Genomic DNA, 203,262 nt, shown 5'->3' with positions numbered 1-203,262 from the left:
TTTGAAAGTTTGATGTCAACTTAGGTCTTTGGTCAGTGTAACCTGCAGCACAATTCTCTGTTGGTACTAACGAGTATCGAGAATATGACTTTTAAATGTACAAACTAATTAGTTCCTAAGGAATCCGCTCTCATCTCGTTTTCATGTTATTTTTGTCGATAGCTAGTCGGTTGTCGATACCAGATACTCGTAGGGAAATAGTCGTTAAAACGTCAAGTAATTCCGAGTAAAAAGCTCTTTCGCCATTGTACGCATTATTCCCTTGTAATACACAGATAAAATCAAGCCTTCCCGTCGAGATAGGTAAAGACCAGATAATTATATTGATACTGGTACTATTGCGTCACTATGTTTTCCACTATATTTTCCACTTCAGTAGTCATATTAAAATACGTATACTTTTGACTAAACATGAATAAATACAATTTTTTTTTATTGCATGCCTCTATCGCCTAAATAAAAGCTGTTAGAAACAACTGTATTTGGCAACACTTGTTTTCAGACCAATAATGCTCAATACAAGGGATTTCTATCGCGTAAAAAATGTTTTACTAAAACATTACAATGAATGCAATGATTTCTTTGGTTATTAGTTTATACAGATCACGGTTAATACCGTTTACTATTCGATTAAAGTATTACCAAATCTAATCTTATACAAAAAATATTGCTACATTTTCATCGAACAAAGTCAGGGTTAATTATAAAGTTTTTTTAAAGACTTAGTGCAGTAACGCGATTATTTACAGTCGGTACTATCGAGTATCAAGAGTTTGACGCATAAAACGTACTTTTTCCTACGACACCCACGAGGGGCGCCAATCGATTTTCATACAAATTTTGTAAAAAGTTCGCCTTTTTTCAATCTTACAGATATTATAAATGCGCTAGTTTGAGAAGATAAATGTGCGGTTTTTAGTCTTTCGCGAAAAAAATACATGACGGATTTTAATGAAATTTCTTACACTGATAGCTTACTACCTGGATTAACACTTATACTATCTTTTACCCCGAAAAATATTCACGCGTATAAAATCGTGGGCGGCACCTAGCGGTTGATAGTAGTAAAAAATTGTTCTACAGAACAAACTAAACTAGAAATCTTTACATATTTTTCGACACACGTTCTAGCTGACAATCGTGCTTCATGACAGTTAAAAATAGATTTTACTTCCGTGTATGTATTTGAAGTATGCATGAATAGTAATTTCATGACAATAGCTTTGCTGTCACTTCTTTGAGCGATTGAAAAAGACTAGACTATTGTCGTCTGAACTGGTTGTTAAATGGCAAATGTTACCTAGAATTATCGTCGTGGAAATGTACCTACTATATCGTTTGTAACCTGAGGCAACACACCAATGACTTTTCGGAGTTATGTGTGTATTAGAAATAATTATCACATGCTCCAACGGTGAAAGAAAACATCGTGAGGAAACCTTGCATGCCTAAAATTTGTTTAATACATTTATTGAGGGCATGCAAAGTCCCCAACCCGCACTTATCCAGCGTGGTGGACTCAAGGCCTAACCCCTCCCTCATTACGGGAGGAGACCCTTGCCCAGCAGTGGGACATTAATGGGTTACATTTATTTATTTTATTTGTTATATCGTTTGTAAAGGAGGTATTAAGTCTCTTAAGGCGTACCAGCCGTCCTTACTTTTCTTCGTGATACTTTTATATTCTTCATATGTTTTTCAAGATCATTTTTCGATATAATAATTTACTTTGTATCAGTCAGTTGATTGAACAAAACTGTAGTATTGTTATTAAAATTAGTTATCAACACAAATACATAAAACATTGTCGGCGTATTACCAGTTAACCAGTCGTTAAAATGTCGTGAATGGTTACTCTGAACTACTCTGAAGTCACATGATATGACTTTAGCTGTTATTTTCAAAGGTTAAATACATAGGCTAAGCTGAAATGAGTATAAAAGGACAATTCCCAGACGTGATCGTGTGTTTTTAGTAACAATGATGTCCATGTAATAGGAGGCGAAGCTAGGCGCAATACCAAACTACTAGCTATTATTGACAAATATTCTAATTTCAATCACTTTGCTCGACCAGAGAATCAAGTGCTAGAATTTATGATTACCGACCACACCACAAAGGCATATCGTTTATCTGTTACATATATCCATATTTAAGAACTGTACAGTTATTTCATACAGTGTGTATGCAACATAAGATACAGTGGGCAGACTGGGCAGAGCGTCATTGTGTGTAGTACTGTGTAGTGCGGTGTTGTGTGTGTATGTGGGTCGATCGTAACAGGCGATAGTCACGAACAGACCTCGTCAACGCATCCGCCACAGACGAGCGTTGCTCTTTTGTGTGCGACTCACTTGTTACACGACACGATTTGTACTGCAGTTTTTGAAAATATTTTAGGTTAGGAAACCGATCTATAAACAGAATTTTTCTCTACAAATCAAAGTTTAATTTACAAATGGCGTCTTATATCAAAACGCTTTTATCATTGAGATATTGAACCGAATTAATGTATCGATAAAGAATGTTGGTCCACTTGGATTTAACACATACATTCTAATTTCATTCATGTTTACAGAAAATGTATGTTTAAGGATCTCCTTATTTACAAATGCGCAAAATTTATCCCGTATTACAAACAAAGCGAGGGAAGTTTGTAGAGTTCGCACCGCACCAAATGGCCCTCATTGGTCTCTGCCTACCCCTATGGTCGAAAAGAAGAATTGTACGTGTTGATGGCGAAACCCAAGGATGACATAAATGTGGAAAGCCATAATTTTGGAAGCAAACAAACAAACATACATTTATTGTATACCATACAAATTAGCCACATGCATATCTTATTCAGATGCAGCAGACTATAACTAAGACAATATTTAACTAGCTTAAAAATGAGGCAACTTTAAACAATTTATAATTTCAAAGCCCAAACGAGACACAATTCAACGACATTTTCCACACCGTCAAAGTGTCGTCGTATAATGAAAACTCACATTATTATAAGTGATGGTCCAGAGCCATTCACTCACTATGTCCGACGATCGGATTCTCGCTCTATTCTCTTACATAATAACAAAAATATTTAACTTGTTTTGCTTCTATTAGTACAAATCTATCACTCATTTACCAACCATTTTATTAAGACCCCCCATTGATAGCACTCGTTTGCGATTACGTCAAAAAATAAAGGAATTAAGAAAAGACTGGTAGTTCTTTTTTGATTGGTTGAATTCTAGTGAATAATAGTAGGAATGTACGACAATGGGATTGTACTTTCGGTGAAAAATAGCATTGTAGTTGTTGGTGAAAAATAAATAATTGATTGGGTTTTCTCAACAATACGTTTCGAATCAACAATAGTCCAATAGAGCAATTTCAGAATGAGATTTATTGTTTTTTTGTATAACGAAAATGCCGTAAGATCCTAAAATTAAGTTGACACACTTAGTTAGTCATAAGAGTTTTACCAAAGTAGTACCAATTTTGTTGTTTTTTTTTTAATTTACTGGTTTTGAAACCGAAGGTAGGCAAGTGGTAGGCAAGTTTTTCAAATTTCCTTCTTCATTTAAAATCGATATCAAACAAAATTTAATTGAAACGGAAAATTTTGTGAATCACCGTAGGTAATGAGTATTTATCCTCATAATCTCAACAAATAACTACAAATCACATGATAAATTTTATAGAGCAACTATCTAGTCATTCGCTTTCAATATAGAAACTACTTGAATATTAAAAAACAAGTATAACCTATGACATACAAGTTGACCTTCTTTTCATTTTCTTTGTAACAAGTACCTCGTATAAAATTATAGAGAGATCACGACTCTACCTACGCAATAAAAGCATCTGCAAATAACACCGATTATGTACTTAAAAATAGATCAAAAGTGATGCATTAGCCTGATTTTTCTATTACGAATACATAATTTGTGTTATGTCATGTAACGCGATGGGTATCTTGTTGAAACAATTCTGTCATAATATATACTCATCAAAGAGTATGATGGATGGTCAACGTCAAAGTCATGTATACTGTCACATTTTCAAAAGTATTTTTTTCAATGAAAGTAGTGAAATTACTCCTGTATATTATTAACTTTCAAGAAATTTTGCATTTGCTTAGTAATATATCTAAAGCGTGTGCCGTGCTTCAGTAAACTGACTTAAAACCCATTGTACTCTCTGAAAAATAGAGTTAATATGTAGCATGGCTATTTTCGTGACATAATTTGACTTTTAATCTTCCACATGAAAAATACTAAATGTATCTTCATGATTTTTCCTAAAATGGACTATATCGTTATGCCTTTGTTACCAGGTAAATAAATAACATACAAAGCAATTAAAATTTTCGAACGAAAAACAAAACGACAACAAACATTCCATTTTATTTGCATTCCGTTTCAACAGTATAATATACCGATATTTTAAATATCTATTGAACTATTAGCCTCAACATGCCAAACATCTAATATCACAATTTATGCATATTAAATACCTAAGCTAGACTGAAGTAGGTGTCAGTGCATCGAGTGGGTTGACTTGACCACTGCCATTTCAACTGAGGTCAGTCGCATTCCTTACTAAGGAGCCTTCCACATGGCAATCTTATAACGCGTCCACAACGCGGGCTTTCAGCGTCTTAATTAATGTATTAGCAGATTTAATGCGCTTGTATCCTTATAAAAGCAAGCAAGACGCGCTTTATACGCTTCAATCATACTGGAATCGATACTATTTTCTATGTGTGTTAAGGAAATAGCATGAGTTTGTGGAAGTGGGAAAGCGTTTCATATGCTTGAAAAGAAAAAAATGGCACAATACAATTAAATGTAAAGGTTTTTATACCGAAAATAGAAACTAGCGGCACGTTCGTATTGGTGTTCGTTTGCACAGGTTCCAATTCCTGACTCTCTTTGCTAGGCGTCTTATTTGCATGACACGCGCGTGGTCGACGCGTTTATACAACGTCGTGTGAAAGGGCCCTAACGGATCTATAAAAATATAACATTATATTTAGTACGAAGAGTCATTGTTTTGAATTGTTTCACGGATTCGTTTGAAAGGGAAGTCGTTACTTGAGGTTAGGTCATGTACACGATTTTGAAGTTTGGCTGAGTCACACTTCTTTGTTTTCCACCTATTTTGGTTTCACTTTTAATGAAACCTGCTTTCTTTCAGAGGCCAGTACGAGACTGAATATATCTGGGGGCTGCTGTGTTTCTTAGTTAACAACTATTTAAAACTATGCTGTACATTGCTTTCTTTCTTAGAATATGGTGATGAATACTTTACGCCAAATCAGCAATGAACTAAAAGAAACTGAAAGTGGCTTTCAATTTAACGTACACTAGTTGTTAACTGGCATACACAATACGCATGCTGTATAGTGTATTACATACTGAGATTTCAAAAAGTATATTTGTCGTTGTAACAATGTTTTGTTATTTTTCACAGTCAAGCGTCCCTATAGCACACATATCGTGTGTAGTAGACGTCTTGAAAGACCGAAATAGCTCCAACTCAGGAAATACATGAATTTCTACCGTAACTGCACTAAAACGGTTGCTTGTGTAGCATGAAAGGTTGTATTATGTGCTTATTTATTCAAGGTTGTATCTTAATCTGATTTCATTCGTTACAGCTTTTATTCAGTTCACTTTTTGCGCATACTATTGTTCGATTTTAGATACAATAAGTTAACAACTATATACCTAACCAAACTACTTGAATGTGCTTCTAACTCTTGTTAGTTTTATGAAATCAAAAGTTATGAAACATAAAAAACTAAATGAATTGAATGTTTTATAAAAAAATTCAAGTTTACCTGTTTACGTTTAACTGCCACTACTGTTAATACACTGTTCTTTCAGAGTAGTTACTCGAGACCAATCTTAAAAGTTTAAAAGACTTTACAATTTTAACACTGATACAGATATAACTGAAAAATCAAACTGTAATTCTAATTCTTCCTGACCTCGGTTAACTACAAATTTTTAAGTATAAATTGTAAATTTTTGGATTCCGAATTTTCCCAATAACCGTGACGCAATTAAATGTTTGATCAAACATTCCGTTTCACGCAATAATAGTGAAAAAAATTGTCACGCACTTCATTGTTAACAAATATGGGGTTATTGAAACGAAAGCGTTGAAAATTGCTTATGAAATGGAAGAGCGGGTAAGAAAGTCGATGTGAATGAGATAAAGAAATAAAACTGTTTTTATTTTCTACGACAATGCGTTTTGATCATTGTTTGGTTTAGTTCCGTGACCGTTTAATGCCTTGTCGAGTTGCAATCGTTGCACTTGATAAATAAAAATATATAACAACTTTATTTCTCTAATCTATACAGACTCCATAGGTTTTCTTGTTAGTACTGTTACATAATTGTTTTATTGCAATCTAGATATGCATTACATTTTTATATGATGGTCTCTCTCTAGTCTGCTTTTCAGTTTGATTCTGAAGATAGGTTTACACAGTCATTGATAGAATATTTGTACAATTTAAAGCGTCATTGTCTCTGTAACTTTAACTCGTATAATTTAGCATAAAACTGCGATAAAAATCTTTTCTGCGCGCAATTAATTAAATTTAAAACTCATTGCTAATTAACAAGGCATTGGGGGTAAATTAAATTACGGAATCATGTCGGATGGTTCCCGTGGTAATTGAGTGCGCCTTAATTAATCACGGCACGCGTTGCATGCGAGATGCAAGATTCAGCCCAGTAGTTCTGCCGTCGTAAATCTAAACACAGTAACTTCAAAATATGCGTTTTGAGAAAAACGCGATTGAAGTTTAATGGTTAATTTTTGCTCTCATGAAGATACTAATTATTGTATATTATTTCATGCAACTTTTAATGTTAGTATATAGTTAAATCTTTGATTCTGTATATATATATCTAGTATATTATTATTGTATAAATAATAAAATTAGATAATGTGTTTTAAGCTAGGGTAATAATATAATATTTTTTTCTTTTTTAAGTTACAACACGGTAACTCAACGGTTACTGTGTTGTTACCAAGTTTTACCTATTACTGTGTTGTAACTTTGTAAAGATATTAACATTAGGGGAATTACGACACAGTAAGTATGTACATACTGTGTTATAACTATGTTTCTTAGAAATACGTATAAAATCAGTAATACAGTAAATGAGATACTGTGATTTATTCAAGTATTTGTTGTTTATCTTTGAACAATATTTTATACGCAATCACAGTAACTGAAGAAGCCGTGTTATAATCAAGCAAAAAAAGAAAAATTAAAATCTATTCACGTTAAAAAAACACAGTTAGTAGTGAGATACTGTTATTTAATTTAAAATAACACAGATACTGTATTTTTTATTAAAAAAAAATGTTTTTTTTGTAAAAATACTGTGTTTTTATTTAATGTATTTCGGTAACTATCTATCGTACAAACAAACCGAAAACTTTCTCAAATAGCCCGCGGTCTCCTGATTCCAAAGAACTAAACAAACTATAAACACAGTAACTTAAGTTACTGTGTTTACATTTACGACGGCAGAGTTGCAGTCGCATTGTGAAACAGAACGTAATTATTTGCAATATTTATTTTGCAAGTATTGAAGGTTCATTGGCATATCGATTGTTGATTAATTAAATACATGTGAAAGTTAATTATTTAAACTTTTTTCGAAAATGTAGAAATGTTAATGGCTTGTGTAACTAAATATCTACTAGTCTACCTGTATTATGTGCGTAATCAATCAAGTATTTAATCAATGAAATCAGATAATTACTTTACATATTTTGAATGACTAGTTTTCCGTACAAAAGATTATTTATTCCCTCAGAAAAAAAAAATATCTGGTTAAAACTGCTCTCAAACATAATCGACTTTGAACCCCACATCATAACATATCCCTAGAACCAATCAAAATAACATCAACCATCTTCAGAACTACAATCCGCTTATTGAATCTCTCCGCTAACATCCTAAGTCCTGTGTCTGGGAACGACTGTGACCCACGAGGACAATTTGTTAGTGTTATTACGCGCTGTTAAAGTTTGCGTCAGTACTCCGCGGTTGAAAGGGGGCGCGTTACCGACGTGCTCCTGGCCACTAGTGTGAATAAAAAATAAAACTAAAAAAAAAGAACGCGACCAATCGGCGCAAGGATTTTAAAAATTGAAAATGGATTACGCGCCATAAAAGTTTTGATTGTTTTTTATTAGTGTTGTTTATTTTGTGCAAATGTTTTTGTTAATAGTGTTCCGGCTGTGATTTCTTAATTTAGTGTAAGTTGATTTAATTACTGTACTTAAAATGCTAATGTAAGTGTATTACGCACGTATTGACGTAAATTGTTATGTGGTGGACCCCGACTTATTGGGAATCTCTAGTTCAAAAATGAGACTGGAAGTGCAAACAGCTTGTGTTACTTAAACGATTTTTTTTCGTAGCAAAGGTCTGTCTAAATCCTGTTATCTTTCAATGTATGCATTCGGAATTGTTTACAAAATCTGATTTTATATCGATAAGTTCTGTCTTTCGAGATTTACGTCACGTGTTAAGACCTTTACACTCGATAAACGCGTGTTAGACACAGAAACGCCTGGCAACACGTACGAATGTGATAATAAATTAAACATTTACACATTTCTAAGATAACATTGACATTGTAAACAAGAATTCCTAGTTCGCTACAGGATTTCCCGCTGTTCAACGCGATCTTGAACAACATTTAGACACTTCCTACGATTTCATGATGATTTCCTTAAAAGCTTGTGGCAATTGTACTGAATGCCCTCGTAATAATAGTGATTTGCTTATACACGGTAAAGTTGACCTCTGACATAACGAAATGCCTAACTAGGTAGTAACACAACAACTACAAATTTAATTAAAACATGATAAGGCAATGTTCTACTACAAAACTGGAAATGCAATAATAATGTTTATATCTTCTCTTTTATGTGTTACTGAATTTCATTGACATAGATTCGTATGTCAAGCATCAATTTCCACAACATCAAGAGCAAAATCAGAGCTCCTTCACAAACAAGTCGATTATTCTGATTCCCATACAAATCAAATTCTAGCACAGACTAATCAACCTGTCATAGACAAACGTAACTCAAAAACCGATGTGTCAACCGAAAGCCGCATCTCGAGACAACAGCGCGGTTACTTGAGCCAATTTAGCTTGACAACGAAAAACCAACCAAACTTGACCTTTTAGGCTACGACCAATAAATCCTTTGCACTTAATTTTCTCAACTACGTTAGGGACGCGGGAGTTCAAGATACAATGGTATCGTTTCATCCAGCCCACACTCTAACACTCTGATTCCATATTTCCGCCCAATGCCCTACACAGCTGCTCGTAATTTGAAAATGTACTTTATCACAATACATTTAGAGTACAAATTCTATTATTTTTAGTTTCGAATTAAATTCCCACTTAAAATTTAAAATGAAGTTTACAAATACTAGCTTGGTAATAAGTGGTACTGGCCAGTGTCAAGTTTCTAATTCTAAACCTGCTGATATTGGATTACAGAACAAACAAACTTTAGCTGTTGTGATTCATGCCTTTGTATCGTGATTCATAGTGCTACAAATTGAGGTAGTTAACCAGGAAACCCCAGTCACTATGTACCCGTATCTCTAACACAATTTGAGGCAAATTCTTAGTATTCAGATGAAACCACACGTTGTTGCATGTGGAGTAATGAAGACTGATTTACAAGATAACTTCATGGAATAAAATATTTTGTAGCTTTGTTATACCTAGTTAGGTTTTAAGCATTAGAATACTCAATCTTTTCTCCCTTTCGGGGAGAGCATACACGGCTTCAATGAACGAGTAATATTCTTTTAATCTAGGTACTATCGCAGGTTGCCTCCATAGTAAAGATATTTTTTACATGTCTTTGCAGATAAATGAACCCAATAGAGCAAAATGGCAAAATCATTTCAAAGAAAAAGAATAAGTATGATCGTATTATTTATTTTATGTGGAACAGCTGATGTTGAATGCAGTTTACCAGTCGACTTGGCTTCCGAGGAAAAAGGTCGGTATACACTCGTATTTTTAACTTTTTATTTACCCAGTGTATTTCCACTGTGTTTTATGTGTTTAAATTTTAAGTCTTGTTTGCACATTATCATATTACTAAGTGGCACAAAAACCAGTTCGGTACTGCTTGAAAGTCTGATAACAAACTGGTGTGGAAACGGAATATATTCACGACAGAATTAATTTGTAACTAATCTATTTGACGTCATTTCCATCCATGTGATTTTCTATGTTTTGATGCACTTGTTTATAAATAACTAAATCATTTTGTCGGAAGTTAATTTCAGTCTATAAAACACTAAACACACAAAAGGTACAGTAGTACCTAATATGGCTTTTTTGGTATTTATAAATGTTTATATCGATTTGTTTCGTAATCGCAGCAAATGAAATCAATTTTAGTCTGGCTGCTGCATTAACAATAAAGACAGCCTTAAACATAGACTGACATTTAAGCGTACAGGCGCCTCGGGTTGGTCTAAAAACAAAAAGACATAAGACTTGGCCTCGCCACGAACTATGGGCATATTTCACACATCTTTTAAAACTTATTGAACAATTTTCAGGTTTATTGCCTTCCGTATATTACAAAAGATATCAATTGTATAATAATTGGATATGTCGCAAACATTTTATACTTAACACTTAACATCGTTACTTAAGTAATTACGAACTCGCGATTTCATTATCTTGAACCGAAAGTAGTATTCCGTATCACAATTATTTCGACATGCGAATTAAAATACTATTTACCCAGTGGTCTGAATTTGAGACTGTAATCGTACTGCTAATGATTGAATTAATGATATAATTTAGGAATTGGGTTAAGAGCCTTTTATTTAATCATTATTTAAGCTCATTAAGAGATTTAGGGACCCATGACTAAAGTGAACGTTTACGTAGGTAGCAATTATTTATTGGAATTTTACATTCATAGATTTGAACACACACACGGTTAAGACCCTTATATTATTATTCATTTTTTTAGTTTTCTTGATAGTCGGTTTGTTAGAAGTAATAGTTTGTAAAAAGGAACAGAGAGTATAATTTCATTGCAGCGCCAAAAATACAATTTCGAATGCAAAATAATTTAAAATGTTATAAAGATACTTTGAAAGTTATAAAAATCTAAGTTTCCCACGACATCGGAAAGAACACTAAAGATTGCGTAGGTCCTTTAAAGGAGCTGACATAAAACGGTGATTCCTCAGTGCCTGTCAATTGATTACTTGACTTACGTGCCCTCTATTATGCACATAGTGGGTGGAATAGGTATTCAAAGCGACAAGCAATCCGATCAAAATTGATTTGACCTTCCAAGTTTTATGCGTGTTTGTGGCTCGCACATTTTATCAGTGAAGGAATTGAAAGGACTCTGCATGCCTGAGTATTTTTACATTCGTACAAATGTCTAAAAGTCACTAACGTATACTTTGTTTTTAGCATGCAAATTTTGTAGATTCAGTTACTGTTAAGTGTAATTCAGGACCGTTAAGTGTGAAAGTACAGCGTCAAATAAGAGGCAGGGTAACTCCAATCATCACCAGACGCATGACAATGTTCATAATGAATCAAGCTCCACGAGCCAAATTCAAGACTTTATTCTATCGAATTATTTATCTATTTATAACAATTGTAAATAGTGACCGCCGATAATAGTGTACCAATACCATGCAGTCTATGAAACCTCGATATATCGTATATATGTATCTTTACATTTTAAGAAATGTAAACATGTTTTTATTGCAGTGCTACCTCCCACATCACTACCAGTAACATCAGCATCATTAATGGTGACTACAGCCAACATTTCGACATCAACCTACGCTACAGTCATCCCCCCAATACCGCCGAGTGACAGGGACAGGTTCCTCACATTCGCGGAGTCGGGACATCATCAGACCTTCATGTTTGCTAAAGACAATACTTTTATACAGCTGGATGGGGATATTATACAGAGGTTTCAGTTGAGGTGAGATTTCTTCGATAGCTTTATAATGTTTTTACGACATGAGCAATTTTACTACTTTCATATCTATAAACTATAAGTATCAGATAACCATAATACCCAATAGATAAAGTGACAGAGAATTGAATGAAAAAAACTGTTAAAATTGCTCCCTGTAAGCTATCCTTGACACTTATTCAGGAACAGCGAGACCATCTATAAATATGTCTGTGCTTTACATTAAATAGTTAACTATTATTTTCCTAAAGCATCGGTATTAATGTATACTACATTTTTTTCAGATTATGTAGAGAAATATCATTCAAGTTTCGTACAAGACTACCGCACGGATTGCTAGTGTATCATAATGTTAAGAATCCTGTGTTCAAAATGCAACCCTACGCTCTTTATGTTATTGTTGAAAAAGGTGAATTAAAAGGTAAGCAGTATTCACCTATTTTAATTTAACTTTTGTCACAACAAAAATTTCAAATCCAATAACAATCTTAATATTAAGTATCGCCCGCTTATCATTTATCTTACAAAATAATATATCACTAGGCAAAGAAAACAATGACAACCCAGAAGTAGTAGATAGATACAGAAGTAGTATTACATAGTAGAAAACCTTATTACACCAAAGGCCCTAACATAAGCGCTCACACAGTTGCTAGCCATCCACAAAAACTGAACAAATCAACTTTATTTTTTTAATAAACTCACAACTTTTATCACCATCTAATCATTTATTACTTTACACTAACATAAATTGTTCATCATGTATTATACAATTTGCGGCTATGTATTGAATACCTCCGGGATCGACGTCACTTTTTTCCCTCCGCGTCAAGACTTTCCCATTCAAACGTCGGTCTATCAGCCTCTCGTCCGTCGATCTGTCTATCTCAGAGATTTACCATTTGTGTTCTCAAATGTGTTTAGCTTACAATTTATTCGTACAAGTTTTCACTGAGTTTCTTGTTAGTGAATTGAATTTTGCGATTAGTATGCTTTTGTATTTGTAATAGATGGTCTGTATTGTGTGAAACAAAACAACAGTTTCGTTGTTAGAGTGTATACTAAAAGAGATTTCATCAGCTTTTAAAATCTTATCCTTGTAAAGGTTATGTTTGTTAGTTCGAAATAACGAAAACCCTGACTACAGATTGAATTTGTACTTTTCTTTCTTGTATCTTCACAACGTCTTTGTACTGCATTTTTTTCTTTCTAGTGATTATTTTGATGGTACATAAACGAATTACCATATATGAACTCCTAATATAATAATAGATAAACTATTTTTTTATTTTTTTTTTTTAAAGACAACTCCCGCACTAAGAATTGCTCTTGTGTCGCGGGGACTTTTACAAACATACAAACAACGGACACAAAGCACAACCAGACCCGAAGCAATTATTTGTGGATCGCACAAATAATTGCTCCGTGTGGGAATCGAACCCACGACCTCCCGTTGCAGTGGTATCGGCGTGGCGACCTAAACCACTGCGCCACGGAGGCAGTCATATTTTTTTATTAAAATCCGTGCTACAAATTGTTTCACTATTTCAGTGGTCCACGTATTCGGCAAGCACTTAACATCAGTGACGGTGGGTAGAGCTTTGAACAGAGATCAATGGCATAGTGTGGTAGTCACTATTGATGTCCATGGAGCCAGGCTCATAGCTAAAGTGGACCAGCTTAAAGAAGAAGTTTATTTGAAGGTAAATATTATTTAACTTGCTAGGGTTCATCAAGTCATTTTCGATTAGTCATTAACTTGTGAAATATAAAATACATAGATGCGAAACGGCTTCTGAACGCATTGAGTGAAAGGTTAAGAAAAATGCTATACTTTATTTGCCACCCAACATTTGCAATATGGTATAACTTCAATACCTTAGAGATCTAGAGACAGGGGATGTTTCAATTTAATTTCTAAGGATCTCGTAATACAATCAAAAAATTCAAAAACTATCAGTACGACTCCACAATGACATAGAAACTATGTAAATTTCGTAACCGTTTTACACCAACAAAAAATTCGGCAACAGCAAAGTCTCAAAAGATTGGTAATCTCGTCAGGAATTGCAATAATCAACGACAATTACCTCTCTTGTACATAACATCAGCCTATATAAAATCTGTACCAAGTTGGCTCATTGCATTGCATCAAAATTTCCATACAAATACAACGAGTAACTCTTACATAATACATTTCACCGATAAAACCATATAAGCAACATTGTTTCAGGGACTAAGTTTCGACACTAATTACGGAATCACTGATAACTTGACGTCCGTCATACTTATCGGAGGTAAGTTATCTTTTTGACACAATATATGGTATTACACAAAAAGTTGGATAACAGTTCAATGCTAGTTTTTGTAAGTTTATGGTATGTTAAAAGTTGGTAAAACAGTTGGTTAAAAGTGGTAGAACATGAGTTGAACTGATGTTTAACTTAACGCAATAAGATTACGCATGTTTTCTACTACTACACTTAGTCTAGTCTTTTAAAATTACGGCTATTAATACTGGGTTTTTTATTGTTAAACTTAAGGGTTTCATATAATTTTACGTGTACGTGATATACTTAGGTATACTCCCGGTATAACTACCAATGCCATCATTATTACGCCTAATTTTGCCATTAGGTATATTAATAGCCAATGCCGTTATATTTTTATCGTAACACGCTACCGAGACGGTTCTAGACAGAATTCAAGACTATCTAGAACTTTTTAATCTAAACAAACCTTTACAAATAACAATAATAAAAATAGCTAGAAATCTTAGAATGTAAATATTATTCTAAGAATTTTAATGTGCGTTGTCTTCATAATTTTCTACTTATCATTCTTATACCTCATAAGGGATATGACCTCGTTTGACACTCGTAAACTTCATAAAAGGTGTGAGTGCACGTTAATGCAGGAAGGAAATGGTTTATTGTTATAATTGATGCACATTTCCGTGTAATGTCGGAAAATTATTGTCATTAGGTTTCTTTTTCTGCACTTTAAAGTCACTTCAACAATAAAATCTTTGACGTATGTTTCGAACCTAATATTTTTTAGCTCTTACAATGACTGTTTTAACGTTAAACGTGCTCTACAAACATAAAGCCGGAGGTTTGACGTCAATCTGTAAAAAATGTACAAGTTCCAAAGTAGCAATTTCGCTGCTGTCTTATTTTTATTTTTGTCACGTTTTTATTTCATAAATAGAACCAAGAAATTGTCCTTATACTAATTCTTGCTCTATCGCTTTAACGTGATTTTCAATAACGTTGGCATATTGGACGCAAGTAAACGATTTTCTTGATAACACTTTTATTTTATTTTATTTTTTTTTATTTATTCCTTTATTTCAGGCAACTGAGGCCCATAGTAATACAATAAACAAAATACAACTTATAAATAGACTAATACATACAAAATACATATAACTTATTCTAAGTGACACGTGATCCAGGTGTCGCCTGACGCGTGGTGTCGGGTAGCCGTCCTCTGTACCGCCGGAACACAACACCTCTCGGCCAAAATTCCTCCTTCATGAAGGTCGACAGATGCTCAGTCGGCACTCTCACCACAAATGAGTTGAAATTCACATTGTGACAAGACTGCAACTGCTCGACCCTCAGTTTGAAATTGCTTTTCACTTGGACGTACTCTACAATGTTTTCGGCCTTTGTAGAGTAGTGCAGGCGAAAAAAAGAAAAAGGCTACTACTTTTGGTAGTAGTGAAAGAAAATATCGAAATAAAACCTTGCACGCTTAAGAGTCTTTAACTCTGTTCGCGACGGAATGCAAAGTCCCTAACTAAACGAATGCTTCGTAATTAATACATTAAACAAAGTAACCTTCTATTTTCCCTAGGTCTCAGCTCAGAAGAAAAGCTCCACGGTGTGAAATACATAATAGAATCTTTTGTCGGTTGCATCAGCGATATGGTTCTAAGTTCCGGCAAGGCTGCTTCAGATTTGCTGCCCATAGTGCCTCTAATAGCTACCAAACATGAGAATGTTAAAGAAGGCTGTATAGACAAATGCTGGACAGTGGAAAACCTGTGCTTTGAAGGAAGTAGATGTATTAATGAGTATAATGGATACAGGTGTGATTGTTTTGGAACTTTGTATGAGGAGCAGCTTTGTGATGTGTTCAGTAAGTATTATTTATGTTACGTATGTATGTCAGAGCCAATATTTTCAAAAGCATATTTTTTGATGAAAATTGACCACTGCGTGTTGTTAGTTGACCAATTACAACAAATACATTGCAATTTTCATACCAAAAAGTTTTTCTAGATAAAAACTTAGTATCAATACAGAACTTAATATCTTCAGATTATTTCGTTAAACTTTTAAGTACCTCACATGTCTAAAATTTCAAGCAAACCAAGGTAAATAAAACATGGTCGCGTTAATCTCCGCGGTATAAAATAAAAAATAAGAGCCTATTACCTAATATTTTTATGGAATTATTATGTTCTTTTCGTGATAATAATACGTTTACATCCTGAATAGTAGTGTATAGCCATAGTCCAATTATGTATTAGAATTTACTACAAGCGCATAACAATTTGTTAGCAATTGCATAATCATGACAGTTCGACCTTTTATAACCTATTGGAAAGCAATAGGGACCAAGCCCAGTTTGTTACGATTATTGATAATACTCGTAAATATCATAACTCGATATTTACGATATTCCTCGTATATAAATTAGTCCAACTATTTCAGTTAATTGGTTCACTTATAGCGTACCAAAGTTTATTACCTTATGTAAGAACACAAACATAATTGAAAAGTTACGCAAACCTTTCAAAGGATCAGAGTTTAAAAGGCAGAATATACGGGCAACAGAATGTGGTCAACGAAGACACAAAATGTGGCCTCTTAATAAACAAAATTTTTCATCTCGACGATTGTCAAAATCTTTTATAGCCAATACCTTTTATTATAAAAGGTCATCAGTCATAAGAGGTGCTAAACTGAAATGAAATGAAAATGAAAAAATATTTATTAGTTCTTAAAGGATTGTACATATCGTTAGTGATTGGAGCCTCCCGTTAAGCATCAACGGCCTGTATTGGGAGACATCGCTCTTCCATACCATTAAATTACTAAGAACCATTAAACCTGTTAAACTTGCTCTTACACTTTTCATATGCCCATAGGGACAAAAGACACGTAGTCTTTTGTCCCTAGAAACACAGTAACACAAAAATACAAAATGTTACATTATCTATCAAAATGAGTAGAAACTGAATTCACTTTTCGGTTTCTGCAATGGTAGATTTTTCCTTCACAATGCACATGGCCGTGTATTTTATAAAACATCCGAAATAATAAATCATTTACTTTATCTATGAACCTCTAATATAATACATTTAGTTTATATCAGTACCATTTTCAGTTGCTCAAATGTTGCCCGTATACACAACTAGAACAAAACAAATATAGTACTTTCACATTCTATAAATAGAAGTTAATTACAAGTTTGTATAAACTGTTTTACAAATACTAGGTCCAACTGGTTTGTTAGGTCTCGTTAGGTTGTATTTGAACTTTGACCGCGGAGATTATGCATCTTCTTGTGTTTACGTCTATAAATCTAACAGTTATTCATCTTGCATTTGAAGCCAAAAGAACGCTTGATTCTTCAATATCTAATCCGGATTACTTAACAATTGGTTAGCTACTTTATAAATATTCATATGTGTTATTTCTATTTGCAAAGAATTATATATGTACCTACATACAAACGTAATAGCTTTTTCTTATTCATCTTAAAGTCAGTAAGTAAGTATTCTTCTGTCGTGAATATCGAATTATTTCGGCAAATAAAAATATAATTGGGAGTGGACTCACAATTATTCATGTCTAAACGCTATAAAATGATCATTTAGCACTCTCAAAAGCTCCGTTTTTATAACGCATACAAACATGATATTAACTACTTTTTACTAACAAGGATGTCTATTTTTGTACTTATGTGTGCAAAGTCCGTTTCTAATTATTCCACTCGACTCTTTGGTACCTATTTTTGAACAACATTAAATTGGCATGTTTATCTTAATCACTGATTGACTTGAAAGTTGCAACCCATACTTTCTGAACGTCCAAAACATTGCATATAATTACATCATAGCACACATAATCACGTACTTGATGCATCATAATAACATATTACTGTAACCAAAGCACTAACTGTTGATTGCTTCCGAAATAATACAAGACCTATATAAATACTAAAGTATTAATTGGAGTAAAAGGATTTACGCCTGTAGCGATATTTGGCGCCGTTCGCGGTACAACAATTTTGGTTTTGGCTTAAGGCGATCCGAATTATCTGATCGGAGAATAACAGCTAAGTCTGGATACATTTTCTAGTTATGATTTAGTATACCTGGATTGTGATTACATAAAGTACTGTTTACTAAATTATCCACTTATAATCTGGACTTGAATAGGCCAGGGCCACCTTTTGATCTCACGTACCTTATCTTATCTTTTTGAACAATGTTGGTATACATAGCTCGCTGACTCTTCAACCATGTTGATCAACAACTCCTCTTTATATATGATGGGGAACATCAAAGCTTTATCGCTCTATCATACTTTTTGTTAGAAGCATCACTGTGCGTTTCGGCTATCATAACATTGAAAATGTAATACTGCATCTCGGATAATTATTAATATAAAATACAAAAAGACTTACAGCTGTGTTAGATACAGTGTTGGAAAAAGTTTAGGAGTTACATTACACGGGAATCAACGTTTAACAAACATTTTACTTTGGTTTGCTTGACGATTTGGCAGGGGTTACACAAGCCACGGTCGCAAATTAAATCATTATTTCCCCTCTAATATAAATGCATTCAAACTGTAATCGAATTATCATCCCAACCATAGAAAACGTGATTTCTGTGATCCCAACAATCAGTAAACTTAGTACCAGTATCAGTTAAGTATCAATTTCATTCGGGTAAATAGTCTTTGACGTCAATCAAGACAATAGTTTCTTCTACACATTCAAAAACCACAATGCTACAATATATCAAAGTATGATACATTTGCAGCGGCAACAGTATTGACTCTGAGAGGGTCGAGTTACGTGTCGTATCGCGTGTACGACTGGAAGGATCGAGTGCACTCGACCAACACGCGGGTCAGCATGCATTTCAAGGTAATCTTACTACTCACTTACTTTAATTTAATATTGTTAGCGATTTATATAAAAAAAGGTAATACGTGTTTATACTGGTAGCTACCATTTGAGAAGAGTAACTTGAGTAAGTACAAATACATAATTTCCTGCAAAAATTATGTAAAATTATTATGACACCATCGATACAATTTTAATTTTTGAGAAACTTCATGCCTTAAAGAAGGCCTTGCTAACAAATGAGTTTACCCGGAGTGGGTAAAATGGTTACAATGTTAAAACTTCTCTCACATGTGATGCAAACGACTTAACATTAATGTATCAGATTGTTATTCAACACCTAACCTATTTGAAAAAGCACTTTATCCTCAGGTATAATACCTATAAAGCTTTAATCACACATTATACCATATAAGTTAAATCCAATTAAAATTCAACAAATCTTATTCATAGCAAAACGTAAATGGTCAATAATAATCACGATTTTATTATAATCAATTGGCTCGAACTTTCACTTGGACGATTGGACAATTTTATATCAAAGTGACGTCAGAAGCCACAATCACCATTGCAAAATGTTTTAATGGACATTATTTACTGTTATCTCCGAATTACGGATGTAAATAACAATGATACAATCAGATCCAATATTAAAGGTGTTAAATATTAAAATTAATTACTTGTTGAGTAACTGGTTTAATTTGAAATATTATTTTGGCTTCATAAGTAGTCAAAATATTCAAAAATATTAGAATTTTGGAATATAAAATTTTTTGTGTTACGAAATTTAGCCAGAAAAAAGCTGAATTTATGATAAATTTAAATAATCTTCAAATTATTTTTTTTTACAACTACTTCTCGTTATAAAAAGTATTCTGTGCCAATATAGGGCTCATGAGATTTTCTATTTCTAAAGTGCAAAGTCATTTCGTCCTTCAAATATTAGCTGCTAGTGACAATCTTTGTCAGGTCACTAAAACTTGCTACCGTATTAAAGACATTGCCACTCATTATCAATTTGCCACTTATAAATAAAAGATCAGAACACTTAAAACCCATTTGCATACATTAGATGATAGCAGACAATTTATAGTGGAAGATAAACGTGTATTAAAAATGCTTATTTTTATCACCATAATATATAAAAAAATTGTGTTTTTGTATTTATATCAGGATATAAAATGTTGTAAATGTTAGGCTTTAAAATATGTTTAGTTAAGACATTGATGACAGGGCAATATTTTATGACCAAAACAATCCATGATTTACATAACACTTCAAGGCGACAGCAATATTTTTCTTTAATCAGACTAAAATCAGGTTATCCTTCATTTAATAATATAAAACCATATTTAGTGTTCCCTAATATTATAGTTAACCTTCCACTAAATTCAAATTAATTACACAGACTCGTTTCGACGACTCGGCTTTATTCTACGCTAGCGGTCAAATTGATGACAAACATCACTACATAGCACTATCAATACATGATGAAAAAGTTGCCATACAAATAGACTTAGGAGATGGTGCTGTAGAAGACTATTTAGGCGAGAAAGTCAACAACAATCAATGGCACAACCTCACAGTAATACTACAAGAACAAACGGTACATGTATATCTAGATAATATCACGGAAATATATGAAATGCCTGGAAACGCGAGATATGTGTGCATCGATCCAGAAATCTACATATGTGGAGGCCCAGATCTTCACAAAATGAAGGGATTGAAATCTTTCAACAATTTCGCTGGGAACTTAAAATACGTTTATTATAACGATGTTTCTATTTTGTACGAGTTGAAGCAAAATAACCCTAAAGTCCACTACATAGGGGTGTTGGATCCTGAATTTGAGGAGATTGATATTGAAGTGATACCTATTACGTATCCTTTTGCGACGTCTCATATTTGGTGGCCATTGAACCAGAGTCATAGTGTGAATTTGATATTTGATTTCAAGACTAGTAAGAATATGGCTGTATTGGCTTATAGTCAGACATCTTCACAGGGATACTGGGAAGTAAGTATACCATATTATTTACGTATCTATCTATTCAACCCACTTCTACCTACTGTTTTAGTATATACCTCCCCTTCAGTACGCCATTGTTTACGGTCCTACGCTTGTCTCATCCATGGCAGGTCCACATACATTTCACGATACAATTATTAAAAAAATAAAGCATATTGTTTTATCATGTTTACGATTACATTACATATTTACGGAACAGTTGTTAAGAATGTAAAATCACGTACAAATTAAAACAAGATCAAAAGTATCGAAATCCGCGTAACACGTTACGTAACTCGTTTAATTACTTACAATTTACAATACACGAGAAAACAAAATAAGAATTAATTGAGAATAAATGCAAATGTTGCTTTAGATGTTAATGTCAGTAGCATTGCAGCAAACGGAGAGTTGGCCAAAATAAATTCTACAGGAGTTTTGCTTTTTGCGAAAAAAAGACTAAGATAATGGTTTTACAGATAGGCTAACTTTTGATAAGTGGTTATATCACTAATTAATTACTTCAACTTCTATTGAACCGTCTCTATATTAACTTTAAAATAAATTTTAAACAATTCCTGGCGTATTGATTCGACACCATAATAATTCGATCGCCACTCATTTAAAAAGCATTTTCCAAAACCAGTGTTTTTACAGTCTATTATGACCTTATTTTCTCGATATCCAGGTAAGAATGGTAAAAGAAGAAATAAGATTCGAATTAGTATCAGACGTGGGTAAGAACGTGTCTGTACTAAAATCTGTGAAGTTCAACGTGAGCAATGATTGGCACAACGTGGAACTGGATTACAGGAAGGGACGAATCAAACTGACAGTGGACCATCATAATAAACATGTGCAAATGTTTGGTAAGCATGTTTTTTTAATATTTTGTTTAATTTTAGTTCAATACGTATTTGTGTTTATTTTTAAAGAGGATTCCAGAAGCCCGATTCTCTACTACTGTCGACTACCGACAACCGACAACCGACCTGTCATCGAGAAATATTGTATGAAAATCTGATCAGCGGTGTCGTAGGAAATATTTTGGCAATACATTCTTAATGTCAAAATTCCAATTGTAGCCAATCGCGCTACAGTAGCAAGATTCTCTACAATTGAAACCATCGAGTATCGAGAGTTTGACATTTAAAATGCACTGCCAAAATAGTTACTATGATGCACGCTAGAGGTGCTGAACCGATTGTTATACAAAGTTTTTCGATGGCTAGCCGGATAGTGGTAAAGAATTGCGGTACAGATGTAGATTGTAGATTTCCATTTTGTTCAATACTTGTTATCTCTGTGAAATTGTAAAAGAAAGTGACATCTAGTTTTAATAGCTTCTTATTTAACAGCTATATTAATTGGTCCAGTTTGATTAGTGTTTATTTATTACATTTCACTGTATCATGAATTATGAGAATTATAAGAAATTAAAATGTTTACTCCGTAGCCAGCTTGTTAACTCAAACTATAATTCAGAAAATACTTAATATCACATTATTACTTGGCAAACCTAAACCAAATCATCATTTAGTACATTAAATATATTTGAAATATATTTTTCTGTGAATGGTATAATTCAGACACCAATTTTTAATTTTCTTTAATACAAACAACAGCAAAACGTATACATAAGAACTTACTTCAATAAAGGTTACAACAATCTAATGGCGTATCTAACGACCACAACCCCGAACACCGCTTAATTTTACAATCCAATCAAAGAAAGTTTTAAATGAATCCAGAGCAGTTTCTCTTTAACATTCGTACTAATTGCCAATTTCCCCAGGTTTGGATTTCGAGTTGCAAGACAAGATTGTAATAGGTAGTGGGTTAAAATCAGCCAACTTAGGTCTAATTGGTTGTATGAGGAACATAAAAATAAATGGTTTGCTGATAGAGCCTCGATATGTAATAATGACCGAGAGAGTGGTTGGCGAAGTGGCGATAGACGACTGTCGATATGTAGATCCTTGTACGAGGCCGAATACTTGTGAGCACGGAGGAATATGTTCGGTAAGAGAGGATCGAGTTATTTGTAATTGTGATAATACTGGTAAGTTTATTTTATTAAATATATTCAATGGTATTTTATTTTTATTAAAATATGCTTTTAAGTGCTCCTATGGAGCGAAACGGTAATATTTACCATTTACAAGTCGCCATAACGAGGACTGAGGTTCAATTCCCATGTCATGTAAATATATAAAATACTAATAAATAGGTTTTAAAATTGTTGATGCATTCGTAATAGTATCTAGCCCGGAGAGCAAAAATGCGCGAAATATATTTTAATATGCAATACATATGGGTACAATATGGGTTAAAAGGACTAATACTATATATAGAAATATTAATTTTATACGAGAGTCTAATACTATAAACTATTAATTTTATGTCAGTGTTTCTCGAAACACTTTATCGCTGAAGGTGTTTAGGTAAAAAATATATAAAAGGTTAAATCATTAAACTATGAAATTTTATTTGCACCTAGGTCTGACATTCGCTTCACCTCGAATGTAATACGGCACCTTCTATAACAAGTACAATTTATTTTCTGTCTGACTTAGAGGACGAATTGAATACTTCATTACATCTAAGATAATTATCATTGAAATCTTAGACACAATTGTGAAAAAATAAGTATCATTTTTAATCTGATGTTATATTATGCAATTTCGAATCGTTTTTGGGCTATTTTCAACAACCAAACGAAACGAAAATACAAGTAAATTATGTTATTAATGTAAATATTTAATTAAATTTGTTCTTACTGTGAAATACAACCAATAACATTCTTATACACAAAACCTTCCCCATAAATCCTACCTCTTATACACAAAACCTACCCCATCTATTATTTTTGAAAACCGAGTGAAAATCTGTTCAGCAATTTTTGATCTACGAATACACAAACAGAAACGTCATAAGACGTTGTTGTACAATATGTAGTAACTATTATATTTCAGGTTATATCGGCGAGAATTGCCACTTCGCGACATTTCGTAAGACTTGTGAAGAGCTTGCATTACTCGGGTACACTCGAAATGACGTGTATCTCATAGACATTGATGGTAACGGCAAGTTTCCGCCGGCGCACGTGAAATGCGAGTTTCAGATAGACACGGATTCTTCTACTACTGTTGTTGAACATAATTTACCTAGTCAAGTTGTAAGTACATAACTAATACATTTTTTTGTTAATTACGTGATAGAATAGTAGCTAGACCAGGTTGACAAACTATCCACGATGTTTTAAAGTATGTACGGCTAGCAGATAAATTACCTAGCTGATAAAATCAAATAATGCCCTAAATTTTTTGATGCACTAAATCTCGTGACTTTTTGTATTAATCTGATTGTAGATCAACATATAAAATCAACTAATTCAAATATTATTGAAATATAAACAAAGGTATTACGACATCCATGATCGCTGTAGAAACTAAATTTGAATTTTATTTATCCCAAACAATACCTATTGTATCTAAATCTATCTGTACTCTATGATTTACAACAGCCCATAATGTAAAGTATTTTTTTCCCAGGATGTTCGTTCAGCATCAGGCCAAGACTTCAGCTTCAACATCAAGTACCGCGAGTTCACAGCAGAAATGCTACAAGAGCTCATATCTCACTCGTTGTTCTGTCGCCAGTATATCAAGTATGATTGTATGAAAGCGCCTTTGGAGTTACACAGCGCTACGTGGTTCATATCCTCGTCTAACAATACTGTCGATTTCTTGGGAAATGTTAAAAGGTGAGATTAAACGTTTTTGTAAGTATTCTTTCTGATTTGTATAGTAAAGTAAAATGGTACCTATCGTATTTGTATTAAGCATTGAAGTCGAAAAAATGTTGGATGGGGTCACATTTATAATCATGCAAACTAAATAAATAAGACAGACACAAGTTGCAGGTTGTCGACTATAAGGTAAAATCAGGCGTTAAAACTAAAATTGTTGTCAATCTTAACAATTTCTTAATACGTTCACACCAAATTTGGTGATTATTAAATGCATTAAATGTAACTGACAAGAAAATCTCTTATTTAAAAATCATTCCTACTAAAGAAATTGGTGCTCTGTTCAATAACAAAAACGCTATCACGTAATAAGTATTCGAATCTTTCAAAATATCCACATAAATATTTGTTCCCAGAGGCTACTGTCCTTGCGGAGTCACAGCTACATGCGTGAACGCATCCAAATCCTGCAACTGTGACTCTAATGAAGACAAGTGGCATTCCGACGAAGGAATCTTCGAAGAGACGCCTAGTCTTGGCATCACTGATATGTTCTTTCTACAGCAGAAGGACCTGCCAGAAGACGCCCAAGGGAGAATCACTCTTGGACCACTAGAATGTGTTGAAACTAGTAAGATAATTTATTAACACTAACAAAGAAGGATGGCGGTGTGGTTCATGCGATCACTTTTCACACAAGTGGTTGAAGGTTCGACCCAAATGCATAACACCCGTAGGATTTCAAAGTAGAGTGTGTACTTATATAAAATAATTATCAATGGCTCTAACGGTGAGGGAAAACCACGTGATGAAACCTTGCAAACTGAAAAGATCTTTAGGACAATTCTTGAAGGGATACAAAGTCCCATCCGTTTTCATCCAGCTTAATTGACTCAAAACGTCGCCCCTACTTTATCCCGGACGAAGATGCTTGCCCACAGTGGAACAGTAATGGGTAATATTTGTTTACAAACTTATTGCATTTCAGACACCCAACGTTACGTAGTGACATTCACAACATCACAATCATATATCGAAGTGCCAGGCTGGAGGAAAGGGGACATTGCCTTCAGTTTCAGAACAACTGGCACCAGCGCCATATTGTTGTTCCAACCACCCATTCGACCCAACTACCCATCGTTCATGGTTGCTTTGACCAGTGGTAAGTAAATTAATCGTAGCCTTTTAATTGTTTTATTCATAATATTGTAATGCAACGGGTCTTAAACGCGATTGAAAATTAAAGTTTAGGATGCCTTATTTGTTTACCCGACATTTAATTTTCAATCACGTTTAAGACCCGTTGCATTATAATATTATGTCATGTGTTCGCGACAGTTTAAAAATGTTTTATTCATAGTTTATTTACAAATAAATTGCTCGTTTGAAACTGTAACAGGTGTTTGCCTATCCAGGTTTAGTTTTAACAATAGAAGACCGCTCATTACGTGTAATGATACAACACATATTATTATTATTACAACTGTTACAATCGGTATTATTATACAATACAGTAGACTCGATTGAACATATAAGTTATAGAAAAGAAAAATGTACAATAGAATCTATTGTACACTCTTTATCAATTATAAAATAAATGACGACGATTTTATACCACTATCTAATGTTAGAATAACATAAATGATATCGGTGCCCCTAGCGTATTTCTCAAAAGCTATTTTCTTCAAGTAATTGTTAATGTACTGCTACTAGTCAATAGCATATATTTTAAGAAACCTAACTATAGTTTTGTAAATCATTTTCAATAAAATATCTTCAACAGAACACGAGCTAACCTTCAACTTCACCCTAAACACTGGTACCACAAGGAAACTAGTGATCAATTCAAAGCGTAAACTCAACGGAGGTGAATGGCACAAGATATGGATTGATTACAACTTCTATCATGTAAGGTTCATGCTGAACACTGAGTATCAGATGCTGAACCTGCTGTTGTCTGAGGAGTTCGGACCTTTTGAAGGCTCTATGTTTATTGGAGGGGCTACGGCGTAAGTATAACCAATTACTGAATCTATTTATTTATGAAAGTTTGATTTTGGCCTAAATTTTAAAGCTGAAAGCGAATAACCATAATTCCGTTTAACATTAGGTTACCCCAGGCTTAAAACTTACAATAACTTAACTTAACCTTGAATTTCCAAATTCACACTTCACTTGAACTTTACCTACTATAGAAAAACGTTTGCAAAGTTTCATCAATTCTACAACAGAAATTCAAACGGATATTGCAGAAGTCACTTAAATAAACTTTAATAAAAGAAACTAAAAAGGGCTACAGCTTTCCGTTATAACGAAAACACCTTTTAGTTCTTTACCAGTTAGTTGTAATATTATGACATTACCACTACTAAGCACGGTTTAGCCTTGAGCAACCTCACACCTTATCATTCTTCTTTCAGTGAACATCTAAAAAAATCCGCTGTCAACCAAGGTCTAATCGGTTGCTTCAGAGGTCTAGTAGTGAACGGCGAGATCTTAGACATATACAGTTACATGTCGGTACATTTGTCTGAGATCATCAAAGACTGCAAGCCGTCGTGCGTGCCTAATCCTTGCCAGAACAAAGCCATTTGTAAAGAACTCTGGTCTAGTTACGAATGTATTTGTAAGAATCCTTGGGCGCATTTAGGAGCACATTGTGAAGAAAGTAAGTAAATACTGTTGGTTCTACTAAAATTATAAAATAAGAAAGTAATGTACACATTTTGGGACAATACCAGTTTAAGTGATGTATTTGCCCAATCTTAGAGTTCCTAGAAATTTCTTATTGGTCTAAAATATTACGATACTAAGATGCTTCAATATCAATTAGTCTAAGTGTAACGACACACCTGCGCGACGTTCATCGCCGAGCATTCTGTTCAACAAGTTTGCTGTGTTATTTAAGGCACCTTTGACAAGAGCAGAAATTACGTCGAGTTAACCGTTGCTTTTCGTTCTTCAAATTAAACAAACTTTCTTTACAGATATAAACGAAAAAGCGTTAACATTCCAAACCAAAGAATCGTACCTAAAAAAGAACTACCTAGTAGACAACGCGACAGACGCAGAAAAACATCGCTTAAAGAAAATGATGACAGAAAATGTTCTCATGAACCTTAGGACATACGACGACAATGCTTTAGTTCTATATGCTAACGACAACCTCAATAATTTCATACATTTGTTCATACATAATGGAACTAAGATCATCTATCTGTTCAATGATGAAGATGAAATCATACAAATGAATGTGACTTATGAGAAAATCAACAAAGGAGAAAGTGTTCAAATAGCTATTATAAGAACAGATAATAGTACTACGTTACATGTGAATGAGAAGAATAGTACGATTGAAAGGACTGCTAAGCTGTTGTCTAGTTATACTAACAAACCTTGGATCAATCCTGAATTAGGTGAGTAAGATGATGAAAATATTATGTTATTGCTGCTGTAGAGATGGAAGTAGAGTAGTAGTATTATGAAAGAAAATATAAGGAAACTTTAGTAATGCTCTTTCTTTAGTTTATTGAAGTATCTATAAAAAGTTTAAAAACCCCTTACGTGGTCTACACCAATTTGAGTTCTTAAAATACTAGTTCATTCGTTCAATCAATTATTTATTAATCGTCTGCAACAGTTTTTCTATTTTTATTGTAACTTAACTCAACCATTACTATCAATTGCATTTAAAATACCGTAAAAAAAATGTATTCGTATCCTTATCCATACCTAGTAACACGAATAACTATCTGTTCCTACAAAAAAAAAATTAAAAAAAAAAATAAAAAAAAAAGAAAAAAAAAAAAAAAAAAGGAAAAAAAAAAAAAAACATTTTATATTTATTTGTTACCTTTGATTTCAGAGGTAATTCGTCCACAACGCCCTCCAGCACCTCCAACAGATTACTTTCAAATGAACTTAGGTGGATATGACCCATACTCTCTACATTTAGCTCCTAGAGCTACCTCACTTCCACAAGGAGGATATGTGGGATGTGTTAGAGGCTTCAAAATCGCCGACCATGTGGTCGACCTGTCTAGGAAGGCTCTGGAGAATACAGATCAAGGTGCGTATTAAAATCTAAATACCTTTACAAATTCTGGAAGAAAAAGCGCTTAATTGTTTACTTTTCAATGAAAACCTGGTAGAATATGAGAGCGAAATATTCTAAGATCTGTTTGAGATGGTTGTCGACTGGTTAGTAAACTAAATACTCTAAATAGCACAGGCTGCAGATCGGCAAATGCTTTTGTTACCTTTATAAAATAGTGCGTCGCTGCGTTGGTCAATAAAGAGGACGCTTAGCCTAAATACTACCCCTCGGCTTAACGAGGCAGAGCTGATTTTCAGCGACACCTTGATGGGTCATCTTGACTTACGGTTGCTCATAGATTTTCTTGGGCTTCCATAGTTAGCATACTTATACGTTAAAATTTTAATTATTAGATTTTATAGAGCATTCAATTGTATCACCGCTGTCCAGAAAAACAAAAACCTGATTGAATAATACTTGGTCGATCTCTAAGTCAAAAAAACCGAATTCCGATTGATAAAAATTTATCCATGTCTAAGCTATTTCAAAACTTCCAGACCTAACAGGTGTTCTACCAGCATGCAACATGAAATGTGATTCCGAACCATGCAAGAACGGAGGAGTTTGTACCGAAGACTTCACGAACCAAGAGTCTAGTTGTGATTGTGAACTGACGAGTTACTTCGGAGAGTATTGCATGGAGGAAAAGGGAGCTGACTTCAATGGAGAGAGTATTCTGCAGAGGAAGTTTCTACTCACTGGTCCTGTGTACAAGGTTTGATTGCCTAGAAAACGATTTTAAAATATAGAAAGGATGGAGATTAATAATATTGGTCGTTCGTAAAAATTATGCTGATTATGTGATTTTTTTTTAACAAAGCCATGATGATTGTAATTTCATCATCGTGGATTCAAGTTCGAGCAGGAGATGCTGTCAGGTTCTTGGCAGACTTTCTGCCTTAATGCTTCCTTAAGGTATAAAACTTTAGGAGCCCAAAATATTTTAAAATTTTTCTTTTTATTAACAGGTTAAAATAAAACTCGCATTCTCAAGCAACGACCTTCGGCAGAAAAACACAGTCCTATTATTGGTTCAGACGGAAAACAAGTAAGTATAAGTGCTAATTTATCTAATTTAACACCATTCATTAAGACTCTATAGAGAATAATCAATAGTAACGAGATTACTAACAATTTAGCACCTCTTAATAGCTCGATGCGTAATTTTTGCAAATAAAAGCTGAGTCATTAATATCAGATTGTTTTTCAGGCGCAGTTATTACTTACTCGTAGCAATCACGCAAGATGGCTATTTGAAGTTCGAAGAAAACCGCGAGACAGAGGCTTATGGCGCTGAAGTGAAAAACAGAAACTTTTTAAATGGTATTTATTTAGTTATGAAAAAACGTAATGAGCCCATTTCTTTTTTATGTCGGTTAAAAACATTAACACACACTTTCATAATTATTCTACAAAACGATGCCATTATAAAAACAAGAGTTAAACATTTAAAATATGCTGAAATTGCAGCTTTTACGGCACCCGCTAGGGGCCCTGGTCTGGATTTTATACAACAATTGACCATAGCTAGCCGGTTGTCAAAGTCGATGCTGGAAGAAAATCGCGGTACTGACCAGCTAGAACATACGACAAAAATTAAAAATGTGTATAAAGTTTCGAATATAATGCTGAATGTACTTGTGATACTATTCAAAGTTTTTTCTTCAGGTGCCCGCCATACGATCTACTACACTCGAACGAACCAAACAACTCAGCTGCTAATCGATCGAATAGACGTGCCGTTAGAACAGCTGCCTACACAAATAGCGTGGGATGTGTCTGATGTGGGGTCCAGTGAAGTCCAGGTTGGAGGACTTAATACTACGGACCCGAGACTCAAGATCTATAAGGGATATAATGGGTGTCTGTCGAGTGAGTATAACCATTTATTTTAACGAAAACATACGAGTTTCACATTAGAAATCTCATCGGAAGGGGTAAGGGTAGTTGCTCATAAATAATTTGTCTCTGCACCAAAAACCGCTAGAGTTTTCCACTTTTGCACTATTACATTCTAATTGCAATGCAGGGTATCTTTGTAAATCATGTTCTAAATTGCCCAAAATTTGTACACCACAACGGGCTACCACACGACCATCGACGGGGCGTTCGAGGTATCCAAACAGTTATATTTTATTAGAATAATATAATTATCTTAGCCGATTTAATATAAAAATTTAATTGTTTGGATACGTAGATGGTGACGTCGCCATGACTTCTCACAAAAAGAGAACACTAAACCGACACTGAACAGTTCTAACTACACTTTATTCTAATAATCGTAATTTTATCAATAATTGTTTCCACCAGACATCCTAGTAGAAATTAACTCCTACGAGATGAAGCCATTAGAAGAGTACATGTTGTTCACACCGCCTAACTCCTCGCTACTGGAGGTGAACGCGGTCAACGCTCATGGAGTGCGCTCAGCGCAATGTTCCGCAGACTTCGATGAAGCCTGGCCCGAACAGTCACAACTTGCTACCAGGAATGGCAGCTTTCTAATTGTATGTATTTATATTTTGCAATTGTGTTTTTTTAATCTTCTGCGTGCTTTTTTGACTGGTGGTAGCAGCAGTAACTTTTATGTTATGATAGATTATATTATATTGCCCAATGCGTATTATTCACCACAAATAAATTCAGTCCCTTCCTTTTTCTTTGTAACTTTTTTGGGAAAAAACACTTTTCAAAAAGAACTATAATAAAATCCCCTCATACTTTTACATTATTCTCTTTTCAATATTCAGATGCAAAACATACCTCTAAATCGTTGTTAAAACGACAGATTTATCAACCCGAAAAAATATTTCTTATAGTCACTGCTGGATGTTTTACCTAAACCTGAAACTTCTCTCAATTTTTTTTCAGACGTTAGACAAGACGTGGGTGGAAGACCCTCCATCTCGCAACCCATACGAGTCATTGTACACACAACCTGACACTGAAGAAGAAAACACACACAAATTCTTTATCTCACTCATTGTTATCTTCATATTGGGATTGTGCTACACTGGATATCATGTGAGTACCTTTAAAGAAGTTATGCACATATTATCAGAGGTTGTAACCTCTCAATCCGAGACCAGAATTTTGATCCAGGTTTTTCCAGATTAGAAGTCTTGGAATGAAAGGCTTTGTGATTTGACTCTGGCACTGTGTGAGATAAATAATTTTGGAGGCTTTTGGTTAAGGCCCACTCTGTATCTGATGGTGGTGCAGAAAAGATTTCGAAAAGTACGATATGGTAGGTAATTGAGAATAAGTTTTTAATTGAATTTGTTTTTTAAGATGTGGCGAACACACAAAGCTTACAAATTGAACTTGGAAAAGCAAACTGACGAGAACATCATGAGAAGCAAGGAACACGCGACTAAACTTCAAGAGCCAGCCATTTCTTTCTTACAGGTAATAATAATACTAAAGTTAAACGATAATCTTAAGATAAAAAACGCGTAGATATACTATTAGATAATGATTCAGCTAGTCACATTTCAATCTGTTGTTAGGCTTATTTTACCTACTAACTTACCATCAGTAGTCAGTGTCCACTGAACTGTGCAGTTGGCAAGTATTGACGTTGACAATTGGACTGTTGGATTAACACTGACAGATGCTCAGTAGAGATGTTTTTGGTTAATACTTTTTGTTTATGTTCTTGGCTCAATAAATGATTAACATACTGCATCCAACAGTTAACGACTCCAGAGGATCCTAGCGCGACTGCTGACAAAGTGAACGGTGTAACTATCGACGCGATGCCAGTCGTTATAGTAGAGATACCAGCTGAAGGAACTCCGAGTAGAAAGGGCTCCTTGAGATTTAGAGGTTTGACATTATTTAGTACCTACAAAATTAAATTCCATTGGTAGACCACGTGCAAGTTTGTACGAGAATATTGTACCTACTTTGAGTTTTGCTTTTAAAATGGTAATTCCGAATAGGTTGGACAGAGGCTAATCTAAATAATTATTTAGAAATTGACACCCTATCCTTTAATATAGTGGTAAATCGACATAGATAACACTTGTTACTTCGTATCAAAAGCCAAAAACTATTGTACTTGACGTGATGATAAAAAAAATCAATTCACCAATAGGATTTTTTCTGGCATCCTATTCTATTGCTACCACTTTAAACAGATAAGTTTCATTTTTTGTTTACGATTCTGCACACAGATATGGTAGAAAAAGAAAGAGTATGGGAAACTTTAGAGGAAAAAGACGAGATGTCCGAGTGCGAAGAGGACTCCGAAGCAGAACAAGACAATGACGCTGACGGAGAAGACGAACGAGAGGAGAATCACGATCAAGACACGGATGAAGTAACCACATCCTCGGATGAAGAAACGGTTTGTTTTTTGAACTATTTAATAATATTTTTTGTAAAAGTTAAGAAAATATTATCACAAGTCTGAGCAGTTCCCGAGAGTGGACGAAGGTAATCGTCCAGCGTTTGATTCCCGGGTTAAGAGCCTGTCCAGATGAAGCGTTTTACGCGCGAGTGGACTCGCGCGTATCAATTTTACACTGCGTCCAGATACCGCGTTTTACGCGCGTTCTACTCTGGGAGGGGCTTACGTTTTGTTGTTCTATTGGAATATTCTGTTGAGTTTATATCCCATAAGGCTACTCTTTTTTCAATTTCATCAATAAACAGTTCGGTATTGAAGTTGTCACGCTCCATCATCGCAACTAAATACGTCCATACGCCACGCACTCGCGCGTAATACTGGACGCAGCAATGGCGCCCGAGTATCTCGACTCGCGCGCCGCTCGCGCGTACGACGCGCGAGTCGAGAGTCGCAGTTATTGCACGCGTTTTACGCGCGAGTGATGACACGCGCAAAGTCTTCTGGACGGGATATATGTAGCTCTAGTACCTCAAGAACGCGCGAGTGTCTACGCGCGAGTCCACTCGCGCGTAGACACTCGCGCGTTCTTGAGGTAAAACGCTTCATCTGGACAGGCTCTAAGAGCCTGTCCAGATGAAGACTTTGCGCGTGTCATCACTCGCGCGTAAAACGCGTGCAATAACCGTTACAGTTACGTGTTATCGAGTTTGTATTACCATAAGTCTGAGCAGTACCTACGCAGTTCCCGAGTGTTGATGACGGTAATGGTTTAGCGTATGATTCCCGGGTTAACAATTACCTACGTGTTATCGAGTTTTAATTGCTTTTAGATTAGCTTAAAGTTCCACGATAATAAGCTTTTCAAATACTTATTTAAAAAGTAGGTATGTTAACTGATTCCACCTAGAATCAATTTTAACCTCAGCAAGTAAGCACCTTACTCTCCGGATAATGTAGTCATAACGTAGTAAGAAATGTTGTTGTATTAACTTACCTTTTAATTTTTTTCTTTGCCTCCAGAATTCTCCCGAAGATGCTCCCGAGATTGTTCGCCAGGATCCTAAGGGGCCTCCTACATTGACGGCTATGACAACGCAGCTACCCTACAAGATTGATGAAGATGGATCCAATGAATTACTCACATCAACCGCTTAGTTACCAAATAAATGTTTTCGATATAATATTGATGTTTTATTACCTTATATAAACTCTTAATGTGTGCTTCATAAAGATATTCCTTATTACATATCATTTCCCAGGCGTAGCTTAATCTTAATAATTTTTTAATCCTCGTCTCTTATCAAAAAGGTATTATTTTAAAGATCTGTTTAAGCGTACTTTTTAATTACGTACCCCGTGCCCGCAGAGGAAAGTTATGATGAAATATTTCAATACGTTCACATAAAATTTAATAAAAAAGACAACGCCAAACCTCTATATCTCTAATCCTCTAAATATTTTCAACTAAGTAGTATTTTAAATGTAGAAGCATAGGAGGTTGATTACAAGTACCTTTTTTTTTTCTTATTTTTAAAGAGCCTCAGCAATTACTTAATTAAGTAGTTTTCAAAGTTATTTAATTATGTAAGTGTTTGAAAATTTGCTGAAATAAATAGATCATTATTAAACTGCCTATATAATATAGTAGGACATTTTACATAAACTAAAATCTAGTCTATGTTGGTAATTTATTACGTAATATTTTTTTATGCATTGGCAACATTTAACTTTGACGTTTCCATAAGTCCCAATTATTATGTAGTCTATGGCCAGTCATTTTTGATTTCAGAAGATCTTGATATTGTCATAACATGGACGAAATTGAAAAGGAGAAAATCGCGGCACTGCCATCACAATTGCTCGTAACGACAATATGCCATCCCATGGAATATGCGAAAGTTCTAATTCAACTTGGATACGAGCCGCTGCCGCCGCGCCGGTCCACAACACTGTTCGGGCGCCCTGCCATGATATTACCTAACGTTTTCCAATACATCAAGTATATCAAAACATCAGATGGATTCTTCGGCTGCTACAGAGGCCTATCAGCCCGAGTTCTTGGCATGGTTGCGTCCAGTCAGCTCACGTCAAAGGTAATTTACGCGATGGGCATCGATTTGCCTGAAATCCATGACCCTCCCAATATTGTGACTGATGAAGAGCCCAAGGTTGAAGATTACATCAAGCTTGGTCGCCGGGACATGATCATGCACACTGCTTCAGTCATCGTCTCTTATCCATTCCATGTTGTGTCTGTTAGAATGATGGCCTCATTTATTGGCAAAGAAGAAGATTATAGCTCGTTGATAGGTGCGATTGCAGCTATTTACAGAGATGACGGAATTCGTGGCTTCTTCCACGGAATCGTGCCGAAACTGATTGGAGATTTGACATGTGTAGCTGTGACAGGAGTGCTGGCATACTATGTCAACAAATATTTGGTAAAAACTAAAGATCTCCGGTATTACACTGTGCCATTGCTCACATTTGTGACTAGCACACTAACTTACCCATTGGTTGTTGTTTCTACTTGTATGGCTGTTGCAGGCTGCAGCCTGCAGGCAGGAAATCCTCCTGCCATGCCCAAGTACCCATCTTGGCAATCTTGCTGGAGAGACCTGCTTAGAAATAAGCAACACAAGCGAGGATCCTCCCTTATCTTTAGGTACTACATTGCTCCGATTTCAGCCATGCAGTAGTCACACTATCCTAATGTATTTGCATTTATACATTTATGTTAATTTGCTAAGTGTTATTCCATGATCACCAAAGTAGTCTCAACTTCTTGTAGAGAGTTAAAAATATATGTACAATGAAAATGTGTAAATAATTTAGTATAAATGGTGTACCATGTGGATATTCGTTTTGCTAGATTGTTGAGTCAAGGTGTGGTTATATTGAAATAAATATATTTTATTTGTGAAATTGCATTCTCATTTAAAATTTTCTAGAACTAAATATCATTACATATGTGTTTATCTGGGTTAAACTTTGTAGGTTTGAATGTTATATCAAAACACTTATTTCAACTACACAGATAGCTTATCAAATAATAAAACACACTTGATACAAAGTTATTTTATTTTAGCTAAAGTCTGGGCTCTGATAAATTCATCAACTATTTCTTTTTTAAGCATGCCTACAGCTCTTCTGTATATGGCGGGGGCACCTTGGGGATTGTGTTCTGTTTCAAATGTCATGTATTTCATCCAGATATCCACATTTTCCGTGCCATGATGTTGGACAGCACACTCATAACATTTTCTAATACTTTTTATGTTAGGATTGTCTTGTGCTATTTCTATATCAATCATATACAAGTGCACTTCAACTTGAGTGGGTGGTGTTCTAATCAGATCTTCATATAATAGTCTAGCTGCCTTTATTCCATTATGTTCATACATTTTCTTCAAAAGTTTTGGTTTGATTGCCAATAGAACTGCATTCTCACAGCTCTGGAACTTTTGGTACAAGTTCTTTAGCTGAAAACATTTAATTCAGATTAGTATCAATAAGATAGTTCCTTTGTCAGCTTATGACCGAGAGGTACTAACTAAATTGTTTTTTTAGGTATCTAAATTGATAACATTGAGATAAAGAGCACAAATTTCCAAATAACAATAAATTTGTTACTCACTGAAACATCAGACTCAACATTGTCTAATACTAAGTTGTAGAGATACAGAAGGTCATCATATTTCAATGCTTTCTTTGCATCTTGCAGTACAGACATCATTTTCTTTACATCAGGCTTGTGCAATAAAAGTTTTTCTTCCCAAATACATCTCAATGCTGGATTTCTTTTGGCTGCTGAATCTAGAATCTAAGAGGGACATAAAAGCAATAATATTATGAATTGGTAATACTCAATGCTACATCATTGTTACATTTCAAATCCATAAATAATAGTCAGGATTGATATAATCTTTATTATATTTAAACAGTCATGATGACCCTATCTGCTTAATTAATGTATTTAATGTTGTTATAAAAGGATTAACTGTATCATTAAGTAAATTTTAATTCTGTATTTATTTTCCTCTATATCTTTATTATTATACTTGTTATTCTTCAATTAGTCAACTAGTTTTAAGTCTTGGTATTGTACTGTACGGTGATTTGAAGTGGACAGAAGGAAAAAAATACATTTAGACTAAAGTCTCATATGATATTAAATATAAAATGTTCACAAATGTATAATCAATAATCATAATGAAACTATAATAAATAATACCTCCATCAATTCTTCACTGGACATTTCATTTTCCAACTTGAACATTTCAATACCAAAAGCGTACATGTCATTTGAAAGTAGTCCATTGTCATGTCCATACATCCAAGCATGTTTAACTGCATTTATCTTCTGATAATCATTGCAAACACTCTCATCAGCACCTAACAACTCATGTATGTATTTTGTACACAACTTTACTTCTGGAAACTAAAATAAATATATATGTACTTCATGTTACTGTTGTATTATACAAATAAAATGTTATGAAATGACCTGTATATTTCAAAATTACCTTTTGCAAAGCTTCCTCATATACGCCAATGAAATAGTTGACTTCTTTCGAAAAATTGTTTTCTTCGTCTACAAATTCTTCTGTTTCATTCCAATGACAACCCTACAAAAAAATTAAGCTGAATTATATATATTTCATTTTCTAGGTTTATCTATTGCTATGGTAAGTATGCATTGGTCAATAGTATAAATTAATTCCAACAAAATATTTATTTAGAATGACATATGCAAATGTGTTGGAATAAATATAGAACAATGTCTACCTTTCAGGCAAGTTGTAATTGCAAAAAACTATGTTGATTAAAAATAAATGACTTCTTTGCATGCAACAAGAAGCATGCTATTAAGTGTGTATGATTATGTAGGTAAGTGCTGATAACTTAGTCATAATAATATTTAAGGCCAGAGAAAAACTGCACACTTGGCCACAACATTATAACAGGATAAAAATAATTTGGTTTGGGTGTTTTTTATGATATACATAAAATCATTCCTTCCTTCCGTAGGGTTGTTTGTTTGTTGTATGGTTAGTGGTCAACCTAGTGTCAAAGTTGTTCAAGCCGCCGAAAAGACTTTGACATGGCTTAACGACTGTAATCTATCGTCCGTAGGGGTAAGCAGAGAAGTATTAATTATTACTTACATTTAGTTCTTTTGATGCAATGTAACTCCAAACATCTTTATCATCCCGTCTGGACCAAATCTCTTGTTTAACATCATCTACAAAGGACTCTTTAATTTCATACTTGCTACACAAGTCAAATATACTGAACAAGAATGACACATTTGTTATATTTTTAACACCATTCCTCCATACAATGTCTGCCCTTTTTACTTGTTTCTCCTAAAAAATAAAGAAAATGGTTAGTAACTTTACTTCATAAAGCTTAAACATAAAGGTATTAATAATAATTACCTAAGATGTACAAATGAGTGTTTTACACTGCTTGTTGCAGTTGCAGAAACCTTGTATCCCACAAAAAGCAGTAAAGGTTTCCATATTTTAAAATATAAGAGCCAAATTATTCTTATCTACTCATGTGATACTCAGCCTAAAACCATGTAGGTATTTGAATATGGTTAAAGCAAACTCATTATATTTTTATATAATTTAAATGGGTATATTATGTAGTTAAAATAAATTATTTACCCTATCCTCATCACTTTCAGCCTTAAAAGTGAGAGTGATGAGTTCAATATCAAACAGTTCCAAGTACAACACTTCAGAGTCAGCATGTCTTTGCAGACCTTTCAATAAGAAGTTTCTAGCATTGTCCAGATTGTTTTGTTCCTTGCTCTCCCATTTGCTAGCCAGCTGCCAGACCTTTGGTTTGTCTCCATGAATCTGAAATATCATCAAAATTATGTTATAATTCAATTTTGTTTCCAGCAAGCTAATGTCCTAACAATAAGCAATAGCAATAGCTTTCAGAAGCCAATAAGACTGGTTTAATGTTGGCAAATTGAAAAAATATATCTTGTATTCAGGTAAAAATGGTAAGTAAAAATGATGTATAATTCAAATTAAACTCTCATAACCTAATTAAAGCAGGAGATGCGAAGGACGTAACTAATATACAGTCAGTAGTAAGAATTAATTACCTGTAGCATTTGTCCAATAATCCCCGACATAGCATAATCAAACCCTACACTTCTGCAAAACTTGATATACTCAAAGTATATCTCAATATCATCTTGAAACCTATAAATGAATTGTTTGAATACTTTGTTCAGCCTCTTGGCTATGGCATACTCTATGTCTGCTTTCTTTTCTCCAAATTTAAGCTTCTTTCTTCGTAAAGATATGTCCTCAAGTAAAGCCAGTTCGTAAGCAATGTATTGTGCAAAGTCCTCCTTCTGTTTCACTCTACGCTGTATGTGGTATTCAAACTCTTTGCGTTTTCTTGATATCTCTCTGAAAACAGGTAGATTAACCTTAAGTACAGTGAAATAATACCATGCTACTGTTTAGTACTATGTAGATCTAATAATATTTCGTTTATTGCGATGCCTGGTGTATGTAAACAACGACTACAAATCATTCTTATACATAAATGTGATAAATAATATAGCATATTTAGGACGACTACTATAAGCCAATACTTAAATTGAATAGTTTTTAATGGTAAATCTACCGCATTTAATACAGTAACGTAGTAAAACTTACTTTATTTCTTCGTCGTCATATAAATCAGTTCTCCTCATCTGCTCCAACTCATTAATCATATCCTCAATACGTTGATTGACTTGTTCTGCCATGGTTGATTTTTTTTATTTTACAGGTACAATATCAAACAAATTCAAACCTTTTATTCAATATTTTGGTCAAAATACAACACTCGCACCCACAACAAGCATGACACTTTAGAGGTTATGTCTGATTTTTTAACAGCTGTCAGCTGTCATTTATATTTAGACCAAGGAAATTCTTAAACAGCCACTAGAAAACTTATTCGAAAAAATAGTATAAACATCACCAGCTGAACCACCCTTTTTGCTATATGAGCAAAAAACTGCTTCTAATCACTGCGCCAATTCATTGTGCGATAGTTTATTATTGCCCGTGAGACAAAGAATAAGTAAGTGGTGTGTTACCAAATAACGGTAGTGGTGGTGTGTTACAAAAAACTGTTAAACGGAATTAAAGAACAAAAGACAAATTATATGATAAATCTCATTTATTGTATTAAGTATTTACAAAAGGCACATTCAAAGTTCAACACATTCATAAATCATTTATCAAACAATAACCTTAATTAAGTTACGCATTAGCCATAAATTCCCTCAGTACAAAATTAAATATCAAAAATAAATTACTCCTAATTAAATTACAACTTAATTTACTAATCTCAATATTTACACAAAAATAATAATACTTTGTTCTGTCAGGTTCACTATTATTGTATGGTGGGTAAGGCATTTCTTTTGTAAAAGTAAATACAGAAAATTGAAGGTTTATACATTGGATGATAGCCAGATCTTATAATAAATTGAGTTAAACTAAAGCTATAAACTATAGCTATACAATCAAGGTAGCTATATTCTCTAATAGTAACATTATTAGATTCTGTTCTATCTTTGTACTTCTCCCTCCAATCATTCACTTGTGATGTATTCGTCAAGCAAACTAATTGCAAATTTACATTACATATCAATTCATATTTAGTCAAATTAAGCCGCCAAAGCCTTAGAAATATATACTACAATATCCTAGCTGTTTAAATTAAGTACATCTACAATAATATCATCTAGCCGTAAACCTAATAACACCCTCTTCACAATGTTCAATCATACCCCTGCCTTTGAAACAATTCAACCAAGTTTTAGAAAACGCTTTGAAACTCTCCCTTTCCTCATCACTTTTGTACACAGGAGTTACATTAATTTCAGGAATACACCTCCCGAAATCAATAGCAGGTAACCAAACATGGAAGTCGGAGTCTGGGGAATATTTGAATATGTCCTGGCAACCCTGTAAGTTTATTTGAGGAACTGGGGGTTGCCGCTGCAATAACTTCTTGAGTGTGATGAATGTTAGATTGTTGTTCTTCAGGGTTATTGATTGAAGGTTTTTAGCTCGGCCGATACTCCTGTAAAAAAAACATGAGGATTAAAATTATTTATGAAATCTCTTAACCTGTGATCAAATTAACTTTTCCACATTTTTCCATTTTTCATTATAGGATCTAAGGCATGCCTCATTTTGGGTTGCAAGTGGCATAATATGGATCAACTTCACAAACCAATAGCTACCAGAATAGACCTCAAGTGAGATATGAGGTATCACAGATACAATGGTACTACCTTATATTGAACATACTTAATAGATGTTATAGAGTTCTAATAATATATTCACAATCATGAAATACATACCTAAATATCCTCATAAACTGTCCATCAACTAATTTACAATTGGACAGGCCGATTCTTCTAATCTTCAACTCCTTAGCGGAGTCCATAAAGCTGGCCATACATCCAACAACAGTGCCTTCCACACCAACATTGTCCAACTCCAAATCAACCAAGATATTAGGATTCAATGACGTCATTAAACAACTGATAAATGGCTGTTTCACACTATTATTACTTAAATCTATCGATTCCAGCGAATCGAAATTCATATTCGATTTATTCGACTCGTTAAGCGCATTCTCGGTTATATTACAATAGTTTAACTTAAGTACTTTTAGTCTAATGTATTGGCATATTTTCACTATATTTTTGAAACCATCGTCTGCTATAGGATTGGCACTGATGTCTATTTCTTCGAGTGCTTGACAAGGAACTCTGTTAGACTTTTCGAAGAGATTTAAAAGCATTTTCGTGCCTTCAGCTGTGATGTTATTCCTACTTATGTCGAGATGTGTTAAATGTTTCATAGTACACATGCATTCGGTGAGATATTTGACGCCTGCGTCGTTGATATTGTTGTCTGATATCATTATAGCTGTGATGTGTGTTTGGTGGGTTAAGGCCCTGAATAAAGGTCGCGTTTGTGATGAAGATAGTGTTTTAGCTCCTAATGCGAGGCGGTGGGTTGTGTGGCTACGGCCTACTGCTTGCTGGATTTCGTCATTGGGCGCTGAAAAAGAACCAAAAAATAATTTCAACTGTTAAAACTAAATATAGACTACTAAAAAAAAACTTGTAAAATTACTTCATAGGACCTAATCTACACAACTCAAATTCCCACTATTAAGGTAACTTGTATAAAACAAGCGCACACATCGGTATTTCACAGCATTAAGGGCTTCGGAAACATAGGAATCACACATAAACGGTACAACGAGACCTAAAACATCTAAGTATCTGATCTGCAAATCACTCAAGTACCCGGTTTGGGGAATGAGGAGGCTAAAATAGACAGACATTATTGTACTTACGTATCCCTAAAGCTTCGCAGCATTCAAGATACCGCTCTTCAGCCGGCGAGGCTTTCCAGTTAGTAATACAGGTCTTGAGTTCAGGTGATGATAACACTAAGCTCAGTGGATCGTCCTCCGATAGTATAGCACCGTCTGACGTCATTAAACTAAACACTGGACGGACGCCTGTCAATCTGTGAAAATGACAATGTAAGAACAATAAATAACATGACATCAACGACTTCTGCAATTAGCCATATAATTTTAAAAGTAATTTTTATGACACACTTGAGTAATTAACTAACTTTTGTTTAACACATAATTTTTCCTTGTAGGAATCGAATCCACGAGGTGTCCATAATGAAAGTGACAACAGATCACCTTGCGACAGTTAAATATAGAAATAGTTTTATAATACAAGCACGTAAACACCCGTACACGTAAACGTTCATTACTGTGCCACGCATAATATTAATTTGGTCCAAAAAGTTTTATTTATAGTTTACTTACTTGTAATATCTATTCTTAACTTCTTCAACCAGCCAGCTGATTGTCAACTTATTCATAGTATCGAGTTTCAATGAAATTAACAACACTTTATCTTCAACATGGACTTTCACAGCCGCCGGTGGCAGTATTTGCGTTTGAACCGGTCGACCATTCTTCGTCGATTGAACGATGTTAATCGGTTGTATCACATTCACTGGTTGCACAATATTAGGATTTATATTCTGCATGATATTAAAACCGTCATTGGATTGCGCATTATTGAAATGGAAGTTCTCTCCCGAAGATTTTCTAGAGAATGTCCCTGTAGGTGTCAAACGTTTGTTGATTTCTCTTCGAGCGTGGAATTCGTTATCACTACCACTGTTACTCGAATGTTCGTCTTCTTTTTGCCTCTGAAAACCAGATTTGAGCAACGTGGTCTGTCTTTTCCAGCGCCTTTTCATATTATCTCTACTGTCTTTAGTTCTCGAATCATTCAGTTCTTTAGCGATATTCCTCATAGATTCCCTCGGAGACACTTTAGGACGTACATTCTCATTTCTAAAGTTGTCAGAATCTGAACTGTTTTCACTAACATCAATAACGTCACTTATTCTTGATTTTCTTTTGTTATTGAACTTATTACTTTCGACTAATGGAACTGTGATTTTGTTAATATTATCTATAGAGTCCTTTATGCTTTCGTATGAAGGTTTCTTAGCTACTGTAGTGAGTGGATCGGATAGTTTCCTTTTCTTACTGTTCTTATTAACTCCTAAATCATCGTCTAACCAGTCATCATCAACTTCTTCAGGGTCTAACAAAGCAGGTTTAACTTTAGATTTCTTTACATCAACCTCGGGTAGATCATTCATACTTCTATTTCTTAACGCTTCTATAGCATTACGATATTCTTTGACACCGGACGATTTCTTTTTTATTTCTTTACTTGGTTTAACATCATCGGATGAAGAGTCATCGGAGAAGGCTGTTTGGTTTCTCACATTTTGTGATAAATCCATTTCATCGTCAGTGTCATCGTCAATGATATTTCGCCTTTTGAATACAGGTGATGCTAAATCTCTTATTCTGTTAGACATTTTCGAAGTGCTAGGTGGAGAGACCTCTTTCACTGGTTTTACAGGAGTTTTTGATTTCGATCTGTTCAGTATTTCTACAGTATTTGTCTTATCAATTAAACTATGTATCTTATTACATATATTCTTGTATAAAACCTCTTGGTCTGTGGTAAGAATGGTCCCTGTTCGCCATTTTTGTAATACGTGTAGAGGCGTTTCCCCAAAGTCTGTTTTAAGGGATGGTATAGCGCCTTTTTCTAGTAATAGTTGTACTACGTCTAAATGGCCGTTGCTTGCCGCGTCGTATAATGGTGTTATACCTGAAAATAAATATATTTATGTTAATAGAACATTAAAATAGAAAAGGGAATCCAGTGTTTCCCTAAAAATCTCAAAGAAAGGTTGTAGAGAAGTGTCGACAACATAATATTGACTATTTCTTTTACAATACTGATGATTTGAACACAAAATACCCGCTTATTCGCACTAATATGATTTCGGTCAGTGACAGGTTATATAAGCCAGCTTTTTAACAAGTCAATCTTTATACGGCAAAATCTTTCTACAACAAAAGCTGTCCGTTTGCCAAATTTAATTGCAACAATTCAAAGCGAAAAAATAATTTCAATAATTAATTGAACTCACCATCACAATTAGTCCCGCCCCTATCATTAACATTGGCACCATGGTTGATCAGTATATTAGCTATGTCTATATGTCCGTGTATACAAGCTTCATGTAGCGGCAGCCAGCCTGCGTTGTCACGGATATTTACTGGATGACCTTTGCCAAGGAGGCGTTCTACGAGCAGCTTGTTGCCTGATATACATGCCTGGAAAAACAATGGTAGACTTTTGATACTAATGTTATAAATGCGATAGTTTCTGATTGATGTTTGTGATGCTTTTATAGTCAAACTGATGATGAAATGTAGCGTGGAGAAAAATAGAGATCTAGGATCAAACACGGGCTAAAGATATGGATTGAGAGTTACTAATAAGTTTGAATATATCTATTGAAGCTAAAGTATTTGAAAGTTATAACAGTGGCCAGACATATATTATATGCAATGAAACTCCAGGTCAGCACTTTATTACAAGACTTCGGGATGCCGGAATACCAACAAAACTGGCAGTAGGAACTTCTTCATGTATATTAGACAAATTAATAGGTTTAAAAAATGATGGATCTAACACAGGAACTTTAGATTGTTGCTGAAACTAATAAAGGTAATATTTACTTACAACATGTAGTTGTGTTTCGCCCTTCATATTCTTTTTGATTGTGTATCCTTTACCACGCTTGCGTGTCTCGCGGGTTGCGTCCGATATCTCTTCTTCGTTTGTATCAGATAGATCTAAAAAAATAATGGTACATTTAACAATATTATACATCGTTTATTTGAGTTTCAAGAAATTATAGTCAAACCATTAAACCTTGAAAATAACAATACGCTGTAATAACTGTACAGTACAGAGTATAGGTGACGAAACGCAAGGACGACACAATGTTTAATCTCTGTCAAGTCTCTTCAAAGTTAGTTTGCAGGTACTGTACTTGTGTTAACTAGTTGTCATATTTTACAATTCTAGACAGATGCTGTATATTTCATAATAATATGAATTGTACATGAGAAACACAATTTCAACAAATCGAAGTAATGTGTATCTGATCACAAGTAGTATATGATATTGCACTTAATGAAACATGATTAACAAACCTGTAAGATCATCCAAGCAGATATCGTCTCCAATATGTGTATCTTCATCACCGCCCCCAGCAGAGCTCTGTTCGTCCTCAGAATTCTCCAAATTGTCCAGATCATCGTACCCTAGTGCCCTGAGCTCGTCTTTAGTCTGTTCCATCTTGTCTAACTCGCCATACTCCTCTTGGTATTTCAATAAGCTCTTGAGCACTCTGATTTCGTATTTTCTTTTGTTCCATTCTTTGGCCTGAGGAAATGAGTAGTTTTTAAGTTAAATGTTAATTGTGAGCAGGCACAGTAATGTTTCGTGATCATAACATGCTTTTCCAAAAAAAAACAAAGCTTTCTTGATCTATCGGAACATACATAACATTAATATTCAGACTTAAAGATGTTTGAAAACCGTATGAATACTTAGGCCATAAAATCTTTTACATTTTTAATCAACTGTCTCTGATATTGTAATAATAAAATACATGCACTGTAGCTTAGTAATTAGTCTTTAATAAAAATCTCTTACCGCTCTTCTAGCTTCCAAGCAGGCTTTTTCAACCTTATCATAAGGTTTCTTGGCCAGGAACAATGTCTCAGCAATATTGTACATTGTAGTGTATGCTTCTTTCGGCACATCCTTTATCAGTTCGTATTCTTTCTCATAGAAGTCTAGAGCTTCACTGTATGAGCCCATGTCTTTGTATGTCTGGTATAAACTGAAAATAACAGAAACCATCAAAACCTGGTAATAACATAACCCTCTTTTGCGTTGCGTACTCGAGTAACGAGACAAAATTGTGCAACACTAAGGTTTACTATTTCTAAAATACGAATTACACAAACGAAGTTTTTTTATCAGCACCAAAGTGACCAAAGCTATTACTGTTCAGAGCCAATCGATAATTGGCAAAACGGAATAAACTAAGTTTATAAACAAGAGAAAACAGTCTAGCAACATGTGATTTAAGCTACATAACTTTTGCAGTTACTAAGGAATTAAAGTAGTTTAAGTTACTTAAAATCTCTACTTTATCACCATACACTAAAATATTTTGATTAAAACATACCTAACATAAATAGGAATGAGCGTCTTCCCGCAGTCTCCCGCCAGTTCGGCGTGGTCCAACATCTTTAGATAATATTCAACAGCGCCTGCATAGTTCTTGAGATGACATGCACCGTCACCTAGCTTCTCATATAACTTCTTGAAGCCAGCGTGGTCGGAGGGATCGGTGGATATGAGTAGATCTTCTGTGTAGCACATTGCTGCAACTGTATACAAGGAAGAGATGTTTAATTATTATTTGATTACATTTGGTTTTTGAATAAAATACAGTTCTGATAAGTCTATAAAGAAAAAGTGGGATTGTATTTTATGATGATTTTAAACATGACTACAACACACACATTTTGAGGGAGACGATTGCCCAACAATGGGACAGCTAAGGTAATTTAAAAAGCGAATAACCGAAAAACGATTATAATCAGAAATGATTTTATGGAAATAAGCAAATTAAGCAGTTAATGTATACCATAACATTGTAATCATTTTTCCAATTATCCCAAAATAAAGATAAAAATACTTAAATATTCTAAATACTTACCAACTCTTAGATTAGACTCAATATTTTCAGCTTCCTCTTCATCAGGGGTCTTCAGTTTCCAAGCTTTGAGCAGCACCTGCTTGGCACTCTGGTAGTCTGACATTTTACATAGGATATCTGCCTTTGACGACAATGTCTCGCACATTTTAAGCACCTAGAAAAATAAGAAAATAATTAACATCTTGTTATTCTTTTAATGTGAAGTGAAGAGATGTCATGATACTAGTAGATAATTATTCCAATCATCTTATCACAGCAAATTGTTAATAAGGTACTTAGTCAAAACCACATGGAGAAGTATAAAGCAGAGATTAAATTGGACACAAAACACTACTGTATATAGAGATTGAAAGTTCCTTCCCAGACTGAACAAATTTAATGTTTGTGAGTAAACAGTTGTTTTAGATTGGACCCAGTTGTAATTTGTGTAAATTCATTGTATATATTTAAGTAACATCATACTGGATGATGTGTTCTATAAACAGACAAATAATGATGATACAATACCTTATCTTCCAATCTCTTAGCAACCTCCAGAGCTTTATTTAAGCAATTCAATGCCTTAGCATAATCCTTCATCTTATTACAATACAGTAAAGCTTCAGTAGTATAACAGTTATGTAGTACTTCAAACAAGTCTTGATTGGAACATATAGATATGGCCTTGTTGATGCAGTCTAGTGCTTTGTCCAGGTTACCTAGGTGTTCTTGAGCTACACCTATGTTGAGTAGCAGCCGGGCTCTCATGTCCATCAGTTCATGTTTGTTTATTTTGCCATTTAACCTAAAAATTAGGACATGTTAATTATTTGATAAGTAAGGTCAAGATAATAATGTTAAATCTGAATGATTATGTATAATATGCACAATTTGACCCTTGTTAGAGTTTATGTAATATTATTTTTCTTGAAAGTGAATTAGGTAAGTTTACATGAATACAGCTATAAGCCCAGTGGTCACCTCAGCACTACTTTTGCAAGGAAAGTAAAGTAATCAAACAAAAGAATTATATCATGGAATGATGAAATGATTATTTCCCATGATTTGAATTCATTATACTTTTATAATATGTTTTTTACATACTGAGCATGACAAAATAATACAAAGTGTGATGTGTTACATAATTGGGACTTGATATTATAATAGCATTGAGAGCTGTCTCTTTAAATGATGGAAATGATATACCAAACAAACTTACTTTTCACACAGTACTAAGCTCTTCATAAAAGCTTTCTCAGCAGCTTTGAGTGACGTCTTAGCCTCAGACTCTTCATTAGTACTTTGTCCTTGTAGCAGATATATTCTGCCTAATGTCGCCATAGCTCTCTGTTCTTCCACTAAGTTGTTCAGTTCTTTTGCTACAGCTGAAATAAAAGTATGTATTAAAGTTATGAATGTCTGCTAGTTACTTTTGCTGAAATAACTGTTGCAGTGGTGAGCCATCGTCTAAATATGTTATATCAGATATCATCAAATAGAAGTATACCGTAATAGACAAGCAAAACTAAAACAAAAACCCATGTCTTGTTTCAGTTTTTCATAACATCAAATAACATGCTATGATTGGTTGATGGTAAAGTTTGAAGTACTATGAAACTATTTTACCAAATAATAGGTTTGAGTGAAATTTAAGTGCCGTAGTGTTGTCATTCAACAGCGTTATTCACACTCTAAGAGTACAACTTCCAGTAGTACTTGTTGTAGATAGAAAATGATATGATTAATACTAGAGAAGAGAGAGCTTTAAACGCATGAATATCTCACCTAAATGTCGCTCCTCATACTTCAGAGCTTTGTCAAATTCCGCCAATAACATGTACATTTCACCGATCATCCTGTTACATGTGCCCCACTCCATCCGCAGGCCTAACTCCTTGACTACACTTGCCTCATTTTTATACTCTTCTAACGCATCACTGTAGCGATTATGTTTGTAATAAAACGTTGCCAAATCATTACAAGCTTCAGCTAAAGTACGCCTGTTGCTCCCGTTCAAAGCTTTTTTCTTTCTCCGGATCAATTCTGAAATTATTTATTTAGTAAACAACAATACGAAAGTAACCTAACATATTTTATTAAAGGCGTAGAACAAAATGTATCACTTACTTTCTTCTTCCATTATTACTGATTAATAATTAATCAAGCATATCACATAAATATCAAAGTTAAAATAAATTCACTTTATTAAAGTTTTAGGCGCCGAAATAATAAACACGTCTGTCAAAGTGTCAAACTTCATCCTACCAAAGTTCAGTCAGTTTATTTTCCCGTAATAGGTTATAGCGTTCATAAATTTTGATTAAACTTGACTATGGATTCTTTGTCTCCTGAATGTTATTTAACTCAAAAAAGGTACCTACCTATGCTTCTTAGCAAAGAGACACAGAACAGGCACAGATTATTTGAGGATAGTCAGCAATACTAATAGACGAATCATCAATTTATTTATCGGTAGTGCTAACATAGGTGTCCGATTATTTAAAAATGAACACGACACTATCTAAAAATGATGCAAATAAGATATCTCTAAAAGATAAGATATTAATAATTAAAAGGAGTATGCTAAAATGGGCTTTTAATTATTTCAATTGTTTTTATTAAGAAGTTTTCTCATGTTTTGTCGATTATTATATTTTTGCAATAGTAACTATTGCAGAACGTCAGAACGGGAAAATAGCGAATGTTTTACTTTTCGATTCAAGGGTCAATGAACGCTCGTTACTTGCTGTTGTGTACAAAATAAAATTCTGAATATTTTTTTCTCTGTTTTACTGACAGTAATCACCAAAGCTTTTTAGTGTTTTGTTACTTGTTTAACATAAAGAGCTTTTTTATTGAGGGATTTTTAGTGATATCAAGTTCTAGTACTACTACCGGCGGCGAATAGAAAAACTGGCTGGTGAGTAAGTACACTTTCCGTTTTATATTTTTCCTTAAAAATACATTATGAATACGGTCGTTCATAAATTAGATTTTTTTAATGATCATCTCGGTTTACACAGATAAGGTTGCAGTATTTGTTTTACCTATTACGTTAATTTACTGTGCAAGTTGACATAGAAGTTAAATTTTAATTTGGCACGAAACCGACTGAAATAAAAACGCATGATTTTTGTCGCTTGTTTTGATTTTCGAATAAAAAAAGATAATTTCTTAGATTCGAAATTTAAGAATCGCCAGTAATACTATTTATACTTATTTAATAAAATATAATTTTTCATTACACTTTAATCTATAGAAGGCACTGAATTTGTAACTTTAAAAACTAATAACCTAATTACTATTACCGAACCCCTGCCGTATCCCCTGAAGTATTCTGAAATTATTTCGTTCTATTCAATATATTTTTTTATTTTCTTGGCACTTGCAAATAATATTGCATAGTTTTTGTACACATACCAATCTCAGTTGCCCATTATTTTAGATTTTATCATAGCAAAGAATATCATATTAGTAAGCCTATGGCAAATGTTACATGAAGCTCAGCTGGTAATATGTCAACCTGGTATCCTGGTCAAAGGCAAATGTAGAATTACCTTGTTATCCTTACATTGTATTATTTTTCACAATATTGTTCATATCTATAAATAAAAACTATCTGCCTTCCCCTTAGCAATAGCAAGAACATATTGATTTACTTTCCAATATAAAGTTTATTTAATTTTTGACGGTCATGGTAGGGTTAAAGTCCAAACAATTTGTGATTCAATAAAGTACCTATAATTTAAATAATAATTTAATGGCAATGCATCATAATCATAATATTAATAAATAGAATATATTGTTATCATGTGCCTAATTTAATTTTTCTTTATATGGGAGGAGGATGTGAACATTTTGATGTACCTACCTACCTATCTTTAATAATAACTAAATAACTAAAGGCTAGTTAGTAGGTATCACTAAAGGTCCAAATCGTTTGTCATAGGGACTCATATAATTTCCTTGATCAATTTCCTTCCTCTTGCGCAGAGTGGATACTTTTCAATGGCTCTGAATGTCTGCTCTGTACGTATGTGAGATATTTGTAAGTAAATAATAATTATACTAGCAAAAAAAAATCTATCTCTAATCAATACTAACATTATTACACTAACTTTGCTTTTCATGAAGTCAGTTTTTCAATATTTTTCAAAATAATCATTTATTGTATACTAAGTCTGCTATTTGCTAAAATGCAATGTTTATCTTTATCAAAAGTCATTCAGCATTTACACCCAAAAAGCTATAATTTATGAGTAATTTATTTGGATCAATATTTAAAATAGGTACTACTGAACTCTAGTTAAAATATCATCTGCTTCGGGTAGTCAGTGCTTAATGAACCATGGAAAATTTATATTACATGAATTCTTACTCCATTTTCAAACATCTAAAACAGAGAACCTACTTTCTATTCCATAATATTACATGTACATCGACATTCTTATTGTGGGGAGCGTCGGGACGGCGCCTGTTCGGGCGCCGTCATTTCGACCTACAACTAATGTTCGCAGAAAACCCTTAACAAAAAATATCATTGTCATAATTAGGTCAGCCATGTTTTGTAAACATGTTGACGATTTGTCCATTGTCTTTAATACCACGTGTAGTTGTTTTATTTGAAAAGTCATTAGTTTATAAAGTCTTACAATAGCTTCCTTAAAACAACATTTGATGCGCTCGTAATCGGTTAAGATTCTGAAAATAATAATGAAAAAGTTGCCCACGTTTCTCTAAAATGTGTTCCGAAAGATTATTTTTTTATTAAGGTAGGTAACTATACAATATATTAATATCACCAAATGCATATAAAGAGCGTGTTAGTTGGAACCAAAGACGTTCAACTCTATAAAATACAAGACAAAAGAGTGCCTATTCTCTATTCTAATGATCCACAATAAAGCAAACATAGATCCCTTTCAAATCAATATTTCTAATGTTCCCATAAAACACTCATAAACCTTAAAACAGTTCAACACCACGGTAGTTACCGTGCCACTTATGCAATGAGTAATCGTAAGTGCATTATTGAAAACCATTTAGTGGCCAGGCCGCCATTAAGTGCGTTAATGTTTTGTTACGTAACAATAAACTTGTACAAACATCAATAGTAATTAATTCCGGGCTCAACTTTTCAAATAACTCGCATTACCCGCGCCTTTTACATGCAAATTGCGAAGAAGGCTATCAATTAAGTAGGCAGGCTTCCTTTTTTAAACGTTTTTTTTTTTTATCAACCACTTTAGACGTGGTTAAGAAGCGCCTGCAATCCTCCCTGCTCTTTATTCTCAATTCGTTGCACTTAATATTACTTTAATAATTCTGCTACTTAAAAATTGTAAGGGGTGGCGTCTTTCTCGGTGTTAATAATTAAATCGTTGTAGCTTCGCTCGTGCTTCACATAAAAGCCTTAGAAATAAGTTGTATTCTTAAAAGTTTAATTTTGACACACTTTTATTTGTAAAAATAAGAGCTTCTGCACGTCACTGGAAGAAATTCATTAAAAGGCCTCTAAAAACATTAAGTAAATTTAGTTTTGTTTTAAATAACCCAAAGATGGATTAGTCCTCTTTACTGAACAAACCTAGGAATTTACAAAACTCTTGGGGTTTACTTTGAAACTTTAACACTAAGCGCTCCGACTGTATTTAAATAAGTAAGTAGTTTTGTAAACTAAAACAAACCCAGCGACTCTCGATTGATGTTTCAAGAAACAGTGTTTACTGTGCCATAAAACAATTTTCTAACGATATTCCACGACACACCGCTTGTTGCAGAAATAGAATTTAAGTTTCTCTAAAAATATATCCGTTCCCGCATCGGAAACGCTGGCTTAAGGCGTAGCATCACCAGGTGATATGCAAGACTCGCGTTCCCAACATGAAATCGGTCGACGAACCGGCAAATCTGGGCCAAGAAAGCATATTGCTCGAACATTTTCGCCTAGATATTTTTCCACAAAATTTACCATATTGCTTTGAATCTTCCTTTGGCATCTCGGAATATGAATGCACAAATAAGCTACAGGTATTTACTTTGACGATACCTTTTGGAGTTTGAGAGTTGGAGCGATCTTTTCATGTTATATAAGTTAAGCTAAATTACGTGTTTCTCAAGTACCTAGTTATTCTTGTATTATTTATCGCTGGACATGGAATAATATGGTTTACTACTTGCATAAAGAAATTAATAAGCTAGACTGGATTAATAAATCAGATTTCAGTGTTGTACTGATAGGTTTATATCTTATTCACTGAAGCGTAACTAAGAATGTGAATCTGCAACATAACAAGTGACTATCGAAATGCGTGTCGATCGACGATAAAATTTGCATCGATTACGGAAGGTGTTAATCGTTAAGCCTCTAGTGAATCGTGAACCGCTGAGTTTTGATTGAGTGGAACAAATCTCGACGAGCGTCGAGTCTCGCTGCGATGGATTATTGATCATTGATTCACGTGTCGCGTTCAAATGTTGCATTCGCAGAACGCATACTGTTACATCTACATGAGTTCACCAGAACTGTCCGAACGGTATCATGATTCCGGTTCTAATTAAAGCGAAGTGATTCAGCGGCCCCTCACGATGCTAATTTGCCTAAAATTCGCATTATATCTAACGGATCGCGTTGTGGAAAGCTGTCAGAGATTCTTAATTGCGGAGTTTGTATTTGTTCATTATACGCTCCGAAATTAAACCCAGAGCACTAATTGGTAACATATTTCTGTTCAGAACAATGGACCTGGCAGTACGCAGTAAGCCATATAACAGAAATATGAATTGCCAATAAAATTTACTGTACACGATATTTTTATCTCTGTTACAGCACTCGGTTTTTAATATGAAATTTATGGCGTGGTTAAGGGGGTTATCTTGCACAACCCCGCGTTATGGTGACCTATTTACATCGACGCACGGTGTAATCTGTGCATTAATATCTGGAAATAAATGACTGAGAACGCACGAACGATGTCTTTAATCATAGCGCACTGTTTGTTCAATATTGTCCTGAATAAAATTGCTTACTAATCGTCCTCGTGGCTCCGGAGTAGTAATCAAACATCGGTTCGTGTCTAACGGCGACTTACGAGTGAGATCCATTGTGTGTAATAGCTAATAGCTCCAGAATTAGCTCCCATGTTTACTTATCGAACCGTACGCGAACGACGATGTTTAAGAAAGCACGGTTGTTACGATACCCACTACTGCTTTTAGTTATCTAACTAGATAAGAGAGAAAGTTCTTAAAACATTATACTTAACAATATCTCTTTTAAAGCAAGTGTTAAGATGTCACATCTATGTCATAATTTTAAAATGTAAATGGTGTAACCGTGACTAGCAATTATAGTGATTTACGACTTCGATATTTAGTTTTTAACTCTAAATTTGTTTCGAACCTTAAATAGACTCGTGATAAATATTGCACTGAACGGAGAAACACAGTTCGAGCCATTCATTCAGTTACTAACTGTAAAGCTCCCAAAATATCATTATGGAGCAACGGCCGGGAAGCTCAATGGTTTTATTATAGACCTCATCTATTATGCATTTAGTAGACTCCAATCAGGGGTCGAGGCAGTAAGCGAAAATCGTTACCAATTGCCAAATATGGAATAAGTGTGAAGTGGAACATATAAAATTATACAACGGGCTTTTAAGTGACCTATGCAATTCGTTCAGATTCAGTTAACAAGGGTTCTGCTCTCCCTTCTCGAACCGACAAGTTTACGTCTGTTTTTATACGTCGCCCTTATTTCCACGTCGAAAGCTACCGACTACCGACCTCATTACGAAAACAGACGTCATCAGTTATGCGTCATCTTAAATAATGTATAGTACGCTTTTCACTTACCAACAGGGGCCAGTTTTGTAAAAAGAAAAGCAAGCGATAGGCTCACTTGACTCTTTATTGCTGCGTGGGCGCACTCAGACCGAACTTTTATCAAGTTACCATCTAATTTAATCCGATATTTTGTTTCGTAATGTCTCGCAAACCATGGCGCACACACTGCTTATTACTTATAATTTATTCTAAAGCTTTCAGAGAAAAGGATGGTGAGTGTAAATTTCAAAAGAAGCACAGCTTGTCATTATAAATTATAATGGAGTCGTCCTACGCGAAAGGTGTCGGCTCCGTGAATTAAAATTGTATGTGGATTGTTCTCTTGTCGTTCGAGAATGTCTTTCTCAAGCCTTTGAAGGACTTTTATTGTATGGACTTGTACGGGTTGCAATTATCTACTTTCAACTCCATGAATAAATTTATTTACAAACAAGGGTTTATCTACGTATTAGAGTTAATATAAAAGCAATACAATCTGAGCACCGAGATAATGGGAACAGTTAAAGCAAGAATGTTCTGAATGTGGTGAAAACATTTTTACGAAGAAAATCTTGTGCAGTATTCGCCTGGAATCTGCACATCTGCGGTACACTCCGCTTAACATTTAGCTTAGCAATTATTCAACGAGTTAAACTTTGCCCACAAAGTTAGTGTTCGCGGCTGGTTCAAACTCAAGCCTCGTTCTGAGGTCACCGCAAACTACCTTACTTTACCTTCTTTTTAACAGTTGATTTGCTACAAAAAGCTGACAAAAAAAATGATGAAACTAATTTTGGAAACTTAACTAAAACTATAAACGTATTAATTAAAGAATAGGCCTAAAGAAGATTGAATATGTAACTGTGTGTGACTGTGAATAAATATAATACTCCAAATCGATATGTTTATGTTTCAACTTTTTATGTTGAAAAGGATCAAAACATATTTTAGAACCGCTACTTTTATTCTTTTATGGAAAACGACTATCCGAAAATATTTATGGATAAAAATATGCCCTGACAACAACAGATTTAAGATTATAGGGCAATGTTCTGTGTATGCCGAATATGGGCGAACGAATGTCGCCGCTCTACCGTTTCGGGCTTAATGAATTCAAAGCCGTTGACTCGATGAAGTAAGATGCAAATATGTTCCTTATTTAACACGCAATAGTACTTACGTAAAAGTTATCTAGTTCACTGACTTTATGGCTTACAGCAATTATATGATTAGTTAATCGATTTTAGAAATTGTCCCAAAACAAACCTTAGTACACGTCCCGAAGCCGACAAATCGGAAAAGTTCTTTGCATATTGCTTGAAAACTTAACGCTATTCTAAAACAGCGCTCTTATATCCGTTCTGAAGCAATGTTTGTATCATCGGAACTACATCAGGAGTACCGGAACAGCTGTATGTGAGCGAAACGGTGAATCGGTTGAATGTAAAAGCGGAATCGAAGCTATTGGTTCTAGCGTGGAGAAACACTCTTTTAGGGGTGACCGACTCCGAATGTGAACGATCATTGTTCGCGTTAACTGTAGCCAAACGGAACTAACGGATAGTCAATAAACTGTTGTTGTATATAACGTAGATACTGTATCATGACTGTCCATAACGGGAGGCTTTTAGTCTGATGGACGTCTGGTAAAACAGCTTCAATTTCGTACATAATCACCCGCGTATTTCGCAGTAAGATTTTTCAATCCGGCCTGAATATTTGTTTGTACCGATGGCAGCTTGTTCGTACAAACATCACTTAAATATGCAGCCAGTTGAAGGCGTGCGCTCTACTTCATTTCCGCAAATGCAAGTATCTCGGATCGCTCTAAATTTTACAGCATATTAAAAACGTTGGAGCGAGATCGCAGTATGGCGCCCTATGTGCATAGGACGCGATTGCGACTGCAGATAGCATAATCCATTAACCGCCGTTCCAGTAACATCGTTACGTTTCGGGACTGGATTTACATAGAGTCGCGCGACGAAAATGTATTTCCATTTACGCTTAAATTCTATGCTGATTTGTTCGCGCACCAATTGTCGCTATAATTGCCGTAGATTTGCGCTATTAATAACACAAAAGGACACATGATTGGTCGCCCGCTCGGTTTGGCTGCAAATCAGCAATGAGGTTTACCTCTTGCATTTATATTGCAGAATTTGAAATAAACTTTGAGATTGTATTAAAGGCGCAATGTGGTTTCAAGAGCTTACTGTCTGCGACTTCTAATAAACTTTTTGACAGTCGATTTTTACGACTTTGAAACTTAGGTAATCTACCTTGTATTTATAGAGAACCTCTGTCTGTACTTGAACCACTCAGAAAGCAGAAAAGTCTGCGAGCCCTTTACAAGATATTGGGCGTTGTTCTTCGTTTAGCAGATCTCGTTATTGGAATGGAATATGTAGGGGGTTGGCATATTGGTATCAATCCGTAAGAATGGGACTGCGGAGCGTGAAATTGAAGAAACTGTTGTGCATTACATTTCCTGTTTTGTTTCTCTTTCTTGCATCATTGGGCATGTGTGCCGCTTGGTGTCGCTTCACCATTTTATTTTCCCGACATTGTTTTTGTCGATATCAATCAATGAAGTCAAATATTTTGCATAAGCATACAAACTTGCGAACTACGTTCAAAGAATAAAGGTACATTTTGGGTGCTGATTCCTGCTTTAAAAGTTAGTAACTTGTTTTTGAGGCATTTTTGAGTTCTTTAGTTGATGACCAACATTGTTATTATTGGTCTAAAGAGAGCGTTTATTCTTGACAAGTTTAGTTCAATTGTATCGTGTGCCCTAATGACGACAAATAAAATAGGTAACAACTATTTATGCTACGGGTTTTTTCAAGTTACACATGTTAATACAAAATGGAACTATAAGTGTCACAAGAACTAACAAAACTTAAAAGGAAAATAAGAGGAAAAGTTAATTTACTGAATCAAACCACATAACACACCGACACATTGCCTTTTATAAAACTTGAGATTAAGTTCGCAAAACAAATTCTTTGGTATACAGGGTGTCCCAAAACTCAACGATAATCCGAGACAGGATGAAAGGCCAAGTCATACCGGTTATAGGAAAAATAAAAAAAAAAATCCATATCAATTAGTTCAGCAATAATAGACACTTTTCAAAAAAGTTGAAATTCCACACCCTTGGTCGCATTTTCAAGTCCTGTGGTCACCAATGTCACAATTTCGCTGAGTTTTTTTGACTTTCGTAATCTTAATTAAATATGCTATTAATCGTATAACAAATTAATGCACAAAACATTGTTAATTTAATAAAAAAAGTTAAGTTTTAGTGAGTCATCTTTCTCAAAAATATCGTTAGTCAACTTTGACGCTTCATACTGAAAAAAAAATGTACTACTCTACCTTTGGCAAGTTATTTCAAAAGTTGGCGCATTTAATCAAGATTTCAAAATGGTATAACACTTGCCACTTTTCTTGCCATTAAAAATGTTATTTTTATTTGAACGAAGAGTATCCTCGCAAATGGATCGGACGCAGTGGTACAATTTTATGGCCTCCTCGTTCTCCCGATCTAAATCCAGTAGATATTTTTTACTGGGAATGCATAAAAGAAAAAGTATATTCGAAATCAATACAAAATCTATCTGAACTTCGCCAGAAATTTGACACAGCGTCAGAAGAAATAAATGCAAGGAATTTTGCTTGACTGGTGAAAAAATCTTTTGTACGCCGTTGCAGAGCCTGTATTCGTGCCAGAGGAAAGCAATTATTTTTAGTAAAGAGGTAATTGAGTCAGTCCATAAAAAATATTTAATGTAATAAACATAATAGGTTATAATAATAAAAAAAAAACAATGAACGAACCATCGATCTCATTGAATTATTCTCCTTAAACTAAAGTAATTCCGAATTGTTTTCCTCTAGCATCAATTCAGGCTCTGCAACGCCTTACAAAAGACCTTTGCACCAGTCAATCAAAATTCATTGCATTTATTTCTTCTGCAGTGATAGCCGAGTGGTATAAGTTGACACCTCCCACGCTAGTGGTCGCAGGTTCGAACCCGAGGCAACACACCAATGACTTTTCGAAGTTATGTGTGTATTAGAAATAATTATCACATGCTCCAACGGTGAAGGAAAACATCGTGAGGAAACCTTGCATGCCTAAAAATTTGTTTAAAACATTTATTGAGGGCATGCAAAGTCCCCAACCCGCACTTGGCCAGCGTGGTGGACTCAAGGCCTAACCCCTCCCTCATTACGGGAGGAGACCCTTGCCCAGCAGTGGGACATTAATGGGTTAAATTTATTATTTATTTTTATTTCCTCTGACGCTGTGTCAAATTTCTGGCGAAGTTCTGATAGATTTTGTATTGATTTCGAATATACTTCTTCTTCTATGCATTCCCAGTAAAAAATATCTACTGGATTTAGATCGGGAGAACGAGGAGGCCATAAAATTGTACCACTGCGTCCGATCCATTTGCGAGGATACTCTTCGTTCAAATAAAAATAACATTTTTAATGGCAAGAAAAGTGGCAAGTGTTATACCATTTTGAAATCTTGATTAAATGCGCCAACTTTTGAAATAACTTGCCAAAGGTAGAGTAGTACATTTTTTTTTCAGTATGAAGCGTCAAAGTTGACTAACGATATTTTTGAGAAAGATGACTCACTAAAACTTAACTTTTTTTATTAAATTAACAATGTTTTGTGCATTAATTTGTTATACGATTAATAGCATATTTAATTAAGATCACGAAAGTCAAAAAAACACAGCGAAATTGTGACATTGGTGATCACAGGGCTTGAAAATGCGACCAAGGGTGTGGAATTTTAACTTTTTTGAAAAGTGTCTATTATTGCTGAACTAAGTGATATGGATTTTTTTTTTATTTTTCCTAGAACCGGTATGACTTGGCCTTTCATCCTGTCTCGGATTATCGTTGAGTTTTGGGACACCCTGTATATAATGCGAAGAAAATGGGAAAGAAACGTCAGCCTAACAACAAGCCGTCCGCGATGGCGTAACGTGAAAAGTATCGTTCTATGGAAAACATTTTGACAAGGGTGCCTGCATCTGATGTATTCAAAACGCCCCTTTTATTTATATCTTACCTTACTCTTGTTTTCCGAAGATTAAATTTGCGAAACATGGAGTTTCCTTTGTAGTTCTATTTGTAAGGTTTGCTTTGAATGTTATTTACCGAGTACGCGTGTCCTGGACTTTGTTGTACAGGAAAATGTAACTATAAGGTGACGTCATAGTATATTATGAGCTGTTAGCGAAGACCGCAAAGAAATATACTTATCAAATAAATTCAGGAATGTTATATATTTTTACCAAAACTAAACGTACGTGTTATGGCGACAACCTAAACCTTATTCTTTTAGTAATTGCTATGTTTTATCCTGTTTACATTAATGTTATTTCAATAAGAACTTGCGTAATTACTGTGTGTCAATCGTTGGCTAGTGTCATTTCATTATAAAGTGGTTATCTATTTGTTACTGTTATAAATGCGTGTGACGAACTGCAATTTTAGTAATTACATCAACGTTTTTTTCATCGTGATCGAAGTCTAAATTTTATTTAAGTTTAAAAATATATAAACGGAAATGTTTAGATATTTATTTGTCATATTGCTGAACGTTGTCTTTTCTTTTTTAATGGAACAATATGATTTCGTTTATATTTTTTCAGCTCAATATACTTCTAGAATGGGCTTGTAATTATGGACATAGTGTAAAATTTAGGAGTGCCGTGACAGGTTTCTTGGCTACTACTCACGTTAACGATGCTAATCCATTTTCCTCTTTAACTCTTCCGATTTGAATGGAATGGCGTATAAATGTAAATTGATGCGATGTTTGCATACCCAAAATAAGTAGCCTTTTGATAGAACAGATTGTACCGTTTACAAAATTTAATATTTAACTCACTTTAAAGACCTTTTTTAAACGATGGTTTTTTGAACTGGACTTAAGTAAGATGACGTAAAACTAAATAAACAATTGAATTCCATTGTTATTATCACATATGTTTACCTCTTATTAAACATATATTATTGTTTATTTGCTGTTTCTGTTTCCCTTATAGTTTACGTAAATTGTATTGTTTACCATATTACTTATCGTTATGTATAATGAGAGCGTGCTTAAGGTTTAGTTTACTTAAAGCTATTTTTACAAGCATTAATACTAACAAAACCTTTTTTGAGTTACGTAAATAATCCATTTTATTCATCATTCGACAGATACCCTGAATACATAAAACTTCTACAGGAACACAAACCCGACATAATTGAGTTACGTGACCGAAACTTGCTTCCAATATCAAAATTCAAAGAAAATACTGACCTTTTTTGTGTTGAGTAAGAAAAGAATTCGAGTTTCCTCGTCCCTGTTATCAATGCTTCTATGTATATTTCGAAAATGGAATTTTATCATCCAATTAGAGAGTACAGAATGTACTGAGTCATCAGATTTCTAAGTATAGAGACTTGATACCTGCCTCGCCTCTTTCGTCAGCGTATTGGAGGTTCGAGAGCATCATAATCGGCTCTTCGAGGTGATTCCGTAGTGGGTCAATGAGTTTGACACAGGTCGACGAGCGACAAGATAAGGCACACCATCAGAACTTGTTAATGACCCACTGACAAACACTTTCTTACCTTTTTGGAACTTTTTGTCTTTTGTTACTTCCGTCTGACCCATTTCTTGTACTGAGTAGTTGGCAAGGGTTTTAAGGTTTCGGTCGTAAAATACAATAAGTTACAGTTTGTTCGCATTTGCATACGTATAACATGACTTTTTCGTTTATTTAGTTTAGCGTAACTTCCCTACTCAACTAAGGATATATTTTAGTTATAAATACAAATCCTTTGTTCTTTTTACGCTATCATACTATGTAGAGCCGTTGCTTCTAGACTCTAGACAGTCCGAATAGTTTGGCATTCGTTTAGTCTGGACAACGCTATATTGATTCAAGGACTCTTTTCCAGTCCGTTTCTATATACTTGCGTGTGTTGTGTAGTTGTTACGAGATGATTTTCATTTGGGTCAAAACTTAAGTAATATTTAGTGAGTAAATTTAGTTTTATTTCTTGTAATCATCAAAAAGCTTGCGTCAATATAACTGTCTGCAGGAAACAACGATGCTGAAGCCATTGTTTTTATCTTTAGATGACAGTTTGCAGCCGACACCTTCCGATGACATGATGGAAATTACATTTCGGATACAATCAAATTTCCTGGTGACTCTTTGTCCTCAAAATGAAACGTCAGCCGCAAGCCAAAGTTCGCGAATTTCCAATCAGTACTCGTTACAATATTTATTGATAAAAGATAAGCTAGAACAAAGCTTACGCAAATGTATTATACAATGTCTGAATCATGGCTAATAAAATAAGGATCTCTGACGTCATCATAATATATTCAGTTTATTCTGGTTAAACCACTCGAAAAAATATTTAGGTTCGCAATATTCAGCACGATCGCTCTCGCTTAATCAAAATTGTGAATAATTCAATCATAGTTATTCACCTTGAGTAAATTACTCATCGATAACTTTTTAACTTCTTGCGATTTATTTTGGCTTAACTAGAAAACACTTGACAGGTTTCCATTATATAAAGTGCCAAAAACACCCATTTATTTTCAATATGGGCAGAGATGAATTATAGTGTAATAGTCGGTGAAATTATTTTAGAATAAATATCGTGTGTATGACTTCTAGGCCATCCATCTTTAGGTTATTTGCTTTAAGAATGATATGTTTGATCATTGGCTACATTTGGAATTGGTAGGTGGCAGATGGTATTGTTCAGGGCCGTCTCGTTAGACGTTGTAACTATTTTGTCTACTCAAGTAAGTTGTTGTCTACAAGACGACATTGTACGTACTGATCATAGGTCCTCCCACACAGACCTGTATTAGAAAGGAGTTAATGATCGAATGTAGGTTATTGATTACAATCGAAAGCCTTTGTTCCTATTGTTTGACTTCGAAATAGTTTTCATCACGTGGCTTCGTATTTGGCTGGGTATTGTGTCTGCTATTGTCTACATAACAACGATTTTGAATGATAACATAATGTATTGAAATACATTTGACGGACAAACAGTGGTGGTGCTGCTTTATAAAAGACAATGATGTTCTTGAAAAGTTTTTTCTTTTGCAACATGTGAGTAGTCCCCATGGTTTTAGGTCACAAACAATGGTTTTCGTCTGAATAGCCACAGGTACGTTGTACTAGGCGCTTATAAGACCAAAGCAGGTGCAGGCGAAGTTTTTGCCGCGAGCGTTGCGCACTGGGTCAACAGGTTCGCTCGAGTACCAGCTCAGAGACGCGAAGTCTCTCAGCCACTTACTTAGAGGTTTCATATATGCCATACACATAACAACGAGACGTAGAATTGAGCTTTGCGAGAGCATTATGCGAATGCTACCAACCGCATGAATTTATGATGCACTTTTGATTTCTAGGTACTGCACTCTACTTCTTAGGCAGTCGACGTCTTCAAACGGATGTTCTATTGTTTATTTAGTCGCGTCTGTGACACCGTCTGAGAATTCAGTCTGGACCTTTGTACTGGTTAACACTTTGTATTTATATTGTCATTTAGATTCTTCGAAGTAATATTGAGTTTCCGTAATCATTATCGTTCGGTACGGGGTGTGCTAAAATCGTGAGGGTAATTTTATGCAAGTTGGGCATGCTGCGTTCGCCCGCTCGGCGTATTGATTTTTGTTATTTGCATCCCGTCTGCTCTCTTGTACATCTGCGGCTATTGTTGGACGAATAGTCATTTATGTGGTTCCTTTAAATATACAGAACAATTTTGGACAATGTTGATACCGCTATAGGATTCAGATTCGCTAGTGCAATACTTATCGATTGTTTTATTCAATTTCAGTTTGCTGAATACAATCGCTATTATTTTAGTAGTTTTAATGATGTCACTAGAAGCCCTTTCAAAATAATATCAACTGTTGTTCGAACGTAAAGAAATATTTACAAACCCCTGAATACGATGCGAGGTTATTATTATAAAAGATATTTGTCTCATACAAATTGCACGGCAAATGAAACGGGAAAATAACCCACATATTTATGTCATACTCAAATCAAAACAAAATTAACTGGAGGCATTTTGTTGAGTTAATGTAACGTAACGGTTCGTCAACGCAGTTGAGTACAGTAGGTAAAGCCCTTGATTGACGTTATCACGTTCAAAAGTAATTAGTGTAATCACTACGCTGTCAGACTCTGTGATCATTTAAAGGCGTTTTGTCTTAATTATAGCTTTTGGTATCATTCAGATAAATGCTACAGCGAGAATTGTTGATTCGTTTCTGTTGACAGTGAGTACATCAATCAAAAGTTAGTATATTAAGACTTGAGTCCTTCAGAGGAAGCGAGAGGTTCGACTTTTATATGAAGAAAGTGACAGATGAGTCCCAAGATCGTTCTTCCTGTAGTTTTATATTCATATTTCGAAACCTACCTGCCTTCCCTTCCCGTTGTCTGGAAATAGTCCACGTGTGCCAGTATTTAGGTCGCGTCCGCTCCATTTATAATTATCTTTGCTGATGCGTCGCTTCATCACCCACAAAGTGCCATTACACGATTAGGCGTGGCTCCGTCCCTCCATTTTAGTTCTGGAATTGCGCTGTAATTTGTATTTACTTTTTTTGTAGGCGTGTCTTTATTTATACGAATATGATTCTTGTAGAATGTTTTACGTATGCGTTAGCGAAGCTTAAGTTATATAAGTAAAATAAATATTGTTTTAGAAGGGTGCAAGGTGGTGCTTGATTGAATAATAAAGGGAGAGAATCAAGGGAGACATTTTAGGCAAACTGTCAAATCCAATTAAGTTAGTCCGATTTAAAAATTGAGCCTATTAGGTATGCGTTTTAATCAGTAACATTTGACACAGATAGATGACAAAGAATAATGATTAATAGATGTAGACCTTAATGTAAATTGTCAAAAGAGTCTCAAGAAAATTGAAAACCATGATAGATAGTTCAACTATCTACCAATCAAAATTCTGAAATCACTCCAGTAGCTGTTATAATTATAACAAATGAAGTGTTTGGTTAGTTATTAAAATGGTGCTTTCATTAACCGTCTCAGGTGAGTCGTGTTAATCTCGCGGCACTTTGACGGTATCGCCTCCTGTCTTGAGTAAATTGAGTAATTACCGACCGAGATTACTTGGTAATTTAAAGGGCGGAAGATATCGATCACCCTGTTAGCGGCTTACTCTCTGTGTGGCATCTACGTCATTTCACAGTCGTTTAATCGTCGGAGGCTGTAACGAATTGCCTGTTATATATACTTTTCAGAACGTGTGGGTAGAGCCCTTGATACTTTTCGTTTGATATTTAAAACGTCTTGTATTCTTCGAAGAAAAGAGCCTTCGAAACAGTTTGGAGATATCAATTGTTGTTTTGTGGTTGAACTTGTAGCGATAACAATTTCTTAGTACTCTAACATTGAATTTTAATAATTTACGCCCAGGTCTTTCAGGTACATTTAGCAGTAGTTTATCTATTCAATAGCTTTAAAACTCATATAAAAAACGCTATTGACAAGATTAACTATCGCTAAATGTACTCAGAAACCAGGTATAAGTGATAAGAATTAGTCCAAACAATGTATTAAGTTGTTTTTTCTTGTTTACCCCAGATTCTTTAGGTCACGGTTAAAATATTGCGTTGTCATAATTCACACATGTGTGCAAAATGTCAGCTCAATCGAATATAAACATCTGGGTCAATATAGACTAGTATGAATGTAACTTTGATCACATAACTATAGAACCATTTACTAAGAATAGCTGATTCATATTGGAAATTATGAATGAAAAAATTACTGGTCTTGCTTTGTGTGAGTCATCTTTTAAGGCTTACTTTTACTTTATACATCATGCTATTACTATTACAGCCTTTGAGGTTTCTGCGAACTTTTCGATCAGGTCATTGACCCCAGTCATCGTTCCTGGCAATTATTGAAACACTAATCAACAAGTTCGTCAAGGTTCATAGCGTGTTTCGTCGCAAAGGTTTTGTTTTGTTTTGACGCCAATATGACTACGCTAGAAGAAACCTGTTTGGGGAAGCTGGCTTCGATACTCGTGCTTGTTTTAGTGAGTGAGAAAAACATGCGAATATTGTGTACATGCTCCTGGAACTTTTTTGTAAAGACCTCTTAGAGATAGTCGTTGTCTCGTAAGTTTCATTCGTAAGAAATTGTTACTGATGTAATGTGTAGCGCGAGTAGGCATATAAGTCGTCATGTCTTTAAAGACTGGACATGCTGAATCTAATAATTTATTAAATTAAATGCTAATATTTACCAACCAGGATAGCAAAATTCTCTTATTATCCTGACAGAAATTCAAACAAAATTAAATCATTTATTTATTTACGTCAACTGACCTACATATAATTATCGAAACTAACAGCAATTTTCCTACAGTTCGGAAGGTATAGTCGATGTGATGTAATATCAGATCAAAATCCAATGTGGTTTTATCATTAATGAATGAATCATAAGCCTATGTCCCTCTATATAATTTATATTTGTGTGATTGTATGAAAACGTATTTTGCGTAACCATACTTTCCTCGTTACCTAACAAGGTAGGCTGTATTTCAGCAGAATAATAAGTACATCTGAATTTCATTGTGAAGTCACATAGAACAAACGACTTATTTATAGCTTGTCATTTTTCCTCCTCTTACTTCGATCTTTTTAGGTCACTCATTATTCTTTTACGCGTATCTCATCATCATCATTCACAGTCAACACCTACAGTTGGTTGTAGGCTTGTTTCTCTTGGAATTTTACGCAATTCTTGTGCTAATCTTGCCTCTTGCACAGGCATTCAGACTGTTCCATATTTGTTGAAGGTAGCACGTGTGATGAATGAGAAAGCAATATCGTCTGTAGCTACCGTATTCGTTTCCTAGTCGAGTTAGCTTTTTGTGAGATCTACAATTAATTGTTTCTAGTTTACTGGTAATTTTTTACTGGATAAGTGTGCCTGTAAATATCTCGCTGCTCAGATATTATTTCAAGATATATGAATATTGTTTAACAATTGATATATTGTTTATTTCGTCTGGTTTGTTGTCAAACCACCTTGACCACCGCTTGATGCTCATTTGAACTTGTTCACTATTTGGGAGTTTTAGTAAATCGTCTAGACAACTGTAATAATATGTTCGCCCTTTTGAAGATTCGTCAGTTCACTGGCCCGTCTGCCCTTTACTGAGGCTGCGTCTCGGTGTGCCGTCATTCCCGTCTAGAAATTCAGTTATTGCTGTTTACCCATAAGCAGAACCCAAATAAAGTTACTCATTTTTCTAATAAAGTCTTTTCGAATTTAAGCTACATTAAACTTAATATTATTTGACCCTGATTCGCCCTATTTTTGCTATAATTTGTGTACGTTTACACGTGAATAAATTGTACCACATATGGAGATTTGAATCTGTAGATAGGTCAATTGATTCAAAAGGGAATCATCCTAATTTCTACTAATATGAGTAGAACTAATAATTTTGATACCTTAATAACTATTTGAATGGACCCTTAATTTAAATGGTGTTTAACAATAGTCTGACTCAAAATAGCTTTATAAGTATTCTCTATTGTTCTAAACTCAGTCAGTTAGGAAAGTTAAAGTCATTCACCTCACATCTAACCAGACCTACGGACGAAAGCTAGTGACCGAATAAACTTATTGATATTCACAATTATTATTCTGAAAGGCATTCGTTCATCTCCAGTTTAATATTAATGTGGGTGCCATTTAAATCATAATTTTCAAGTCTTTATTAAGTACTGAGTAGATTTTGATCTCTTGTGGTGTCTCCAACGATTACATAAATCAATGCCCAATTTTAAATCGATATAGTCTATGATAAAGCCATATTTTAAGAACATTTCTCAAATGGATGGATTATGGGCACTTCAAAACTTAAAATGCGATTATTTAATTGACAATGAAATCAAGATTATCGATATTCATTTTAATTCGGCGTGGAATCGATAATAATACGAACGCCTTAACAAAACCGTCACGGAGTATTATCGCATTGAATATTTCGTTTTGTTACTTCTTGGGCATCGCTGTGAATGAAACATGATGTCATTTTGACAAAAAAAGTCGACGTTGGCTTTGAGTTACGATAGTAATAGATCTGAGGGAAATATATTCTTTGACATAAGCTCTTCTATCGTTGTAATTATCGGCATCGACATTTAGGTAGACGTCGACTTAATAACTTCTGTAGAAATTAGCAATTACTTCGACGAATAAACAAGGCTATAATTCATTTAATGGTTCTGTTTTAGAAAGCTAAGGGTAGGGGCTAAAGCGATTCCTCGCCCTCGGTCCCGGTATGTCAGGACCGTTACACAAATGCCGCTCCCCACCCACATCTGCTGCTCCCTAGAATGCAGATCTGCATACTTTTCGTAAAGTCATCCGTCCAAGAACACGCAGCTCGAAAAATAAGCGAAAATCTCTTCCATTTTCTAAACATACTTTTTCCAGTCCATACGGTAGATTCGAGAATTATTTTTTTTTGGTTCTGTCGCGGCCGGCCCATAGAGCCTAAATTGTTAAATTAACTTTGTTGCGAAGACAACTTCTTATATTAGTAGTTGTGTAAAAACTTTAAAAGTTTATATTCGATTTCGTCGCTTGAAATGGACTGCAAAACTTTCTGTAGTTGACAAATCGGCCATCTATGTAAGCAATGAAAATTGTTCGTACACAATGGATAAATGGAATGTTTTCAATTCGACAAGGTGACATCTTATTTTATGAAGAAGTTGTTTAAATAAGAATAAAACCTCAGTCATTTCGTTTGATTAAGTCGTTGCGGGTTGAAAAGGAGAAACCTTTTCGCCGTGAACGTCAAATGAAAACGTTAAAGTCGCGAAGCTTATTACATTTTTGTTGTACAAAGTGACACAGTTGATCGTAAAATTAAACGTAAAAGATGAACGTAATAGGCTCGTTTTTGTGAGTCAAAGAACTGTTCTTTTGCTTTCTTCCATGACTGTTGTAAAGGATTCTGGAGCCGACGGAATAATTGAAATAGCACCCTTTTGTTTTATCATCTCGTAATTAGGGAATATTTTATACGTGACGAAAATGTTTTGCTTGTACCGTCGTCGTGGCTTTAAATTCTTTGTGTTTTACAAAATATTAGGCAGTACCTCTATGTAAGATACGTGTTCTTTAGCAGAACAGTATATAGTACACGATTTTCCGCATCCACACTAGATTCTCTTCCAATCAGACTTTGCTGATTGACCCAATTATTTACTTTGAACATAAAAGAGACCTTTTTTGTTTTAATTAGATTATTTCTTAATGAATATATAATTGTTATTGTCTGCTGATCGATTTCATGATCTCTTGTGTCACAAATAAATGCAGTGCAGTTTATTTCGTTATGTGTGCATTTCGAAAGTAATGTTTTATGTTACTTAACTATTATCTTTATTACTGTATGCGATACTCCAATTACACACAAATATCATGCAACCAGCTAGTGTTATGTTGCGTATTATTGCATTCTTATAATCACCGTAAAATTGTAATTTACTTTTCATTCTATATTTATTTACAGCGATATTACTTAAATTCCAACATAGGCTATAGATTTCGTGTTCCTAAATTCTGAAATCTGAATATTGGGAAACTTGCGTGTCGCTATGGAATTAGTAAATTTCTTCACTAAAGTGTATTGGCCGCAGCACACCTATGCTACGGCCAATACACTTTATTTCAAATATTAAAATTTTGTAATAAATGAGATCATGCCACCTCCACGAAACATCTTTCATTGTCAGAAGCTAATTAAGAACTATCATGTCACCAACATAATAACCGTAACAGATATACCCAAATAAATAAAAGTTATTTCGCCTCGGGCGAATAGAACCAAATATTGCTCGAAACTTGACGTAATCAGTTTCCAACTTTCTGCTTTATGAAGACACTCGGAAGATTAGAGGATGCCGAAACTACAAAAGAAATCAATACACATGATGGAGCGACGGGTGAAGTTAAAGAGACCTGCCACACACGCCGGTACGCAATAAATCTTCTTTATGTTTGCTTACCAAATGTCGCCTGAAAATACAAAGTACAACAAGCGAATTCGGACTCTGTCGATCGACACGCTTGCGGCGTTCGGGCGTGGCCCTCGTATATTTTTATTGCCTCACTTTGTCGGTGTAAGGGACACTTAACTTTGGCACAGCGTGGCGTACCATTTGTTCTTGTTACATCTTATCAAATTCTAAAGGATCGTGTTTATTGTTTTCTCCGTTACATGTAGGTTAGGAAAGTAGGCGCGCTGGTGCGATAAGTGAATTTTATGCCCATAGGAATCTTCCGGTGGGACGCGTGCGATATATTCACTCAGCTAAAATTAAATGATCATGAGGAACAACAAAACGTTCACCGCGTGCGAGATACCGTGACTTAAGTAATTTATCACCGTTTTATACCATCTGCACCAGATTTTCTACTCACCAATGTATGATGAGTCAATGTCGTTGAATGATTTACACTGTTCAACATTTCTTATTTTAGTCATTTATTCAAATTAACAGCTTTTAACTTTAGAACTTGAAAGATCTTGTACCGTGTGTAAATAGAGTTAAAATTCTATTCTCTGTTAAAGGGTTATACTTGAATAGCCCTTTATCGGCTGTGAACTTAGTAGCCGGTTGACTGCACTCTGATTTTACGATGCGTATGAATCAGCGACAGTGCATTCATTAAAACGGGATGTGGACGCGTGTAACAGGACCTTTCTTTTATTTCTCGTGACTAAGGTATTGTGTATTTCAGTTTAAACCACCATTTTTCTGGAACAAAATTGACGATAAATAAAGGTGATAAATGTAGCACTATTCTTCTTTAATTACAGACCATAAAACTAAATCTCTAAAGTTGTTAGAAAAATCAATTCGTCAGTTCATTATTGAGTTATATTTAGCTTACCAACAAAACATTTGCAGGAGAGTCAGGCGGTGCTATTTAACGTGAGTGCACAAGTTAAAAATACAACAGTTTACTTTGATACTTCGTAGAGTTTAACTGAATCTGTGCCTCGAAATAAAAGCTCTTGTTAAGGATACATCAGAACCTCACTTGTAGTAATAAAAAAAGAAAACACTACAAAAAGCCTGATATCAAATATGTGCTGGGTTTTTGTGGATAAAAAATAAATGCTGGCTGGATATATTTTTTCGACGAAAAGCGTTGAGGCAAAAGGATCTGGCTATTTTTTTTAAACATTCACTCGGGAACCAGCACACTCGAAATGCAAACATAATTTATAACAGCGTACGCGAGAAGTTATCAAAACGTAGTGTTCGTAAGCGTCCACTTTTTCCGCCACTTTATGCAATCGGTGTTAAAGTGTCATCGGGGAAATTCGTTAAAATTTAGCAATCTACGCAACATCGCCGTTTTTGGGGATCTAAATTCCAGTGTTTTCTTTAATGAAATATTTAACACATTCTGTATGTTTATGACTGCTTTCTTCAACTTTATGGCGCGGATGTTTTGCAATCTTAATAAAATCATGCCCAGAATAAAAGGCAAATGTTTATTTTACCGTCAAATTGCGTTAAACTGTGCTTTAATTGGGAGATAAGGGATTCATTTCGTTGGCCTGTTTGTCGCTGTCTATTTTATTTAAGCAGAGACATGCTTTCTGGTAATTGTTTATTTTGGAGTTTGGATGCAACTGCAGGCGAGTAACGAGCTGCAAAGATTTTTTTACCTCCCTACAAAATGTAAAATGTTTTTAATTCTATTTTTAGTTTGTACTACTTTAGACGCTGCCAAATTGGGAGGGTTACTGAAATAGTTTTACTTGAATTTTATAATATTTGCCGCGTCCCGTGGTTTGCGTTGTAAGTTTTTATATTTTTTCTGTTTAACAACTTGCATAAACATGTACCTAATGAAAATGTTACTCTGTCTCCAGTATTTATCTAAAAACCTTTATTTTGACGCAGAACCGTATCAGCCCATACTCGAACTCAACCCTCTAGCTACGAAAGATTTATTGTTCTCTATGGGTATCCTCATTTTATTGTTTATTTTTGTTCCTCGTTTTGTCAATAAACATCTGTTTTGGTTGCTTCTTATCGTCAGTAGGCTTGTGTTTTGAATATATTTCACTGTCGTTTGATCTTAGCCGCCCTCGTAATGTTTGCTCATCTCTTTCTATCACATGCATGTGAACTGCGATATCGTTAGCTTTGTATACATTCGTTATCATATCAGCGACGGGGACACAGGCTAGTTCGACGCCTCGGCTAGGTAGCGCTCGAGGCGCGCGCCCCCTACTGCGCTCCCCTCTCCCCCCCCGCCCCGAACCGCAGCCGTCTCCGCTGTGAGTGATGCAGTCTCTATCGAACCGTTGAAGGATCCACACGTCGTTTCGTTGGAAAAAGCTTCACGAGTTCGAGCTTTGTAGAAATTTATAATTATGTGTCATATGTTTTGTCACATGGTATTATTCTAGGTTGACTATTGAACTGACTGTTTGTGAATTGAGTGCTTAGAATTTAAGTAGTTTATTATATCTTAAGTGTTTGTTAACGGTTTCGGTAGTGTCAGCATATTTATTTAACTAAGTTCGTGACAGTGCTTACATCAGTCAACGGGATGTTTCTGATGCATTAAAACTTTGAGATTTAAAAAGGTTGGTATACAGTTTTTGACATCCTAAATTCAACTTCATTCAAGAGGATCAATGCATTGTGGGCTATTTTTGTCTTTTATGCCTGTGTTTGGTTTAAGTAAAACTTATTATATGCGAAACTTTTTGTTACCAAATCAACTGGATTGCTTATTTATCAGAAACGTAAGTTGATCATGCCGTCTGTGATGACATAAATATTTAATTATCCCACGATCCTATAGCGGAGGGTGAGTTCTTCGTGCAAGAGTGAGACAGTGCTATATCTCCCATGGAGAGGGGTTGCCAACTCCATACAGCTACACGATGGGGATTTCCGTGTGAATATAAGCAGCCACTCAATTCACAAGAGTTTTTAAAGGCCGTTCTCTTTATTGGGTTTATTAAATTTAGCCGAAGTATTCAAATCGTTATAGCTCCAATATATTAGGAGCCATTTCTGTATTTTGGTTTATTTTACGTTCCAAATCGTTTGATAAATTACACCTCGAAGTATAAATTAGACTGGAGATCGTGCTTCCTGTCGAAGCTTAAAATAAATGAGATTAACCGGGGACCCATATCACGAACAAGTTTCAACACGACTATGTTAGTTTTGACATGATTAAGGCGTGCTTATCTTTGATGTCCCGAAAACTTTCGTAGTCCCCTTGCTCATTCATTATAAACACATGTTATTTGTTACGTAACGTGTGAGCGATTTTCATAGCTTTATTACAACTACTTTCACACCAGACTATACTTTCTTTTCACACATTATATTTATCTCGACCACGACGCTTGAAAGCAGCGTTGAGCACTCTACAGTTCGAATCTTTTGTTCTAAAAAACGCGTGGAATCATACTCTACTCTATAATTATTTTGAATGTATTACACTTGTTATATAACTCGATGACGAGTAGATTAAAATGATAAATCAGTTTCTAATATTCATCTAATCAAATATGTTGTAACTGATAAAACAAATTAAATGACACGGAACAAACATGTTTGTTGCGAGATAAAATAATTATACATTTTTGATATTGGATACCTGCAAGGATTCGGCCCAATGATTTCGAAATCTCGAGATTACTTGCGGTCCTTCCAAGAATATTCTCGTTGATTGTATGAAAATAAATGTCATGTTTTACCAAATTCGTGTATGGCCAAGCTGTGTAAGTAGTGTTTATTGCGACAACGTTGTCCATGATGTTCACACACATTTATTTAACGAGACGTAAACGTCCGGTCACCTAACAAGGGTCACTAGCTGTCAATTTAACAACAGCCAGCTCTTTGTCCGCTGCACATAACTTTGTATCGCTTAATTCATTCATAATCTATAACCTCAGACCAAAATGCATCTACATCAAATTTTATGTCAATATCAATGAACATTTTCACATTTTAGTAGGTTAATACATTCAATTGATTGACGGTTGTTATTTAAACGCGTTATTGATGATGAAATCCGTTGTCGTATCTACTAGTATAATTTGCTTTATTGTCTGCAACGTTCGTTTACAATCAATGTAGAGGACACTGACCCATTCGATCACTTAGAACCGATTTATGGACGTTGCTGACATCAGTTATCTGCGCTCACTTATCTCACAATTCATGTTTGTGTTACGAATGTTTTATTTTGTGGGCCTTTGTCCGCAAGGCCGTCTTAATATTCTAATTCGGTTGATGGTCTACATAGAGTTGGATCTGATTTAAAATTCAAATGATCCTTAAATGCCCAAGTGATGAATCACTCTCTTATTGGGATGTAGCCGTTACTTGTGTCGACTTCCTGAGCGAAGACAATCTTTCACCACATTAATGTCTCACAAATTCAGTTTAATTATCAACTTGGTCAATGTTTCCTCATTTATAAGAGAACTTACTGTTTTAAGTGAATCATCATTCTAATAAATCAAGTCTACAATGACACATACAATTTACACAATTAAATTAAGTCTTCTTCTAACTAGTTGTTTAAGTGACCCGATATTCTCAATTTCACTTTTTTATCGTAGTGCTTCATTTCAATAATCTAGTTGGTAGATCGATGAAATGTTGTTTAACTTGTTAAAGGCTTGCCCAACGAGTCGGTGAATTTTAGCCACGTATTAAATGTACCAACTTCCAACGTATTGAGGTTAACGATGTTTATTGTAAATACAAAATCATCTTAGAATGTGATGGATCGCATCTGTTGGTTGTAGGTCATTTTTTATTTAGAAGCCGAATTCAATGGTCGTTTCTACCACTCCCGGTCTTCTGTAGGTCATGTTTTATTCATATAACAAATTCCTCCTTTTCTCGAACATATTAGCCGTACGAGGCATTTCTAATTACATCTGAGAATGAGCATCTAACAATCGGATCAAAGGCCGCTGACCTGTCTGCCGCTCGGCTATTGAATCGGTGTTTGTCATTAATATTTATGGGCTGCGCACTCTTCCACCCAGCGCTTCGGGGAAGTAGACACCTGAGTGTGTTTGTCCATTACACCATCCGCCTACTTGCTTGAATACGTGTTAATTACGGACAAAAAACCCAACACAACTTTTACCAAGTATGTAATCTTGCTCGTATTGTATGGTCATTTGAAGCTGAGTAAACATCGTAACTTACGATACTTGTTTGCTTTCATTTGGTGTGAGCTCTTTATTGTTCAGTGTAGTCGGTACGTATAACAATGTCGTACCGCGTGATATAACGCGACCGAAGTCTGACGAATGCACCTCACGACGAGATAGTGTCTGCTATCGTATCGCAGTCACCGTTTCCTGCCGGTGGCTCTCATCAATTTTGTATGGAAATGGATGCCTTTGCTCCATGCACCAGAAGTGAACATTCGTGTTTCACGTTCAACGACTTTTAATTTCGTTTTCTGTGCTATTTGTGAGTGCAGTGACTTTTGAAGCTAAGATAAATTTATTTTTGCCGCTTGTGTGTGAGTAAACAAACACGCCATTAAAATACATAGAATGAAGAAAACATCGATGAGCGGACGTGGGCTGTGTCCGTTGCGAAACTTGCGAGAGCTCGTACGAATACTCATGACCCTCGAACGCAACCAGCATCGATAATCTTGACACTAATACATCCAAAGAATTATACGAATAAGCACACCCACTCCGTAATTACCGACTTATATCCCCGAGGGAACGCAGATTTCTCGAGGAAAATGGAATTATTCTTTGAAAACTCTCGTGGGATAACTTTTGTAGAGTTTTGTTACGTAAATACGGTTGTGTATTTATATGTTTAAGGAATAAGGTTTCTATAAATAATGCCAAGGTTCCAAGTGATCTGCTGTCGGTTTACATCGCATAAACCATTAACTATATTGCAATCTAATAGTTCAAGTCACAATAGTTGAAGCCAAGCAATCACTTGATGAAGATGTCAAGATAAGACATGACAACATTGTCTGACGGTATTATCTGATGAGAACATACGGATAGAATCTACAATAAGTTCGTGTTGTATTTGAAAGGTATCTGGTTTTTATGGTTATTGATGCCAGGAAGCAATCAGCAATGTTTAAAATGAAATCATCTACTTTTTCTTTACGACTTAATAACCGAACCATACACGTTTATTTTCGTCCTATTTAGTTTTATTATGTTCGCACGTTTGATGTCGATGGTTTTTTGCTATCGTTTAAGATATAGTTTTCCATATTGCGTCTTCATGATTCGAACAATAGAATCCAATAAAAACGTTCGCCAAACAAAAGATTTGATCGCCGTTTCTAATGTTTACAACACAGATCATGTAATTACAGTAATTCGGATCGTGACCGCGTCGACACAGGAAAAGTTTTTTCCTTACGCTAATATGAACGGAAGCGTCGTTGTTCATAGGTTGTAAGTGCCTCAGGAGATTACAAACATTAAAACACTTGTTGATTGCAGCTTAGTGATGACTTTCGGAACTCAGTGTGATTACTGCTCGGCAATCTTCGTGCTTAAGTATGGAGTTACGGAGGTCGACGTCAACGGTATTACCTACCGTCATTATGACTTCAAGGATGGATTAATTCGATGTTTTTGTTTGTACTGCACAATTTTCATGATAATTTTATGAGTGAATAATTAGATATAACTTTGTCTTCCACCTATACTATCATAACAAGTTATGAAAATTGTTTATTTTTAAACTCCTTCGGACAACAAGTTTCTGATTATTGTTCTCGTTTTTTTAGCATCTTTGTGAATTGAGTCATTATTATACTCAAAGGACTGGCCTCTTGTCTTGGTAAAGTTGTGAAATTGACCTAGACGATAAAATCAAACCTGAAATATTGACCCGAATGACAGCTTCTATGAAGTATTTGATTTAGCAGATTGCTGCAACCTCATTGCGATCATATCGCTTATTACCGATCACAAACTGGTTCGAGTTATATTCAAAATATTGACGCAATTGAAATTAAAAACGCTCATTTGCATATACTGACAAACTTTAATGAGATAAGATCTGCAATGTTTGTATAAGGATATATCTTAAACGCTATCGGTGATAATTTGAATGCGAAAGACATTTCGGATACCTCAGTATTTTAGCATTTAAAGGTTAATCGGCGATGGTTCATTAAAAACTTTGTTAAGTATCCCCTGTCACGATGTGCTGTAACCTGATTTCTTTGCAATTAGCAGACCTTTATTTTTATGTCAATGAGGCTTCGCGATATTTTCGAATGATACCATTCGAAAATATCGCGAAGCCTCATTAAGTTACGGAATGTCATTTTGGAGAATCACTTTTTGAGAATCTTTGATATGGATAAGATATTCATTAGTTGCGTAAAAGAGTATTAACAAAAGAAGGTGCGTTTTACGAAATATGACCAATAATAATTTTCTTTTAGTACTAAACTTTAATGATAGCTATATCGTTCATTTTTATTGACGCAATATGAAAAGCCTTCATCAATTGCTCGCACATATTGCAACCGTTTAACGTCATTCACAGCAATAAGCCAACATTGAGTTCATAGTGTTTGACACCAATAACTACTAACAAATATCGTTCCCACACTCCATATCTTCAATCACGAAATTAACATAGGAATTCAAACGTCTAATAAATATCAACTAATATTTGATACATACATCATAATATAAATGTTATTAATAGAGATTCCTCAATGGGCGTGTACGCGTTATACTTACTTATATAAAATTAACCGTTGTTCTAGTTAATCTCTATCATCGTGGAGTAATAAAATTGTGGTTTATACGGGATTAGAGCTGGATGCGGGCCTACAATATTAAACAGAACATTTATTTATAGAGCCGTATTGTTCAAACTATTTTGTTTTTACATTCGTGTTTATGTTGTTCCCTACCGACATCAAACATATTAATGACTCATACGGATTTCATTTTAATCCTTACGAATGTTTGGTCGATATTGTTTCGACAACGTTAGATAAATATTGTGACCTATAAGCCCTTGTTTTCGTTAATTATGTTTGGGTAATTTGGAGGGAAAATAAACATTGCGTGTTCAATGAATAAAAGATAAAAATAGTCGTGAAGAGGAAATTTTATGTGTTAAACACACACTAAAGGTAAAAGTACGTTGTTATTATACTTGTTGAGGATATGAACTAGTTTTGTTTCTATACTCTATAAATAATTCTTGTATAATGTACTAATAGCTCTATTAATTTATATTTGTTAAACGGGAATTTACGTGATCATTTTCCTTCGCTTGCTTGACATTTTGGCATAGGCTACACTGGAAACGGACTGATATTCCAAGTCACTCTACCTTAGTAAAGTTATAGAAGTAATTCAGTCAGCAATTTCCGAGCTTACCAGGCATATCAAAATACGATAACATCCACTTGACGCTACTTTTTTTATTTCAAATATAAAAAATACCCTCTAATTCCTCGACGATGTTAATGATCTCGAGAAGTTTATAAATAATACGCTGATTATATTCAAAACGCTTTGAACCATAAAGTTTTATCCACAAGGAATAATTAGCAGCCCGTGACCGAAGTGTAGGAGTCTAAAAGCATTGACCCGTCATACAACTTTGCATACTAATTTTGATCGTGGTTTGAATGTTGTCTGTTAACTTAAAGTCTCTTTCTACAACTTACCTCAATATTGGTCGTAAACATATATACCTTTAAACCATACAAAAGGCATTTACCTATTACGCCTTTTAAGTCAACTGCCGGATCTTTACAAAACGCTTTTTTATTATTTTTACGCGCAAGTTAAAATGGCCGTGATAAATTAAGGGCTAGGCGCACGTCGAGGAGGGCTCGCCTAACCATATATCATATTCGTGAGCAGAACATCAAAGGGCTCAGTTTCCAACCATTTAGAGAAGGGACGCCACAGAATATAGACTACTTATTAATTGACGTTCACTGCCATGATGATTGAAATGTGAACGCTCCTTTTGAACACAAGAATAGTACGTATTTATAGATTTTTAGGACACCACTGAACTTGGTAGTATTCCAAGTAAACATGTCTTAACAAATATTTGCCGGTAGTATAATATTCCGTTGCAAACGAACTCGTCGTGTAGTAAACCTGAAGTTGCTTCAACGGTACCTTGATAAAACACCATAAAACTCGGAATGGCACTGCGTCCCCGATGTTTGTGGTGCGGTGACCTCGCCCGAGTGGCCGTTAACCGAAATCGACTGTCATGATCCGATCAATTCGTTGCTTTTTACCCGACTAGATTTAAAACACCTCTGCTAAGAAGCCTTTGAGTAGCATGCGCCGCTCACACAAAGAGACGTGTTATAGGAAACAGTTGAAGTCTTTCGGCGCCCAAACAATAGGCCGGTCCTTCAAAGCTATTAAACGAACTTACACAATGTTTTGTGTCGGTCAACTGTAGATATAGTGGGACTATGTGATTGATTGTAACTGTTGTTTAACGGCAAGACGTTTTGCAATAAGGGCGTGTTGTTTATTACCGGTGTGTTAGCTTCTGTGACAAACAAAATATCGCTGCATAGTTGAGCTTCTGTGTAGTGATAAATAAGCATTCTAATTGTCGTACTACAGTTTCTAGAGTGGATAAGTTATTTCTGTACAAAGCTCGGTAAACCTCGTTAGGATATTGCTTAGTGTTTTGTTTACACCATTAGGAGAAATGGGTGAGTTTGCCAAATATATTTTGTAGCAGGTAGCGTTTTGAATATAATATTTTCTCGACAGACAGATCTAATTAACGTTTGCGTGAACATTACTGCAAGCACCATGCAAATTCATAAACAGTTTGGCAATATAATTGCGTCTTAAGAAATTGCGTTTGGTGAAATCATTTTGGAATAGACTTCGGTAATTGTGATAGGCGGGGAATTAATGGCGATCGCAAGATGTGTTTGTTCATCCATGCCTTCTTAGAAACGATTGATTCACTTAGATGGAGGATGGAAGCGAATGTATTAGAAAGTAAGCGTGGTACGCACCGACGGATTGATATCGTATTTATACTTGACACGAGTTAAGCCTAAAATATATGATATGACAGCTTGTAGAGAGAGTATTGACACACATAACGAATTGGATGAGCCATTATGAGTCAATGACCTCAAATGTAGATGTCAATATGGATTTATTCGTGGGATTGTGACATTTGAAAGAACTTTCATTATCATATTAGTTGTGATAGCTAGATTTGAAAACGTATATATAAAACATTTTTATCTCGAACTGATTTAGGATTATGCCTCCATTTCGGACGAGAATCGGAAGAAAGGCTTGCAACTATTAGTTATTATTTAATGATTTCTGTATACCTATTGTAATATGATTCGTAAATTACTGTCATATTGCTAAACAGCTATTCTGCTACACAACTGAATGGAACATCGGATTTATTTAGTGTAATCGAACTATTTATTTACGTACGCGTGATTCATTAATCCCATGTTTGAGATTCTATGTCAGCAGTTATGATTCATTTGTTTTATGAAACAATGTGCTGTCTAATGATGTTACTTTTAAACTGAACGTTTCAAACAGTTTTGTTTCTTTTTAGGGCAAAATAGCTAAAGCCGTACTTTATTTAGTACAAGCGGTTCGTCCCGGCTTCGCACGGGTGGACATAATATATATGTTAAAATCGGTCCACTATTTTCTGAGCCAATTTGTTATAAACATACTTACATACAAATCTTTGTTATTTATACATATTATTAGTATAGTTTATTAAAGATGTAGAAATTACCTTATTAAAAACACTACTCTCACCTTACTTTACTTTAAAATCTACCTCGTATTTTTTTTTATTTGTGTTTTAGCCTGCTAATTTATTATTTATTTTTTGTTCTAGGTACGAGAAATGTAAAGCCTGGTTGAAACCGGTAAGACGTTTAGCGTGCGCTTAGTGTTAATATTGTACTAGTCCGGATATTAAGCAAAAAATATATAATTAAATATATAACAAACTTAAGTATACTACTGACAGTAAAAAAAGGAAATATATGCAGCAAAACATTTTCACACTTCCGAATCAATATTTGATCATACGGATCCAGTCATTTACAATGAAGTAATGTACCAAATGCTACAGGTTAAGCCCACAAAACATAATTTTGCGTAAAAAGCTTAGTAAGGTGTATAGGCTATTAAACAAAGTAACCCGCATTTTAGTACAAAACAACACCTGGCACACATAATTCCGCCATTTAAAAATATTACCAGAGTGTTCCATTTTCAAATGATCTTCGAGGACTTTTACTTTTTGTTGCTATGACGTTTTACATTGTTCGCTACTTCCATTATGTGAAAGTTGACTAACATTGTAAACCAGCATTGTAATTAAACATAGTTAGTACAGGTATTAAAGCATAATTATGCATGTTATATGATGCGTACAGTTCTAAGGCTTTCATCAACCTGGTAATCTGTTATGAAACTTAAGCCTTTTCATATTAAACATCGCGTTTTCGACGTAACAGATGTGGTTCGCTGTGCATTTAAAAAAAGCGATTGCAATATGTTGTGTTCTAAGTAAATGTGCACTTTTTAGAACAGTTGTTTCGAGAGAAATAAGGAACTATTTACACAAGATTCGATAAACTCGAATATATATTTTCTCGTTAAAGTCTGTTTATGGGTCACTGACAGTCACTGCTTAGTATAGATATATTGAAACTATTTTTAAACTTTTCCCTTCGATAGGAAAAGTTGCATGGAGCGCGCCTTTATTCACGCGAAAGATGAAGAGCACATTTTGAAATTATAATGGTGATATATGCTTCATTTAACTCGCTTCGAATTTCAAATGATTCTCATTTTCTTTTTTATACTTAACGCGTTCTAATTGCATGTGGCCAGCATGTTTGCATTCAACCTCGTTAGATACATAGTTCCTTTGTTGTCTCTTACTTACGGGAAGTAGGGTGTTTTTTTTACATCCAGACAGCTACCAGAGTGCTATATTAAAATAATTAATTAACTATTTTTAATTAGCTCTTCGAGGAAAAAACAGTTTACAAAGAATATATTAACTTAAGCACTTGTTGGAAATGTTTTTAATTTGTTACTTTTTACAAGTTCTTGCGAATATAATTAACAATGTTATTTATGTTCTTATCAACAGTCCGGAAAGTCTATAAAGAAAATCTTAAGCTGTTAGCAAATCGTTTTATGTTACCACGTAAGTGTTATTTTCGCGGTCATTTTTATGGTCTCTGAAAACGTTATAGAGTTTCGTTTACATTGTTGGGCTGCGTGATCGGATCATTGAACCTCAAAGTATAGGTTGTACGGGTTTCACCCTACCGTGTTATTGACCTATAGTCGTAGGCAAATCATATGAACATTGATACATTTCACTGTAGAAAATAAAATGTCGAATTTCAGTGTAAAGTACTCTTAAATTCGGTTCAGTGAATTCGTTCATTGTATGACTTTTAGTTAATAAATTACTGACTGAATGTTTTATTGAGTTGTCGAGCTTTCATGGCTCAATGCCTCTTATAAGTGAATTTTAAATGTTAAATTTTAAATAACGATACCTTTTTAAAATTAATTATAGATTCACTACCTCTATAATGAAATTATTACGAGTAAGTATTTCCTTTTATGTAGTTCTAGCTGACGTAAAGTTGTGTAAAATCGGCAGACTACTCACTCTGTCCCGCTGTAATTTGTAAAATGAAGAAATATATTTTTGAAATTAAATTGTACACTATAATTGATTCCGAGTGTTAAACTATGTACCATACAGAGTTTCATGAATTCAGTTCAGCGGATTAGACGTAAAAACGTAACAGGCAGACGTACCTACACACATAAAGTAAAATCTATGTCATTTTTAATCATAGTATTTAAAGATTTTGAATCAAAAACTGCATTAAAGACGTTTTCCTTGAACAGAATCTGATAAAGATCTCAATCTTATTGTCAAATGTTATTCACTTAATGTAGGATGTGGCTAATTTATCACCAGAGCGACAGTCGTGACCTTTACAACCTGACTACTTGACGACACCGGACACTCGTATCCTAAGTTGAAATACCATGTTGTGGTTAGACATTTGATACATGATACAATTGTTTATGTTGCTAACTTAATTAAGAATTGGATGCGTTTTAAAAGAGCTTATCTCACATTACAAGTTTAAGACATACGCCCTTCTAGAAGGAAATTTGACTATGCTGATTAATCCTGTTTTTAGTGTTAGTGTTTACAGTCGATGACTTAAGGTGTTGGAGAACTTTGTACTGGCAAGAAAAATAACGTTACATGAAAATGTTATTTGTCTGTTTTGGACACATATAAGTCCTTAGACCTTTATTCATAGATATGTTTGGATCAATTATGTATTAATCAAAGGACTATTTCATTGTACTAATCAATCACAATTTACGTATGGTGTTCGAATACAGTACCTACGCGTATTCCAATAGTTGTTTCCTCTTCGTCGAATAACGCAAAATATTTTTGATTCGAACACCAATTACAGACTTTCATTTATTCCTGTGCCGTACTCGAGTAATCGCATTTCACTGTTTTATAAAGCTGTTGGATTTTATCCAAACAAACGCTGTGAATATTCAATAGAACGACAAACTAATTGTTTTTACTTTCGCCGTAACTGTGCGAGTTCTATGTGAATTCACGACGGCTAAATAATATAATAGCAAAAATTATTTATTGTTATTATCGTATGTGAACGTATGTAAAAGGCGTTACCTCGTCGGTAAAATAGGGCTTGTAATAATAGCCGAGCTTGTCCTTGGGTGTGTAATGAAACGTTGTGGAGATTGACAATGGTCGGCACCCTGCAGGGTTCAGTTTCGATTTAATTGCTGTTATTATGCAACTGCGGCCATTAGGTCGTCAAAGCAATGAGCGGTTGCCCGCGAAACGCGCCGCAGAAAGATTCTCACGTCTGCCACACTTCACCTAGCCGGATAATAACGTGATTACTGCAAACAGGTATACGGGTATACGCTTGCTTTCTTTACTATCATACCAGTAATTTGTATAAAGAGACATCATTACGTCTAAGTGTACATTTTGTTAGCAAATAGAAAGATTTTCCAGAATTAATGACGCTTGTTTTTCCCAAGCAATTCCGAGAAATGTACTGTATTCTTGTAGTGCTACGGAATACCTGATAAGTTTTGCTTTCCAATTCAGACTATTTCTTGGAACTGGAACAAAGCGGTGATAAAGGAGGACTTTTAATGTCAAAATATCTTGCTAAATGTTTGGACAGTAGTATAAATTAAATGGTAAAATAATCAAGTATGAAATTGAATAATAACTATGAAATTTGAAGTCGAAATGTTGAAATTAAACAGATAGTTCTCATAGCGAGGCTCGCTGTACTCGACAGGACAAAAACTGTCCACGGAATACTTCAAACTACTTTAAAACTTCAACTTTTGTAATGTTCTGTGGAATTCATTGCTGGCGAGAAATGTCTTTGTGAAGCAAAAATACGGTTTCGAATAGAATACAGAGTTGAAATGACAAAGGAAAAAGAAATTGGCAATTATTTTACCAAGTATTTCGATCTGTTTGTTTATTGAATTCCATACCAAAAAGCCTCAATTCATTTCTAACATTATCATAAAGTAAACAAACTTAGCTAAAGATTGTATCAAGAACAGATAAGATTAATCAAAAGAAAACATACGTTGCAGAAAAGAAAATGCAATTATACGGTACTAAGAGAGAGTATTCTTTGTTTCTAGGTTCTCTTTCAATTTATATAGAAACGATCGGTTTGGGTTGAGTGGCGGCGACCATTACAGTTTTCGAGAGCCCGATGGGACTCGTTTGTAGAAAAACGACGCGCCCAAGGCACATCGACTGCTTTATTATTGGGTTTCGGGTGGAATTTTTAGACTCACACATGTGGTACAGAATAGTAAATGAAATTCAAATAAGCTTTGATCTTGGATACTGTTTAAGATGTCAGCTGTGTTCAATTAGTTTGTGATAACTTCCCGTGGGATTAATCGAGAGTTGTTGATTGATTATAATCCTGCGATTGTTTCAGTTTTCCTAGAATAATAATTGTCCTAGCTTCTACTAATAATTTAAAAACAATGATATAATATAATTATGCTATCCTTTCACGCAAAAACTGCTCCATGGATTTGAATGGGTACCCAGAGAGATAAGATAACCTAGATAACACACACAAAGATAACTTATTTATAGGTACAATTTTTACTTCCAAAATCCTTTCTAAATCGGTGACAGAAGCTAGCAATTTATAACACCCAATAACGTGTTATAATCCAGCTCCAAACACATATTTCAAACATTCAATTTCGTTATCATATACAAATCTATGTTAAACAATGTGCAAGCGTATCGATAATGCATTGTTGAATATTTGTTTACAAGCAAGACTGTGGCGTAATGGAACCTCATTGTGTCAGCGAAGTAGGCATTGTTACATCACTGTGTTTATATGCAGTCAGCTGGCGAATTCCTACATAAAATATACTATCATGTTACACTACTCCATCATATTAAGTAAAAGCAAATTTCTTTTTATTAATACGTATGTCTTAAGCCTCATTACCTAATCTTTTCTCTGAATATTGCTCATTCAAACAAAACGTAACTATTTTGAGTCTATATTTTACAAGATGTTTCATGAAATCAATGGTTTTCCAGTACAAATATACAGTCTTGAAAACATACAAACCCACTCAATCATCTCCCGACTAAATATACTGCAAATAGAAAGCAACTTGAGGAATACAATCGATTTTCGTATATAGCAAGAAGCCAGCATTTCATTAGTCATTCTATAATAACTTCCAGTTCTCCGCCGGCGCAAAGCTGATTCAGCTAAATGCCGCCATTTTTTACTGCTTCACGTAACAACAAGAATTTCTAACAACTAGAATTTAATTACATCGTGTGTCTTTCAAACCAACTATATTAATTGGTCCGCAATATTTTAACATGGTCATGTATAGATCTGAAGAAAATGTAAAAAAGAATCTTCACAATTCACTGCGGAAATGATGTATGCTTTGGAAAAGAAATATGACATATTTATTGCTGTAGACTAGAGAAAAAACTGCGCTAGAAATTTAGATGAATCTTTTATTTATACGTTTCGTATATGAATTTAATGTAGTGTGTTTTAAAGTTGGCAAATTGGAGTCGAAAATTGTCTTAAATACCACAATTTAATGTCTGCGATTGCTAGTTACCAAAATAAGATCCTTAATTTGCATACTAGTTTTCCATATATCAATACAATAATTATGTTTTTATCGATTTCAACAGTAAATGGCAATATAACCATTTACAATGCGTGTAGGCGCGATAGATTTACTCGTTTTAGAGTTTAGTCCGAGCCGGGCTAAAAATATAATATGCAATTGAGATTCAAGTTCAGGGACCTAGTAATGTATTTATTGTGCCGCTTCGTCTGCCACGGGGGTTAGCCACCGTCAGACAACAGAATCAAGAGGCTTTTTTCTTTCGACGTAAACAGATTAAGTTGTATCTATAGTATTTACATTAAGTTATGCTCCGGTGATTACAATACTAAATGATTCGTTTAAACAATATTTATAGGTATTTTCAATTGTGCCAGTCTAAATTAATTCGGATTGAAGCGTATAACTTTCTGCAATACAATTACAAACTGTAAATCTTAGTCACGGTTTACATCGTATGTTCCGACGTTCATGTTCTCAGACCGTTTCATATTTCTGCACACTATCTAATATGTGCACCATCTGGTGAATACTTTCTTTACAATCTACTCTCACTGCATAGCACATATCCACATAAATTATATCTGTTTTATACAAGTGTGAAAACGATGTGGGGAGTGCGTGAAATTAATAAATGTCATAATCACGTGCAAAACGACGCGCCTCGAGCGACGCCAAACCTTTGACAGCGAAAACTGAAATGTTGTCCTCCACCCTTTCACAAAGCGCGCCTCCCCACGCTCACTTACCCTCAGTCTGAAATTTTAATTTTAACCCGACGCTAAAACACATTATTATTTTTACAGCGCTTTAAGATAATTGTCAGACATTCGCCGTTACCAATTCAGCGTTTTTCCTTTTATTCACGCAAATAACTTTACATTTAGCTATTTTCGTCCCCTTACAAGATTTTCCCATCTGCAGTTTAAATCTGCGCCGACTAGAAAACAATTTCGAAGACAAAATATCAGTAATTGTGACGGTACTGTAATGGCAATATCCGAAGATAGCTCATGTCTGAGCATCGGTTGACTTCTCATATCGAACATTCCTCGCAAACTGATCTGAACAATGTGCAAGGCTATAAACGGAATTCTTAGTTATTTGCAGTGATTCCAGATGCTCCTTTCACGAAACATTGTTGGCATATATTGCCTGCACATTTTGTTTGAAACTTATTCGAGTGTTTCAAACAAAACGAGACAGTAAAGTAACTTTCCCTAGATAGGAATACTAAATTACACTCGCTATAAATGCTGACGCCCATCTCGTAGGATTTATGAATGGAAGAGCGTTGACATTGATTTATTTTTGGTTCGTGAAAATACGCCCGAACAATATATGGAACGGTTTTAGTGAAACAATTTATCCTAATTCGTATTCGAGGTAGATTTAGAGTGAATTCGCGTCATTGGCTAATTTTGTTTACAGTATAGCTTGGTATCGAAAAGGTATGGCATTGTAACGGGAGGTTGGGTTGTGAACTGGCGTGCCGTCGCAGAGCGGTGTAATTGAGCATATGATACGTAGCGTTGGCCGGCTGTGTCCATTCTCTGGGAACGAGCACCGCAGGGCTGGCTTCGTAACTCAATATTCCACCTTTATACACCAATTTGCCACGCAAATTCTGGCTTAAAATTTTAATGAACCCACTCATCGACCACACTATTTTTGCAATTACTTTATTTTCGGTGCAAAACAATTGTGTTGTATCAGGTTATCAAAACAAGTAAAATTTCCAGGTAAATCGTTTTATAATGCTTCTAGGAACCGTTTAGCAGCTGTGTTGTTTTTCGCGCTAACAATAAAATAGATTTTAATGAACATTACATGGTAGTCATAGTGCTTGAAATCGTTGAAAAAAAATATGATTAAGCGGAACTGTTTTGTATAATAGAAAAACAAAACAAAGCCATTAAATATCAGAGAAAATATGGATTAATTATTTCTATGAAGTTGTAATGATCGTTGATAGCGATAAGGAATATATCAGTGACTTAATTTGTTATATCACAAATATCTTGACAGGTACGATATGTGTCGACACATGTTAAACAAACTTATTGGTCGATTGCTTAGATTGTGTGGCAATTAATTAAGATTACAAGGCGGTAGTGATAGCGGTAGCCCTAGAGAGCGTAGAGCTAAACAAGTATAGTACGTGACCACATATCAGGCTGGCTGGCGTGTGGTCAATCTGCAGCTGCGCTTTGTGTCGCAAAGTACATAAAACACACACACATGCACATAACGCACCGTCTCTATAATCATACCATAGAACACGTGCACACGATCACGTTCTTACATCCTTCAGACTGTTTCACAAACATAACGTAAACCTACACAGTCACGTACCAATCTCGCTTGCTATAAAAATGTATACAAATAGACGAAACCCTAAGTGGCTTTGTTATCATAGCCTCTTAACCGCGGAATAATAAAAACGCAAGAGAAAGCCCTTGAGGTCGACCTTCGACACGGCCAATTATTTACATAAAGAATACACTTATCGCGTGTATCAGATATCGTATCTAAATGTACAAGAAAATACTGACACTTTTCCGCGGAAAGAATTATGTTAAGTCCTATTAATTTATTTGTTAGTTGATAGTAATCCCTAAAATACTTTCGAGGACATGTTCAGTATGTTTTGCAATATTTTCGTTCTGTACGCAAGATAATACGAATAGTACAATGATGAGGCCATAACTTGTGAACGCAATCGCCATTAACGTAACCAAAGGAAAGTCTATATCGCATCGATCACGGCATTACTTAACACGGAATCATGTCAGAAACCCATAACACAGAAATCCCCGGAGTAATAAAGAGTTGCAGTATCTAATAAAAACAAATGCACTGGATATAGCCGTTGTAAATATTTAGAGATTAGCATCGAGTGTTGCTCGAATCGGTCGTAGTGAACAGAGAATATTTTGTAAGCAATAAACATGTTTTTACACATCTGTACTAAAATAATCACCGAACGTGGGTAGAAAGGTTCAACACCCACGTATGTTTTATCATTGTTAAGGTCTGTTGTGAATACTTATATTCGGATGGATGCTATTTTTTTCGACACTCTTATCTCCACGTTTGTTGTGTGAATAATATCGAAGTTTAAACGGTCTGCAGCCGGTGTTTTATTATCTAGTGTCGGCGTTCACGCTTCAGATATTCTAGACGCCTTTACCTCGAGCACCCTTTGAACTTCAACGTCGTAGAATATCTATATTATTTAGCAGTTATTCTAAAGACTTCATAAATTGCGGTACTCTTAACGTTTCAAAAGTTAAAAATATATTTTAGAATTCTGAGAATAAATTACTCATTATCGTTTGGTAAAGTCAAAGGAACATAACCACAATTCGTTCCTGCTAGTAATGGGCTTGCTGTGGTTTATTATTTCAACCCAATTTATTTGAGTTAAGCGGCGCCAACAGACTTTATGTTGGTAGTTTAAAATATACTGTACGGTATTAAAACAATGTTCATGTTATTCATTACTTGTAATGTTCTCGTTATGTAAGTATAATATTTAATCTTATCTTACAGCTGGGGCTGAAATTCGGAATTAGCACTTGACGTTAGTTCTAATAGCCTCTTGCTTCTCTGTGCCTGTCGACTTGAAACCCGATAAGTGGCTTAAACCACTTCTACACGGATTTGCCGTCTTATCTTATTCTTTTAAAAGTCAGACTAATATTTTTCTTTCACCTTTCTCAAATAACTTTGTCTGTCTCGTAACTTTCATTCGTGTTATTTAAATATGAAAATGCATACCTTGTCTAAATAATTTGAAACATAAAACTTATTACAATATGTAAAATGTGAAACATTTTAATCAGTCTCTCAGGTATTCAAATGGCATTCTGTAAAAGTGTGATCCCAAAAAATAAACCTAAATTAACTTTTAAATTCGACTTTGGATATTATTTGGAAACTTTATTAAACGCCCACGATCCTTTTTGATATTAAAACTCTGATTTTATAGTAAAGTATTTGCTTGTATTATCAGTATATTACTGTCTAATATATCATTAGTATTCACAATAGCAATTGCCTATTCAATTGGTATGTCATGATTAGATTTTCCCGTAGCGGTTACAGTGTGAAGTCATATGCGATTATCGTGCAACTCGTGTCCGGCCGTGGCCCCGCGGCCTAACGTTACTCACGATAAATCATCAACGCCCATCGTCACGGTTTCTTTCAAATCTCTTTACTTATGCACATACGCATTTACAGTGTGATTTGTGTGATGTTCTGCTTTGCTAGTTGTGTCACCTGTTCACTCTTCGAGAAGTTTTCACCTCATGCATTTCTTTTGAATATCGTGAGTCGTAATCTTTGTTATTTTATTATCACGGACACATGTTTTAACGAAATTTCTCTTTATCATATTTTAATCGAGATTGTTATATTAAATTTTTTATTTTACTTTTAATATTTTGTTTGATCGCCGATTGGTTTGTTTTGTTGTCCCCGGACCCTTCGGCCGTTGTATATCTTGCATGTTTATTTTTTCATCAATTTCCCGTCGGATGTTTAAGTTTCGATTGAACCCCCGATATGATCGCTATCATGGTGTAGTCGCTATCGTCAACAAACTGTTGTAACGTAAAATGTAATTGTGTCATTTGAGCGAAATGTCCCAATAAATCATAATTAATTAAGCGAAGCTCGTTTTAGTTTTACGGCGCGTTTTATCGTTTCGCAAATAGCTCAAAACGGTGAAATTTTAATCTAAGATTGCTTTATCTGTTGTCTCTCAGCTTATGTTTTAGTGTCAAAGAAAATAAGTCTCCATTTAAGTAGCGCTACGATATACACGCGACCTTCAGTCGTCGACACACTCGTACATTGAACTTTATTTAGGTCAAAAAACCTTTAGCTAGAGCACTGTTTTTCGCTAGCCAGCATGTTGCAGTAATGGTATTATTAAAATCTCAATCTCATGTTAATATTGCGGTGTTATATTTTTTATCTCTCAAGGTTGTATTTTTATGTTCGCAAGTACACAACGAGTGAAAGTCGTAAACTTGCGCAACCTCCATACGTATGCGTTATAATCTTTTTGCCTTCTTTCACATGCCAAAGGTGTGCCCAACTGGAGCATATAAAATGCTCTCAAACACTCGCCAGGGACCAACAATAGGGTGTTTTATGTTCAAAACTAGGTACAAGCGCGAATTATAAACGGCCGCATTTCTCTAACAAGTACACTTTTGGTATAAATTGTATTTACATACAGTTAAATCGGGAGGGGTGGTTTTGAACAGTCAGACATTTGAATTCCGAGGGGTTATGGGTACGTAGAAATTGTGTGCCGTAAAGTCGAGAATACAATAGTACTTACACCTATTAGGGGTGAGACGGAATCGTACACAATGAGAAACATTCTCTGTGATTTTAAATTGCGTAGAAATGTATAATTGCTAAAGGCTTTTGATCAAAATTGTATACGTAACGTATTGCGTATATTTGTTTGGCAGAATCTTTATTATACTAAAATATCGTTGGTTATATTAGATCTCATGTAACTGGCATACAGCCTAGCAATCTTGTGTATTCTAATAAACGTTCGCAGTTATTTCATATTCAAATAGCGTTATTTTATTAGTGCTTTAGCATACGAATAGCTGTATTAGGAATTCTGGTTCGATATAAAGTTTTTTTTTTTTCATATCGGCCGTTGACGCAGGTGTGACGAAACGGATGCGAACCGGCCAGCGGCTCCTTTGGGCGCGGTCGGAAACAATAAATTTACAAAATAGTCTTATAAGCTATAGTTTGGTTAATTAAACAAGTGTATAATGTATTGTTTTATGTAAATATGTGGAGCGAAGGGTTGTTGTTTATAAGCTTTCGTATACAATTCATAAGGGTTGCTATTGTAAATTATGCCTTGATTTCTTGACTGAGTTTCATTGGTGGTCACATATACAAAAATAATGTTTAACTCTAAAATGACTTATGTATACTGAAGTGTATAGATTTTTTTGAAATCGTATATCTATTTAGTGATTTTCAAAGTTTCCCCTTGGGTTTTCAATATTTTGGTTTCCAAAGGCACATTATTTAAATCGGTAACTATGGTGACTATTGCTGGTCGATAAAGATTCACCACACGATTATTTTACATTACAATACCAAATGTAGGCGGAAAAGGAGTTTCGATACTGAATAAAGATCAAAGTCATGTCCCTGTGTACAGAGAGTATTGATTTTGTAAACTTTTAGTGTTGAATTTCCAAAATACTTCACGGTAAAAACATAGACAAATCCATACTTGCTATAGAAATGGCTATAACAGGATAGCTAAGTATGTAACCAATGCTTTTTTAAAACGTAGATTAAGCTAAGGAGTGCTACATTAAAATCTTATTTAATCTAAAGTATGATTTTTCACAAATATATCTAATGTTCGCTTATCATATTTTGTTTCCCTTCCTTACAAGGAGTTTAACTTAAATCTTCTTTTAAATAAAACGTAAACGTCATGTACATTATCTACTTCAAATAAAATATTTCTTCAAATACAAAAGAAAATATTTAGGACTAAAGCTATCAAAACTTCTATAATTAACATTTAATTAATAAAACTAAAAAAATACGCTTTTAGCTTTATGTTTCATTCTCGCTATTTTCGTCATCATTCTCAAATACATAGTAAACTTTAATTAGATAGTTGAAGTTGAAGCAATCTTTTGATAAAGAACTTATTGACAAAACTTAGTCGATTATTGCCCTTTGAAGTATGTTATCGGTAGTGTCTGATTTAGTGACTACACTTCATATTTCGTGGCCAAACTTGTGTCCAAGTTTTGTAAACTATTCGAACACTTTACGATTGCTTTTCGATCTCCATAATCGACATTCTTACTTGCCATTCTAATTTGAAGACGCTTAATCTATATACTGGAAAGAAGACATACCTACATACGTACATAATATTACGCCTTATTCTCATTGTGGTAGGCAGAGTCCAAAGAACGCCATTTGGAACGATCATTCTTTAGAAGAAGAAAGAAAGAAGCCAAGTCTTGAAAATAGTAGTAAGTAAAGTATAGTAATTATAGCTTTCAGTATTAAAAATTCTTGAGAAAATATAAGTATTTTCCCAGAAATTTTCATGAGTTTGCAAGTATAATTTGCAATGTAGCGTAATAACCCGTAACGTCATAAGAGATAATTTCCAATTAAGTAATATGTTTCTCGTGCACATAATACCTTCCCTCGTATGATAGAGCTCGCTTCAAGTTGCTTTAGAATTTCCATGATGCAGACGGTTATTTTCTTCAGAATGAGACCATAAATTCCAGACGACGACGACTACTTAGCTACCTCTTGAAAGAACTATAAAGCTTTACTTAGTGCAAACTTTAAGAACGTAGTACCTCGCTCAAATTAGAAAAGGCTATCTACCGCTTTAATTCATAAGTTAAATAGAGTTCCTCATTAATATTAATAAGGACTGTCAACAAAGGATCTTGATAAAATAATCAAGAAATGTTAATTTTGAACGAATTCTATCAATCTAAAGTGTTATCTGATCGAACGAGCAAGCTGTGTCGGTGCATTTGTATTCGAATATCAAAACCGAATACGTATTCCGTTTGTAAAACAAATACGCGTTCGAGTCCCTTGTATCGAAGCTGACACCCGACATTCCCTCATGTGGTTCGTTATAAACCCTCAAATTGCCGCCTGTAGGAGGAATAAAACTGCCTCATATCCACAGCTGAATTCATTGAGTCACGTATGCGTATGCCCGTGCCGCGCCTCGCCACCAAATTAAAGATAAATATCACATGCAGGCATAGGGTTACTAATATCATTACTAACTACATAGCATGCGTGTTTCATGTGACTACATGTATCAACTGTTGTATCACGCCGCCATTAGCACTCTCATCCATTTGTTTCCTGTAAGTCATCGATAATCGGCTTTCCTTATTTGCATATCACCCACGTATCCGCAATTTAAGTCTTACAGCGTTTAATTTTACAAGTTTGCGAGCTTTGATCACCCGCTCAGTCGTCTATTAGCATCGCTTGTGAAGAGTTTACGGGAGCACGTCAAAGTTTCAACTCTACAGCTCGAGGACTAATTGTTTCTCGAAGAATTAAACAAGTAATTGGTGTGTACAAAATTGCGTGAGAGGCGTTCGGAAGTGGGCTACGCAGTCGGCAGGCGGCATGGCAGTAGGGAAGCCCTGTGGTATTGATCGCTCGCACCCCACGCGTTATGACCATCGGCGACAGGAGGGCGCTCCCGGCTTCCCGTAAACACGCCGATGCCCTCAACATGTGTAATAGAAAAAGTATTCCGCGCAGTTAACTAACTAATTCGCAACTGCTTTGAAAGCAAATAAATCTTCAGCAACGTAGCACGAGTAAATGAGCCAAATATGCTGTAATTGGTCTCGTCTAATTAATGTTTATATCAAACAATTACATTAAGTATCTACTCCAATTTAATAAAAGCTCGTCTGTAGGGCGACCGTCCGATTGACGACCTCTGTGACCCGAACTGTAAGGTCTTTGTACTAATGGCCCTGCGCCTAATCGTCGACCCTGAGCGAAAGTTTATTGTCCTATGAATAAAGCAGCCACCACAATTTCATACGAAACTGTGACGCGTAATACAATCGAATGACAAAAATAGGACTAATAGTATTTCCGGGGTTATGTTACGTTTGCATCAATACGAATATCCCACATGAAAGATATGTTGCGAATACTACAGTTATTACATATCCTAAGAAAAATAGTAAATATTCTGTTATGGGCACTATTCGATTTTATTATGAACGAGTATGTTTATGTTCGTCCAATTTGTTTATCCGTAGTTCGGAGTTAATCTCTCTAATGGAACGTTGTTTCTCTTGGACAGAGTAACTACTGCCCAAAACGGAGATTGTCCCAGTTTGCAGTTCGGTGTTTTGAATACAAACATTGCGTCGACACTCGGACGTAAACATCCCGTGTGAGCGAAGGAAGTGGGTTAACCAAATATAATATAATCGCTTTACGATTAAGTTGCACCGTACGTTGTTTCAATTTACTCTGTGCAGGATTGCCTCACCCTTATCGCATTACCATCCGTCTCTCAAAAGAGTTACGGAACTAACATGTATGGTGTTAATACGGGAATGGAATCCATCTTTGTTTATCCAACAGGCTTGCATGCGGGTGCATTGTTGTGTCGCCGTGTCGTTTGTGGCCCGTTTGTAGCGACCAGTTGTTCCGCGAACAGATAAAGAAGATTAAGTGTTTGTTTAACGCCTACCTGTATCTACAAGTCGTCGAAAGCGCGGTGTGTCCGGACGGTCAAAGGAAATTGCTCGCACCGAGAGGGTTATGGCAGAGGGGAAATATCCAAGATATTTTCTTGTGGGGGAACGTAGATTTAGGGCGTGAGATAGAAGGTACCTCCGTGTTTATCTTCACTGGGAGCTCGTTGATATATTGGATCTCCACCGGAGCGTTTGCCGGTGAGGGTTCACAATTTCATTAGGAGCTGAAAGACTATTATTTATTGCCAATATCAGTTTTTGAGTAAAATCGTAAACGATTTAGTAGTGTGACAGGCGAACAAAACGTTGCACGGAAGCTCATCTATTCGTCTATTCAATACGTAATCGCACGTTCGTCTCGGTAATCTGCTCTATTGTTTACAGAGCCATTGTCACAGTCGATATTGTACTGTGTACTTTACGTACACAACGCTTAACGGAACGGAACTTGAAACGTTACTCACATTAAAGCACTTTGTGTAAACTTTACTTAGCCGTGAGAACTGTAATTAATAAGTTGAGCCTTTGAACAATAACACCTATTACGCCGAGGTCGGGAATGCATTGTGCTTAATAGCATCAATAAAAAATTAAAGCCACGTTTTCCTATTTTCTGGAAATTGCAGCTATAATATTTACAATGTAGTAATGTAATCTCGTTTATGCTTATAACTGTTTCACTCGTCCTGTTTCTCATGCGACAACATCCGTCAAATCATACCAGCTACTACACTTAATTCCCGTCGGAAAACACCGAGATCATAAATCTCGGCAAAACACTCTATAATCTAAAACCACGCAATGTAATCTCACAACGTATCAATGATCGATGTTCAATATACACCGAAGTATATGTATCAACGATTTCCGCCGGATTTCTTCAACTCCTTCAATGTTTCATTCAGACGTGCTCCGTATTTTAAAAAGGCTCATTAAACGTTCAAAGCTTACCTGTCTTTGTGAGGTATTTGCATGTTTTATACAAGTTTGCCTTTAGATTTCCATATGTATATGAGAAATACAATTAAATTGGCATTCGTATTCCCGTTTGCTGGACATTTTAATAATGAAAGGACATTCATAGTCGAGTGATGAGCTTGGGTCTCTCCCGAGGGAGCGAAACTGAGTAGTGTTTGAATTGAACTATTGAAAGCTGTATTGTAATGAGTCAATTTTCGTAGAAATAGCATTGCCTTTTTTATATTCATAGTGAAACCGTGATCGAATGGCAAGCACACGGATAAAAGGATCTAGAAATCTATGTTTTTGAGTTTTGTTTTCAATAGAAACGTTTTCAAACTAACAAATTTAATCGCTATTGTGCCAAAAGTAAAAACACCTTCGTATAATTCACCCCACTTATCCTCATAATCTCTTTGGGTTACAGGTCAGACGGCAGCTACTACATCTAAAATGGGCGGTAGATATTGAACCATATCTGGTTAAGCAGAAAGTCGACCCCAATAAAGGGGACGTTAAGGTAAAAGTCACGATGTTTATCAGATTTTATGTTAGTAGGATTCTTACTGAATGTAACTATGACAAACTAGACCAAGTTCATAGGTTGAACCTGACCTTTATAATATAAAATCTAGGTTATGCTAGCGCCCCTACACGCGAAAAAAGTATGCCATCAAAAACATTCTGTAAAAACCTCAAGTCTCGCCGTAAAAAGTTGTGAGATCTATATAATACCAATTTGATTAATCTATTTAGTCTCTACTTAAAAGACCTTCTGTCTTAAGTTATTACGTATGTTATTATCATGCCAATTAAAAAAAAACACCTTTAAAACAAATAGATCGACTTGGTCATCGCATGATTTGATTATTATTATGTATCACACTACACAGCACGACGAGAAGTTAATACTCCTGAAATGTTAATAATGGCGAATTTGTGTTTTCTTGCGATGACCAAGTCGATCTAATTGTTTTAAAGGTATTTTTTTTTTAAATTGGCATGATAATAACATACGTAATAACTTAAGACAGAAGGTCTTTTAAGTAGAGACTAAATAGATTAATCGACTTGGTATTATATAGATCTCACAACTTTTTACGGCGAGACTTGAGGTTTTTACAGAATGTTTTTGATGGCATCTCACTTCTTTTTGTAGAGCGAACATAAGTCCAATTTGTATGGAAAGACGTTTTTTTTTTCATAATTCAACATATTTTCCTATGGGAATGTTGTTCAGTTTCATGGGCTAAACACCCTTACCCACCCCATACCCCCTCCCGTTATGCCTCATATAGTAGGTACCTATTTACACCTATTTATTTTATTTTCTACAGTAATAATAATTCATTAACTGCAAATGTAACCTTGTAATCTTATATATTTATATGGGATTACAAAGTTATTGTTGCAGTTGGTCTATTTAGAAAACTGGACCGAAATTAGAAAATATTGAATTTTTCCCATGATTAAGACACTAATCCCTATTTGTATTCAAAATTTTAAGCTTCTAAGTCTGCTAGAAGTACCTTAGACTTTTGATGATCGGTGAGTCAGTGAGTCAGTGAATCAGTGAGTGACAAAATTCAAAATTTTAACAAGTTGTCATTCTTAAACTACTGGTTCAAATTGACTGAAATTTTAAATATACCGTGTTTATACAATGACTGATTAGTTGCTGAAAATCCAGGCTTCTTGTTTTATCCACAACGAAATTATAGGGGTGTCAAAAATAGCCCGAATTGCTTCGAGAAAAGGATGTTACGTTCGTGCCGCTTTTTTTTGCTCGACTTGCGGGGGCACTTCCGTGCCCCCAGATCCTAAGTCCATGTCATAGGATTTGATCTTTGATTCTAATCGATCCCAACGAGTTTTTGTGAAAGAAAGCCACAAATATGCACTTTCGTATTCATAATTTCAGTAAGTTCTAGAGACATTTTTGATGCATTTAACGACAAACGTTTGCCACCAAACATTTCTCAGTACGGAAATAGAAGTAGTTTCACGGCTGTCTTCTCAGCTTATTTTATTTCTTAAAGTTGGGAACACTTTTCAACGTCAGTGGCCGCGAGGGAGCTGTGTAAACCACTAGCAAACCGTAGCGTACGAAAGTAGGCTTAAATCTTGTATGTTCTTGGTTATTTACTTGTGCACCTTATATTTGATAGCTGTGCTTTTTTGAATGTAACATTGGAAGAAAGTAGGAAACTGAAGTCGCATTGTTGAGTAAACTTTTGGCCTGTACAACAGAAAGTAGATTTTAGCGGTATTTTTTTTTACTGTCACGTATATTAAAGTTATTGGTGTGCAATTTCTCACAGAAAATTAATTATAAGTATTTTAAACTGCTACAATTTAGTTTCTAAAAGCCAATACTTGCAAAATTATCTGTTATGCTTAAGAAGCCGTTATATGCCATGAATAATGTCTTCTATGAAATGAAATGATTTCTATGAAAATCTAAGCTAAAAAGAGCTCTCAGTAAACATCCTCACAGACTCAATACACCACTACTCATATAACAAATATACACCTTGTAAATTCAGCACAAAATCTGTAACACGGTTTCAGCACTCAGTTATTGCCTCTCAAGATCCCACTAGCGAAAAATACGTTACTATCCCACAGATACTATGACATCTGATCCCGATTACTTCACGCGTTAGACCCTTGCCTTATCAAATTTCTCGGTCGACGTTATTGCCTGTATCTCTAGATAGGTCCCTTTACTTCCTCCGATAGTCTTGATATGAACTTGAAAGGAGATATGATAAGACATTTTACGATGTAGAACATCCTGTATAACAGAACATGATTTGAGAACTTGTACACGTGTCACTTTTACTATAGTAATTTAGTTATCAACTGTTAAATATGCAAATAATCACCAGCCTAGAATTTTTCTTACTATGTTGGAGTCCAGTCTCTCCAGATCCAGCTGGATACCAGTTTTTACATGGAGCGGCTGCCTATCGGACCTCCACAACCCAGCACCTGAGTTATAACACGGCACTTCTTGATTAGACAGGTTGTCAGACTTTCAACTACTAGAAACGACTGACGAAAATCTTTGAAAATGACAGCCGAAGAACAAAAAAAAGAAAGTCGAAGACGCAAATAATATATGAATAAGAAATATAAATGACTGGTCGTAGCTCTAGGCAATGTGATATCATCAACACAATTCGATTTAAGTCCCCCTGCAATTTGAAAAGCTTGCGATTATGATATTTATCGTCACGTGCTTTCGTTGCCATAGCAACAACGACTGTCGTTTATAATATAAGTTGTCATAATACAGAGTGCTCTTAAAGATACGATGGTCGAAGAAAGATGAAGTTTGTACTTGAAAACCTGACATTATCGATTAAAGTACAGGTAGTTATTAAACCTTGTCTAGCTAGATTAATATGATTGAAACCCCGCGTTGGTCTAGACGGTGAAAGTTCAATCTAATTATTAGATTTTCATTAACATGACCCTCGTAAAATTCCGACTACCTACAAACAAAGGCAATCAATAGTAAGTTCACTTACCCTTACGCGGGAAACCACACGCACAAGAAGTCACTCACTTTATTACTGAAATCGACTTCAAAGGAGATTTTTCTTTCTGCTGTAATTAAGACTCTACGTCCAACCATTATTTGAGATTACCTTTTGAGCATTTTCCTTCTTCAGACTTTGACTTGCAGTAATATAACTACAGCTACAGAGATCCGGCTACAGCTACCAATTTAATTGAAACTGGTCATTGGTCAAAGGTGCAGAACTTTACTTAGACTGCTTGTCTACAATACACAGGTACACTATTTTTTCTTCACTCCCATAGTACGATCCGATGGGTTACCACCGATACGGCTAGTGAAAAGTTAGGTACAGAACCCACGGCTTTGAATTTTACCTCAGCCCAGGATTCGAACTCGAAACCTCTGCGCGACAGTCTCCTGCATTACCAACCTCGTCACAGAGGCAGTGAACTTTGAGAAGTGCCGTAGTTAAAGCAATGTCAGTTTCGAAAGTGGCTTGATAGGCTTTCTAACACTCACTGGACTGTAAGCCTTCCTTGTCACATCTGCTTATTACAAATCATCGTACAGCACAGTTTCCTGCATAATCATAAATAGTCTTAGCTTCCTATTTCATAGTTTGCATTTACACGCTCCGTCGCTGCCTGACTTGTGGAACGAACTTGGAAAAATGTAAACAGTGATGTTATCAGGTATTAACAATGATAGTTGTTTCCATACATCGGTAGAAGTGAAGAATTTTATAATATCTGCGTGGAATTGCTACAAGCTTCTGTAGGAACAAAGACTGAAACTATTGTTTGCGTGATCCACAAATTGTTGTTATGGGTTTTACTCTGAGTCCTTTGAGAATCTATGTTCCTTACGATACGATGACAGTTCCAGATTATGTTGATACGAAGTTTTAAAAAGAATGAGAAACACTAACACTACTAGCATTTTTTTGATTCGTTATTAACGAAGAGTATGAGTAGTAGAAAAAATCGAAGACCTACCAATGACAATCTCAACACTTCTATTGATATACGTAATGACGTCGACATTAGTCCTAAAAGCTGTGGTTTTGTAGGTCGGTACAGACGTCATATTTCGTTATCAGAAAGTTGTAACGATAACGGTACACTGTACTCAGTGCACCTATTGAAACTACGTCAAATCTTTACGTCACAGGACACTAATGTTAGTGAATTATGTGTTAAATAACGTAATTTCATAGAATATCGGAAGGTGTATTTTGATATCTGGGAAAAAACTAGATGGGAAACTGTAGTGCAAAAAGACATGTGTGAGTGTGAGGTTTCCGAAGACGATGTCCAGGACAGAGCGAAGGGGAGGAGAAAGATCAGGAAGGCTGACTCCACTACCATATGGGATTCATAGCATGGAAGAGAGAGATACTTTGATATACTATCGATAAACAACTAGCCGTTGATAAAATTCGTATGAAAAACTCATTAGCCTAGCGTATTTGGAGAGAATTAACTTGATGTGTTACGAAACCTCTACTTAAGAAAATAGCACCGTTTCTCAGCTAACAAATATTATTTCTTAATAAACAAGTTAATTACTAAAAGTAATTGTAAAGTAAACATTTAATGTTCTTCTAACAAATTGCTCGTTTCCAATGACTTAAAAGCTTTAATACAAGTTAAAAAGTCTCAATTAGAAGTTAAGGGCCGACTGTCGCGGATTTTTCTCAAGAGAAACTGTTTTAACTGAAGATGAATGCCGTATAAGAAATTGTAACTAGCTACTGTTTACTTCTTTCGTATAACTTTAGATAACAGAAATATTTCATTACCGTCCGTTTTTCCACAAGCTGTCATAAGTTTGTTTTTTCTCGGCAGGCTCTTTAGTATCGGTAGCGCTATTCTTTACAGTTGATACTATCGAGTAAGAGAGAGCACAGCAAAAATAGTTCTTGCGGCAGCCGCTAGGGGCGTTGATCAGATTTTCACACGAAATTTTTCGGAAGCCAGCCGGCTGTCCATAGTCTATTGATAAAGAAACGCGCTAGTAGATATTATCTACCAAAATATTGTTCTTATAGGAAAGTTATCGGTGTAAACGACCTTAAAATAAATAAAATGTTTTCAATAAAATAACTTAATCTTTAATTCAAGAAGTAAGTACATAGGTATATTACGTATATTACGGATTTACAATGCATTAAGATAATATTATTTTGATTATGAAATACCAGATAAGGGCGTGTTGCATATTTCTAAGTATTTTAGTTAATGACTTGCTTAATAAATTACTGATTACTTGAATAATAGCGGTAGGTACTTTCAACGATTAAAAAAATGCGTTTAATTCATTTTCGTTAGCCATTTTGGGTATAAAAAATAACAATTTCAATAAGATTCACGATACTCAAAAAGTTAAAAAAAAGTTTTAAAATCTTATTATACCCCTTTTCAACTTAATAAAGCCAAATTCCCCATCGCGGCGGTCCGTTTGATTGTGCCCCCTAATCTCGGAAAGTATTGATCGGATGTTGTTACAATTTTCACCAATGGATAGACCGATCCTCGGAGGTTTATTTGAATAATTATGTAACCTGAGCGAAGGCGTAGGGTCCGCTTTGTTTATCAGTATTTATACAATAGCGAAAATATGTATATCATTGTTTGTCCAGTAAATGGAGGATATTTAAAATCGCATATTCAGTAGCAAGCTATGTTTGAATGATAAAAGCTTCATATGTAAGAAATATTTACTAGATAATACAACTACTATAGGATTTCATTGTAAACAAAAGTATGTTAAACTAAGTTTTAAAATAAGACACTGTTCTTAAATTCGTGTTAGACATTCTAGCTCGTTGCACATAACACTTAGCAACTCGATTGGATAACCACTCGATAATGTAGCGCCTCGAGAAATGTATAATTTACTCCCCGAGTCTGCGTTGTGCAATGAAATTAATTCCTAAGATATTAGTATACCAACTACAATGTATCTGTAATTAAATTACCATCTAATTTATAAGCTCCTACTTGAATTAATTTGTCGTTTGGAGCGATCATTTGCTTTGCACAAATCCATAATATTATTGCTTGATTTAACATTGTGGTTTCTAACTTATAAGGTCAAAGATTAACGAAGTGTGGCGTTCTTACTCACTATTATTACGTTATACTCCTCTCTAGAAATAAATGAAGACCTAAATTATTTCATTATGAATAATGACTATCGCTATCAACCACGAGTCTACTCACTCTGTTCAAAGTACTTTTTGTCATACCGCCATTATACGTCGTCGCTTCCCGTGAAAGCGTTAGTTTCTGTAAAGATAGTGAGCACTTTAATCATAACATCATTCAGCGCAGGCAAGCAGCCCATTGTCTCAAGCACAGCTGTGTCTGACGACTCTACCTCCTCTAAATACAAATCATTGTCAAGTTCAACAGAACTGACGCGTTACGACTCACTAATATTATAGCTTTTACATTCATTGAAATAGACCACCATTAAATTATGTAAACGCAGCCTTACGGAATCACAATTATTGTCCACGAGTTCTTTGATCAGCATACTTATACCCAGATTCCATTGTTCATTTTCTATATTCTCGGCCATTCTATTGCAATACGTTACATGATAAGTTATAATGAATATGCTGTTACCGTTTTTAGATATTTTGACAAAAGAAACCGTGATATTGTAACCCTTCGCAACTATTTGAAATCAACACAATAATTGTATCTTTTGAAACCTGCTGCCCGCAATATGTGCGTTATATAATAATTTCTACACGCATAGTTAATAGATTGACACCGCCGAGCACATTGTAACTAACGACTATTAGATCTCAGGTTACTTCCTACATTTGCGGCTTTACGCAAACCCACATAATAGCATCGTATGTGGGATTTATCCGGAGATTTTCTCAGACAAGTAAACAGGGATTTATTACAGCGCCAGCATCCTCACATCTATGTGTTCGGTCTTATAACTTCATAAAACATGTTTGATTCGATCACATGTGTTGAATATCAAAAACGTGTGAAAATTCGTTTCAATGACATACATTCCGCATTCGACGTGAAGCCTCATTAATGAATAATTCAAATGATCATGAAGCATGCAAAATAGGTTTACTTAAAGAAAAACTTCGGTTCTACGGTCGTTATTTATATTTGTGGAACTTGACGTAAATCGTAATGTTACGGAATTACCCGTGAAACTTACGCGTCATGTCTTTGTTTTAAAACGTAAACAAACCCCAATTACTGTGTAGAATCTTCTACACCATGCCTCTTTGTCTCGTGTACTTCCCCCTTATTGTCGACTTCAACAGATTGCTCGTGTCTGTGATTTATACAAGTACCTGTTCGTAGTTCGTACCAATCCAATTGTGACCAGACTTCACATTTGTCTTTCGAAATTGGATAGCGGATAAAAAATATTGGTGTTTCCGTATTCGCTTTGTGGTTCAAGTTCAAGATTCCGCCCGCCCGGGTTATTGACCGCCCTCGGTACATGCGCGACGAGTAAATTAACTTTTCTCAGCTCTACAATTTTTCTCGACACCCACAAATTTGGTTAACATTACGGCGAAATTTGTACGCTAGAATAACAGATTGCAACATTGTTCTGCTGGATAATTTTCACATTACACGTTTATAGTTTCGGGCAAACACCGTCCTGTCTAGTGAGTTCATTCAAAATTTCGGGGTATTGATTATCCTCTTATCTAAAGCGGTTGTGTTTGAACAAGGCTTCGTTAAGCCCTTTTATTGCCCTCTGAGGCTTAACTACAATCGGTTAGGGGCATTGATTTACTTTGAAATTGCTCACTAATATCTTTGTTTTTGGCTACTGCGGTTTCACTTTTTGTACTTATGGAAAAGGTATAAATATTGTGAATATTTGTTTTCTATATGTATATTACCCTCAATGTTAACGTTGTTGAAACCACAAAGCTTTTGTCAGTAATACGTAAAGTTGTTGATAGTTTGAATGTGTTTGAATGGTGGGCTATGGTGGCGACTAGCCGTTTCGAGGGAACAATGGTGCGTTGGTGATGTTATTGATTGGCGGCAACAGGTTGTTGGGGCGTCTCGTCCCCCGCGAACCTACTGCTCCATACCACCACCTTCACTTTCGTCTTCTCGGAGACTTTAAAAGAAATTTCGCCAACTTTCTGTGAACTTGTTTATGAACACATCAATGTTTCTGTCTTTTGATCACGAACATTATTTTCTCATCTCAATTGAACTGATTTCCTTTAAAAAGTTTCTTGGAAGTAGGATTAAAGTTATCTGTTTTTCAAAAAATATTTCCGCAATTTATAACCAAAACAAAAATATTACAAAAGCCATCAATTTAGTTTTTGTGAATCTCTAAATATAGTTTTATGATGAACGGCTTAAACCCCCGGTTAATAAAGGAAGCGCTAATTCATAATAAAAATGACAATTAACTGACGTTAAATATTTTAATGAAAATAAAGACACGGCTGTCAGCTAATGGAAGCGGGCTTCTTAATTAAAATCTGTGAGAATTGCGTTTGAACAATTGCTGGTAGTGATGTAGCCTCGGCCCTCGATGTCGAGTTCGTCAGTATTACTATTATTATCTTTAATGCCGTAGAAAAGCGTGCTTATCCGATCAATCTCTTGCAGACAATTTGTCAGGTTTTATGTGAATCGGTGTGTGGTATAAGCGATGTAGTTTTCTGCAATTTATCGATAAGTTGTTACTGTTTACTCCAGTGCCCTCCCTATTCGTCGGCCGTGTGGCGATGACACTGAAAAATGGATTGTTCTTACGTACTTTGGGGTCATAAAATATAGTTAACTACACATTCGAACATCGTTATGGTTTTCGTCCTTCCGCTTTATTTTATCGTTAACGTTAAGTGTTCATGTGATTAGCTTTGTCATGCGTTTTTGTATTAATGTTTACATAATTATTTTAAGTTTCCGCTTATTTAATGGACAGAACATATAAAGTAACTCAAGCGTATCTTTGATGGCTTTATCACCTTGTGCGCTATCTTCTTCCGTATTGTACATATTTATTACGAGACCTCCGCTTATTTCAGTTTTTAAATATATTCTACTAGCTTTCAGCCTGCGGCTTTGCCCACGTGGAGTTTCACCCCCTTCGAGGAGGAATTTTCAAACATTATCTCTTAGTACTCCTCTACATTTCCTAAGAAATCTTAGGAATACTGAACTTTAACTTTCTACGCTTAGTAGTTTCGGCTGTGCGTAGTCCATCATTCGGTCAGTCAGTTTTGATTGAATAAAAAGAAAATATTTATATTTATGTTTCGTAAACTGCATTCCGAGGGCTTTGTTATTTTTTTAACAGATCGTTGAACATACTTAGATGCGGTCTTTTCTGTTGTGTTCTCACTTTATTCGTCTTCAGTCTAGCGTGATTCATCCCATTGTTGAATGGAGGTGAGTCCGTCTTATGACACGCATACATTAAAACACAATTTGTTTTTTTTTTTTGGTCACTTATTCTCAAATTCTTTAGGGATTTGTAATCCCTTAGCGTAAATTTAGTAAACATTTTAAACCATAGTAATATGTAGGTAGATTTATGTTACCTATGTATAGTTTTAATGTAAATATAGAGACGCAAATGGCATAACTATTTAGGTAAGAATTCTGCACGTGTTAGTCTAACTCAGTTCTTAAATAGATCCTAATTGCATTAGACTTTTTTGTTAAAAGAAACTAGTTTCGCAAACTAAATATTCCCAAGTAATTTGAGTTCTAGAATCTAAACTCAATATTTTCAAATGTAAACTGTTTGTAACTAACTACGCATTTTACATCAGGAAGAAAATTTAATAATTTACCTACAATATAATAACAAAAACGTTTTATAAGCGATGCACACAAATCTTAATAGCCAAGGCTAGCTATGAAAACCCCGGTAGAAATTAAATAACGGAGACGTAATTGTACGCAGCCGGTTCCGTATGAGAGATATGAGTTTGAACCCAGGATAGTTAGAAAATATTGAAATCGGACCGCGAGCGGCACATATTAAGAGGGTTGGTGTAAAAGGCTTATTATAATGGTGGTTGGAGATATATGGATTATAATTATGATTAAATTGATAATTAAAAGTAGCAAAAGAAAAGACCATGTTGTAACCTCCAAACGTTTACAGCTGATATATACATATCGAGTTAGAGCAGACTTCTGGGAATATACCGTTCAACTCATTTGTAGATATAGATGTTGTTTCATATACTTTATTCTTATTTGTCTTTTGGGACAAAATAATTCTTCTCAACCCAAAACCCCTCAAGTATTCTTGAATAACATACAAATAAGTCCAACTGACAAGTACTTATATTTCTCTGAACCGACTCTATAAATAGCTAAACAAAAGCACACGTAGGAATTTTATTAGGAATTTTTAAAGTCTCGATAACTATAGAGTATTAATGTTCTATTCATTGTATCGGACTTAATGCCGGATGTTATTGTGTATTCCGTGTGGCGACAGATTGTTGACATAACGTCCATCGACGTTCAATGGTTTCTGAAGCCAAAGGATTCCGGTAAAGGAAAACAGTTTGATAATAATTCGTTGATTAAAACGCACCGGTAACGGTACTGCAGTTTGTAGTTTTGATGCGTAACATGTGGAGGAACAAAGTTACTGTGTATGTTTACTTTATTGTATAAGACTTGTGGTAAAATAATTGGTTGCTTTCATGGTGACTACCAGAGTTAGTGATTAGAGTCGAATAAAATGAATACTTACTTATAAAATTCAAGATCTATTTTTAGAAATTTCTCGCAATTAAGTACACTTAAGTATCTGGTAAATAGGTCCCTTTTGCTTGCAATCTGAATATTATGATTATCGCACATATCTTCTGAAATTTTAAGATTCAAGCATCATAAATACAGCCATTGACTACAAATAAAATTCTCAACAACTTTTCAATCTGGTAGTTGATATCCCTCGTATTCTTTCACGAGCTAACATTCTTGGAGTTAGCCGCAATTTCTCGGCGGTCAGATCGAGTTCTTGGATAAGTTAGTAAGCGATACCAAGGCATGCATTCCCTGCATTCTTGATAAAATCAAGTGCAGTGTGTGGTGAACATACTCGATACGATTGGCTACTCGTGTTAGGTAAGGATTAAATAATGTTAACGTTTTTCAGGTTATGTATAGTCATAAGTATGAACATGTAAACAATTGCATAGATAGATCTTAGTCGATGATAACAGCGATGATTTGTTAGATTAGCAGATAATACACAATTTATTTATGTAACGAAATTACTTTCCGAACAACCTAATAAAATTTATGGAAAATGTGGAAGAAAATCTAAATATTTTTTTCAAATGTCTTACGATGACAAAACTTACCTTAAACCAAATGAAGTTGCATAAAAGGATTAGCCTAATACAGCAACATTTTCCAATAACGTTGAAATCTTTATATTAAAAATACGTACTTTTAATCGACACTTAGAATTAACCAACACTACCACACCCTAAACCAAAATCACATACGATTACGACCTCTGGTGCTACATCGTATGTACGAGTATTTGAAATGAACCTTAAGTCATCAAACTGAACTAGCCCATCTTATCTACCTTAAGCTCTAAAACTAGATAATATTATCTTAGCACTAAGTACTCAAGATGTCAAAGATAAATTATTACTTAAGCTAGGACTAATTTGAGTGATCTCATTGTTATTACAAAGGCAGATGACACCTGTCTTTTACAGCGAAGGGTCTCTTTGTGCATTCAGACTAAAGTAAAATTAAAACTCCATTGCAAATGAAACTACGTTTTTAATGAATCAACTGCGAAACTTAAAAGAGCATGAATAAGTAGAATTTAAAAATATGTATTTTAAAATAAAGAATTTAAGATGTTTAGAATGAGTTCGTTTCGAGGTCAAGTTCAAGTTTGAATTAAGATTAAATAAAAATGCGTACAAACTCAAAATGCTGATGTATTTCGCGCTCTTTTTTTATTCTAATTTAAATATAAAAAGAAAACGTCTTGTTAACAGCATCAATTAGACTTTGCGTGCTTAATTTGTAGGAGTAAAAATAGATATATTTATATAAAAAACTTTTTGCTCAATTAGAAATGTAGACTGAATAAAAGGTTACAAGAATTACCTCACATGATTTCGTACACCTAAGTTTCGTACGACATAAGTCTCTCTCACTGGTACAGATATTTTTACAGGCGTAATATTCATAAACTTCGTATAATCCCAATACTACACCGTTAAAGTCAAACAATTTCTCACAGGTGTAAACATCAACCAAATGAAACACATAAAAGTTATAATTCAACGAATCTTCAAAGAGTTTCAAACAAACTCGCAACTAACCGGTAAATATTTGGTCTCCATTTCAAGTTAATTGAAAATGTTTTTTAGAAGTTTCTAGAATGATTTAAACAGTTTCGTCTCGTTAGTTACAATGGAGGATTAAAATACTATCAATTAACGTTTAGTTTTTGCCGTTAGTCGGTCAGTAGGGAACGGTTTCATGAGTAATTAAAGGTTTTGCATACATAATTGTGTAATTTGCTGTTTGATGTTTAATACACGTGTGGTTTGAAACGGTTGATGATGTGAGCATATGTGGTATCGTCAGGTGGCCAGCCAACCTTCAATTTAGATATCCCTTTCATAAAAAACCGGAACCTTCGGACGATGTATCGAGAACCGCACATGTCTCAACATTTCCGTCTTATCGTTTTATATTAAGTCATTCATCCTTAACGCACTTTGTCTTGCGGTGTGTGGTCTTGGATATTAATAGACTATAGATACGACAAAGAAATATTAATTGTTTAGATGGACTATGACTAATTTTGATTTAGAATGAGTGAAGCTACAATAGAAAAAACAACTAGTTGTTATTCAAAATCTGTTATTTCAAAAGTTAATATGTTCAGAATTTGTAGAGCGTATTGTTATTATTGTATTTGTAAAATATTCAAACATTTTACCTAGACTGCAAATAAAGTTATTCACAATCCATCACAGTCCAAGCACGTCAGCAACCCATATCAAACAGTTATTTATATCAAAGGAGTAACCTTTACGAAAAATATTTATACTTCAACAAAAATATCAGCCACATACTTTCCCCTATTTGTCGAAAAACGGTCTATAAATCAGAGCTTTATCATCGACAAACAAGTATCGTATCGATACATCACCTGTTATCTCGATAGCTGGTAAAGCCGTGGGAACTACTCTAGGGCAGATAGTGCTTTGTTATCAGTATCGATAACATGATTGAACTTCTATGTAATGAGTATAGCTTGAATGTACATTATGTGACATGATTGCGTTGGTATTAGTCGATAAGTATATAGTATCTAAATATGTATATCACGTTTTATTTTTCATTAAATATATCTGCTATTTAAAGGTAACTTATACTAGTTTCGCGGAGACTCCCAGCTAAACCCATAAACTTCAAATTGATGATGATGATGGTGTCCGACCGATTTTGGCCATGGCGAGCACTTCAACACCTAATCTAGCTGAGGCTAGTCCAAATGGCGATTCGCTTGGTTATCGTTAGCGTATTTATCTTGTCGTCTCTTTCACTCCTATAACAAATGATAGAGACAAAGCTATATCATATGATATGACAAACACAAATATACAAATACACTAGCTGTCGTCACTATTTTTCCCTGAACAGACAGTTACATATCACGGACTGGTTAAGCTAACCTCCATGTCCACAGCTAGCCGGTTGTCAGAATTATTCAACCCTGAGACAGTAACGGCTGACATAAATTCTCGCATGACAACACAGACGAACGACTGTGCTCACAGAAACAGAGGGTCTTGACATTCCCTAACATCTACAACGTTACATGTGGTTTAAACGATGTATGCCAGAGATTTGGACAAATATTGGACTGCTGCTGGAAGTTCGCTTAGCCTCATCAATATCTCTCACTAGCTGACCCGCGCAACTTCGCTTGTGTCACCGTTTTGTAACATTTTTAGTTGCTACTCCGCTCCTAATGGCCGTAGCGTGATGTTATGTAGATTATGTAGCTTATAGCCTTCCTCGATAAAGGGACTATCTAACACTGAAATAATCTTTCAAATCGGACCAGTAGTTCCTGAGATTAGCGCGTTCAAACAAACAAACAAACTCTTCAGCTTTATAATATTAGTATTAGTATAGATGTATCATTTCACAGACAAGTCTCATCTATTACACAGTGGGTTTGTTATTAAGCTGTCGAAGAATTGATTTGTATTTAGGTTATGTTACACTTTCTTTAGTTTAAGCCATTTAGCCCATTACTGTCCCACTGCAGGGGAAGGATCCTCCCAAACGAGAGGGAGGGGTTAGCCCTTGAGTCCACCAAGCTGGCCAAGTGCGGGTTGGGGACTTTGCATGCCCTCAATAAAATAAATGTTTTAAACAAATTTTAGGCATGCAAGGTTTCCTCACGATGTTTTCCTTCACCGTTAGAGCAAGTGATTATTTTACTTTTAGACCAATAATTTGTTTAATAATGAAAATTAAAGGTTATGATGCCATTTATCAGTCTTACCGAGATGTATCATGTCAAAATCCAGATCACTGGGTTGTGGAAGTTCAATAGGCAGTCGCTCCATGTAAAATATTGATATTCATACGGTGAGACAGGAAACGGGCTACAACATAGTTGGAAGAAAGGCTAGGCTGATGATGATGAAAGGTTACGTTACCAACCTTATTTGCCATACGCATTTCTAGATGTATTATTAATTTTAAATTTACTTACACGCTGATAATATCACGGGTGTCTTGATGTTGGACTAGTGAAAACGTAATATTCTTACAAATACTCGACACTATTGTATCCAGTGACTGTTAAAGCCTTTGAGGCTTGGGTCTTTGCTTCTAACTTTTGATTCGCGTTCCAGTTTGCTTAAATGTGAATATAATTAAAAAGAGTTACGATTATTTTATGCACTTATTTACCTATATTACATGTTCAGCGTACTCAAAAGTTGGTGGCCTGATTTGAAATTAGTTATGTTTTTGCATTACGCCTATTGTATAGTTATTTCAATTATATCCTGCTAACTATTGTTCTAAGTATGCACAAAAATGTTAACTACAATTCGATAATTATAAAGCTACGTAACATATTAAAATCATTTACCCTTTAATATTTCCTTGATGAGCCATTAGAGGCATTCATATTTGAATGGTCGTGCATTGCGGTTTCATATTAGCGTTTTTTTTAATCATATTTTTTAATTTAGTTCATGTTATTATCGTTTAATTAGTTTAGTATTGTCACTGTTACGTTTAGTGCTTATTTATAGAAATTTGAGCGGGTTATCGATCAATATTATGCAGAGAATAAGGTAAAATAATTTTAGGTTTTAATGTATTGTTATTTTTCAATTACGTCATTTGGTTTGGTTCAACTTTAAAAATACATTATTTTTTTTAAAATTTGGTACAACGAATTCTTTATCATTGCCTGTCGCCCACTTAGGAACCATTTGCTTAGTGATTTTGTTCTATTATAATGAAGAATTATTTTGTTACTTTCGTGTACATTAAATATCCGAAACGGACATTTTATTTTCGTATTTTCCCTAAGGCGCCACGCCTAACATTTTGTTGGTCAAACCTATGTTACTTATGGCCGAGTTGCCTACGCAAGTTTCCTGACAAAAAACCCGAGAACAGTTGTTAGTTTTGTGAAACAGAAATAAGGGTCTTTACGTGTTTTACTTTGTATTCCTTTTGATTTATGTCCGTGAAACTTTCAAAATTACTTTATAAAGGAATGTTTTAGAATATGTGTCTAACTGTCTAGTGCTCCTTCAAGTTTCTACACATTTTAGCACTTATTACAGTTACCGAAATCATTATGATAAGAATACTAAAGTTGTAAACCTAGTTGTAGATCTTTTATATTTATGCATATGCCGTGATGTGCAATAGCCACAATAACGAGTCTGAACTAAAGCTCGATTCTCTACCACTATCGACTATCGACTAGTTATAAAAAAAATTGTATGACTATCGGTACAGCGCATCTAGCGGACATCGTAGAAACTAATTTGGCAGTACATTTTAAACGTCAAACTCTCAATACTGGATGGTTCCCATTGTAGAGAATCGCGCTATAAAGCATTGTTTATTTCTAAACGTTAGCCCCAAATACGGAAAAATATAAATTTTATAGGTGTACATATGCCAACAGTATTTTTGATAACCAATTTGGATCATACGCTTTTATCAATAAGTGAAGTGTAGAATTACGAGCGGAACGTGTCTGGGCTCAATATTTCTGATTGGCAAAATAAAATCAAACGATTTTTTCGTTAATGAACATCGGATACGCGAGCTCGGCACTCTACAATTTCATTGTTTTTATTTTTTTGTTTATCCGTTTCCGATGCCGGGTAGTATTAAAAATTCCTAAAAACTCTTGTTTTTATTTAGATTTCAGCTTTACGTTAATAGAATTTTAAATAACTTTTTTACGTCAACGTTGAATATTTATTCTGAAACTGTAATTTTACGTACATTTCTGTTCTAAACAAGGAAAAATATTGCTAGTACCTATTATATAAAAATATTTAGTCAACAGCCCATACATCACAGCTCCTAAACCATTTATTTGCATACAAAACAATATTTAAAATTCCGTCACATCGACACGCGAACCCGTAATAAAAACTTAATTAATAATGGTAATAATTCATTACCGAATGAGTTTCCCTTACCGTAACGTATTAAATATAACGTTAATGTTATATACGGTGTTGTTATCAGTAGGTGTAGCTTGCTTGAAGTTCATTAGCACTGAATTGATAAGCAACGTGCCCGATTTAGCCCTACAACGTTGAAGAATGTTCACACATAAACACTTCCTTACGACATTAGTGTGAAGTTGTGTGACAATTTTCGTCACTATTGGACATTTCATCATTAAAATATTTCAAATAGACTTCTAAGACATTTCTTTAGCCCATAGTGCACTCACCAGTCGATAATCGCTCTGTAGGTTAAGCGAACTTTGGCGCGGACGTCCCGCGTAGTGGTATTTGAACCAGGCATCTCCGTGCTTCGGAAGGCGCGTAAAAAGTCGGTTCCCGTTGTTGTCAATTAAGATAACTGTCGTTAAGCATCGTCAAAGGCCTTCGGGCGACTTGAACAACTTTGATACTAGGTTGACCACTAACCATCCGATAAGAAGACTATCAAAGTTAGCCACGCAAGAGATTAATTAAAATGACCACGCTAAAGTTTACTTATATTCTTGGGTTTTTCCCGTTTCGTGACCTCGAACAATTCTGGATATTGTGACGTAACAAGAACAGAACACAATGTTATCACTTTCAGATTGTAGAATAATAAGAGCTGTTAATGTATTTAATCTGAACTTATGGAACTTCCACCGTTCTATAATACTATACGCCTACACACGTTTTACTGTCTTTAATTTGATTCAAATAAACTATTCCGTTTTGTTGGAAAAATATAACTTTACGTTTTTAGTGGTTCGCATTCAGATTTTGACAGAATACTATATTATTACTAGAAGAAAAACCCTTGATTTTAATCTTTTTCCTTAATACCAAAATGTCATCACCAAAATCTGTAGTCCCATATTAGGAGTTTAAAACATTCCTAGTTTCAATGTCTAACGGCACAGTCGTTAAGAAATAGGTTATCGAGGAAGTCAGCTGTTTCTCCAAAAATGACTTGGTCTTGCTTTTACCTGCAAACATTGAATGGAAGAGACCATTCATCGACAAGCTACTATAGTACATTCAATAAAAAAATCCATTCATACGATACGTCATAGCATCATAGGCCGACGTTAACACAGATGTTATTACCCACTAGCTGTTGCCCGCGACTTCGTCCGCATGGACTATAGTTTTATGGCTTATTACCCGCATGGTTCCCGTGGTAACTACGAGGTATAAAAAAACTATCTGTGTACAAAATTTCTTCCAAATCGCTTTAGCAGTTTAGGCATGAATAAGAAACAAACAGACAGACAGACAGAGTTTTGACTTTCGCATGTATTTTATCACGATGACCTAGTTCTCGTAACTAAGGTAAACAGCTGTAAATCGTATCGGTATTAGGGTGGTTTATTTATAGTTAAGGGATGCTATGAATAGATTTATCACGGAGATGTGAAGTCGTTACGGCAGTTAGATGGATGAAGTTGCTATGTAATGACGCAGATGGGGTACGAGGATCATATCCTATTAAGTTTAGGATAGATTGATCGTTTCACGGGTGATTTGTGACTAGTATTGTAAACTTATGCTTCATTCTAGTATATTTAGTCGGGGAAAAAGTCTTTTCGCATTATAGTATGTATGAACTTTGATAAAATCTCTTTGGCTTCAAGAGTCACAAATGAGTATACGGTTCATTGGGTTTCTTTCAGTGAGCTCGTGAGGTACCCAAATATCGAGCGTTTTTTGTGTAGAGAAAAGATTTTATTACAAGTTCATACATATTGAAAGTTGGTAAATCTTAGGTTTTACCGGAAAATCTTAGGAATTACCACAGTTCGGGCTTTTACAGTAACATATATACAATGAAATTCCACTATCTCTTAATAGATAATAAAGAATATAATTTGTCTATTCGTAATATTATCAACAGAATTTATAGCAAACATTCATTGAAAAAGTTAACATATTGATTTGTAAGAACCTTCGAATCCACACGAAACATATATCAAACCTATTCGATGAAAGACGATCTTTCCCAAGAGTTGTATCCGATGCAAACTTGACTTACTGCCTTATTAAATTTATGAAGGGCACTCGTCTCAAGTTAAATGTTTACTTCATCAAGAAATTTCTGAAAAAAAAAAATAATAATATTGAGTATTTACAAATACGTATAAGGCAGCTTAGTAGAGATACTTTACGGGAGGGGTTAGGCTTTGAGTCCACCACGCTGGCCAAGTGCGGGTTAGGGAAATCTTTAAGTATTCAAGATTTTTTCTTAGTCCAAAAGTTATTTATCAAATGCTGCGAACAATTTATGTATCTAGGACTAGGATACTTATTTCATTGTTCCTTTGCTTACATAGAGAACTTAGATCATATATAATACAGACCCGTAACAAACGTTACAAGTATTAACTAAAACAAAATATTTTCTTCTAATACGCTGTTTTTGCGCACAATTTTCCAAGTTTTAATTAAGTAATACTGTCTATTCACGGTTCTTTAAATAAAAACGATAACAAAATTGTTTGCGTATTGGTATTTTTATCGGTAATTGTTCTATTGGGGTTTTCCTAAGGAAATTACCATAACGTGAGCAACTGTTAATGGTTATTTACGGGCAGTTTTACTAACTATAATGTACTATTATAACGTATGCAATCATTGTGTGAAAAAATGTTTTTATTTGCACCTAACCCTTATTGACTAAACTTCGCAAATAATTTTGAGTACCTACACGATAATGTATTTTTAGGATTTGCATTTTTAAATGTATAGAAGTTTCGGTTTATACTGGCTTGATTTAATTATTGTGTTGTATTGCAAAAGACTGTCCTTACTTTGGTCCTGGTTATAGGAAAAAGTCCTGTGTTTTTTCCCGTCAATGTTAAAAATTACTTAATTAAAATTGTCTCATGTAGATTTATAAGTACACTCGCTCATAAAAACATTATAACACAATTACATTCGTCAAACAGCGCTATGTTTTCATTGTTATCTCTACGATAACAGTGTTGTTATAACCTACAAAGTTATGTACACTGATAGCAAGAACCAAGAACATTTCGGCCGCACGTTTTTAGAAATGAATCCAAATTCTGACGAATGCCCGAAGCCATATTTCACATTCATTTTGTACGGGAACATTTTGGGTACATTTTGCTCATATTGGGAAGGGCTTTTTGAAATCCTAGCCGGCCTGTATTGTACGGCAGTGTTTGAATAGTAAAACCTTTTGTGTTCTGCTAGATCACTAAATTGAGTATTAGTGGCGTGAAATGCTCTTTAGGGCGAAATTTTCTTCCGATGGTAACAGATACTGTTTTTTCTCGGAAAGTTTTGAGAGCGATACTTTGCAAATATTTTTTGTTTAACTGAAATAATCATTCTTGAAACCAATTTACTATATTATTATTGTTTCTTTTCGTATAGATTAACTTAATTCTAACTAATAATTCTCCTACAACTACTTATTTAATTTGCCCGAAATCCCCCATCTGCGACAAATTTTCACGCATTTCCTTCATTATTTCAAGAGGTCGCGTTGTCTTTGTTCCATTGTTGTGTTATGTTAGCTAATGATAGTGTTTGTTACAGGAGCGGCTTGGCGCGGCGTAAGGCGGGCCGCGCCATGGGTAACAAGTGCTGCAGCCGCCGACATGAAACTGAGAGACCTCCGGGTAAGTTCCTTTATGTTGCTGTTGAAAATCTACGCCTGCAGTCTCGCGTTGATTTTCCCTTTGTCGGCTTATGGTTTCGAAATCCTGTTGATCAAAAGTTCAGTACTTTTGTACCCTGTAATCTAAAAGATGTGGATCGATTTCTACGTATGTGAATCCGGCCGATAGTATCAGTAGTTCTTATGTTTTCTAACGTCTAAATCTTAACTTAATCTGTGTGTCTGTTTAGTAATTTAAGATAACACGTGGATTTGAAATTTCAGTAGTTACCTTATGGTTTTTTGTATAAATATTTTTTCAAAGATTACTCTCTACGAAGAAGGATTATTTATGTAAAGCAAGATAGAAAGATACCTGATTTTCCTTAACAAAGCCTAAGCCAGTCAGCTATACATAATGAATAAGATCATTTCCTTTGAACATACCTTTGTATGAAGCTAATTAAAATACTAAAGTTATTAACATAGAAGCTTTTAGCAAAAATGTAGGAAAATCTACGAAATTCTCGGAACCTCATTCTGTACCGTATCTTTAAGAAACTTCTAATTAAGGGTTTACGGTTCACCTTATTAATTAAAAGTTGCCAGATTAAGTTATTTATGTTTTTAATACCGACAGCCGTTTACGATGATTACGCGAATATTCATTATGAAGTTATAAACCTAGTTGCTGACCCACCTCCACCACCAATTGAACTATTTAATTTTTAAAAGGTGATTTTTAATAGAAATTGTGCCTATGTCTGATCCCATTTTGCGTTTCTAGAAGACATGCAAAGTCCCTAACCTGGACTGGGCCAGCGCGGCGGTCTCAAGGCCTTACCCCTCTTTCAATTTGGGAGGAGATCCTTGCACAGCAAAGGAACAAAAATTGGTTTATAACAAATATGTTTTAGTCCCATACTACCCCGTTAAACTTAGCCGTGAAAGCGTAACAGTCAGAAAGACAGACAAACTTTGATACGGAAGTATCGATAGAGAATACTTACAAAGTAATAAAAGCCGTTTTACTGAAACGATCATCGTAAAACAAACTATCGTTTTATGATTAAACCATATTGCGAGCAGTGAAACTTTCCTAATGAATACTAAATTACATTTTAGGGTTTAAGTTGGCAACAGGTTTTAGCTTGTTTTAGGCTTATTTACTAAGTCAAAATCCCTTTAGCAAAGTCTGAAGTTAAACCAATGTACAATGGCACAGAAGTAAATATAGTTATTATTTCATTCGAGTGTGGGTTTGTTATTTCGCTTACAGTTAGACCCTTGGGTCCGATCGACGTACTTAGGTAATACGCAGAAATAAGAACCTCGACTTTTGTTGTACTTTTGAGATTGGAGTAAATCTTAAATCTCTTGAAATTTTTATTGGTTTTTAACTTTTGACCCGATCGCGAATTTCTGAGAAACAGCAGCCATTTTTATAAATAAAAGTTGAGTTCTTTAATAACCTGAATGGTAATTATTTAGCTCTTATTAGTCTCAACGTAATGTGAGTTAGCTTAAACTCCTCCATATGACATCTAACATGTAGCTATTATAAAATCTGACTTGTAGTTTTAGAGATAATTGTGATCAAACAAAAATAAAATGCGATTCGAAAACAGTTTGATTCTGCGTCTACAAATGTTAGAAAAACCATTGATTTCTACTTAACTTTTCACACATTAAAGAACAAACTTAGTACTCAGTTTTAGCATTTTAAAGCTATAAAATACTTGTACAATTCTAAATCCATTTTGGAAACCCATTAGCCAGCTCTGAAAACATTTTCTTTAACAGACGTTACTCGAATAGTGTATTTTTAACATGGAGCGAATACATTGGATTCAGTTAAGACTGAGAATTCAGAAAAGCGTTGAACGTGGCGATTTGACGACCAAATACGTTGACAGAACTTCTCAAGACTTTGGCAAAGCAATTTCACTGTATTTCTATAGTGCGATTTTCTTTAGTCGGAACTCAGTCGCCATTTTTTTTTTTTCATTTACAGTTTGTCAATAACAGACTGATTGTTAATGAATATGATAATGATAGAAATCGTCCCTCTTTCCTAGATTTTTTCTCATTTTGTAGCTTAATACAGGCAGCCAAGAAAGTAATTTGCCATTTTTGGCAGAATTCCAGAGTAACGAAGAATATATTTGGTTAAGGAATAACGACAATCGAGTTGCTATCAAAAATTGGGTATGAAAAAATGTACTTAGTTTTTTTCGCTTAGTCTTTTTGTTAGTTACTATTTTCAAACTGTCGATATGAAAGCAATATAAAAGTATGTAGGTACCTAAAGAACGCAAAATAATCGCGTGTAAAGTTTAGTCGTAGGGACCACATTGTTGGCTATACAATCCATCCTAAACACGAATTATCATAATTATCTCACACATAATATTGCAATAAAGAAAGTGTAAAGTCGTATTTCAAAACAAACTTTTTCTTATTTAAATACATGCGCAATAACCTTAGTTTTCTATTCAAATAATATAATTAAAAACGGAAAACACGATCTAAATCGCCACGCTCTTCGCTCAGTCGCACCAACATGTACCTCACAAACGGAACCTATTTCCTTGAAAAGAACAATGCAAGTAGATTTTTTCGCACGATCCAAAGCCTGGCCATTAGACACAATTTACATTCATACGTTACTAGTGTATTCTGCAGTTTTTGAGGTCAAATACAGTACGTTTGGTAACAATATTAATTGCGACTAAACGGCCATATGAATCAAACGCCAATTACAGATTCGATGTAATTAATTAATGTATGTAAAAGTCAAGGGCGAAATGGAGTGTAGTTACAATAGATGTTGAGCCATCTAGTGCACGATGGTCAATTGTTGTATGGAGTGATGAATTGGTACAATCTTGGTACTGATTTGAAAAGTGAAAAGGTCTTTCGAGAACTCGGTTGTTATTCGTAATGTAGTGCCTAATGTAGGTTGAAGGCAAGGGCTTATTACTTTATTTATTAGCTACTTTCAGCTCGCAACTTCGCGTGAAATGGTTTTCTATGGCAAAGGTATCCTTTGTATTAATCTACGTTATAAATGAAGTATGTGTTTTTTATTGAAATCTGTTACTTTTCGTGAAACAGTGACAAACTTAGATACATTAATCCTCACAAACTTTCGCATTTATAATATTAGCAGGATTGTAGGATCTTCAACAAGACATACATATAAAAGTCAGAAATTACAATGATAGGGTTATGAATAAATGCTTGTTCGTACATAAGATATTTTTTTAAGATTTTATGATATACTTATGTCTCAAAGTGACAGTAAGTTAGCTTCACCCCGCAGTGTATCACTCAAATAGCGATGAATAGAAGATAATTCGCCAACAGAGAAAATTATTCCAGGATTAGAATAAATTGGCCGAAATCGTTCGTCAACTGGATATTACTTTACTTGTCCCAGAGGAGATAAGATTACATTATTAATGTCAGTTGAGTTACGATGAACTCAATTGATCCTGTTCTAAGAACTGATGCTACAAAATAAGTCCGATATTTTGATCTGCTATCACGTATCTCAGTTGATAACTATTAATATTGAAAGCCACTATGCTGTTCATTGTTTTCTCCTTTAGAGTGTAGTGAGTAACACGTTATGTCAACGCAGCAATGTACTGTATAGTGACCATCAATTTGACCTAAACTAGCTGTCAACTGAGATACGTGATAAGCACGCTGGGCGGCTATAACGTGTCAGTTGACAACTATGTGCAAGACACTATAAGGTACATTATTTTCTCCTTTAGATTGTAGTGGTTAACACGTTACGTCAAAGCAGCAATATAACAAGTATAGTGACCATCAATTGGACGTACATTAGCTGTCAACTGAGATACGTGATAAGCACGTTGGGGGGGGCTATAACGTGTCAGTTGACAACTATTTGCAAGCCACTGTACAGCATAGATACATTGTTTTCTCCATTAGATTATAGTGATTAACACATTACGTCAAAGCTGCAATGCAATTTATAGTGACCATCCATTTCACGTTCATTAGATGTCATTATTCATAAGAATATATGAAGTTATGAAAGGCTTATAAATTGTTTCGTTTCTTTCACTCCTTAACGAAATGAAAGAGAGAAAACATATTATAGTAGCTTTTTAACTAAAATAGGTTTTTAGTGTGTTTATGAATAAGAGGGTATACTTTTTACCCCGACATAGAAACGAATTTCTATGAAGTCCTTGTAACCTATTTTCTGTATGTTAATGTTGTATGACATCTGTTTCCAGTGTACCCGAACTCGTTCAAGAATGAGAGCGGTTTCGCGGCGTGCCCGCCGCTGGAGTCGCGGTACACAGTGGAGCCTCCCACGCGGGTGATGTCGCGCCCGCCCGCCGACATCGTGCGGACACGGAACCCTGGCAAATGTGAGACACTTTCACTACCTTTATTATACCACTCGTCAAGATTTTACTTGATGTTGAAGTGGTTTTAAAATAAATTAAATTGAAGGCATTCTTACTGCCCCAGGTAACAACAACTACTGGTAACAAGTAAACTGAACTCACTGGGAGCACTGAGTTTAGTTTTAGTTTTGCTGCAGTAAAAGTATTGTATTGTAACAGCAAAAGTGTTCCGTCGAATCTCGCGATAGATTTTTTTGGCATCCAACAGGCTGTCTGTAATACCGCGATTTTTTTCATTTAATAATAACAAAGTACGACAGTTAACGATGAAAGGCAAAGTATACTTCGACTGTGAAATATTATGTTCATATTTGTTACACTGGCGACTATGAAACCAGTTCGTTTGCTGTTCTTCAACATTTAAATACTCTAATACAAATATACTCTAAAATCAAATCCTTAAGATAAATGCTTGGCCAGACTTCAAACTAATCATATTTTTTACCAATTTCAGGTATAACAAACGGTGGCCGTCGTGTAGTCAAAGCACTATGTGCGTACACGGCGCGCGCGGAGTCCGACATTTCATTCCGCAAGGGAGACCGCATGGAGGTCCTCAGTGATGCAGAACCGGACTGGTGGCGAGTCCTGCACCTGTCCACGAGGAGGGAAGGACTGGTCCCTGTCAACTTCGTAGCTGAGGAGAGCTCCGTGGAATGTGAAGAGTGAGTATGATGTTTTAGTTGAGCTGTACATATTTGCGGAAGAGCTTTGGTTGAACGATTGTAAAGTAAGGATTTCGCTTAGTTATAGTTGTTTAGAAGCTGTTTGGTGTTCAGGCTACGTAATAAAATGAAGTTTTCTAGAAAAGAATGACGTGTAAATAGTATTTTTCGATGAAACGACAGGACTTTCTGCATATATCTAATAAATATTAATATTTCAGTATTTATATTTTTCTGTAGGGTTATTAATATAGGCCTATTGTATAAAATCCCGATTTTCATTCACTTTCGTTAACCATTCCGTTTTGAATCTAGAGTAACTCAGAATCTGACTTTTAAAACATCGCGCCACAAATTGGGACGCCGTTTCCGATGTGTAGCAATTTCCACTTTCTACGTTATATTTTTCGGATAAAGCAGTGATAGAGACAAGATTTTTATAACATTTCCTCGAGTAAACTGACATAATTGGCGACTAAATATAATGATGTAGGTGTATAAAGTTTACAGCTGTCTTAATTTTTTATTAATTACCTAAGAAAATGTTTCATTCAAGAGCTTCGTTTAGAATATCATTAGTTATTTTGGACAAATTAGGTTGTACATAAACTGTAAATAGACAAACTAACACACAACATAAAAAACAAAAACTAACAAACCGAACAAAAGCAAACTAATAAGCTTTCTAATTCTAGCAGCTGCACAACGGTGAAGGGAAACGGTTCCCAACTCAATATTAATTGCAGACTTTTCTAAAGGATCCCATCCTATTGCAGTTGGTTCTTTCCACACGTCTCGAGGAAAGAGGCTGACAAACTCCTGCTAGCTGATAGCAACCCTCGAGGGACCTTCCTCGTGAGGCCAGCGGAACATAACCCTCACGGCTTCAGCCTCAGTGTGAAGGACTGGGAGGAGGGAAGAGGGTACCACGTGAAGCATTACAAGATAAAACCTCTGGATAATGGAGGATTTTATATCGCGACCAATCAGACCTTCCCGAGTTTGCCCGCGCTTGTGATGTCGTATACGAGTGAGTTGTTTGTTTTGTTTTTTAATTATTTTGTAGTTGATTTAGCTGTAAATTGTTTAAAATACATAGATAGATTTACATTCATAAAATACGGCTCTTAAGTGGATTTTATGAACAAAACTGAACTTAACGTTTAATAATATCACAGAAAATTTAGATAATAAAAAATTCTGTAATAACTTGCAAATTAGTTTTCTATATTGTTAAACACACGCCCATCAAGGTGGAAGAATGGCTATGGCTAATTTAGATCACTAAATCTTACCAGCTTAGCCATTCTTCCGCCTTGATGGGCGTGTGGTTGTTTTAGTAAAAGACATTAGATAAATTCCCATGTTTAACAATATAGAAAACTAATTTGAAAAAAATAGTCCCATCAAAATAACCCTTAGCGTTCATCCAATCTAAATAATGATGCTTATATTGTTTCAGAAAACGCCCTAGGCCTTTGCCACGTGTTGGCGCGGCCGTGTCCGAAGCCCGAGCCACAGATGTGGGACCTCGGCCCGGAGCTCCGGGACAAGTGGGAAATCCCGCGCTCCGAGATACAACTCTTACGGAAACTCGGACAAGGGAACTTTGGCGAAGTGTATTATGGCAAATGGCGGAATAATATTGAGGTGAATATCTGCTTTTTTTATAATCTTATGACCAGTGTGGGGATTTAAACATGCGTCTCCCACGCAAGTACCTCATTTAGATAAATGCTAGCTAGCATAGGAACATTTTAGAGGTGTGAAACATACTATCAGCAACATGCGAAAACCACTACTTAAAAATCAAACTTATGTCTTATGCTACGGTTGTTAGTATGTGTGTGACAGCAGATCACGAGGACTTCGACTTCGATTCCTGGGGCGGGCAAAATTTATATTGGAATATTGATTAATAGTAGCCCGAAGTTCAGCAACGTGCCCGATAAATAGCAATAGGCCTGCCCTTAATGGATGTACTTCATATATCTCTCTCTTGAGTATAACAGGCGTGAGGATATATTGTGTTAATATTTAATGAACACTCAAAAATATAAATCATTAAATGTATTTTCTCCGTATTCCAGGTCGCTGTAAAAACTCTAAGGGAAGGCACGATGTCGACGCAGGCGTTCCTTCAAGAAGCGGCCATTATGAAGAAGTTCCGACACAAACGACTCGTGGCACTTTACGCCGTCTGCTCCCAACAAGAACCAGTCTACATCGTACAAGAATACATGAGCAAAGGATCTCTACTAGAGTTCCTACGAAACGGTGAAGGAAAGTTCCTTCAATTCGAAGACCTCGTCTACATCGCCGCTCAAGTAGCCTCCGGAATGGAGTACCTAGAATCTAAAATGTTGATACACAGAGATTTAGCAGCTAGAAACGTGTTAATAGGTGAAAATAACGTAGCCAAAATATGCGACTTTGGACTCGCTAGAGTGATCGAAGACAATGAGTACTGTCCGAAGCAAGGATCTCGTTTCCCTGTCAAATGGACCGCACCTGAAGCTATTATTTACGGCAAATTCTCCATCAAAAGTGACGTATGGTCTTACGGTATACTTCTAATGGAGCTGTTCACGTATGGACAGATACCGTACCCAGGACTTCATGGGAAAGACGTGATCGAACAAGTCGAGAGAGGGTACCGAATGCCGAAGCCCGTCGGTCACTACTTACCGGACGATATCTACAGACTAATGCTCCAGTGCTGGGACGCCATGCCAGAGAAACGGCCGACGTTCGACTTCCTCAACCACTATTTTGAATCATTCACAGTAACCAGTGAGATACCGTACAGAGAAGTGCAAGACTAGTGCTGTGATATAGTGAAATAGTATGTGCGTGAGAGACGTTGTGTAGGGTCCTCTTAGCAAATATTCGGACTTATAACTTGTGTGTGACGCGGACAGGACTCGTGCAGCCTCCACACACACCGTTATAACGCCACTTTTAGTATTTTTATACTCAAAAATGCATTATTTAACTAAAAACAATACAGGAATGTGTGAGCTTCTTTTTTATTCGTCGACGGCTTTCCCTTTGTTTTGTGAATCTAAAAATTGATACGAAAAACTAAAAGTTAGCGTAAGTGAATACGAACACAGACAACTGATTTATGATATAAGTCCACTAAACTAAACTTAAGTATTTATAGTAACGCATATTTCACTTCGTTATTATTTGTGTAGCTTATGAGCACTGGTAGTGTTGTTTTGCATTTTGTACAAACTAAATCGTTCACTATGACATAAGCAATAAGGTTTAAAACGAAATGTAACACGATATTTTCATATTCTAAAGTGATATGTGATATTTTTTTATCACTTAAGGCCCGACACGAAGTAATCAGAAGATCCCGGCACGTTTCACTAGCTTTGTGACTGAAAGCTTTCATAGTAAACGCACAATTCCCACGTTATGATTGTTTCGCGAGCAAACTGCCCCCTACGACGATGACAGAGATACAGAACTGATATAAGGCTCCTTTGCAACTAGATATCATGCAACAAACAGACGAATCCTTATCATTTGATCGTGTAGCTCCCCATACAAGACGGAATAGCGTTAATTACTTGTGATAACTCGTGCTCAATCGCTCCACACACTTGCAAAGGGGCCAACTACCCTCATGTAAAAAGACAAATAATACTAGCTTTAGGACCATATACCAAAGAGTTAATTGTACATTAAGAGCGAATGATAGATGTAGAGAGATGCGTATTTAATTTATAGCGTAGTTAGACCTTGTGACCTGTATAATATTAATTAATTTGACCAATATTCCCATTTTTGACGCATGTATAAAACTACAAAAAAATATTGTTAATATAATTGGATTGTAATATCGACTGATGATCGATCTGTTCTCTATAACAAAATTTAACCTTACATTTGTTTATTTCCTTCGCCTCGAGAGTATTAAAATGCTTTAACCAATTAATCGTTTTGTCGTCCTAGAAAATGTATAAAGCCAATGAAAATAGTGTCTTAAATAACATTCCAAATATTCAAACACGTTAAATTTGGACACTTTTGTATGAAAACGTTTAGATTTTTAAGATTTTGTACATACAATGAAATAAATGTCATTGATATAAATTATGTATTTTTATTTTATTTACATTTTACATTTACAATCACATTTTTATGGAAATGCAATAAATGCAGACACCCACTTAACAATTAAGATATTAAGAAACTAAAATATTGTCAAAAAAATGATTATGTATGAAATAGTTTTGTGACATTGGAATACAAAAACCAGTAGTCGGATCTACACTAAACGATTCTACATGCTACGATCGCACGCGGTAAAATACATGCTCAAACGCAGTTCGTGGAGATGTTTTTCGCACGATCCTAATTTTCAATCCTGGATCGCGGATCACTGGATCGCCGATCTAAGATAAATCATTTAGTATGGATCCGGCTAATCATCTACATCAATCTATAATATGATGACATCCACATATCTTCCTTCCATCATTAATTTATTCCCTCATTCAATCATCTACCATGCATAATCTCATTGAGAATTTGTGTCAAATACATTAAACAAGTTTGCATTGATAAACAAGTGTTCAAATACAAAATTCCTTGGAACATTGTTACATGTAGTCATACTCATTTACAATTTTCTAATTCTATCTACATACAAATATTCACAATTTATTTAATTTACTAATAGAGTATAAGAATCTCATGGTTGGAAATCATATAAATTATAATCACATTATTTGTGCACAATTTTTTCTCGTCATTTCTTCTTAGAAAATATTTGAAATTTATCACTGGAATTAATAAGTATTCAGAAAATTATTTATATAATATAATATAAATCTCCGTAGTAATTACTATTAAGATTACTGAGTTATAATAAATTCAATATAATCATATTCAACAGCAATCAAAAGTATAATTAAAATAGATCTCACGTGGCCTGACCGTTAAATAAAAACAAAAATATATGAGAATGAAATGCATAACACTAATTAAAATTAATATACGTCAATTAACTACAATAAATAAATTCAGTTTCACTGAAAAATACATTTTACACTCATCTATGTAATAATAGCCACTGAAAACATTCGCGTGTTATAAATAATAATAATAATTAGAGATAAAACAATAAATCTTGATGCTAGTTAAAAGAACAGTTGGAAACATTTTGCAGTTTTTAAGCAAACTGAGTAAAATTACTGGCAGCATATAAATAAGGCCTAACAACACGTATGCTTCATCATTATTATAAAAAAAAATCGATTATGTTTCTATAGACCATTCAACTGAAATAGACCAGTATCAACTTAGAAATACGGTAGAAAACAATTCGCGCATTCAGAATTGCTAGCGTCTAGAGTATTTTGTGTTTGTTGTTACAAACACAACATACAACCGAGCCCTAAAAACCTTGTGGAGTAGATTGCGCCAATATTTGTAAGTAAATGTTGTTAGAATCGAACCCACGAACGCAACGTCCACTTTAACTACTGCGCCATGGAGGCCGTCCGGTTTTAAGAACTATATACTAAAATACTCTCTCAAAACCGTGCTTTCCAGTTGATACTAGTTTATTAATAAAGATTTTTAACGTTTCTAAATGCTTGTGAACACTGGTTAGGCAACAAACATCAAGAAATATTTACGCGAACCTAACAATGACGAATATGACAAAAATCCTCTAAAATTCTCTTATAAATATACCTCTAAACAGTATCAGAGTATATTTTACTCTTCATCCTTAGGTACCTATATTCAGACTGGTACATAGAGCTGATGTGCTGCCAGCATCTTAGAAAAATGCTGGGCACGTAGTTTGGATGCTTCTTGCTGTAGTGGTTTAAGTATATCGCTAGGACTACTAGCATGCCTGACCAGACGTATCTGAAAATAAAATATTTGTTATAGTTTGATATACATATAACAAAGAGAAACAGTATGGTTTTAGCAACATGGTTTATAGGTACTGAATGTAGGATGAATAATACTTATTTAATAGAATAAAAGGTTGCCTTAAACTATACGGACGGTTTGTAAGGTAAAATTCATGGATAGTTGTATTATAATGATGATCCAATTATTTATATGACACAGTAAATACGATTACACCCATTTCCTTAAGTCTATAGCGATACCTAATCTATAACGAGCGTATACATCCGCATACTCTCTCATAACGTACACGCACATAAACGTACACTAGCTGATCCGCGCAACTTCCCTTGCGTCACATAAGGGAGAATGGATCTTTCCCCGTTTTTGTTACACTTTTTGATGATATATAGCCTAAAACCTTCCTCAATAAATGGGCTATTTAACACTGAAATAATTTTTCAAATCGGACTAGCAGTTCCTGAGATTAGCGCGTTCAAAGAAACAAACTCTTCAGCTTTATAATATTAGTATAGATTAGTATAGATGTCTGCTCACAACTGGATCATCCAAAATACTCCAATAAACAACGTGTGCCCACGTTTTAACCCATGTACCCGCTATGCGCTAGAATAATTAAAATATAAGTGATCTTATTACTTACTGGAAGACAAAAGGCTTGCTGAACAGTAGGAAGGAGATGACAATAGAGAGCGCTTTGCGGAAGGTAGTGACGGTGACTGCGACGGTGGCGCCACATATCCGCACTAGTGTTAATACTGCTTGTAGACCCATGTACCCGCTTAGACTTAGCAGGAATATGTTTGTGTACTTTGTTAGGGCATCCTGGAAAATAGAGCGAAAATCGCAAATATAAGTGTATTTTGATGTTATGTATGTTCTCAGTGTATTCGTGGTGTTTCCTTACATTGAGATAAAATTTAATTAGAAGTAAGTCAGGACAAAAAAGTTCAATTTACTTAGAAGTTAGAAATCCCGTGACCGTGATAGGGAACTAAAACTTAATCGCAACGTCGGGCAACAGACAAGGAATCAAAGCCTTATATTTCTCATCGCGTTTAAGATCCGTTTAGTAATTTAGTAGGTATTGTATTACAAACCGCGATAACTTAAAAAGTTTAATTAAAGTGCACAGAAATCTGAGACAAATTATTATTCATTGGCACCATTTTGTGTCTCGCATATAAGAAGTAATAGCCGCAAGGAAGTAGTCTCCTTCTTTGCGGCTATTACTTCTTACTTATGGATAACACTAATTATTGCAGGTCCATGTGGGAAACAAAACCGAAGTCATAGTAGTGTGTGATCACTACTTTACCCAGATATAAACAAAAATAATAATTCCTCACCTGAGAACAATAAACAAATCCACTAGTCAGTACGCCGGTCACAGCAGTTATAACAACTAAATACACACAAGCAATCGCGTACGAATAGAACACGACCTCGTTGTTAGACGCTTGGAACTGTTTCATGGCCTTCTCTTGAACATTACCGATGATCGCGTCACATAGTAACGCTAGCGATATCACTAGTACACCTATGACGTCAAAGTTTGGTGATGTGCTGGAGTCCGCTGAAAAATAAAGTGAAGTTTTAGAAAATTTGCCACTCTTATCAAAGTGTTGAAAATTGGGCAATGTGAACTGATTTTATAATTTTGTCAACATAAGTGGGTGCGGGTCGATCGGTCGATAATTTCAAATAAATATTTCTTATCATTCATAATCTGATTAACTCAGCTTGAATCGCTCGATAGGCTCGATTATATTATCCACTAGCTGACCCGCGCAACTTCGCTTGCGTCACATAAGATAGAATGGGTCAAAATTTCCCCGTTTTTGTAACATTTTTTATTGCTACTCTGCTCCTATTGGCCGTAGCGTGATGATATATAGCCTATAACTTTTCTGGATAATTGGACTATCTAACACTTAAAGAATTTTTCAAATCGGACCAGTAGTTCCTGAGATTAGCGCGTTCAAAAAAACAAACAAACAAACAAACTCTTCAGCTTTATAATATTAGTATAGATTGGACTATCTAACACTGAAAGAATTTTTCAAATCGGACCAGTAGTTCCTGAGATTAGCGCGTTCAAACAAACAAACAATCAAACAAACAAACTCTTCAGCTTTATAATATAAGTATAGATTTATAATCTGACCGATTTGGTCTGAATCTGTGATAGTCAGTGGCGTATTCGATTGCTGATCATGAGATCTAGGGTTCAATTCTCGGGTCGCGCAAAGTACAATTGATCATATCTGATTTATATTAAGAATGTTTCTCAATCGTAACCCAGTCTTTGGTAAAATGCCCTTTTAATTAGAACTAACTTGGTAACAGCGAGACGTGAGTGTAATTCATACACCTCTGCCTAAACTATCAATCCAATCAATAAAGTGGTCTTGATCCAAATCTTCTCAACAATGATAATTACAAAATACCTTCATCAGATAAGCAGTGCTTGTTGATTGAAAACACAACATTCTTATGTACTGCTAACGAACATTCGTGACCGTGCGATGTAAACAGTTTGAGAACAAACACTTAATGTAAGAGAATCATGGTATTTATGACGCTTTTCAATCACAATATAGTTATGTTAATAAGTTGTACTATTGATGATTTTCAATCCAATTTGATTCGAATATTAATATTACCTTTACTACCTTACGAATCAAAAATACGTGATGCTAAAGATTAGTTAACCATTTAACTACGCCTCGAGTTTTCTAGGGCTGGCTACACACATATTCAGTTCGGCATTATTCGTCCTAATCGGGCAGCGAAACCGAATATGTGTCGATGAATGGCGGTAAAAATGCCACAAAGCATAGCCGCGCCTGAATGTTTTATCAGCATTGTAACGATCGCTCCCGAAGGAACTACCCAAAAACGGTACAAGCTGAACATGTAAAGTAATTGCTTCGAGTCAGTTTCGTGATTTAAAAAAACCTGCTGAAACGAACATGTCGAACAATACTCGAATATTTTAGTTTAGTAAGCCTTACATAAAATATTCTCAATACTCAGTAGTAGTCGTAAGCTGACCATATTAACTAACTGAGCATCTTTGCAAAAGCAATTACAAAGTAATTATTCAAGTTGAATACAAGATCAAGATATACTCACCCAAAGTAAACATAGTAAGTCCCACGCACATAACAACAGCGGCCACATAATCCAGGAATCCGTACTTCTTGCCCAATATAATAATACTGCCGATCATCACCGGTATTAACTTGCAACTCTTAAAGATCAGTTGTGTTGGGTAATTAAGATAACTTAGTGCTAGGTTTGAGAATGACATTGTGCCCAGGGTTAATGCTGCGAGGATTGCGTATGTTCTTAGCGGTACTCTGAAAGGAGATTATAATGAGTATACAGGGTGTGGTGTAATTAATAGATAATCCTAAGCTGACTGATCTAAAAATCAAAATTTATCTCTGGCATAAGTATCATAGTTTTTGAAATTTCGGCCAGTATTTATGCCAGGAATTTTATGGCCAAAAACTATAATATTACATTTTAGCAACTAACAAGTAAGCACAACACCACATTCGTCATTTTCTTTTGTTATTTTTAATGTGTTACAGTTATTCTAAATTGTCCTCAAGTGCTACCCCATCAACATACCAATTAAAATAATACCTAAATTACATTTAAAAATTTCGTAATCCTTATCAACATAATAACAATTGAATACATGAACAGTAAAAGCAATACTCACTTCCGTTTTATTGGATTTCTTATCAAAGACTCGCCATAACTCAGCGACATTGTGATTAAAAATTGTACTAAAGTAATGTACACTCCAACAGACTTCACTTCGGGTTTCGCAAATATTAATTCTAAAAAGTACCCGTAAGCCAAATAGCAGACAAATACAAATATTGAACAGAATATAAACTGTTTAAATTGACTGTACGGAGTTATATTAAAACATAGTATGTTTATTTCTGCTTTCTCTGTCTTGCCGGGCACGTCGATGCGTATAACGGTGTCTTGTGGTTGATTCATTATCACAGATTCTTTTTTACTCGTACAAAACTGAAGTTTTGTTGAGTTATAGCTGAAATAAATAAAAAATTAGATCATTAATGAGAGTGGCCAGAATGTACCAGATGTCTTAATGTAAAAGCAATAAAAATGTTATCTTTAATAAGAAACAAGAGCTTGAACTTGTTTTCAAAGAAGTAGCAATGCTTAACCATAAAGGTAGATGTTACATTTTTATGGATGGATGATTTTTTGCAGATATATTTACTTCTACATAAACTAAATTAAAAATGGTCTTTTTTATTCTTTCACCCAAAGTGGCTTGCCCTTATCAGGTACCTTTCATTTAGGAAATAGTATATAAGTAAGAATTTTAAGTTTATTGCTATAGATTTGATTAAAGATAATTGTAAACAGGTAAAACTCATTAATTAGACAGGAGCTACTAATCTTATCAACTATCACCATTGTGATTTCAAAAGATTAGAAATTGATAATAGATATCCATTCACTATATTATTATAGTGAATTTATGAATGAGTTTAAAACCCAATGTTGATATTTCAAATGAGTTTACATAAAAAAAGGTATAACTTACATTATCGGAATCATAAACTACTTAGTAGTTAAACTAATACAACCAGAAACTACTAAATATACTTCATATACGTCCTAGAACCCTAACAAGCTATGTACCTGATATATAGTTAATTATACCCAAGTTAAGGCAGGCCTATAGTTTCAGCCGAGTGGAAAGTCTTTAAAGTGCTGGCTTCTTGGAAATACGATAAAAGATGATTATGACAGCCGGGGCCGGCAATATACGATAAAAAATAATTGTTTGCAAATAACAATCAATTGTTTCGACCTCAAATTTTTTTGAACAAATTGCAAGGTACTGTTAGTAAAATAATTAGCAAAACAATTGATTTCTTAGCAACAAAAACAAGAACATTTTGTAACTAAATTAGGTTCCAGCACCTTACTTATTGAATTATTTGTTAGACTTCAAATAGAGAAAGAAATTTTACCAACCTTGCTGTAGATGAATGTAAAAATTGTAGCTACACACTACATATTTTCAAATTGATAAATAAATTGGGAAATTGCAGCAACAACCAATTCTTGACCGACACGCACACACTGAAACAGGTAGTTGTAATAACACTAATGACATTTTAAACGTCAGTTAAACAATTGTTAAAAACATTGAGGAAGACAAAATGGTTACCTACACGATCAAATTATTTTATGCGAACTACTAATAAAAATTATAGGTATTCAAGTATTTAATAACAAGTAGATGTCATAATATTGTACAACTTTGATACAAAAAGATCTAGATATCGTGAATGACGGGTAAAAGATCAAAAGACCCTATTTACTTTAACTAACAATTAAAAATTCATGTAAAATTTTACAGATTACATTTTTCATAAGTTATTAAACAACAATACTTTTACCTAATAGGTTATTGGATAATTAGTTAGGTAGGTAACTGAGACATCCAACGACAAGAGAGAGTGAGCCATTTTAACTTATTCGTGTAAGCAAGGCTCTTAAAAAAGTAGGTAAATAAACAAATTGCCATCGAAATTATAATTCTCACTGAAATGGTAGTTTTTATACACCAACATCAGTGAAATGATAGATCAATTTTGTATATTTTATGAATTCGCAACGTTTTTCTCTTTAATCAGTTGACTTTATTACAGAAATGGTTCTGTAATTTTAGATGTGCACTGAAATATCGGGGAACTACCACATACCAAAATATTTGCGTTAAATCGATCTACATACTTAGATAATTGTTTATAATTTTCGAGTTCTTACAATAACTGAATTTTATTGATTTGAGGACAAAACATATGTGCATTAATGTTTTTAAAAACATACGGAAGAACCATTTTAAAACTATTAACGGTATATTTTTTTAGTTCAGAGTACAGAACAGTTACATCCGGTTTGTTTTCATCTCACAGCTGACGACGTTTATGGTAGTTTTTTTTAGCTGATTCTGGCAATATTATTTTGCTGTGCCTGTCTGGTTGTCAAACAAAGAGAAAATACTTATTTTTTCCTAAAATCTATTGTATTTTGTGCTATCTGTTAATTTTACGTGTCGAGGTGTGTGTTTTTAATTATTATGCAAAGTAGATAGTGTTGTGTTGTTATACTTGAAGCCTTAACCGCGTGATAACTTTCACAGATCGCATAATCAACCAGCCAAACTGGATTGAAGATCATGATGGATTCGGACTCGTCCGGTGCGGACTTCTGCCGGTTCTGTCGATCAGAGGCCTCCTCTGACCGGCCGCTGTTTCATCCATGCATATGCACCGGCTCAATAAAATGGATTCACCAGGAGTGTCTAGTGCAGTGGATGCGATACTCCAGAAAGGAGATTTGCGAGTTGTGCGGGCACCGATTCTCGTTTATGCCGATCTATTCTCCTGATATGCCGCGAAGACTGCCGATCCGCGACGTCGTGGGTGGGCTCGTGACGTCTGTCGCGTCGGCTGTGAAAGACTGGCTACATTACACCCTGGTGGCCCTGGCGTGGCTCGGTATCGTGCCTCTAACCGCCTGCAGAACGTACCGCAGTCTGTTCTCCGGCTCCCTGGACCCTATAATATCTCTTCCATTCGATATTATTTCTGCTGAGAACCTTGCAAAGGATGTCTTCTCTGGTTGTTTTGTTGTTACTTGTACACTGTTTTCGTTTATCGGCCTCATCTGGTTGAGAGAGCAAATAATGCATGGTGGAGGCCCTGACTGGATGGAGAGAGAGAATCTGCCCCCACCAGCTCCAGAAGAAGTTCCTCTACAGGATAATAACAATGAAAGAGTGAATGAGGGGGCAGTGGATGAGGCAGCAGGGCCCAGAGAAGAAGTGAATGGAGAAGTTGCTGAAGATCCATTAGTTGGTGATGAGGCAAACTGGAATCCTATGGAATGGGACAGGGCTGCAGCTGAAGAGCTGACTTGGGCACGTCTGTTGGGGTTAGACGGATCCATGGTGTTTTTAGAGCATGTATTTTGGCTTGTAACACTGAACACGTTTTTTATTGTGGTATTTGCATTTTGCCCGTATCACATTGGGAGATTGGGGGCTGCATTGGCTGGTCTCACTGCTGAAGGTCCATTTGCAGGGCCATTGACTGCGCTGGCAGGCTATGTGCTACTTGGAGGACTGTTGGCAGTCTTACATGGTGTAGCATCACTGCTTAGACTAAGAAGTGCCAAAAAAGCACTAGGATTCTGCTATGTGGTGGTTAAAGTGGCCCTGCTTTCTGTTGTTGAGGTAAGAAAAACATATATTATATACATACATACATTCATAACCTTTTTCCCATAGGGATAAGAGACAAATGTAACCTTTCTGCTTTAAAAGACAGGTGATTATTTATTCTTTCACTTGTGTACGAATTAAAGACTTAATTGAAACAGTAATTAATTTATTAATGTCATTCTTCATTTGTCATTAAACTAGAACTTTCCAAAAATAATTGAATTAGCTTTTTATGCTGAAGACCCATAAACTGTATATTTTCACAAAGTTAATATAAAGTCATGCCCAGACTAAAAAATATTTTCTAAATTGCTAAATAAATAAGTTTTAGAAGTCAATGATAAATAAAAGGTTACAAACTTGTTCCCTGATGTTTAAAAAAGTCATAATAAAGTCAGCATAAACACATACAAACTAAATCCATACTAATATTATAAATGCGAAAGTAACTCTGTCTGTCTGCTACTCAATCACGCCTAAACTACTGAACCCATTTGCATGAAATTTGGTTTGGAGATATTTTGATACCCGAGAAAGGACATAGGCTATATATCATCACGCTACGACCAAAAGGAGCAGAGTACCAGTAATTAATGTTACAAAAACGCGAACGCAAGCAAAATTGCGCGTGTCAGCTAGTTTAGCATAAATAAAGATACAAGTAATACCAGTTGTCACAATAAAGTAAATATAGTATTATCACACAGCTGTTTATCAAGTGATTGATTTACAATGTTATTACATGGCCATGTGATAACTGTATATGGTGGTGTCCTTCTGTTTATATTTACTCTGTTGATATGTGAGGATAAAGACTGTAATACTGTACTTTGGAATAATAAAATAGTGATTTAACATTTTGGAACCTCATACTCAAATACTGATGCTGAATTCATATGTGACAGTTATCTTCACAATTTGTTTACTTTGCAATTTTAATGTATCAACAAACAAAAAAATCTATATATTTAGGATAGTAGCTACCCTACCAAATTTTATCCAAGTAAATTCAACTTTGTAGTGACAGCAGAGAAATACATTACTTTAAGTGTTTTTTTTATATTGGTGTGGATACCACCCTGTACTTGGTTGTTGCAGTGGATTCAATCTAGTCTGTTCCCTATGAAAGAAGATCTGTACCCATCAATGGGACAGAAATAGGTTCAATGTGTGTGCATACCACAACACTAGTAATAGTCCAAATGCAGTGAAGTACAGATGTAAAACTCTTTATTACTTCAATAATGCAGCAAGCAGATGGAACAACTACATATTTGCATAGTAATTGCCTACTTAGGAACCTAAAACAGCTGTAGTGCTACAAACCTAAGGGCTTCTATACATTGATATTTCAAGAAAAAAGTAAACTAAAGTTAACCTATCAATCCCTCTACTAGGCTAGGGATTTCTGAGTTAGGTCCCAAAGTCATAAAACTGATCAAGTGCATAATTAGAAGTTTAGTTTGTTTGTTTAACGGAAAATTCTATAATTCAATTGGATTGATTTTACTTTCCCAAACAAATATCTTTAACTTTCAAACATGTATGTAAATCAACATAATGCAAATACCTAATTTATTGCAAAGAATTCTCAAGCTAATTATAATGTTTAATGAGTGTAATGACCATGAAATGTTTTATGTTTTGTGTTCAGTATAATTTATGTGGTATTTGTAATTGTGCTATTTAATAGCATTTGTAAAAAACCTGATATACAATCTGTAGTTCATAGATGATTGGATAAAATAAAAAGCACTAATGATGGGTGATTAATGTAGGTTCTAGTTGTGTTCTTTACTTTCACATAGTACCTGGGTTATGCTCATATGTGATTCAAGAGTCAAGTCCCTTATCTCTCACTGTCATTGAACTCATGATAAGAGCTATGAACATGCTACCAGACTCCTGCTGCTGCCTCTTCTGTATAATAGATTTACATCCTATTTCAACAGCTCTAGGCTGTTTCTTTAAGATAACTTTTTTATTATCCTATTTTTGTTTACCACTGTTGAGCAAAAGACTTTCCCTTAGATTTTCTTAAATAAGATCTTCAATCCTAATTCCTATGGTCTGCAAAGATACTTACAGATAATGTAATAAATATCATGCATAGTATTGCATAGTAATATAACTATACTTTACTGAATAAACTATTGTATCAATCTAAAATAGTGTCTTACATCATATAGAATTCTATTACTATTAAATTGAATAGCTTTTGTACTGCACATGTTCCATCAGAGCTATTTAATTACATACCTATTAAAGATTTACCTTGAAGACTCTTACAGAACAACTTGGCTGTGATTGTGGTGCCCCATCACAAACCATGGCACATCTGCTCCAGTGCCCTCTCAGTCCCACAACCTGCACAATTGAGGACCTTAACTTGGCGACGGATAAAGCAGTTGAGGTTGCCAGGTTCTGGTCAACAATTGTTTAGGCAATACTATGGTGAGTCGTTGACTCGACAGAAGAAGACAGAACAAAAACTGACATTAATCAGTATTAGGTAACTTTTTTAAACTGAAAATTTGAGAATGTCTTTTTGTACATACTTACTTCTTAAAAATCAAACCGGTTTCATGATAAATATTGGCTCATAGTCTCCTATAAAAGTAGCAATTTGGCATAAATTGCTAAAACATGAATTCAATAAAAGATATTGATTGATTTTTCTATAAATATTTACACAAAAATAACACCACAAATTCGTTAATTAATAAGCCTCAAATCGATATAATTGCGCGGCAAATTCCTAGTTTTAATTAATTGAACTGTTTTACCACATGTCGGGTATATTTGTTAAGACAATTTATTCTTAATTGAATAGGCCTTCATATGTATGCTCTGATTCTATATTGAGTTGAACTCGATGTCTACACTGTCTACTACTAATTTATATGAAACTAGTTGACACTCATGGCTCCATACATGTTAAATGTTCAATTCCCTATTTTACCCACCCGACAGTTAATTTACAAATCAATCTGTAGCCGATGTTTAAATTCATTGGTTAAACTATCTCTATGCTAAATTTCATGACATTCGGCTCAGCAGTTTAGTCGTAAAAGCCTAACAGATAGACAGATACATAGACGCCTTCATAATGCATAATTATGCATGTTTATGTAAGTAAGTACACATATTTATGTCGTCGACATGTATGTCGTCTGCTATACCATTATCAGCCTTGAGGATTTTGCGGTCTGTATGCGACAAATTACCGGTTAATAACGTATGGTGTTCAATTTTACTGTGGTAAAGACAAATTAGCGGTTAATAATGAATAATGTATGGTTAAACCTCAATTTTGCTGTCATAAGCACATTTATAAGTGTAGTGATTGTAGTCAGATTATCATGCATATAACATACTGAATACAGGTACTGTGAATTGTATGTACATATAGAGTTCTTTATGATATAAGGCATAAATCACCACAAAATGGCATCAGACTTGAGTAACAATTGCTTCACTTCGGCGAACTATTTTAATGATTTATGTTTCCTATTTAATCAACAATTAATATTTTCCTATTACTTAAATAGTACCGCTATTTGTTAATACGGTTTATTCGCGGTGCAATACGACCAAACGGAGATGTATACGTAAGTATACAGATGCGTATATGCACGTATTCGCTCGCGTTAAATTGTCATGTGACGTCATCTAATATATAAAATTCTCGCGTCACAGTTTTCGTTGCCGAAACGGCTTGACCGATTCTTATGAAATTTTGTGAGCATATTAAGTAGGACTGAGAATCGGCCAACATCTATTTTTCATACCTCTAACTGACAGATTTTTTTTTATTTATATGGCAAAAAAACGTTTGCCGGGTCAGCTAGTAAGTATGAAAGCGTGTACGATGGTCACTAATGGTTTTAAAAATAACCGTACATAAATGTCTTCGTATTTTTTTGTGTGCAAAGATGTGTGCAATCTATATTGAACTGTGTTATCAAAGAATCATGGACTCTATAACGTTTACAATAAGCGAAATGTACTTACAATGTTTCTAGATAACAACTTAATAACTTGCCTATAGTATGCTATGTAGTTTATAGCAGTAGGTACAAGTAGTTATTTTTATAAGAATATTAAAACGACCCAATAATGATGTCAAAGTTCAAAATCGAAGATAACCGCTATCGAAGTAACGTAACTGGATTGATAATAAACATTAAACAAAATTTTAATGAGACTACGCCTACCTTTACATTGCGTCAACGATTACACACTTTCACTTGTACACACTCCCTTTAGGATCCTCCTAATAAGGCTGTATTAACACATTTCACACAGGCATGTCCGATAATGATTGAAAGCTGTGATGATTTGGTTGTGTGGTTATATTATGGCAAACGAAATGTGTGCTGGATGAAAAGTTATTATATGAAAATAATGCAATGTCAATATGTACACAAATTAAATCAAAATGCGTATACGCACGTGTACGAATAGCGTACGCTCGGAACTGTGTTAAAAAGCAGCAAAAAAAAGGGTATTTAATTCCCCGGTGAAAATTGCCATTTTAATACCATCTATTGATACATATAGCTATACAAAATAAAAAAAATCAGATTTCCAGAAGTTAGGGACACAATTATTTTCTTTTCATCAAAGTAATTATCATTTTCTTTTCTTTCAGATCGGAGTAATTCCACTAGTATGTGGCTGGTGGTTAGACTTATGTTCCCTGTCAATGTTCGACGCGACCCTCAAGGACCGAGAAGCGAGCCTCCAAGCGGCACCATGGACCCTCATGTTCATCCACTGGCTGGTCGGAATGGTCTACGTGTACTACTTCGCGTCCTTCATACTGCTGCTACGGGAAGTCCTGAGGCCAGGTGTGCTGTGGTTCTTGAAGAATCTCAATGATCCTGATTTTAGTCCTGTACAGGTTAGTAGTTGATATTTGAGGAATTGTAGACTAATTTCTTCCACAGCGTAAGGCTTACTACACAGATATTTGGTTTGCAACGTACGGTTTAGCAATATTTATCGAACAACAAAACCGACTCGACTCACTTGTTCGAATCCGCAACCGTTCTCCTATGACCGGTTCGCCATTGGACTGTTCGTCGACAGGATGATTCATTTATTTCCTTTTCCCCAACAGAGTCTTTCACCTATGGACATTGCGTCGACAGAAACTTTCATCTATGTCAATTTCGACGACAGGTCTTTCCAGCTACAGAATATTCCACCGACACGACGATAAACCTATTACTCTGGTAACTACAGACCTTTTCATCTAAGGAGAATAGGCTGTCAATTTTAACACAAGCGATAAAACAAAAATATACATATCTAACAGCTACAGCTTACTGTATCTTTACTAAGAGAACAGGGTTGGTTACTTGCCTTAGAGAAGTCAAACTTTGCTTACAACATAAAGAACTTAATTCTCAAAATGAGTTAGTCTTACCTATAAAAAAGCATTAACTACTCATTTATGTAGTTTTGATTACTTACATCCTATTCGATTCTATGAAAATAAAACAACAAAATTATCTTATACGTAAGTATTGTAGTGATAATTTTATTGCATGTGCATAGATACCACAGTTGCATCCTTTACTTACTATGTATTGCACCGGAAATGATCTATGTTAATATTGCGTTACAATTCATTTATTTTACATACTACGAACATATTTATAGGTAGCAAATTTTAATTTATTTGTGAGTAGGTGCTTGCACATAACGAATAATTGTAAATAAAAGTGGGTAGTTTCATATTATCAGTAACATTTTTCTTTACTTGTTTCTGGGTGTAGTGCATCTTCGTCTTAACAATTATTTGATGCTTTTAAAATGAGTAAGTGTGAAATAGTGGAATCTAAACGTGGTAAAGACATTTTAATCCATGAAGGTAACTCCTATCACTTAAATAATAGGCGTGATATGAAGTTTTACTGGCGATGTACGCGAAATCATTCGGCTCGGTGCAACGTGTTTGTAACGACTCTGCTCACGGCAGCAGAGTCGTGTCTTTACCACGTTTAGATTTCACTATTTCACACTTACTCATTTTAAAAGCATCAAATAATTGTTAAGACGAAGATGCACTACACCCAGAAACAAGTAAAGAAAAATGTTACTGATAATATGAAACTACCCACTTTTATTTACAATTATTCGTTATGTGCAAGCACCTACTCACAGATAAAGTTAAATTTGCTACCTATAAATATGTTCGTAGTATGTAAAATAAATGAATTGTAACGCAATATTAACATAGATCATTTCCGGTGCAATACATAGTAAGTAAAGGATGCAACTGTAGTATCTATGCACATGCAATAAAATTATCACTACAATACTTACGTATAAAATAATTTTGTTGTTTTATTTTCATAGAATCGAATAGGATGTAAGTAATCAAAACTACATAAATGAGTAGTTAATGCTTTTTTATAGGTAAGACTAACTCATTTTGAGAATTAAGTTCTTTATGTTGTAAGCAAAGTTTGACTTCTCTAAGGCAAGTAACCAACCCTGTTCTCTTAGTAAAGATACAGTAAGCTGTAGCTGTTAGATATGTATATTTTTGTTTTATCGCTTGTGTGAAAATTGACAGCCTATTCTCCTTAGATGAAAAGGTCTGTAGTTACCAGAGTAATAGGTTTATCGTCGTGTCGGTGGAATATTCTGTAGCTGGAAAGACCTGTCGTCGAAATTGACATAGATGAAAGTTTCTGTCGACGCAATGTCCATAGGTGAAAGACTCTGTTGGGGAAAAGGAAATAAATGAATCATCCTGTCGACGAACAGTCCAATGGCGAACCGGTCATAGGAGAACGGTTGCGGATTCCACTTGTTCGGCTTGTGCCGATCAGGTCCTTTTACACATAATAAGTATATTTGGTTTTAATGCCGAACCGAATTTGTGTGCAGACTGTGTACCAAGTTCTCTAGACAGTTTTAGATTTTGAAGATTGCTGGAATTAAAAAATAATAATGGTTGAATCACGATCGATATGAGACTAAAAAAGATTATTCGCAGTATCACGATGATTTTTGTAAAACGAAACTTCTAGTTCATAGAGATTTGAATAAAAATAAATACCAAGTGCATAATATCTTATCGACAGCTGATAAACTGGATATAAATTCTCGTCATCAAATAACCGATTACGGCGATTATTTATTTATATGTAATACATAATAGGTCAATGACAAAAATATTTCGAAGGCCACATGCAATACATCAATAAGACTCATCGGCTTTGATATTAGGAAAAGCTTAGTACAATCTCAAAACTGAAGTTCATTTATTTTATTTTATGGTATGGTTAGTGGTCAACCTAGTGTCAAAGTTGTTCTACCCAAGAAAGCCCTTTGACAAGGCTTAACGACTGTTATTTTAACCGGACCGACTGTTACCGTGCCCGTAGCACGGATATGCTCAGCTAAAATACTGTTATACGGACACCCATCTATGGAATGACCGCGCTAAGAGTTGCTTAACCCACAGATCGTTTTACAAACTGGTGAGCGCGACTGGCTATGAGCGCTTTATAACCAGTTTAACAGACTAAACACCAAACAATAATACAAAAGAAATGATTTTTGGATAGTTCAAACTTTAGTACATTAAAATCAATTTCAGTTATTAAATAAATCAAAGGTGACTTCAAGCATCCACTGAACGTATACATATTGCATTACCCACTTACAGCTCTAGACATCACTGAAACTTACTAAAATATTCAAAGAAAATGCAGAGGTACATTGCAAACAAATCAATACTTATATGAAGGTTTATGCTATGATTACGGTACTTAAAGAAAGTTGCAAGCTTGGCTCGTTTAGAAAATTATGTGTATCGACTGATGTTAGTTTATAGATTGTTCAATAAGTATAGATTTTTCTATGCTGTGAAGTGGATTTTAAAAGTCTAGGTTGCTGACCATTTACGACTGTTTTTTACAACCTTTCTCCTATTTACTATATTATGAAGCAATGACCCGTGTTCTGAAGTAATATGACTTTTTTTTTTCTCCCGCACTAAGAATTGCTCTTGTGTCGCGGGGATTTTTACAAACATACAAACAACGGACACAAAGCACAAGCGACCTCCCGTTGCAGTGGTATCGGCGTGGCGGCCTAAGCCACTGCGCCACGGAGGCAGTCATTTTAGTCTTATATTTCAATTGTTAGGACAACTTTTCTTCTACTTCTCTAAGTGATTTCTGACTTCGATACTATAAAAACTCACTATCGCATTGTATTATAAGTTACCTTTTTTGACTCAATGATAAGCGCGATAAAGCACATTTTCTACCGTTTGCTTGACATTTCGGCATAGGCCGTGGTCGTTGAAATGTAAACTTTTACAGAGGAATGTTATAGTTTCTCGAAAATTTTGTCTATGTCACTATCTCAATTTAATTTTTATTGTTATAGGAAATGATCCACCTATCAGTGTGGTCTCACGTTCGTCGGCTGCTAGTTTCCGCGATGATATTCGGTACAGCAGTACTCTTCATGTTGTGGCTACCCATCCGAGTGATCAAGTACGTGCTGCCCGGGTTCCTGCCCTACGCAGTTGCGGTACATACGGAGGCGCCGGTCAATGAACTCAGCTTGGAGCTGTTGTTGCTGCAAGTACGTATTTACCTGACTTTTTAATATTATAATTTAATACCAGCTGACTCGCGCAACTTAGCTTGCGTCACATTAGAGAGAATAGGTCATATTTTTTCCCGTTTTTGTAACATTTTTCACTGGTACTCTGCTCCTGTTGGTCGTAGCATGATGATATATAGCCTGTAGCTTTCCTCAACAAATAAGCTATCCAACAGTAAAATAATTCTTCAATTCGCACCAGTAGTTCCAGAGATTAGCGCGTTTGTAACAAACTAACTCTAAAATGTTATATAGATTTACCTTTAATAAATAGCCTAAATAAAACCGTTTTAATATTCCTCCTATTAAAATGGATCTGGTATTCGGAATAAACAATAAAACAACATGTAGGTACTAAATAACGTCTCAAGGAAAGTAACCTACGTAGTGGCGATCGCATCTACGATACCCGACGCAGTAAAAATGGCATGACCGTGACTGCGTAGATGATTAATTATATATTTTGATTAAAATGTTTCTATACCTGTAGTATGCTCTATTGTCCAATAGAACTGGTCCTGGATGTACCTAAGTTTTTAAAGTACTGTGATTTGAAGTTTTTAAGTGTTATATTACTCTCACAAAGTTTAAAACATGCCTGGTTTCTATACAGCAGTAGGATTTTCCTAGGTCCATTGCGTTACTATGTATTGAGCCTATACGGATAAACTCTTCATAATTCAATTTTATCAAGTCAATTAGTGTTTAACACAATGACTATTAATTAGTAACGGTTCGATCTAATTGGGAGTATTGATAACGTATTTTTAGACTTATACATATTCCTGTATTGTTGTTTTATACAATGCATTGAAACTTGAATATTCAGTAAAAAATCTTGACATACATTTCTCAATGAAATAAATAAATAATAAATATCATTGGACACTTCACACACGGTCATTTGATTTCAGACTAAGTAAAGCTTGTACTATGGAAACAGAATAACTGACTGATAAATATACTTATATACTTATTAAAACCAAATAACCTTCTTAAATGTACATATACAACCGCGACTTCATCAGCCACCTGAAATTTCCCATGGGAATACTTCATTATCCCGGGATAAAAAGTAGCCTATTTCCTTTCTCGAATATCAAAATATCTCTATACCAAATTTGTTCAGTAGTTTAAGCGTGATTGAGTAACAGACAGAAAGACAGAGTCACTTTCGCATTTATAATATTAGTATGGATATATAAGTTAATAAGTTATTATAAATATAAATTGACATCCATATAACTTTCTTAAATGTACATTGTACATTATTTCAGTTTAATTTTAACCTTGGAAGTGACCTAAATCCTTTGTCTGTTGGTTATATTATAATGACACATTTTTGTACATAAAATGGATTAACCCATTGACACTTCAATTAAAACTGTCTGTTTAATTTTTATTTGTGCAAATCAGTCTTATTATGTTTGTAAATAGGTTAAAAACTGCTTCTTACCTACCTTCAATAATGCTTTTGTAGAGTACTCAAACAGAATTGAAAAATATTCGTACTATATCTATTTACATACTCGTACTATATCTTTTATTTTTATTTGAATAATTCAGTGTCTTATAATGTTTATAAGAAGAGCATCTTGGAGAATGGTAGTAATGGAGAATATACCAAAAAAAAAAAAAACTCATTACACGTCATGATCCACCTTGCATAAAGAAGGAGTTTATAGATCTATGTATATTTCTTTTGGATAACGAATTATACACGTTGTTTTTTTTTTGTCTAGGTGATACTACCAGCCCTTCTAGAACAATCCCACACGCGTACCTGGTTGAAGTCAGGCGTGCGTGCGTGGTGTCGCCTCGCGGCCGGAGCCCTAGGCCTCCGGTCGTACCTGCTCGGTGAAGCGAGACACGACCTGCCGCAGCCCCACCCCCCTCACCCCCCGCACCAGCTAGGAGCTGCGCATCAGGTACTAAATGTACTGGAATATCATCACAGCACGTGCAAATACTATATTTTATAAAAAAGGCGTCAATCTTGTGTCATATAGACTTTAAAACTTTCATAGAAGTAAAATAGTTTCAAAGGAGAAAAAATCTATTTGATTTGGGTGGGAATCGAACCTTCGACCTCATAGTGCTAGTAGAGTGAGCCTCAGTGAGTTTTGAGTAAATAAGCATACCTTTAAGAACAGTATCAAAGAACTCACAAGTATACATTAGTATAACATTGTATTACGATGTTTTCCGCCACCGTCTGACAACTACCTATAAAAAAATACGAGCGTCCTATTATACCTTTATTTTGAGATATATTTTTATACGAGATATAATTTTGAAAAATATACCATTTTCAAAGAAAAGACTACCTCTTTGTCTTTGTACAAATGTTAAAATGACGTGTTGTTTTCAGGCGCTAATGCGGAGAGACGGGCCGGCGGGCTTTGAGCCGTATGTCCGTGTGTCGTGGTTCCCGGTGCGACTGGGCGCGCTACTCGTGCTCGTGTCTATATCACTCGTGATGGCCAGTGCGCTGACACTTGTAAGTACTTTATTATTTATAATTTTAGGCCTGGTATACCCGAAGGTGTATAAAATATACACATGTTTCGCCATTAACTTTGTTAGTCCCATGATAAAGGATGCCGGCAATCTTTAGGCTATTCTTACATTAATTTGAAAAATTCTAATAGCACCTTCCCTGTTTCCGAAATCAAAGGTTTAAGTGATCAGTAGTCACATACACTGCTCCCAGGGCTCTTAGGAAGTGAAGTAAATTTTTATGTGTTGTTTGTAGGTGATACCTGTTGCTATTGGAAGGAAAACGATGGCAATATGGCTGCCGAAAGCGGCCGATGGCGTCCATGAACTCTACACTGCGGCGTGTGGTGAGTTTATTTTTATTCGTAAGAGTAAAAGTGTAAAGCGGTGACTTTAAAAAAGATGATTGCTTATTAGGACGTTCAATTTTTTTTTATTTGTAACAATGTTTCTTATGTAATTTTTATTTTTCGCTAAGCCTAGTGGGATTTTGGTAACGCTTTTGTCGATTTTGCGTTTGAGAGTATAAATCTTTAAATTTGTTTTTTTTTCTACTCTGCACACAAATATAAATCGCAACTTTCGTATATTGTCAATGGTTATATTCGCTCACGTCGATAGTTTCTTCCGTGCGCGGTTAGTAAGTAAGGCTCTGGGCGCAGGCATGTACGTGTGCTGGGCGGCGGGGCGCGGCGGCACGCTGGCGGCGGGCTGGGCGCGCGGCGGCCGCGCCGTGCTGGCGCAGCGCGCCGCGCTGTGGAGCCGCGTGGCGGCGCGGGCCGCGCTCGCCGCGCTGGCGCTGCTGGGGCTCGTGCCGCTCATGTTCGGCCTGCTGCTCGAGCTGGTACGTGCTCGTTTTATCTCTAAGTCTTTGTTCAATATGTTTTCTCTCCTCATAAATATGTAGATTTCCGTAAATGACTAGCAATAATGATAATACTACCAAATTCAATTAATCACAAATATTTTATGATATAAATTATAACGTGTTGTTTGTACGCTCTGTTGACTACCATGACGGCCAGTCTTAATCTTGATAAGCATCCTTACCTATAAAATAATCGAATCCTAACAACATATTTAACTCCCCAGGTACTAGTAATACCACTGAGAGTACCGCTAGAACAGTCGCCGGTACTGTTCGTGTGGCAGGACTGGGCGCTCGGCGTGTTGTACACGAAGATAGTGTGCGCGCTCACCATGATGGGCCCCGACTGGGCCATGCGCCGTGCTATCGAGAAGGCCTACCACGACGGTATACGGGAAATGGACCTTAAGTATGTGTACTTTGAGTATATTTTATAAGTAACTAATTCGTTGTTTTAAGATAGTGAAGAATTCGACGTAATGCGATTCAATTTGATGCTACATGTGTGACGACTTGTTATTGACAGATTCATAAATGTATGCATCGTGGATCGTTTGTATTGATTGTGTTCGAAACCCAGAAAATTTTGTTTTCTCGTTTAAGTCTGTTCCGAAGCCAGTTTTTCTTAGGTCTGGTTTAACGTGCGATAGGAACACGTATACGTGCACGTTTCACTATCGCTAACCGCGTACGCAGAACGCCTTAATGGACATGGATAATAATGCTTTTGTGCCAGGTTCATCCTGCGCTCGGTGGCCGCCCCCTGCGTGTGCTGGCTGGGGCTGGCGCTGGCGGTGCCGTACGCCTTCGCTCACAGCGTGGCGCCGCTGCTGCTGAGCACGGCGGCGCAGCGCAACCTGCTGGCGCGCCGCGTCTACCCCGCGCTGCTGCTGGTCTGCGTGCTGGCCGCGCTCACCGTGTTCCAGGTATGTACCCATGCTGCTGAGCACGGCGGCGCAGCGCAACCTGCTGGCGCGCCGCGTCTACCCCGCGCTGCTGCTGGTCTGCGTGCTGGCCGCGCTCACCGTGTTCCAGGTATGTACCCATGCTGCTGAGCACGGCGGCGCAGCGCAACCTGCTGGCGCGCCGCGTCTACCCCGCGCTGCTGCTGGTCTGCGTGCTGGCCGCGCTCACCGTGTTCCAGGTATGTACCCATGCTGCTGAGCACGGCGGCGCAGCGCAACCTGCTGGCGCGCCGCGTCTACCCCGCGCTGCTGCTGGTCTGCGTGCTGGCCGCGCTCACCGTGTTCCAGGTATGTACCCATGCTGCTGAGCACGGCGGCGCAGCGCAACCTGCTGGCGCGCCGCGTCTACCCCGCGCTGCTGCTGGTCTGCGTGCTGGCCGCGCTCACCGTGTTCCAGGTATGTACCCATGCTGCTGAGCACGGCGGCGCAGCGCAACCTGCTGGCGCGCCGCGTCTACCCCGCGCTGCTGCTGGTCTGCGTGCTGGCCGCGCTCACCGTGTTCCAGGTATGTACCCATGCTGCTGAGCACGGCGGCGCAGCGCAACCTGCTGGCGCGCCGCGTCTACCCCGCGCTGCTGCTGGTCTGCGTGCTGGCCGCGCTCACCGTGTTCCAGGTATGTACCCATGCTGCTGAGCACGGCGGCGCAGCGCAACCTGCTGGCGCGCCGCGTCTACCCCGCGCTGCTGCTGGTCTGCGTGCTGGCCGCGCTCACCGTGTTCCAGGTATGTACCCATGCTGCTGAGCACGGCGGCGCAGCGCAACCTGCTGGCGCGCCGCGTCTACCCCGCGCTGCTGCTGGTCTGCGTGCTGGCCGCGCTCACCGTGTTCCAGGTATGTACCCATGCTGCTGAGCACGGCGGCGCAGCGCAACCTGCTGGCGCGCCGCGTCTACCCCGCGCTGCTGCTGGTCTGCGTGCTGGCCGCGCTCACCGTGTTCCAGGTATGTACCCATGCTGCTGAGCACGGCGGCGCAGCGCAACCTGCTGGCGCGCCGCGTCTACCCCGCGCTGCTGCTGGTCTGCGTGCTGGCCGCGCTCACCGTGTTCCAGGTATGTACCCATGCTGCTGAGCACGGCGGCGCAGCGCAACCTGCTGGCGCGCCGCGTCTACCCCGCGCTGCTGCTGGTCTGCGTGCTGGCCGCGCTCACCGTGTTCCAGGTATGTACCCATGCTGCTGAGCACGGCGGCGCAGCGCAACCTAAATCGATAGTGTGGAACCAGCACGATTGCAGCATGGTGCTAATTTGCCTGCCGCTAGCAACAAATAACGCGCCACCGCGGAACAAAAACAACGTTCCTGGTCTATTGCGGTATTTTTTCTAACTCTCATACATCATATAGTATCGAATTTAGCCTCTGACGGCACTTTCACATAAACAAAAAAAAAAAACAATTTGTACATTGGTGATAATATTTATGATTTCACAAATTATGCACAAAAATAAAAATAAAATATTTTTATGTCATCATCTCTGCTCAATATACACCTACGAAAAAAACGTGTACTAACATTTTTTTTTTCATCACAGATCCGTCAATTCCGCAAGCTATACGAGCACATAAAGAACGACAAGTACCTAGTCGGTCAGCGGCTAGTAAACTACGACCACCGACGGCACAAACAACAACAGAGCACCGTGCCCGCCAACTGAGCTGTGACGTCACAACACACGTCACGTGACACCGGCGAGTGTGACACAGACACACAAACAACATCCCTTCTATGTAAGCGAAAAGTCTTATCTGCAACATACGTTGGCAACTACCTCGCTAAGTGATCTTTTATAGAACATTTTCCTTTCAAAGTAAATTTAAATTTACTATGAGAAAGCAAGCATTCTAATGATCACAATCATTCATTTATATTTCACGTTTAATTTCATTATAGTGCTTGCTAGATGTGGTTTCAATTCTTGGTACAAACTTACTATCTGGAATTTGAATTAGTGATCTATATCTTGTAAATAAAATGTTTTTAGTCATTAAACTTTTAACCACGTATTGGCATTCCTTGTATAGATTATATTAGATCTCAGCATTCACGCTATTTGTCGAAGATCGAAAGCACATTGTGAATTGTCTTATCACACAGCCACCGTCACGAATCGGAACGTTATACGATACTTGTATCGATAATATTCGAATTAATTCTGACCACTCTTGAAACATGTGGAACGTTTACCAAAAAATGTCTAAAGAGAATAACATGTACCGAATGCGATTCGACTAATGTGTAATCGACTATGAAGTCCGTCGACTAAAGTAGAAGAGTTGTTAATCGATTTGAAATCGATAATAGTTGAAGCTTGTAGATAATCGCGGTCGTTACTATTCGATTGAGTTCTAGTCGATTAAACATTGGCCGTTCGCATTTATAGTCGATTGGCATGGAAATTATTTTTATGTAAATAATATAAATATTTTAAAAGACACGAAAGTGAGAATCGGTTTTATCGATTGGAAATCATTTTGTCGCCACATGAAACTTGTTAAGTACAATTTTGAGAGGGCCGTGAATTTGTACGGACAGTATAAAAAGAATTATATTATTTACAATACTGTTTTCACCATAGAGACACCATTATATATGGTATACATACATTGTGACTTATTTTTGATAGACAACTTCAATATTAATCAAATGATTACTATCCCACTGTAGGACACTGGTCTCTCTCAGAATTTTAAGTCAACAATTTAACTGAAATTTTAATGGGACGCTTTGAGAAATCCCAATGAATAAAAGCCTCAGTTCTGTATATTTAATTGTGTGCATGAAAAAATCTCTATTCGTACACACAATTTTTTATTGGAACAATAATGTTTCAATGATATCATCATCACAATGAACCTGCATTGTTAAAGTTTCAAGCATTCAGGTCGATTATTCAAAGCGGAAAAAGTTAGCATAAAGGGGAATACAGAATGATAATATCAAAGTAAATAAATACAACGCTATTTGCAAAATATGTCGTAAATAGCCTTTAAAAATTAAACAGCGATCTTTATCGCAGCATTTCTATGAAAATCACTCTTTTTTGTGCAAGTAGTATGCACACTGTTCTTTATTATTATTTTACTTTCTTGTTTGTTTTTGACTGTTTTCTAATATAAATATTAAAATATGTATGTCTTATTTATTTAATGATTCCTTTTTTGAGGGTAGTTGCGTATTACTTGCACAGTTTCGAGTGTTGCAATCATTTCTAACTACAGTATTAAAAAAGCATTGATGGAGGTAAACTTTTAGACTCAAATTCCCCTAAAAGACATGTAATATTGTAAACGAAACATCGATTTACATTACAACAAAAATTAATAAGTGACTATAATATAGTGCATTTCAGAAAAATATCTTAAAATTTTCTTTTTATTTAGCACTTACTATATCACAAATATTCTTATTTTTTCTGAAATGCACTATAAATGGTGAAAAAAGAGTTGCAATGAGAGATATTGCACGGCAAATGTTGCCACAAGTAAATAAATCGATATACCACGGTATACAAGGTGTTAAGAAATCGCTTCCAAAAACAAGATCCGATGATAATGGTATGGATTTTAAAAACAATGCCATTAACAAAAACTTTGCTTTTTCTTAGAAAAATGGTTTAAAGCAACACACAAACAGCAAAAACAGTTTTATTTGAGTAGATAAAATCGTCGATAGATAAACCTTAAAAATACATAAATTATATTGTTCTTTTTCGTGTTTTTAAATTGCATCGTTTTCAAAACCTACCAATGTCATCAATTTTTGTTTCCGGTGGCGTTTTCCTTACAACTTGTATAGAAGAAAGGAAGGCATGCATTCAACTATATGCCTGAGAGAAATTAAAGTATAATTCCTTCAGCGAAGGATACTCTTGCAATAAGTTAGTCTCAGCTAGCCATCACATTTTATCTTAACAGATTTACCCTTATAGTATAGTTTAGAATAACTACCAACATTACGCTTCTTATATTATTTCTTTGGGATAGCACTTGTAAAAAAGGGCTCGCCATTTTGGATACGGTACCCTGAAAACTACTATTTACGTTAATATTTCTTTAAAATTTGGATACAGAAAAGAGGATGGCTAATTTTTGTACTTGGCAATATGCGTAAGTATTGCCAGGATAGAAAATTAATTCGAAATTATGTGTTAACCGTATTTATTATACGTATACGGTTAAGAAAAACGTATACTACAGCTGTTGTTAGAGAAATATTTTTCCTATTTGAAATATTTCTCTAAATAAATTACTAGCCATCCTCGTTTCTTTATAAAGGTGTATTTATATTTATTTGGACCATTAGTCTATCTTCCTGTTATGTGTATCTTTCAAAAGCACTTGTAGTAGCCAAAATAAGTGTCGAGTGTTTTCATAGAGAGGAAGTAAATTATCCAATATTTTTTAATATTATGAAAAAGTTAAGCATTCTTCTTATTATTTGGACATGTGGTTTTTTAGACGCTGTATAAATATGTTTCAGCTGTTTTACAATATGTACCTATTACGTAAATATAAATTGTATTCCTTGAATTGGGTGGTGAAATTAGCAAAATTTTATTTTTTATTTTAATTCATTGTAGTGTTAAGTAGTTTTTTATTAATGTTATTTATTGTACACTGCTCAATCTTGTATGTTTTTTCTTTTGAACTAATCATTTTGATTTTAATGCCGGGTCTATTCTCAACACTAAAAATATCATTTTAAATATATGAAAGAGTATTACAAATAATAATCAACTTGAAAAGTTGTGTGACCTGTATCCGTCGTATAAAAACATATATTTTTTTTATGTTCCTTGAGAATAGGTTCCCGGTTTTGAACACTGTTTTTCCTCCGTTGGCTTTAAGTCTATCATATCTGAGCTGTATGTAAATTGTAATGATATTGACTGGCGTAGGGTACGTTTTATGTTTCACATTATCAACGGTGAGTTAACATGAGTTAGATGACAGTAGATACAGGCAATAAGCAATTTGTAAACAAATAAAATGATTATTGAAATAATTTTGTTGTTTTATTACTATTTATACCTTTATTACCCCCTAAAACTATTACTCTGTAAAAGTACATAGAATCCTATAGAAATAGAAACCAAGAAACATTGAAAATACGCTTACCAAAATATGAATAAAACCATACCGAAATTGCGATTGTCACGCGGCCCTATGTTAACTTGATCACTTAGAAATCTTGCCCTAAATGTTTAGTAATAAGCTAAGCACACGATTTAATTATAATTTTATTTTTAAAGAAGAATTTCGTCAAGAAATAATAACGAATTTTACAAAATGAGTACCTCAACTGTAAAGACTTTTCACAAATCGTGGTCCGAAAAAGCTGCATTAGCATTATGGGGTAGCTAGTTAATTTACTCTGACGCAGCGATTTAATATTTTATTTACGTTAGTCGTGTCACTCGTAGTTTTCGTGTGTAATGTAAAATAGCACAGTTAAAGTAGTAGGTCGTCTGTAGGTCACATAGTTTGTCCCGAGGTAATGTAATAGTGTGTTCGTGCATAGAATGCGTCTACTACATTAAATAGTGAAACTTACGCGAAAACAGCTGTGGCAAAATAACATTTATTTAAAATTTCAAAGGATTGAGGATCGCTCAAAACTGGGGACTAAGGGACTTCTATGGTTAGCAAAACCGAAATTTCGTAAATAATATCTATCCTATTTTGACACGGCGCGGCGTAGATATTATAAGATAAGCATCAAGCAAGCCTTTTGTTCTTGTACCATGCTTAGACCGAAACTTAACAACGGATAAAATTATGATAAGCTGTGAAACAGGAAATTTCAATGATTATTCATTTTCGTTGATTATAAGGCCTGTTAAAATATGATATCATTAGCAGTTGTTCACCCATTCATCTAACACACAAATCAATGTTAATCGTAAAACCTCGTTTATGTCATAGCTTCTGACCACTCCTGTTGTATTCTGGTTAAAACATGTATCAAGAATCACTTATTGCAAACTAACAACCTCATTAAAAATAAGACTTAAAAATTGAAAGTCTAAACGTAATTCTTAATCGATCTCGTATCTCGTCTTGCGTACGAAGACGGGAATCTCGTGTGTAATCAAGTCACCCGACATATTGCTTGGTAGTACATGCGTTGAATTTCATATCGTACAGCCTCGTAGAGCCTTGTATAGTAGAGCCTTCGTTTAACGCTGGCATTATACCGGTCACGTCTGTTATAAACTCAATGCTGAGAATCGTTTGTTTTGCAATATGTTTTGCTTGGTTTTACATGCGGGGTTGCTTTTGGATTTTATTAGTGAGATGCCTAAAATCAGTGTCAGGATGCACGGTCGAAATTGGTTATGAGCGACGTAAGAGTAGATGCGAACGTTTATGAAGCAGTTCTTAAAAATATTCTGGTTTGGTTGACTGTAATTTTTTTGGAAGCTAGCGAAAACATCTAAATGACTGGGGTAGGTAAATGAATAACTTAATGAGGTCTCAAAAAATCTTATCATGCAAGTAGACAAAGACATAGCTAGTAGAAGTATAAGCGCGGACGCCGCCGCGCCGCGCCTGTTTATTTTATATCACTTCTATAAAGACCTTAATACTTATTCCAAGAATAATAGATACCATCTACATTCACCTCATATAGCGAGTATTAACAATTCTTAGTTCGTAATATGAATAATAACGCCATCTTGTTTTCTTATTGGATTATTTCGCGCCACATTTGCAACTGGAATATGGAATCATTTATTTTTAAACGTCGATCAGCCAGCATTGCTATAAATAATGTTTTTTTTTGGTTTGTGCATAAAATTATTAGATTCAATTTATGGAATTGATAAATTGCATATTGGATTTCATCTGTAAAATGTTGGGTTTATTTTGATTTATTACAGTTTAGTAGACTTTGAGCTTCAAATCTGCATTGCTAAATATTATTACTTATAGTTTCAACTCAGAATATATTATCTTATTAGTTTTCATTACTTAGATACGTTGATAATGACTTGATATAGTCTCTTGTGGGTGAGCAGTTACGAAACTACTAGGTACGACCCCTCTATTCTACTAATTTCTCATTACATTGTTAAAAGCACCCCTTTGGGCTCATAAAGAGAGTCTTCGGTAGTATTTAGTTCAAGAAATAGGCTGTAAGTAATTATTAACACGTCTATAAAGTTAGCTTTAGTAGTCACGTAAAATCGAATCATTAGATTATTACGGAACATGAAGCTACTTATGTATTCCATTTTATTTAAAGTCTGGACTACCTTTTCTTACTAAGGCCTTTTACTCAATTTCTACGGGTACGTAGCTATTCGTAGCGATATATCTGCTACGTGTTTGAATGATCCGTGCTACGGAAAAGCTACGAGCTACGAGTTTCAGAGCTATGTGCTTTCTACTCTATTTAGCTTCAAAGAGATTGAATAGCTAATAGAGTTCGCTTCAAGAAAGAACAACAATTTATTATCTACGTTTTGATATTTTGATTTTGTATGTGTAAAGATAATCACAAGTTAAAGTTAGGTACTTATGAAGCGGTCAACTTATCTACTCTTAAGCTATGCTAACAAAATGTATATGAACATGATAATAGAAATGGTTAGTAATGATTTAAATAAAGATAAAATTGCGCAACCATGTTTGCTCCCCTTTTGGCAAGAACGGTTGAAAAATAATAAATAAGGATACCACGGACATTGCCTACAATGTCGATCATTATGGCAACATTTTTTTTTTAACAACAAGCCAGAGGCAACTGAGAAGGCGTAGTTATCTTCATAAAAATATCTTTGGAATAAACACCTACACTGCTACGTGGGTCAGTATCTATAGAAATTTGTTATAAAACTATTATTATTTGAAACATAACCAATTGACCCTTATCAACCGACCGCCTACACTGTAAAAGTTGGCGTACACTGTACCTATTAGTAAAGCCTTATATTGTACGTGTTGTTGAAAATGTTTATTTGTTATACAACAGACAATAATAATTGTTAACTTTCTATCTTTATATCTAAAATATCTTGGGATGTACGTGAAATTGAGGTATTTATATTCAAATTTTGCCACTTAGATATGTTTTCATTCGTATATTAGGCACTTAAAACTGAAAAGTAGTAACAAACCACACCGGCAATAAGTATTTACTTCACATATTAACAGCTTATTATTATTTTAAAATATTAACACCTAAAGGCTACTTATAATTATAAATCCGTATATTTACTTGTACCAGAACAATAGCAATGGCAACGTTTTTTTTTACAGAATGACTCAAAATAGCCAGGTCCGACCCGAAATCGATCGAATACGTAAGTAGTTGAATCAAACTCCAATTGAAGCAATGTACAACGATCTTTAAACAGTAGTTGACTAGCGTGGGACGTTAGGCAGGTCACACTCGAGGTTCTCTATTGATAGCCAACGTGAAAAGTAAAGATATTTATTGAATGAGCGCGTGTAGGCGACTTTAGATGACGTGGGGGATTAGGTGCGCTTCGTGTCTAATACTTTATTTGTAAAGTTCCAAGGGTCGGTCGGTTACCTACTACCTGTGTTATGCTGCGTTTGAATACGTCTTCTTACTTGTACGTGTTACTAGATTGAGAGTACCAATATTTTGACTTGAAAAGCTTTTAATTTAGACCAGTATGAACATATCTACTTCAAATAGAGGTCACTTTAAAATTATTAAGTAAGATAGAATCCCTTGGTCTAATCTGGTTTTCTTTTTAACTTTTTCATGTATAGTATAAATAGCTCACCCGCACAACTTCGCTTGCGTCACGAAAGAGAATGGGTCATAATTTTTGCTGTTTTTGTAAAATTTTTCGTTGCTATTCCGCTCCTAATGGCCGTAGCGTGATGTTATACTATAGCCTTCCTCGATAAATGGTCTATTCAACACAAAAATATTTTTTCAATTCGAACCAGAAGTTCCTGAGATTAGCGCGTTCAAACTAACCAACAAACAAACTCTTCAGCTTTATAATATTAGTGTAGATATGGGAAAATGTTAACATACATTATTTATTTGGTTCTGTTCTTTGTAGGCTTCGATATGATCGGTATAATATATTTGCTTGTAATTAAATCAAGGCATTGAATCTCCTACTAATTTGTTTATCTCAAACCAGTGTGTCAAAGTGGGTAACTTCCGTACCTATAATATAGTCTTGAAAGTTTCCGTCGTGTTGCTACCACAATATTCACTTTCAAAACTAAACATTAGCATATTCAAGTCTTTATTCTAAACGAAGCACGGCCCACGACAAACTCAGCATTCGGCAGCGAAGTAGAAAAAAGGATTCAGTGCAATTTTCTTTGTAAACAGGTTAGTACCTACGTTTGCCCTTTTAAGCGTATTTCTACCTTATATTATTATCATACAAGCTTTTAGTAAGATGTTCTACTTTACAAATATATTACTATAATGATATTATTATACTAGACTTATTTTGCTAGTGCGTTTGTCAGTGTATGGATGATTGAATTTGCATGGTAGAGCGAGTTTTCGGGTTGATTTGGTTATTCGATTGATTTGACAATTTATTTGAGTAAGTTGATAGTGTACCTGTAAGTGCTTCAGTGAAAAAGTATTATGCAAATATGGTTTGTAGTCTGTATATTTTTTATGTACTTCTCCTACTAAATCTCTTTATTTAGTCCATTCTTTCGATTAGTAAAAAAAATAAAGCAATGGATTCCGAATTAAATCTTTGGTATCTAGTCCGCCTTATCGAAAAAGAATATGTTTTGTATATTTTCAACATCTAAACTTGCCTTATTAGATAAGAGGAGTGTCATTCACTCTATTTCCCTCGCATTTTGCAATCATTCTATACAATTTTGTTACTATAAATACTATTTTATTTGTTCCTATAGTTACTAACATCAAATGAAAAAAGCTTTTAAAAATTACAAAGGATTTACGACAGCGCACACTGTTTTATAAATATTCTCCTAAACAAAAAGTCCATTACTTAAACGATAACAGTAAAAAAGTCAAAACATGGTAAGTGTAAGTAAATAAGCAAGCATTGACCCATTTAGTGTGAAAAGTGTTAATCTAAAAGGCTCTCAGTTTAGTCCATTAGAGGCGACGGGCGGTCGGCGACGACGACCGATCACTATGTAGACCATCGTATTTATTGATTGAAGGATAATCCGACTGCAAAATAATTGTGATTGGGTAAAACCGTAATCAATTAAAAATAAGTATATTAATTAAGATAGTATTCTTAAATTGAATTGGTCCTAAATGTTACTTCAGTTTTTGAACATAAGATTCTTCATTTCAAAGAGTTAGTAGGTAATCGATGATCTGAATTTCCGCGTTTAGTTTTAGTGTCGAACAAAGCGCGTTAATCTAATAACTTTTGGGATACTTTCGATTGAAAACCGGAGTTATTTGTACCAATTCAAAAGTAGCTCTATTCCTGCCTGAGATTCAAGTTGTTCGGTCTAATGTTATCTCTGCATAAATTTAACAGCTTAGAAAATAAATGTACAAGCCAAATACTGGCCATTTTGTTTTTACTTCGCATTTTTATTTGTACCGGGAAGTGGAAAGCCTGTTGACATCAGTTAAGCTATGTTTTACATAAATATCGCACGTTCCGAACGTATGGAACGTATGGTGTGTTATGCCACGTTGTTCCCGCGTGTTACAAAAATAAAAGGAAATTGTTTCACCAATCTATGTGTAAATGTTTTGTGCAGGTGCGTGGTTTTATCAAAATGGGAATTCGAACAGAAACATATTGAAGGGCACATATTTAAGCGTATCTTTTTACAGCCTTTGCTCTCGTGGTAGTATTTTTTCTTTAGATATTATGGCAGCTCTTTTTGTCGTTTTCTGCTCAAATAGTTAAACATTGTTTTAAAGAAATACGATAAGGCTTCTCAGCCTGCTCGGTATTTTAATGCTACGTCGTTACTAATGTAAAATGCCGTTGCAATTTCTAACCAATTAACTTTTCTCTAACCATTCAGCGTAGAACGGAGGTATATTGTTATAAAATCATTATTAAACAATTAATTGAGATGTGCCTACCATTGGCAACGGTCTTAAAGCATAAACGACGATTGCTATTAAGTCTTATTAATATATGTAGATGGATGAGTGAATTACAATTTGAGCGTTCGTAGTTTCGGTATCCAAAGTTTTTCAAGCTCATGGTGACCCTACACTAGGGCTCCGAATTGAGTTATACGGATTTGTAACAGCGAACCCTTTTAATGTGTGTCAGCTATATAACTATAACATTAAATCATATAATAGACGATGACTTACAGTGATTGATTTGTAATCAATATACATATGTAGTTAGATCGGCAATCATATCAATCAAGGTTCGTGAAAGACTATTGAGAATCGGTCACTTAGCGAATTTACCTTGTATTATTTATTAAATTGAATTATAGCTTGAAATCTATTTTTATCACAGATGATTTATGTTAACATTATTAGTTTTACCAGGTAGTTAAAGAAGCAGGTATATTTTTGTATGCGACAAAGACCTTGCTTGTGCAACTGTATCATGCATGATAAACAGAAAATCCGCGCGCAGTTGACCAATTTCACTAACACTGGCGGCTGAATTTCGGCCAGTAGTATACTACCTCTATATTGACGAATCTTTTCATAGCTTCCGGTAACGTTTACTAAGTAATCTATCCTACACTTATAAGTAAGTGATAGACTCTTCGTTATGAATGAAGCCGGAACTTATAAATAGAACCTTCACTTAGTTAAATAAACGTAATTAACCTCTCCAGAAGGGAGCAGAGACCGAGAGACCGCCAATATGAGTTATATTGGAGTCGACACCCAAAACTCTACGGTAAAGGTCAAGTGACTATCAACCTTTTTGTTCCTATTCTTACCTCAGATTTCATTTCAATTTTTTTTACGATTTGACGTTTAATTTTTGGAAATAGAAGGCTTTTGTTTTTTAATTAAAGTGGGTGCAAGATTAAACCCAAGCCATGGCGTAATTTTGCCGAAAAAATTTAAATCAATCAAATCAAAAATATATCTAATTTTATTAGGCCACTTGACTAATCCCTATGTTCTATGAGATTGATTATATAGAATTGCCATTTTAACTTAGGTTACTACTAGATACTCAATTATTCAGAGCGTATTATTAAAAATGTTATCGGGCTACAATAAAAATAAATACTTAGATTGGATAAACACGACGTGAAGAATCAATTTAACATTTTCAATCACGTGCTATTAGACACGTATCCTTTATGTTATTCTATCATATCCGTCTGAGTTAAGAAGTTCGTGATCAATTTAATAACGACAAGATTTTACTAAAATAAACCTTATTATTTTTAAATAACGTTGCAGAGAAGCTCGTGGAGCTGTAAATAACAACAGCAGCGCGGATCGATCTCTCAGGTTAAGGTTTGCTTGGCAAGGTTGGTCAGTGGATGGGTGACCGTTTTAAATACCGAATTCCTCCGTGCTTCGGCAGGAACGGTCAATTATGAGTCCTAGATGTCATTTTGAAAAATCTTTGAAAGTCGTTACCAGTAGTAACAGGCTTGGAAGTCTGATAGTAACCAGTTTCTGAAGTAATTATCATTTTAATTACATGTTTGTCTATTTTTGCCCTTTAAGTTTTAGGTTATCGACACAATATTTCAACTTTACAGACGCAATTAAACTCAAATATCGTAAATAAGTACATACTTAATTATAATTACAAGGTACTTTAAAATGACATTGTGTCTCGAGACAAAAGGTATTTCTTTCAAACAATAAGTAATTAAAATAAGTGCACCCTTAAGAAAATAAAACATTACAATTAAAAAGATGAGACTTTTAATTATTTTTTCATATTTCGTTGAAAAGTGCGTCTTAGCAATCATTATAATTGCTTTGTCTGAGAACAACAAAATAAATTATAAGCGACTTTATTTTCAACAAATGCAATTGCCACCAAACTAATTGAACTCGAGTAGGTGTTTTAGAAAGAAAGCTGAACGTACCACAACTCGCGGTCCCAAAAATCATTCACTATTATTTCCGATGTTTGGCGGTACTTATAATAAGTTAAATTTATTCATATTGTCATTAAACTTCCATAAATTTATTAATAATTTTAATTTGACAATACATAGATACCCCTTAAAAAATGTAAAAGAAAAAATCTTCAAAAATTTAACGAACTCCCATTCTTTAGACTTTAAAAAAATCCTCAGTAATTCTAATTTGGAACGTCACAGTTCAAAGCAACAAGTTTGTGAAGCGTGCAGTCGACATGACCGTGTTTGTACAGCCATGCACTCAAGTGTACACACGCTCCTTTACAAAAGTGAAAGAACTAGGGTAAGCTTGTGGGGTCGACTGTACGTCACTAGTTCTTATATGAGAGTAGAGGACTTTAGTATTGTGTGAAAAGAAATGAAGAGGTTATGATTTAAAGTTGGTAGGTGCTAAATGTTTTGCGTTGATTATTTTGGGTTCTATAATATATTGTTTTACTGTTACATTGTTGATCGGAAAGTATATAAAAACCTGTTTAGTATAGTGGGGCTTAAAAAAATAGCATGAATTTTAATCAGGTACCCAATCGTGTTTCATTTATGTTACCAAAGTTTCAAAACGAAAATGCTCTACTCGAGATTCAAATCCACGACCTTTTTGGTCGTGAAATACTAACTGTCTTTTTTATAGATATAATATATGTTTATATTACTGCAATAAAATATCGGTTTAATTCACACCCAAATCCTCACAAATAAATATGTAACTATTATATTAGTCCTATTTAGTATATCTCATTCCCAATATCAAACCTACGTTCATGACCCAACACTACAGTTAGTTTACAAAACAAACAGCATCTTTCACGTTCAGCGCTAGTGTACAATCTTAGATGTTAAACAAAGAGTGATGTTAGCTGAGTGTTTACGGACAGGTCAGTCAACTTGCGATGTAAACATGTCTTTAAACTCAGTTTAATAGTTGAGGTTTGAAGAGTTTACTTCAAGAATAATCTGTTTTACCACTAGATATTATGTTAATGACGGAATGTATGCTGTTCACTAACGTACGTAACGTATAAACTAGCTAGGTTAAAAAGTAAGTTTGATCTAAGGTCCTAAACTATCCTTATGCCAAATTTCGATCAAATCGGATTCGCGGGTTATATGTGAGTTGCCATTACAAATCATAGTAAGAATTAGACAGTTATAACAATCGTCACAGAGAAAAACAAGAAAGAAAACAAAAATTTAACACAATAACAGAAATACTAAAGCCTTAAAGATACAACAGAAACCTTAAAAAAGTTACAAAAATAACATTTAATAAAAAAGGAAACATGTTTATATCACGGTATAGCATCAAAAAAGGATCATCATTACCAATAGTTTTTTAATTAAAAAACAATACACATTACCGCCTCCCCATGCTATTATATACACCAACAGTAGCTATTGTCATTCGACATACGATATTTGAAACGTATTTACATTCAGACGTTCAGACGTTCAGCATTCACAGACTGAATGTATATTGCATTCCACTCGTTCATTGTCAAACGATTTCAGACGCGCCAACGCTGAATCGTTAGTCTGACTTTCAACTAGATTCACTTTGTGCAAATCTTTTTATGAAAACTAAGGGTTCAATAGTCTCGCTATTTGATTTTATTAGTTTAGTGTGGAGTCAGCTTGTGGGTATGGTTGTGTAATCCGTGCCGTAAAATCGAGCAAAATATAGTAAAATGCACTTTAGATGGCTAATTTAGCAATGTAAAGTGAAAATGTTCAGTTATGGTAGGATAAAACAAAAAAAAAGAACATGGCGTCGCAATATTTTTTCATTTAAATATGTATTGAACAATATCATAAAGAGCTTATTAATTAATAGGATACTTGACTTGATCGGTCAAATCAACTGCTCATTGTTAATTGCCAACGCAGGAGAAATAATGATGACAATAACTACATAGTTTATTATTATAGTCATGAAAGATTAATCTATAAATCAAGAGATATCAATAGAGCAGACTAATGATGACGTAATACAAAGCAATAATAACGATATCCCATTACTAACAACCTGCCAAATAGCACAGAGATCTGACGGCTTGCTTTCACAGCTTCGTTATAGTAATTAGTGCATACAGCTTATGCCTGTTACTGTAACTCTTCGTAGTATACTAATCATAATACATATTATTAAATATTTATGTTTATACGCTAAATATTAAATTCAATTTGAGACTTTTTATTAATATTATAAATGCGAAAGTTTGTTTCTCATGTGCAGATGGATGTTTGTTACTCAATTACGCCAAAAAATTTTTATCAAAATCCGCTCAGTAGGAGCGGATTTTGATAAAATTTTCGTACACTGATAGTGTTAACTATGTTTATCCAGGTTACAAAACTAGATGGATTATATAATATAAGACTTTTACTTCGGAAAGCCTTTTGACGTACACGTCTTTACCATGTTTTATATTTATTTTAAAATACAGATAGACCTTTATGATCTAGCTTTGCAGTATTTTAATGCAATTCATTTAGAATTCACAAAATCTAAATAATGTAACAGCTGTTGTACAAATAACGTTGAAATTAGTTTAAAATCTAAATAATTGTAATTGTATTTAATTAATTAAGTAATCGTTTAAACCTTAAACTAGAACTGTGAAACTATTTTGTTAGATTAACTAAAATGTACCTAATACGATGAAATTAAGAACGCTGTTTCATTTGAAGTATGTAGTCTTCGCTTAAACATTACAAACTATAACATAAGCGTGATTTTCACTTTAAATTTATCGATAGCTAGCGGGTTGTCGGTAGTCGATAGTTGTAGAGAATCGAGCTGCAGTAATTAAGGAACAATACGTTATTCCTCGGAGAGCACGTAAAGCCGTCGGTCCTGCGCCTGACCTCTCACTGGTCGTGTCGGTTATCCGTCCCAACAAACTATGAAAGTGATGGAATAGAGAGTGGACCTGTGTATTGTGCACACACTTGGACACTATAAACAAAGTCCTGCATAGATGGTCAGTTTCAATGAAACTGACCGCCGTAGCCGTATATCGGCTAGGAGGACATTATTATTATACGTTACTTTTTAAAACTAGAATTCTGTATTCAAATCTCAGTTTACGACGTGAAGTTAGTTAATGGTCGAATTCAAGAGCATTAATTCCGTACGTCCAGGAATTTTAAATAAGTTTCGAATACGAACTGAACTTTTACCTACCTTTATATGCATTTAGAACAAAGGGTTAGTTGTCTAGTTATTTAATTTGTGCTAATAGTAGTGATTAAGACCTGAAGACACGAGTACAAGATGGAAGTTCGCGACGACTTTCATTGCGAACGACTCACGAATTTCTTTGGAAAGAGCTCTAAGATGACACTTTAGGAAAGGTACTTTAAACAAGTATAATTGTCATTGATGTAGAATAATATGTCAGCTAGTAGTAATTATCTTTGTATATATAAGTATTTAAACCACAAGTTCTTGGTTTAGCTATTTCAGGTATTGATAAAAATATTTTTTGCACTTAAGTAACTATTGTTGTCATCTTACTAAACAGATAAATTGCGCGAACAAGTAAAACAGCTAACATTTGCTGTATCTTTTATTCAATTATGATATAATATACTTTGGATACCGAGTTAAGTAAACCACTGGCGAGCTAAAAATACTATCGGCAAACGTGCACACTTACTACAAAGAATCTAGTAAGTAACTATATTTTAGCTACTCAAATGTCTAAAATACAGAGTTCATTACTAATTATCAAAGCCAAAAATAACTGGCAGCCAAACTCAGTAACTGACTCTTAATAAAGCTAATACAATTGTAACTTCAAAAGTTAAAAGTGATGGAAGCCTAATAAGGAAGTGAAAACTTTGAATAACTGTCAGAAAGCCAAAGAGTATCTAATTATGTTGATAGCCACTTAATTTCTGCTGCAAATTTTCAGAAATGGGAAATAATTTTATAGGCAGCGCTTTGAATGAAACCGACTTGCAGTTTAGGTGACCGAGTTTAGTAAAGACGTTTGAGGCTTCATTCTCGCAAAGTATTTCTTATATACTATTTTTTCATTGCTTTTAATGATAATCTCTCATAGGACTATTAAACAGCTTAAAGAATTAACTATAATTCTATAATATACCCATAGGATATACAAAACTATAATAACACGCTGAACAGATTTGTACATATTGTAAACTTTAACTCTGTGGCACGGTCGGTAGTATATGCGACTGCGGTGCGAGAGGTCTCGGGTTCGAATCCTGGGTCGGGCCAAAAAGTCTTTTCTGAGATTTTCTGTTAAGAATTTCTTAGAGATTGCCCGGAGTTAGGAAGTTGAGGTCGAAGACCTCCGTGCCTCGGAGAGCACGTAAAGCCGTCGGTCCTGCGCCTGACCTCTCACTGGTCGTGTCGGTTATCCGTCCCACCAAACTATGAGAGTGATGGATATCGGCTAGGAGGACATTATTATTAAACTTTAAAATACCAATGCAGGAAAATTGGTCAAAGAAAATCAAGAAGTTTCCATTTTGTTATTCTGAACTCTTTAGAACAAAAATACTTTATTTAAACAGGCCACTAAAAGTTTGAATGCTGAAAGATTAGAATTTATGAAACATTTTATTCGTTTTTGAAAGAAGTACGAAGTGTTAATAAACTAGTGTCTGATGTTCTGTTTAAATACTGAGATAAAGTTGTAAAACGGTTGTAAATCTTTACAGTGAATTGTATCGTAAATGTTAAAGAAGTAGAATACGATGAATGACGTTTAACGAGCGTTTGACGTATACTGTTCTTTAAAATTCTAAATAATGTGTTGCGAAATTACATTTCTGAACTCGTATTGAGAAATGTGAGCATTTTTAAACATGGAATTTACATTTTAAAGGCTTTTTGTACATTTAAACTTGAAATTTACACGCTGGCTGTAAAGGCTTTTGGTGCTGTAATTGATATGAAGAGAATTGTTAACTTTAAGGTTGGCTATGTGCCTGTTGTTTGGCAATAAACAGCCCTCATATTACGTCGGAGTTAGGACCGACATAAGCCGTGAGAATTCGTAGCTTGTCATTCTACATTTAGAAGAATATAATGTGTAACAGGTCTGAAATAAACAGCGGTGCGAAGTCGTTATATATCTACACTTTCAAATGTATGATATAAGAAAATAATATGAGAAAAAAATATTGTATTCAAAAAAATCTTCGCCTACTTTCTACATCATATTTTTATTTGTAATTTTATTATATTGAGTATATATCTTGTATATTGGACATGTAATAACCAACGTTTGTGAAATATGACTGTGACACACATAAAATGTAGATTCCGTATCTCAGATGGAAAGACTTGATATTCAAGCGGCATCTCAGCGGTGTGACGTCACAGTTGAATACTGCCTCTATGATTTATCTCGAATAAATAAAAAACAAAATAATAAAATCTTTATCACTTTATTTATACAACTGTAGTTTATTTTATGTTTGCTTATGTTTAGGTAGCAATATCTAAAATATGAACTGAACTTTTTTGAAAATCTCTTTGTCATTTAAAGGGTGTCGTACTGGAAACCAGAATTAAACTCGGACATAGGATAGATATGGAATACGGTATATACGCATTGCCAAAACCCAGGCAAAGTCGGAGCAGATCCTAAGTTAAATACAATGGTCTTTGCTTTTACGTTTGTGCAGTACTGTTAGTTAAATTTCTGATATCAGATTTAGCTATTAGACTTAAAAATATAAAATTAAATATAACATAAATACTACATTCATAAGAAAGACATCTAGTATAGAAGTATAGACTATCCTTAATCACACTAATCTACAAAAAAGATATAATCACATCACTGCAAATAAAAGCAAAACTTCGAGTCCCACCTAGTGGATATAAAACCAGATAACAAATAATAAAACATTTTACGTGCCCCGAAAATTCGTCCGGAGTGGATTCCGTTCCCATAAATACTTCACAAGTTATTGATTAAGGATAAGCTGAAAATTATTGACATTTTATACGTGAAACGGCTTCCAACGTTCATCTGTTGAGTTTATATAACTTTTGTATATGTTGAGAGGTTAAAATTAGTTTTATAGACGTGTTATTGCTTTGAACTGTTGAATTTGCAGGTGATTCGGCGGGAGAACGTTTTCTGATAGTTTTGGGTGTTGAATGATGTTCTTTTTAAGTTTAGTTGGATTAAACTGAAGTCTATGATGTGTTAATATGTATTTTATTTTCGTGCAAGCTATTCAACTGTTTTTCATGAAGACAATTACAAGTTCCTTTTCATCGTTGCGGACGAAGGAGAAGTAGCACAGAAGAAGTTTTGAATTATAATGGGAAGAATGCTGAGGCATCCAAATAAAAATAATGTATTTCCATAAAATCAAATAGGTATTTTTATTTGAATTATTTTGTAGTCATTTTGACCACCGCTTCACTGTTATTAAAATTTACTAAGCGTAATATAAGAAAACGTTATTAGTATTATTAGTATTAGTTTGCGATTGAAGGTGATCTCTACTAAATGGTCTGTTCCTAAGAACATAATCTAAAGCATAATATTCGCTTCAAAATCTATTCATTCATACGTTCCCAAACGTTTCCCTTTACAAAACAACCCAGTTTCAAACCTTAAACGTTTACAATTCTCCCCACGTTTGAAATGAGCTCTCAATACTTTCTTCGCAAATTAACAAAGCTATTCTCTAGGTTACTCAATAAGGCGGGTTCAGGATCAGTTGCAAAAGTAATTTCAGTACAGAACACCTGGTCCCGGCTCATCTAGATAAATCGTTGGGAAGCCGTGTCACCTGCACTTGTTTTATAGTACGGCGGATCTTAGTTTGAGTGGATTTGCTCTGGTATAGAATAAGCTGAGACAGCTTGGCAGAAATGTGATGTGTAGAGGTATGATCGTATGTATATGTTACTAAAACTGATATATTATAAATGCGAAAGTGTTGATGTTTAGGTGGGTGAAGCCAGATGTTGGCTAGGAGGACCTATTGCTACACGATTGTGTGCTCAAAGCTTCTGAACTCATTTGTATGAAATTTGGTGCACGGATGGGTTGTAGCCTAGATTAATACATAATAATATTGAAAATTGACTTATCCCAGAAAATATTTTCAAGCGGACGACGTCGAGAAGAAAAAGTTAGTAGACGAGGGATTGTCTTGTACACCGACTTTTTTAAAATTTAGTTTGCTCTGAGCTTGGTTGTAGAAATATACGTATGTATTTTCGTATGTACCTACACAATTTTTAGGAATAGCAGTTAGCAGCGCGCCATTTGGAAAACGCAGGCAGGAGTTTCCGAGAAATCGAAGAAAAATACTCAAAGTCCATAGAAATCTTGATTTAAAATAAACTTATGAATCGATAACGAAGTTTCTAGTTCTAGCAAAGAGAGTATTTGTTAGAAAAAGTTCTAAGAATTCACACTGTTTATTCTAATTCAACTTAGCACGTCCCAAATACGTAGTTTTACTTTAAATTACGTCAATTTCCAAGAAATTTTATATCTAAATGTAGACGTGAAGAGAAAGTTAAATGTTCAGATAATCTTGGCTAAATTGTACTGAGTTCCAGATTGTGTTATATTTAAATATCTAATTTAGATTGCTGTAAGCGTCTTCTCACTAATTTTAGGCGCAAATGTGCCAAATATAATAATATATATTCTTTCTTGCTTTTTTAGTGAAGCTTTGGTGTTGAAAATAAATAGGTACATTAACACCTAATCGAAATTTACGGTAGTGGTGCATACTGTTATGAGGTATGTCAAAGAAGATTTACATACATTCTACTCCCATTTTTTGGAAATTATATTATCCTTATTACTTTACCCATTAATGGAGAAAAAGTGGTACATTCTCAAAGATACAAGTTTTTTTCTTGAAATCATCGTGATATAGAAAAAAAAACTTAACTGTTGCATTTTGGTGAGTACAACTTTGAAAAAATATAAGAGAAGATAGCTATAAAAAAACCTTAACTGTTGCATAGTGGCGAATGTAACTTCATAAAAATATATGAGAATTAATTACTCACATAAACTTTCGTAAATCACAAGAAAATCTTCAATATCGCTTCGTTCCCATAAAATAACATCGAAGTATGACAATATGTCATTCTTTGTCACCATTCTTGGCAAGTTTTATGAGTTTTTCCTTTGTGATAGTATTTATGACAAATGGGATCGTAAACTATGAACGTGATATTAATTGTGCGATGGCTCGATGCCGAGCGCAACAGATAGCTGTTGCTGAAATGTGTGGCTAGTTGGAGACTGTTTTCCTAAAATAGGGGAGATTGAGGTGTTTTTTTTGGAGTGATTTTTTGAAAATTTGGTTTTGATTTTGAGTGTGTGATTTTTTTGTGTGTGGTTAATGTTGGTTAAGTATTTTCTCGTTGTTATTTTATAAACTGCAGATATGTGTAACATTATGGTTTGTAATTGATTTATTGCATTTGAATATTATTCTGAAGGGCTGCCAATACGAGTATAAGGAGGAAATAATTGACAGAACTGCCATTGTTACAACAAATTTCAATTTCTTTATTAATTTCCAAAAGTCGTAAACAAAACTTTTACGAAACATTGTGTGCCGCAGCTGGGGGAAATATTCTCCCACTCTATTATTCAGAAGTTATCGGGTAATTTGATTCGCGACTGGCATCCCACTCGGTTCGTAGTCAGTGTCAGCCGAGAAGCGCGCGTCGACACTCGCGTAGCTCTATACGGTCTACGCCGTAGCGCCGTAGCTTCGTAGCACGCTACGAGGGCCGGCTTTACTTTTGTGGTTTTGTTGACTGAATGCAGTGAATGTCTGCGGTTGACACATTTTTTTAAGTGCAGTGAGAGTACAAACCGCTTAGTGAAAAAACTTTGTGTATTTTGAACTTTCGTAAGATTTTGTGAAAAAGTAATAACAGGCTGTTTTATTATTATTTTTAAATGAAGTATAACAATTTTGTTTTAAACTTTTGAACCACGTATCTATAAAATCGTACAGGTAATTTTTCATTTCAACAAATATTAAAATAAAATCAAATTCAACAAAGCTCGATACATTTCACAGCGTATTTTCCTGCATCAGTAAATAAGCCATCAACATTTTTATGCCAAAGGATATAATATATCCGTCGCATCCGTACCATAAATTCTAATCCAGGTATCACAATAAATAGTAAACCCTCTCGAAACAGCAGGGGTCCTAATAAGCGCTCATAAATATCCTTAAATCAAAGTCACAAGATATTTGAGGGTTATAGAAGAAGGGTTTTTGGCAGGTAAAAATGGGTTATACCCTGCGTGAGTCCTGGCTTATGTGCTTACCTTCTCATAGGTATGAAGCGATCGCAAGAGGGTACAGTCAACGTCAGAAACACATATACACTCTCTCATTTCCAATTGTATTTTTTAGTATGAAAATATCACTTTAATCATTGCTGTTGGTTAACAAATAACGCGAATTGATTGATAAATTACTCTGAATTTAATAAATACATACATAAAATCATGCCTTATTTCTAAAGAAGTAGACACAGACCAAATAACTCCGCTTTGTATGATCCATACAAAACTTACGAAGAGGTTTGAAGTTAATGTAGACACATTTGAAATTTAACAATTTTAATAATAAAATTTTTATATTTTTACTTTAAATATGATAGTGTGTACATATTTTTGGCGTTGACCGTACTTACTATAGGAATTTGAGAGACATTGTATGAAATTCGTTGGGGAAAGAATCTTATTTTATTGTGTGAGGATTTCAGTGACTGATGACTGATGGGACGTGAATGTTTGTGTGTGGAAGGGTTCGATTGAGTTTTGATGTTTTCCTTGTTTGAGAATTGCGGTTGTTTTTGTGATTTACATTGTGATTGTATGTACCTAAGTTTACACATTTGTTACGCGATTTGTAAGGGTGATCGGATCTTTTAGCATTCCTTTTTTAGATTTTGGTAGACTTTATTTTATTTACGGAAGTGTACATTCCATTTAAGTTTAACGCCAAGTAAGGTATGATAAATTAATATATTTACTAAATGTAGTAATCGTTTTGTCGCGGTTTTAATATAGAAAAAGCTTGGGTAATATTTTATCGAAAGTTAGATGACTTTTTTTACGGAATATTCCTTTTTTGGCACAATAATGTATGACAATCCTGTTTCAAATAAACAATTTTCGAATAAAATTTCCTTAACTTAAATTTTCAAAATAATGCAAAGAATTCTGTAGCCTTTTGATACATCAAAACAGCAACAGTCTTCTAATTACAACTAATACCATCAATTTCTGTCACATCTTTATACTTTCAAGACTGATTCCCCCTTCCTATAGCTATAAACTCCATACCGTTCGAGTTAGTAATAACCTCGAACTTCGATCTCTTGAGACGTTCATAACCCATGAGATACGAGTAATTGAAACATGAGTGTGTATTACAGATGTATGTACAGATTATTTGAACTGCTATAACTTTTACACGGGTAATTTAGTAGGTATATGAAGGTAATAACTGCCTCTGTGGCGCGGTCGGTAGTATATGCGACTGCGGTGCGAGAGGTCTCGGGTTCGAATCCTGGGTCGGGCCAAAAAGTCCTTTCTGGGATTTTCTGTTAAGAATTTCTTAGAGATTGCCCGGAGTTAGGAAGTTGAGGTCGAAGACCTCCGTGCCTCGGAGAGCACGTAAAGCCGTCGGTCCTGCGCCTGACCTCTTACTGGTCGTGTCGGTTATCCGTCCCACCAAACTATGAGAGTGATGGAATAGAGAGTGTACCTGTGTATTGTGCACACACTTGGACACTATAAACAAAGTCCTGCACAGATGGCCAGTTTCAATGAAACTGACCGCCGTAGCCGTATATCGGCTAGAGGGACATTATTATATGAAGGTAGGAGTGAATGGGTTTATAAGGTTACACAAAATTTTGATCATGAGGATTGTATTATATCTTGTTATATATAAAAATGAATCGCTAAGTATTGCTAGGTGAAAACTAGGTTATTAGTATATAAAATAGTTATAAAAACTCGATGTATTGTTTTTGTAAAATTGACATTAAAACAGGAAAGGTTATTAAAGAGACAAAAAACAAACTTAAGGCGCGGAATGCTCAGATCAGCTAGTGATAATTCTTCAAATAATTACAACCGCTTTGTAACTTATATGATAACATGACTGAGAATTATATAGTTATATGTACAGATTATTTGAACGGTGTAACTTTTACACGGGTAATTAAGTAGGTGTGTGAAGTTAGGAGTGTGTGGAAAATTGATATTGGGGTTTTATTTGACGGATAAATGCGATTTACATGAGTTTATGAAAATTAGCTGAAGTGTACTACTTGAAAGTTAGAATTTAGAAATGGGATGTGAACAAAAGTTTGCAAAGCGATTGGTATTATTTAGCTCTGACAATAACAATAGAAAGAAGACGGGATTTTATATATTCGTATTTCGTTGTAAACCTTGTAGTATTTTGTATAACCCTTGGTATTCATTATAAACTAAGAACGTATAATGCTCATAATGTAATATTATTACTTTACCTATATAAAACACTATAATTCGATCTATTCTTGCACTAACACCGAAACATAACTCCATTCAATCTTTCCTACTCTCTACACGTTCAATATTCCTACCCCATTGTTCGGCAAACCTAAAAAAGTAGGCAAAGTATATAACCGTATTGTATAAAGGATAGTATATATATTATATAGTATAGTTGATTCGGCAGATCCTTCGTCGCAGGTGTCTGCCTTATGAATAAGTAAAGTTCTACGTAATACGCGTGCTGACGGAAAAACGACGGATCGGAATTTTGATTCTTAGATAAATGGCTCAATATATCTCGTTTGTAGAGGAAGAAAGGCGTAAGTTGATGTACGGTGGCGTGGACTTATGACTTTTTGGAAGAAGTGACGTTGCAATTTTTGTAGGTTGCACTTATATAAAGAAATAGGGTTCAGTGACCAATGATCTTTGTAAAGTAGATAAACTGACTTGCTTACAGAACGTTTGATATTGTTGTTTATAAGTTTTCAATTTTGGTTTTCCTTACTGTATTCTTACCAAATTTAATGTGAAACTCTTGATTAGAGTTTGGTATAATCTATAGAAATATGTTGATGTTTTACTTATTGGGAAACTAAATTACGCGGAAATTCTCAGTTGACCAACAGCCTGGAATTTTAATATAATGTATTCCTAATACTGTAAGCTTAAGATAACTGTGTATGTAGTCTATCTACTTAGCTTAGCTTAGATACTACTGAGAGGAGAAACATACGGTTTTCACCAATAGACAAGTTAATCATGAGGCAGGTCTTACTCTTAGTGTATATTTTCTAAAGGTTTTGATTAAATCAGCTGTTAACTGTTGATGATTCTTAAAGATGACGAAAAAGAATAAGGGTTTGTGATAGGACCCCTAGTTCAAGTAAAGTGAAGTCTGCCGGCTCTGCTAATTTCACAATAATTGCTAACAAATATAAGGTTTCAATTCAAAACTTTGTAATCGAAACTACTTTAACGAGTCTGTTGCTACGTCTTTTCGAAACCAATTCTTCATTTTCCATTTAATTTTCTTTCGAAAACATATTTTTAGAATGATCTCGTAAAGTTTTATGTACGGTATTCTGTTTCAAGTTGAAACTGAATTGGACGCGTCTATTTTAAGAAGACACTTGTACCTACATTTAAGATTAGAGACACGTCAAGAACTGGTATCCATCGGATTACTCAGTTGATCTTCTGACCTTTACTTTTTTTGCAAATGTCGCTTTTTAAACACATGTTTTGAATTGGGGATCATTCCGTACGTTGTGGTCTAATAAAATGTCTGTAATTTTTTGACAGATTTATAAGTAGCTAACATATTTAAATATGGTTCGATACTTGTTTGCAACTAAGAAACTCACTTTGCTTCTTTTACTAAACCTGTATTATTATTAATAAACGTGTGAGCTATGATTCGTTACATAGTGTTAAGTGACTTCAAATCAATTTTTAAATTTTACAGTGAAATTTGAAAATTCATTGTATGGGTGAAAATTACAACAATGTATAACAGTTTGAGCATATTTTTCAAGTAGGTAACACAGGTTGTCTTCATGGACGAAATAAATAAAAGAAAAAGTCTAATTAATAATAAGAGATTCTCAAAAAACATTATCAAATAAAACAGTTATCCTACATAAACCCAATTTCCCGTACGTTAAAAAGACACCGGTACATCACAAGTGACGTGGTGTATGAAATCAATTTCACAAGACAAAGCACCTACATTCACTTCTAAGAATCTCTTACGAATAAGTATTATTTCTTTTTATATGTTTTATCTGTTCCCAAGACACGAAATTCTGTGATAGAAATACTTTTGTAACTGGCAGTTATTATTTAATGGGAATTTATTGTTTTTATGTTGGTCACATTTCTGCCTAATTGTTGCTGGCTGTTTCTCTAGTTGCAATCTATACTTTTTTAAATTTCTTGTGTCACTATGTTTGTTCTGCGAAAAGGCTTGACCGATTCTCATGTAATTTTGTGAGCATATTAAGTAGGTCCGAGGATCGGCAAACATTTTTCATACGCCTTAGTGATAAGGATTGTCCACCGTTAACATTTTTTTATTTTTAGATATTTTTGTTTTAATATATCGTATTAAAAATACATTAAAATTGTTACCCTATTATCAGTATATCTTATTTTTTAATAACCATTTTAGTATATAATCTAAATGGCAAAAAAACGTTTGCCGGGTCATCTAGTACACATACAATGACATACATGTATATTAGTTTCGCTGATTATAGTCCCGGTCCCTAAAAATTCGGTCAGCATTTTGTTCATATTTGGGCCGTCAGTTTGATGATCACAGAATCGTCCTTTAAAAATTAAGTGTGAATATAAAATTCGCATTATAAAAAATATGAAATCCTACGGTCTTCTAAAGCCTTGCAACTCATAGATAGCCATCAGACAGTTAACCTTTCCTAGTATGATATTTTAAAAAATAACATGTAACAAAAATAGATACATACTGTATACATTCTATCCAAAACGCACCATGTATACATAAAATCGTAATTTAAATGTTAATTCAGCATTAAAAGGGAATTTGTTTCGTTGTTCAGTGATGCAAATATTTAATACGTTGACACTGTATGTTCAAAGTGTTTCGCTTGTAATTCCAATATTCGGTGAATTTCGGTTTATTTCGGCGAATTTCGGTGACACGCGGCACCGATCCGATCGCAAATGTGACAAGTGAGATTACATATCAGCATTTATTTGCAAAATAACTGTAAATAAATAATATGAACAGATGCGTTTTATCCATACTCTATACTATCATTATCACAGCTGTTATTACAAAATATGAAACTTTATCCGTCTATTACGCCTTGACAACTAAAATCCTGAACCATATTCAGTGAAAGTTAGCATTAACATGACCCCCTTCTTAACAAATGCCATCAAGCTTAGCTGGGCTGATCCACATGACTCATATTAGTGAGTAGAACCAATAAACGTTTTAAAAGTAAAAGTGTTTAATTCTTATGAAACTATAAAACATTATTTAGTTTACGATTATTTCATCCACCAATGTTATAGTGTGGAAACTTAGTAGAGAGCCTTGGAATTTCTTTGTCAGATTTATTTAGAGTAAAGATATTAATTTAGTTTAAACTGGCAACAGTCTATTGAATAAGTGTGATATGTGAATTTCAATATTTTTTACTTCCGCTACCAGCATACCTTCCATACAAAGCCGTTAACTAATTTGTTGAACTATACTTCTCTAAAATATGAGTATACGAAGCCAACTTTTGTATTAAGGTATCCAAATAGCTACAGTCACGATGATTACAACATATTACTTTAATGAATCGGTTCCAAGTCGCGCAAACTTTGGAAGTAAGCCCAACTGAAGTAATAGACTGAGTGCATGTCAAACACATATTATTGTTCGACTTCATAAACAATTTAGGGCAATTTGTTTCTTATGTCTAAAGGTACTCTTGTTATTAACGTGAAAAATTGCTTGCACATGAATTATGGCTTTTGTTAATAAGATTGAGTATTTTGCATATTAGTCCCAAGAGTGATTTGAATGTTGTATGGAGCCTTGGAGCTGGTAAATATGATTTGGTAAACAGTATATGTTCTCGGGCCTTTTTAGCTGTATTTGAAACGTTAACTCGTTATGGTATTTTTTATTTTAGAGTGCTCTCAAGAAAATTTAGTAAAATAGATATATATTTTTTTAACTTTGGGGAATCGTATATGACGTGACGACTGCACAATAAAAGTTATCTTATGTTGATCTATCTTTTACTATCTAATCGTAAACGGGTCTACGATAGGTAACAGGAACTTAAGTTTTTGACCTTAAATGCTTAAAAGATTTGAAGGCATGCTTGATAACAGAATCGAAGTGCGGGTTTACAACACAATTTTTACCTGAAATTACCATATTTAAGAACATTAAGCAAGTCAGTTACTTCATCAATAATCTAAATATTATCCTTCACCTTTAAATAAACTAGCAATCAAGATATAATCCACACTCTGAAAACCCTAAGGTTGAAAGTATTAGCGATATATATTTGTCCTTGTCTCGCAAGTATGTTATCGCGAGTGTCCTTGTGCTCACCCCGACTATTCTTTCGATTTCCTTCAATTACTTACAATTTAGACATTGCAGATGTACGGGAAACATTTGATAAACGTATTTTAGTAATGTTTATACCAGTTTTGTGAGGTTTAACTCGAGATTTAGGGGTTTAATATCCATGTCCATGTACAATTGATAGGCTAGAAATTTTATAGGTACAGTACAGTCATCATAAATGATTTTGTTTAAATTAGCAAGTTTAAATACAAAACTGTTTGTAAAAACATAAATATGAACAAGAAACGCAGCTGTTAATAGATTTCATTAAATCTAAATCATACAACTGTCTTATTAAAGAAAAGTTAAAGTTTATTTTTAGCATTCTTAACTTCAAGGTCTACATTTTATAGATGTTCTCCTCTTAAACCTCTATAAATATTTTTGGCAAATACACTGCAAGCTATACTACAATTACAGTATTCTCATTTTGCCCCACAGTCTATACACTTGCACATTCCAAGCAAGAGCTTGGATTATAACCCGTCTAAATAACACAGGTAACAAAACTACAAAGAAATCCCGGTAACTTCGGCATGGATGAATATCGGTAATCCTTTACCAATGGCCGCTCTTATCTATATGAAGGCTCTTCAATAAATGTTGCCTTATTTTGTCGTTCACTTTTCATATCTGAATTTGATGGCTCGCGATGAATAGGGAAATGTTACATTTTTATACATGTTAGTAAAACGAGTTTGTCAATATAAAATATAATATGCTCCCAAGTCCTATACCTTTTGAAATACAATTATGGTATTAATATGATAAAACTATGTATTGATTAAAATATATGTATAATTCGTCGACTTGCGGGGGCACTGCCGTGCCCCCAGATATATGATTATATCAAATACTTAACACAAAATAAATGACATTTAGAATTTAATTTACATAGTACGAGTAGAATTCAGTTTCGCGTAGCTACATACGTTTTTTGACTGCATCAGTGGTCGCGGAGATAGTGTATTCGACCGTTGATGGCGAGGTCTCGATTTCGATTCCCGGTTCGAGAATTAAGGAAGAATTGATCTTCTCTAGTTTACAGCTTTAGTTCCTTCATTTTAATAGTTTAATGGCAGACTGCTGAGGTAACGTGCCTGGTACAATATGGCAATTGCTTCGCCCTAGCCACAATATGAAAATTACATGGTAGACTATAGGCGATGTAACATCACGCTACTCATTAAACGAGTAATAACAAATAAAAGCGAAAAACACATAGAAACTTTGAGACTAAGCTAGTTTAAATTCTCATTAATAGGTGGCGTTGTTTCGACAAACATTATTTTGTTCTAAAAGAAAATTAAATAGCAATTCACTTCGGGTCACATTTAATTTTCATTTGTACCAGTAATAAGTATTATCTTTTACAGAGTGTCAGGAATTCCATTGTGTTTGTTTACCTTTCAATAAAAATAATAATGAAAAAAGGTCCCTCTATATTGTTTCGCGTTTCGAGCTGAGATAACTGTCACAATGGACAAAAGGTTGACAACTTCTTTCCATTTGTTATTACCTGTCGTAATGTGGACTTATATGTACCTTTTTGTAGCTTTGCCCCACGGTGAAATATCAAGGGACAAACAATTTTAGGCTTTTCTACTGATTTGATTTGTGTTTGTCTGATTTATTGTCTTTTTCGTTTCTTTGGTACTGTCGCCGTGGTATCTTTGTTGATTAATGTTAAGTTAATATAAATCGTCAGGCAAACGTATTAAAGTAAACCAACTTACATCGTAATATATAAATTACTATATATGTGATTAAAAATGTGTATTAAAAAGACTATATGTATTAAATTTATTTATTTACTAGCTACGGTTCGCAACTACGTCTCCGAGTAAAGATTTCTCGGAATAAAAACTATCCTTAATATATAGTTTCCGTCACAGTATATCCAAGTTTCATCAAAATCCATTCAGTAGTTTTGGTTTGATGAAGTAATAAATATCCGTTTAAAATTTCAGAAAGATAACATCATATCTGTTTTGCCCAAAAGTGTAAGTAAGTAGAGGCCCATGGAATACACCTAGGTTTCGCAATTAACAGTTTTAAAGACCTTATTGACGGTACCAATAATTATTTTAAAAATATACTTTTTACGTTTCTTTACGGGATAAAATCTCCCATCGTTAAGAACAGGTGGGGGAGATGAATTCAAAGATGAGTGATCTTTTGCATCTTACGCAATAGGTGATGAGGAGCGTATGAAAATAATGAGTACGCGTGTACTTAGCCTTAATTATATCCGACGGCAAAATATTATTAATGGCTGACATTTCCTGCATTTGAAGTTTGTTATACTTATTTATTTAAAGGCTCTTCTATCTGTTTAAACTATTTTTTCTATTTAAAACCCCTTTTTATATTGTAAATGATAAACTGTATGCATATGTACGAGTACTAAATACGCCTCTACCACAGGGTTATAATCTGAGTCATGAAAAAATATAATTATGGATGGTGGGAAACCTTAGTAACTTTGAATTGATACCTAAAATCAGATCCCTACAATTAATATTTTTATAGATTATCGAAATACGACACAAAAATAGTTGCGGAAATTGTCTTAAAAAGAAGTAACTTATGCAGCGTTCAGAAGTAATTTAATTATAAGCGGTATATAAGTGTGAAGTAATCAGATTTGAAATGGAAATGCCAAGAGGTTACGGTCTGGAAGGACCTGCCTAAAGTCCTACAACGATTTCACGAGTCCTTCACAAAGGTCAGGTGTGAAATATTTGACATACGTAGTATGAACATGTTTATAAATATTGAAGATGTATAAGTTAGTATAGAAGTAGGATCTAGGTTCATATTTATGCTAAGAATAATTAAAATATATAAAACTCTTCCGTTACTGAGTGACTGACTCGCGGACAATGCATAGACAAAACTACTGAGCGTAGAAAGTTGAAATTTGGTGTGAAGATTCCTTAGGAAGTGTAGAAGAGCACTAAGAGAGGATTTTTAAAAATTATTTTCCAATAAAAGTGATATTGCACGCAGGCAAAGCCACGGGCGACAAGCTAATATCCTATAAGATGTTGCTGCGACTGCCTGATTGAGATGTGCAACTAAACACTACTCAACATAATCACATCTTTCAGATTAACGCTGACGTTTGTTATGATTACAATAACAGTACATTTTCACGAATAATCGTTATGTGTTTAAGCTACTAAGAAGGGAAACGTAAGAGCATTCGCCACGAATAAAATTGCAAGATGCTAACATGTATCATGGAAAATAGTTATTTACTTTCCTGATGACACTTACTATCTAAATTAACTTAGTTTGCCAGTAGAGCTCAAAATCTTTTGCTAGGAGAATATTCATGTCAAGTAAAAATATGGAACGGATAGGATCTAAAAATGTCGATAGTTGTTCCATGACTCATGTTTTCGCACATTTTTCGCATAAAACAGCTACTGTTTGACGTCAAAGGACGTGGGAATTAAGAACCGTGAAGTTGATAACTGTAGTAAGAATCGATAACTGTTATCGGTTCGACAAAACCCTTCATAAATACAGGGGCAATGAGCGCTTAAGCTTCACTTTGAACTAACGTCTAATAAATGACAAGCGGTTTCATATTATTTTTAGCTTTTAATCCCGTGTTTTGGTTCGAAAATAACTAGTCTTTAAATAGTTAGTGATAGGTTGTCTATTTTTACACAAGATTTATCGTTTGTCTAACACTTTTGGATCATAAATATTCACTATAAGTTCTTTGGAAAGAAAATAAGATTGTTGCTAATCGGAATTTGAGTAAACAGTTTCTGAGTTTGGATAGTTTTTACTTAGACAAATAAAAACGATTTTTTATGTTTAAATAAAGTTTTTGACAGAGAGGCTAAGACTTTTTATTATGAATGAACACCTTTCCATGCGGATAAAATCCGAGACATAAGCTCGACTTCTAATCATTTTATAGGCTCTAGTGCCTAATAAAAAACTAACGACATTCATACTATATCTCTATCTTTCAATCTATTATGCTTTACGTCTAAACTGCTAAATCAAATTTGACGGAATTTTAACGGAGATAGTTGAATGCATAGAATTAAACAAAGACATTTTTTACCAAAAATCAACGCCCAAGCGACTGAGATATTGGTTGAGAGTCAGTTCGCGAGCGGGGTCGTACGAGTTACTTAGTAATATTATAGTGAAATTCACATAGTAACAGCTGTATTAATAAATAATGTAGTAGATACACAACATGTCATGTTTCTAAGTAAATGTATTAAGTTTATTACGAAGTTCTCGTTAATTAATATTGGTTTATTTGAGTTACGCTGGTAGTTTCGGGTTAGAATTAACTGGTTAGTGGTGAGGAAACGTTGCCGTATCTTGAGGGACGTTGCAGTATTTGACTTTGTATAAGTTCAAAGTTGATAATGTGTCTTAACCTTGTAATTAGGTTTGGATTAAAGCCAGTTTTCTGAAGTCAGATTTGAGGTTAATGTTTTAGGACATTATGTTCTTGATTATGTAAAAATGTCATCTTAAATGGTCACCCCTCCCTCGTTTGAGAGGAGGCTCTAGCCCTGCAGTGACGGCAATGGGTTAAAAAATGGTTATCGGTAGAATAAAGTTATGGTGAAAAAGACACTAAGAACAAAAACGTAGGTTTTATTATTAATTTGCAATGGTTGGTCTTATATGTATAGAAAAAGGTTGGTCGAATTACCTTGTTCGCGGTATAATTATATTGTTAAAGTTGTTTACGGAAAATCTGTAATAAAAACAATTCGAAGTGACAAGGGTCGTGTTACAATCGCCATTAAAGTGTCGACAGCACTTGTATAGGTAATAAAAAATCATTTATTTCAAACACTTACTTCAACATATATTTATCACCATAGCACAATAATTCCATTAAAATTTCGACAATTCACTTTCCACAGTAGGTAATTCACATCGAAATGCTTCTAAAGGTACATTTTTTACACGAAGCACCTCACATGCCTTTTCAACATTTCTTAACATCAAGCCTGTACTTCGATTGTGAAGCAAGCCTTCATTACATCAAGTGGGTAGGCCTTCCTAATTGAAAATGAAAGGAGAGGGGATGAATGGTCGCTTCTTTTTTTTCTTGTTTACTTTATTTAATTAGGAGATCTGCGGCCAGTCTTAGTCAATTACTGTAATTAGAGATATGACAGGACTTTGTTTGTTTTTTGTTGTATTGAAAGGTAGTAGAGTGACTTTTTTGTTGATCACTTAATAAATAAAAAAATCTCTCTGTAACTTCTTTATTGATTTTAAACTTTTTGTCTTAAAGACGATTATGATTTATTTATTTATTTGTTGTAACGTAATTTTTTGTTGAATATTTGTCTGTTGTCCCAACGATGAAGGAAAACATCATTATGAAATCTGGGATACCTACCTAAAAAAAATCCTCCAAAAGTTCTCAAGCCAATCTCTTCCTTTGGAGTTTTTGGGATGAAGGTTACACCATTCACCCCATCCATGGGCAACATTTGATGACCATGACGACAGATTATAACATGACTTTAAGTAAAATATCCTATTAAAAAAAAATTGCACTTAAATTATTTCACAAACATATTATCTTATTATAGCTAGATACAATCTTATTACAATAAATCCTCTATCCCACAAAATATATTCTTCTTACAACGCGATTTACAAACAACAACCTTACATATTGAACAGGCAGGCTCATATACAAGGAGTTTGGAACAAAAAGGCGGGAATACCGTCCTATATTCTTTACGGGAAGATCCCAACATTCAAGCGAGATTGCTTACGATATTTATTACGGATACCTTTGTCTAGTTCGTTTGAGGACCCGATATTGCCGCCCTAATAAAGTGATTTAGAACTTACTACGGCTTAAATGTTTGAGAGGATAAAATAGAGTAGAAATAAAGTTGGCTGTGTCTGATGGTAGGCTGACTTATTTGCATGGCCGTGTCGTTTTGACCGCTAGAATTCGAATAGGGTTTTTTTGGATAGAATGGTTTGTCATTTTCAAAATTGTTGATTCGGACACATATGATATTAGGTTTTTAAAAACGATAAAATATACCGCCAAGATTATATTTTGAACCGTATTTACTACAGAGCTTTGTGTGCTTGCTTGTGTCAACTTTGTACTCATATTATAAATGCAAAAGTTTGTGAGGACGGATATATATGTATGCTTGCTGTACTCTCACGATAAAAACTATTATAACTATGTGTATCAAATGCTACTAAACTATTATTTTGATACACAGATAGTCTATAACCTTGATTAACACACAGGATTCTTTCTACCACGGGATACATTATTTCGTGAACAAAGTCACGGCGGATGTAGCCTTTAGAAAAAAAAAGTAGTAGAAATTAAATATTTTATTAAAAATATATTCACAACGTGAAGATATGAAATTAGAACGCCTCTCTAGACTAGGGTGAAATGCTAACAAAATTATATTTCTTTTTTATTCACGCGAAACTTGATCTTGGTATTAAATCGAAAATCTTAATCTCTGCCAGTGTGAAAGTTGAGTTGATCGATCCTTATATAATATGTTCATCCTGGGCCGATTAGACTTCTGTATTTGTTTAGGAGCGTAAAACAAATGTTCATTGTTCAATATTTACGTGACATTTTAGAAGGGTTTTGGCAACTTTTGCTGAGGTTCAAGTATGTCAAATTGAAATGTCATGCGTAAATCCAATATGGAGTTCTATTTGTTTTTAAATAAAATAATACGTCAGTATTTTTCATGGAATTAGAAAATGTTGAATATTTTGGTTAAATTTAATTCAGTTAATTAACTATGTAGGTTAAATAGGTATAAAGGTTTGTTGCTCAGTTGCAAGTGTATTCGAATGCTAGGTGGTGTCAGGTTCAATATTCAAGACGTTCGTGGTAATATTGGGTATTCTAATTTGTATTTGAATATTTCTCAATTGAAGTCCGGGGTTTGGCAACGTGCCCTATATATGAAAATTAGTACATGAAACTAAAATTGCAAATAGCAAAACGTAAGTATTCCATATGGTGGCCACCTTTGCTCACGCGAATGACAGCCGTGATTTTATGTATGTATGTAAATTAAGTAACAGAAAAAAATACACCCCGCTACTGAAAATTTTCAAATCAAAACAGTACCGCATAACCCGGAAATAGAACCGTCAATCAAAAAATCGAATATCGTTTAAAGCGTGTGTCAACTTCTAAAAAAAGTATATTAAAATGTCAAACTCTCGAAGTGATAATATCTAAACACACAGAAAATAAAAGTACAAGCTATTATCATACAGTGTTTTGTCTTTTTCACTCACAGCTAGATTTGAACATGATTGATAGTGACAAAGAGCGCGATGCATTTATAAGAAGGGCAGCAGTAGCTCTGCAGAAAATTTAAAAATTGAACTTTTTTTAAATCACAAGAATAATCTTTTTCAGGCTACGGAACCCTAGGAAGCCTAGGGTAAAAATGGGACGCTATTTCTGAGATTTTGCTGTCGATCTGTCTGTCATCAGGTTGCATCTCACGACCCGTAATGATAAGACAATTGAAAACTTCTAAGATAATGTACTTTTGTTAGCGTTACACCAATTAGAAAACGGTTTAAAATAATATTTATAGGACCGTTTTTAAAAGTCGTAGTACAGAATTCTTTACGCGCGAGTTTATCTTGCATTTGCCGCGTACTTTTAGACACATACTTTTAGAATTATCACATTCAGCCATGTCTTATCAAATAAGCATTACTCTCTACAATAAGCATTTCCACTCATATAAAGTCTAATTATATACCAGTATACCCAGACAGTCGTAATTCGGTGAGAATGACGAACCGTGCGTAGTATTATACGCCTACTGAATAAATTATAACAAAACCTTAATAGTCGTACTAAACAACTCTATGGCAATTTTATGAACGGAAAGATTTCAATGGAAATTGTCTATTTTAGTTTTTTTGTAAAATGATGTAATAATATTGTCGTTATGAAAGGCTGTAATGATTTTGTCTTTGTATTATTATAGTTGTCTATAATTTGACATTTAATGAGATATTATACAATAACATAAACTGACAAATTATATTATACAATAACATAATTTGTCAGTTTTTGGGGACAGCTGGGTAAATACCGATTGAATGTGTTAGAGGGGAAGAAGTAATATGAACTTATTTTGTCGTACGCAAGACTTTCTTAAGTTTGCATACCACTATCAAAGCTACCTAGTATTATAAATGTTAAAGTATTGTAAAGTAGTTCTTGTTACGACTTGAAAACGGCTGAACTAATTTGGAGAAAATTTTGCAATGTGAAAGTTTATTTTCCGGAGAAGAACTGTTTTTGTCGCATATGGAGCAATGAATTTCAAGTATTTCTTATATATTTAACTAATTGTTGCCAACGAATATATTGCAAATGTAATACAAAGAGATCGTTTTACCGTTTTCAAATCACGCATGGAACAAAAAAGCACACGATTAAATTACTTAAACATATCAAACATTTACTAAACCTTAATATTTGATAAATATACATTATATTATATTTGTTTATACGTACATAATGGTGGGCTGGTATAAAAATAGCTCGCCCGTGTATTCCCGTGGGCGCACTAGGACTTTACTTGCCAAGTATAACTTTAAATTAGTCCGTCTTTGTAACTCTGTGTATTTCTTATAACTTTTAACGTATTCTTCGGTAAAGAATATTAGATTTTGTTGTTTTCTTGTCCTATATAGGGATTGGAATGCGTGTAGTGTGATAATTCAATCTTAATCCTGTTTTAAAAGCATCTTATGTGATCATTGATTTTGGTACTTACATGTTTTTTTATTTCTTGTTTAAAGCTAATCAATGTATTTGTGTCTTTCATTTGCTTGTTTGCATTGTCCACTGCGAGACAGCTATTACGAACACATTATTCTTAATCTTGCTAGGACGGTTAGGGATTACTCCATGTCTCTGCCGACCCCATGTATTAAATATGTAAAACTAACTTCTGTTCGTGACTTTGTCCGCGAGTACGTAATTCCAGTGATAAAAAGTACTTTCCTAACGTTTATTCAGGTTTTAAAATATCTGTGTACTTAATGTTATCAAAATCTGTTATGTAGTTTTGGCGTGATTAAGTATCAAACACCTATTCACACATCTAAACTTTCTTACTTATAATATTACAAGCTGACTGGCATAGCATCGCTCACGAATCTAGATGTTTTTTTTCATAAAAATATTGCCCGTGTTTTAAGAACAATTTTACAAAAATAAGTCGATATGATTGAGCCGTTCTTGAGTTTTACGCGTAGCAACGCATTTTTCGATTTATTATTGTTATTATGTTATTATTTAAGAATGAGAAGTAAGACAAGAGTAGGTAGTATAAATATCCCTTTACTTTCTTCCAATAACATAATTCCTTTAGTCCATAACTGTAAAGCTTCAATAGGTCAATCGAGGTCACACAGCAATAGACGTGCAAATACTAGCGTTTAATCAAAGCCAGGCATCGGGTTTAATTGAAAACCAACATACACTTGCAAAAAATTTATTAGTCTTCATCTGCTAAGTTCAACTTTTTTGAGAAGTTTTAATTAAATTACCTATATACATCTAATCTATACTAATATTATAAAGCTGAAGAGTTTGTTTGTTTGATTGTTTGTTTGTTTGTTTGTTTGTTTGTTTGAACGCGCTAATCTCAGGAACTACTGGTCTGATTTGAAAAATTCTTTTAGTGTTGGATAGTCTATTTATCGACGAAGGCTATATAACATCACGCTACGGCCATTAGGAGCGGAGTAGCAACGAAAAGTATTACAAAAACGGGGAAAATTATGACCCATTCTCTCTTTGGTGACGCAAGCGAAGTTGCGCGGGTCAGCTAGTGAATTATATAAAATACATGTGATTGACAATAAAGTTGATTTAAATTCTAATTTTTGGAATAAAATCTTAGAGCAGACGAATATTATGAAACAATTTTTATAATACCCTATCGCAACCCAGAACTTAAACTATCGGTGGCAGATCCTCATTATCCACTTAATTAGGAAATCTTAAGCTAAAGTACTGCGTAATTTTTAATTCACCAAAATTTTTAAAGAATTTGGAGCTGTAAAGTCTACATTAAAAGTGTTCCTGTTGGCCTGCGTCCATCTATCGCAGATGATTCAAGTGCCGTCAGAACGATTAGTAGTTGTAGCATTATTATTAGTATAGCACTTGACTTATATTTTGAAACTTAATTACCTACCACATACGATTTGCTTACAGCTAGTGTCGTATTATTATTACTATTCGTTAGCTTGTCGTTGTTCAAAATAGCCCTTTACCTTCTAAAGCATCTTTTCTGATTATGTTTTCCTCAAGGCGTTATTTCTATGTCATACTCACATTGCGTATCGCCTTCGCTACGATCATTTTCATTACAATTTTGTCGAAGGATTATGTTTATAGACACCCTTATATCGAGTGACACCGTTATTCTGTACATATGGATTATGTTACTTTTACGAGAATATCAGTGATTTGTGGTATGATTATGTTTGACATTATTGTATCGACGGTCCCTACGTACAATAACCTAATTGCAAAACGCAAATTTTACAGGAGAGCGGTTTGAAGTTTCAAACACTTGTATCTCAAGTTCTATCAATCGCAGAGCTATGAAATTTTGCACAAAGTCTTTATTTGTTGTCTTTTATGAGAAAATAAAATAAAAACGTTAAAATATATTCATTTTATGTTCCATTGGTCACAACCGTCGTTTTAGATCGGTAACATTCTGACTAGCATTTACCTAAGTGGTACTTACTGATCTTTACTTGGGGGATTGAACAACGATCATAATTGTAACTGCCTTTTACTAAATTTTACGTTGAGTATAATATTGACTTACGGTGTTTTCATACTGGGAGCCATGAGGTAAGGGCTGATAATAAAATAAAAAGAAATATTTTAAAAACTTTTTTTATTAAATTCACAATAGACAACCCTTTTCTTCGTCATAAAGATATAAAATATTACATAGTAATAATATTGAGCAATCATAATTAGGTACTTGTTGAATATGGTTGCTCGAGAAAAATGTTTCAAGTATACATCAACACTTCCAAAGAAGGATGATGAAGCGGAGATCGAGAAGGATCAAAAAGCATACTCGTTAATATGCCTTCACTTAGAATCTCATCTGTATCCGTATGTTCAAAATCTTACTTACGCAAAAGAAGTGTGGGATGCATTGACAATAATTTTTGAAGACAAGGGAATAAATAGGCGCATAACTCTGATGAATTGTCTCTTGGATGAGAAGCTGGAAAACCACCGATCTGCTGTCATGAGTCACGCTCAAAAGCGTAAAGAAATCAATCAAAGTTTCGATGACGATTTGGTTGCCGTGGTACTTTTGCGAGGTATGCCTGATGTTTACCGACCATTACGGATGGCACTAGAGCATTCAGCAATGAAGATTACTTCTCAAAATGTTCGGCAAAAGCTTCTACAAGAAGATAGCGCTCAGAGCTCTTCAAATGATTCCTCGTCGAACTCGGCTTTAGTAGTGAAGAAACAACAGTCAGTATTAAGGCTAAAGTGCTTTTAATTTGGAAAGAAAGGTCATAAGAAGTCCGATTGCCCGATGCTGGACATTCTGAAGAAGGATGTGGATGGTGCACGCTTACCAACGGTTTTCTCGAAGTCCAAGAAAGTTGCGTTATGCTGTTCAAGTGTTCACTGTCGGTGCACAAATCCTTCAGCCCCTCGACGTTTTATCTCGATAGTGGAGCCTCGACACATGAGTTTTCAGAAGCAGTGGTTTAGAGACTTTAAGGTTACTGATAAGAATGTTGTGACGTGTGCAAATGATGATAGAATGTCAAGTGAAGGCAAAGGTGATATTATAATGTTAAAGGAGTTAATGTGAAAGGAGTTTTGTAAAAGATTGTTCCTTTGTGCCGGGCTTGAAAGTTAATTTTTTGTCGGTATCTAAGTTGGTACAGAATGGATGGAGAGTTATTTCTGATTCTGATGGCTGTAGGATGTTTCACCAATCGATAAGCGAGATAACGAGTTAACTTGTGGTTACTGCTAGTGAAGTCTCAGGTATCTATAAGTTGGATGATTGCTTTCCTATTGTAGGTGGTGCTTTGGCTACGGTTCAAGTTGAAGACTCGTTGGCACTTTGGCACCGTAGATTAGGGCATGTTATCTTGAATGATTTACAGAAGTTGCCTAACATCAAGGTTGGAGGTAAAAGTGTAATGGATACTTGTGCTGCTTGTATAAGATGTAAAGCACATAGAATACCTTTTCCAAACGGTGAAGCAAGGCGAGCGAAAGACAAACTCAGTTTATTACATGCTGATTTGTGTGGTCCCATGTCGGAACGTTCTTATGGTGGAGCTCGTTACATGTTCGTAATAGTAGACGATTTCACTAGTAAATTTCTTTCTCAGGGAGAAATCTCAAGCTTTGAACTTTTTCAAAGACTTCGTGAGGCATGTGGAGAACGAAACACGTCTGACAGACCCAGACAGTATTGAAAATGCGGAGGAGAGCTCAGACTCAGCAGATGTGGATACAGATCCTTGTGTTGAATCTGTGGAGCCTGTGAATCCAAATGAATCTGATGCTGAACATTGTGATACAAGAGTCAGAACAGTAGGTGTGAATATCGAGAAATAGGCTAATAATCTCTGAGGGATAGGCTTCGTAGCGCACAAAGTGGACTATATTGCTACAACAGTACATGCAAGTTAGAGGAAGAACCACGTTCGTACAAAGAAGTCCTTCGAAGACCTGATAGCCATGAGTGGATAGCAGCGATGAAGCGGGAGTTGGAGTCCATGAAGGAACACGATGTTTGATAGGTGATTGAGAAACTCCCTGGAGCCAAAGAGAAGACGTCGGTTGTGGCGATTCCAATATTTCTACTATACTTGAATCTGACAGTATTTTATCACCGAGCAAATTTGAAACTAATGGAGCCGAGGGTGGCGTAGGACTCATTTTTGCATGGATTTGAGCCATATCTTAGTGTACATCTTTAGATGCTAGCGAAAATGGACCCGAAAAAAATAACAAAAAACAACGTAAAATAACAGAAATGGTAATTACTTACATTTTTAATTTAATATTCCCGATGTAAAATAACTTAAGTGGCAGTTACTTAAAACAGTAGTATATGTTCTCCCACGTAAAAACACTTATGTAAAACTTAAGACCTTTTTGATTCAAAACATTCCCAAGTAAAATAACGTAACTACCAAAAGCGACTCATTACGTCGGAATTGAATAAAGCTTGTTTAGATTACCCAAAAAAGTAATTTAAGTTGATAATGTAATTAAAAATAAACTTTTTACTGATTAATAATTAAAGTTGAAGAAGGTACAATAAAATAAAACGTCAAATTCAGCATAACTGATGATATTTTGATGGTTTTACCTTTATCTTTTACATTTTTCATTTTCTTTTTTGCGCAAGCGCAACAAGCCCGCATGTGGGAGTTACGGGGAAGGCGCGCAGGGGTGTTGTCGACTTGCCAATGTAAAATGACTTAACTCTCACTAGTGACATTTTACATTGGAAGTGTTGTAGTTCTGGGGTTTGTCGAGTGTTGATTTAGGGTAGAATTAAAGCATTTTTACCAATTTTTCTTTAATCAATCGAAAATGTATGACAACCGGAAGGTCACGGAAACAAAAAAGGCAAATCCCGTAAGTACCACTTGAGGGAATGTACGTAGGGACCGTCGGTATTATCACGGCTGTGTTATATTTACTTAAGGGTTCGAAATTATGAGGCACCCGTAATAAATGTAAGAGGAAATTAGATCTTTTGAATAACTATTACGTATAGTGGCAATTATGTGAAAAATAGAAAAATAGTTATGGCTGAAAAATCTCTAAGGTATACGGTATTCAGCGTTTAATATAAACGCTTCATATTACACTGCTTGCGCACTGTTAGCAAAGTGTTTCCTTGAATCCATTGCCAGACATGGAACTCTACTCAGTAGACGTAATAATAAGACAAAGTTCTAGAAGCAAAATTCATATACTTTTGTAAAACTGTTTTTAATTATATACTTCCCTACTTACCTATCTTCAAACTTCACGATAAAGCCGAATGTATTTTTTGCTTACATTACGTTACAAAAATCTTAACATTTACATGAATACCAGTTATCTAAAATACTTTTTCAGCTGGCGGCCCTACAATAAGTACAGATGGAAATCGCTTCAACTGTATAAATAGGTTGTTAGAAAGATACGATCGTTACAAAATTATACGTGAATCATTGTAATGTGTCATAATGTGTAATAACTTTGAATATAAATAGTGGAATGTTTTTGTTTTTATATTGTAGGTTATGTTGACTTAGTTTTTAAAGTATTATATTGATTTTGGTAAAATACGACCCGGGACTGATTAAGATGGATTGGTTTGTGTAAAATAAATATTAATTAGAGTCTATAATGTTAGTTTGCCTATACTCGTAAATCAACACATTATCATCATTAGGAGTCACTGAGGTGTGCATTCCGGAGCATAAACCTCCTCCGCCTATCGGCAGTCACCCCGTCCTATTTCACTTGTATTCAGGTGTTTAAACAAACTTAACTGTGTCATCGACCCATCTTGCTGCTGAACTTCCGAGTCTTTGCCTTCCCACTCTTGGACACCGATACGTTAAACATTGTCTGGCCATTATTATATGTTAACACCGATGCATATTGTTCTATGATCAACAAACTTTCTGTTTTGCTAAGGCTGTCAAAAATAACATATTAATAAATTCATTCACACAAACATTTCACTTCCAATTCATTTGAAAGCTCCACAAGGGAAGCAAAACGTTTCATTCAAACGCTAAAGTATTTACAACAATTTCAATAACTCAAATTCTTTGACCGCTATATTTTTCTTCGAGAAAAATCATATTATTGGCCACAGTGCCCTTAAACTGTTAGATTTCCCTCGAGACGTTCATTTGAACGAGGCACTGCCAATACGAGTGCCGTTTTTGATATCACATAGCGAAAGTTGGTTTTCACAGATTGAAAATGTGCAAAGCCTTTGATATTGCGGAGAAATTAATGATTGCCCCAAAGGTTGATTGTTTGTTTGTGGAAATGATGAAAAATATTGTAAATGAAAAAGAGAGTGCACGTTTTTTATGGGTCATAAATATTTTACTACCGAGTATGGCCGTTAAAGGAGTGGGCACTCCAGAAATGATTACAGCAACTGTTAACTTTAGTAATCCACAGCTAAATGCCTATTGTCTCCACATAGATATTCACTAGAATTTCGATTTGTGCTTAGAAATATTTTTGACGACCATTTTCACTGAGGAGTATCGTGTTTTAACCTAGGTAAATGAGTAGTGAAGGTCCGATAGGCCGTCGCTTCATGTTAAATATTGGTATTTAGAGGCATCCTGTGAGACTGGATGCCGACTCCAACATAGTTGGAAAATACTAGGCATGACGTCTCAGAAAATGTCTCTGAATTTTGATTTTCCAACATACTTTTATATTTAATACCAAAATCAAATTATAGTCCCACCATATATCTATTTGTCAACTGTAATAAATAAACTGTGACTATATTAAATCTTCCACGCGTCGCGACATCTCACGAAATATAATGAAAATAAGGAGCGTCTGTAGAATCAACTTGCAAATCTCTGCGAAGGAAAACGGCACATTTTCTGTAATAACGTTATCTTATTTTCTTGCCTATTTACCTTGATTTATATTATTTAAGGCAAGTATTTGTTTTTAGGTTGAACTTGAATAGAAACATGGCCAGTTTGTTGGTTATAAAAGAAAAACGTTTGTTCTTTGGAGCGTCCCTGGCTTAAAATATAAGTCCCAAATAAAAGTTTTGGGCACAGATTTTTTATTAGTGTTCGTTTAATTGAGTTGGAAACAAAGGCTAAAAGTATATGCCTGAAATCAATTTAGGTCTTTTTATGCCTTAGTTTATTTATTTAATATAGGTACAGACAATCTTAAGTTTGGTTTAAAATACAATACTGGCATTCGGTACGATTCAAAACTCTTAGGTGCGAACAAAATTGTCTTTCAACTTCCATCATAATATTTGCTTCGCCGAAAAGTGTACAACCAAACCTAATACAATAAGTACTTCTACAATCCGCATTAAATGAAACTGAGACGGGTCCTCAATTTGTTCGAGAAAGTTCTAAGATGAGGTCATTAACCTCGCACATTACAAAAGGCGATTTCACTTAGTATTTATTCAAGATTTTCTTTTATTCGTAAACCCAAATGGGTTTTACAAATTCAAAGCCTAAAATTGTATTGGAAATACTAAAGAAGGTTGCAAAGGTTTCGAAGATTATTATTATTAAACTTTTCAACGTGTTTTGTAAATTTTGGAAGTTGAGGTAATAAGTTTGAGATTAAACGATCTTAGAGGGTTTCAGTAACGCCTTGTCGTGTTTATAAACATGGGTATTTATTTAAGGGTAAAAGTATGTTAAACCTACATAACAAACAAATATGTTAATAATGTCAATGTAGGCAGTGACTGAAAGATACCATTGGTAGAAGATTATGTTTATTCCTCTTCATCCGCATTAATTTATTTCTTAATATTATTTATTGTGATATTGTAGATATACAGATGTTATAGATAATTAACTAGAACTAAACATTAAATTAATACATTAAATAATAATTTTATATGTACAAACGAAAAAAAAAAAAATAATAATAAAGGAACTAAACATAAATAAAATTAATATTAAAATAAGGCATCATAAAATATCTCCGCATCGCCGTCCCCGGGTAACGTGCCCAGAAGGCTGGCAGCATTGCCACGTTGAATGGCAATGCTTATTCTTTGCCCTAAGTAAAGGCCAGCCCTCTGGTCACGAGTCGTGCTGATTATTCGGCGAGAGATATCAAAGAAAATTTTTTTTGCACTCGGACCCCACGACCCCATCGTCTCAACTCCGAACGGCTCAAATATGCAATCACCAATAAGATTTGCATATTTGCGCCGTTTGAGGGACTCTGCAGCTGCAGCAGCAGCGCCGGAGCAAATCGACGTGCTAGGAAGATGTGATGGCGCAAGGGTATCGACGCAAGTTGCGTCCCATACCAAAGGCCTACCCATCTTCCAAGGTAGCAACGACATACCATCAGGTCTCTTGCCATCGTCACGTGCCAGCCCATTAGGTTCAAGAACAGCTGGCACGCCGGCGGTGACAAGAGCACGACGAATTATGTCATTTAAGCTGCAATGACGTGAAATGCGGCCGGCGCTCCTACTACAGGAGAGGCCGTGATGTCCGAGGTTGTCGACTAGTACACCGCAATGACAGCGGTGCGGAGATACACAAGGTGCCCCTACACGGAGGCAGGCAGCAAGTCGGAAGGTGGCGTCGTCCAACATAGTCCCTACATTGGACGACGGGAGAGCCTGCAGCCATAAACCCGATTCCCACTCACCCACAGCCAGAAGGCGCGCGCGCTCCGCGGCATATTTATTTCTTTATACACAACCTAATTTTGTCCCACTACATTCGCACCTGATCTTCTTAAGAATAAAAGTAGTAGTATAAAGTTAGAGAAGTATTTTAGGCACAACACTTTATACTTTTTAGCCAGTACTCAGTACCGCTATTTAATTCGAAAGCACCCAGAATTTCAATGACCAAATTAGCACATTTATTTTTACGAATCCAATATAATTTTATTTCTAAGAGCAGTACTTATTGCGATAGTTATTCGATACATTTAGAAGGTTTTTCTTTTGAATACCAACGATTCAAAGAGATTTCATTTGGTTTTTATTCCAGTAAGTCATCGCTTTCAATTTCCGTTTGTTCTTAAAATTTAAAGCTTACTTTCTTAGTAATGTGCTTTCCAAGGAAATGGATTCTGCGATTTGTTTGATGGAAAAATGTTAGGTTTAAGAAATAATACTATGGGAATATTTTTACGCAAACACTCATTCCAGAAATGGATTTAGAAGTAGGATCTTGGGTTAAGATTTAGATTAGTTTTTTTGTATTATTTTTAATTTAATAAAGTAGACCTTAACAGTTGTAGTAAATAATTATTTCAGGAAGAAATTACAACAGCAATACCCAGAGTAATGTAATAAAATAAAATGCATTCCGAATAACGTCTATTATAAAATCACAGCTAAAACCAAATGACTAAAGCTTTGAATGGTTATTGAAAAGTTTATCTATCTTAAAATATATATTACCAAACAAAGAAAGGTTCTAGAAATGAATCTTTGAAATATTACTTAAACGCAATAATCGGAAACTGCGTCAAGTAAGTAATGTTAGTGGCTAACTGCCTACCCGTGTAATCCCTGGAGGTCCCAACTTAGCTGACCCCTCACGTACTTTCGATTGCCGCAGTTTGTTCCATACTTAGCTATAACTTATAGAACTTAGGGATCTTGTAATACTGGTTATGGTTAAGTTACGAATCCGTTTTGTCGTAATTCATTTTGTATGAAATTGTGACTGTCTGCTTCGTTTGAAGTGATGATGTGTAGGGTTTTAGGTTTGGTTCTCGGTCCTTTCGCAAGTGCTTAAATCTCTTATTTATAAATGCTAAAAAACTTAACTTAACCAAACATCTATTCTGTTAAGGGTATCTTGTTGTATTCTAAAGTTTATTTGTTTTTCCAATAGATGGCAGTAGCGGGCAATCACGTGGTTGTTAAAATGTTTTCTACAGTAATATTAGTGTGACTAACTTATTTAAAAAAGCTCTGTGTTTATAGAGTGGGAAGCTGTCAAGGGGCCTTTTACTTAGTTAAATATACTTTTATTATCACTATAATAACTTTAGTTCTAAAATTTGGGAACATAAATCCTTTGAGGTTACTTTCCGCAATATTTTGCCGGGTCATTGAACTTTGTTGAAAGTTCAGGATTTTCCGCTTCAGCTAATTTAATTTAGTTTGCACTAAACAATGCTTATTTTGTTATAACGAAAGTTGATGAGAAGTTTTACATAAACTGAATTTTGTGATAGTTGATACTATTATGACGTATTGGCATACTTAATTTATAATTCCTTAATAATTTCTGTAGCGATTGATTTTAAAATAGTTTAAGGTTAATTATACTAAACTCTTTTGAACGAGGCAGATTTTTTAACAGCGATGTATCATATAAATTTTCGTCCACAAATTATTATAATTCTTCTTTTTCTACTTATTTGGCTCCAAATCATACACATTCCGTCTATTCATACATACTTCTACTAAGTGCTTATTAACTACTCTTTTACCAAGAGCAATTTCCACGCATAAATGTTTTACTAATTTCAAGAGCTAAATATAACTGGCATTTTCCAACTAGAAAATTAAAACGGTACTGTTTTTGAGTTACATCCGAAGGAAACCGCGGCCGGAAACTAGTTAATTATAAATGTCAAGTAGAATATTAAAGGTTAGTCCACGTTTGAGTAGCCGAACACAAGTAGTGCTCAAGTCGAGCACAAGAATATGGGCCAGTACCGCGATTCTCTATCACTATCGACTATTGACAACTGGCTATCTATCGAGAAATATTGTATGAAAATCTGATCAGCGTCTTTGGCGGGCGCTAACTTTTCTGTAGTGCCCTCGATACTCGATACGGCAGACAAAGAGAAATAAGAATAGATATGTTACTTGAACGGATTTTGGTATGTACACAGATTTATAATAAATATGTATGTATAAATGTTCTATTGCATGTTCGTTTTGAGATGCACCTCTTGACATTTATCACAAAATATCGTAGATGTACAAGAGTTTGTTTTTTTTGTTATTCGCAGTAGTTATCGTGTTGTCTGGACTAGCTTACAAGCCTTGAACGAGAGCTCTACTATATTCGCTCTGCTTATATTCGGGTCCTCAAGCCTAGACCCACCTTTAAAGATACTTTTACAAGCGTCTGAAATATAACGGACACTGAAAAATGTGGAAAGTTTTCACATCTTTCAATGTCTTGAATCGTTGAGGACTTTGCAGTGGAAATATATTTATGTGCCCACGATGTGTGCCTGTATCGTTCGATAGTAAGAAAAATGCTATCTATTTTTTATTGCATAAATAGTATTTTTTATATAAATGTAAAAAAATTCAAATTTCGGAAGTTTGTTTCTGACTCTAAGTGTCTCCAAAATCTACATTAATTAGGTTTGTTTTAAAAGTGTGTAATAAAAGCCTGGTGATACTGGTAAGCCGTTTCCGCGGCTTACCAGTACCTTACCAGGTTAAAAGCATGCGTTTAATGACATTGTGAAAAACCTATTTTATACTTTAATTAAAACATTTCAAGCATGACTGCAAGTCGTCTTTAGGAGTCAAATTCAATTAAGTTCGAATATTACTTACTATGATTGTTGGTGGCAGACAACGGGCCAAAATTTTATTACAAATATCAATATTCAGTATTCATATCAGTTTAATATCACACAATATGGCCAATAGTTTATTATCAACATTCAATGGGAACCCGAAATAATACAATCGTTTATGTGTAGCTATTATGAGCGTTGTTCCACTTCTATAACCAAATGGTCCAATTAAAACTTGTGTGGGAACGAGCCATTGTTTGTTGATCAACGGCTCACAATACACAGCTCATTCAGGATATTTCAAGCTATAGATTCTGCTGATGAAAACGGAAAATTGGATGAAAGTAATAACATACAAAAAAACACACTTTTTTCCCACGAGGCAGAGACCAAAGAATGCCACTTGGTACGATACAAATTTCTCTCACGATTTTACAAACTTCTCTTGACTCAGTCACGCCATTCTATATATTTATATAAATACATGTTTTTTTGTTTATATTTATGTATCTCAGTCATGTCTTAGTGTGAAAATATTGTCAATGTGTTTTAACCTGCTGCTTTTTTAGGATATTGGCTTAAGACAGAATGTCACAAATTAAAAATATCTTAAATTTCCCAAGTATTGAGTTATTTCCAATATAACCTTTCGCTTGAAAATGAACCTTATTAAATAAATCGCCAAAGATTCCTCTGTAAATTAAATTGTCAATCCTTGCTATAGGCAATTTTAAACATAGAAAATGTTTAAAATTGCCTCTCTGTCGTCGATAATTTGTATAAAAAATAATAGGGGTTTTAGCGTAGATATTATGTTAGACAAAATCCTAACCTGCACTTAGCAGGCGTAGTAGACTCAAAACCATCTATTTTTTGCGACGAGAGGACAACAGCTTTAATTCGCAGTAGGAAAGTATAAACCAAATTATCGAAAGTAGAAGCTAAATGAGACAATCTCTATGACCTAAATATTATTATAGTATAGCTTCGACCTGCAAGTAAAGCTTATTCTGACCACTACAATAATCGGTTTCCGATAAGCTGCGAGTTGCGGCAAGGTTTACACTTTAATTTCATGTTTGTTGTGTTGAACAACTCCTATTTAATTCAATGCTGAATATGCCTAATATTGGGTACAGGTTATAGTAATGGTACTACAGAAAGGACAATTGTGCTCATCGCTTGGTAAACGATCTGTAGATAACCCCTGGCGCGGACATTTTATAACTGCACGTTTGGCGCAGTGGTTTAAGCGGTCACCTCGCCGCAACAATCGGAGCGCCGCGTGTGGTGGGTTCGAATCCCACCCGGGACAAATCTTTGTGTGATGAGCACGAGTATTTGTTCTGAGCCTGGATGTTAATGTATCTATATAAGTATGTATTTAGAAGTATATAAGTATGTTTATCAGTTATTTGGTTACCATAGTACAAGCTCTGCTTAGTTTGGAATCAAATGACCGTGTGTGAGTTGTCCAATCATATTTATTTATTATTTATTTATCATATTAGAGAGGAGCTCGTGGCTTAGTTGACAACAGCCGCGCGGATCGATCTCTGAGGTTAAGCCATGCTTGCCGAGGTTGATTTGTAGATGGGTGACCATCTTATACATATCGAGTTCCTCCGTGTTTCGGAAGGCACGTTAAATTGTGGGTCCCGGCTGTCCCTTTCGAAGATCTTTGACAGTCGTTAACAGTAGTCAGAAGCTTGAAAGTCTGACAACCAGTCTTACCGAAGGGTATCGTGTTATCCCAGGTAACTGGGTTGTGGAGGTCAGATAGGCAGTCGCTCCACGTAAAACACTGGTATTCAGCTGCACCCGGTGAGCCTGGAAGACTATGACGACTCCAACATAGCTTGGAAGAGAGGCTAAGCTGATATATATTTATTTATCATATTATTTATAGAGTGCCTGTTTAGTAGTGTTTCAGCCGAGCGTCGATAAGGCTTAAAAACTAAAGTCATTTTATAATCGTGCTGCCTGATCACTTATACTATGCTGACCACTATTCTTACAAAATTGAAATAAAATGCCTTTCGCACTAAATTAATACTTCGCCTGTGTGACCTTCCGTTCTTTCGTCTGTTAAGACTATATCTTCAAGTTTTTAAGCAAACACACGTAACCGTCACCTCGTGTAAATATTAAATTGCATATGTAGTAACAAGCAGTAAAATCGCAGCTATTACATGCCGTGTGGTTTCGAAATAAAATCAGAATACGCTGATTCATAATATATTATTTCAAACACAGAACGGTAAATGTTTTAAAACCATATTTATTAAATAGTTTACGTAATTTGTTTTGTAACATTTATGTAGCGAGAGCTAATGTTTGTACTTTTTGGCATGTTGCTTTGTAGTCGGCAATGCGCACAATATTTTGCGATAGTTAATGTGTGGGATCAATTCATACTATTTCATACATTTTCATATAAAAGTATTTTAAATTAAAACGCGTGATTAGTTCTTTGTTAATAAAGAAATATTATATTTCTCTGTGCTCTTTTATTTATGGATAATTTTATGGTATGGAGTTCCGGCTCCGGGAAAATTTTCGTGTAAAAGAGCAACAGCTTTCAAACATTTAAGTAAAGAAATAACACAATATTATTATTATTTAATAAAGAAATATTTATAATATCTATAACAATGTGTCACGGGTGCTCGGTTGACATACAGCCAAGTTCATCTAATGCTTCCACACGGGCAGGCTGCCACAATAGCGAACAATTGGGCCGAGTCTACTGTAGTGTACAGCGTATGAGATACCGGACAAATAAAGTTTATTGTGGGCAGAAACATCGGTGATACTATTGGGAATATTTGTATGGTGTTTTAGAAGGACTATGTGTGATATTTTGATCTGAAGCCCGTGTTCTTGATGAAAAGTGATTATTATAATGTTATATTGTGTTATAATGCGAGTAGATCATGTTATGTTTGAATATGATTATCTAGGCGTAAGTTTACTGGTAAATTAATGTATAATTCAATTCAATTTTAAAGCAAAAAAAGTCGTCGTTATTGTCTAAACCGAACGTATAATGTAAAGTTATGGTTTGTCAATTTGCAGACAAAATTGCACAATTATATTCGATTAAAAACGCGATATATATTTAATCATCGGCTTGTTTATTAGCCACCACGGAAAATGCAACATATAGCCACTTTTTCACGGTTTATAAAACTTATGAGCAAGGTATAAAGAAACATAGCTCTTGCAAAATAATTGAATTCAATCATATCAAACTGCTTTTACAAACCAAGTAAAATGAACAATGAGAAAGTTATATTTATTTATAATAAACTTTTGAAAACATATCACTTAAGTTTTGTTACGTGTTTGTTTTTGATGTCAACATTTTGCATAAGTTTTAACGAAAGGAGTTCACGTTAATTAGATTGTCTTGTTGAATTCCGATGTTGGAAATTTTAATTATGATTTTCGGTATTATTGTGGAGTGAATAATTATAATTATTTTTGTATGAAATTTTGTGTTTATCAAAACATTTACAGTAAGATTTATAAGTAACATTGATTTTAAACAAACATTTAATAAACTTTAATATTTTAGTGATATTAATAGAATAGGATGTATTTTTGAACATAGTATTTACTTAATACGTTAAACGTTTTTTATGCTGAAATCCTTGAAAAAATAATGAAAACGTGTGTTTGTTATTATGAAAATAATGTAAAATTGTAACTGTAATTAATTGTAACTGCTCTATCCTATCTGATCACAATAAATTCAACTGTACACATCATTAAGAAAAACAAAATACCCATTAAATTCTAAAACAGCTTTCTCTACAATATGCAACAGACACTTAATTACAAGACAACACACCTCAACAAAAACAAGCTTCAAATAGGAACAAAAAGCGTGTAACACACAATAAGGCTTTATTCACACTGTCCTGTATCGGAAATAACCGTCCTCTAGAGGCTGCATAACGAACGTCGCGTCGACACTGTTGATTTACCTCAAGCGAGGCTTTCATTTAACTGAGACCATACTGTTCTGTGTTCATGTAAATGGATTTGTATGGAGTGAAAAGATGTTTGTAAGTGATGTAGGTTGTGTGAGTTCAATGAGAGAGAAGGGCTTCCTGGTTGTTTTAAACTAAGATTTTAGGGAAGATATAGTGGATGGTGATGGAACATGTTTTAGACTTTTGTTTTCATTATTTGTATGGTACGACCGTATTGTATAATCGCTCTTGTTAGCAACAAGATATTGTTGTTTTAAATTATTAATTCAAGGGGCGGTTATCTCAACTCATGACGTCATTAATTCAGAAGAAAAGAAGCCGCAGACATACCCTAGCATATCACCTTGGTTTTTGTAACTCATTATAAGAGTTAAGGCGTCGAAGTGGGGCATGCTAAATTACTTTAGTTTTTAATGTTTTTAACCTATCGCGGCTTATACACATCGATGCATCTCGATCAAAACGTCGGGTAATAAATGAGGTATCGTAACCTTTATAATATTCACCGCGCAAAAGAGCTGTTGTGAATCTTAGTATTATAATTTAGTTCTCTGATATTAATATGTATAGTAAGGAGATAGCTACTATGGGAGATGCCACAGTTAAACAACAGAAATTTTACAAAAGTTTACTTGAAGTTTAAAGCTTACTAAAGTAAGTACTTTTGTATTAAAAAACCTATAACAGTACGACAACTTCCTAAACGTACAAACGCTTAATAAAACACCCAACTCTATCCAGTATAATGAGGTCCCAATTGACAAGGGTTAGCTATCAATCTAACGTTTGTATTCAAATTACGTTGAACGAAACTTTGCCAAC

At 34.9% G+C, this 203,262-nt stretch overlaps 7 protein-coding genes across 14 annotated transcripts; 4 read left to right on the top strand and 3 right to left on the bottom strand.

The window, feature by feature from the left end:
• The first annotated feature begins 8,053 nt into the window (after positions 1 to 8,053).
• Positions 8,054 to 34,569, top strand: axo (axotactin). The gene is made up of 29 exons (XM_076122882.1): positions 8,054 to 8,280; positions 9,925 to 10,059; positions 11,814 to 12,036; positions 12,315 to 12,451; positions 13,582 to 13,733; positions 14,264 to 14,327; positions 15,892 to 16,176; positions 19,097 to 19,203; positions 20,591 to 21,202; positions 21,882 to 22,062; positions 22,989 to 23,255; positions 24,169 to 24,371; positions 24,748 to 24,959; positions 25,361 to 25,575; positions 25,933 to 26,106; positions 26,728 to 26,953; positions 27,365 to 27,612; positions 27,932 to 28,360; positions 28,810 to 29,013; positions 29,538 to 29,755; positions 30,009 to 30,088; positions 30,251 to 30,363; positions 30,709 to 30,912; positions 31,351 to 31,547; positions 31,912 to 32,064; positions 32,332 to 32,448; positions 32,736 to 32,868; positions 33,219 to 33,391; positions 34,415 to 34,569. The coding sequence occupies exons 2-29, from the start codon at positions 9,948 to 9,950 to the stop codon at positions 34,547 to 34,549; spliced, it is 5,574 nt and encodes a 1,857-aa protein (XP_075978997.1). The 5' UTR covers positions 8,054 to 8,280; positions 9,925 to 9,947; the 3' UTR covers positions 34,550 to 34,569.
• Positions 34,570 to 35,136: 567 nt separating this feature from the next.
• Positions 35,137 to 36,319, top strand: LOC142978262 (mitochondrial carrier homolog 2-like). The gene has a single exon (XM_076122633.1). It carries the CDS (start codon positions 35,206 to 35,208, stop codon positions 36,091 to 36,093), a length of 888 nt encoding a protein of 295 aa, XP_075978748.1. The 5' UTR covers positions 35,137 to 35,205; the 3' UTR covers positions 36,094 to 36,319.
• Positions 36,320 to 36,457: 138 nt separating this feature from the next.
• Positions 36,458 to 40,289, bottom strand: LOC142978261 (U3 small nucleolar RNA-associated protein 6 homolog). The gene is made up of 8 exons (XM_076122631.1): positions 40,087 to 40,289; positions 39,522 to 39,834; positions 39,070 to 39,264; positions 38,563 to 38,763; positions 37,921 to 38,022; positions 37,629 to 37,835; positions 37,032 to 37,217; positions 36,458 to 36,876 (listed from the first exon to the last, which is right to left on the bottom strand). The coding sequence occupies exons 1-8, from the start codon at positions 40,176 to 40,178 to the stop codon at positions 36,469 to 36,471; spliced, it is 1,704 nt and encodes a 567-aa protein (XP_075978746.1). The 5' UTR covers positions 40,179 to 40,289; the 3' UTR covers positions 36,458 to 36,468.
• A 302-nt stretch (positions 40,290 to 40,591) lies between these two features.
• Positions 40,592 to 49,896, bottom strand: LOC142978465 (tonsoku-like protein). The gene is made up of 14 exons (XM_076122930.1): positions 49,762 to 49,896; positions 49,420 to 49,677; positions 48,854 to 49,019; positions 48,163 to 48,439; positions 47,656 to 47,809; positions 47,119 to 47,323; positions 46,578 to 46,767; positions 46,073 to 46,304; positions 45,597 to 45,709; positions 44,998 to 45,184; positions 43,295 to 44,672; positions 42,803 to 42,978; positions 41,793 to 42,501; positions 40,592 to 41,509 (listed from the first exon to the last, which is right to left on the bottom strand). Exons 1-14 carry the CDS (start codon positions 49,772 to 49,774, stop codon positions 41,164 to 41,166), a joined length of 4,404 nt encoding a protein of 1,467 aa, XP_075979045.1. The 5' UTR covers positions 49,775 to 49,896; the 3' UTR covers positions 40,592 to 41,163.
• Positions 49,897 to 50,356: 460 nt separating this feature from the next.
• Src64B (Tyrosine-protein kinase Src64B) lies at positions 50,357 to 127,284 on the top strand. Of its 7 annotated transcripts, none has more exons than XM_076122452.1 (9): positions 50,357 to 50,554; positions 81,512 to 81,542; positions 97,579 to 97,671; positions 117,998 to 118,080; positions 122,336 to 122,473; positions 122,967 to 123,177; positions 123,954 to 124,207; positions 124,640 to 124,827; positions 125,268 to 127,284. In XM_076122452.1, exons 4-9 carry the CDS (start codon positions 118,032 to 118,034, stop codon positions 126,000 to 126,002), a joined length of 1,575 nt encoding a protein of 524 aa, XP_075978567.1. In that variant the 5' UTR covers positions 50,357 to 50,554; positions 81,512 to 81,542; positions 97,579 to 97,671; positions 117,998 to 118,031; the 3' UTR covers positions 126,003 to 127,284. The 7 variants fall into 7 exon arrangements, with proteins under 7 accessions (XP_075978567.1, XP_075978561.1, XP_075978562.1 ...); XM_076122446.1 differs by having other exon boundaries at positions 123,936 to 124,207; XM_076122447.1 differs by lacking the exon at positions 81,512 to 81,542 and having other exon boundaries at positions 123,936 to 124,207.
• Positions 127,278 to 134,258, bottom strand: Papst2 (adenosine 3'-phospho 5'-phosphosulfate transporter 2). Its single transcript, XM_076122453.1, has 6 exons — positions 134,125 to 134,258; positions 132,821 to 133,162; positions 132,223 to 132,449; positions 130,434 to 130,660; positions 129,728 to 129,909; positions 127,278 to 129,075 (listed from the first exon to the last, which is right to left on the bottom strand). The coding sequence occupies exons 2-6, from the start codon at positions 133,108 to 133,110 to the stop codon at positions 128,898 to 128,900; spliced, it is 1,104 nt and encodes a 367-aa protein (XP_075978568.1). The 5' UTR covers positions 133,111 to 133,162; positions 134,125 to 134,258; the 3' UTR covers positions 127,278 to 128,897.
• An 817-nt stretch (positions 134,259 to 135,075) lies between these two features.
• LOC142978166 (E3 ubiquitin-protein ligase MARCHF6) lies at positions 135,076 to 154,357 on the top strand. 2 transcript variants are annotated; one of them, XM_076122490.1, is made up of 11 exons: positions 135,076 to 135,216; positions 135,299 to 136,393; positions 141,036 to 141,287; positions 144,800 to 145,000; positions 146,764 to 146,949; positions 147,393 to 147,521; positions 147,777 to 147,867; positions 148,183 to 148,364; positions 148,613 to 148,797; positions 149,125 to 149,314; positions 150,885 to 154,357. In XM_076122490.1, the coding sequence occupies exons 2-11, from the start codon at positions 135,335 to 135,337 to the stop codon at positions 151,005 to 151,007; spliced, it is 2,598 nt and encodes an 865-aa protein (XP_075978605.1). In that variant the 5' UTR covers positions 135,076 to 135,216; positions 135,299 to 135,334; the 3' UTR covers positions 151,008 to 154,357. The 2 variants fall into 2 exon arrangements, with proteins under 2 accessions (XP_075978605.1, XP_075978604.1); XM_076122489.1 differs by lacking the exon at positions 150,885 to 154,357 and having other exon boundaries at positions 149,125 to 149,527.
• The last annotated feature ends 48,905 nt before the right edge of the window (positions 154,358 to 203,262 follow it).

Source organism: Anticarsia gemmatalis, chromosome 14 (assembly GCF_050436995.1).
Source record: "Anticarsia gemmatalis isolate Benzon Research Colony breed Stoneville strain chromosome 14, ilAntGemm2 primary, whole genome shotgun sequence".
NCBI classification, from domain to species: Eukaryota; Metazoa; Arthropoda; class Insecta; order Lepidoptera; family Erebidae; genus Anticarsia; species Anticarsia gemmatalis.
This window is presented reverse-complemented; position numbering and strand designations above follow the sequence as displayed.

Bases quoted from the DNA above. Each gene is read 5' to 3' on its own strand.
- Src64B (XM_076122451.1), top strand. From the start codon at position 118,032: ATGGGTAACAAGTGCTGCAGCCGCCGACATGAAACTGAGAGACCTCCG. The intron at 118,081-122,335 runs GTAAGTTCCTTT...ATCTGTTTCCAG, and splicing joins TGAAACTGAGAGACCTCCGG to TGTACCCGAACTCGTTCAAG. The intron at 122,474-122,966 runs GTGAGACACTTT...TACCAATTTCAG, and splicing joins GACACGGAACCCTGGCAAAT to GTATAACAAACGGTGGCCGT.
- axo (XM_076122882.1), top strand. From the start codon at position 9,948: ATGGCAAAATCATTTCAAAGAAAAAGAATAAGTATGATCGTATTATTT. The intron at 16,177-19,096 runs GTAAGTATTATT...ATACATTTGCAG, and splicing joins GCAGCTTTGTGATGTGTTCA to CGGCAACAGTATTGACTCTG. The intron at 29,014-29,537 runs GTGCGTATTAAA...CAAAACTTCCAG, and splicing joins TCTGGAGAATACAGATCAAG to ACCTAACAGGTGTTCTACCA.
- LOC142978261 (XM_076122631.1), bottom strand. From the start codon at position 40,178: ATGGCAGAACAAGTCAATCAACGTATTGAGGATATGATTAATGAGTTG. The intron at 39,265-39,521 runs GTAATTAATTCT...ATGATATTTCAG, and splicing joins TTATTGGACAAATGCTACAG to ATTCATGGAGACAAACCAAA. The intron at 37,218-37,628 runs GTATTATTTATT...TGTCCCTCTTAG, and splicing joins CCAGTGAAGAATTGATGGAG to ATTCTAGATTCAGCAGCCAA.
- LOC142978262 (XM_076122633.1), top strand. From the start codon at position 35,206: ATGGACGAAATTGAAAAGGAGAAAATCGCGGCACTGCCATCACAATTG.
- Papst2 (XM_076122453.1), bottom strand. From the start codon at position 133,110: ATGAATCAACCACAAGACACCGTTATACGCATCGACGTGCCCGGCAAG. The intron at 132,450-132,820 runs GTGAGTATTGCT...ATCTCCTTTCAG, and splicing joins AGAAATCCAATAAAACGGAA to AGTACCGCTAAGAACATACG. The intron at 129,910-130,433 runs GTGAGGAATTAT...TCTATTTTCCAG, and splicing joins GATTTGTTTATTGTTCTCAG to GATGCCCTAACAAAGTACAC.
- LOC142978166 (XM_076122489.1), top strand. From the start codon at position 135,335: ATGATGGATTCGGACTCGTCCGGTGCGGACTTCTGCCGGTTCTGTCGA. The intron at 141,288-144,799 runs GTTAGTAGTTGA...TTATTGTTATAG, and splicing joins CTGATTTTAGTCCTGTACAG to GAAATGATCCACCTATCAGT. The intron at 147,522-147,776 runs GTAAGTACTTTA...TGTTGTTTGTAG, and splicing joins TGGCCAGTGCGCTGACACTT to GTGATACCTGTTGCTATTGG.
- LOC142978465 (XM_076122930.1), bottom strand. The intron at 48,440-48,853 runs GTAAGTTTGTTT...CCTAATTTTTAG, and splicing joins AGCTTAGTACTGTGTGAAAA to GTTAAATGGCAAAATAAACA. The intron at 47,324-47,655 runs GTAAGTATTTAG...CCTTGTATACAG, and splicing joins TGAGTCTAATCTAAGAGTTG to TTGCAGCAATGTGCTACACA.